Source organism: Scomber japonicus, chromosome 4 (assembly GCF_027409825.1).
Source record: "Scomber japonicus isolate fScoJap1 chromosome 4, fScoJap1.pri, whole genome shotgun sequence".
Classification (NCBI taxonomy): Eukaryota; Metazoa; Chordata; class Actinopteri; order Scombriformes; family Scombridae; genus Scomber; species Scomber japonicus.
The window spans coordinates 7,551,415-7,839,772 of NC_070581.1; the positions used below are offsets into that span (position 1 = coordinate 7,551,415).

Consider the following 288,358-nt stretch of genomic DNA (forward strand, 5'->3'; position numbering starts at 1 on the left):
ACATCTAGACACACAAACACACACAAACAAAGCAGAGGCTGATTCATTCGTCTGCTCTTTCAGGGAAAAAAAATGAATAAAAAGGAAACATCACATGGCTCATTTGCAAGTTCGTGTCATGATAACTGCACTCAACTACGCTTTTTGTTAATTTTCACAGCTACCTGCATCACTTCCCTAAACTAGAGTCACACAGTCATACATTACTTGTGCTCGCCTCGCGTTCGCCCGGCTATAATCAGCATGTCCTTGTGTGTATTTGTGGGGAGATATGTACTTTTAAAACCGTGAAGCCTCTAATTTAGCACACTCCGACAGGCTTATCACATCCTAATCAGAGAGAATTGTCGATTGTGAATGAAGCTGAAACGAGATGTTGTTGTACAGCAGCCCTGGAAGCAGGTCTGTAGAAAACACTGAAGTGAATCTGGAAAACATCCATGAAATTGGCTGCAAGTACTGGAAAAGTTGCTGAGCGTTCATCATCATTACTGTATAAAGCTGGATCTGTTAAGTCAAAATGCATTACATTATATTCTGTACTGTGTAATTATTGTTTCACACGTTATCTATTGCATATGAAGATGAAGAAAGCCATGAATGTATATATACTGTACCACAAGACCTGAGTACCTTACCAATGAAACTATGGACATTAGTTTTGGAACAGTTATTCAGATCCTCTATTTAAGTAAAGTTACCAATACAGCAATGTCACAATACTACATTTCAAGTAAAAGTCCTGCATAAAAAGTATTATGAGTGATGTAGTATGCAGTATTACAGTAAAAGTACAGAAGTATAATGAGTGATGTAGTATGCAGTATTACAGTAAAAGTACAGAAGTATAATGAGTGAGGTCTCAATCTGAAGAGTAACTAAAGCTGTCAAATAAATGTAGTGGAGTAGAAAGTATAATATTTTATTATACTCTGAAATGTAGTAAAGTGGAAGTATAAAGTAACATCACATGGAAATGCACAAGTAAAGTGGTGCTTACCATCACTGACATTAGAACTGAATCATCTGACATATCACATTATTAAAATAATATAATTCTCTCTCTCTCTCTCTGTCTCTCTCTCTCTCTCTCTCTCTCTGTCTCTCTGTCTCTCTCTCTCTCTCTCTCTCTCTGTGTCTCTGTGTCTTTCTCTCTCTCTCTCTGTGTCTCTGTCTGTCTCTCTCTCTCTCTCTCTCTCTCTCTCTCTCTCCTCTCTCTCTCTCTCTCTCTGTGTCTCTCTCTCTCTCTCTCTCTCTCTCTCTCTCTCTCTCTCTCTCTCTCTGTCTCTCTCTCTCTCTCTCTCTCTCTCTCTCTCTCTCTCTCTCTCTCTCTCTCTCTCTCTCTCTCTCTCTCTCTTTCTCTCTCTGTGTCTCTGTGTCTCTGTGTGTGTGTGTCTCTGTCCCTCTCTCTCTCTGTGTCTCTGTCTCTCTCCCACAACCCATCCAGTCCCATGGTGGCCCACCTAGAGTCCAGTTCTACTTGAGGTTTGTCCCCATTAAAGGAGAGTTTTTCCTATAGCTGCTTTTACCAAGGACTGATCATTGGTAAATGTTGGGTCTCTTTAAATGAAATGAAAGAGTACAGTCTATGTGAAAAGTGCTTAATAAAGATTGATTGATTCATATTGAGGGACAAAGTAACAGATTCATTTTAGTAAGGTTATGAATGTTAAAAAGCAATATAATACACAAATACAAAACATTTGCTTGATGTAATCATAATAATGATAATAGAGATAATAAAAGAAGAATACAAAAAGAATATATTTAAATTGTACCACACTTTTCATTCATGTAAAAGTCAAAGTGCTACAGTATCATATAATAACATAGATCATACAACATGAAGAAAATAATAATAAGAGTTACACTTAAAAATGATACAACATCATGATTAATGTGCATGATGCATCAGTCTGTTGTTCTTTTATTTTAATGAATTGTACCAGTGTGTATATGTATATCAGTACCTGTGTGAATATACTCTATATGTGCATGTGTGCACATTACATATATTTATACTGTATAAATATATAAGATAATAACTTTTGGCATTACTTTGATATCTTTTTAACATTATTTTCATTATAAATGTGTGAATTTATGCTTTACGTTGCAGCAGTGCAATCACTTGGAAACTTTATTCCCCCAGTTTTTGTTTTTTTTTGGGTGGAAAACCATATCAGATACACATTATTGTTCCAACAGATTATGTCTATATGTCTTAATACATGTCTGGAGGGGATCTAAGTTTATTCACTATAGCACTAGATAAACTCATTTGATGAAGAAAAGGAAAACTAAAGTTGAACATTATCAGCTGCTTTATGGTGGTTTTCTTCTCTTTTTTAATATTTCTTGTTCTTACTAGATACATTAATATAACCAGAATGTTTTTTTTTATTTTTTGCCCTGACTCACTTTATTCCCTCTTGTGATGCTTCAGAGCACAGTGACCTCAGATGTGGCAGCAGATGTAATAAGCAATAGAAAATAGAGAAGGTAAAAATGCTAAAGAACATCATCAACTGAAGGTGAGGGAGGAAAAGTTTTTTTGTTTTTGCATTATTGCTGGAGGCCTTCATTGTTTGTCTGACACCTGCTTCGTGCTGCACATTGAAATGGAAACTAAACAAGATTTCTCCTCAGTGGATAATTAGCTGCCAAACCACCAACATGCTCACACACACACACACACACACACACACACTCTCCCAGCCGCTGTCCACTTTATCATCGGATCACACGTCCTCTCATAGATCATCCAAAACCGAGAGAGTGGAAAATGGGTAAATAACTCCACTTTCTCTTCTCCACCCTGTTCTCTCCACTTTTTATTTCTCTTCTCTCTCTCTCCTTCTCTCTCTCTCTGTCACACACACACACATTTTTCTTCATCTGCCTCCCTTTCTCTCCTCCATTTCAGTCTCACTCGCCATTTCTCTCAATGCTGTTTTCTCCAGACCATGAAAAATTTAAATTTCTGCCTGATCAGCTGCAAAATTGAGTGAAATCTGCACACATACACACACACACACACACACACACACACACACACAGGAATAACATCTGTTTGTCATTATTGGTGTGTGACAAGGCGATGGGAGAAGGGATACAGTCACACTCACTGCCCATTTCCCCTCAACCAATCCAGAGATGAGTCTATTATAGACACATTAATGATTCACCCTGTCCTGTATGTTCTACAGGAGATCAAGCTGCCCTTCTATCACCTTTAATCTCTGACATCTTTCAAATATCTCCTCCTTGTCTTACCATAAACTGTATTTACACATCCTTCCTTTCTTTCATTTCTTCTCATAAAGACCTCTGTGTCTTTCTTTTCCAAAAATACACCCCAAAAATCTCCTTTTGAAACCCAGCTATTTTTTGCAGAGGCTCATAATGATGCGATTCCTACTCGTCGGAGCGGGTCGCAGTGGGAGTGTGTGTCATGATGCTTTACAGGAGAGCTGATTAATGGAAAATTACTGAGTAGCCCTTCCAGATTTAGAAGCGCAGATGTCTCATTAGAAGATGACAGGTTGTTTCTTTTCTTACTGTAAGATAATTGACCAGGAGTGTGCGAGCGAGCCCAACTGTTTGATTACCTCCTCCAGTGAAGATGTTTATGCGTTATGTATGATGTAACCGTGCTGTCGTGGATTGAATGTTTGAATGTTAAAGAGGGAACGCATATTGGGATGGATGGGGTGGTGTTTTCTGTTCAGGGACTCCACAGGTGATTAGTCTCTGACAGGCTTTTATTGGATTTATTTATACATAAGCATTGGTGTCCCATGACTCATTAGCATAGGCAGATTAAACTGTTCGGGGGGCCTCAGTTTCTTTACATTGTGACTTTACCCTTATTACTAAGTAGAAATCGTGCAACATCCTACACCTACTTTTATTTTTTGACATGTTTGTAACTTGACATCAGATAAGAGAAGATAAAATAAGATATTCCTTTATTAGTTCCATGATGGGAAATTTACATTACTGCAGCAGCAAAGTGGATAGTAAAAATAGCAGAGAATCAAATAAAAAAGAATAAAGAACAATAAATAATAATAAGTAAGTACAAAAGCAATAAAAACACAATAGTAATGAAAATGAAAGCTGCAAGCAGCAATGATCGGGCTCGCTCCCCCGTCCCGAAACTTTGAATATTCACTGCAATGCCACACCCGTCAGGTATAATGGAGGCAAGATCCTTTTGCCTCCAAGAGACTTTTCTGTCCGTCTGGTCATGATACATATGCATACCAAATTCTGCTGTGCCTATTTCTGTGACCCATAAAATATGATATTTTTCACCAGGTCTGACATGTGTGCAAATTTTCATGAAGTTTTCCTTCAGATGGAATAGAGCCTTTGCACTACTTGGTGCTCGTGTCCTAAATATAGTAAAAAACAATAGTCATAGTAACATTACAGGATGTGCAACAGTAATATTGGTGTTGAGTGATAATATACCTGAGTATGATATATATATATATATATATATACATATATACACATATTGCACAGTTGAACTGAAGTAGTAGTATACCTGAAATACTAATATTGCATTATTGTCATGTACATTAAAAAGTGCTGTTTGTCAAATGTGTCAGACATCATTGTAAATGAAGGCATCTCAATGAGTCTTGAAGTTTGAATAAAGATTTGACAGCACATTTAAATGTTTAAATTGTTCATGAATTTGTCATTAGGAGTTTTTCTTAACATTAAAGGCCTGGTCACACCACAACAACAACAGTTTAGATAGATAGATAATCTTTATCATTGCAAGTATACAATGAAGCTCTGTTTGAGCAGTCCAATGTACACACACGCACAAGCCCAAACACATCTCACCCATACCCATGACCACATACACGTTCACACTCATACCCAATATGCAATATGTCCACTTTATCTCAACACCAAGTTCACTTTTCTGATGCAATTCTCTCTTCATTTCTGTCAGTGTCACTCATGAACCAGCTTCATCTAAACGCTGGCTTGGCTTAACTCTGCACAATTTATTATTCACGATGCATTACACATACTCGTCTTAGCTTCAGTGACATTTTGGAATACAGTATAATTAACTGGAATAAGTGACAGTAACAAATGACAAACCAGTTTCTTGTTCCATGGTGCAGAAACTATTCTATATTTAGCTGATGTGATGTTAAAAGAACAAAAGAAATGATGTGCGTATCTATTGGTACAAGATATCAGAAGATGCTCTAAGTTCATTATGTAATTTAGACATAAAAGGACTAATTGCACCTCATAGAGACAGAAGGAGGAGAGGGAATGTATGAGCACAGTGATGGAGTGCTATATACATGCTGATTGGTTAAGTTTAGTTATAAATTCCTATCATTTGCTCATTTTAAGCCTAAAAAGGTGATTGATTGATTGATTGATTGATTGATTAATTAATTAACAGTGGCTTTAAGGAGTAGTGAGTGGATGAGTAACAGAGGGAGAGGGAGAGAGAGAGGGAAAGAGAGAGAAAGGCGCACCGTGTTGTTACCCCCGGTTGGCTGCGCTCTCCTCCTCTTCCTCCTCCTCCTCCTCCTACTCTGCACCTGACAGACACACCGGGAGCGCACGGTGAACGCATGAAGGATGAATGAACTTTAAATCTCGCCCCACAACTTTCCCTCCCTCTCTCTCACTCTCTCTCTCCCTTTCTCTCTTTCTTAATCTCTCTCTCTCTCTCTCCTCCGCTGCTCCAACAAGCGCAAACCTAACTAGAAGAAGGGAAAAGATCTCGACAATGGATTTACTGCGATCACGATCCCACAGTGACTGATCACACCTTCTTTTTTTTCTTTTCTTCTTCTTCCTTTCATCCTTTCTTTCTGTGTATGGATGCCCATTAGCGTCTGGAGTCGAGATGATGGCATCAATAGGGGAATTCGACCCTCTCAACACCAGAGTCCCTGCAACTAAAATAGAAGTTACCGTATCATGCAGGTAAGGTCAAACTCTCCTACATACACAGATGTGGTTCATCTAAAATTCATATTTAATATGCAAGCAGCTTCAAAGTGATACAAGTTAATTAGACGTGTGTGGTGAATTTTAATGTTGTCAAGAGAGTATTTTTTTTATTATTTCTTGTGATGTAACACCCCATACCCTCTACTGAGGTTAACCCCTAATGTGCACCCCTATTTTTGTGAGATTATCTATCTATCTATCTATCTATCTATCTATCTATCTATCTATCCATCTATCTATCTATCTATAAACAGGTGGTTTAGGTTTCAGACCCTCAGTGTGTTTACCAGCTTTATCCTCCATACATGACCTTTTAGTTTGTGATGCCCTTTGCTTGAAGGTAAATGGTTAATCCCATCTGACGCCTCTAATATGCATCAAAGTGATTTAAAAAAAAAAAGAAAAAAGAAGTCTCATGATTTCTTCATGGAGTCTGGCCGATGACCCAGTAGACGTTCAGAGACATGAACAGCTGATTAATGGAGATTGGTTGAAGTCAAGCGTTTGAGTGTAAAACATCAGATTCTGCTGTAGCTGCTTCAATAAATGATGCAGTGTCATAAATGTTTAAGACAAAAATGTAGAAATACTGATGTTAAATATAAGATGAATCCTTTGAAATGCATGATTTGTGTTTTTGTGCTGTTTTTTAGTTTTTTAAAAATGAAATCAATCATTTGAAACAAAGCAGCGTTGTTATATTGTACCTGTATTTTCCCGTTGTGATTTATTCCATGCTGTCTGTGTTTGCTGCTGTTGGCAGGCTGCCTCAGATAAATGGTTGACTGCTCTGCTTACCAACAGACTGACTGACTGGCTGTGCTGTAAAACTCAGTCAAGGTTTTTCACACTGTCAGACTATACCTGCCTGGCTGTGCGCTAACTGTCTTTTTCAAGTCCTGAATAATGCAAGCGCCCCCCCACTACACCCACCCTCCCCGTGAGATCAGCCAGACTTAAGGTGGCCAGACATTCGAGTTCAGACCGCTCAGACCTGGAGCAGAGTGAGCTCAGATGAAGCTGAAGAAAGATGTATAATAATAATAAACAAATGTATAATTTTGCTGTATTTTTTGTCTTGAATTATGAGGTTCTTGTCAGAGAGTTGGTGACATGATGAGATCCACCTTATCCTGCTGTTTAAGGAATAGTTTGATTTTGAGATTACGCCGTGTCTTGCTGAGTGCTAGATGAGAAGATTGATACCACTCACAGCATGACAGTGATAACAATCTAACTTTTGCAAAGAAAGCTCTTTTCTTCCCAAAATATCAAACCAAATTTAATCTAGTTTCTGGATCTCAGAAACCAAGTGTGGGCAATGTATGTTCAAAATTGTACTCATTACACCACCCACATTTTGGTAAGTGGTTTGAATGGACACCCGTCGACCAAGGTGCACCCTTCACTCTGTGGGTTCCACCCTTTTCCATTCAAATAGTATTTTCAAATTAAAACACAAACCTTATTCATAAGGCCTGTTACACACTAAGACTGTAAAATAAGATAATTATCATAATCATCATGTCTATATATGGACTTATTGTATAACATGACCTTGAACTTTTTTTTATTTTACCTCAAATATTGTCACACTTCACATTAACAGCTAAGAGGCTATTCATGTCACATTGGCTATGATCTTCAAATGACAATAATATCGTTTATCACGATTATTTCTAAGACAATATATCGTCTTAAAACGTTTCATGACAGGCCTATTTAGAGTTTCCAGACTTCTGTCGGTATGAAATTTGGCAACCGACATATACTGTATATCAGAATTTTGATTCAGCATTTCGTTTTGATGGAATTAATGTAAAAGTCTTAATAATAATGATGTTGCCTATTTACATAGGAATCATCTGAAATAATCTATTCAATTCTTATAATCAAATTTGGGGAGATGTGCCACCTCTACATTCAAAAGTGACCCCTAACAACTAAATAACCATGAATGTTCATAAGAAATAAACAATAAGTGTACAGTGTTTTATTTGTAAAGTATCAGCAGCATTGATTGTGATGGTAATCATTTAGAGAGCGTGACCCAACTTCAGGGCTTAGCTGAGATTTTATGCTCCAGAGAGTAAATGATAAATGGTAAATGAACTGCATTTGTACAGCACCTCTCCAGTCTTCCCACCACTCAAAGTGCTTTTACACTACAGTGAAGGACAAAACAGGGGGAAAAAAAGAATTTTGGAAATGTTAATGAATGAATACATTATCTTAAAACACTGCGGCAATGGCTGAAAGGATCCATTTTACCTGCGCTTCTGCTCTTTCCACAGGAATCTACTGGATGTGGATACATTCTCCAAGTCAGATCCGGGTATGTATGAAGTCTTTAGTGTTTTAATGTCAGTTTGGATATGGGGATTAATATCAGCTCTGGCAGTGTAGAAAATAGGGAGTTATTTTCTGTTGCATCATATATTTCTGCATGTTTTTTTACATTTGCATCAGTGGTTCCTTCTTAAGGCAAAAAGAGAGAGAGAGAGAGAGAGAGAGAGAGAGAGAGAGAGAGAGAGAGAGAGAGAGAGAGAGAGAGAGAGAGAGAGAGAGAGAAAGAGAGAGAGAGAGAGAGAGAGAGAGAGAGAAGTAAGATGTAATGAATGGTGTCTCTGTCTCTTGCATTGGTAAATAACACAGAAGGTCAGAGCTTTCAATGGGTGACAACAGTGCTGATAAAAACACAGGCATGAAGGGAGGAGAAGGGGAGGGTAAAAACCAAAGGATGGAACTAAGAAAGGAGCTGAAAAGTCAAAGTTAAAGAAAGGTCAAGGTGTGAGTTTTACTAAACTTTGGCATGGATGGTAATAGGGAATTACGTGACGAAGGACAGAAGACAATGAAACATTATTCTGGCATGAGAATGAAACTGTGGAGCTGTTTTAATAAAGAATTGAGTATTCTGTCATGCAAGTCTCCGAAGCTACAGATGTGAACAGTGTAAGATCCCTTAAATACTTAATTTTTAGTCTTGCGTTGTGGTTTCTAGGAAATACAGTTCTTGGTGTTCAGAACCTTTTGCTGCTTGTGTTGCTAAGGAGAAAAAAACGTACATTGTGCAAAACTTAGCCACAACATTTAAAATCCTGACACAGTTTGAAATCAGGAGAAAAAAGAAAATAACACAGATTGGTTAAAAGTCTTTTTGGCTCACAAGGCAAGTGAGAAATGCCTTGAGTGTTTTAGTTGGCAACGTGATGACATGATGAGATTGGGTGCAAAGATGTCAAAGGGTCATATAGAGAAAATGACATGGAGTGTACCTTCACTGCACCTGACAATCAAAACTGCTCTGCTACCACTTTTAGGTGTGTATCCCCCCCCCCCCCCCTTTTCCCTCCTGTCTCTGGCACCGTGGTAGTTTTGAGACACATCTTTCTCAGGCAGATGTTACCCCAAGTCGACCAGACAGTCCGACTTTAAATGAGGTACGCAAATCACAGCTGGAGAGCACAGCTGTCTAACTCCTTACCCAGACGGGTCCTGGAGCTCAGGTGATAATGTCCACGACGGGTCACAGATGTGAGGGCAGCTTGAGGAGCTGCTGGGTTCCAACCAGTAGGCTATAGACGATGAGAAGTGGTGCATGAAGCCCTTCCTTTAAGATAAGCAGATGTGGTGAGATGTGCTCTGTACAGCTGAGAGATGTAATCAGGAGAGACGCTAATACCTGTTGTTGCTTAAGACACAGACAGCACAGCTGAGAAGAGAGGCAGAGATTCAAGATACATAGCTTATGTTTTCACACAGACTGAGTTTGACTGTACACTGAAATTGTTGTTTTCTTTCCTGCTGGTTGAAATCCATGTAGATAAAAACCCAGGAGAACAAAATAAGTATAGAGAAAGAGAAAAACTTACAAAATTATATGAGGGATTTGATCGGCAGCTAAATTTGCAACACTTGACAATAGCCAGGTTTACATGGAGACTATTTTCATTCTGATTGAAGATTTCAGGACAACTGTTTACTTGTGACTTCTGATCTGCTGTTTACATGCATCACCACATTTAACCAGAACAGGTGTTTTGCAGCTGTGTGACATGTGCAGATTGATGTAAACATCACGTGATTGACCAAAGGTCATGGTCTATCCTGGCTTTGTTCAGTTTTTCATGGACTTTTTTGAACAGTTCAGTATTTCTTGTTTATCTTTCATCTAAACGTGCCATAATATTTGAATTTTTTAGAGTTTGAATTAGAAACAAGCTCTCCTCCGGCGACCAGTTGCTCTGCTTGGAAGCGCTACATCTACAAGTGAGGAAACGCCACTGCACATTTAAGCTACGTTAAGAACGCAGTGAGACAACTTTCCATTTCACATTTACATTTCACCTTTGATTGGTTTGGGAAAAGGAATATTCTACACCTCTCTTGGGCCTGTTTATTGCAATTGAGGCCTTACATACTGTTCATATTGTACACTCTCACAGTATGTTCCCAGTCAGTTTTGACCTTAAAATCCCCTCATAAAAAGTGCCTATACCAAATTCTGATCTTTTTAGGTTTTACACCACATTTTTGGAGAAAAAACAGCTACTATCACACAATATAATGTCCTATTTTACCTTCGACATGAAAATATAACAATAGCAATAATGATTTAAATGTATTTATTGAAACTGAAAATGACAAGAACTTTATGGAGCTGTGGGGTTTATTGTATAACTATTAGAGCCATCAGTCTTCACTGCTACATCATAAAAAGAAATCCTCATAACTACTATTTAAACTATTAACTATTCATTTAACTAAAAGCCATGTCAATGCTTAATTGGCATGGCTTAATTGACAAACATTTGTAGCACCTATACAAAAGTCCATTTTGGGCTACTTCAGGAAAATGACATTTCATAGAAAGATATGTTTGAGGTGTTTTTATAGCTGTCAAATGTCAAAATGGGTCAAATGAAATATGCACATAAGAACCTTTACCAGTCGTCTTGTTTCCCTTCAGCAGAAATGTTTAGTTTCATATTAATCATTCTGCTAATAAGTATATAGATCCACTGTACTCATATGCACAGTACTATAATAATAATTAATAATAATATTATTATTATTAATAAACTGTTTTTTGAAATATTTTTACTCTGTGATCTGAATGGTAAAATCATTTTATTGCCAGCTTTTTGTGAATTATTGCTCATTTAGTAAAGGCTGATATGATACTGGATCATTTCATGTGCAGAAAATGAAAAAACTGTGCTGTGAGACTCTCACTTACTCACAAACTAATTGTTCTGTTCAGAGCAACATTAGCGAAAAGTGAAAAAGTGCTTCCCCCTTCTTCCTTCCAGTGAGACCGCTGGGTTGGCACAGAGGGGGAGGGCAACACAGAGGAGTGCTTTAATACAGTGATATACAGTAAAACACTGTCATTTTGCATTTCCTTGTGAAATACTACCATATGACCTTATTGGCCCGAACAGACGCACAATTACTTTTAAACCTAGGATGTTGTGACAACTTTAACACATCCCATCCAATAACAAGTAGACCTTTTAAAAAATATAGCCTCTCCAGCATTAACTACATACTGTATACTAGATAAATATACAGAGTTTTGGCATCTGATAAATCTTTAAATTCATGGACTTATCATCATTCAAACCAGTCTATCTGGATCGTATCTCAATGTCTCACCAGAACTTAAAACCACTCACATTTTTTAAGACAGGGCTGTTCTCAGTCTGAGTACTGCTCCAGCTCACCTAACAGACCTAGAGAAAAACAACCCCCCCCCCCCCCCCCGCCCCCCCGGTTAGTATCTGCCAATCAAGTGTAGCTCAAACACATCAACTGAAATAGAAGTTGAAATGACTGACAGGTTAAAGAGCCTGCTGTGTCACTCTCAGACCATTACACGTAGAAGGAGGAAGATTATATTGTACAACTTAGAGTGTTATTTATTTGTACATCTGAATGCACTTTTTCACAGATGTTTCCATAAGCTGCACCACAAACTCTTAACCCTTGAGTCAGCTGATATTTAGACAGCCCGAGCTGTTTTTATGAGTGTCAGCTGTTGGATAATTTGGTAGGAAAGTTACATGGGAGCAAATGCCACGGCAGTAATGTGACCACAGTTTATGACAGGAAGGAAGTAATTAACGGTATAGCAGGGAGAGGAGATTGACCCACTCAATCAATCAAACGTCGCTTTTCCACCTCTCATGTAAATGAGTTAATCAAATCATACACCCATAATCAGAGCTACATGTAAGGCTGTAAATGACTGTAGGCTGCTGATTGTGTAAATGCAGTAGTACATGTCCACAGCAAAAATACATATTATACAGTCTGGTCAAAACCTATTCTGCCTAATGGTCCACTTCTTTATAGATTGTCTAATTGAGTCCTGATCAATTTTCTATGTGGGAAAAAAAGAAAGCATAAGTAGTTCAAAGTGCTTCACAGATGATTGACAAGCTGATAATACATAACAAGTGACAACATGAAGAAAAAGAATAAAAATGATGAGAGAACAAAAATAAAGAACAATTTCAAAAGAAAAAAGTTGAGAAATAATGAAAAATATGGATGATAAAAATGTTTAGAACATTTAAATAAAGTAAGATACACGAGGGGAAATAAATAAATAAATAAATAAAAACAAGAGTGAATAAGAGAAAAAGTTTATTTAAAAGAAAAGTCAAACACTAGGTTAAAAGATTAAAATGACAAATGAAAAGTAAAATGAAATAAAAGAGATAAAGTTTAAACTACGTTAAAAAGAGATTAAAAGACAGAAGAAGCATGAATAAAATCAAATTACAAGATAAAACTTTGGTAAAGAGGTGACGCTGTCTATCATTTTTAGGCTGTGTGAGTCCCTCATTCACTACTCACTATTTAATATACTTTAATATTTAAGTCAATAGTGAGCTGTAAATTGAGAATTTTGGACACTCACTAATTGTCATCACTGGCAGCTGTATAGTGGTATACAGCTGCCAGTGGTATGTATAGTGGTAATTTTCACCTCTGTAAATTGTGGCTCAATTTTATACTCAGAAGCTAGGACTATATATGTTTTTTTAAACATGTGAGACTTTCCTGATCTATTTTAGTCCAGTCAATTTATAGAAGAGAAGAGGTGGCCCTGTTTATCAAGGCGAAGGAAGAAAAGAGATAATAAAGCCTGCAGCTTTCACCATTAAAGCCCATTAAAGTGCCTAAAACATGTGAAACATTGATGGATTATTTGATAACTATGCACATCAGATGTGTTTTTCTTCTTTGCGGTGAAATGATTTATCGTTCAATCAGTCAGTTAATTGCCGGAAAACCATCTCACAATCATTTAAATCCTGATACAAAGACATTTTGACTCCAGCTTCTCAAATGTGAAGATTTGCTGCTGTTAAAAGCCTACTTTCTTCCCATCTGATAATGCTGTGTGTGTGTGTGTGTGTGTGTGTGTGTGTGTTATTTGTGTGGGTTATTTCAATGCTTTTATTTGTTAAAGTTAGCGTTTGCTTACCTGAGCAGGTGGTAGTTTCCAGTTAAGTTAGGCTGACAAGGTAAAATGGTTGCCTGGTCATAGTGGGAGAGAGTGGGTGGCATTTTGGTGAGGCCTCAGATTATAGCGCAGTCCTGGAATAAGTCCTAAAAAGACACATTTACCGACCGAAATGTCTCACACGGAAGCTACAACACTACCAGGAACACCAACTCACAGATAGCCAACAAAGAGACATGATGGATGCATTTATCAGCCTGCACAGAGGCTAGCAGCTAGTTAGCATGGCTAGTAACGTTAGCATATAAGGTGTAGGTGTTTCTGGTTTAACAGCAGCGTACTGGGCATGTGACAGATGTGTTTAAAGCGTTCGTGTGCTCTTTAAAGATGTCATGGCCCGGATATAAAGTCACAAAGCTGACGGACTGTTAGCCTAGCATGCTAATACTACGTAAACATAGGCTACAGAGAGAAACAGATGAAAGGAACTAGATAATTAGGATAGTTATAGTTAAGATTAAAACATGTTCTCTTTTAAATCAAACACACAAAGATATGACTGTATGACAATTGTTCTTCCAACTGCATTTATACCTTTTTTTTCTTTTTACTTAAACGTAGCTTAACCATATGTGCTACTTCAGGACACCTTAACAACAATTGGAACCACTATAGAAAATTGCATTTGATATCCAGGAATTCACATTATACAAATTGGCCACAATTAACAGTCTAGCCATAGGTTTTTAATTTGTGTAATTTCTTCTTGTTTCACTGTAAGTTGTTTTTAGTTGAGGGTTGAGGGTTTTTTGCTTGTTTTATTAAAGATTCACTGCAGATATGTTTGAATTTGTCATGTGCTCCCTTCTTCTTTGTGTACAGTTTCAGTCACCAGCCCCGATAACATATCCTGTGTTTGTGTGTGCTTTGTGGAAGAATGTGCAAAGATACCAAAGCAAGATTGTAAGGGTCTGCCCCTTATCTAATTTATTGATGACTCACAGTTTGTCCTTGAGGATGTCATATCACTTTGCCCGCTCCTTGTGTAAATTAAATTTGAGTTTGTGGTACTACGCAATCAAATTACCTAATGCTGTGTATCTGCCCACACGTAAAGAGGATACATATTTGGAATAAATGTGCATTTCTGTTTTTAGTGATGAATTAGTGAGCCAGGTTGGAAAGAGTCATTAAAAGATACATAGATGGATTACTAAGAGTAGGTAACATACAGTAATGGTTTTAATCTAATGTGCATGCATGCAACATATTTCCAGTCCTGTGCTTTTTCTCTGCAAACAAGAAGCTTCCTTTTACTTTTATCAATGGTACCTTTTGGAGTTTTTGACCCATACTAATGCTATAGAGCAATATTTGCACAGGTGGGACTCTGTTGTGTTTGTATCTTGAGCACAAGGACACATACACGAAAGGGTGATGTGATTCTGAGGATTTAATGCTTTTCCACAGATTGTAATTTATTGTAATGCACCTGCAAATGTAGCAACGAGGCCACAATGTTAAAGAAAAAGAAAACCCGGCATTGCAAATGTTCTATGAGTTAGGAAATCCATTCATCATGTCTGTGAGGCCTCAAGGATACACACAGAGAAAGAAAAACTTTTTTTACATTATGCAAGGCTGCTTTTTTTTATTTTATTTTATTTTTTATTTTTACAAATTTCAGTCAATTAATGTTTTAATAGTAACAATGACTCAAAGGTATGTCATGTGAAAGGGGTTGCATGATAAACCAACAGAATTATCACACACACTATATTTCTCCTCATCTCTTCAGCACATTTATGATTCAGTCCTAATGCTCTCATTAACACCAGCATTACAAAGTTAGCATCTAGCTGGTGAACATAGTGGAGCTTTTAGCAGTAAAGGATTTTTTCTCAGCTAAAAGCCTAAAGGAGTGGGAATATTGTACTTTTACATTAATTATGAATGCTGATGTTGTGTTGTTGTCTGCCAGATGTACAAACAGCAAACTGGTTGCTAGGACATATACAAATAATAACTTTATAAGCCAGTAGTGTGTCAGAATAATATCAAATGTGTGATGATGATCTTGTTGTAGAGTTCCGTACCCATGTGGCCAAAAATCTGTCATTTACAATAAAGCATGTTCATTTTAAACATGCATTGCAGGATCATGAGAGATTTGTGGAAAGATATCAGTTTGTAGTTGACTCAATTTTAAAACTGTCTCAGACTTAGCTAACTACAACCCTGACATCATTAGTTCATATAATAATCAAATCCATCCATCACTAGATGATTTGTTAATATTTTGTTCACCAGGCATTGAAGTTATGTAAGCCCTTTTGGAAAGTATTCGTGCATGCTGTGTATCAATTAATGCTGTCAGTCAGGGTGTTTTAGAGTATGTGTCACTTTTTTCATTTTGAACCAAAAAAACCTTTGAAATATGATGTTCTGCTTGCTGTTAGTTTCAGTCTCATGTATAGATTTGTTCATCTTTATAAACAGATATCTGGAATCAGCAGGACAAGAATTGTGGTTTCCAGTAGGACTAACACTTGTGATACAGGAGAACAACAATCTCTGACTCCATCAGCTGTTGTTTGCCAATGATTTAGCTTTTTATTTGTTGTTTTTTGTCCATTTCTGTATTCATATGCATATTTCTAGAGAGCTTTTGCCCTCAGCTATCATATAATTATAGTAAACAACAGTAAGTGCTGTTAAATATGGGTAAAATACAGTTAAAATTCATTTTCACCCATTAAACAATTAGACATTCTAAATCTGATTACACAAATGCATTTTCAATTTCCAATTCAAGGAAAAACACTAATTTATTAAAAAAAACTAAATTTCCCTAGAGTTGCACCATGCAGCTTGATACAAATCTGCACCACCATTAAAGTCCCTCCGGTTTGCAAAAAAGGGTCGCAAACAGGGATGTAAAAAGATATATCTACTGCATATATGACATATCTAGTATAGTTGAACAGGTAATTACACTGCATCCAGATGATCTATGTTAAGAAAAAGTAAAGACGTTGGATTGTTTCAGATATTTTAGCAGGAGTTCAACCCGCCAAGTCCGCCCACAACACAATGCCCTAGCATGAGCCACGTCATCCAGCACCTGCAGGCATGTGTGACCTCAATCACATCGACGCTGCCCTTGGAGGGATGTAAACGGGCTTTCATACATTTGCCCAAGTGAGTAAAATTCTTCTCCATTTGAACAGCAGCGGCTACGAAGAATTGAAATCCCTTAAGAGATTGTGAGCTGGAAAAAGAAGAAGAAGGAGGAAAAAAGTTGTGTCATTTGGTCAGAAATAAATGCAGTTGTATGACAGATAGTGAAGTGACCCTTCTGCACTTAAAAAAAGCATCATTTCCATCTGCAATTCAGTCCAGATTTAATGGATTTCAGTTCTAAATGACTCAAATTTAGGTATAATTCTTTAGGTGCTTCATGTTCTCATGAATTCCTGAAGCAACGCACCATGTACAAGAGTCATCTGGCTCTTTTATTTCTATCCACCACCATCTAAACCTCTATCAGTTTCCATATGAAACATCCCACTTATCTTATGTAACATCATTTGCTGGTGGAATGCTAAAAGTTTTTCATCCACATGCATGGGTGTCTCATTCCATTAAAATATTTAGGAGAGACAGCCTCCCCACTCACCAGCAGTCCAGTATTAGATACTTATAGATAGAAGTGTGGATAGATAGTTTAGATAGAATAGTAGAGTATTTAACCCTTACATACTGCTCATATTCTATACCCTCGAAGTATGTTCTGGGTCAAATCTTCTCATAAAAAGTGTCTTTACCAAATTTTGAAGCAATGATTTGTTTAGAAGGCAACAATAGTTGATCTGATTGATCAATAAATGTTTGATTAAACCTTGATGAATGTTTTAGAGAGCAGAGAGAGTGTATCTTTTTTGGTTGTACACCACTCATGTTTGGAGAAAAACCGCTACTATCACACAATATAATGTCCTATTTCACCTATGACATGAAAATATAACATAGCAATAATGATTTAAATGTATTTTATTGAAAGAGAAAATGACAAGAACTTTATGGAGCTGTGGGGTTTATTGTATAACTATTAGAGCCATCAGTCTTCACTGCTACATCATAAAAAGAAATCCTGATAACTACTATTTAAACTATTAACTATTCATTTAACTAAAAGCCATGTCAATAAATACGGGTCAAATTTGACCCAGAACAGCCAATATGGACAAAAGTTTGTAGCACCTATACAAAAGTATAACATTTTAAAATATGTATTTTTAAAAATTCAGGGTAAAAGACATTTGGGGTCCTTTTACAACAGCCAAAAGTCAAAATGGGTCAAATTTGACACAAACCATATATAAGGGTTTATAAGGAATTCCAGCTAAAATCAATTGTTTGTCTAATAAATGACGATTCTACATTGTCTTTCATTGTGAGGATGATGAATCATGTTGATTACATTATGTGATTCTTCCTGTACATTCATTTTGTTGCATCTGCTTGAGGATTTTTGACTCATCAGCAGGTAGGAGTTCATGTTTTTGTTATAGAACAGCAGGTGTGATTTTTAGTTTGGAGAGATTCTTCCTCATCCTGTTTTGGTGCCTGCTGAGGTTATAAATGACTCATCCTGATGATATACTGTATTAACTATATGATTCAGACTTTTTTTTTTTTGGCTTTGTATTACTTTTTTAGCACTAATGCAATTTTTGCTCCTACAAGTATGTATTTGAGTATAAGCTTTTAACAAAAGAAAGATATAGTGCAGAATATCATGGCACATAGTGAAAGACAGAAATGATAGAGGGCAAGGACTTTTACATTGCCTTGAAAACATTTGCTTTATCCAATTGTATACACATCAAGTTGACAGGTTCCACTTCCATGGACAGGTCAATTATAATTCAATAAAGCCTAAGACCATCTAAAAAAAAAAAAGGTCACTGGTCTCTAATTACCCCCGAGGTCTCCTAATGAGATCTGAGGAAAGAGTGAGCAGCCCCTGTTGGTTCAGACATTCCACACCCATGGCATTTACTAGTCACCTTAATTTAAAATATAGATATACTATAATTGTTTTCATGTCTTTTAGATGAAGAATGTGTTGATGTCACATCTAATTATAAAGGAAGGACTGTGTCTGTATGTATGTCCTTCACATATCTTGAGAAGAGTTCATCCAGTCAGCTTCACGCTTGGGGGCATATTGTTTAGGACCCAAGTGCTAGTACAAGTGTAAGTGCAAGTGTTGAATTTGGTGCAACTTGAACACACGACACATTTAATATTGATAATCTCTGAATATACAAACGATCCGTGAGCTGCTCATCTCTGCAGCAGTGGGTCAGGGCTTCGGGGCTCTGCTACTGCATGTTATGAGAATAGCTGGAGATGAGAGATGTATAGTTAGTCAGAGAAAGCATAGCGTCCTTGGACACGTGACATGTCTAATATTGATACACTTTGGATGTATGCTGTCTAGCGATAAGGAAAGAATGAGGTGTTGAAACAGTGACCATTCTCCACTGATGATCAGAGGAGCATTTTTCTGAATCTAGAAATGTGTGAGTGAACACTTTGACTCATGATAACATTGGATGTGTTGGAAATTGCATATAACCTAACTGGAAATGATGTGCCAAATAATAAAATAGCTATTGAAAATATTGTTCATTAAACCCTCAAGTCTTTCCATGAGTTGTTTTCACCAAAAATATTTATGTTTGTAATATTTTTGTATTCCAGAATAATAAAGCCATTTGAATCAGGAGCGTCAAGTGAATGAGAAAAGAATGATGTTTATTATATAAGTACAATGAGATAGACAAAGTCATCCCAGAACAACTCCACCATAAAGTCTATACACCGGTGGTGATGAGGCAGATGAGTCGGATGCAAATGACGGCATATGAAAAGATGGGACTGTTGCTCCTGTGGAGTCTGGGCGGTGATGAGGAGGTGGCGGGGCGCATATACTGTAACAGCTGTATGTCACACTAGAGCACAGAGAGAAAGAGGTATACTTAAAAAGACTGCAACTAGATAATAGGCTGACGATGAAAGTGTGGCATTGTGCTATTGGATACCGTGAGTGACAGGTGACAATTGAAACTCAAACTACCCCGTCCCTCCTCCGGAACATTGACAACCAGGAAATAGTAAAACTAAAGGGCGTTACCACCAACTATGCCTGTTATGAAAAGAGAGTCTTCTGAACTTTTGCTAAGGTTCATGAGCATGAGCACAGCCGGTGATCAGAGGTGTACAGCAAGTCAGAGAAAGGTTTCTTCACATGTCGTGCTTTAAAAAAGAAAAAAGCAGACAGCAAAAACAAAACTTTTGATCAAGAATGGACAGATTCTTAGCTTGCTTCCCACAGGCAGTTCAAAACCAGCACAAATCATATAAGTGCAAAACTGCAAATCCTTTGAGCAAATATACCCACTCAAACAAGCCATATAAACAAACTAAGAGCCCAACATGATTGATTTATTTTAGTATGTTTTCTAAAGCTCTCTGTAATGTATTTTGTTTTTAAGATGCAGCCCTTGTAATACTTGAAATGAGAAAAGATTCAACGGTTACTTTCTTTCATATTGTTGGTGCATATACTCATTCACACCTCAACAGTATTAATTTTGTTATGCGTGGAAACAGCAATATTGGGGGGCCCTTAGGCGTTTTGAATGGGCGCTGTGCTATTCACAATAATATTACAGAGCAGTTTGCTGCTGTTATATGATCTGTTTTCAGCTGTATGAATGTAGGGTTTAAGCCCAAACAAATGATGATAAATGTATTCATGAGTTTAATGTTTGAAATAGAATCAGCTCAGGTTTGATTTGCCACTGAGACATGGAGCCAGGAAGTTATTAGTGTAGCTTAGCATAAGTAGCTACAAGAAATTATTGCTGCACATATATTTCTGTTGTACAGATTAGAAACAAATGAGATACAACATGATAGTTAGTTAATGAGCTTTTAAACCCAAAACACGCAACAGAAAATAGGTTGGAGTAGAAGCTAGTAGTAGCATGTAGCTGCTAACCAGTGGCGGCTGGCCCATAGGGGGCGCTGGGGCCCCGCCCCACCAGCTGTTTAGGGGAAAAAATATCTTTTACATTTAAAAAAAAAAAAATCAATGTCAATTTTACTTAATAGTGTGTGTGCCTACATGCAATTTAAATCATTTAAACAACATTTCCACCAACTGACACTCATTAAACAGTGAATTTCCACTGACAGACAGTGTGTCATTCTCTCATGGGGCGCTCAGCAAAGCGCCCCTGACCTGCAGCCAAACAGCCAATCCGGTATGGTTGCTAGGGAGAAATTATGAATAATTGGCCTATCAACGTCGGCAAAGTTAACGCCGATGGGGCGCTAGAAAATTCGCCCCAACTGCTACGTAAAATGCGTGAAGGTTTAGGATTGCTAAAACTACATGAGGAGCCAGCGATAGTTTTTTTCGTAGTGCGACTCCCAGACTCTGTCCTACGCTACGGCGGGGAAAAAAATACGTGCTACGACGATGGCGGTGACAACCGGAGTTCAAGAGCAGCCTCCACCTAATTCGGTTAAATCATTATTAATCTACCCTTTTGCAAGACGGACGACGGAGGAAAAACTTCTCGTTAAGGAGCTGGAACTGAAACTGAAACATGGATGCTGTCTACATCGCAGGAATCACCCAGGCATTCATTAACCGCATGCAGGCTATCAGGTATGTTAAATGCATTATTATGTAGCCTAGCCTAATTGTTAATTCTCTGCATAAATTATGTGTAGCCTTAAATGCTTATGTCATCTTATTCAAATTATTAATTTATCTGTGAAGTTTAGATGAAATAATTATAACAACCTTGGGTTTGGTTAATATATCCCTAACCAGTTTTCACAACTTACTCATAAAACTTATGTATTGGATCAGGGAGGCTGTTCCTAATCTGACTGAGGATGAGGAGTACAGGGAACCTGTTCAGGAGCCACCCACAAAGAAACGGAGAATATTGGGAGAAGACATGCAGAGGAACAGACACACAGAGGACCAGAGACATTCTTGTGTCTTTTAAGTTGTGTATATATAGCTATATGTTGTCAATATGTAATATTATGTAATTGTAATATAGCTGTGGAGAATGCTGTGACAGGCTGTGACAAATGTATGACACTGATGCTGTTTTTTGTCTTGATTAGAGAGGGTATTAAAATCATCTGTTTTATGTTTAATTTTTGAAAATAACTTGATTCTAAATTCTTTGTATATGTTACACTTTAATAGGAAAAGTTCTCTTTCATTCTCTCTTCTCAACCCACACTCACCTTAGACACCCCCCCCTCCACTCACTCACTCATTCACTCACTCACTATTGATTTGTATAGATTCAGCTGAAATCATACCCTTGTTGTGAATTTATCCCTTGATTGTATTGTATAGTATTTGATAGCATAAAGTCTAATTATAGCTGTAAATTGTTACTTTTTCTATGAAATTAAATTATTATTGTGGAACTGTAGTCATTTTCCGACTGTTCATTTGAATGCTTATGATAGATTAGGCAGGGAAATCTGTTGGCACACCAGCCCCACCAAAAAAAAATTTCACCAGCCGCCACTGCTGCTAACTAGGATGCTACATACTACAACACAGTAACACTATTGATTTTATTACCCGGTATGCTTGTCTTTTCTGACATTTCTTCCCAGTTGGTTGTCCTGGTAGGGTAGGAGGTTAGAGTTACTCAGAGATGTGCAAAATTAACCTTTCCACTATTCTTCCCTTTAGTATAATTATGGCAGCCATGACTTCCACCTTCTGTCCATGACCGAATCCCACAGGAGACTCATTGTGGAGGCCAGTGTCTCTGAGGTCGAAGTGCAGTTTAGTTTGACTTTGGCAGCCAAACCTTGTGGAAAATCAACACAATGATTGTCTGACTCACACTGGAGCAGAGTTAGAGGCTAGCTACTTTCAGTCTTTATGCTAAGCTAGGTTAAATCCACCAGAGCTTGACTCTGACAATTAGGGGGAGTTATGTCGTCTCAGTTTAAGGTCGATGGGATTTTCATTGCTAATGCAGCACCCCTTGTCATTTAGGCTGACAAGAAGACCTGATGTTCACATTAAAAACCCTTCCTGGTGCAGGGTATCTCCTTATATTTGTTTCAGTCTGTGCAGTTTTGTCATAGCTGCTCCACTGAGGTTCAAGAATTGGCCTCAAAAGGATCCGGGATCTCATGCCTTATCCTTCTCTTGGCAGCCGATCAATAGATTTGCAGGGATGTGTGCCCGCTCTGGCTCACCTAAATTGCTTTGTGAGAGGTGTATCGGAGAGGGATTTCTTACAGCCAAGCCCTTAAAACCTACCCCATCTTCTCCGGCTGGAGTCTGCCACCACCTGACTGTGTCAGACTTGGATTTCTACTCCGCTCCCATTTGCCAAGCAATTGTCTATCCATCTCTTTTCTTTCCCTCCAACTCTTTTTCACCACTACTGCCATGCCACCTTTTCTTTGTCCTCTATTTCTTATCCCCCTCAACCTCTATCATCCTTCTTTCGCCTTCCCCTCCCTTTTAATATTCTGTTCTGCACTCCTCCAGTTGTCCCTTTCCAGCCTCACCCTCCATCACTCCCTGCACCCGATCCACCGCTCTGTTCCACCTCACAGCGAGTAGCTCTGATTATATTTTCCTGCAGTGCAAATCCATGAGGCAGGCAGCGAGAAATCCCCAGTCGAGAAAAACCTTCATACAGGTGACTGTCACTGTCAGCTCGCTTGGCATTAGCCTGAAAGTACACCTTGCCATTTTCAGTTACACTCAACACATGGATGGAACAGAAATTTAAATACTAAAGGGGATTGAAATCTCTCCGTGTGCTTGCATGTACCTATATGCTGTTGATATCGTCTTTACATCGTTGCACAATCTGTGTGTGTGCATGGCTGTGAACATATTTCCTGGAGACTTCCATCCTTTTTCTCTGGCACTGCAGATCCAACTTAATATAATTTGCGCCATAGTCCGAATTATTCATGCTAAGAGTCACCTGGGTACCTGTCCTGAAGCCAGACTATTATCAGGAGTTGTAGTTGCAAGTAGGGATCTCAGTGACAACGAATTGCCTTGTGATTACGCCGCTCCGTGGCTGACCAGATGGGCTCTTTCCTTTCTCAGTCACTTTCCATCGAGTAGGCAATCAGTCAGGTTCTTCGGACACTGCCGAAACTGATGTAGCCCCGGTGTGGATTACTCACTATCAGGCTGTGTTACTGTTACTTTGCAACCTTAGTGAAACATCAAGGTTCTCTGACTTTGCAGATAAAGATACTTGTAGTGTTTGTTGTCTCTTACATATTTATAACATCATTATTTCAGTTGATGGTGAGGAGAGGGCATTGGGGTATGACTTACAAGTCTCTCTGATCCCCGCAGTGTGTTTGCCTTCATTGTTTTGTATTTAGTGATTTAATTGAAGGCTATTCAACAAACTGATTAACTTGTGATACTTGAGTTCGCAAAATCCATTTAAACAGCAGTGTAATCTTCCCACACGGTTAACAATCTGACAAAGAAAAGATTGTTTTCTTCTAAAGATGCATTTAAAAGGTTCTTCGCCTGCTGCCCTTTCCCTGTTATCTCCCCTCTGTTAATTGCTCATTAGGAGGGAAAATGTGGTTTTAATCGTCTGCTGGTCCAGACAGTCTGAAGTTCATTAGAGCTAATGTCCTTAACTTCACAGAGTAGCTGATGGTGCCCGTCTAGACACAAACAGCAACACTTGGCCAATTATTAATACATCCCATAAGAGCCTTTAGCGGGTGATGTTCGTTTGCTTATGTGTACACATAGTGTGTTTAATCCAAACATTAGAACATGATACATCTGTGGGTTATAATTGGGCTGTCTCTTCTGCATGCAGCTGTGGTCAAAGCAACATTTCTTCTCAGAACATAAATGTTTGGGGAAGAAACCACAGCAGGACATTGTGAATTGTGAACCAGGAATAATGGCCAGTCAGGGGACCCTTTCAGTAACTTAGGCTTACCCACTAAGGCTACTTTTATTTTAACAATACAAAGAGTCTATAACCATGCTAACAGCTTTTCAAAGGTTAATGCTCATTGTAAAGAACACGAAACGTGATACATTATATTATTTTTTAAAACTTCAAAATAAAGTCCATGTAAATCATATTGTTCTAGTGTTATTTGTCTTTAATTTCAATATTTCAGTTTAGTGTACTAAAATGTAAAATAGCATTAAACACAAAAATAGTTTATGCTGATGGGAATGTATTGGTTATAAATAGGGAAGCACCATTCCAATATAAATATCAGATATCGACCGATCAGGTATTGGATAATGGGGCTGATCCATGGGTCCATTTCTTGACATCGATTAGATGTTTATTTTCAGTTTCAGCTGCTATACAAAGAAAGTTGATTCCTTTTTTATTTAGAATGCTGTTCCAAGTTGCTGCCTCTGCACAATTATTTATTATTTAAAAAAAATAACAATTCAGTATATTTATATCTGTGTTGATTTGTTACATTTTGTTTTACAAAGTTAGTAAAGTAATGTTTAAGTCAAGCGTTATTAGGACTGAAAAAGTCAGATCCATTCATGCCTAGTTTTGCATAAAATGTATATTTTAACTGAATGTTGCCATTCTGATGAATTTCTATAATAACTTCATGGTAATCAATCTGATCTGACAGTTGTAGAGATATTGGGGGCGGTGAAAGTTCCTTTAAAAAAATCTAAATCTAAAGACTGTACAAACTTACATGGCAAACAATTCAATACTTTTTGAGATATCTCACTCTGGACCATATTGGACTACCCAACATTTCCATCCCTCAGGTTACAGTGCCAGTTTGGCTAAAAATGATAACAATAATATATATACCCAGGCCATATTGTTTCATTTTTCCTCCTCAGCCTAATACCTTATGCACAGCATTCTTGCCTTTCAGTAATTATAGATATTGATAGCAGGGAAAAGTCTGGCTGAAGGTGGTGACAGCATAACTTCGAGGCAGAGAGTGCAGAGATTGATCACTGCTGCATTGTTACACAGGTATACTTGGAGGAAAAGTGAGAATTCAAAATATATTGTGTTGTGTGCAGTTTAACAACTCTATTGTTGCTTTATTTGCATTCAATGTAGATTAAATAAACCCACAATATATGAATCAGCCTGAGGTTTCACATTCTAACAACAGTGTTGTAATGGTTTTATAAAAGAATTATTGACTTTACCTCTAGCCATGTCAGAGCTAATGAAAACAGATGGGTCACATTGATTTTCTCACCTGAGTGTCTTAAGTCAGGTGCCGCAGGAGTCAATGTGTAAAAGCCATCAGGCTAATCACAGACATGGAATATCTTCTTTGTTAATCATCTTCTTCTCCTCTTCTTTTGCTTCCAGTGGTCGTGCTGTATTTGCAGGGTGTGGGAACCAAAGAGTGGAGGGAGGTGAGTCCAACATCCTTTTGTTATCCGATATAAATATCCAAAATTTATGCCTATACCTCTCAGCCAGATATGTGGGTATTTGTATGAATTCTGTGAGATGAATATTAACTTCAAGCCTTCTCCTTCATGCCAGTCACTTATTAAGATGAAGTCCAGAGCAACTCACAGCAAACCCCTGAAAACATTGTTGTAGAAAATTGAAAGTGTCAGCTTCTTCACTTGTCCATACAAGTGTAACCACAGTCTGAAATGGACTCTGGTAGAGAATAAAAGCTCCATATACACCAGACCCAAGCTGATGAATAAATATTAGAGGTTAAAGAATGACTAAATAAAAATGATCTTATCATATTAGGTTTGTGATGTTAGACAAGAGAAGTTCACAGTGTGACTCAGGCCTGGAAGAAAAAGAAGGAACCTCTTTAGTCTCATTAAATATGCAAGTCTGTTCCTTTTGGACTTCTTGCTGTCTCGCCCCCTGTCACAGGGTCATATGACCTTCCACTCACAGCTGTTTCTTTGGATACCCTCCCTTTTCATGTCTCTGGCACACAAACACATTTCTTTGTCCTTTCTCAGACCCATTTTACCTCATATGTTTTCCCTATGACACTCTCTCTTTAGTTGGTGTATTTACCAATTTGCAAACTGAAAGTCAACAGCGGTGTGATGTCCGCTGATCCCCTCACTTCAAGACACATCACACCTTTTCATTCCATGTGGCAGGACTTAATCAGATACATGGCATGAATTGCACTGCAATCAGCAGAGTAAACATCTCATCGCCGGCCGTACACATATCAACGCCATGAGCAGATAATTGTGCTTGAATGGAAACCTGAAAAATCCTGTTTGCTTTTGACATCATGTTTTGCATTCTGGCAATACTTTAAATAGCATAACATGTATCATATCACTATATCCTGAAGGTGTGATATGATGTTTCTGTGAGTTTTAAGGGGGAACAATCCAATATTGGTTGTTTTTCGGGATTTTGTTATGCTTTTTTGTGAGAGGGGGTTGTTATTTAGAAAAGTGGATCATAGTTATGCAGTGCTTCTTTTCTGCCTGATTCAGCTGTTTTTGGGTGTACTGTTATTTTTTCTGATCACAAGTGCTTCCATTTTCACCAGGCAATAGATCCTCCACTCACTGGCCCCCGCATGTCACCTGTAGTGGCCCATGGGGGATTACTGTACCACCGATGTATTAAGAGAGGTCAACATGATGCTGCCGCTCAGCCAGTGCTGCCAATTTGTCCCAGTCTCCTCCATCAAAAAGCTTTTTTCCACTCAAACCAATGTTACAGAAAAAGACTTCAGTAAAACTATTGATTGAATACCTAAAATTGCAAACAAGATCAATTACTACTCTGTGTATTATGAATGTTTAATTGTAAAACTTTCCCAGAGACTAGAAAACTATTTTATGGTGCATTATGTCATCCCAATGTAAAATCTATGACAGGTGGGGCCACTTGGAATAATCAATACAGTCTGTGGTCTGTGAGCTCCAGGTTTGATACCTGGTGTGGGGACCTTTATTCATATACAAATACTTTTACTGCCTCAGCAAATAGAGATACAAACACTGGGCTTTCTGCATATCTCTAACAGCAGCACTGTTTGGATCTCTGGGAGTGACATTAAGCGAGGTCCAAACACACACTGACAATTACTGCTTAATGACATATGGTGCCACCAAAGAGAACGAAACAGAGATGTTTGAGATTGTCATTTTAACCTCCTTGGCAGAGTTAAGTGTTCAACAAAAGACGAATGGTTAGCAGCTTTCCATAGTTAATAAAACATAACACCTTAGGATGTTTTTGACTGGACTGACCACAGACCAGCCTTAAAGCATGATTGTCTGTGAGTGAGTGAGTGAGTGAGTGAGTGAGTGAGTTACACCATTGGTCAGCCAGCAGGAGTTTCCTCCATTGGCCATTGTTCTTTTAAAATGAATTGGTGGATGGAAGTGGAGAGTGATAGTTTCCTGCTGGATTTTCTAACTGAACTAGTACCAGGACACATTTTGCTATGTGTCTGACATTTTCACATCACAAAGTAAAATATGTGATTCATGTAGGCTGTTATATAAGCTTAGTGTGGGGCTGCTGCTGATGCTGATAAGCTTAAATTTGCACCTGAGATACTGTCAAAAGTTTCATTTACAGTGGAAAGTATGTTTTTTACTTAAACATAGCTTACCCATGTCATGTGATATGCCACTTCAGTACACCATACCAGCAAATATTACTATGAGATGGACATGTAATATCCAGGAATTCACATTCGAGACACTGCTGACTATCCTTGAAACAAATTCTCCCACTGTCACACTTTGACCATACACGGTCCAGCCATATTCAAGGTTTTGACCCGGTCTCATTCTTCTATTATAATTGATTTTTGCTCATTTAATCACAACTATTGGAAGCCAAGTTCTCATGAGCTTTAGGGTGACATTCAAATAAGCATAGCTACACTATGTGCTGCCTTTTGAATTATTCTAAGCTTGCATACATCTTAGTTTGAGTCTGGAGTCTTTCCAGGTATTGGGTTTGCATAAGCTCTACCAAGGTCATGCAAAGAAGATACAAAGTGGTATTTTCAGGGTCTGTTTGCTTCATTCTGTCCTTCGAGGATAAACACAGCTAATCCATCCACGTTATGTTTGAAATTGGCAAAAAGTATAAGGAAGAAATACAATCCAACTACTACACCACACACAAAAATATGATACTATGGTCCATACCCATAAATAAGCTAGTTGCCAGCTTGAGACCTGCAAGATTTCATAGGCAAATATCTGCACAAGCTGTCCAAGAAAGTGACTAGAATTACTTTCATCTAATACAACTATTGTAAAGTAGGCTAAATGAACTCCATTTCTCAAACACAATGAATGCAAATCTCTTACAAGTCAACACTCAATTGTCCACACACGCAAGCAAATTTAAGCATAAATCCTCCCTTTGTGCGCCACTGTTGTTATTCTTTAACAGTTATTTTTGTCTGAATGAGTTCTTTTGTGCATTTCTTACCCTGAATAAATGTTTCTCCTCAATGGTTTCCTTAAGAACATTACATCAAGAAATCCATGGTGTCGGTAAAGCACCCATTTGATATTCCTACATATATAGACTATGTAGAAACAAATTGTCTTTCCAACAGCTCTTTTCACTCTAAGACAACTAAAAACATCTTCCCTGTAACAAAGCAATTCCCTAACCATCACCCACAACGCCTATGTACCTATTAACTAAGCATGCCTGAGTGAGATTATAAACCAAAGGCCTACAGCCCTGAAAATAGAAACAGTACAAGGAAATATCATGGGATTTTCCCTTTAGGTCAATATGGCAGGTAGGTTCTAAGGTCCAATACACTCCCCTGCGAGGTCTTGGTAATGGATAGGCTGGGGACACAGTTGATAGCACGGATTATGTGCGCTGGGCACTAAAGACATGAGTCGAGGTATTGAGGCTGCGGTGAGGCAGTGCCAAGATCAATAGCTCATTACACGGTGCTGTCGGGCCTGGCCACAGAGGCGAGGCTGGCGGTCCACCGGGGGGATTACTGGTGTGATTGTCAGGGAGATGGAGAGATGGCCTGTCCCAGGAGGGAGGCTGGGACCGGGGCTTCTGTGCTTGCTCAGGGCCAGAGCACTGGTTCTAATGTAGCTCTAATGTAGCATTAAGATTTCTCTGGGGGCACAAGATTTAGCACAATGACGCTCAGTGTGAAGCAGTTCGGTCACATTTTCACCAAAGGAGATTTGTATCTATGAATTCTAATCCTGCATTGAATGTTATGGTAATGTGAGTTGCTGCTGAATCTCACAAATGCTATCCAGTTGTTCCTCTGGTATGTTTGTCTTGATATGAGTTTAATCACATGTATTGACTCTTGAATCAATGTTGCTTTTACCACCGATATTTCTGTCTTTCTATTTGTGTAGTTTGGCAGGACAGAAGTAATCGATAACACTCGGAATCCAGATTTTGTCAGGAAGTTTGTCCTGGATTTCTTCTTTGAAGAGAAACAAAATCTAAGGTTTGATGTGTAAGTATGCTGACAACATTTCATTTTCTCTTTTCTGAATACATCTGAACTTGTTTAATTCTAAATGTAGATACATCCTGCTATGTGAATACTTAGATTCAGAGTAACTAACCTAAAGTAACAATGCCTTTGATTACATTTGAATAATTTGTCTTTCTGCAGGTTGTTAGTCGAGTGAAAGGCTAATCTGATTCATTAGGAAAAATGAACAGGCCAATCACTGTGATAACTGGATTATGGGATGTCCGACCACGGAAGGAGTTTTTTAAATAGTCCACTTACCAAGGCCACTTGCTAGTCTCACTGATTAAATTAACGTCCGTCTACCCACTTGCCTATATTGTTCAATTGACCGAACAGTTATCCTTAATCAATAGCAGGGAAAGATCACTTTCATGTCTCTGAAGTTTGAATCAGAAACGTCCTTTTATTGTTCGGTGAGGTCTGTCGGCAGTTGCTTACACTGTTGGGGGGATTTGTGTGAACATGAAGATGTAACAGGAACTTGACCTCAGAGCTTTCTTAATTGCTTTGCAAGGCCATTTCCGTGTCCAGTGTCAAAACAATAACATTTTGTGTAAAACAACCCTCTGCTTGGATGAACACTAGTATATACTACATTCTGAACAGAGTTGGTGGATGTCTTATGCTGGGTGACAGTCTCACATATTAACAACCTGGAAAGATTTTATAGTAACATGAATATAATATAGAAATTAAAAAAGAAACTTATGTTGAAAGGATCTTTCAAAATTTGCCTAGAAGTTATATTTGCATTAATATTCATGAAGGGTGTATTGTCATATCTTAGAGGAAGCTCAGCTTATGCTACAAATCTTTTTCTGTCATCGTCTTTGGTTTCATATTATTTCACTAATTACATTCAAGTCACAGTAATAAGGTGTTGCCTTGTCAAAACTAAAAGGATGTGAAAGAATTAAGAATAAAGAAAACACCAAGGTTTTGCTGAGAAAAAAGACATTTTCAAGTGCAGCTGTTTCATGTCATTCTCCATTGATCATCTTCTCACAGTACAATTATCTATAAAGATTACAAAAAAGGAGCCAATTGTAACAGTTCCTCAAGAGTCTTTGAGATTTGCTATTGTAATGTAAATACTGATTTTTAAAAATGTAATCCATTACACAACTGAAAAAGTAATTACATTGATTCTGGCTCTGGACCTTTATTTCATTTCATAAACCATCTCTTGCTCCCCATTTCCTGTCATCTCTCTTTACTATCCTACTTAATAAAAAGTTTTTTTTTAAGAAGAAGAAACACCATTTCTGTAACACATTACTCAGTAATAATACTGCCTTACTTATTAATAGCAAAAAAAATGAAGCAGGGAAATCAGTGCTTTTGGAAGTAACAGCTTTATTGTCCATCACCTATGTGTTTCCAACAGGTACAATGTGGACTCCAGAAGCTGTAACATTTCCAAATACGTAAGACTGACAACTTTCCTCAAGCCTTGTTTACCACTGTATTCAGCATTACATTACTCAGGCCACTGAACCCAATGCACAGTGAATCAGCAGCAGCCAATTCTTTACTCAGCATGAATGAAATCTCATTGAGTATACAATAAACTTATAAACTGTAAATCCTTCTTTTGACAATTTGTTTTGTGTCTTCTTAAAAAAATGGAATCATACCGGAGAGCAGAAGGTGAGTAGTTTATGTGTACATCATTGTGCTCAAGAGTTCTCCATTCATTTCATTCTTTATTTCAGGTGTATTGTAATTTTCTCCCATTGTTTCATCTCATTTCATCAAGGACACATACCAACCGCTCCCACCTGGAAAGCTTCCCCTGTTGTATTGTTCCTCATTTTGTCTGTCTGCATTTTATCAGTGGCTCAGGTAAAGCAATTTTCACAACTCGACTTCAAAGTGAAAGCAGCTGCTGTTGTTTGAGACAGTGTACTGCCCCAGATTGTGTGTGTGTGTCAGAACATTTACACTCACACATTCAGGTTTGCAGGACTCACACCTACACCTGCTCACACCCACGCACGACACTCATCTACACATCGTCTCTAACCTTGTTGCTGCGCAGGAGTTTTTTGTGTCGTTGTTTTTTTTATTTTGACATGTGTTTTCTCTGTAGTGTGTGGGCAAGTTGTAAACTTAAAAATCTGTTCAATGAAAATGTTTCTTTTCTACTATAAGGATAGCTACCTGACGCACCTTTTAAGAATAATCAAGTCAACAAGAATCTGAATAAAGCAGTCCACTTGGACTTCCTGGGCTTGACCTACTTAAGTTAATGCATGCTCATATAAAAAGGTGGAATTAAACTCTAAATCTTGTGCTTAATTTAATATGATAATTCAATAAAATTAGATTAAACATTAATGAAAGTTTAATGACTTAATTCTCTCCATTGCTATCCCTGATTGATTTTATAGTTTTTTATAATTGCTATTGAACCTATTATGTAAGTGTTAACCCTGTTTACTAAACCCCGTAAGGTCCATATATGTGAAGTGTGATTTGTTTGGTCACATATTTCAACAGTGTTGTGTTGTTGCTGTTTGTGGTACTTATTAACTCTTAAAAAAAAAGAAGAAGTTTATGAGCTCTTAAAAACAAATGGGAACTTATGAATACCAGGCACACCATGGTGTCTTAGAAATGTGTTAAATTAAGAATCGCACCATTCCTGAGTACCTTCAGGTTGTATTTACGGTACTTTTCTGATACATACAGCCTGTTTTCAAACCTGGATTTTCCTATGGACCTGTCATACAATTCATTTTCTCTCCTCTACCTTTGTTCCCCCTCAGGACTTTCTGGGCCAGACCTTCTGTACCCTTGGAGAAATTATCGGTTCCACTGGAGGACACCTGGAGAGGAGTCTCTCGTAAGTAACCCCATGCTACAGTTTCTCATTCATACAAACATTGTAAAAATGCCGTTTTTCTCTCTGGTGTTGAATCATAATCATTATCCTATCTAAGGAAGGAACCTTTGTATGTATGTCCTTTGCGTATCTCTTTAACCATTTATTCAATCGATTTCTTACTTGGTGGGTACATTTCCAGGGAAACAAGGTAGTGCTGTCTCGAATTTGGTGCAATTTCCACATATGATACGTTTAATATGAATAGGCTAAACTTTGAATACACCAGCGATCAGTGAGCTTGAGGGTTCTGCTGGAGCTTCAGAGCTCTGCTGACTGTATCCTGAATGTGAGGGAAAGATCAGAGACAAGGCGTGACACCAGTTGGAGAAAAGTACTCACAAGAGAGAAAAGTAGACAGGGAGTGAAACCAGCTCTTTCAAACTAGAATGAACACTCTTACCCTGTGTTTAGACAGAAAAGGTTGCGTGAACAGTACATTTAACAAGTCAGCAGCAGTGCGTGAACTGTTAGGATGCGTTCAGGTACACAGTCAAGCGTAGGTCACCAGCCATTTGGAAGCTTTCAGATCTCAATATTTCAGATCTATAATATTTCTTCAGCTGGGCAAAATGAGAGCGAAATGAGTCCCCGCCTGTCCATATTCATTGATAGCTACTGTCAAAAACAACATTACATGAGCCATCTCACTAATGCAATGTGTATAGACTCACCCACTTTAAATAGCCTTGTCCATTATATTGTTAGATTAGAGTGTGAGAGGCCGGATCAGCCTGCTGCATCACTGCACACTGAGCTATTGTCACTGAAGTAGTATTGAGTTTTTATTATGTTAGACAAAAGCGACTCAAGCTTGCAACAGTAGACCGATATGAGGGAAGTCAGTATAACTTATTGACACTTAAATACAGAATCTGCTCATATCTTCTGGAGAGAGATATCTGGAAGGGAGAAATCAATGCTTTTTTCCCCCCAGATAGTAAATGTCTACTCATTGCAAACACAAGCACCTTTTTTATTGCATCACTGCAGCATTAGATAACACAGTGTATTCTGAGGAGTGAAAGCAATGCTTGGAAACAGAGAGAGATGTGATGTCAAAAAGGTACACGCCAGATTCCAACCCAATTTATTGAAAGGATAAGGACTCCCGCTTTGGCCACCCTTACACTGTGAAGGTCATCATACAGGGTGCAGGGAAACAACTCAAGTCCTCACTCTACTCATTGTCAAAAATGAGCAGCATATGAATGAGACTGTATAATTTTAGATGGATAAGCATAACTGCAGCTCAGCGTCTGTCTGCATCTCATCTTTGTTTGGGGGGCGAGGAACGTGTTTGTGAATATTTACATGATCATGACTTTTATGACAAACATCGATTTCCTCATGCATGTACATTGAGTAGTGCATGAGCTGATTTGGAAGATAGTGGAAGTCTCTAAACGCTGAAGCAAAAGTAAACGGGTAATTGACTGGGTAATATTATCATTAATCATGTTTGCCCGAGGGATGCAAATTTGCATCACAATTCATCATATACCCTTTAAGCACCAATAAACCCACTTTGAAATCACTTCTTATAAGTTGATTTTTCTCTGTTCATGATAAAATTGGGTTCCTCTGTTTTTTGGCACTATTTTTCTTTTTACACTACTATGGCTCGGAATGTCCCATCAACATGTTTTTTCCACCCTAGAATCCTGACAACCACTCCTAACCCCTATTTGTGCTGTATTGCAAATATCTGTACATAATGACAGAAATGACAAGTCACATTTGCATTTTTACTTTTTTGGCCAAAACAAGTCTCCTAAAGCCCATATAGTACTACTGCTAGTGCAAAATGATGGCACTACTAAATAGCATAACATGAAAAAACAATATACACCATGCCTGGGTGACACAGTACAATGACTATGCCATAAATAAAGGAAGAAAACACCCTAAGGATCCGAGGGTTAATAAAGTCAAAGACCGACAGAACAGAGAGCAAGAGGCACAGGAGGAAGTAGGTGATATCATGAGGCTTTGTGAGCTGTTTCTTGCAGTCAAGCCAGTGGACAGTACTTTCTATAACAATTCTTGGGCAGATCAGAGACTCAGGACACAAGGTAAGATTAAAAAAATAGGTGACGTTTTTAATGGAACGAAGGCAGTCATTCATAGGTAAATCAGCCCAAATGAAACTAGCAAATCCAGGCAGGGAGTATGCAAATCCAAAACCTAGAGAATAAAAAGCAAGGTCAAAAAACCATGGAGACTTAAAGTAGGACTGAATGTTGGAAAGCGATGAACGCACAAGGATGAACAAAGGACAATCCAGCAAGGGAGCCAGGAAAACAGGGGAGTGTATGTATGGGGTTTGCTGATAACAAAACCAGGGGCAGGTGAGTAATTGGAAGCAGGTGTGGATGATCAAGGGAGAGGAAGACACGTGAGGGCAGGAACTGAAACGACAAGATGTGTGAGTACCACAAAGTAAAACAGGAAACACAACAGGCAGCGATTAACGGGATGTCACACCTGCCTGTTTACCATGACAGTTGAAGCTGTACCTCCACTTTCTTCTAAAGTGTCCCAGGTGGTGGTGACATGACCGCCACCATGTGGTCACCACCACCTGGGACGCCTCTGAACAGAGCTAAAGTTGAAACTTGCAAGGTAGCCAAACACGCAAGTTAATTTGAGCTTGAAATAGCTCACAATGAGGATTTTACATTTTATTAATATTTTTTCCAGAGTTTCTTCTTGCTGTCCAAGTTTGCCAATTTGCACTCCCTTCAGGGATTTTGGCATCAATGCTCATGGAAGTTTATCCCAACCAGCAGAAGCAGCTCTGCCTATTAAAATGTTTGTATAATTAAAACTCCAATCTGTCCATAGCAAGTTCACCAGAGTTTGTAGAGTTTTTTTTCTGGCCTGCTAGTAAAGTATATGAATCACTGTCACTGACTTCAGCAGGACTTAATGATGAGTCCAGCCGGCTCGGGGGCCCCTGCAGCTGCCCCCCTGCCAGTAGCGCTATTGACATGATTTAAAAAGCTTATCATTCTCAGACAGACCAAACAGTCAGTCAGCCATGGCTTACTGTCAGTCCAAATGCCATGGTGCCAGGTGAGCGAGGTAGGAAGAGAGAGAAACACAAAGAGAGCGGAAGGAGAGCAATAAAGTATTATTATACATTTTGGCATTATTGGAACATGAATGTGATGCCAGAGCCTTTAGACACACACAAACACAAAAGTAGCCTTTAACCTCGACATCAAAAATTCTGCCTCCTTTTAAACCAAACTCTACATATCCTTACACAAATGGCAACACAGAAGAGATTTATAGATTTATGTCCCTTACTTTAATTAAATGGACTTTTACAGATAGGTACAATTACACTCTAAAAAAGAATGTACTGAGTTTACTCAAAAAGGTATGTTTACTTTTTGCATAGATCTTTTTGAGTTGTCCTAACTTCAGTGTTAATTTAGTAATCAGTACTAGTCCAGCATCGTAAGGCGAACTTAAATAGCCACACAAATCTAAAGCTGTATTAAGTTGAATCTAATTGATTTTTTGTATATACTACTTGAATTTTCACGTTGATTGTACTTGATATACGTTTTAAGTACAAGATAAAATCAAGTACAATGACCATGATTTTTATATATATCCAAGAGCTAAATCAAGTAGTGCTTACTTAAATAGGTTGTCATCTCATCATTCAAATTTAAGTTGTTCTAACTTTATTTAGTGAATGTTTTCTACTCAGAAATGTCCATGCAAAAAGTAAACATACTTATTATAGTATATGCAACTCATTTTACTCAAGTTGGGGTAAATAATAAACAAGAACCACAATTTACAATTCAAATACTTTATTTTGTGAACATCCTTTAAACTTTTGACATCATTCATCTGTAACAGACCTAACAGTAGTACGTTGCGGCAGTGATGTCAAAACACTGTGACCCTCAGAGGTAAAAGAACAGTTCTACATTTTGGCAAACTCATCAACTATGCATGGTTGAGGATTCGATATAAGTGCAAATATTGCCGACAACATTATCAAAAACTTGCTACCCATAGTTGTCTGAATCAAGAGCTGTTTAACATCAAATTCCATTTGTTGATCTCGATGCTGCCATTTTGGTCAGTAGTGTGTGTGTATGTAGTGTGCTACAGTGTGTGTAGTGTGTTAATGAGTGTGTTTAGTGTTAGTGTGGGTCTGTAGTGTTAGTGTGTATACTAGTGTGTTAAGGGAAACTTAGGTTTATTTCAACCTGTCTCCTATCGTCATGAATGTGCTTTTCACGTCACTAGTCACATGAAGCACACATGACAGGTTAAAATAAACCAAAGTTTCCCTTTAAGTTTGTATGGTGTGTGTGTGTGTGTGTGTGTGTGTGTGTGTGTGTGTGTGTGTGTGTGTGGTGTGCCTAGGTGTTATATGTTGCACCTGTTTAAGTTTTTCTGATGCGTAAATGGGTTTGACTATGCTGTTTCCCACCAGTCACAATTGTGACCAAGGATAAAACGTACATTTTCATTAACTAACTTTTTTTGGCAAACTCATGAACTATGCCTTTATGGTTGTGGATCCAAATGCAAATATCGCTGACAAGCGCCATCAAAAACGGTTAACATTCTGGGTCAGCTGAAAAGAATACAGTCCACAATATTCCAGCTCTCAATCAACGACAATCAACTTCAAAGACTGGAATAACACAAGCAGCAACCATCTCAGATGCAAGCTGGATGACATTTAACCACGTAATCTAGAAAGAACAACTGGAACAGCAAGTCCATCACAGCACAAATGAGGTGTCCATGTTTGATTTTCAGTCATGAGGCTCAAAGGCTTTTCCTAGCAGCTTTTGCTTTAGAGATGTGACTTTTGGGCTGCTTTTCTGACCATCTAATTTCAGGAATACCTTCTGAAATACCTCACAAGTGTACTTCAGCTCTCGTGGGTAGCTCAGATTGAGGGCATAGATGAGGCCCATCAGCAGAGCACAGGCCCTTGGTACATCCAGCCCCTGCAGGACTTCTGTGCCCTCTATCATGATGGTCGCACTGGCTGGATGAGATGCTGTGCCGCCTTTGGTGACTAGGATCTTCATGACCCGACTCTCAAGGTCTCCACTTTGGCCCTCAGAATCCTGAATGCAAGAATATGAGAAATACATGTCAGTATTCATTGTCATTAAGCTGGCAAACTCGACCCCTAGCTACCTATGTTTGCTTTTACTTTTTTTTAACCCTCGTGTTGTCTTCTCACGTCAAATTGACTCCATATATTTTTACTGTTCCTTCTTTCCTCCGTCCCTCCCTCCTTCCTTTTCCTTCCCCTGCCTTCCTCGCTCCATTTCTCTTTTTACCTTCCTTCTTCCACTACTTCCTACCTTCATCCTCCTTTGTTACGTCTTTCCCCTTTCCATTCTCTCTTAACTTTCTTCCCTCCTTCGTTCCCTTTTTCTTTTCTACCTCTTTCTTCCCTCCCTCCTTTTTTCCATCCTCCCTTACTCATTTCCCTCCTTCATCCTCCTTTCCTTCCTTGACCTGAGGACAGCATGAGGGTTAACATAGTGGAAGGCAAATTCTATAACAGTGCTCTGGAGACAAGGAAAACCTGTTTTACCGCATTTCCATTCGGGACATGCGCTTAAGAGAGAGACAGATACAGGAGAGTGATTGACAAAGACAGCATGAAAGGAAAGTTAAATTTTGCTTAAAGTTCATAACTTCAATTTCACTCCAAGATAGAAATGTCTAACGACCAATTTATTAGACAATCAAGCATGTCAATGAGCTGCGTTGTCACAATGGGAAAGGTGTTGCATGGATATTCGGTTTTACCTACCACATATTCGAAAAGATCATCCTCGTTTTCCCCAAGATAGACCACCAAGCAGCGAATGGCAACCTCTCTGCGAATTTCAACTGTGTTGTTCTGATAGAGAATTCAAAAAAGAAAAAAAGGTCAAATAGATGCATTTTTAACAGTGTTTAATTTAGTGTCTCCTATTGTAAATATCAAACCATGCACCTTCAGAAGTTCCATGATTTTCTGGATCTTATATTTGGCAGCCCCTCCTCTTGACATCACCAATGCCATCAAGCTTGGTATGCACTGGTCCAGATTCGCCATGAAAGTTGACTCCAGATTGGCAGTGGTGATTCTTTTATATTCTTCCTTGATCTGTATGACACAAAATAAAACATGGTATACAAGATATCTGAATTAACCTATTACTCAGTTGAAACCACACTCCTGCTTAATTGTGTATTCCAAATACAACAAAATAAAAGAAAAACAGCATTAACCTGTGCTGGGAGAAATAGAGCAGGCCACCGTTCCTTCAAGTCACTGACAGGTGGGGCCAGGGTGACAACTTCTTGTCTCCGAATGGAAAAGGTCTTTTCCATTTTGTCATTGATGATCTGGGAATTATTTCTCTTCTTTACCTCACTTAGAAGCTCCAGTCTTTCTTGTTCAAGGCTTTCTTCTGTTTCCCCTTGAGGAGGAGGAGGCAGGTAGTTTGCCTCACCCTTCCGAGCTTTCTTCACGTTCTTTGCAGGAGTCTTCTCAGTGGCTCTCTTTTTTCGGAGGGAGTTAACATCAACCTCAGGGCACCCAAGACCCCTAAGTTTAGACCTGTAATTGCCCATTTTAAATTTCAGTCTTTGCTGCCATCCATAACATCCATTGTAGGACCCTGGTTCCTTCAGGCATGGATGTTTTCGAATTAATGCTTCTGCTACATCCGCAAACTGTGCGCTTGTAGGATATGCAACATACTCAAAAATGTTTTCAGCTAATCTCTCAAGGATGTCTGGCAGGATGGCATTAGAGCTGAGTGGACATCCATCTTTATTGAAAGCTTCGTTACCTGCTGCTAGCACAAGTTCTGTGTCATTGCGGAAACGTGGTATTGGAAATTCAGAGGGCCAACACTTTGAGCGCAGATTCCCATGATCAGGTGATGACAGGATCACTGTATCACTGGAATCAGATGAAGTAGTACTGGCAGGTCTAGTGGAGCTGCTGGCTGCACTTGTGTCGTAGCTGCTGGCTGCACTTGTGTTGGAACTATCCAGGTCAGTTACAACTTGGATTGAGGAGAGTTCAACAATATGGACAACCTTAATTGTGTCTTTGTCTTTAAGATCTTTTGTTGATGCAAGAGAAAAAAACTCCCCTCCAAAATCAACATCCTTGTAATGTAAGGTAAACTTCCCTGGCTCCAAACTATATATCTGTTGCACAATAGACTGTAGCTCATCCACTGTCTCCGGTATTCCACAAGGCAGTACAAGCTTGTCAATCATATGGTCTTGAAGAATGACACGAAGTGCAGCAGGTTTATTCGGATGCGTTTGAACATCTGTAAAAGAAAAGACATTATGTAGATCTGACATAATATGTGAACATTGTAAACATCTCAGGCCTGAGGTTTTGTTTGGCATACATTTTACATTTTTCTGAGCCATGATATTAGCAGAACCTCATTAAGGATTACAACATACCAGGAACATCAAAATCAGTAACATCCATTTCCTCGTTGTATATTGCATTCAGCATTCTTTCAGCAGGGGAAATATTTCCTGAAAATGTAATGCATAAAGAGAAAAAAAAACAGCAAATACTATTATCTGCATCATATCTTTCTCTTGTAAAAATGTGTCAAATTTGCAGAACATTGGTTAACAACATACTGTATGCTATTGAGCACAATGAGAGTTCGTACCACGTTCTCCTCTGTCTCGAGATTGCTTGTTTCTTGTGACATCTGCCATCTTGTTTTTCTATATCTAGATAACACAACGACAGTGTGAGAAAAATATCCTGACAACAATGTGAATCTGAACCAGAAATACACTTGCATGAAATAAGGTAATAGTGTTTTAATCCACAAAACACTACTTGTAGTTTTTCCAAACAATTGAAGTGCTATGCTGACCAAAGGTAAAAGTGATTGAGTAGTTTATTTCTTTTTGAAATTGGATATTTTTGATTATTGAGCCAGTGGATTGAAGAATTACACTGGACTTATCTGAGCAGGAGAATAATCACTGAGTCTTATTGTAAAGTTAGCCATTACTTTAAAAGGGAAACTTCGGTTTACTTCAACCCGTCTCCTATCGTCATAAATGTGCTTCATGTGACTAGTTACATGAAAATATTAGTCGTCATGTTAGCCATTGTGTAAATACAGCCAGGGCACAGCTAGTAACTTCAGACCCGTTACAATGAAAGTGAACGGGCATACTTTCACAGCCAAATTTCGTCCACTAAACATGTTTTTTTTCCCCCACCAAGGCCACCTCACATTGTTAGTATAAATGTCAGAGAACATATAGAAACCACATGGAAATGTGTTGTGTTAGGTTACCCGTTTTAAGACGTCTTTGTTTACTGTTCATGTTTGAGATAATTACCTCCACTCGTCTGTATGAAAGTTGGATGAAAGCTGTGCCGGGTAACAGGTAGGCTAACACAACACATTTACATGTGGTTTTATACTATACATTTACATTTATACTAACGATGTGAGGCGGTCTTGGTGGAAAAAAAGCTTGTTTAGTGGACTAACTTTGCCTGTAAAAGTATGCCTGTTCACTTACATTGTAACAGGTGTGAAGCTAGTAGCAGCGTCCCGACTGTATCTAGATAACAGCTAAATATTTTCACGTCACTAGTCACACAAAGCACATTTATGACAATAGAAGACAGGTTGAAATAAACCGAAGTTTCCCTTTAAATGTGCCCCAGATGTACTTTGCACAATTTGAGATAGTTATGTAGTTTTGAGACCCATTTTGCAATCTAAAAGCAGCAACAGAAGGAAACACATTTGGGTCATTCTATGGAAATATCAAGAACAGAAAATGGCAGAAGCAACAAACAGAATGTGATAAAAAAGAAGAAGAATTTTATCATCGTGCCAAAGCCTTGACTACAAATCCAGCAAATGTGACACACAAGCTATCACCAAGCCATCTATGGCAAGTAGATGTATCGCTTCAGAGTGACCATACGCTTCCCTGCAATGGTGTATGCTGTTAAAGGGAATATATCAGACAACTGAGCTGGATCAAGAACTTTAATAGTACTTGTATTCTCCAGCTCATAGCTGCCAAGGTGCTCAATATACCAAGCATGGAAACATTTCACAATAAATCCAGGTTTACCATCAACAACTACAACCTGAATTAGCTCTCCAAAATCTGGAAGACCACCAGTTGAACCATTAGCCAAGATCATTCCAGTGGCATATTTAGTGCCACTGTAACACACTGTGTTAGCCAAGTGAATACATGACTTACCAGGGTACTTGGCTTCCACTGCTCCCTTGATGTCCTCTCTCAGCACAGTCAAATCTACCTCTGACAGTTTGGTCACCTGCAATGAAGGTTGGAGAACCTTACTGTCATGAAGATGATACGCAATCATCATTTGATGCTTCACTGAGAGAGACAGAAGAATGTTGCGGAAAGAGTGTACATGTCTGACAACACGTTTAAAGAAGCTATGTTTAGCCTCAAACCGCATCGTCCACAGTGACACAAGTGGTCCAAAAGCCTTTATCAACTGAGGATAATGTTCTATGAAATGGTGCTTTGGAATTAGTGTTTGACCAGGGAAAGCTTCACAGAATCTGTGCCGATGCTCTGATATCTTACTGTCCAAGAAACAAATTGTCTCATCTGTATGGACAGGGGCTACAACAAGTTCAACTATGTCCTTGAGGTTGAGAAGAACCTGCCATGTTGGGTCACCCAGTGGTATCCTTGTGCCAATAATGAAAGGAAGGAGTCGCAGCAAAGCCCAATTTTCATGAGCATTCCCACCAACAGTTTTTTTAACAGCAAAACTAAGGGGTACTGGTTGTGGTGCATCCTTCTTATCTGTCCACCTGTATGGAAACTCTGCAATAAATTTATTCAGTTCTATAAGAGTGAAATATTTGTTCTTAATGAAGGTATCTATACACAATGCTAATTCTTTTGGTACAATGCCTTCAAAAAGATCATGCAACAGATCCGGGGGGTAGCCTGAAATGACGTCAAAATGTTTTAGTTTTTCTGTTAGTGGACACAGCCGCTTTACTCCATAGCTATGGCACCCACTCACCTGTGCAGTTTGAACGTGAACTGTGTGGCCTTCTTTGGTCCTGGGAGGAAATGTTCCTGTTCGAACCTCACATTCTTGAAATTTGGCGCGTTCTCCAAGACACCATCGACATACGTATGAACTTGAAAAACTCTCAACAAATCCACCGATGGAATGAGCACCCAGGTTGTCTGCAATGACAGAAGAGACAGTACCTTTAACTCGTCTACCAAGAGAGGGAATGTAAAGTCCGTCCTCCTCAAGACTACCAAGATCTTTGAGAAGTGGCTCTAACACAGCATCATATCCATATTGTTTTATGTCCTCAGCTTTGCAAAGAATGGCTAAAAATATTGAAGTCAGTGAAGACCGGAGCAATGGTGGGACATTCGCAAGAACCCAATAGACAGCAGTGATTTTGTGCTTTTTTCTCGAAGTTCCAAGTGGATTGCACACTTCAAATTCATCCACATATAAATTGAGAGCTATTGCCGGATTATTTTCAGAGAATAATTTGTTCGCTTTAAAGTGAGTACCATCATAAAATGTTGTGTACTGAGTTTCTGTATTTTCTGTGTTCAGTGCTTTTTTATCACTGTTCATGAGGAAATCCTGCATTTCCTTCTTCTTAAAAATCTCAGATAATGACTTCAGAATAGGTACATACTGGAAGCTTTTATGCTCCTGGGAATTAAGCACATACTCAACTGGCTCCACCACAGAGAAATGTTCCTTATAATATGTATTTCTCTTGTAGGCGGTGGACAGAGGGCCATCACTCCTCAATGCTTGGCTGATGGGGTTGGATCCACAGAGTTCTGTTACCATGTCAGTGATCACAGAATCATCAAGTTCACATTTATGCTTCTCTAAGCATGACTGCAAAATTCCTTTCATGATCGGACCTGATGCTGAACTTGAAATAAAGTTTAGTTCTTCCACCATCTCATCAATACACTGCTTGGGCACATTAGATATGCTTTCCAATTTCAGAAAGAGGTGGGCAAGATTAGCTTCAATTATGTTAGGCAATTCTTTTCTTTCTTCATCATAACTCTCTCCACACTCAACATCTTCCTCATCAGCAGGATCATCCCCTGCATTAACAGGATTCACATACCTGTGTAAGAGCTCAGGCTTGAAGTCATCCAGCGAGTGAGGTGTGTGTTTCCGTGTCCTATGAGAGGCAAATGTACCATATATGTTGGTTTTGAAATGGCAATTTTCAAACACACATGTGACGGTTTCTTGTTTTTTTAAGTGACGGCCAATATGTTCAAAGTACTCCCTATCTGTGGTGATGGTGCTTAGGGTACAACATGGACATTTAAAAGACAGGACATCATTAACTTGTGTTGTTTTATAAGATGTATGACTTCTTGTCATGTGTGATTTAAGGCTGGCCCATGTTTTGAAAGAGCAATAGCATTCCCAATGGAGACACGGCAAAAATTGCCCGCCATGCATGTGCCGTAGCCTGTAGTGTTTTAAAAGCTCAGTCTTTCTGGGAGTTTCATATTTGCAAATTTTACAGCACCAATTCATTGCAAAAATGTATGCTATTACCCAGATTCGGTGAAAGACTTCTAAAAAACTACTTCATAATCAGATTCGAGCAACAAGTCAGAATCAATCAGTCAAACGACAGTAGCTCTTGACGCTAACGAAATGCTAAAATGGCAGCCGAGCTTACCTTTCAAGAAGCAACAGCAGCCCCCGGTGCCGCGTCAAATATGCCCCCACGACGTCCAGCAAGAAGCCTCCGACAGGACCTGACGTCTTTGGCAGCGTAGCAATCCGGGTACACAATAATAAGCAGTTCCAAACTCTTCAGACTGAAGACGTGAAAGTTCAAACTAAGCAAACAGCAGTTCTCTGCGAGCAGACAGCGTGTCTCAGCTTCCCAAATTGGCTGCACCTGGAGCCTCTCGTCTGGTGCATGAGAGACCACGCCCACGCATCTTTTGAATTTCAGGATAAAAGTTTGCATAATGCCAACTTGATATTTGTGTCTTGTTGAGCTGTTGCACCGTTATCCATTCAAAATACTCATGAAAATGAGTATGGATCATTTTTTTATTTTCGACTTGGTTTAACTAGATTAATAAAGTTGGTTACTTAGTTAAACAAATAGATGCTGCAAACTTAAATGTTTGTATTGAAATTGCATATTTATTTAAGTTGAATTTACTGTCACCTTGCTTTAGTTTTTAGAGTGTACTCACAGTCGTCACATACCTGCCATAAGTGCCATGTAATAAATCATCTTTTCACTGTAACCATTAATGGAATTCACCTTGAGGAGAGAAATGAGAAAAGTGACATAAGTGAAAGGTTACATACAATAAGACCCCAGTCTGAATGGTTCTCATAATGACTTATTCTGTGATTAATGGGGGACAATGGAGCTTAAAGACATTGACAAGGGGGGATTCTCCAATGCTGTCCTGATATTAGACCAATCTATCCATCAAAGGTGGTGGTTGTAGAAAAACACTTGCAGCATGTTGGAATTTGAAAAGAAAGGTATGTGAAGCCTGAATTTTAATGTAGAAAAAAATGATTATGCAAGTCAATATTGCAAAATTAGCGAATTTATTATGTTTTTCCTCAGTCTCAGTCTTGTGTGTCTCTAAAAAAAAGTCTGCTGCTACCACATTTGAGACATAGTTTTGGTGTTTGGTGTTGTATGTAACTTTAAAACCTAACAATCTTGTTAAATGCATCTTTTAAACATTTTTTGAACATAATACAAACCTGCATTGCTCATATCTATGTTTAGTTGCTAGCAAACTTCTTCCCTGCCTTTGCTGGTACTTTAATAGCACTTAAAGATCAGTGGAAAAAGTGTGAAATTTGCATCACACATACTTATGTTCATGCAAACAAAATAGGCCCCCACTTATATAAACATGGGTCCACAGCACTAATGGTGGTCAAAATAGCCACATAGTACTGTTAACTATAACTATAATTGAATTAAGATAAATCAGTTGAAGATGGTCCCCTATCCAACATAGTGGGCAAGACATAACTGTAAAAAAGGTGAGCAATCAAGCATTCAACACAACATTAAAGCAACATATATCATCATATATTTTTATGTAGGGGGAACAGAAGACGGTTTAAACAACATTATGGCAAGTTATCACTTTATATCTAAAACAGGGGTGTCAAACATATGGCCCCTGGGCCAGAACTGGGCCACCAAGGGGTCCAATTTGGCCAACTAGATAACTTTGCAAAGTATGGAAGTTGCGACAGAGTACTATAATTTGAGTTTTTCAATAAAGCCCCTGAACTAAAATGAGTTTGACACCCCTGATCCAACGTGTGTATTTACACACCCAGTCGATATGGAGCAACACTAGCACTCTCGTGGAGTTGTGTTTCTACCTTCATGATGAATGTAATTTCAGTAATCACTCTCACTGTCACTGATTTTTGAGTTTCACAAACACCTGGGGGAAAATTGTGGCTCTTTAGCCGATAAATGCTAGTTTCTAACTAGGTGCTGTTTGGTGCTGGGCAGGTCAGAGCTTTTCCACTGTGGATTCAAACCACGCTGAGAGCACTGAGATGGCTCCAAAACAGTAAAATCACAGGCTGAACAAGTGCTCAAAGACACTAATACACTGTGTAGAGCCGCAAAGTGGAGTTATAATGGGAGTTCATCGCTTCAAGTGATACCTTTCACATTATACATGGTCGTTTGATCCATTAGTAACATCAAGTATTGCTCAGTGAAGCTTAAATTTATACCTGCACTCAAACTATCCAAAAGAAAAAAATCTTAATGCAGCGAAGGTGCTCCAGTTTGGAAGTACTTAAATACAATGACAAATTGAATCTGGCATTTTATTTCCCATGATCACCAAAAAAATGTTTTCCTTTATATCTCAATTATTGTCTCCCATGCAAATATCCATCCTAAAATACTTAAGACAAAAATACCTGCTGGCCTTGATTCCCTTTAAAGTGTTTTTTTAACGGTTTAACAAGTGAAACAATACAGCTGAGATACATAACTGTCATATCATTCCCTAAAGATCTTTCACTACACTTTGTGTCTGTGGCTTTGTCACAAAAATACCTACTTCTCCTCACTGCTCTCCCCTCTCCATCACCAGCTGAGCAGTTTGGCTCCTGATGTCTGCAAAGATTTAACAAACAGCAGAATAAAACCAAAGGGAACAACTATAGAATAAGAATTTAGATTTTTTTTTAAAGGCTTAAAATCAAACAAAAACTAAACAATGAGAAAACAACAAAGTACAATCACTATTCCTCCCATATGGTCAGTGTCTCTGATGGCTGCCTGCAGGGAATAGACAGCTGTCTGGAGCCTCTGATAGATCAGACACAACAAAGCCCAGGGGTAGAAACAAGGGAAGATGAAGGGAGAAAGGAAAGTAAAGGGAGAAATGTGAAGGGTGACAGACAACTCACTAGACCAAGGAGAGAGAGGGAGGAGGGAATGCATTGAAAGGAAAAGAGGTGAGGATGGTGAAGTCGGGATAAAGGAGGTGTGGGTGATAGAAAGAGGAAGATAGATTCAGGGAAAGGAGGGACAGAAAAAGACAGATTTGTGTTTACTTTCCAAACTGTAGAGTCCTCTCTATATATATGTGCTGTCATTTAGAAGACTCTGCACTCCTGGAGCAAGCTGTGAGAGACCATACACACATGCACACACATGCACACGTACACACACACACACACACATGCACACGCACACACACAAAAGGCTTGGACAAAGAAAACAAAGACCCTGTATATAGAAAAAACTTCGAAGTGCACATAGATTATCGATTTTTTTTTCTGCATTTGCTGTCATCAAACACACACACATACAAAGAGTCTGAAACATGTATGGCTGTGGTAGCCTCCTCATGTTGGTGGGTGTACGTTTTTAAAGGGTCAACAATTTTAGAAACGGGCTTCATGCTGCGTGGCAAACTAAGCACTCTTTCCCACTTTACCTGTGTGTTGCCATGGCAACCGAGGGGGGCTATTAGCCGAGGCGGTATAAGTATAACAATGATCCAAAATACTGCCCCTTGAAAATAAAAATGGGGAGCTCAATAGGACACCCATACTGTACCACCATATACCAGAACTGATGTTTGTCTGGAGAACACATACACATGTACATATAATATGAATTCCTCTATATGAAGTAGAGCCGTGATGAGCATAAGCTAAAACTTTTTAACTTTAGCAAATCATCTCCGCTGACAGTTGACAAGTGAGCATAAATAAATAAAATCAAACAAATCACTCATTTGTTCATGTAATGTGAAAAAATGAAGCCAATCTATTAACAATCCCACATGCTGCCAGTCAGACAGATGTAGATTGATGAGGTGGACAGCGCGCTAAATAAGCTGCCGGCAGGGATGCTTATGTTGCTCTGTGTGTGTATCTGTGTGTGTGTGTGTGTGTGTGTGTGTGTGTGTGTGTGTGTGTGTGTGTGTGTGTGTGTGTGTGTGTGTGTGTGTGTGTGTGTGAGACTGCATACTGGGCCTCTCATGAAATCATACCTGTGTGGATTTCACACTGGGACATATTGGTCAGTCTGTCAGAGGGCAGGTTGTGTAATTGAGGGCAGTTGGGGTGGGATGTCACCTGCTCTGTGGCTGGAATCACACAGACAAATACCAATGCACACATGCCACAAACTTTTAAAGAAAAAAAATGAATTGCCAGCCACACTAACATAATACTGCCTGCAACCTGCCACAGTTTCCCACCTCTCACAGAGGAGAAAATATGTTGTTTTGTTACAGAGCTGCTGCTGCTGCTGGAGGAGGGGGCATCTGCTGATTTTTCTCTTATATTGTTGCTGCACAGAATAACACAAACTGACAGGCAGAGACTCATTACTAGAAAGTGTTTTTTTCTTTTACCCATATGACATTGAAGAGAGATGTTCACTTCACTGTATTATGAAAGCATCTCAGGGTGGGATATATGGCAATATAGGCTATACCACGCTATTAAATCTGTCAACTGTAATTTTTCCATTCTGTTTATGTCAATCCCTTTTATATCTTTTTAATATCGTTTTGTGTGTGACACCACTGTGGGCAATGTTGCAAATCAATGAGCAAGACTGCTTTACAATTTTTGGACAAAAATAGACATTCAATTTCTTGTTATTTTAGTTTCTTAATTGAAAATCTATTTCACAATATATATCAATATTTGAAAAACATACATAGTTTGTGATAAAGGATACTGCTGTCATGTAGAGCTACCTGTGACAACAATAATTCGCTAATCTGACAATGTGACAGATCAACATTAGCAGAGCAGGCTTAGAGGTTCTAGACCTTCTTCCAGGTCTTCACCACTGAGAATCATTTGAAACTGAGCAAGTAGACTTTAATGAACAGAGAACAAGAACCACAAGTACAACCACAGTCAAGATTTTCCAAGCAACTTTCATATGGCATGCCCAAGCATTCCCTGGCCATTTGGAAGATGCCTCAAAATCTTATTCCAATCAGTTGGCTTGAATATTTCCTTAAGGAAGGTATTCCTACAGGGTGACCAAAGAAACAGGGTGGATATTTCTGACATAACTTCACCTACTTTCAAGGTGCATGGAGAAGGAAAAAAAAGTCTGAAGAAATTCAACACGTTTTGGCTTTCAGCCCTCATCGAGGTCATCCCTGATGAAGGCCGCAAGCTGAAACTTGTTGGTCTATTAATAAAGTGCTCCTGTTCTGTTCTACAAGTGTTGCTGGAGCTTTGACTTTCTACAAGGTGACCAAAAACATCATGGGTTTTCTCAAAAAAGGCAAGGAATTAATGAGCCACCCTGCTGAGAAACCTCATCTTTAGCTGCTTTTATCTGCAATGTCATTCTTTCAACTGCTAGCCAAAGATTTTAATGAAGGAAAGAATAAAGAAAGAATAAAGTGTGACCAGTAAATTGAGAACTTTGCATTGTTTTCATCATTGTCAGTCTGATACAAAGCATTGATGCAGTGAATGCCCACAACAGGCTGTCAGTCTCACAATTCTTTTAGCATGAGTGAATAAGACAACAACTGAAGTCCTTACTTGGGGCAGATTCTCCCCTCTCGAGTTTTTTTCCCCATAGAAGAGTTGTTGTTTCAGAATTGGAGATGATGATTCCATCATGCCTTCAAAGGGCTCTTGTTAAAAAACGTTCCATGAAAGGACGTCCATCAGTTTGTGTACAGTATGTCCTAATGATTGCAATGCCACAAATGAGTTTGTGAAACGGGGTTGAGGTTTCTGGCATAACTACTTCCAAGGTGCATGGAGAAGGGAAAAAAGTCTGAAGGAAGTCAAAGTTCCAGCAACACTTGCAATATAGAAGAACTTTATGGATAGACTAACGTGTTTTGGCTTGACCCTTCATCAGGGTCATCATAAAACACATTACAAGCAGTATTTAAATGGAGTATTTAAAAAGCAGAACACATTTAAAAAAGGTCCAAAATATGGTGACACTCATGTCATTTATTGGATACTCCCCTTCTCTCCCCCGTCATTGTCCCTTTCTGGGACAATGACTGGCCTGACGTCACATGACCATATACTCAACCCACCTTGGTAGATTACCCATTGGGTGATACATATCTCGGTGCACATTATTGGTTATTGTTTGTATATTTTTAAATAAAGTTCTTCTATGCTACAAATGAGCTTGAGGAAAGGTTATCCATCCGCTATTATCCCCAATTGAACAATTATCATGTTTTGAATTCTATTTTTCAAGCATATTGTGGACTTAAGTCAATACAAATAAAGATTGATTGATTGATTGATTAAGTCAGAATCCACAGAGGTCTTATGAATCCAAAAACAGAAAACATCTTATACAATGAGCAGAAACCACAGACCTTGGCCTCACCTTGGTATACTGGTTGTACCAATGAATATCAAGAGAGGAGTCAAGGGACTCTTCTGTCAGTCCTACAGCACACTGAATGTGATTAAATGAATGCAGAGAATATAAGAACAGTCTGAAAGTTGAGGGGGTGGATTGATTTCAACAACTGCTGTAGCACTTCCTACAGAAAAAGACCTCAGGGAACATGGTGGCAGCCACTTTCCTGATCTAAAGAACACAAAAAATACCAGAGTAGCAAATTACCCAGACTCATTGATTATCTGTGAGAGAGTACAAAGCTGGCCCAATGGAGAGAACTAATATTGTGAAGTCTGGTCAAATGAAGTTAGTTAGCGACCTGAATTTCAAGCTGAAACTGAGTCACTTGTCTATAGCTACTGTAAAAACTAATTAGCAAACCTGCTTATCTTTAAAGGTCACGAATGCCACAGTCACAAGTTAACCTTTACTGCATGTTTCATTCAGATGATTTAGTTGTTGTCAGTCACCATTACTTTTGCTTAATTAGGGCTTTGACTCCACGCAATGAGATATGACATACCAATGATATTATTTTTGACATTACATTCAATTTCGCTCTTAACAATAGAACTCATGTACAATCTCTCTCTCTCTCTGTCTATGGATCTCTCCTTCTCTTTATACACACACCAGCGTCCTCATTGTGTGTCCCCTGTGGTCTGTGTCCTACAGAACAGTCACCTGCCATCTGGTGTTGTGGTTTAGGTCTCATCTGTCCAGCTCTACTTTGACAGGCACGAAGACGAAACACTTCCACTACTGCTGTTCTTCTGTTAAAGCCTTATCAGCCCCAAAATCAAATATGTGACATTTAATCTTGCTCCTGCTACAAATGTGATTTCAAAAAAGTATATTCATGTACATGTCAATTTCTCAACTTCCGTGGCACCCGCGTCACAGCTCAACAAATTCTCAGCTCATTTGAGATTTTGGAAAACTAGTCTTTGTTTATCAATCTCAATTTTCCAATGAAAAAAGAAAACAGCTTCCACTATGCAGCAGATGAATCAGCACAGAGATCTACAACCCCAGCTGGCAAGAATTAGTTGTTACTTTATCTTGTAAACCAAAGATGTGTTTGCAGTTGGTTCTGTTTGAGCAAGTGGAAATGATCTTATGGCTAGTTTCATGCTTGGCAGCTTGGATTGTCTCCTGGCAGATAATGTGAAAATGTTGATCTCTAACAGTCGTGGACACAGACAACACTTGTATTCTGTTAGCCACAACAAAGGGTTTATTTAAGATAAGATCATCACGACTGAATGATGAGAAGAGAGCTGCAAAACAACATGCTGATTATCTCATGGATGTTAGAATAATTTATTTTTTTATATATACATATAGAATATTTTAATGTTTCACCATGCATTGTTTTATCCGTTATTTATGAATGATATTTTTTGTCCAGGTATATGTAGTAGTAGATAGATTACAGTATTCTCTCGTTATTGTCCTATTTTTGTTTTCTTCACTTTAATCATCAAATCAAACTCAAAGTCAAATCAAAGTCATCCGTACATTTCAAAATAATGGTGGTGGCAGTAAGTCATGACTGTGATTGTGGCCTAAAAGAACTGCTCTTCTGCTTTTATACAGTTGGAACACCATTTATCATAGTTATATCTGTCTTCTGGGTCACTGTTGCTCTGTATCATCATTACTGCAACTTCACCTACAGTCTGATTAAAAACAACAGGAACAAATGAAAGTCTTACTAAACTTATACTGTAGAGCATCAATAACTTGTATACGGCATTTTTGGGGTATGAATCCCAGCAATATTAATGCCTCCAAAAAGAAACTAGTTGTCAGCTTTGAAGCCTTTTTCTGTAAAATGTCCTTTTAGGGTCCTAATCATCTGTGATAGGCAACTCCTGCTTGATCGATGACTCCATCCTTACCTAGTTAACATTTTGAGAAATGCTTTTGATTTGTTTTCATGTCTTAATTTATTCACTACAAAACATAAAACACAAGCCACCAGGTTACATTTGACAAAAATACTTTTAGTGCTGATTAACAGACATGCTGTGAAATTACTTTAAAAAACTCCCTTAGCAACATTTGTCAGGTTGCCATCCAATCATAGTGCAAATTTTAACCAAAAGTTCAGAAAATTGATAAAAGCAAATGTAAATTAATGTGTGTTTCCATCCAGTACTGTTCTGCCAGTATTAATGGTTGAATGCATCACATTAAACAGTAGGTGGTGCTGTTTCGCCTAGTGCAGGAAACCACAAAAAGAAGAAGATGGTGCAACACGATGATGTAATTAATTGAACAGTCAAAGTTGAAGCGATGTAAAATGTGATACACATCATGCTGAATTTTGAACAGTTAACATCACGGCTTCTTTCATTTGGAAGCATTTTGATAACAGTACTGTGTCAGTTATACAAACAAGTATTGAATGCACATGCTTCCTGAATGATGACACATGTGAATGATGACACATGTGTGTCATCATTCTAAATGATGCTAAATCAGTTTTCATTAAACTTTGTTGCATTTTCCTAGATTGATACATCAACTTTTCTTTTTCAACTGTAAAAAACATTTACAGTACACGCGAACATATTCGCGATAATTAGACTTTTTCCAAATTTCCGATGTTTCCGCTCATGTTTTTTAATACACATACTGAAAAACCACATTGAAAAAGGTGGATGGAAACCAATTTATTGAGGTTACAAATAAATGACAACAGTTTTATCTGTAGGAGCCATATTACACCACTAATGCTGTTCTGAATACAAAAATGTCTTGTCATCAGATAGGATACAAGAACTGCATTCTTCAGGAAAACAAATAATGTTATATTTGGGCCAATACAGTAATAACAACATGCAATGCCTGGCATTCATTTGGTGCATACTGCATGTTAAGTATGTTTTTTTCTCATTCTTTTCTCTTCTGATTTGACCAGTCAGCAGTGTGCCACCACACTCTTGGCCTGCATATGGGGTTTTGTGTATTTGGAGTGTTGTATGTATGTGTGCCAGCTGTACAAACAGAAAAGAAGAATGAGGGCCAGGGACACCACAGTTAATCACATATCTTGAATCATGTGTCCTCGATTCATACAGATTTTACAATCCTGTCCCTCAGGAAAAACAGTCCTATGTACACAACTACATTTGCATATGTAAAATTCTCTCTCAGGATGTTTTGTGTATGGAGTCATGATATTCATCTGGTGTGACAGGCTGAAGTTAACACTCTGTAAAGGTGATGTCAGATTCAGGTTAAGTTGATGTTTATCTCTTCAGCTGCTCTGTCACAGCTCATTTCAGCTCATATGGTTGGTCATTCACAGGACTTTAATACAACACAGCTTATTAGCAAGTCAAGTCAATTGTATTGATATGGCACCAAATCACAGCAATGACGTTTTTATGTAAAGCAGGTTAAGACCATAATCTTTAATTTATATAGAGATTCAACATTCCTCATAAGCAAGGATTTGGAGACAGCAACAAGGAAAAAAATCTCCTTTAATGGGAAGAAGCCTTGAACAGAACCTGGCTGTAGGTGGGTGGTTATCTGCCCTGACAGAGATGCACAACAACAATAACAATAACAGCAATGTTAACTATGATAAGAATACTAGAAATAAAATATGACTAATAATAAGAATAGTAGCTGTAGATGTCAAGCAGGAGTATGACAGCAGGCAAAAACATCCCATGGAAGGCTATGATCCATAACCAGCCACGCCAAGACCATGTTCCGCAGAAACCTGTGCGATGAGGAAGCACAAGAACTCTGGGAGAGAAGCCAAGTTAGAAACATGCATTAATGTGACATGTAGGTGTACAGATGGAGAGGGGGAGGAAGAAAAGAGGAGCTCAGTACATCATGGGAAGTCCCCTGGCAGTCTATGTCTATAACAGCATAAGGAGGACTGGCCCTAAGTTGTTCAAAAGGAAAGTTTTAAGCCTACTCTTAAAAATAGAGAGGGTGTCTGCCTCCTGGAGATGGTTCCACAGCTTTTTAAGATACGATAGTGCCATATCATGAAGTGTTTTGTAGATCACAAGCAGGATTTTAAACTCTGGATATTACAGGGAACCAGTATAGATGCTAAATGGGAAAAATATGATCTATTTTTCTAGTTTTTATCCAGCAGCATCATCTGGAGAGTCTTTGGAGACTTCGTTGCACAGCCTGATAATAAGGGAGATACAATATTTCTGCTTAGAAGTTACAAGATTTTCTGCATGTTTTTGAGACAGGATAAACCTGATTTTTGGTAGTTGCTCTCCTGATTAAAGATAACTCCAAGATTCCTTACAGTGGTGCTGGAGTCCAGAGTAATACCATCCAGAATAGCTATATCATTAGATAAAGCACAGTAATTTCAGTTTGTAGTAGAAAATTACAGGTCAGCCAGATCTTTAACTCAAGTGATCAGTTTCATCTGGTTTCATTAATAACTACAGAACTCCATGTCTAACTTTAGAGGATTTATCATTAACATATACAAACTGAATCAGTCTGGTGAATAGAATTTAGACCAGCTTAATGCAGTTCCTTTAAAACCAATTAAGTGTTCTGTCTCTGTAATAGGATGTGATGGTCAATGGTGTCAGATGCAGCACTAAGATCTAACAAGACAAGTGCAAAGAGAAGTCCTCTGTCTGATGCAATTAGGAGGTCATTTGTAACTTTCACCAGTGCTGTCTCTGTGCTATGATGAGCTCTAAATCCAGATTGAAAATCCTCACAAATTATTGTTATGTAGAAAGTCACACAACTGATAAGTGACTGCTTTCTCAAGGATCTTGGAGAGAAAGGGAAGTTTAGATATTGGTTTGACTCAAGAGTAGGGATTTTAAGAAGATGTTTAATTACAGCTACATTAAAAGGACTGTGATACATATCCTGTTACTAAAACAGATTGATCATATCTAGTAAAGAAGTGCTAACTAAGGGTATGACTTCCTTAAGCAGCTTAGTTTTGATGGGGTCTAAGAGACAGGTTGGTGATTTACATGAAGAAATTGTTGAAGTTAGTTCAGGAAGATTGATTGGAGAAAATATCAGGTCTATATCAGGTTTTACAGCTTCTAAGATTCCTGTGTTGTGTGTGTTTTTAGAGGGGCGATGGAGTCTGGGGTGAGTGAGCCTGCAGCATTATAAACAAGATGATACATTTTAGAGGGAGTTAGCATAAGAGTCATATTGAGTCATGACATTTAATTAAATACTGATAGAATTGATTCCCTAAATTAAGCTGCAGCACTATTCAAGCAGAGTGTGTAAGGACTGGTGTGACGTTCACTTAGACTCAGTTTGCCTATGGATGCATTTGCATGCCACAGTTGATATTTACATGTGGTGGACATATACTAGTTGGCCTTTAAGCCACAGAAGTCAGGATCTTATATTTCTTATATATCAATTTTAACTTATCATACAAACTTACTCTTCATTTAGAAGGAGAAAATCATTGTTTTATATAATTTCAGATGTATCTAATTACAACAATTTAAAATAACTTTGGTGGTTTGTAATTGTATAGTAGCAGTGATGGTTCTAGGTGACCAAGTAAGAAAATATTGAGGTGTTTTTTATATTATTATTATTATTATTATATACAGAATTGGAAGTGAACCTTGGTAAGATGTTACATTTAATATTTAAGTGATGTTGAAGATACTCCAGTTGAAGTATTGAATGCTCAATGATGAGCACGTAGTGTTTATATTATATATACACAATACGTGACAGAGAGGTCATAACTGGTTGTAGAGTGGCCTTGGAAAACGATGAAAACAAACAGATTGGATAACTGATCGGGTGGGTACTGCAGAGAAAGAGGGAATTGCACTGATTGAATGAAATGCTTAGGAAATGAGTTTAGTGTTTAGGGGATAAACAGGAGGAAGAACAAATTATCTGAGTTAAAAGAGGAATAAGAGCTCCAAGGTGAGCTGACCCTCAAGGTTTATCTTGCAGCAGCAGTGTCAATAATGTGAACACTAACAGCAGTAGTTGTGGTTTTGGTGAATTAATTATTAACTCTATTAGCTGTAGGTCCTGGTTAATGGCTGGTCGGTCGCTATGTCAGTGTCGGCTATATTTTCCTATAATATTGAAATGTCTACACAGCTCTCCAAACATCGACCCAGCCGTTTAACATAGTACAAACATTTCTACATTAATCTCTACTATAATAGGATATAAAAACTAGCCCACATTAACATCCAGATTCCTATCATTACACTTGGAAACACAAGGAGGCGAGGGAAACGACTGACTCTAGTGTGTGTGTTGCTGGCTAAGTAACTGCAGATTGGAGATCATACCCAAGCACACCTGTGTACCATCAGGCCATCAGCATGCAAGTCACCCCACACCACATGTGAAAACCACACCCATGAGGCACACATTAAACACTCGTACAATACTAGTGATCACTGCACTCAAAATTAGGCTGATACAGGTCTTAATGGTCAAAATGTATACTGTAATATATTATAAATCATAGGGGAGGGGTGGTTTATTAGTTGGAACTGTTTCCAAATTTATATGGACGAGGAATTCGTTACATAACATGATGATTCATCAATTTCATAAATTGTTTCCCCTGTAATACTACATTTGCACACAAATGTACTAATACTAAAAATAGCAGCAAAAATAATAAAAGCATAAACAGTACATATCAAAAGTCAGCATTGTAGTGTTGTAGAGAGATGGGCTACAGATAGACCATCCAGTGTCTTTCCATACAATCACTGCATAGAGGAAGAAACTGTTATTTCATCTGGTCAGTACACTCTTAAAACTGTGATACTGGCATTCTCAAACAAGCTGAGGAAATAGTTTTTGTCCACGCTGAACTAATCAGTGAAATCTCATTCTGCATTGTTTGGATAGATTGAAAATTTGCACACAGAGCCTTCCATTGTTGATATTCCCTGAGTCATAGAGCCTGGCCTGAGCCAGAGAAATGATTGGGAAGATTCCCAGAAAAAACAAACTAACATACAAAAAACCTTTTCAAATGACAGCTGTGATCCCAGTGTTAATTGGTGTTCTGTCATGAGGATATATTTCACGTCACTTCATTAATAACAGATGGCAGCTTACCTTTTTTTTGCTTTCCATGAGCTACAGCTTGTAATGGAATAGCTCACAGCTGTCTAGCTTTGGCGGTATTTTGCGTAGGTATAGTGGAAGATTTTGCTAAAATTTCCAATCAATACACGTAAACTGCTTGTTGTTTCTTTGCTATAATATTATTCAGGCTTACAGCAATACAAATACAACATCTCTCAAATCTAAAAATCTCATGAAAAAAGGACAAGCCAAATACTTATGTGGAGCATTGGAACAAGCATGTCATTATTATTCTGTAGTCAGTGAGCAGTCAAGGTTCGGATGGATACTCCAGAGTCCAGGCAGCTCTTGTATCCGTTGGGTTAGCTGGCGGGTGTACAGTTGGACACACTGTGTAGATATATTCATAAATAATTCTATCACAGTAGCTGCCTGAGAGAGAAAAGTTGCATTGTTACAGCTGGTGGGCAGCATGAGTGAGAGAATCCATTGACTTTAAAACTACGTCATGGAGGGCTGTGAATTTGCAAAGCGAGGCGAGAGCGGCTTACGAAACTCTCGTTGGACTTGACTTCATTTTTTGTCATTCTTTCCTCCCTCTCTGACCATTTTCCATACATGGTCACTGCTTTTTCCCTTTGCCTCTCATCTTATGTCAGTCGCTCGCTCCTTCTTCTCATTCTTTATTATCAAAGCTGAATTAGTGTGCATTAGTGGTCCTTCGAAAGAGCTGTAATTCTGCATTCTGCTTTATCGTGACACTGAGCTGGGACACAGATGAAATATTCAGGATCCATGGACAGCAGCTTTGCCTCTTAGCTTATAGCCTCAGGCCCCAATGTTTTCTGGCAGTTGGACCCCACTGAGAGTCATGGCAACAGATTAAAATGTAACACAATAACAGAAAAGAAAGGGGCTGTGATAACGTAAAGAGTAATTACTTACAGTGTCAATTACGAAAGCTATTATTTATTCCTACTTTCATATCCCAAATTCAAATATTCAAATCAGGCAGAACTGAATTACAAATCATCATTAGGAAGGCATCTTCTGAACCACTTTTATTATGTTCTAATATCTGCTGTAGACGCTCACATTTCACATTTCACACACAAGTGGGAATGTGTATCATACAGTACGTGTAAGTGTGTGAGTGCCTGAGAAAGAAAGACATTGAAAAGAGAGGTTGGATATCAAAGCCCAAACACATTGCCTCAGTGCCATACAATTTGACTAAGCTGTCACTGGAGCCGTCAACTGTGGAAACAATGAATGTCATTCAGTTGTGTCAGTTTTTAGCTGTTCTTTGAGCTTAAAACTACAGACGAATCAAACCAACACTCAAGTACTACTGGTATTTTAATGAAAGAAATACAATATCATTTGTGCAAAGTCATGTTGTTCAAATGCATAAACAGCACATGAATGTGACAAAGTAATTTCATCTCAGAGTTGGGATTATACAGAGCTTTCAATTGTTGCATCTCATGGCTTTCATTCAGCTCAGTTATTGTCACATGATACATAAAGTCTGTGTAAAGTATATATGGGATAGATAACCTCTGGTTTGGTTTGTCAAATGTGAATGTAATCTGTAATCTTTTATCTTGGTCTGTCTGTCCACTGACTCTGGGCCACCTCTTCCATGCTGTTACACATCAGTGATAACAATCATACCCTGACAAAGTATTTTTGTCTTATGAATCTTTTTTGTTATGGAAAGCTATGACAGATAATGCCATGACAATAGAGGCGCCACATTAGAAACCGCTGATATGGATCAATTTGACAATTGACTTTTTATTTGGATGACTTGCTGTTGACTCACTGTTGCCAAGTGCTTGCTCATGTGGGAATGTTGGGTCTCTTTAAAGTTAAAAGAGTTCGGTTTAGAACCTGCTCTATGTGTAAAGTGCCTTGAGATAACTTTGTTGTGATTTGGCACTATACAAATAAAGATTGATTGATTGATTGATTGATTGATTGATTGATTGACTTATGCCGTTTCCCCAAAATCTCGCCGCCCATAGTCATAACTACTCAGTCACATTTGACTTCCAACATGTGTTCAGTATAGCTTTTTACAGTACAGAATGAACAGAAGGTTTCTCCAATATTAACAGAATTTGTGAGACACATATTCAGGTGAATTTTAGCAGAAAAAGCATTAGGAGGCGTTCAAGGACATCAGCGCACAAACAAAGTAAGCTTGTTTGCCACAGGCTTGCAGATAAGGGATTATATACTAAATAGAATAATAAAAAAAAGATAATAATAATAGTCATATAATCAGGTTCAACCATACAGTGCCTTTTAATCAACACTTTATATAAGGTCAGTAAAATGACACACTTGAATAAATTGCAGTCAATGTTAATATTATTGGTAACCAGTGTGCTTTTACTACAAATCATATATTTTTTATTAATGTTAAAATAATATTGAGATAGCTGATGGTGATGGTTATGAATCTGTCCATGTGATTGTAATTATCAGGATCACTTGACACTCAGATGCTTCCCACCAAAACTTAAAAGCAATTTGAAATATACTTAATACCATGAAAACTTAAAGAGCATTTGGTAGTTGGCAGTCTATTTCACTGTTGAATAACCACTTCTGCAATCTCCCTTTTTAATGACAATAATATGGGTAAAGACATATCTGTTTATGTCTTTTTATTCCAGTCCATCTAATTAAAGCCCATCCAATACATGCATATTATTTGACAAAACTTAATTTAATGTGTGTTTGACTTCGGGATACATGCCAATATATCCCATCTCTCAGGCTGTCTTTCCTCCCCTTCCCTGTTCTCATCTTTATTTCATTCCTCTTTTTCATCCCCATGTGTCATGTCGCCTCCTCCTCCTCCTTCTTATCTTCCTCCTCCTCCTCCTTCTCCTCTGTCTCTTTTAACCTCATCTTGTGATTCACGAAAGTATAATGAAGCAGCAGTCAGGCTTGGCCCTTTTGTGCCCCGACTGTCACGAAGTTACCCCTCATTTTTCTTCTCTCACTCCCAATCTGTTCCTCTGCTCCCTTTCTCTGAGTCCATTCCATAGACATCTACTCTTTTTTTTTGTTCAATTTCTTCCTATTTTGTGACGGTTCAGTAAACTGTTCTTGCACTGCAGTCAATTCAGTCTCGAGCCCTCAAATATAATGGAGGTTTAAATGGGATCGAAACAAAAGAAAGAAGAAACAACCGTTACAAGCTTTAACTGTGAATGCATGATGGACGGAATGCAGCCATGTACACACAGGAGCACATTTCTGTGTTTGTGTGTGAGTCATTCCTCCAAATTGAAACTGTTTATGCTAAATTGATATTCAAAATGGGGTGCCAAATTAATATAATCCAATTATGATATCAAAGCAGTTTATGAAGACTTTAAAATTGGGACAAACTGATACTTTTGAAGCTGATCCAAACATATTCCTTTACTAAGTCACTAATTGTATTACCTAAGAGTATATTTCTTATTATCACATGTATTGCCTTGTGCCTAAGTGTGGTCATTCAATATTTAATAGCAATTAAACTCCACTGGAACCATTTAATAAATATTGTATTGCTTTAATTATTGTCTTTGCCTCATATTACTTGTTATGTGGTCGACAGTTTCACTTAATGGGTCCCCACTTTCTTTATACCTCAAATGTGTTTTGCTTTTCCACTGGGTGATTGTTGGCCGTAGTATGGTGCTAAGAAATGTAGCAATGCGCCAGTAGATGGAGGGAAGAAGACTACAAGCTACCAAATATGACATAAACAATACAGGATTTCAAATATTGGTTTGGTACAAGTGGAATTAAATGCATTTAACAGCTTGGACTTTTAGGATACACCCCCTGCATTTTGTTGAAAAATGAATGATGAATGAACTTTACAAAAAAGACCCTCCACAGTTTACTCTTGAAGCAAAACTTGAAAAAATTAAAACTTTTGTAAGAAGTAATACTATCTTCCTCATACTGATTAAACACTGATTTCATAAGCAATAAAAATGCACCTTTTTACAGGAGACTCTTTGGAGATTTTGAAGCTACAGCCTTACTTAGCTTATGGTGGCTAATGTTAGCAAACTTTAGAAAGCTATTACTTTATAACTAACTTTTGCTGACTCAGTTCACTGACTTTATAAATATTGACTACTTGTGCTACTGTTACAGTGTTGCAGACGCTGTTAAAACATAAAATAAAATAAAAAATAAAGATAAAACTTTTAACTTTATGTACTGAAAGTCCTTCAGATTACATTCAGTATGCTTTAGGACACAGCTTTTGGTTTATTATATGGTTTAATATGCCTGGCTCCAGGACTCGCACTGATGCGGACTATTGTTGCATTATTTCAGCAAGTTTAACATTATCTGATTATGATACCTGCCCTCATAGCACAATTTAGCTTAAGTAGCAAACATTACCCCAAGTCTTTGTGTTCCCAATAAGTTACAGTTGGCTTTGGTTTGAGGTAGTGGGGCATGTTTCCTGAGTGTAAATGGACAACACTCCACACATATATAGAAGGTTCTGGCTGCAAATGGAAAAGATGGCATCAATTATAAGCTGCATCTCTTGGCTTCAACCAGCTCCAATGCATCTTTTCATACAGTCTATGATTTGGTACATGTTAGGAACAGTGTGTCCATGATGACTTTGATGTTTGAACCAAACAGATTTTCTTTTCTTTCTCCAAATCAAATGGGTTAGTAAGTGCAGGACTCTGTGAGCCCCTTTTCTTGTAAATATGACAGTCTGCATCCTGGGTTGTCGCCTATGACAATAACAACTTATTGTTATGAATGACATTTGCTTGGCAATTGTATTATTTATATCATTCTACAATTACCGTCTCTCTCATTCTTTCTCTCGCTCTCTCTCCTTTTGCTCTCAGTGGGATTCCAGGGAAGAAGTGCGGTGTCATTAACTTCACTGCAGAAGAGCTCAGTAACTGCAGGGTCAGTACGCACATATTATTACTTTTGCTTGAATATTTTCTATTGTCTGCAATTTTTATTTGCCCTGATGCTGTTGTTGTAATAGCTTGCAATCCTCACCCCGCACAGACACACAAACACTACTGTAAATACACCCACACACAGAAAAATATGCAGAAAATATCTAATGATGGGCCAGTCTTTCGAATACAGATCATGAAATAGGAAAAAATGATACAAGTGCCTTATAATCTAAATTGCTTCATCTGGACCCCCGCAGGCAATTTTATTTGTTCAGCATGGATAAATGTTTGATTTTGTGTTACCCAGACCTCTCCACAGTCCCCGAAATATGTTGAGGATTAATTGTCAAGATGGGTTTCTTGCAATGAACTAAGTGATTTTCTCTTCCAATTTCGCCATTCCTCTGTCACAGTAACATATGAATATCAAGAAAACAGAATTCCCTCAGTGTATGTGTATGTGTGTGTGTGTTTAAGTGGGTATGACCTAAGTCATGTTCAAGGACACACACCAGACTTGCAACATTTAAAATCCATGTCCCCAATCGTAAAGATGCTAATTTTTGGGTTAGTGGTTAAGGGTATGTTAAGGGTTAGGTTTAGGCAAGTGGTAATGGGTAGGGTAAGTCTTCAGGACATGAATGTAAATCTATTTAAATTATGTGAATAGGTTTATCTTGGTTGTGTTTACCATCTTAACTCTGGGAGGTTTTGCTCCTAACAAGACCCAAATGCTCCGCAGAAGTTTTGATAAGTAAGCACATGCAGGCTGACAAACTCCTATCTGTCAATGACAAGCTTAGGTTTCCGATAATGCCCTACTACTGGAGGCAATGACTAAAAAGCCTCATTAAGGACAATTTATTCATCCATCCATCCATCTATCCATCCATCCTCTCTTGTCCTAGGCATCTCAAAACAGAGGCAGGAATAACACAGCTCCTCATTAATGCTGTAACCACTCTATACATATGTATGAAGCCATTCACTCTGCGATTCCGACTTTATTACAGACAGCCCATAATAAAATCAGTTTCTCCCACTAATAAAGTGTGTTATTTAAATGAAACTCTGGATTGCAATCAGTGTAATCTATGTATGCATTGGTTATTAAGCAGATCTAACTGCCAGTGTTGGGGATCCAGATGCACATTTACATCACCATTATGCATGAGTTTTTCACTCTGCCAATTACTTTGTATTCAGAGGGAGTCTTGGTTTCGAAATTGTTGTGCCCTCGTACGACAAAAACCCGCACTCTCATCACCAGAAATGAGAATACAAGTTGCTGACTCAGAAATGAAATTGCATCTGTATGATTATATTGATGTTTGACTAAAACTGCCTTTCCACTCTGTCAGGATATTGCTACCATGCAGTTGTGTGCCAACAAGCTGGACAAGAAAGACTTTTTTGGCAAGTCAGACCCCTTCCTGGTTTTCTACCGGAGTAACGAAGATGGAACGTGAGTCTGACAGTTCAGAGAGGACTCAAATTTTCACCCATGTCTCTAGCCATTTACCACCAACTGTAACCCCTATGAGACAGTAGAAATATGTAAAAAATAAGGACTGCTAGAAGGGATGTAATCAAATACAGATACATTATTCAGATTTGGACAGATAATGTGCTTTGAATGAGTGCATCATAATTTATGGTCCACAGGCGCTCTCTTTATCAAATTCTTTGATATTGAAGCCTAGGACCTTGTTAACATGAAAGCAGACAGAAGCAATGGGGTGCAGTTTTCACACAATTTTGCCCTGGTTTTTTCATTTACACTTAAAGGGTTCACAGTCTTGAAGCAACAACCAGGTGTCCATATGAACACTGAAAGAGATATTTCTCATTGCAGTCATTCCTCCTGTTCATACAGTCTATTAAAAGAGCCCCTTCAAATGTGCTTTCAATATTGGTGATGGAGCCAAAATCCTTCATTGGTAGCTGTACATCAGAGTGTTTCCCAACACCATGTGGAGTGGTGCAAGGGGCAAGGGTTGATTATCGAACCTCTATTAATCTCTACATGCTCCCATTAGCTGAAATTATTCAAAAGATGTCTTATCGCACATACGCCGACGACACGCGTATATATAGCTGTGTCACCAGACAACTATAGTTCATTATACTCCTTGGGACATTGTACTAAACAAGTTTTCTCTAGTTAAATGAGGACAAAACTAAAGTCAATGTTTTGGGGGTCTTGTGCTGGATTCAGACTAAAATGTCACTAGCCATATCAAGTCAATAACAAAATCAGCCTTTTACCACATAAAAAACTACTTTTTAAAAAAATCTCTAGCAGGCTTGACTGGTGCAATGGACTTTTCAGAAGTCTGTCTAAGATAGCAATCAGGCAGATTCAGCTGATCCAGAATTCTGCAGCCAGGCATCTAAAAAGGACCAGCATATAACTCCAGTTCTCAGATCACGACACTTACCAGTTTCTAAGACAATCAACTTCAAAATACTACTCCTTACTACCTAGCAGATCTCCTGACCCTGTACAAACTGGGACCTCTCAGGTCAACTGGTTCTGGATTACTGGTTGTTCCCAGAGTCAAAACTCAATATGATGAAGTTGCCTGAAGCTTCTCTGCTGTTCAAATGCAGAACAAATTGCCAGAAAAACTGGGACTTGAGACAATTTGGATTACTTTCAAATCCAAGTTAAGGACCTACCTGTTTACCATTGCCTGTAATTAATTTTCTTTATTTGTTTGTTTGTACTCTATGTACTTTGCCTGCTTATTTTTAATGTTTTTATCATTTGTTTTTTTCTGGGCTTTTGCTTGTGTACTCTGTGAAGCACTTTAGTTTGCCTTTGGGTATGAAATGTGCTATATTAATAAATTTGCCTTTCCATTCCTTCAGCAGTCTGAGTTAGTCATATCAAGTGGATATCTATTTACCACAGTCTTTTTAGCATCAAATTCCCTCTTTGTGTTTCCTCGGACAGTGTTTCCCTGTTGAGCTGTGGTCGAAGAAAAAGAGGGACTTTGGTACAAGGTGTTGAAACATATCTACTTGATTTGATTCATTTGGATAACTTAAGCTTTATATTAGCTTTAGATCAACTTAAAAAAAAACCTTGGATTTTGATTCCCATCACTTACATTGTAAGTGTATTATGAAGGGATCTTCTAATGGTCTAATCCGGTATGAAATTCAGTGATAATTACAGCAACAAAAACATATTTTAATGTTCATATGGACACCTGGTTGTTGTTTTAAGACAGACTTGAAAAAATAGGAACATTTCCTTTCATTATTAACACAACCTCCAGTGTTCTTAGAAAATAATGCACTTAGGATTTTCCTACTAATAAAACTTCCTGTACAATTTCCACTATTTATAAACAGCCACGCAGCGTTCATTTAGACACCCTTATTCTTTAAAATTAAATGTGGGTACACGGTTAGAATATCAGATGATACATGGTATTTCATGGGCAGCTAAACTCATGCATGCATAAATACAAATGATAATAAATGTGTGTAATAAACAGATACACCTCCTAACTGCTAGTACTATGAAAAGTTAATACGACTATGGTCCCTATATGGATAGATTGCATTGTTGTATTTATAGGTTTTGTAGCCATGTACAAAACAATCCAGGTGCAATGCACAGCACAGTATACAGCTGAATGAAAACCTTGGAAATATGGTGCCTTCCTACCCTCATAGCAATCTGGCAGCCCAACAATGCAACACATCCTTAAACACCTTATGTTCCAATGCCTAAAGAAAAAATTGTGCATCCTGTTGTAAAATGTAACAGGGGATAGCTGTTGCCGCAAGCTTTTTCTGTTTTCTGGAATTATCCAGAAATACCACAATCAAGGTACAGCTAATCCCTGAACCCTCAGAAGATCCATTGGTGCTTCTTAGTGAGAAGCAGACTCTGTGATTGTAAGGTGGGATGTTTCTGAAAATCAGCCTGCAGAAACTATGACAAAGAAAGTTTTAAAGGAGCATTTTACGATCCTTTTGAGGATGAAGACTACATCAGTGGAAAAACTGTCAAATTTCACAACAGCTTTTCATCATCCTATATCAAAATTAACTAAGTGCATGACTTTTTTTCTGAATCAAATGACACCAGCTATTAAAGCTTATCTCAAACGTTAAGATTATTACTTCTTTCAACTGCTCTGCTAGGAGACATGTTTGCCATAATAAAACTCCATCTGTAATTCTCTCATGTCCCCAAGATATACTTAAGCAGATATAAAAAGACAACAAGCTGCAAAGCATGTTGTAAGATTGCAGGAAGCTGAAGATAGGTGATGTGGGATTATCTTCACAGGTACAACGTGAGCAATATGAACGTGCTCTCCCTTTAGTGGCCTTATGTCTGTTATTTTGCTGGCAGGTTCACCATCTGCCACAAGACAGAGGTGATCAAGAACACACTGAACCCAGTTTGGCAGCCCTTCACCATCCCTGTTAGAGCTCTTTGCAACGGCGACTATGACAGGTCATAAAACTCTATTATGTATTCAACTGTGTGAGGTACTAAGGTGTTTTATTATTGAATAAACATGATGATGAAACAGCATTGGAAAAACCATGGGCTATTGATAGGACTGATTTTCACTGCTGTTTACATATGCTACATAATGTTTATCCCTGTGCACTTGTAAAGCCTGCATGAGTTCCTCTGATTAAAACAAAGCGGGAGAACTCTTGAGTACCAATAGAGGACAGGCAGACTCTGTAAGTGGATGACATCACTTGTTGCTGGGGCGGTCAGAATAATGCCAGCAGTCGGTCACGGTGTCCCAGGGACCAGCACTGGTGTTATTGAGACTGACTCAGTTTTCACACAGCACTCTGTTTATTTATTCAAAGTCAAGTTGGACTGTACTGAGCAGATGTAATAGCTATTTGCTGCCACGTGCACTGTGCAAATAGTGAAGCATGCAGGGGCCATTCTTGCAGTTCTTGCCTTGCAGTACTTGTCCTTGTAAGAGTGAAAAAATGTTGTATTATACCCTAGAGTGTTGCTAATATTTAAGGATTAGTATGACATTATTCTAGATTTCTCTGATTGTCAACAAATCCAAAATCATTCCTACCAAAAAGTAAATCTTTCTAAATGGATTCATAAATTCAAACATTACACACAAAAGGGGATTGTAAAAATTGCATGTAAAAATTTGGCCTTAATTCACCATCAGGGTTTTAAAACAGTATGCAGCTCACACATGGCGGGAGCAGGAGCTTAGGTGTGTGATTTAAGGATATAGTCTAACTACGCCACCCTGGGACTTCCAGCCAGGGAAAATACTCACTATATCACAGTATTAGACATATGCTAACTCAATAAAGGACACACAGGTTCGTTCACTGATGAAAGTCAAAGATTTATTGTTTCCAATGTCAAAACTATAACGTTTTATTGAATGCTCACAAGTTAAAAAGGTAATAACAAAGGTTTATAGGAAGAGTAGAATCAGAATGGTGGCAAGAATTAGAAAGAAACAAAACAACACAAAGATCTATCCTACTCCAGACACACAGCCAATACATTAACACACACTCACTTCAGATCTGGATTAACACTGTGGTGCCTTAGGGTGACCACACATGAGGTGCCTCCCTCCCTCCCATTTTACATGGAAGAAAGTGAAATTTACGGTATGTCTAAAAAATCATTACACGCATATATACCAAATAAAGCAAGTCCAATAATGACTGTTGCAAGCATCCATTTAACAGCTGAATGATTATAGAGCTTCAGGTGAGGTGATGTGATGTGAAAGGCAGCACATTGAGACAATGAATTACAATGAGTAAGCTATTGGAAATTATTCTGTTCTGTTATTTTCAGAAACAGAAATAAAAGGAATAAAAATGGAATATTTGATTTGATCTTCATTTGAAAATCCACAGATGAAAAAGCATTTTTCCAGAAACAGCAGATCCGACATTTATAAAGAACTTTTTCTTCGCCTTTGTAAAACAGAAAATAAGATGTACTTGTTCCCCACAGGAAGGCGGATTAGTAAAACAGTCTTTGAACATATTTTCTATCAGCAATAAAGTGTAGTTACTACTGTTATCACAGCTCTCTCTCAGTCTCCTCACCACTCATGTCTTTGTGGTGCACAAAAACTGTGTACTTGAACTTGAGTAGTTGTTGAACACAGTGATCAGCATGCACAGCAATCAGACAGTAATTTAAGATGCAGCTACACGGAAACACCAAGTTGAAACAACCGGTTTTCCGATGCAAGAAAGACATTAACTGGAACACGTTCACCTGTTTATTTCCGTTACTGTGGCAGTGTTTGTGAGAACTGCCTGAGTGCGTGCTGAGAAGTGTAGAAGTGTGTTGACAACCCTCTTATTAAAAAACAAGTGGGCGCAAATACACACAAATTGGCCTGGGATGAGGCAAAAACACATTGAGTGAGTTCAAATTGTTTTAACTTGTATTCTGGGGTTTAATGAATCTACTTCTTAAATGTACACACGCCACAGTAAAAGAGAGAGTGAAGGATGATTACAGGAATAACTATGATTTCGAGGTATTCATATCAGTCAGAGTCTGAGCTGAACATACACAGCCTGCACATGCGTTGCTAGCTAGCTTAGTGCTAATATAAAATATATAATAATAATATAAAAGCAAGACGAAGATTCACTTTGCTTTCAGTCTGCAGTAAAAGAAGACCTAATGGATGCAAACAAATCTTGGAGCATTTGCCACGTCTAACTGTGAGTGTGTCAGTGCTTATTAGCAAGCTAAGAAACTAACTCGTTAGCAAACATTGTAATAAACAACCTACAACATTCTCCAACAACTATAACTTTGTGCTAGCTGTATTTCATTTTTTGCTGTTTTTCTTCCTCAGGCATTTATCCACAGCAGGTACAACTGAATCACTTTTTCATTGTCAGTTATTCATCCAACCACTACTCGTTCAGGCTAATTTTGTAATTTCAAAAGCTCTCCTTATTCATGTTTGTGGTCAGCTCCACTTTGTGATTCTAAGTTTTCATATTTAATAGAAAATAAACAATTAAAAACAAAAAAGTGTGGCATGTAATACAGCCCAACAACATACACTATTGCTGTGTCTCAAATATCATACTTCTGTACATTTAATGTTTTGAGTGCGTAAGTATGGATGAATGCAGTGCACTTTGAGTACCTGGATGGTGCACTCAAAGCAGTCAGAAAGTTGAGCGTGTAAGTGTAACTATGGACACTTCTCACCCTCAATGGCTATCGCAATCGCTATCTTGGCTACGTAGCAGAAGGGGACGGACCACTTTTCAAACTGGAAATGGCAGCTGAGGACATTGTAACTACGGTGAACATCGCCACGTTATACAAATGCATTATGTTTTTTGCACTAAGCACCACTATACTGTTGTCACATATAAGCCATCGGGAGGTTTAACAGTCTGTCATGATTTGGTACCACAAACAATAACAGGAATGCTAAGGCTAGCCTGCTAACTAGCTAATTGTCATTTCTGGTAAGTGCACAATGGCCATGTTTGATTTTAAACAACATTACCCTGTCGTAATGTGTATAGCACAGAAGTGTACTAACAGAAATATGTGATTTGAGACACGGCATATATCTGGTCTTTTGCATATGGCTGGAAGGGTTCAGGTTAATATCCAAAAACTTTGATGAAATGGTTTTATTCATTTTTCTCTTCTAGATGAAAATAATAATGTTTCAATTCCTTGAATCAAGTCTGAGCATATGGGCTTTGTGATTCAGTAGTCACATAACGACCTGTTCCTACTGCGCCAATAATCCTGTTCAGCATGAAACTATTGAATTAGTGAATTGCTCTGTTGCCAGTGCAATGGAGCGAAAAAGAGCATATTTTTTAATTAAATTTAACTTCAGGTTCTCATTTTTATTGACTGGGGACAATCTGGTAAATAGCAGATCTTCAGAAACATTCTCTGTCTATTTCAGGACTGTGAAGGTAGACGTCTATGACTGGGATCGAGATGGAAGGTAAAAGCATCTATGGATAACAACTCACTATAACCTCATAACTCACATTACTGCCTCTCAAATGTCAGAAGGAAATTAAAATGCCTTATGTATATTACGTGGGTGAAGATCTGAAGAACGTGTTAGAATACGTCTTATGCAGCAAAGGGAGACATTAGGCCAAGATTGCCATAAACAAAGGTTGAGAAATAGATGTGGACAGAGGCAAACATGACAATTTATCACAGATTATAAAATTGGTGTGCGTGCTTGTCTGTGTGGGTGTTGTTTGTCTGCAGCCATGACTTCATTGGCGAGTTCACCACCAGCTACAGAGAGCTGTCTCGGGGGCAGAACCAGTTCAATGTCTACGAGGTGAGGCACAACACGCAGGTGGTTTGTTATTTCTCATCACCTTTTTACTTTATACTAAGACACAGCAGATACAATTTAGGTGTTTTAGATATTTTAACTTGAGCTGGCTTGCCCTCTAAAAGCTGAGGAAATTCTACAAGCGTTGCATATAAAACACAAGCTTTATCTATCTATATGCTAATAACGTTGCTCTCAAAATCAAGCAGTTTGTAGATGTATGTTTTTTCCCAGTTACACAAAAGGTTATGCAACGTTCAGATGAACACAAAAAGGTACACAGGTATAAAATCACAGAAATGATGACTGTTCAGTTTGCATGATTTTGTTGCTATTGTGTTACTTCTGGATACAGGATAAATTGAAATGTTAAATAAGACTGTATGACATGGAAGAAACCATGTCCTTGTCAAATGATAGAAACTGGCCTGTTTGAATGGAAGTCAGTTAAAATTTTAATTCTCCTCACTTTTCGGGTCAAGAAATATAAACTCTAATAATACTCCAGCTATTGTTTTTACTTTTCACTTTTCAACCATTTTTGGATATACTGGTGGAAACAGCTTTTTAGCGTCGACCCTTTGGAGGGGTCATTCCCCATGGCAGTGGGAAGAAATACACTAAAAATATGCACATAATAATAAATAAGAATAAAAAACAGTTTAATATAAGAATAGTTTAATCTCCTCACCTCTCAAAGTCCATTTTTATCTTCTCTGCTCTCTATATACACACAGTTAAATGTAATATCGGTTTCAATTCATGGATGGCCATTCTTATCAAGAATCCGCTGAATTATTCATACTCATTATTAAACATAATTCCAGGGTTTGAAGTGGTTTTACAAGTACCCTCTCAATCACTAACTTTCCCCCCCATCGCCGGCAGGTTTTAAATCCCAAGAAGAAAGGGAAAAAGAAGAAATACATCAATTCTGGGACTGTGAGTTCAGCCACCTTTTCCATATCTGCCTGTCTTTTCTGCTGTATCAGTATTTTGTGTTATCTCATATATTTATATATTTATAGACACTTCTCTCACATCTGCTTCTCTCTCGCTGGCTCTTTTTACTGTCTGGCCACCTGTTTGTCTTTTTACCTTCCCGTCTACCTGACTCTGATCCCTTTTCCAACTCCCTTCTCTGTTTATCACTTTGTATGTGTGTTGGTACATGTTTGTGTGTGTGTGTGTGTGTGTGTGTGTGTGTGTGTGTGTGTGTGTGTGTGTGTGTGTGTGTGTGTGTGTGTGTGTGTGCGCGCACCAGGTAACTCTGCTGTCCTTCAAAGTGGAGTCCGAGTACACCTTTGTGGATTTCATCCGAGGAGGGTGAGTGGAATAATAATTAGCCTGCTCTTACAGTGAGTGTCAACAGCACACCATTTTCTTTGTGTGTGTGTGTATATGTGTGTGTGTGTGTGTGTGTGTGTGTGCGTGTGTGCGTGTGTGAAGTTATCTGAAGATACTAGACTACATTTTCTTGAAAGCTCCTTTGTGAGTGTCACACTATATTACATATACTTTCCTGATTGGGTGTAGTTTTTGGGAAGTTTCCGTTGGTATAGCCAACACCCAATAATTGAATGTCTAATTTATTCAGTTCATTCACTTTTAATTACTGGTTGCATTTGTTTTACCAAATTAGACCTTCAAAATGGTGGAAGGAATACCGTCCCTCCATACTGATTAGCAAGTGAACCAGTAAACTGATTAAATTGCAGTTCATTGTGTTAGTGTGTGTGTGTGTGTGTGTGTGTGTGTGTGTGTGTGTGTGTAATACAGAGTATATGATGCATACTAAAGTGTGTGATGCTCATCGTTGTTTCCTTCTTTTCCTCTTTGTTTTGCATTTCTTATGCAGAACACAGCTGAACTTCACAGTGGCTATAGACTTCACAGCATCCAATGGTAAGTCGCTTACTGACATATTTTAAAATACATGATATTCTCTTGCATGTGTTTTTCATACATTCATCATACCCCTCTTCACTACATACGCTGCCATTGTATCCAAACATCTTGATATCAACACCTTCAAACCTAAAATAAGGCCCTTGCAGAGTGCCCATATGAACTGATTGGGGTGAATTAGTTGTCTCCAGTAGTTAATGATAAAGCAACACTTCTAAGTACCAAGTAATAAGATCTCATTAATAATTCAAAGTCAGTGCACATACTTTGACTTCCTGTGAAACCACAAATTGTTGATTTTACATTTCTGTTTGTGTTTTCATTAAACAAGTGAGGTACTATGTAATAATTAGTGAACTTTAGAGGTGCTGCTTGGCATATATTTGAGCTTTGGGCAGAACTAGCTTTCAATTTTTTTAATCTAATCTAAGACCTGCTGGCTTTGTAGCTTTAGAAGGGAGTACAGGAATATCAATATCTCATCTGATGAAATAAATGTGATTCCCAAAATGTCTTAACTATTTCTTTAAAACTGAACAGTAGCAGGGACATATATATGAAGTTGATGTGAGGTTAATTGTTTTTTTTTGTACATGATCAACAACAATAACCACATTAGGAGAGTAGTTCTATTAGTTATTATTATATTATTATAGTAGTTCAATTTGTCCAATAGAATAAAAAATATTTTTAACCACTCTCATGTTTGTATTCTAAATATCATTGATGTCGGGTGCAAACCTTGTATGTCCAAAACTGTTAGTATTCATTGACCAAATCCAATGGGTCCAATGGTGTAACAACATTAAGTTACAAGCTCCTTTTAATGTTTTTCATTGGTTAGATATTTGTAAGACCCACAGACAGACAAAATATGGAGATAAGAGGTTTCTGCCCAACTGTGACAATATGAAACTAAAGCTAGGAGTTAACATGGCTTTAAAACTCGAGGCAGAAGGAAACAGTTAGCCTGGATCTCTTCAAAGCATAAAAGTAATAGCACCTGCAAAGCTCACTTATTAACATGTTATATCCAGTGCTTGATCTGTAAAGCAGGAGGCCCCAGAACATGGAGAGGGTCAGTGGAGAGAAAAGGTCACTGAATGCATCATAAAATCCACTGTGCCTGGAGCTCATTGGACCACACCTAGAAACAAAACAATCTGTAACACAGCTTGCCTCCATTATCACAATAATTGTATCTGACGTGACAATTGAGCCCAGACTAGGCTTCACGTGTACATATCATATGTGTTAAGTTTTCATTAGCCATAAGTTACTCATCTCACCGTTTCACAGCCCAAACACCCACTTGCTTAGCTGTGAACCTTACACTAATCATATGCCAAAATATTGAGACACAAAAAAGCATTGAAGCTTGCCAGCATACAATGCAGTATATATGCGACATGTGGGGATCACATTGCCTCATTCATTTGCCGCCTGATGCATTAATCATCATCATCATCATAATACTCATCATTCATCACCCTCGTAATCAATCATCAACACAACACATACAGAAAACATGTGCTCCCCTTTCTGTTTATTTGTCTAAAATAACACCATAAAGCCCTTGGCGTCCTTTTTCTACCTGTATAGTGCTTTTATCGCCATCCTGTTGATCCACCAAAACAACTTTGGAATGCTTAAGTAGGTCTACTGCTTTAAAGAATTCAACAGTCTTTTTGATATTTTACTAGGTAGTTTCCACCTTATAGTTGAGAGTATCCTAATTATCATTATTATTTTTTGCCCATTATTTAGTGCAGGATAAGTGATTAACACAAAAAGCCAAGAGAACCAGACAGTAATGCAAAGAAAACAATAACATGAACAATATTTTTTTAAATAAATACAATTTTGGCTTAATGTTAGTTGCAAGTGGTGTATGCGTCTCTATGTGTGTGTGTGTGTGTGTGTGTGTGTGTGTGTGTGTGTGTGTGTGTGTGTTAGCGTGGGAAGGCGTATTTGTGTGTAAGCATATAGAGGAAAGAGAGCAGAGGGGAGAACAGAGAAGAGAGAAAAGAGAGAGAAAAAAAGGAAGGCTGCAGTGTTGTTGTGGGGGATCTCTGGTTAGGCGCCAGGGTGAAACCAGGATGAGTCAGGACAGAGTTTTATTTTTTTTCTCTCCCCCTCTCTTCTCTGCTCCTTTCCAACCACTTCTTTTTATAGTTGGTTTGCTTATCTGTCTGTACACCCCTTTCTCTCCTCTTCCCCCTTCCTTGCTTTCATTGCTTTAGGCCAATCCCAGATACCCCGACCCCTCGAATAGAAAGATGCTCCTCAGACCCAAATGAACATACCCCCATGTGTACTATTCCCTGTTGAACCCCCCTTTCAAACGGTCAGGACCCCCAAGCTCCCTCAGCAACCTGGGCCCATTATTAAATGAATCCATCATACAGAGCCATTTTTTAGTTGGGGGAAATGAAACTTAACAGAAGATAGATAGATAAGTATGCAAACCAATAAAACAAGTAAGTAAATAAATAAATATGTGAATATATAGTTGAGTAAATGGGTTGTTAAGTCAGCAACTGTAGTGTATAGCCTGATAGTGAAGACAATGTGTGAGGTGTGTGTTGTCTGGCAGTGAGTGAAAATCATTTTTAACCAAGTCCTATCAACAATGATGGCAAGAATAATAATAGTAATCAGCACATTTTGATCATAGTAATTATCATTTTTAAAAACAGAAAGGGTACCATCATCATTATTAGCTCCATCATTTCTTTTAACTTAAGAAAGGTGGTTTTTGGACTGCCACATGCCAGTTATTAGGGCCGAGTGACTGGTTTAGACCAGTTAACAGTATAATTTAAGATTTTAAAATAAGTGTTTTTGAGGCAAATGGTTTCAGGTAATGAAGAAGAAGGATTTTGTAAGTAGAGTAGATTGTCATCTGCATAAAGGGTCATCCTAATTCAAATCACAGTAACTGGCATTGAGTGATTGATGGCTCTCTCTCTCTTTTTCCAGAATTAAAATGCATCCAAAATAGGAAAACAAGCAATTTACAAGTCACTGGGAAATAAAAGCAAGACAGAACAGACTTTATTTACAGGTACCAGATCCAATCAAATGGGTGCCAATCCCAATCAGTACCAATTTGGGAAAACCTGGATTCTCTTCCAGTTGGATCAGGTCACACATTAAGCCCTGGTTATGTTTTATTTGTTTAATCCATACAAAACCAGTGGAGTAAAAATAACAAGTTCTACACAGGGGGTTTATATGGTTGATTATTTTATGACTGGACAGAGTGACCTCAACATCCTGTCCTCATTGTGAGGTTGCCAGGCAACCAGCAGAGACAATCAAGACAGAACATTAAATATTTAGCTTTAGAGGCGCAGGTTGGTTGTGTTTTTGTCAAATCTTCTCATGTAACTCTGGATACGGAAGTAAATAAGAGAATATGTCCCAAAATGTCAAACTATTCCTTTCCGTTGCACTTTCAATGACACTGAAGGGAGCAATTATTTTAAGTATTTTCATGATGTCGTAGTAATACATCAAGAAACATAACCAGTTATTGTTGCTCAAGAGATGGGGATGTCCAACATGGAAGCCAGAGAGTGATTCCCAAACTGTTTGTTGCTATCTGACCTCTTTTAAGGCCACCCTGCACTTTCACTCCACTTTGCTAGTGAGCAATGATGCGCTTATATCTCTGAAATTGTTAAAATGCCACAACCTTACTTTCATGTTTTCAATCAGCACAGACAGGAAGCAGTTTACCTCTCAAATATCACACTTCAGTGTCAAGCCATGTGTCCCTTTTCATCTCTGTAATATAACATGACTTTGATTTTTCATGGCAGATAACTCTCATGCTTGTGATGGTGGGCACGCTGCTGTCTTGAATAGATTGTTACATTTAGGCTCTTATTTTCACATGGTGGAAGGTTCAGCCAACCGTGCAAGGTGTACCGGGAGCGTTGTGAATGTGTTTGGTATTTTCATGGCCAGAGGAGCGCGGGTGCACCTGGGGCGCAGTTGGAAGCTAGATGGGATTAGGACGAATACATTAGCAGTAGGTGTGTTAGGAGCAGGCATCTGTCCTGACTAATCAAATCATCCCCCTCCTTTCATCCCATTTTAAAAGCATAGCACTCCTTTCATAATGGAGGAGAGTGTCCAGACCTGCCCAACACAGGTGAAGGAGTCAAGTTGAAATTCGTGTTCACATAGGGTGCAATAATTCCACCACTCAAAATACTTTTGGCAATCGGGTAATGCTTTTACATGATTGCATAAATGGATAATCCTGTTTCTTTGATTTTCCAGGGATAAAAAAAAGTATCATGTTTGTTGATTCTTTGCTTAGTTCTTCAAACCCAAAGCCTGTCTCTATTGACATTAAAATGCAAATGTTAAAAGCTATTTTTGGGACACCTGAGGTATTTTCTTGGCATCAATCAGCTGTTTTTTAGGGGCGCACACGTCCAGCTTCTTGTATTTCACAGGTGAAAAACTGGCAAAGAGATAGAAGGAGACATATAATCCTTCACTTGATTGTGTTGGGTGTGTGTTTGTGTGTTTTCCTCCAAGGTAACCCATCTCAGCCCACCTCCCTCCACTATATGAGTCCCTACCAGATGAATGCATATGCCATGGCCCTGAAAGCAGTGGGTGAGATTATCCAGGACTACGACAGTGACAAGCTCTTTCCTGCTTACGGCTTCGGAGCTAAGCTGCCCCCTGATGGCAAAATCTCCCACGCGTTCCCACTGGTAAGACACACACGCACGCACGCGCACATGCGCTCACAGTTCACTCGTAGCAGGGTGTTTGGACCAGGAGTTGTCGCAGCGGCAACAGCTGGTCGCACAAGTTGAGAAGTCGGCTCATCTGCCAACCAGCAGGAATCTCCCAGCAACCCTCTCTACTTCCTCCCTGCATCCTCCTGAGGGATGAGGGCAAACAGTCAGAAACCACTGGATGCACAACTGTAATCAAGCCAGCTCTCTCCTTATGTTTTTAAATTGGTATTAACTTTTCTTTTTATATTTTTTATAACAGCTGTACACCATTCACAAGGGTATAGTACAAATCATGAAGTATCTCCTCTAAACACACTCGGATAGTTTGCCTTTCTTCACAGGGATTAAAAAAACACCAGTGATTTCACCAGTAATGATAATATGATACTGAAATGAGCTAAGATAAAATATCTAAGTATAACTACTATATAGGACAAGCTTAACCCTCACATACTGTTCATATTCTGGCACATAATTAGTCTCTACACCATTTCATATTCATAATTTCCCCCATCAGTCATTAATAAATGTTTGATTAATCCTTAATGAGGCTGTCAGAGAGTGAACAGAGTGTATTCTATTTATTTATGGAAAAACATTGTACATTTGCATATATGAACATTTATCAACTGCATTTTATTTCCATTTTTTTGTATTCTGGGTCACATATGGAAATATATGGCTAAAAACATAGCATAGGGTGTCTTTACAACTCTCAATCGTAAAAATGGGTCAAATTTGACCCTAAACAGTATGTAAAGGTTAATGATCATAATCATATACTGTCATCATCATGGTTTGCCAATGTTATTGTATCATCACCTACTATAGGCTATAATGTTCTCTCTTCTAATATGCATGTTACAGCCCTCTCACATGTTGACCACACATGTTGACCATGTTGTTTGCAGCTGTACTAATATTTCCTAATAGTTTAATTTGTGTCAGCTCCTTTAATAGAACAACTGACAGATAAATGTGTTTGCTGATTTCCAGATGTTTGTTAATGAAACTTGCCCACAATATTTTTCAGCCAAATTCTATAACAAAATGATTTTTCGCATGAGAGCATTGTTTTCTCACATGGAAGTCAGGGTAGGGTTAGAAAGGCGATGCATGTCAGCACTTCATCTTCTCTCTTTGTTGAAGCCTCTGCTACACATCAAAAGTTGATCAGGGAACAGATACCCCTAAGGGATTGTCTGCCCAGTAAACATTTGCAAACCCAAACCTGCAATTTATTATCTTCATTTTCTACTTCAATTACCATCACCCTTTGTAGAAACATGTGATGAGAAAACACATGATGGAAATCAATGCAGGGACCAGATCATCAAAACAATGTGTTACAGCCTTAGTATTCAAAACCTTCACAGGGTTCCTGTAGACATTTTAATATTATAGATTTTTTTTAAAAAGAGAGAAAAAGAGAAGCTGGTGAATCAATTATAAAAACAGAGGAGCTTATACATTTTAGTTAGCAGACAGCCCCTCTTTTTCTAAGTGAGCAGCACATGATTGCACTTTATTTTAGTATAGCACTGCTCTTTTTTAACTGCTGATGCTTAATTGTCTGTTTAATAGTTCTTATTTGTTTTTTAGGTATGTTTAGTTATTTCATCTATTTCCTTTACATTCTGGTCCTGAGAAACACAATTTTCATTACACCGTATGTATTAAATAGATGTGACTGGAATGGCAAATAAATACATTTGAACTTGAACTTGAGCCATTAAGACCCAAATTCAAACAAGTGGAGTTAGAAGATTTTGCTCCAACTTTAAGTCAACATTAAGTTTCCTGGATGTGGTCTTTTTTTTTAAATATAATATTATAACCATGTAAATATAATATTATCACCATGTTTAAAGCAACCACATTCGAGATCCTTCAGTGTGTGTAGCAAGAAGTTGGCTATCTACCAGTCTGTTGTGGCCAGTGCAGCATTGAAGCAGCCTTAATAAACTGATTAAGAAGAGCGGCTCAGTAATTGGCTGCAAACCAGACACCTTTGAAGTTGTGGTGGAGAGGAGGACACTGAACAAACTGTTATCCATTATAAATAATCCTGACCACCACCCTGTCCACTGCCTACTGGACACACAGCGGAGCACTTCACATCACAAGGACCGATACAGGAAATCTTCCAATAACTCTCTGTAGCATCTCAACTCTGTCTAACAGTTTCATTCTCAACTAAACTCCACTCTGTTTTATTTCTAAGTAATAACTTTACTCATAGTGAATTTGCACATTTTTATATATCTACTTTACCTCATTGTACTTTGCACACTTGTCTAATGTATATGATATGCTATCTTATTTACATTTTATTGTATTTATAATGTATGCTAGGGTTAGGGTTAGGTTTTTCTTATATTCTTGTAAGGAGCTATTTTATTGTAGTTATTTGTTGTGTTATATATATCTCTATCTTATAGTGTTGCTATTTGTTTTTACTGTGTATTTATTGTATTGTGTGACACTGTCTATCTATCTATCTATCTATCTATCTATCTATCTATAGACAGACAGTTATGTGACCTGGATGGGTTGATTTTGCTTAATAATTGCAGTGCCTTGTCAATCATACTGTTTATTCACTGGAGCATGTTGTGTGCTGTCTGTTGCAGGCCGGTGACAAAGAAAATCCAAACTGTGTGGGTATAGAGGGGGTTCTGGAGGCCTACTTCCAGAGCCTGAGGACAGTGCAGCTGTACGGACCCACCAACTTCGCACCTGTTATCAACAAAGTGGCAAAGTGAGTTTGACAGCGTGTGTGTGTGTTAGAGATGTAAGGTTCAGTTATATCTTTTAGATCATGGAATACGTGTTTTCTTTCACACGAACACACAGGATTTGCCTTCAGTGTATTTATAGGTCTCGATCAAAGCTTATTAATGACATGACTCACATGTAGCATCTTCACTAGATTAGAGATTCAGTTGTATTTATGAGACAGTGGGGGGCAAGTCAACACGTACAGGATTAAGGAGGTTACAGCCTCGCATCAGCTAAGAATCTGTTATTTTCTTCCTCAAAGTGTGGCATCAGAAATCAGAAATTGAAAACATTGAATATATGAATTTATTTTTCAAAAAGCCCCAGCAACATCAATTATTACATCAATCAATCAATCTGACTTTATTTATATAGCACTTTTCACTCACGCACACACACACACACACACACACACACACACACACACACACACACACACACACACTTCCTCTCACACATAACACACACACACACACACACTGGAGAGAAGACAACTGAAGACTGAAGAAGCGCTATCTGACTCTCAGCAATTTACAATGAGGAAACACCAAAGACTGGATAAAAGCAAATAAATAAAAGGAGCTAAAAATAAATGATTATATAAAAAAATAAAAACCATGTGTTTTAGTTCTAATTTTAGGAAGATTTTAAGACCTCTATCTGAAGAGTTGAGAGTTCTGGATGGCTCATAAGTTAAAAGCAAATCTGATAAATAACTAGGACTAAGACTATTTAGAGCTTTAAAAACCAATAAAAGAATCTCAACATCGATCCTGAAGCACACAGGTAACCAGTGCAGAGATTTTAAATGTGATCTGGGTTCATCAAGGTCATCATAAAACACAATACAGTGCAAACAGTATATAAAAATAGATTAGTTCAAAAAGCAGAAAAAATTCAGAAAGGGAAAAAAAAAAATAATAATAATAATAAACAACAGACAATGTGCTTAAGATGCTCAGAATATCTGTTGCTTTGAGAATCTTAAAACACTTCTGAAGATGGGTTATCAAGGGAATTTTCTGATTTCCTTTAATATAACTTCTCAGTTTTTGAGGTAAGGTGAATAGCCTCTAGTTCTTCTTTTCATCTTCTTCCCATGTTGACATTCAGCATAGGACACAATGGCCAGAATACATTGATCTTGTCTGTCTTTTCACTTGACAGCTATCTGAAGTACTTCCATGTTTTTTTTCTCCAATGTTTTTGTTGGCAAAAACATGGATTGACCTTATTGTTGAAGCAGAATAGTGTTGGACATCTTAGCCTATGTGTCATTGCACTGAATTATCTTCTTTTTTTTTCATCTCACCCTGCGTTTGACACCAATGTGTCGAGCTGTAAGAGGCTTAGAGGTGGCACAGAGATCACCCATAGAAAAAATACACACATATAGACAGAGGTGCTAACACACACACACACACACACACACACACACACACACACACACACACACACACACACAGAAAACTGGTCTCATCCTAGTGTGTGGGGCTGAAAACACATGTATGTGCACTCACACATGTAGCTACATCCACACAGACACACACATACAGTATAGATCAATGTCTTGTTCGGCCAGGTGGAACAGCTGAGTCACGGGTATTAGATTCTATCTGTGCAATAAATACACACACAGCAGGTGAAGGGCACACTCTAACACACATGCAGACACATATACATGCACGCTTATGTGTCGAAACACTCATCTGGCATCATATCAAGCCAGCGCTGATATGTTGGAAAGGGAATGAAGAGCAGTGGAAAAACGAGATGCAGGGTCACATTGTTTGCTTCCTGCAGTGTTTTTTGTTGTTGTCTTGTTTTGTTTCGGGTTTTGTTTTTTTTTGTGCTTTTTAATATTTATTTTTCAAGGGTCTCTCTGCTGCTCAAGGTTATACTTTTAGGTGGTAAACTCAGTGGTCTGTATGGGGACAGTATCCTAAAATAAACTCAAATGTGGAGGGTCATCTTTTCAGATCCATTTCAATACATTTTTTTAGTTTCAGTTCTATTAAGCCAACATATATTTAATCTCATATACAGTTATATATTTGTTGAATGGGATAAATATATAACTGATAGATAGCAAGGCTGTATCTTTTGCATTAAATGTACAGGCTTATGGTGGTAAATGTTAAAATGGAGTGAAACAGAAGCACAAATGGAACAGATAGAATAGCTAACGTTACCTAATGTAACCTACTGGTCACACCCATAGACTGTATAAAAGAAACCCATTGGTTTGTGGACTGCTGCATGGAAGCCAATAGTTTCGAATCTAGGTAGCGCCATCTTGAAAATTTCAGGTGCATGCTGGGAAAAATAAAAACACGGATTCTACTTATATGGGCATGAGGCGGAGCCATGGGCGGAGCAGGGAGGTTGCTATGGTTGCGAGGGCTGGATCTCAAGGACATTGGGCAATCAACATGTCAATCAGGACGTAGCCACGCCCCAATGCATACCCTGCTTTATCGTCACATATAAAATCAGGGAGGCCAAAATTTCACAAATGAACATCATACTGCATTGAAGAAGGCTTTAAACTAGCGATTGAGACCATAAACACATTTTGAAAACGTTTACTGAGGTTAGAAATCAAGTGAGAAGTTGGTGAATTCTCCATTGACTTGTATTGAGACGGAAGTCCTTTTGACCCCCCCCTGGTGGCCTTTTGATAGAATGCAGTTCTAAGTTACATCTGTGTTGGCTTCATTTCAGAGGACCAGAACTCCCCGTCTGGTCACATCGGACCAAGAGAGGCTTTACTGACATTAACCCTGAGTGTGTTGAAATGAATGAGAGTGTTTTGTACTTATGAATTCTTATTGAAGCTTTTCATTTGTAATTTAAAAAAACTGTGATTTCATCTTTTAAAAGTTACATCATTTCACTGTAACCTTTATTTTCCCAGATGAGGCTAAGCATTTGATGTGGTTTGGGTGACATCTGTGTTCATTAGCTGACAACATCAACATTTGGCATATGGCATATCAATATGGCAGTATGTCATATCAAAGGCTTTAAATTTAGTTTTAGCTGAAGAATCTCAAGAAGCATTTATTTATGTCAATATATGCTACTTTGTTTCACACCGTTACAACAGCTTGTCTGAAAACCCACAAGAGCTCAAATGTGTGTTTTGAACCATTATTATTACAATAATGGTATACCTCATTCCTCATTTTATTGTGATTCCTATTCAAATCTGTTGGAAAAAATGTCCACCATGTATGACAGTATGAAGATAAACCATTGATCACACAGACCATAACCACATCAAAATATCTTATCAAATGGAAAATGAAAATGGAAAAACAGCATGTGCACTGGCTCACATGTGAGGTAGTACAGTAGTTAACCCAACTGTTATGGGACAGTATTATGAGACAGATGTCAGTAAAAATACCATCTTACAGTAAAGTATTATAAGGAAACATTTGTTGGGTTGTAAACTTCCCCAAATCCAATAAAGAGTAAGGCAGAGCGGCCACAGCAGCGTTCCATGTGCTCACTCTGTGTAGTGGTCAAGGCAGATGGTCGCCCACCTAGAGCCCCGTTCTGCTTGAGGTTTCTTCCCATTAAATTGAGTTTCCTTGCTGCTGTCGCCAAGTGCTGCTCATGGGGGAATGTTGGGTCTCTTTTAATTAAATTAAAGAGTACGGTCTAGATTGATTGATTGATTTGGGGCTATATAAATGAAGTTTGGTTGAATGATTGACTTCAGCAATGGACACAGAGAGCAACTGGTCCTCTGGAGTCATCAGGGTTTTGGTAGCTGGCTTCAAGTTACCCTTGTTGACCTGAGCATAAAAATAGTTGAGCTAATTGGGGAGGATGGGTTTGAGGTTGGTTTGAATAACTTGCCACATGTGTCAGGGGTCAGCATTATTGGGGAAGTGGTCCTCAATCGTTGTCATGTGGCTGTTTTGATGTCCTTGTTGAGGTACCATAGGCCTTGCTGTCACTGCATTTAAAAGCTGCAAACCTCATTGGTTATCCAGGGTGTTTGGTTGAGGAAGCAGGTGCAGATTTAGGATATACGTTAGCACAGACGATGCCTTGTATGAGTCCTTAATATTTGGTGGTCCAGGGTGTTTTGTCCTCTAGTGGGATATTTTGGTGGAATTTAGGTAACACCAGGGTTGGGAAGGTTACTTTGTAAATTACAGATTACAGATTACTAGTTAATCGATTTAAAATGTAATAAGTAATGTAACTATTCAATTACTTCATCAAAGTAAGGTAACTTATTACATTTGATTACTTTTCTAATTTTCTAACTAATGTTTTCAGCACAACATCTAAATTCAAGTGTTTTTCATGGATACAGACATGATTTATAAGGGAGATCATTTCTCATTTAGCTAGATTTATCTCTCATTTCAAAATGTATTTATTAGTTCATGTAGATTTTGGAATATAAAATCTTACACGTGAGACTTCAGATGGAACCTCCTTTGCAATCATCAACATTTTCATAAGTAACTGTAATTTAATGACATTTTTTCTCAATAACTGTAACAGATTACAGTTACATTTATTTTGTAATTAAATTACATAACGCTGTTATATGTCACTAGTTACTCCCCAACACTGGGTAACACAGTCCTGACATTTGTATGGTTAAATAATGCTTCCTTAGAGTTAGTGTGAGGGGAACTGTACACTAAACCATGAGTAGCTCAATGTCTGCAGAGCAATATCTCGCAGTAATAGCTGAGTTATTACACCAGCAGCTGTTGACATAATACACAAGCCTCCTCCACAAGCCTTGTCCTGCCGATACACAGGAGGCTGTGCAGCCCACTAGCTCCATATCCGAGTTGGCTGCAGAGTAAACATTAATAAACAGCAGTCCTAAACCACAGCAGACAATGAAATTATGGTATGTTTGAGACCAATAGGCAGGTGTGTTGTGTGTTTCCCTGACTAGTCTGCAATTCAGGTGCACAGGCAGAATTTTAGCTCTAACCTGGGTATTTGTGTCTCTGTGTGTGTGCGTGTGTGTGCACGTTCCCCCAGCTGTGCAGCAGAGATTACAGATGGCTCTCAGTACTTTGTCCTGTTGATGATCACAGATGGAGTGATATCCGACATGGTCCAGACCAAAGAGGCTGTGGTCAATGTGAGTAAACAGACACATGCAGGCGCAAACAAACACAGAGACTGATATGGATGGTGTTGCTTTTCCCCTTCAGTTACTCCCACTACTGATTTCTGCTCAAGACTCATGTGAAGGAGAGGAAAAGATGTTGTTTTTTTTTTTTTTATCGTTGCGACTGATCTCAATTCTTTGGAGGGGTCGATATTTTCTTCAATAAACTGCCAAATTAATGTTTGAGAAATATCTGATCCAATTAAGTTGGCTCTAAGTGATTTCTCTCAGGACAGGCAGTGTAGAATATTAAAAGCAAATTGGTTCTTTTCCCTCCTAATTAACTCTACATGTGGAATGTATAAATGAAACTGCAGGGAATACTCACATATTTGCTTTAAATATTCTAAATGAGTCTTGTCATCTGTGTTGTCAAGGTGTGTTAAGGTTTGGAAAATAAATGTGAAGTTAATGTCTTGACCTCCCATTAACCCTGGACTGTAATTGAAGGGTACTGGAAAATGATTAATAGCCTAAAATGAATATCCGTTTGTTGGTCATTAAAAGCTTGTAGATATCCTATTGAAGCCTTCTGAATGTGTCAATTGAACTGAACGTTCATTCATGTCTTTCAATCTGTCTCCTCTACAGGCAGCATCACTCCCACTGTCCATAATCATTGTAGGTGTTGGACCTGCTGAGTTTGATGGTGAGTATTCAATTTTAGTAATAGACCAATTTCTTTCATTTCAACATGAGTAACCGTTTGTTTACTCATGTTGAAATGAAAGAAATTGGTCATATATAACTTAAAAAATGTCATTTGTAGTAGCCATGGAGCTACATTAGCATTCATCATGAGTCATGTTTGTGTCCACCTGAAGAATGTACATTTAACATGAATCCAAACAGTTAAGTTGTAGTCTGTTAAATCAAAACAATCTGCTAAAAGGCTCCATAGAGGTACAGGAAACTGCTGCCCCCTACTGACTGTTGCTACACCAAGCATGTATGCTGTTTACAATGGTATCAATTGTAGATTTACTAGTAAATTCCTAGTAGTTCTTGAAAAGACAATGACCGCTGGCAGGTTTTATCAGCTGTTGCTAAATAATTAAACTAATGTTGGCTCCATGAGTTGGTTGAAAATGCATTGAAGAAAGAAAGCCATAGTGAAATTAAAACTCTCTCTTTTTTAAGTGTCCTGGCCAAATAGGGTACCAATTACAATGAGTTATACACTAATAACATAAGAGGATTAACTGTGTGTCACCTTGGCTACAATTTGTGGTCTTTGATAACATGGATAACGTTTTTTTTGGACAGTGTATTATTATTACAGCTCCTTAACTATGATTGGACAATCTCTGTGGATCCATTACTACAAGAAACTCATTCACGTTAAACATAGTAATTTGATCTATTGTTATAAAAGATATTGCTTAATCAGAATAAATATTTCCACATGTATTGTCCTGATCAAAAAGGAGACAATGATTCCATTGTAAGGTTCTCTTACTAACATGGTCAATGTTTTCTACCCCATAAAACCAGAAACCTGGATTATTTATCAGTCTGTGTTTTCTTTTTAATCTTTCTTTGGCACAATTCTACCTTTTCCAACACACCCAGCGTCCTCAACCTGGTAGAGGACAGGAAACAAACAATATGAGGACACAGTCATCAAAATGTTGCTCTATGTTGTATGTGGTGGTCAAATATTTCACAGTACACCTTTCAATAACACATATAGCCGAGCAGAATTTGACAGCCAGCCATAGGAGAGCTGGTGTTATTGGGAGCATCGTGCAGTGAATACGTTTAAAATGTAAATAGTTTTAATCATATTCAACCACCTTGACATTGGGAAGACATAAATATGCAGCGTTTTATGTGAAAGGCAGCATTCGACTTTGACCCTGACTTTCTCCTGGCTTGATGGGATTCAGCGACACCCAGTAAGCAAACAGGAAAGCACTATAGCAGCTGTGTCTTGATTGGTTCCCACTGGTGTGCTGTCCTCAGAGTTTCTGTAGAAAGTCAGTGGAGTCAAGTGTGCAGGCAGTGTTACAGCCCACAGATCAATGACTTCTCAGTGGAGACTGTTTGTGTATGTTTGTGTGTGTGTGTGTGTGTGTGTGTGTGTGTGTGTGTGTGTGTGTGCGCCCTATTGCTGCTCAGCAGAGTGTGACGACTTAACACCTCATCATTGTGTTGGATGGTCCATCATTTTCTACTTGTTTAAGCAATTGAACGGTGGGATTGGTAGTGAAGGCACCCAGGCATGTTAGATGTCACAAGGTCAAACTGCCTTAATAGCGTGTGTGTATCTGTGTATGCGTGCATGTGTGTGTGTGTGTGTGTGTGTGTGTGTGTGTGTGTGTGTGTGTGTGTGTGTGTGTGTGTGTGTGTGTGTGTGTCTACATTGTATTTCCAGGCCTAATTGCCTCTGTTTGTTATTTGCACTGTCTTGTGTTTGTGATCCTTTGTCCTGAACATGTTTTTGAGTGTTTTCACACTCCTGGTATATCACTTTGAGTATTACACTGTCATTTCTGGTGTTTGGCCTTTAGTATTTTCTGTGTCTGTTTGTTGATTTGACCTCGAGTTGTGTTCAACCACCTTTCCATTACAACACCACACATCCCAGCTGTTTCGCGTCTTTGCCAGAGCGACAACAGATGCAGGACACACACTGCTGTGCTGTGCAGGTGCTGCCATTGAAGACCTCTCTGAATGACATCTCCATTTGAGCACAATTTTCAAGCGAGCACATCTACCTATATTTGGCCGTATTTGAAACGGCTTTCTAAAAGCATTCCAGTAGCAGAGTGCCTGGAATTATTTTCATTTTCCGACACGTAATGCTGTTTTGCACCATTTTTGTTTTAGAAATGACATTTTGGGTGCGTTAAGTAGTATAACCAGTCTCCTGCTCTTTCTCCACGTGCTGTGTTCCATTTCAGCAGCTACGCTAAGAAAAGTAAAAGAACATCCTGTACCGGCTCCCCCAGTGGTTCCAGTATCGAGTCATGCTCTGCCTGGGTCCACACCTTTGAATCCACCCACCGAGTTGACTGATTCTGGTCATGAACCAGCGGTTTCTCGGTTGAAAAAGCAATCGATCCAGTGAGCATCACAGGGGGACTAACAATTAGCCAATCAGCGCCACGGGCAGGACTAACGCTGTTGTCAAGCTGTTGTCAAGCATAGTCAAGTCGTGCACTAGAATTATTTTAAATAGATGCCATCTGACATTGTAGTTTGTTTTTACTTCGCTCCATTCTCAAAACTCCGGCAAAACCAGTATGTTGGCATGGTTACGCATCAGTGTCGACTTCAAAAAGCATTAGATTCAAGTGGATACATTGGTCTCTAGTGATTGGTTAGTTAAAATCCCCCTCCACCACGGAAATTGGTTAAAGTGGAGGCAATGTCAGACTGAAGATGGAAATGGACTCTGTAATGAGATGACAATTCTGTCTGATATCAGGCAAAGTCACAGTCTCTGTGTCTCCCTTCATTTAGCTATGGAGGAGCTGGATGGAGACGAGGTGAGAGTATCCTCCAGAGGACGTCTTGCTGAGAGAGACATTGTACAGGTACTCATCATAATTCTATTTAACTTTTTTTGGGTTAGACTTGAGCACGTTTTTGTCAACAGCAGCAGCATGGGGGTACAGTCCCCAGAGGATGATGGCTTACATTCATTCCACACATTCAAACACACGCTGGGAACTGTCTCATACAATATACAATACTCATCTATTAACAGGCCCTGTGTGTTGCTCATGTGTATAATACCGTAACTCTGTTTATATTTGTCGACACAGCTCATAAATTTACAAATCTAGTGTAAAATCATCAAGCTCAAAAGGTCCATCTACTTTTTTGTCAGATACATACTGACACAAATTATACTCCTTTACCTTACAAACTATACAAGTTAATGCAATTCAAAGTGCTTAACAGATGACAGACAAACACTAATAAGACATTACAAATGTAAACAGTACAAACAATTTGAGAATAATGCATACAAGTAAAAGTAAAAAAATTAATTGTTATATTAAAATTAGAAAAGAGTACTTGTGTATACATACAGTATGTGTGTGTATATGAAATATTGCTGGTAGTATTGTAAACAGGTATAATGTAAAATCCAAACACAAGTATAGTGCACACAGTATCATGCACCATTATGGCATTGTGTTTTGTGAATAGTATTTTTTACACTCAGTAATGTTGGTGTGCATTTTGCAAAGGTTTGGGTAACACTGACATTTCAACAAGCCCTCCAACCTAAACAGCAAAACCAGCATGTGTGTTGTTTCCTTCCACAGCAACACATGTGATTGTTTTGGGTTTTTTTTTTTGGGGGGGGGGGGGGGGGGGGGGCGTTTTTAGAACCCCCGTCTGCAGGGTGACATAGTTTTCTCAGTGCCTTTCAAAACCATTACCATAAAAATGATTCATACTGCTAAGACTGTGTTCTGCCTCTTCTCTGGGTACGGTTTGGTAAGTTTAGGCACAAAAACTATTTGGGCATGATTAGAGAGAGGGATCATGGTCATCGTTCAAAGAAACCAACAGTGGCTGTTGCTAGGAGATGGGGAAAACTGCAGCACCTTGCTGACCTCCCCCTGAAGAGAATTTACTGTGTCACTACTGTAAACATGTGTCATTTCCAACATTTCAACAGCTAATACAGTTGTTTCTGCAGTGAGAGCAGTCTCTGACTTTTTTAATTCAAGGATAGCAACACCATGCCATTTCTAGTAACCCACAATGACACGATGACATTCAAAAGATAAGAGCCAGGGAGGAAATACTCTGAAACGGTCCTTATCTTATCTTTGTGGCCCCCTTACGTTGTAGGTCATTCTTCTTGTAAAGTTGCAAGTAGCTTCTGACTGCTCATAGAGGATGTCTAAGTTCACTTTCTCAGAGTCTCTCCATTTATTTATAGCCTATAAAATAGAAAACATTTATTGGTCAATATAAACAAACTGGCTAAACTAGAAAATGTCCTTAGTCTACCTGCAAGAAACTTTATCCATTATCATTTTTAAACTTAAACAGTGATAGCAGCTCTTTTTTAAATTGTTTTATAGTGAGTTGCATCAACAAACAAACAAACAACCCACCGAGGACTGATAAAAAAAATCCTGGAAACTGTAATTTTAGAGAGTCTTTCAGAGATATGAGAGCACAAATAGGAAGCAAATACCACTCCTAGTGATAAGAATGTACTGTTGAATATTTATAAAGGAGTGGAGGAGACTGACCTGTCAGCTGGCAGACCATAAGGTTCATAATGATTAATGCATGTGAGTATATAAGATAGTAAAAATGTAATTGTAGCATCAAAGTGCATTAATATCATATGGCCCAAAGTAAATGTATTCTCATTTCCTTCAAAAGTTTGACTTATTTGCCCCTATATGACTGTAATAAATGGTAAGAATAGTAAGGTATAGTATTACAGTGATAATTGATGCTTTTATTTTGAAACTGTATTGACATTACCATCATGTTTTCACACTCATGTCACACTCAGTTTGTTTCACCAACAGCTGTGATCACATTTGCATTCACACAGTAATTCTCTGATTGCCTTTAACCTTCTAATGACAATAATTCAATCAGGATGTTTACACTCATAGCAGAAAAGAAAAAGTTCAATCAGTTTACATATCATGCGCTCCTATTGTCATTGATTCAATATGACGACTGCTTTAACCGTAGCAGCGCTGATTATGTTTTGTATATCATAAATTAGTCATATTTCTCCCATTCCCAATTATTATAATTATAGTATAATTATAATTATCAGCTGATCTAGTGATGTTTTAAGTCATAATTTCAGCATAAATGCCAAAAATATGCTAATTCCAGCTCCTTCTCCTGGTTTTCTCAGTCTTCTATGATGGTTAATTGAGTGTGTTATTTGAATATCTGATTATCAGACAAAATAAGAAGCTTGAATATGCCAGCTTGGGTCCGAGGAAGCTGTGCTCTGCATTTTAAAGGGCACCTCAACAGGTTATAACCAAATGATTAATGGATTAATCAAGAAAATAAAGTGTTTGTTGCTGCGTTTATTACTTGACCATCTCTTCTTGTGCGCAAACGAGAAAAAAATGTTTAATCAACCTTAAAGTAGTGTAAATTACCCAATATCAAGTTGTTGGAGATTTTTCAGATCAGTCTGGAAAACTTTTTCCACTCACAGTACAAGGAGGAAAAGTTTAAAACCCAACTTTTGAGACCATAATCCATAAAATCAGACCTGCACACCCTCTCTATTTTCAACTTGAATATGCCATCAGCATGGATTAAACTGCTAATGTAAAGGATTTGTGAGTGTTGGAAGAAGGACAAAATGTACAAGAATAAATTAAACAAAAAAACCCATAAGAAAAATAATCAATAAATCAATATATCAAATAAAACCTACACTTTAAAAAATCACCCTGAGGAGCTTCTATGCATGCTCAGGTGTGATACAGGGTGATACAGGGTGCCCCTCCTCTCCAGACAAACCAAAGTTACCATCAATTAAGTCAACTGAATAACCTTTCAATTAAAAACCCAGGATAGATGATGTCTATGTTATATAAGTGTCCTAAATGTACTTTAAAAGACCAATCCCCCAAAACAACGAATGATCCACCTGTGTACTCCCAACCCATCTGGTAAATTCTGGGTTCCCCCTACTATTAAACCCTTTGGAGCCTCCCGCTTCCTGTTTGGCAGTTTGGATATGAAGTGGAGCACATGGAGCACAACAAAAAGCCTGTGTGCTGAAACACAAACGAATGAGGTGAGAAATACGCAATGCAGTAACAGAATCGTGATCCACATTTGATCAGCACTGCCTACTTGAGTTCCATTAGCTGCTGCTTTCTTTTTCTTTTCCAGCTTTATTAAGTTAAAGACACACTCATTTATTTTGGTGTGAGATTCTGGTTTTCTAGTGTGACATCTAAGATAGCTGAAAGTTGTATACTGCACTCATCTCATCATTACATGTTTGTGCTCTATCCTAATTACTAAAGTAGGGATCCACTGGTGAGAAGTAGAGTTGAAGGCTTAAGAGAAAGCATTTTTCTTCCTCAATATCAAAATAATAATCTAGATCTATTCATTTATTCATAATGACAAAAAAAAGAGCTGATAAAGACTATATTATCTATATAAAGTGTATAATCAACGATATTCTCTCCCTCTTGCTTCAGTTTGTTCCATTTAGAGACTATGTGGATAGATCTGGCAACCAGGTCCTCAGCATGGCCCGGCTGGCTAAAGATGTCCTCGCCGAGATCCCCGACCAGCTGCTGTCTTTCATGAAGAGCCGAGGAATTGAACCGCGGCCGGCCCTGTCCAACTCTCCACTACCGCAGCTGCACCAACATATCTGACCCTGACACGGCCGCCACTCATCTCCGCCTCTATCTCCACCTTTCCGCTTAACCACGTTCACCTCCCCGCACGGTTATTTTTCACTCATAAAAAGGAGCAGCCTTTCAACCTGCGCCTTGCCCTCTCCTCTCTTATCGCCGGCAAAAGCTAAACAGGCACATCACAGCGGAGCAGCAGGCGCTCATCCCTGACTTTCCTCTCTAACTCACCCCGTTATGTACCATTACTTTTCATTTACTGTATGAACGAACAATGAGACTGAACCATGACCGACCCCTCTCTTCCCCGCTGACTGCAAACATACACTTCAAAGCTTGACTTTCAGAATTTGTCTTTCTATTTCCCCCCTCAACAGAAACTTGTTTGCACACTCACACACACACACACACACACACACAAAAGTTTTTCATGTGTCCTTGCCCTTGACACCTCTTACATTTGGCAGGATTCCCAGGAAAGTGCAAGACATTAAATTTAATTGAAACGAGTCCCAAAATGAAAGCAGAGTGCTTGATGAGCTATATATGCCAGCTTGTGTCAGATGCTTTGGGGCTTTTTTACTTTGACTTTAATTTATTGGCGTAATTGGACACCATGAGGACAGGTGTTTCGATTTATACTGTCCCATCCTCGTTATCGAGCTACATTTTAAAGTGTGTAGAAAGCGGCGCCAAATTTCTTGAAATTGAAAGAGAGAGAGAATGACTTCTACCCAAATATATTCAGTTTCTGATGTGGATGTCGCACACGGAGGGTAGCAGACAAGTGTTGGCAAGTCTAGTGTGGGGTTCTGGTCACATGTTCATTATTGCCATACACACACACACAGACAGACACACACACACACACACACACACACATATACACACACTCCTCTGTCTGCCATACCACACCCACCCTCTTTGCCCAGCGTGGGTGCAGATTCCCCTCCTGCTGTTAGAGAAATGCCAGTCTCTCCAGCTGCCCTGCTGAGAGGAAGAGTAGGACGGAAGGAAGAGGCAGGGAGAGGAAAGGAAAACAGGTGAGGGAGTTAAGTAAGGAGAGATAAAGGTGCAAGAAAGCAATAAAAGAAAAGTGTGAAGGAAAGAAGCAGAGATGAACAATGAAAGGATCTAGAGATTAGATTTGTTTGATGCTGGAGAAGAAAGAAAATTAGGCTGATAATGGAGAAACAGACAGGCAGATGAGAGTGTGAGATAGTTGGTGAGGGATTCACTCTATCTGATAAGTCTTTGTATGCATATTTTAGGGGAAAGAGATCTAAACGATGGATAAATGCACATTTTCCGAAAAGCAATATACCTGACTCCCAGTGTAATGTTCGCCCTATGCATGTCCTTCCCTCTCCCTATCCTCCTGCCATGACTTGACATTTTACCCCCAGGCACAGAGCCTTGTACAAAATGGGCAAAGTGTGCCACCTAGTGCTCATTCTTTGTATAGCAGGGTTGTCTTTATTATGCATGACTACTGTACATTCATATACTAACTCACACACACACACATACACAGCAAATACGCATGACCTGATGCAACAGACCTTACTCACCGAGCTCAGGAGTAAAGTCAGGCATCCCAACAGTTCAAAATAACGTTCGGACACTTCTATGTTCTTATGTAAAACGTGAGAGTCACTTTTGAAGACGTTTCGTTTATATCATTGTGATGATGATGGTGGCTTAGAGGGGTGTTTTAAGCTGTTTTATGTGTCACTGTTGTGTAAGTATTCTTTTTTTGTATAGCCTTGTACAATAATTAGTTAAATTGTCAAAGTTTCTTGCATGTTTGCGGAATAAATGGGTGTTTTGTTCAAGTGGGTGTTGTCAAAAAAAGAAAAAAAAACGAGATGGAAATATATCTCGAAGTAATATGCATTTCACTGGTGTCATTGTACATTTTCAACCATCGTTTTCAGAGCTAACTTGTGTGTGTCTTGCAGAAACCTCAATGAAACTTGTGTATTTCCCCATCGAGAGATGTGTATTTTTGATATTTTGCAATGACGTGGCCTGTTCTCAAGGTCATAAAAAAACTGATGTGTAAGGTCTCTGTAAGACACCAGCGGTATCAGAAAGTATTGTGTGGTTTTTGTACAACAGGAGCATTTCTGTTTGTCTTTTATCTTTGTCTTATACTATGAGCATATTCAACCCACTGATCAGTGTTTAAAAAATAAAGATGGATATGGTGTCATTGTATTCAGAACATTACATGATAAAATACAGTATGTTTGCTTCTACAGTAGAGCTACAACAACCTTTTACTTCTATGTCTACAATAATAAATCTATATTGTATGTTTTTATGAATGTCCAAATAAGACGAATGTAGACGTTTGAACTAGAAACCTTAACTGTTTGGACAAAATATCTTGTTGTGTTTTGATATGAGGTTTGACTACGTTTGTGTTTACCCATATCTCCCAAAGGTGACCAACTGCATTACCAAATATAAAGTTGCACAATCTGATTGTTGCTTCTTGTTGTTTGTCCACAGAAAGATTATTTGAGGTGGCGCGTCAATGTTATTGCAGTTTTCCTGGTACTGAATCAAATTCTACAACACCTCCTACCATCAAAATGAGCTTTGGCTGTCTCATTAAACAGACTGAAGCACTAAAGTTCTAGTACACAGAACTGTAGATAATGTATACAGCACTCACAGATTCATCACTATTCCCTGTAGCTATTTGCATCTTGTGTTGAAAATAAACTTAGTACCTGACAGAGAGATGTAACATCAAGTCTGAAATAGTAGGGGTGAAATGTTTTCGTGAGGAATTACTGATGATAGAAGCATCTTCTACCTTGTTTATTTACTATGAATTTGCAGCTGATAAATATTTATGTCAGGGATAAAAGTAGATATTCAATAAATAAAAAGATTGTGTTTCTCATAAATATTAATTCAGGTCAAAAGCTGCACATTTACTGATATCATTGCACTGGTTGAATGAGTGAGGGCAGTCGGGCAAAGAAAGTGGGAAGGATAAGTAAATTAAATGCTGAATGATACATTATAGCCACAAATATATGATAAATCCAAACTTAACATTTTATATGATTGTTCAACTTTCCATTTCAGAAACCATGGGTGTCAATATACTTCTATAAAGCCTGTACTCCTCTGGGAAAACTGATTTTGGAAGACAGATCTTGGGACCTGGCTGCAGGGGGTAAGTCTGTGGGGCAAGAGTCTCAGTCGCCCAGGTCACGGTATATCCAGAAGGGTTGTGTAAAACAGCTTTATTTTGGCTGAGAGGTGAAACATCTTTTTTTTTTTAATCTATTAGTAGTGCAGTTGCTCTTGAATCAATCCCTATGGTGTGGCTAAACTCCCATTCCGCCACAAAGTTGGCCAACTCATGCTTGATGTCGAGATCTGGTTCACAGTCAAGGTTTCGGTTCATCCCCAAAGTGATGGAGGGGGTTGAGCCCTGACAGCTTTGTGCAGGCCAGTCAAGTCCTTCCTCATATAACTCAGAAGTGTCTTTATTATCTCGCTTTGTGCTTGGAGTATTGTCATGTTGAAATGGGAAAGAGCCTTCCCCAAACTCTTGCCACAAAGTTCGAGACATACTAATGTCTAAAATATGATTAGCACTATAACTTGGACAAAGGTGTACACACACTATTCTTAATCTTAAGACAAGGATCATCAAAGTGAGATGTACTAACTTTCTTTACAGCTAAAATCTACTTCTCTTACTTTAACCTGTATTTACTAACTTTTTTGGCCACATGGGAGCATGCCGCATCTCTTAAGTACGCTATAGCAAACAGCTGCTTATTAAGACATCTAGCAGATACAGTGCAGAGAGTGTTCTTGGACACCTGACGAATATAAGTCTATTGACTCTCCTTCTGGGTCTGTTTTGGTCTCCACCAGCTCCCAGGGGACATATCTGGCTCTTTAGACACTAAATGCTCCACTGTGTTCACCAGCTAGTTGTTAATAGTACTGGGCAGGGAGCGTACAGTTGATTAAGCAAAGCTTCCTCTGTGTGTTCATCATTGTGTCCAACTCCTTTCACATTTTACATAGTCATTTGACAGCAATAGTGTTTCTATCTATGTAGGTAGTTTTGGTTTAATTGGTAGATTTTTTGAGATACCAATCTCCAAAACATCTGCCTCCACCTAAATACAATGGAGGTGGATAAAATTGTTTTTGTGGTATGAAAGGGATTGAAACATGACATTTGAAAAACTCAAAGGCACTGAAGCAGACATAATGTCCTTGTTAGTTTGAATAGTCTGCAAACTTCATTGGGAACCGTTTTCATTGGGAAAACATTGCCAAAACTCTTCACAGTGAGGTCTGTCTGTCCTTGAATGCACCACAGTTTTCAAAAAGGTCCCTGCTCACATTACTGTGATAATGACATAATATAAATAATGACTTATTCATAAGTATTCAATGACACATATAACATTTCTGTACGTTTCCAAGCCACTATAAATGATATATGGCTGCCTCTAAGGTAGGAAGCAATTCTAAAAACGTCTGGTTACTTTGGAAAATGCTTAGTCATGAGTATATGTGTGTGTAGATAAAAACATGTACAAGACCCTGCATGTGGAATCATTGGCTGTTTTTTATTGCTGTCATGTAAACACTAGGAAAAGCGAGAAAGAGTGACTAAACAGTTCTCTGTAATGGCATAGAGGAATAGTCGGTGCCGGATGTGCTGCGACGGCCTATTAAGCATAATGACTCTTAGAGGCAGAGGAGAGGCTCTGCTGGATGTAAACATGCTATTAAAGGAGGTGTTATGAAGCAGACAGGAGGAGACTTCAGTCAGAGAGGAGAGAGACTGAGGCAGCCCAGGAAGTGAAGGACCCCTTGGTAGAAACTTTAGACTTATAGCCTTTCATGTCGGTGTACTTACCAAAGGTGATTTCATTTTCATTTAACCACGACCGCGTCACTCTCCAGCAGCTCTGGACAACAACAAGCCGATCCTGATGTCATTACAACGTTCTGTTTTTTTTTCTAAACATAATTTTTTATGAGTATGTGGAAAGAAACAAGGAACAACATCTGGCAAAAACGTGTGTTTTTTAAAGGGACTTGAACAAACCGGGTTTTGTGGGACTTTGGGTAATAGGTCAGAGAGGCTTAGCTCAGGGAAACTTTGGGCAAATATAAATGAAGCCTTCAAGCTTGAAAAAAAAGTGGAAGAAAAAGGAGGCGCACTTGAAGTTTGCAGCTAGAGTTGGATTGACTACTGTAAGATTGTGTGGAAGAAAATTACTTTAAATACTGGTCTCAAGCAAAGTTCATGAGGTTTTTGTATATGTTCCAATGTGGGGTCCCGAACTATTAACTGAAACCAAGTTTAAGTGTTTCCCACCAAAGCTATAGGATCAGTTATGAGAGTATAGAATGACTGTGCGTAATTTAAAGTGACAGATTCCGCCGTACACACTGCAAATAAATACTGAATAAATAATCAGGACGAATTTTAGAAGAAAAAATAAAGTACCCGTCATATTACCAATAACAACAATGTAGCCTTTCTGTTTTTCCACTTACCTCACCACCAAGCTGCTTTATAAAACAGCTTTTTGTTTGTTGTTATGCTCTGTCCACAGCTGAGAGGTGGTGTGGATGGAGTTATATGTGGCCAAAAACGGCACAATTATACACTGTGTAAACTCTTGTAACGCCTCTTCTGAGGAGCCGAGTTGAATCCCTTTGATGAGGAAGTTTGACATTTATGGAAATGTATTCTTCTCACCGAGAGTTGGATGTGAAGATTGATACCATTATGATACTTGTATGATAAATATGGAGTGCAGCTAGTTAGCTTGTGTAAAGTCTGGCTAGCTCTGTCCAAACTACAAGGATTTGACTATCAACCCCTATAGATTTTTCTAAAATTGTTGTTCTTACACTTTATTTTTTTAACCTAACAAGACATAACATGTTAACCAATGAGTTTTAGAGGTGATGGAGGGTGTACTTTGTTACCTTCAGACAGCAGACTAGCTGTTTCCACCTCCAGTCTTTATGCTCAGCTAAGCTAATCAGCTGCTGGACGTAGCTTTATTTAGCTTCATATTTATCATAGAGACATAAGAGTGGTAACCACATAACTATGCTAACCTTGCCACTTTTAGTCCCTACGACATAAGAGTGGCAAGAGCGGCACACCAAAAATGATAAACATTCAAATTGTAGCATTGGTTATACCTTGTAGAATGACACTGGACACAGATTCAGCTCTCACTGGACCTAAAAATACATTCACTTATTGTAATGTGAACTGGTATTTTGGATAAAATCACCCACTGGCTGGTTTGCTCTCCTATCACATAACAATAACAATGCTAACAGCATACTTGGACAGCAATACAGCTTACACACTAACCCTAACCCTTTTCTTTATATAAGTGAAAATCCACTCAAAACTGATGATCAGTGTGAGCGTACAATCCCCCTTTTGACAATACATCTCATCCTCATCACATAATCTCTCTGTCTATTCCCATCTCTAGAATCTGTGAATTGTCAGAGACGTAACTTGGAGCTATTAAATCATGACTTGGCCACTGTGGCGTACATACTGAAGTAAACCATTTTTAGATCAGAACAGTCAGAGGAGGAAGGGGATACATAATACCCCTGTTTTGGAGTTTGAATAAAGGCAAAGCTTTGTTCTTTGTGTCTGTATACGGTTTGGATTAAGACTTCGGATCCAGGATTTGGAGGCATAATATTCTCTGTGGAGCATGGCAGTAGTCATGACAGCAACGCTAAACACTGAAGCCTCTGTCCTGGAAAATCAGCAGTATCTAGGACCTGAGGAGTTTTGAAAAACAATGGTAGTGATGACTGCATTAATGATTACCTACCCATTACTACCCAGCAGCACAGGGTCATGCCCTTAAAGGTTGGATATACCTAAAACGCAATAGACATTCAATGTATTAATATTCTGTATAATGACTTTTTGACAGCAGCTCAACCAGGAAAGACAACTAAGCAGAAAGGCTTAAGTAGTTATTAAGAAATGTACTTATTCGACATAGTGTGTTGAATGGGGTGGAGGTAGGAAGCATCAATTGGACACTGAAGCAAAAGCAGACTGACTGGCTAAACTGAAAGTGTAAAAGCCTTGTGTCAGCAGGTTGTGCTGGAAGCAGGAAAGTGAAAAAAATTAAATAAATAGTAAGCATGAAAATGTATTCATCATTTTCCTTTGTAACCGGTGGAGTCTAGTTTTTCTGCACGTCATTAAAATCATTAACCCCCTCCACACACACACACACACACACACACACACACACATACACACATATGGGATTCAAAATACTGGGAGTTAAGACAGACAACATAACAAAAAAAAAATAACACAACGAATGGCTCACAGCTTGTTTGTACAAGCTGCAAACAGATGCACCAGTTGCTCTTCCTCTGTTGTACTTCTGTGGGTTTGTTTGCTGTCCCCAGTGTTCAACACACATCCTTTTGAACAGAACTCTGGGGCCTGTACCATTAAAATGCACTCTCCATTAGCAACACTAGGTATTAGATGTCGCAAAAATCAACTAGGACTGAAAGCTTTGAGATGCTTTGAGTCCAACTTGAATGGAAGAATTCTGTGTGAAAAACTTTAATATTGATGTCTTCCAGTAAATTCTTTGTCTTTTGGCCACTTGTGGCAGCAGCAACAAGCTATAAACACACCACTAACATATGAGCTGCTTTTAAGTAAATTAACTTCTAAGCAAATGGTTGCTTATTTACACTTCAAATAGCTTCAGGATTTAGGAGAATTCATTTGAGGTCTTGTTTCTGGCCACATGATGAATGTCCATCCAATATTCACTCCTCATTAACTCTGTCTGTCTGCCATGTTGTGCTGGGCTGGTAGAGTACAGTGGCTTTGCAAAGCAACAGTTGCCTGGTGGTGATGATGCTGATGAGAGCTGTGAGACTCAACCAGAATAGTATTATTAGGCAAAACCAAAACAATGAGTTAACAGTTATTTAGAAGCCTGACAGGGTGAGGGGAACTACAGGCTTGGTTGATAATTCAGTATAGGTTTGCCATATCTGTTGACCTCTTTAAAATACGAGTAGCCATTTAATCTATTGATAGTAAAATATTGATCATCGCTTTTTTTACATTGTACTTTTTTAATTGAATGTGTTATTTTTGTTGTTTAATCAAAATGAACAAGTTTCAAAACTAATGCTGCGTTCCATTTACCTCGGAAGTTGGAAGTCGGAGCTGGGAGTGACCTCACACCCGAGTTTGATTTGATTCAGTTTAGAAGTCAGTAAACCGGTTCTAGCCAGTTACCAGTTGATAAAAACACATTTTGCTGTGGTTTTCTCATACAAACAGTGTAGCAACTGCCCATACATAGAAGTTGGACAGTGCTGTGTGTGCAACTAATTTCATGAGACACAAATAAGACAAAACTGCTAATAAACAGCATATAACTACAACTTTAATGCTGTTGATGATCATCTTGGATTTTGAGGTCAGGTCTATAAACCTTGGACTGAGAAATGCAGTTAGATAAAAGGAAAACAAGACCATCGTTTATGCACCTGTTTCACTTGGCCACCAGCCAGTAGCATGCATTAGCTGAGGCAACAAAGCAGGAACATTAATCTCACAGTGGGCATTATGGGGATTTTGCATATTTTGGTACTATCCGCGGTGTTAGGGTGTGAGTAGACTGCCTTACTTCCACATTAGCATCAGGTATTTATCAAACACCTACTCACAGAGACATGAAATTGCTCCATTTGTTACTTTAAAATTAGAATGCAGCTATCAGGTTGAATAGTGAGTAATCGAAAGTATTTACACAGGACACCACTGGCCTCATGTTGTCAAATATTGACTCAAAAAATCCACAAAGGGATTATAGTAGGAGATGAATTATGATTGGATAGAAAAAAAGATGAAATATCAGAATATATATCTCACAATCAAGTATGTATGGCAGGTTTTCGCACACAAACTGCAACCACTGAGGTGTGTTGACAACAGAACTGGATCACCACCTTGAAAGGCAGGTGATGAACTTTGGCCTTGTGGGATTTTTTAGGTTAAACAAACAGAGGGAAACGGTGTAAACAAGTGCATGATGTATGGACTAAGGGTGATTTGGTTCAATCTCCCCTCTGTCTTCAGTTTCTCTGTCCTTTTTTTGTCTCCTTTAAACATAGATTAACAGAGCTCAAGCAGCTACGATGAACAAAAACAAAAGACATCATCGAAATAAATGTGGTGCTGAAAAATGAACTCATACCATGAAGTCATCGGCCATTAACCTGTCTCTCTCACTCTTTTACCTTGAAACATACCTGGACCTGAGTCATTTTTCATTCTGTTCAGTGTTGACCAAAGCCACATGTGTTGCTTCCATCTACATCCACTTATCTTGCACCAAGAACCTCCCATTACTGTAACACTCATAATGACACTGAGGTGAAGCAATCTGGAACAATTACAAGACAGTGCTGGCAAAGAGTAGAGATCAACTGATGTTAGATTTTTGAGGTTGATACCGATATCAAACTCTGGTAAAGATGAATTAGCCAAGAGATCTGGGCAATATATGTAATTTTACAGTTAAAAATACATTGGAGCTCTAGTAACAGCATCCAAAGAGTTTGAAAGGTTGTTTAATTTCACCTTTCCAAAACTGAAACCGCAAAAGCAAAGTCTTAAGGAATAAATCAAACACTGTCAGATCCAAACATGCCCAGCAAACTAGCATACTGCCCACACTACTAACCTAGTGTTTCTTCCGATGCCAAGTGACATGTCATTTGCTAACTATATTATTTTGCAATGTAGAATTAAAGGTTATGTTAGAGAGGTCCTCCTTCAGGACTGACACATCCACTGCGGAGACAGTCCCTGATGCCTCTGTGTCAGAGTTCAGTGTAACATTAGTGGCTCAGTAGTGCTCTTTATTGGATTTGGAAAGTTTAGCAACACCAGCATTACTCTGTACCTGAGGTTTGCCAGACTGGTCGGTAAGTCCTCACCCTTAAAGCCTTTGCTCTTGTAGAAGTTTAAAAATATGACATTAAAGCATAGAGTACCAGTCAAAAGTTTGGACGCATCTTCCTGTTGACTGGTACCTTTGACTTTTGTCTGGGGCTGTATACCTAACTTCTGTGTTGCTTGTCCAAGTATTGGTAGTTTTTCTACAGAGAGCAACCAAACAGGGTTCTGAATGAAAGAGCAGCATGATCTTACATTTTCCCCTTTATAACTGTACTTAAACTAAGGGAGAGTAGCTAATTCTAGCAAAATGCTGCACCTTCAACATGGATCATGGTGGGAATGCTGACTTTTCCCATCCAACTTTAGCTTTCGGTCTTTGTATCATATCATATGAAGCCATCAAGTGCACATGCAAGACCTGTCGAAATCAAAAACCAAACATAATGAGAAGTTGGTAATCAGCAGTTATTATCATTGTAAATTGCATGTGTGTCATGCCAGAATACAAATCTCGACAGGGTCAGTTGCCTCCTGCATGCCTCCCTGTGCAGGTATAGGCACATCTGACTGGGAGGAAACCCCAGGGCTGCACCAGAACACACTTTAATTGATTTATATCCCATCTGGCCTGGGAACACCTCAAGACCCCCCAGGGGTAGCAGGAGGACACAACTGTATCAGCAACCTGGTTTAGCCTGCAGCCACTGCAACCCGGACTTGAATAAGCTGCAGAAAATGACTTGATGGCTTTGGCATTTCTGCACTGCAATTTCTTGACACTTATCAGCCAACATATACTGTGTGCCAATATTTGAATATCTGCGATAAGATAATCAGCCTGGTATTAAGCCACTGGTTAGAAGTGAGCAGATTTATGCTTTAAACGGTTTAAATATACTCAAAAATTATTATATTATTATTTATACTCAGTTCAAAGTCAGTGTGCAAGTGTCCCTAACCCTAATCCTGTTTAAAAAGGTTATTTGCTACTCTATAGCTCTGTATGACTGAATCTATTCCCCTGAATGTCAGTCTGGATGTAGGCAAAAGGCAAGGACACTTAATCCTTCAAATAGGATGAGACTTGCTAGTGTAACTGAAATCCAACTAAGCTGTCTAAGAAGTGCATTAGAAGAAAGAGGGACGTTTGTCCGAGTGTTTGTGTGTTGATGGTAGTGATTGGTTGGGGGTCGAGGTTCTTTGCAGCTTTATTCAAATCTCATTGCGTAATTCTCGGAGGGAATCTTTGTTCCCAACAACAAGCTGTTTTTTAAATATAATTTACAAATATTTCACGTTGTTGTTGGTACTGTGAGTCTCCCAGGAGAGGCTAAAAATAGATTTGTGTGTATCTTTGTTGGGTACTTGTGAAGTAACTTTAGGCAAAGGGTAAAGTGCACTGTAATTCATTTAATCCCCCAGAAAAACACTTTTCTTGGAAAACCTTTTTTAGCATCTCCGAGGCAAAAAAAAAGAAACACAATCTTATGTTCTACTGCTGTGGCCAACTTCTGACCATTTCACAACTACCAAGACATGAAAACCTAATTAACTGCTGTTTATATGTCAATATCAGGTGAGTATTATGTCAGGTGAGAGGAAATAACCAGCTCTGACACTACAGTATTAATTCAGCCATAGACCTACTGCAATCACCCAGTGAACGATGGTTCCCAGCTTCCTGTATACATGGAAGGGTTTAAAGATGCAAGGGTGTGTATCAGCTGGTGGGGCCAAAGCTGGTTACAGCCCAATGACGATACCAAACAGTTTTGAAAAGATAAACAAAATGTGTAATCCAAAATGTGCGGCCAGGGATGGGCCACAGTACCATCACCTCACCAAAATCTAAAAATGTACATATATGTACGTGGTTGTGATTTAACATTCTCTCGAAATGGTTTTAAATACATACAGTATCACTTTCCCGGTGTTTCTAAGAGAGAAGGCCAGCCTGGTTGATGGTATCGTCTGTGATCATCACAGCCTTGAAAAATGCACCCAAGAAGCACACATTTTCCCCATTTCACTTTTGGCATGTTATATGCAATACAAGAGGAAATATATCAGTTTGATTCATTAAGTCCATCTGGAGCTTACATAATATGCATATGAGTAGGTGTTTGTGAGTTTGAATAGAGCAGCCGAAACCAATTAGTTTTGTGGGGCAAGGAAAAAAGCCTCTGAAGAATTCTCATGACTATGTTACTGAGTAAACATTTTAAGAGCTGCATTTCCTCAAATATATCATCAAATTGGACTTGAAAATATGTCTTCGGAGCTCAAATTGGTCAGCTTGATACCGGGACTTCCCAATATATATTTTAACAAGCCGACTGTTGATATGAACAAAGATAGAATCTGTCTGGGAAAACAAAGAGGTGTTTACTGGATCCAGCTAACAGCAGCGGCCCTGCTTCTCTTTAAGCACTTTCTAACCTAATAGGGCCTCTGTCCAATTTCAGAGTGAGGTATCAAATGAGAAGGGTTGCGACTGCAGTAAATGAGCCATGGTCCATTTCATTTGGGGAATAATTTAAACTCAAAATGTTCTCATTGACACAATCGTGTTAGACATTTATGTAGTAGCTGCAGTGGGAATGATTTTATAAACCTTTCTCACAGCAGACACTTCATATCATAGCAGAAGCACAGGTGTTCCCAATAACATTAATGATGTCTCTCTTCAAGTAAGTCTTGTTTTAAATAAGTATGTGCACCTGTGCTGTGCCTAATGTAACACATCAAAATGTCTTCTGGAGAAAAAAGCCTACTTGTGGTATAGGAAGTGATTATACCTTTTTAGCAGTAGCAGAAGTGTGGTTAGTAGGGGAGACTGGGTACAGTTGCAACACATTTTAAATTACTCAGTTACTCAGAGACCATTTGGACTAGGCCCACCAAACATTTACATATTAAACTTACACATGTCTTCTAATTACCCATACCATTTAAAGATGGTAACATATAACATATCAATCACAATATTGATTTGAATAGAAAAATTCAGATGTTGCAACTGTCTCCATTCTCCCCTAATAGCAATATGTTACTTATAACACGTGATAGACGTAGCAATTTTGGGAACAGTAGCTGTATTGGCAGCAGTAGTAGTGGGTAAACCAATATTAGTAGCAGTGGTATACCAGGCCTGGTAATGGTAGCATAAGAAGTAATAGCAGTAAAGCAATAAGAGCAGTAGAAGTAGCTTCAGTATCATTAGTAACAGTATAGCACCAGTGTCAGTAGTTGTAGCAGTATCGGCTAATATTCAATGGGTCTTACATATGCAAAACAAACCTCCTCAGTGTGATCTATGTGTATCCTTTTACACACCATAATAGCCACTGACTCAGTACCGTATACACATACACATTGAAGTACTCCTAGTGTTTACAAGCAGGCTGAAAGTGGATCATTTATCCAAACACACTGAAGGTAATCTTAACCTACGCAAGCAAAATCAAATTAGCTTGGAGCCAGTAAAGTTACTTCAGCCCAGCGGAGGTGTTTATATGAGGTCTGCTCAGTTGGAGTGAAAGCAAAAGTTCTATTACTGATGTTATTAGGCAACATGTAAACACACTCACTTACTCACTCACTCAATAGCCCCCTCAGTCACTCAGTCACTCAGTCACTCAGCCTCTTATTCAGTCATGGTCATCTGCAACAAGCTAAAGCTCAGTGTGCTTTCTAGGCAGCAGAGAGGAAGCCTGTGAACTAAAAGGTGGATATGTGTGCCTTTATTGGTTCCTCCAGATCCTAGCAGATAAAATTTCATTATGTGTGATGAATATAAGTTAAGATACTAATTGTAAGTGTCAAATACAGCAACACATGGTAATAATATGGTGAATTTTCAGAAAGAGGGCAAACTTTTAACTTATTTCCCTCAGATAATAAACTATCATCCCACAGAGCTATTACATGACTCAGTGACACTACAACAGGAACAACTGAAGCCTTACAGACAATATTATTATATGATGTCACAATGCATTACAATACTGTGTGACACATAAAACAGGTGTATCACAGTGAAAAAGACCTCTTGGAAATAGTGTAACAATGTAAATAAAGCATGACAACACATTATATAAGTCCCTTGTTGTCATTATAGCTATATAATGTATACACATTTTATGATCAGGGCCCACACACACACACACACACACACACACACACACACACACACACACACAATCCCTCTCTCCATTGACGCTAGACCCTGAAGCCGGCCTCCTTACGACGACAGCCAATGCAAGCGCACCAAGCAGGCGAGCCTTCATAAGCCGACCCCCTATTTTAACTGGTATAACATACCCAGCTCTGATCATGTGACGGTTAAGCGAACTACCAGCCCTCTGGAGAGAGAGAGAGAGAGAGAGAGAGAGAGAGAGAGAGAGAGAGATTGTGTGTGTGTGCATGTGTGCATGCGTGTATGTGTATGAGAGAGAGAGAGAGAGAGAGCGTGGTGGAGTAAAGCTATGCAAAGACCGTGTCGTGGAGTTATATTGCCATTACGCACGATTACGCACTGACAGCTACTTTCAGGTGGAGAGCGCTCAGCGGTAAGAAGCGCAATCTTGGATTCCTCACATATACAGGTGAGTGCAGAAGGCAACACGCTTGCTGTGATTTGAACAATGGACTGAAAAGCGCTTGTTTATATATTTACATTTATGTGTGTGTGTGTTTTCTGTCAGTCGCTGTCATGTACAGTGAGAAGCATGGCTCCACTGGAGGCATCTGCTCGCTACACTGTATGTGAAGCTTGCAAGCTTATGGCGATGCAGTGATATTATCCTGTATGTGCAGCTGCTGCTTTCACACTAATAACTCATATAAATCCAAGCTGCAGCGCATGACACATGTGATTGAATATTGATTTGTTTTAATTAATCTTTTATTTGTATTTTTCTCACTTGATATCGGGGGTTTATTTTCTCCCTGTGGCGTGACGGTCGCTGTCACGGTCCGCAGTGTTAAATAGGCCATAAATAAATTCTGAGTTCCGAACCTAACCTTAACTTAACCTCGTACAGCGTGGCGAGCAGGAGCGCATCATGCTGTCGAAGTCTTCAGATGTTTCGGTGCGGCAGGGTTACTGTGATCAAATGACTTAAGACTTGGCCAAGCTGAGGTGTTTCCAAAACTTTTTTTCCATGATCTATGGCGTATGTACAGCAGCAAAACACCTCAGCCCCTCGATGTCATATGACTTTATCACATAAATCATACCTGAGTCGAATACTGGCTCTACAGTAGATCTCTAAATTACACAGAAGGTGAGAAACAAAAGCTTCTAAAGCATCATAGGAAGGATTATCTTTAACCTCGTGTGATTGCGATCACATAACTCAAAGTTTGTAAAAGTATGATGACATTAAACTATTTACTGAGGCACCTGGAATCTGTTTGAGGACCCCTGGAGGTCCCCAGACTCACTTTGGAAAAAACGGACTGCTTTTTCGCTCTACAGAAGAGGGCGCACATTCATTTTGTTGAGTGCATTCAATACACATGTACACTGTAGCCTTTTAAAGCTTTAAAAAGGGGATTTTAACGTCATGTTTAATCATCATAAGCTACTCATTGCATTTAAAGCCATTTGATAATGTTTTGCATTTTAATCCATGTAAATGTAGACATGGTGCATTGTTTGAACTATTTGGATAAAAATAGACATTAAATCCTTCACTCATCATTTCAGTGAAATCTGCTGATCTTACACTCATGAAATATCACCACGGGCCTGTCAACTGCTTGGACAGCATTGTTGTGCTGTAACTGGTTGAACTTTGTGGTTTTATTGTCATGTTAGTATTGCAATTGTTTTTCCTTTAAGTGATAAATACTTACTTTGTAGCCCTTAGCAAGCAATGATAAGGACCACAAGGGAGAAATGAATAGAAGCACACCATTAAATGACAGCAGAACTGTGCGGTTTTATCTTAGAAGTGGTGAGAAATGGGAACCCCTGATTCCACATGGTCAGCTTGTAGCACCAGCAGCTGCAACACACACACACACACACACACACACACACACACACACACACACACACACACACACATACACAGAGAGTCTTCAAATTCCACTTCTTTCACACGTGGTTGACTTTCCTTTTGGAGCGCCATCAACTGCAGACCTCTTGAACAAGCAACAGGTAGTGCATAGAAACCAAATGGTAAAATTCCATGTGTATGCTGGTTTACACATTTTTGTATAAACCTGCAGAACTATCTTGTAAAACATTAACCTCACAGTTTAAAGTCAGACTGGACACTTGGTGCGGTCATTCTGTCTAAACTGAGCAGGCTGAGTACTTACTGTGTTGTCGTGCTAGTTTGTGGAATTGGATGGGTCACATTAGTGCACAGAACTGTTGACTGTAAAGTTAAATTTACCTTTGATTCAGATTTACTTGAAAGTAGTTTTAGGCTCATGTACAATATCAAATACATTTTTTCATTGTTATAACTGATGAACAATCATTTGTCTTCTGCAGGAGGAAGAACACAGTTTTTTATCAACATTCAGCCAATCTTCAGCAGAAGAGCTTGATCTTCACAGCAGAGTCCAGCTGCCATTCATCCGCACAGGAATGGTGGATCACTTGCCGCTTGGTGAGGAGACCTTCCTGTATTACACCGGCTCCCCGGGGTCTGACTATAAATGCCCATGCTGCCACGCCAATGGTAGCGTATCACCGGGTATCATGGTAACTGATGCGTGTATCTACCACCACCACCACCACCACCACCACCACCACCATCACCCCTACCAAGGGGTGACACTCTCCTCTTCGCCTCGCCTGTCTGAAGATGACCTCAGCGACTCCTCCAGCCCTCGTTCCTCCCTCTGCTCCAGCCCCGAGTCCTCGTCACAGACATCGCAGCACCTTCTCAGCTCAAGCTACGAGAGCAGGAGCAGCAGGAGCAGTGGGAGCAGCTCTTCAGGAGGGGAGAGTCAAGACAGCCTGCTGGACCTCCTTCTCTCACAGGCCTCCCTCACCACCTCGTTAAACTATAATGCCAACAGCAGCTCTCTGTCCTCTCCTGCATCTTCATCTCTGTCCCTATCCCCACCTTCCTCTTCCTCCTCGTCTCCCACTGCCCCCCTTTTACCCATGGGCCTGGCCTGGGAGTCCAAGAGGGAGCAACGGCAGGGTCTCCTCCAGCAGCAGGCCAAAGAGGACTCTTACGAGTTCCCCGTCTTCTTAGACGAGCTGCAGGATCCTGCAGCGCTCCTCTTTCAGCCCACCCTGGAGGAGATTGAGGAGTTCCTGGAGGAGAACATGGTGGTGGCGATGGAGAAAGAAGAGGAGGGGAGTGATGAAGAGATGTCACCGATGCCAGAGGACGTTGAGGCGGAAAGTAAAAGGACAATAGCGAGAGAAGTCATATCCGCGTCGCAGAACTCAGATCAGACTGTGCCTGTGGCTCATTCTCCACTGTCCTCCTACACAGAGACCAAACATACACCATGTGCCTCTGACATGGACAGCTCACCATCAACAGTGGATGCTTGTTGTATAGCTGGCACTAGTTCTTCTTTTAGTGGAGTTGATGGGATCAAACAGGAGGACTGTGGTTCACCATCAGCCTCAACAGATGGTCCCAATGCTGCCTCCAGTGTGCCTGTCATCTTACAAATCCAGCCCATACAGATCAAACAAGAGCCCAGCCCCAGTGCCATATCAGATTCTGTCACCCAGCAAGCCCAACCCCAGAAAACCCAATCCCAGGCAACACAGGCCCAATCGGATATCAAAATCGCCCAGCTCCTGGTTAACATCCAGGGACAAACCTTTGCCTTGGTGCCTCAGCTGCTTTCCCCAGCAAACATTGCCAACGCAAGCAAAAATGGAGGCGCTGGTTCGTCCAAATTTGTCCGTATTGCGCCGGTACCCATTGCCGCCAAACCCATAGGGCTCGGGGAAGGCGGGTTGGGCGGAGGTTCGGCCGCGGGTGTGCTCGCCGGTGGCCAGAGGTACCAGAAGAGTGCTGTAGCAGACCTTATTAAAATGCACAAGTGCTCTTTTCCCGGCTGCAACAAGATGTACACCAAGAGCAGCCACCTTAAAGCTCACCTGAGGAGGCACACGGGGGAGAAGCCCTTCGCCTGCACATGGCCCGGCTGTGGATGGAGGTGAGCAGGACCTAATATCATAGAAAGCATATATGCACATTTTCAGCTTGAAGTGATCAAAGATTGGATGGGTGAATGGATATGACTGATTGATAAATGGATGGATAAATTGTACAGTGCATTGCACAACAAATTATGTGTAACGCACCTACAGTGTGGACTGATCTATATGTTTACCTACACTACACAGATTACAGTAACCAGGGTTATCAACTTCCGCTGTTGGTAATTGACATTTCACAATCTGTGTTGACTTTGAAGAGACCTAGAGAGTGTTGCACATTAGAGACAAGAGCAGTTATGAATATACTCTTTACTCTGGGGTTGTAAGAAGAGAATGTGACACTCTTTAAGAAAGTACAGATCTTAATCCATCAAGTGTAGTAGCAGGAAGCTGGTTTATTATCTTGTTTTAGTGCTTTCTGGGGGATGAAACGTGATGGAAGGTTTTCATCCTTTTTACAGAAACATGCAATGGTTCAAAGTCCCCATTTTGTTTAAAAAAACAAGATATTGTTTTACACTAGAGATAATGGTTTTATGGGGGAATAAATATGGGTTTTATTATATTATAAGGATTCAGGAGGAGGAGGAAGGAAAGTAGAAGGGGAAACGGCCTGTCTTCGGCATTGATGCTTTCAAATGTATTCAAGAAAGTTATAATTTGTTAGATTCTACATGCTGGCTGTGTGTTCTCGTTATCTGTGTGTTTTTGTACCATGGTAAAGTTGTAGATTAGATAACAGTGCCTTTTGAAGTTGTCTGCATGCAGACTTTGCCCCCTGATAATTATTCCACTTGTTTGCTTACTGTCTGCAACCACTTCACACACGCATATTCATGCATCAGAGATGTACTGAATTATTGCAGAATTCAAAGTTTTTCATTCAGACAGACTTTCATGGTGCAAGCAATTAATTTTCAATCCATTGGGAATTCTTTAAAAGACTCCAAGACAGCAAACTGCCCCAGGTCTCATTTCTGTCCTTTAATCATTGCCTTCATCTAAGTAAGAATAAAAATTAAACTCTTCTATCCAAAGTTCAAATGTCAACTTTTGACCGGTTGGTCAATAATGGATGCCTCCTCTATACATTTTATAGTTATTGCCCAAAGGTGCATAGAGTGCATAAACAATAATATAGTTTATGGGGAGGACTTAAGTGAAAGGTTAAAGTTAGAATTAGGTAAGGACAAGGAATGTAATGTAACCAAGGGTGTGTGTGTGTGTGTGTGTGTGTGTGTGTGTGTGTGTGTGTGTGTGTGTGTGTGTGTGTGTGTGTGTGTATATATATTAGAAAGAGTGAATCAGATAAGTTTGGAGCAACTCAGCAGACAGTTCTGGTCCGGGTGTTTATCAGTGACCAGGCTTCACCCTGCAACAGCACTATCTGTGCAGAGTTTGTACTGCACTTGCAGCCATTTCAAATCCTCCAGATCTGACACTTTGTTTACACAATATCCATCATGTCTGGGTTATTCAAGTATTTAAAAAAGAAGGATATTATGTAATATCAAGATATCCTGGACAAAATAGAAAATGTTCTTGCATCTTGAAAAGATTTGTCAACTTGGAAACTCACAGTCCAGAATTGCAGCAAGATGTTCCGCTTAAGAGATATTTATACAATAATTTAGAAACTTTGATACACGTGACATCAGTACAAGTCAGGAACAGTATTTGGCAAACATGGTGAACCATGTCTTGTACTCTGGACAATGAGGATTTTCTATTTTCTAATGTAACACCGCTTATTTTTTGGCTGACACATGGACACACATAATCTCTGTTTCCAGCTTGAAATTTGCTTTACAGATGGAAGCACAAAAAACATGGAATGATGAAATATAATACATAGCATTAGCTGCACTGCGGTGGTCTAATTTTAGTTTTGAGTCCAGGATATGACAATAGTAATAGAAACTGTTTAACTAATGGCTTATCTCTCTAAGGCAGCAGTTATATTTTCACCACATAATCGTACGAAGCAATCATATAGTCAGAGTTATGAGCTTCTGTGCATAGGTATCACTGGAAATATATCCCTAAAGCTGTACTATATCCTAAACATACTGCTCAAATGATAATGTAACTTTAGGTCAAGTTTAACATAAATTTGCAGATGTTTTGCAGCTGTCAGGTAGGAAACAGCACATAAGACATTTGTTTTAACCTTAAGGAATGTGTATTTTTCAGTTTTTTAAATTGTTTCATTGGTTCTTTAATGCACTGTAGGCACTCAGACTAAGGACGATGCATATCTTTATCTGACCTTAAAACATAATACCCCCACCGCTCCCAAAACTACATTTCCAAACTATTTTACATGACAGCAGCAATATACTGTATTATACAGTTGCCCTTTCCCTGCTCCTCTCCCACTGGGCCAGGAAATGGAAGCGAATTGGAGAGTCAGGCACCTTTTCCCCTTTGTAACCTTCGAATAGATCCATGTGTTGTATTCTCTGAAGTAGGGAGAAGTGGTATTTCATCAGGCGGACAACTACATATACTAAGTCGTATTTTATCTTTGCAGAGTTTTGGAACTTTTTTCCCTCTCTTTCTCTCTGGCTGTTAGGTTTATGTTATGTTCATGTACAGATCTGGATGTATAGGGAGAGTCACATGTAAACACTTAAAAGAACACATGCAGGCAATGCATACAGGAGCGTGCAGTATGCTCAACTCAGACCTGCATGGATACTCTAATGTGAGGTTTGTGTTGGATGGCTGGGCTCAAAACCAAACAGTTTGCTGTAATAACACCGTGACGTATGTGTGTGTGTGTGTGTGTGCGCGCGCGCGTGTGTGCTTGACATCTGTCATCGGGGCAGCGGCTTGTTGTCCTTGTCAGCTGATGCATACATCCTTACAACGAAACAATGCTGTCAGGCAGTGACACACTTTGATTTATTTTTATTTATTTTTTGCACAATGAAGAGGCATTAAGAGAGGAAAGAGAGGCATATCTTACTATCTATCAGGAAGATGGTGATTTCTATCTATCTATATATATGATAGCTATCCTCTGTAGGGAAGTTGGTGAAGTTGAAAGACTTTGCAGCTTTGAATCTGGCTTTTCAGGTTAAAAGAAAAAATCCGCCCAGGAAAAGCAGTCAAAAGAGTTTTCATGGTTGGCTGTATATAGGATTGCATGTAGGAGGCGGACTTCTGTCATTGATTAGTGCAGTCATGCATTAATGTGATATCCCTTTGAGTTTACATTGACTTTAAACTGACTTTCACAATGACAAGACACACAAAGAACTATAAGCTGACAGGATAAAATAAACAAAAGGGACAGAAGAAACACGAAGATGACAGATAAAAAGTTTGTATTGTCTGCATGCCAGTATCTTTGTTACTGTAATTTTCCAACTAACCTGACTGCCCCACCTGTTTTCACTACGCTCTGTTGACTGCAAAGCTGAGTGTAGGGACAAGCTAGAACAAAGCCTGCGAACGTGTTTCCCACAGCGCCCACGCTAATATGTATACTATCTTTTGCTGGGACCGCGCCAAGCCACCCAGAGGACTTAAGGTGCAAAAACCACACACCTCCACCCTTGAAGTTAAGAGTTCAATGACCTCGCTCCCATCCCAGGATCATGTTGAGCTGAAAAACCTTGCACAATGTAGCTTAGGAAAGAAAGAGTGGAAGATATATCAAGAGAGGGTTTGAGAGAGAGACAGATGGTATTGCTGCGACAGAGAGAGAGAGAGAGAGAGAGAGAGAGAGAGAGAGAGAGAGAGAGAGAGAGAGAGAGAGAGAGAGAGAGAGAGAGAGAGAGAGAGAGAGACTGGCACATAATCAGTCGTCCCAAAAAAACATGGATTTAAAGAACAATCAGGCTGTCTATTTGCATAAGTCTTAAATGCATGTTCTGTTGAAAGATCCTCCCCGGTACAGTATGTTATAGTTGGGCTCAGGCCCAGTTTGAGTCAGGAAATACATGGTTTCTATCATGCCCCAGCTTGAAGTTGATATAGTACAGCTTTATAGAGTGTAATGTGTGTGCCTGTCACATTGCTTTAAGCAACAAATGTGCAGCAACATTTAAGCACAGAGACTGATGTAATTTCAGATTTTTATCTTAATAATGCTATGCCTCTTGGTGCTCTGGATTAAGAGGCCCAGTTAATCTCTTTAACATCTGTAAAAGCTGTCAAATGGCAGATGAGTCATCACAGTCATTTTAGCCTCGAGGTCTTTGTCACCTGCAGTAGTTAGCACTTCTTTATCAAAAATAAATCAAACATCTCTATTGTATAAGGGTTTGCTCATAGTGATGAAACTAAGGAGAATTATCGCCTGGCTGCACATCAATAGGCATTGGAGCGTCTCTCACACTCTGATAAAGCCACTGTATGCTACCTGCGCAGCAAAGGTAGCAGCTGGTTGGTGAACATAGTGGAGGAGAGTCAGTAGTGGAGTTACATTTGCCAGGCTCCAAACATGGCTCCAAATGAATGCTAATGGTAACAGGACTGTATTTGTATGGGGGTTTTCTAGTGTTTTGACCACTCAAAGCGCTTTTACACTACAAGCCACATTCACCTATTCACACACATGTTCATACACTGATGGCAGGCTGCCAGGCAATGTGCCTGCTCATCAGGAGGAGCTAATCTTTCCCACACACCAATAGCATAGCATTCAGGAGCAATTTGGGGTTCAGTATCTTGTCCAAAGAAACATGACATGTGGACTGAAGGAACCTGGAATCAAACTGCTGATCTTCAGATTAGTGTCACATTAAAGCCACAGATGCTAATGTTACCATGAGTCTGCTGGATGTGATAATAGGCAACTGTGTGCTAACACATCCACCATAACAAATTAATAAGGTGATAATATGGCAATGGTTTGGGTGGGTAAGGGTTTTTTTCAGTAGCTGTGCTGCTCCCCCCAGTGCCCAAAAATTATTAAATAATGTATATTTAACTTAAAACGATCGTAAAGTTTGTTGTTAATTATTAATTCACTATACATTGCAGAGCGCATCATCTCCCTACACTGTTTTTGTGCTTTTGCGCATCTACATGATTGAGTTTCATCTCAATGACTTGAAGTTTTTCAAAACCTTTTTAGGAATCTCAAAACCACGTGGCATCCTTGAAGCCAATACAATACATTTAACCATCACTTCTATTCCCAGCTAGATAGGCCAAGCTAACATTCACTGCAGACTTGCAGGTGAAACAGATCTTAATACCACATCAGTCCACAGGTTTGATGATTTGTCTCGCAGTTATTGGCTTTTGAAACATCCACAGCTTAACTTTATAAGCTCTGTCAGTTATCTTCTTTTTACTGCTGGGCCATTAAAATGATGAATAGACTGGTTGTGTAATCCATGTCTAGGGTGGAAATGGTTTGTAATAACTGTGAGTGATGTCTTTACATCTCTGAGTTATCGCCTCCATGGCTTCAGCCTGCTGCTGCTACTGGAAGCACGCCGGGAAATCAATCCGTGTTACAGATTAATCTGATCTTAACAGCTTTACTAATACATACAGTTACACACAAAGACATATACAAGAGGCACTACGCTATCATCCACTTAAACCTTCACTGTCACGGTATCCAAGCTGTCTGGGGCCCATAGAGACCACAGCGGAGCAAGCCAGGAATAGACCGGGCTCATGTGTTGAGCTAAATATGGGACACCTCTTAAACTTCACAGAGAAGATGCAGGGCAACGCACATGTGTAGCGTCACACTTCTCAGATTACCCTCATATAAAACAGCTTGACATAGCTTTTATGTTATTTGGCAGCTTGAAGCTTGACTGGGTCCGTTATTTCTACATAGATGATGCTGTATACAAACAGATTGGTTCATTTATTCTAAAAAGTTGGACAATTTCAAAAGAACAGATGTACTTTCCTTAGACATGTCAGTTTTTTATACTACTGACTCTTCATTTGCAATTGTGATTACATAATAACACACAAAACTGGAGATTTTTAGTGGAGGATTTTGGTTTAAAAGATATTCGGAAAAATGCGACATATTTCATAAATCACATCCTGGGTTTCCTTCCGGCAGGTTCTCCCGATCGGATGAGCTGTCCCGACACCGGCGCTCCCACTCCGGAGTGAAACCATACCAGTGCATCGTCTGCGAGAAGAAGTTTGCCCGCAGTGATCACCTGTCGAAACACCTCAAAGTCCACCGCTTTCCACGAAGCAGCAGGACAGGACGCTCTGCAAACTGACCCCCCTAACCCCGCTCTGACAGACTGACGTTAAGCAGAGGAGGGTGGAGGGGGGGGGGCTACGGGGGGATGGAGAGAGAGAGTTGTGTGTGTGTGTGTGTGGGGGGGGGGTTCCTGTATGTGTGCGTGTTTTGTGACGAAAGACAGAGAGGGAGGGGGGTGAAAGTCCAAACACCCTTTAAAGGAGTCCGTGCAGGACTCTTTTGCTCGTGTGTGTTTATGTTCAAATATGTACACGTGACGTACATTCATGGTACTGTGATAATTTATTGGGTGGCGAGGAAAAGACTGTAAAAAACTAAACTAAAAACAGAAAACTGTTACTTGACACAACAGCCTCACAGGTGGAATAAGCTTCTTGTATATTACAACTTTTTGTCTCACTCAAACCTTTTAGGTATTCTAATTTGAAGAAAGAGTATTTTTTCACTTTGAGGTGTGTGGTATTGTTCATGTTGGAGTCAAAAGCCTTATATTAGTAAAAGGGGTCTGCTACTATTTAAAACCCCCAGTGATTTTTTTTACCTTCCTGGAGCCAAATGTTGTTGAAAGATAATGCTGTTAGCAAAAACTAATTTCTTAATGTCTTGAAATGTATTTGTTGCCCAGCAACAAGCACTTACTGGACATTGTATTAAGAAGTATTGGGAACTATGGGGGGCCTTGGTTTAATTCTTTCTTCAGAGACGATGTGTCAACATTCCTTTAGCTTTGAATGAATCTCTTTGTTTCCTTTGAGTTTAATTACAGGGAATAAACTCACTGTAGTACCCTCAAACTGAAGAACAAAGCTCAAGTTCATGTTGAATTACTGCTCACCACCAAGATCATATCACGACACAAATTTCTGGTCATCTGCCCATACTGTGTTGAATTTTACAACATTGTGAATTATTGTTCTTCAAAAAATACCTTGTTTGTATCGACTAGTCAAAAGACTTCATCCAATAATGAAGCACAACTATCTTCAACTCATGATATGGTGCTACTTTGCATCATGAAAGTATAGATAGAGACAAACATTTGTCTCTTGGTTTTGTCATGTTCTCTTAAGATGTTAACCATATAATTTGTTACTTCATACCACTGCTGTCAAAGTAGTACTAAAGTAATAGATCATGGTAAACTACAAAGAGAAACAAGAAAAGGCTTCAAATCACTCTTTTTCCCACATAGTCATTTCAATACAGACTGACATTTTATACATCATGGGAAATGAATGAAAAGATGAACATCTGGAATTTTTGTGCTTGTTGCCCTTTAGTTGAAACTGGAATTGTGTGCCGCAACATCATCAATAACAAATTTACCCAAACCATAAAATAAATGTCTTGTGCGAGGTTATGTAACTTCATAATCTTAAAATTAAGATTTTGCAATGGTGTCCACTGTTTCCACAAGTGGCAATTATAGGATAATGATAACTAATAAAATTGACTCAGTGATGTCAGCTACGCAGCAATAACTATGTAAAGTTTGCTAACATTAGCCAATGTTAGCCACAATAAGCTACTTGTCATACCAGAGGTTGCAGTTGAGTGTATTGGATTAAGAAAGGGAGTGTCTGAATTAAACTTTTCATTTGTAAGATAATGAATGTGCTATGTCTTCTTTCAAAAGTTACATACAGTAGACTCGCTTTAATGTTTGGAATGTTTTGGGTGTCAGCTGAGAAAAAAATAGTTTTCAGTTTGCTCCCATTAGAGCCTTTTCTCTTACCAAATCAAGTTTTTGCTTTTTCTGCTTCTCCCAACACATTAATTTCAATAGAGATTAAATTATTTACATATCAGATGAAATGAAAAGATTTACATATCAAATTTAACAGTTTTTTTCTCTTTTTTTGTACTTGATACTCTAGGAAAGAAATGTATGTGGCTACAGCATCAAATAACGCATTCATAGGAAATCTTTAGCAATCTCTTTCATTTACTCTGGTCTACTTGTTACAGCATATTCATCAAAGGTTAATAGAGCAGTGAAAAGCACCCAGAAAACACCATTATCTGTCATTTTGAACATATGAAATCTCTTGCCTTTGTCTTTGTACTGTAAGGGAACAGTGACTCTTTTGCTTTTCATTACATTACATATACATGTATAGATTTCTTTATTCTGTGTTTTGCATCTCAGTTGAATTAAACCAAATGAATCATGGGGGGGAAGGGGGGGAACACAAAATGCCTACTGTACAGAGTCCAGAGATGGATTTTTGTGCCATGAGGTCGAAGCTAAGGATCAGTTGACAACATTAAGTATTGAAATGGTTGATGATAGGAATGTATCAGTTTAAACCAGCTGTTTTTGGATATGTTTGATTCGCTGAAACCTACAATGTTTGACAAACCCTTTGGGTGTTTAGTGCACAGCACGTGAATAAGACGCTGTATGGGGAAAGTGTATTATCTCTGCCAGGCATTCCTTCCATAGCTACAATCAGAAAAGACACTTTTCTGAGTGGGTGTTTTATGTGAACCCATGAATGTATGTAAATACTGAATGTGCATTTGGAAGGAGAACTGAAATATTCTTCTAGTGATTTCTGTGATTGTGAACATTTTTTAAAAATATGTAAAGAAAGTGTACATAACATGATAATTCAAATATATATAGTGTAAAAAATATGGCAACTTTTTTGTCAGGTGTTTACGTGACACATTATTAAAACAGCTCATAAAATGTTTCATGATTCATCCATGGATCCACATTTGAATGCATTTATGTAACAGTTTTGCGACTTGCACATGTTTTGACAGGTGCAAAATGCAGTACAATCTAATGTATTGTGACGGTCTGTTTTAAATGTGCTTGATTAACACTTAAACACAAAAAGAGTTGCTACAAATGTTATATTTTTGCTTTTGTTCTTCTATGTAAAACACATTTACAATAAAAATCCCAAAACCAAAGACCAGTCTCAGTTTTTATCTTGGTCTCCTTCTTTACATCGCTGTCCTGATGTTTCCTTCAGTAGAATTCAGTGACGTGGTTTGCCCAGTAAATAAGTCAAATTTAGGCTTAAGTTTGGGCAATTTATCTAAAGCGCTAGAAATTACAACTAGTAACATATAATTAGCTTTTACTGAGTGTGAATATGATGTTACCATAAAAAGGTGACTGCTGCCACAAGTAGGATAATGGTAACTGCTAAAAGTGACTCAGTAATCTTAGTTACACTGTTAAAGTTTGCTAACGTCAACTAACATTGGCCACCATAAGCTACCAGTCCAAGTAAGGCGTTGATAGTAGCATTAGCTTACTTAGTCTTGAATATCGCACGGATGTGTTTTATTGCTTATAAAGGACATGTATCACTTGTAAGATAATGAATGTGTCTTGTTTCAAAAGTTACTTGATTTAATATGATATTTGGTATTTTTATTAAAAGGGACATGCCGTGAAATATGACTTTCAATTAGCTCTCATTGGAACTGAATGACACCGACCGATCTCTGGCACCACAAATAATAATGGGAACATTTCACAATAGGGAAGGACAATTAGATAATTAGAAGAGAGATTTAGCCACAATGATTCATGACCATGAAGCCTTACCAGGCAAGCACAAACCAACTAAGCCACAGTGGCAAAATGTAGTGTAGATCGCATTTTGATTTATGTGTCAATGCTAATTATATGGTGAACACTAACTGCAAAGAGAGTCTCCTTTTGAAATTGGGAACAAAATGTTTTAATTATAATGTTTGGAATACTGAGCTGGAGAGACAAAATGAGCTATAATATGTTAATGCAGCAGTTGAATGCTGGTATATGGATGTTGTTATCTTTGGACAAAGTTAGGTTAGCTAAGCAAACTAGCTGCTGGCTGTAACTTCATATGTTGCGATCAGATATGAACATTTATCATCTAACTCTAGAAAGAAAGTGAATATGTTTTCCTCTCAAACTATTAAACTATTCCTTAAAGCTAAGTGTTTTGGTTTTATGGCCCATATCTGTTAGACTGCTATAAAACCCACTGTATGCTACCTGCTAGCCACAGACAAAAAACCTAGCACTTAGCTGGTGAACACAGTGGAGCTTTCAACAGCTAAAGTCACACATTTTCTTTAAGAGTTGGAGTGAATATTTAACATTTATCAGGTTGCCAGAAATAAACTCCAAATGAATGCTAATGTTTGTCTGTATCTACTGGATGTAGCAACAATTTTGTAACAACTTAGCAATATCCACTTCATAAGGTGATAATACATCAGTGTTACCAGCTTATTGCACTGCCTCCAAGTCAAACAAATTATTGCAGATTTCATCCTCCATGGCAGATATTACTTTTTGGCTTACAACACATTACCATCTTTCATTTACACAAGTCAGGAAACTGTATTCATTCTCATAAATGTAGAGATGTTTATTCGTAAAATCTCATAACATCCTGTGCTGCCATTTCAACTGCTATAAAGTGCCACCCCAAGTCATATTTCTTCTGCTTTTTACCCACATGTAGCTCAGGGATAAAGACAAAAAAAAAGTGTTTCCCGTAAAGTTGCATAAGGAACATAAAGCTGGGAAACGTGAGGAATGTCAATGTAAGATTTGTACCACATGGCCAATTTGCATGGAAATTATACCCCCATTCTCTGCTCTTCATCCAGACTCTCCCCACCACTTATCGTAACCCTCTTCCCCTCCGCCTCCTTCCAACATTTTAAATAACGCCTGGCTGTTTTCTGGCGCTGATCGTGTTTGCTGAGTCATTGTGTATAAAGCACAGAGGTTGCAAGCTAAGAAAGTGGTAGCAGCTAACAGCGAAAGCAAGCTGTGTCTGTCTGTGTGATGTCTGTTCTGGATATAGATCATGTTGATTTATGAGCCAGTGCAGTCTGAGAGGCATTCTGGGAGGCAATAGGAGGATTTAATTCAACACATCTGGATCTGAACTATACTCTACTGGCTTCTCGTCTCAGGTTTAGCATTGAGGCTCCCTTTTCTGTTGATATCCGTGAGTCTAAGTTTTTCTGAAAGGGAAAAAAGTCACCGGTTACTTATGTTACTGGACACCAAATACCTAAGCATACTCAAACACTGATTGCTTGGAAATGCAAAAGTGAGCATGTATGAACACGCAACAGGAGAATTGAATCAGTCTAATACCATTCTATTAACTTACATGCATGTTAACACAATATCCTATATCTTATACTTTTTAAATTCCCTTGGCCCTGAAACAATTTGACTTAATTGAACTTGAGACATAGATGAGCTTGTGACAGACATATTCATCCCCACTTTTATTGGCATGTCAATTTATTTCAGTTAGTGCTCAATGAGAAGTGGAGGTACATGGTAATAGTTCAAAGAAAAGTATAGGGTTGACCTGAAAGGATATACATTAGGTGATACAGTCATGTAACACAAATGACTTGACGTGTTTTGACTTGAAATAAGTTGAATGACTGCTGAGAGTTCACTCAACTCATCAGTGATCTCAAAGACCTTTCCAAAAAAAAAAAGGTCACTGAGATCAACATTGTACAGCACATTATTTCTGTACTGACTCTACAGCAGCAACTAAAGTTCTAAGTCACTATCTAAATCCAGCAAAGACAAGGGGGTTATATTAAGTCAAGATAACATTTGGTTGTGTTAGAACTGTTTGTATTTGTTGACTTTACTTAAAATTTGAAGGCAGCCCTTTCACTCACATTAGTAAGGGTTAGACTGCCTGAGGATCTGAGAACAGCTGGAAGTATTGAAATATTTATAAGTAAAGTCAAAACCTACCTGTTCAGCCTGGCTTTTGATTAAGAATTGTTTATAGTCTTTTTATTCTATTTATATTTGATTTGTATTTTTTTGCAAGTTTGTCCTACTTCATTTTATGTTGTTTTATTATTAGTTTTATTTTCTTCTTTCTTCTTCTTTTTTTCTTTCGTCTTTTTAATCTCTTTTTTAACCTAGTTTTAGTCTAACTTTTCTTAAACTTTCTATTTCATTTAACAAATTCTATTTTAACCTAGTTTATTTGCTCTAATTTTACTTTTCTCTCTTTCTTTATTTAACCATTTTTATTTTCTCTCATGTGCATTAGTCTCATTTCTTTATTATGTTATCATTATTTCCATCATTGTTTTTTGTTCCCTTTCTTAATGTTGTCCTTTGTCTACACTTGTTCTGTCTTACCAGCTTGTCAATTGCCTGTGAAGCACTTTGAACTACATCAACTTGTATGAACGCTGCTATATAAATCAAGTTTCATTGATTGATTTATGAGTTGAAACAAGTTTGATAGTGGCTTTTCCTAGTTTCCTGCAATGTTTGTTTACAGAGCCAGAGAGTGAAACTTTGGTTGCATCTCAGCCAATTCCATCATGCCCTATAGGTATTTACAGAAAAGAAACTCAAATTAACCCTTTAAGATCCTCTCGCTTGGTTTTCACTCCCTTCAATTACAGGCTTATGTCTGATGCAGACATGTCATATATGTCATTATATTTTCACGATGAGTTAGGCTTCTCCAACTGACATCTTGCATGTCAGTGGTACTGCATGTGCACCAAGACAGTTTGTTGTTTTGTTTTGTGTTTTTTTGCATCATGTTGATGAGAAATTCTGAGCCATGTTGCTGTAGTAATGTAATGATTATGTAATCAAATAGAACATATGCATTACAAATTAATTTGAAAAAATGAACAACACAGGAGTGGTGAAAGGTATAGCTGAATTTTGGCACTTCAGTTCCGATCATGCAAACAGAAAGCACTGTATAATGTTGCCATGGACGCCACAAGTCTGTGTTTATAGCTTTAAGTTAGTTATATTTAGCTGATCTACACTAATCTACTGTTTGCTCTGTAACCAGTATGCAGACAACACTCAACTGTATACTAAAGTATAAATTTGATTAAAAGGTAAGATCTAAACGTATAAAGAGCATATATTATATCTCAATAGTTTTATAGATAGTCATCCTTATTGGGCACTAGAGGAAGAACTAGTGCTGTAAATAGTTTTCGGTGATTCCAGCAATATGGGTAGCACCGAAAATGTGACAAAGCAAACAAGTGGCTGCTGAAAATGGGGCATCTAGCAGCTGAATAATCAGGCATTTTTCTCAGGGGTTATTGGAGACTAAAGAGGTAAAGGTGTGAATGTTCATCTGATGGGATGATTATGTCTCACTTTGTGTCTGTTGAAGTAGAAAGTGAATAACTGTATAATTTATTTGTTTATTTATTGCAGATAAAGAAAAAAAACACATAATACAAGTGAAAAGTAAAACGTACAGTTTTTTGAGATGTGAAAAGAACAATAACTAACAAAAGATAAATGTGCAGAAGGAGACAAAAAACTCCATAATGGGTTGTTGGGTAGACCTCCTATGATGAGACATACACCATAAAAACTTAAAAATAAAGATATACAGACAGATACAAACAAAAGCCAAACAAAAACTAATAACTCAATAAACTGTGAAATATCATATTTTTGTATCTATCTGCTGGATTTGGTGATATTCTGCCCCCTAGTGGCCAAAACTTTACTTAAGCAGCTTTAATGTTTTATATAATATAATAATGTTTTAATGTTTTTATTTTTATTTTTATTTTTTTTCGGTTGGGGGGGGGGCTTCAATGTGAACAGGCATATTTTTATATATACATAGAATGTTTTACTTAGCATTTTAGAAAACTAACTTTTAAAATCTATAGCGTGGGGATGTGGTAAATAAAAAAAAACAAAGAAAAAGGGTTTTCCAGTTCCTGAAAAGTTGCAGACAGCTGTGTGTACTCTTCACAGCGTGTCAGTGTTTGAAGGAGCAGGAGAAACAGATACTGTACACAAATCTGAAGGTCAGAGGCAAGTTACCCTGCAGCAAACTACAACAGCCCATGTGCTGATTTGACATGTGGGATCAGATGATAACTGTTATGCAATTGCCTACAACCCTCAGCCAAGTTCAGAACTCTGTATGTGTGTGTGTGTGTGTGTGTGTGTGTGTGTCTGTGTGTATATATGGGTGTGAGCGCTTGAGTGTGTGTTTTAGACAGAGAAAGAATTGAGAAATATGCTAATGAAAGAACTCAAGCAAACACATATGTAACACATATGTTGCAACATCAGAAAAATCAGTGTGTGTGTGTGTGTGTGTGTGTGTGTGTGTGTGTATGTGCATGTGTTGGAGTGTGTTACCTTTACAGTAATGTACTTTCACAAGTTGTAACAGGTTTCCCTTTCAAGATAATTATGACTTATTGCATGCACTACTACACTTTTTTTGTAGCAGTGCAGTACTGAGACTGAGTTGTGCATGTGTGTTTTAAATTAGTTTATTTAACATCACATTTAGTGATGTCACCTAATGGATCCTGTCATTACGTAATGTGCACAAATGGTAGAGAGTCAGGCTAGTCGTCAGTCTCAGTTTCCTTCAGCTCAGTTTCATTATCGTTTTTCTTATAATTTTTTTACGGTGAACTATGTACTACAGTACATACCACATACAGATGTTACATTACGTATCATCTGTCTGAACGCTGAAAATGGGAACCATCTTTATTATTGTTGTACTTGTTTCAGCTTCTCCAATGAGATGTGGGTGATATACAAATATGGATTTAATTCAATATATAATGTAGATCTGTCTCGTTTTTTAAAATCCACTTTCGGCACCATTTCCCACATTACTTAACTAGGGAGGCCATAGCTCAACATTTGGGGCACATTTAAAAATATTTTCTTTTTTAGACTAATTAGTGAGAATTAGTGAGTATATATATAGTCACCTTTATTTATTTATATATAAGTATATTTAAGTCACCTGGTTGTAGCCTCATATTTAAAGGAAAGAAGACTGGTGTGGATTTTCTCATCTAACTCAAAAAATTGAAGCATATTTTTTTGTAGCATAAAATGTCAATGCCCTTTAATATTTGTTTTAAGCATATGTGTCCCCTTTCCATCTAAATCATGTCTGATGTGTTCCTTTTGTTGTTTTAAACTGAAGCAGAAAGGCAAAAAGCACACAATGTTCTTCTCCTCTGCTTGGCTAGGCAGCTCATTAAAAAGGTCCAAACTGAACTGATACAACCATACAGTGTGCTGAGATGGGTCTCTAGAGTCCAGCGAAATGCCAGCACAGTTCTTTTCATCTGACTAATACAATATGGATTGGTAAACAGTACATCAGTTAGACACAGTGAGTAAGAGCAGGAGAAACCACGTTGACACACACAACACATCTATATGTGAAAAAACACTGATTGCATATCAGGCGTACAAAATACACATGTCGGCACTCACATGTAGGAGAGAGGAATTTCTCCTGTATGCCAACAACTGCAGGCTACGCAGCCAACTGAGGGCCAAGTTTATGACAACAGGAGTCCTCTCTCCGGCAATTGTATTTCAGAGAGCCCACATGTCTTACATAACTCCCACAGGACACTATGCAATTGGGTGCACGCAAAGTAGCTTCCAGAGGATGGAGTCACTGTACAGTAGCCTCAAACGAGCCACTCTGTTTATCCTCCTCACTAAAGGAAAACTTTCCTGCACATGGGTTTGGCTCTGTTGGTAAAGCACAGGTTTGCCCTAGTGAATCAATTTAGCATTAAACTAGTCACAGTTTATCACACGTGTTTGTTTATGTACAAAATGATCTCAATCAGAAACATGCCTGTGTATTACACCATTACAATACATGCAGTTAAGACATGGAAAATTGCCTGAGGGGAGAGTGTTTGAGCCATTTTCAGGAGCCACATAACCATCAGCCTTCAGTAAAAGTTTTGGCTCGCTTCCTTGAGGAAAAAAAAAAAGAATAAAGTTTCCATTGGGACTATTGGCAACTTCAATAGAAATACTTCAATAGAAAGTAGTCTCAAATGAAAACTGTTGACAGAATTCACATCCTTTAAAAAAAAGAAGCAAGACCACAATGTGAAAATACTTTATTAAAAATGAAAGCCCCACTTTCTAACTGTTACTAAAGTAGAAGTATGGTAGTGTTGCATCACAAGTAAGAGTATATGTCATCATGTCGTGTGTGTGAGGAGGCTTAGCCAAGAAAGGTGATGGAAGGCAGACTCAGACTGGTTCAGTGACTTAAGAAACAGGATTTACACCAAGGGTGTCAAACATATGGAGCGTGGGCCAGAACTGGCCTGGCAACTAATTCCTTACTTAATTACTTTCTATTCTTGCTTATTTTTGCTCGCCATTCACATTTAGGAACTCTGGTCTTCCAACTTGAGATAACTGACTTGCAATGTGATTCAGATTTGAAGGACTTTGACACATATTTGTATGTTTTTGAATCGTTTATTATAGTAAATGTATTATTTATAGGTTATAATGCCATGGTTTTAGTGGTCTGGCCCACATAAGATCATATTGGGCTGTAGTCTGTGTGGCCCCTTGAACCAAAAATGAGTTTGACACCCCTGATTTATGATAAGTAACACAACAAGCTAATAACTCACAAAAGATCAGACTTAATAACAAAACAGTAAGTGGACAGTAAGTACAGTATTTGAGTAAATTGATTTAGTTAAGTACTTCCACTGCTGTTTAAAATATCATTATTCAGTCCTGAGAGCAATACAAATTCAATTCCATCCCTCAACTGTATTGATGGGGCAGCAAAAGTTTCATGGTAGACATAAAAAAAGATTAAATCAGTAAATCAACAGAAACAGCATCTCTTGATACCACTTGAGACATTAAAGATGCGTCACTGAAAGATATTTCAGTTATAACTCTGAAAATGATTTTATTTCCAGGCCCTTTGCCTCCTTTTCAATACAAGAGCTTACTGTCTAACAATAAAAGCATGGCTGAATCTGTGTTGATTTTGGACTACATACAGTTTATCTACAGTCGTCCCCTTCAGTCTAGGCAGCAGTGTTTTTGCGTACAACCCAAAAGTATTGGAACTATCAGTCACTTGTGTATTTTCCTAAGCGAAAGAGAAAGAAGGACATTCCTACTCCCTTTCATCCCCTTCTTATTCACTTTCCATCTCATAATTCTTTGAGGGCTGCAGTGACAAGCTAAAAAACCCCTGCAAATTCATGTTTTTTGCCTGACTTATCCAACATAAACTCTTGGTGAATAGTGACGATCTGTCTGAGATGACTGACGCCAACCGGCTGGCAGAGAAGTGAAGTGAGTGAAACCTGCGGTTCAACGTCAAAGGAGTAGAAAACAGTGTGGTATGCAAAAGAGGGGGCCTCTGACTTTATCATCGCCCTCAGGTCACATGCCGCACCCTCAACTCACCTTGTAGATATGCTGTCTTCCATCCCTTAAACCATCATGTTATACAAACTAAGAAAACCCATGTAGACTAAGGTTACTAAAACTATACAAACACCTACTAATGTACAGTATCATGGCCTTAACCTAATATTCTATCATTATAATAACATCTGTCACTATTATCACTCTCTCCTTTATATTTCCCTGTCCTTCCTTCTCCTCTCTGTCCACATCAACATATGTTTTACATTTTAGGCATTTACCAGTGACTTACAATGAAGGCAGAGTACAGAGGAGAAATCAATCATTTTTCTTCCTTCCCTTCTTTTCCCATTTCTCTCTCTTACAGACTAGAGGTGATTTTAATGAAGCAGAACAAACTGGCAAAGAGTTGGTGGGCAGAGGGCCAGAGAGGCCAGGCGCTCATGGGGTTGGGATTGGAGCGTGACCGCCAGACCCAAGCTAAAGACTTTCAAAGCATTTTTAACTGGTGTGACATACTCGAGTGGTATCACTTGGGAGCATAAATCGTAGATATGCTTTAAACTGGTGAAAGGTAGCCCAAAGCTGGTAACCTGCTTAGCAGCTGTTAGTGTGAAATGATGAAAAATGCTGAAAGTGAAAGCTGAAAAAAATGATTTTTTTGGGCCACTTAGGGGCAGAGGAAACAATCTGCAAACACAACACTGACATAGCAAACTTGTTACTGTAGCAAACAGCTAAGGGCCGTCATATAAATATTCACACCAAGCCAATTTGCTACAATTACCTGCTTTATTAGCGTCCGTGTTTATAGTCAAACAACACCTACCAGTAACTATTTTGAACTATGAATGAATGACATCCAACACTATATTACATTTAATAGAAATGTTGTGCAAGAAAATATTAGTGAAAAAGCTTTAAATTCAGGCTAACATTGGCTAGCTAGTTAGCAAGACAGCTAACTAGCACTGTTTATTAGCATCTGTGTTAATGATTAAACCAAACTCTTACCAGTATCTATCTTGAACTATAAATGAATGACCCCCAACACTATGTTGCATTTAAAAGCAATATTGAGCAAGACAATCCGTGAAAAAGCTTTAAACTCAGGCTAACATTAAGCTGGCTAGCTAGCAGCCAGCACTGTTGATTAGTAATTAAAATGAAGTAAAGAAAACTCACAAATATGTAGCTACTGTTTTTCTGACACCTGATGTCCATACTTGTTTTATAGTACGTGTTTCAATGCTGAAAAAGTATTTTAACAAAAACAAAAATTTAGCTATTAATTATAGCTAAGAACAATAAGATAACACTAGTGTTTGTGTATTATAGTTAAAACCACAGATGCAAACATCACTTTAAAGAGGGAAAATATGACGCTCAAAGTAATTTACAAATTCATTATGTCATGTTTTAAGCACTAGCTCAGATGGGTTATTCATTCCTCTGCAACATTACTAGCATTGCTACTACTATGTAGTGCTTTCCAGGAGAAGAGTAGCATTTGTTTATAAATTATATTAGTAATTAAAAACACTTACTGTCAAAATAGAATTGAGTTATTTCAATGATTTGAGGGGACATGTGCCTCTGCTTCTATACATCCAGCAATATGGGGCAACATTAGCATTCATCTGTGACGTTTCTGTTGACCTAGCATGTGCAATATTCTTTTAGCTCTGTTTTTGGTCACCAATAACTTCTGAGGGAAATATCTGAATCCTTAGTTCTTAAAAGCTCCACTATGTGCAAACTAATCATAAACTGTGCCTGTCTATTGTTTGTGTCTGAGCAGGTAGTGTGCAGTGGGCTTCACTGAAAAACCCACTGCTTAGAAATCCCTCTGTATAAAAACAGCTGCCTGCTGCGGCTGTGATCAATGATATGAGAGTGGTAAGAGTGATTGTAATTAAAGACAGAGAGGCAAAGAACCTTGGGGAAGGATTCAATCACTGATGAGAGCAACATGTTGGAACACATACATATCTACAGTTACAGTAGCAAGTTGCTGTGCAGGTTAGTGGTTTGACAGGAGCGGTGTAAACCGGTTTCATGATCCTTCCTCACCAGCTATTATCCTTGACTTTTACGCTAAGCCTACTGTTGTTATGAGACTCTGAAAGAATGTGTTATTTAAAAAATGACACAGCTTTTCCTGTAATGTTGATGAACAACGGAAATGCAGAAATGTCAAAAACATGTTCAGGAGATCACAAAAATATATGAAATAGGTAAATGTTATTCTCTTTACAGCAAAAAATAAAAAAGAATCAGATGTTCTTTGTTTGCCACGTCTGACTTTCTCTAGGTGACAATCATAAGCATGGATCAGAGCCAGTTCAGTGTCAAGTGTAAGTGTTTGAAGGACTGTCAGAGTTTGGTCCATATCAGTCTTCAGAGCACACAGCTGTCTAGTGTAACAGGCTGTGATGTAAAGTGTTAATGTGAGCGTTGGCTTCATCATGTGTTTATCTAGTGACTCATGTTCCCTGGGGAGAGGCGATGAAGACCATAATCTACCCTCAACAGCAACTGCAAAAGATACACATTATGCCTGGGAGAGATGTGTGTCTGTGTGCACTTGTGTGTGTATGTCGTCATCTTTCTTTGAGATCTTTTGAGTGTCCTTAAATGTAAATGTGAATTTAAAGGCCTATAAAGTATCATCAGCTCTTGTGTAAATCACACACACACACACACACACACACGCACACACACACACACACACACACACACACACACACATAAAGCATCACTGTCACCAGCGGAGCAGAAATCCTCACCTCCAATCTGAACCTCTTTTAAAATATTACGTATGTGTCTGCAGTAATTAAGCCTCAATTGGCACTTTAACACTGGCACTTTTTAATGAGTTTCTGATCCAGTGTGTTATTAACAGTCTCGCTCTTTTTGCTTTTCCACTTATTCATACACCGAATGCTTGAAATGAATAATTAAATCTTGCGAAGCAGTTTCATATAAAAGTACCCCTGAGGATTTCTAATTCAGGAGTTCCAAATGTTTTGACGTGCAGATTTCATGGTCATCGGGGCATACAGAAATGGTGATGATGGTGAGGAAAAGAAGAAGTGAGAATACCCACCCTGTCCCTCCTTCTCAAGCAGGAGTTACATTCTTATTGGATGATTCTGCAGCTCACAATTTTGTTTAACCTTAAATCACCCCCACCATACTGTAGTTACTATGTGTGACTATTGTAGAGTTTTTTCGTTGTTTGTTTTTTTAAATACATTGGCTTTGAATGTAATCTGGGTTTTCTCAAAAAGTTATTTCTGTCTTGCAATATAGTTGGCCAACCCAGTATCCATAGGAACTATTGAATCTTCTCTAGTTCCAATGCTCAATGCCAACACAGGAGGTAGTGTGGAAAGTTTAGTTGCCACAACTATGCTCTCTGTCCAATCCTCACCACAATAAAGACACCATGTGCAAGTATTGCATGGACGTATAGTAATATATCTCCTTGATATAACCAATAAATTAATACAGTATAGGAAAAAGTAATTAGCTGAGTGATTGCTCATAAGAAGACAATAAATCACTATTGGTTCTTATGAATAGAACAGTTAGAAAATGACGTTTCTGGAAAACAAACTCTCCACTCAACAAATGAAAGGCTGTTAGCTGACAGCACATCAGGGGAACCAGGTGACAGCACAGACACAGCAGAGACAGGTGTAAAGTTCAAAAAGGAGTTTAATTCAGAGCCAGTTCAGTGTCGCTTTTAATTAGCTTCATTTTAACTTACTAAATGTTTAATTTTTACAAAATGTCTAATTTTATTTATTTATTTATTTTCTATTTGTTTATTTGCTGTTGTTTTATTGTATTGTATTTTTATGTTTCTCTGTAAAGCACTTTGAGCTACATCCCCTGTATGAAAGGTGCTCTATAAATAAAGTTTCTTCTAAAGTATTCTTATTCTTATTCTTAGCAAGCAGCAGACCAGAGGAAGCTTGGGAAAGAGCCAGGAAGGTCCAGAGGAGGGGTCTGTGAGGAGGTGCGTGTAGAATCAGAATCCTGGACAGAGGGGTGTCCGTGCAGGTCAAACAGGGCAGAGCTGAGCAAATGAGTACAGGCTAAGTCCAGGGAGACAGGGGTAAGGGAGCAGAGCAGAACAAGGTTAACAAAAGCACAAGGTTACAAATAGCAAAACTCTGGTAGCTGGAAGCATAAACTAGTAGTGGATGAAGAGTGGCTACAGTGTGGTAGTGCTGACGTTCAGTAGGCAGGGTTGATTGCAGGAGAGGATGCAGCTGGTGGAACGCCGTTCTGCTCTGTCTCCAGCACACCTGTCTCAAATCAGATAATCACACACAGGGAGAGGGAGAGTGATAACCGTTATGCTGTGGTAGTGGAAGGTGTGTCAGAAATAGGGGCTGATGTAACAGAATGATCCTTTCTCCTGATTTAAGGTGAAATATTACTTTTAAAGTTGGTATTAATTCAGAAGCATGGAGCCTTCCTGGGGTCACAGGGTAGGAAAAAAAACACTCGATGTGCAGATGTGGTCACACAGATTTCAAAAACTATGCTGTCACTGTCACAGTCCATGCACACATACACCAGAGTAAGAAAACTGACATTTATTTCTGACTTTTAGACTTTGACTTGCTTTAGCTTTGTGTTAAAGGGAGTTTTACAGCTTAATGAGTAATTTAGAATTTAAAACCAACACTGAAATGAGCAGTCGAGGAGCAATCTGCTGTTAAACCTACATAACATTGAATGTACTGGGCTGATGTGGTCACTGCAAGGCAGGTCCACAGTTTACAAATATGTTTACACAGATTTATACATGGGTTTTTTTTTCCTTAACAAGAAAAAGTGCCATGCTGGTTGAGTTTGGAAAAAGTTGACACCATGTTCAGCTGTGTAATATGCTTTAAAATATATATCTAATGTGATACACAATTTAAATTTGTCATAAACAGACCAAATGATCACTCATGAACCCTTCGAGGGAATAAACAGAATTATTTAGAGAGCTGAGTTTGGCCATTGATTGAGGAGTGGAATTAAACCAGTGATGTGTGGAAAAGAATCTGACGCTAAATGTGAGTTGAAGCCTGGACCTGATGCCTTCAAATTTAGACTATCACAAAAAAAGAACGCAGTGGGGAGAGAGAGAGAGAGGAATAGATTTTTTGTATTTTAGTCACAGTCACTTAAACAAAACAAAAACAACCTAACCTTAGCATGTTTTCTCTGATGTCTGAACAGATGGATTTATGTATTTTCAAAGAATGGCCGCTTTTAACCGATCGGCCAGGTGTGCAGAGGTGAGAAAGTCTTTGTCTAGCTCTCATTTTTTATTCTCTGCACAACTATTTCTGTCACTTTGTGTGTGTACAGCCAAGTGCAACACCATGAATTCCTTCAAGGAGAAACTGTCTCAAATGTCTCACTCCTTTTTTAACAGCAGGCTTTATGCCCACTTTCAGGTATGTCCATTTGGAACCTGTAGGTTACACTCAGGCCAAAGGGACACTACATTGTCAAATTCTTTTTTTTTTTAGTTTATTCCATCAAGTCGGCACTATAGTTTGCTCTAACTGTGTAATCAGGCTATTTATCATATGTTTCCTTATCTTAAATACATTGTACTCAAGTCTCTATGCTACATTAATTTATGTTTTACATTTTTTGTTGTGCTCTATTTCATATCCAAACTACCAAAGAGGAAGTAGGAGGCTCCAAAGGGTTTTATAGTCAAGGGAATCCAGAATGTCCCACGTTGGTTGGACTACACAGGGGGGTAATTCATTATTTTGTGTGAATTTGTCCTTTAAAATACAGTTAGGAAACTTCATTTGGACATTTTGAATAGATATTGTTCATCTGTTTTCTTTAAATTAGAAATGTTATTCAGATTACTTTTTTAATAATTGGTTTGAACTTTGTTTGAAAGGAGTGGTTAACATTATAAAAGGCAGGCATAGAAGCTCCTCAGGATGTTTTCCCAATTCAGGTGTAGACCTGCTGCAAACAGCATGTGGTAACCACGCTTAACCATGAACCCAGCTTAGGTTTTCTTTTGGTTTACTGATGAGTTTCCTCCACTTTCTGAGTCTTGAGCTTCTGTTGATCCAGTGTCTTCAAAAAAATAAAATGCATAAATAAATACACATACACTGGGTAAAGACTGCTGCCTCTATTTATTTATCCTTCCTCCATCACTTGGCCAGGCCTTACAGAACCACTAGGAACAACAGTTTGGATGATACTTTGTACAAAAAGAGTTCGAACATACTAAACCTGTTACTTCAGTTCAGTTGTTGCTGCCTTAGCTGGGAAGTGAAATGACTTCAACCCAGTGGCAATTTTCACTTTGAAGATTCAGTGACGGACTTAAGTAGTATTTTTATTTGTTTGTTTTGTGTGTGCATGTGTGTGTGTGTTTGTGTGTGTTTGTGTGTGTGTGTGTGTGCGTGCATGTTGCAGATCCTTGGCAGTCCGAAGAGAATACGCATCAGTGTAACATTACAAACTGAGCTCATGACGACAGTGTTGTGAACCAAACAAACAAGGAAACAGAGGTTCAAATTTCAAAGTTGGGTTTTCATTTAAAGAGGGCAACAAAACATAACTACTGAAAAACGAGGCTAACATAACAAGACGTTAAACTAACAGATCTAACAGAATGAGACATGAAGTAAACACACCAATAAACACACACAGAGGAGGACAACATAGACAAACCCTGATAACCCCCCCCCCCCTTTGCTGCTGTCTCATCTGTTCTTGAGGAATAACAACTGATTCTGCTCTGATATGGAGCAATTTTTTTTTAACTTTTGGGATTAAGTGGATTGATCTCCAAACTTGCTTGATGGAGCTAAGTTAAAGCTAAGTCACACCACCTCAGCTGCTCTCATAATAATGAACAACTTAAAGGCGCTACATGTAAGAATCAGAAATTCCCTCATTAGTGACACCGGTGGCCATTAAGTGATCTGCGGTCAGCATCTTGGTGCTTATGCATGTGCTTGCACTCATCAACACGTTTCAACAGCAGTCCGAGACTACTGCAGGCAATGTCTTTTACCCCAATTACACTTATGTAATAACATAAGATCTCTGTTTTTGCACTGTCAGGGATTTTTTGTTTGCGTGCGTGTTTTTAATGTAGTTATTTTAGCATCCATTTGATCCATTCATTGCATTTGAAATCACAGCAAAATCAAAGTTTATTTTGGGTTCCTTCAGGGTGAACTTTAGTAACATCATTACCGCCGCTGGTTAGAGACTAGTCGGTGCCTGCCGTTGCTGGCTGGCTCTTTGGGGCAAATAAACACAAATTATCCCACGGTCAAAGTCAGGCAAGTAACGTGAAGTGTTTGGCCCAGCTATCTTTTCTCTGGCAGCCATGTTTCTCCAGGGTTCTAAGCTTGCCATGGTAGCGGCACACCTCGCAGGAACAGGGACTCAAACCGGCCGTTCTGAACAGGACTATTGAGACAGGATGAGAAGGGCAGCTGTGGTGCTTGATCCTTATGGTATTTTTGACCAAAGCATGTCAGATATATTTTACTAAGACCCCAGGGAACTGTGTTAACTTGTGGAAAAGGCCTCTCAAGTGACAAACGAAAGTACCTGAACATGTGGTAATGGTGTGAGTGAAACTTTAGAACTCTTTAATTGTGTGGTTGCGGCTACAGCCTTCACACACGCAGGAGCATAAAATTGAAAGTCCACACACATGTTCCATCACCTGAGGATAAGAAATGCACTGCAGAGTCAGTTACTTCTCAATAAAAGAAATGCACACACTGGCATACAGATGCACATGTGTGTCAGTGTCAATAATAGATAATCTCTTCAATAGAATGATCATTTAGGAAAGAGTGGAGTAGAGACGCCAGGAGTCTGAGGGAGAAAGAGAGCGAAACAAACAAGTTGTGTGTTAGAAAAACTCGGAAACTTGTTTGGGGGGAGGGAGAGGGGGTCATTTTGTCAGCATGTCCCTGCACTGACTCAAGTAGCTAAAATCTGCAGTGAGAGCAAGCACCCTGAATCTAAACACTCACTCCGTCTTATGTAATCTTGTAAGTGTGTGTGTAGTGCAAGTGTGTGCTTGTGTGTGGCTCTTGGCTTACATATACATGTGCATATTCCTACACATGGGAGCCATATAAAAAGCAATACATTCACCGCTCTCCCACCCTCGCCACCTTTTACCACACATGATTTACAACTGAGGAGGAGCTCTGTGGCTACATTATGCTTATTTACACTCGCTCTAACAGCACTTTAAGAAAAGAAGCCATGAATTAGAGGCAGGCACACTTTTGAAAGGTGCAGGAGAGTGCTGTAAAAAGAAAAGAAAAGAAAAAAAGGAGTGCAGGGGATACATAACACACTTGGGCTGTGCGCTCTCATTCTGAGTTGCCCTCAGGTCTTGTGAATGTAAGGAATTCACAGCGAGGGGTGGAGGAAAGAGGCTGTTTGCCAAGCGCTGCGTCGTCTGTTGTGCAGAATAACGTGTGACACACATTCAGTCACACACACACACACACACACACACATACATACATACATGCACCCAGCAGGAGGATTTTTAACCAACTTCACACACAGGAACAAACATATTTATGATACGCACACGTACACACAGACAAAACTGTGCACATACACCTCCACATGAGACCTTTTCTTCTTTTTTTTAAATAAACATAATAGCTTTCATTGTCTGTTTGTGTCCAACATGTTCTAACACTAACGTTTGTCAGGCCAAGTGTACACTCTCTTCCTCGGGACAAAATCAGTCTGATAATGGCTTAAAGATGTAACAAGACTTGGACTTTGGAAAAAAAAACCCAAACATTTATTTAATTATCATATTAAAAAAACAAAAAAGACCCAGTCTCTTAAATTTGGGATATCAAATGATCCCTTTTAAAAGCCGGTATGTTTGCAGTGTTGACCCATAACCACATTTTATGCCTTTTTTAATGAGTTTGTACTTTCGGGTCACGAGTTGCAACATCCTTCACCTCACCTGAGTTGCAAAAGCATGTTTTGTTTTTTATTTAAATCTCATTTTAACCACATTAAAGAGGTAATGTATCCTGAAGGGGAATAGCAGATTTATTTCCTATTAAGCCATTTTATCTGAGATTCTGACCTGTTTTCAAATTGGAATGACATGAAAAACCTCAAACAAGCCTGAAATTAGTCAACTTCCCATCCACTGGCAATGGTGCAGCATCAAAAGCTTTAACTACTCCATATCTGCCTTCATGAGACTTGTGAATGAGAGTGAGCGGTCACAGAGTCTGAGTCGATGCGCAAGACACTTCCCCCAACAAACGTCTGCGGCTGACCTCCGATTTCTGTTTGGAGGGGGACAAGAGAGAAGATCATTTTCCTCCGAGGATCAATAAAAGTATTGCGAAATCAGGTTTTTTTGGTGGGAGTTGGATTTTCAATTTCAAGTTTTGTGGCGTACATGTTTCCATGAGTGCTGGCTTCTGTTCACTGAGCAAGAGAGTGGTGGAAAATAAAGTCAAAACACAAGCCTCTTTCATAGAACACCTTGGGAAGTTTACTTTTCTCGTTTGTGTGTGTGTGTGTGTGTGTGTTTGTGTGTGTATATGTGTGTGCGGGACAAAGAGAGAGAGCTGTGTCTTCATGCATATGTGGTGGTGATGGTGTGGGGGGGGGGTTCTCAGTAGGCAGTACACACACGTGGGGGGGTAATAGGAAGGGAACATTTTACCTAATAAATCTCATCTGGTCGACTTTGTTACACTGTTTAAATTACCTCATTAACTGTAACTTAGTGTTACATTTGAAGCACAGGTTTCCTCTACAGCATTTCCAATGATCAGAATCAAAGGAGAGCTAACCAGCTACATACACTGTACTTGAGACCACTCAGCTAGTTCTTGTGTGTAAAGGATACAAGAGCTAAATATGCTTTTGCCTAAATCTGCAATATATGACTTCATTTATTCTGGTGGAGCTGCTGCTGTTTACAGTGTATCCCACTGATGCCCCACGCCAAATTCAGAAAAGCACTAAGAGATGAAAGAAATGGAAACTCTGCAAAATGGTCCACCGCTATGTAATGTAATGTTCTGTAATGTTCTGGCTCCAAATGATGCCTGTGGGAACAGCATGAAGCTAATTGAAGCGCTTAAATGAGGACTGTCTTATATCACCGAAGCTCTCTTCTTCCTTCTCTGTGAAAGCATTGTAAAAAAACTCTAAAGGAAGAATTACATGCATCACTGCGGATTGAGGGAGGGGGGCGGAATACAGTGTGGATGCTTTCATAGTTCCCGACTAAGTTGACATTTAAGATTTGGTTCTACCCAGCAGCCACAATATTATAATAACTAGCATGGCAGAAGAGACAGAAAAAGCTACCAAAGCAAAATACCATGCTGACTTGTGCATTATTATACACGCTAACAGATGCTTGGCAATTAATAAAGTCTGCTCGCTGTTTGTAAAGACACGTGTGAAACAGCCTGTGGCGACAACAACATATGAGTGAGTCATGCTGATGAGCAGAAGCAAAGCTGCCTCTGACCAAACACATTCTAACATCTCATTCCTATCAATCCAACATTATCACCACCTCAACATCAAAGACATATAATCTTTTGAAAGCCTCTTTCATACTTTTAATTACTTGTGAGTTTATCAGCTCATTTCAATCTTGCTGTCCCCTCTGGATGGGACTCAATTTCTTGACTTTAGAAAAAAAAAGTGTTCTTTATACTGTTACTGAATTCCCATTGCTGTGGTTTTGGCACTGCATATTGTAGATATTACTGCTCCAAAATGATTCAAGTTTGAATTTCTGTAGCTGCTTGCTGCTAACCACATCCATGTATTCACAAACTGCTGCAGAAACAAATCATCTCTTGCACAGTATAGCTTGGTATAGGTTGAACTGCTACATGAATTGGGAAAAGAAATACCTGCAGTAACTGGAGGGGGGGGGGTCATCATTTGAGGACAGTGGAAACAAGCTATAATACAGTATTTTGTAAACAGTTACCTATCTATGCTTCTAGAGCACCGTTAGCATTCATTTAGAGTCCTTTTCTTGTCACATGGGGAATGTAAGCCTATATCTGTTTTTTTAGCTGCTAAATGTCTAAATGTGTCACTATGTTCACTAACTAGTTGTTGGCCTGGTCTGTATACTGTTTGGTGCTGGTCAGGAAGTACAGCTTTTTCTTTTTAGAGCGTTTGTTAAACAGCTGTCTGCATTGGATTTAAAAGAAAATAAAACCTGATGAGGTGCAGTAAAAGATTTCAGACCTAATAACCAAAACGGTTGAAAATGAAAAGACTAAAAAGCTTAACAAAACTCAAGGTAACTGCAGTCATGTAACACTTCTCTTGAGGTTTATTACTACAAGCTACTGCTAGTGTGATCCAGTGGTAAAATAGAAATATTTATTGTAGAATCTTTAAATGATTCATTATTGAACATCCCTGGTACAGAGAAGGTTCCACAAACACCTCACTAAAAATTCAACACTTGTTTTTCTAAAATACATTTCCCCTGGCATTCCCTCCTCCTACAGAAAAGTAAGGATGAGATCAAATGTTCCTATCTGTGATAATCCTACAATATCTGTCTACATTCCAAATAGTTGACTGTTACATGACACAACTTCAACTTTCTGAGATTTCAACCAATTGACAGTGAAAGAAGTAAAGACTTCAGTCTGTCTGAACCACCTTGTAAAGTGCCCGACCACACCCGAAGAAGCAACGACAGAATTGTATCGAGACTCTGGCAGTTTGCTGTGCCCCATGAGTGGAAAGGCCATAATTGAGGTGTTTATTGGTAGTCATTTGGCCCAAAATGGAGGAGAATTATTTCAAATTACAATAATGGTGGTCATTATTTGAATCTCCAGTTCGGTCAGTTTTCATAACCTTGAGCTGGCTGAAAGCACACATACAGTAGTAATATAAATATACAGACTAGGTACAGTATATATGTTCAAATCCATGCAGCAAAACACAGTGTGACTGTGGCAGGCACATTAATGCTAGCACATGCCTCTAATACAGTATTTGATGTGAATCAATGAGGAAGTCATTCATTTCTGACTAAGTCAATACACCCCACCCTCACCACAGGAATCAGTGTAATTACTCAGCAACTAATTTCTTTGACCAGTAAGCTACTGTAAGATCTATATATTCCTGTTCCGGACATCATGAATCCACCCATCCATCTATTTTAGGGGCCTTTGGGGGTTGCAGTGAAAGCATGTCCCAGACACATCCTTGTCCAAGGCCATGCCCTCCAGGTCTTCCTTGGGGATCCAAAGGCATTCCTTGATGGCATGGGATATGAAATCCTGGTATACTTGGAATACCTCTAGGAGGGCTGCAGGAGGAGGAACAATGGGTTTTACCCCAAGCTCTTTGGTAAATGGTAAATGAACTGTGCTTATATAGCACTTTTCTAGTCTTACGACCACTCAAAGTGCTTTTAAACTACATGTGACATTCACACATTCTCGCACACATTCATAAACTGATGGCAGGGGCTGTCACGCAGGGTTCCAACCTGCTCATCAGGGGGTAGCTGACACACATTCATACACCATGGGAGCAATTTGGGGTTAAGTATCTTGCCCAAGGACACATTGACATGTGGACTGCCAAATAGTGGATGACACACTCTACCTCCTGAGCCACAGCCACCCCATCTTTCAGGATGTTTGAGACCCTCACCCTATCTGAAGGTGAATCCAGACATTGTTTTGAAGGAATCTCATTCTAGTTGCTAGTATAGTTGAGATAAGAGTCAACGGCTCAAAGTCTGAGGCTGACTTGCCAGAAAAATCGGTGTTCACAATCCAGAGTGACAACCTGTTTTCTGAGTTTTCCCCAAGTAAAGGAACTCAAGTTCTTCAACTTCTTGATCACGAGTGGGAGTAAAATGGAGCATGAGTTTATCAGGGGGATTGATGCGGCATCTGCAATTATGTGGGCATTTTCTCAAACTGTCATGGGCCTGAGCATGCAATCCCTGATCTACTGGTCTATCATTTGACATTCTAACCCTCACCTATCATCATGACCTTCGGGTAGTGCCAAAAGACCAAGACTGTGCATCTGAAATGAGTTTCCTTTGTGAGACATGAGGGAAGGAGCTCAGACATCCGTGGGGAGCTTGGAATAGAACTGCTGCTCCTTTCCATCAAAGGGGTCAGTTGAGATGGTTCAGGCATCTGATAAAGATGCTTCATGGATGCCTCCCTTAAGAGTTTTTCCGGGCAAGTAAAACAGGAGGAGATCAAGAACGTGCTGGATGGATTACGTATCCCTTTGGCCTGCAAACATCTTCCCTCAGGAGTAGCTGCAGAAGGTGACTTCGGATATCCTGCTATGCCCGCCTGACCTAAATGAGGATGCTTATACCTATATTGCTTATTGATTTGTCTGCTATTCAAGGCCTCGTTTCCTGATAAGGATCGATCTTAGAAGTTAAGTATAAAAGTGTGTTTCTACAAATGTGCTTAAACTTTAAAAAAGACTCCCAAAGCGGTACTTACGAGCAAGTGTATGCACATGCCATTAAGTACTTCTTAGTGTTGGCTGTGGTGCTGAAGTTGATGACAAATTTGAGAGTAACTTTGCATATTTAACTGTCAGTAAACTGTTTGTAGGAGGTTTACAAAAGTACATTTCAATTTATTAATTAATGATGTTACTCTAAAGATCAGATTCAAACTAAAATGAAACAGTGGCTCTTCCAAGTTTCATGAATATGCATCATTCTGTCATCTTTCTCATTTTGTAAAATGGATTTCGCAATCTTAGTGTTAAGATGCTTTTGGGAAATGAGGTCAGATCTCTGTAACATAGATTGACCAGTAAACTAAGAGCTTCATTCTCAGGTTCATCTCAGTCTTCACCACAACATTCTGGTAAAAACATGGCTGCTGCACTAATCTACCTGTCAATCTGACACTCCAGCTTAGTGTCACTCATGAGATGTTTTAACTCTTTCTCTCAGGACAGCAACTCGTTCTTATCCTGAAGAGGAAAATCCAAAATGTTCTCTGGCAGAGTACCAGGGCCTCAGACCTGACAGGTCAAATCATAAATCGAAATAAACTAATTACTGTTCATCTTATTTTTCACATACATCTAGTGTACATGTAGACAGTATTTTAGCAGAAACTGATTTCTGTATCAGTAAGAGTATATTGAGTGTATTCATTCTTCTTTTTTTCCCCTTCAGATTTCAGCCCATAACACTAAAGTTTATTTGAACTCTTCCATTAAAATATGCATGCTTTGTAGTAAACGGGTTATAACAAGAAGAAACACATATGATCCTTTAATTAATCTGTGTGAATTCATTAGTAGTAATAAAAAAAACAAAAAAAAACAAAAAATAAATAAATTAAAAAAATTCCCAAAATGATAAACATGGAATGGTTTACATAATAATTCATAATTTATAAGCTCAAAATACTTAGCCTTAGGTAAAAGGGTCTTTTTAAAATGTTTGATTTAACATTACAGTTGGCATCAAACAGGAGGGTCTATTCCAGTGTGGAGTGTCCATCATCTGTGTTGGATCGGTGAGTATGACCTGACAGAGCACTGGCCAAGATACTGACAGTCATCTGATTAAACGTGATCTGTGTGCGTGTGTGTGCATGTGAGAGAGAGTGAGAGAGTGTGTGTGTGTGTGTGTGTGTGTTTGTGCAAACTGGGCATACAGTTGTGTCTTAGTATCTGTGTGCTGTGTGTGCATGGTCTGTCATAGGCTACTTTTGGGGACGGCTTATCCAATTGTGACCTCAATTTGTAAAAAGCTGACTTTTAGGTCAGTGGTTAGGGCTAAGCAAGTAGAGTGGTTAGGGTAAGTCTCCAGGAAATGAATGTACGTCTATGTAATGTCCCCAAAAGTGACCATGATCTGATCTGTGTGTGTGTGGTCTGGCTGGCAGGTTCAGCGGTGTTTTCCACCAGGTCAGTGACTTTGTCATCCAGCCAGGAACAGAGCAGGACTCGGGCCAGGGGAGATACAGCCAATGACTGATGAAACAAAGACAACACATTCACATTTCCACATAAAAAGCGTTTCAATACTCACAACGAACATATTAATCCCATTTAAATATGTTTCAGGAAGTTCCATGCCACATAAAAGTGAATGTTTTTTTTTCTCATCACTTTTCAGATCTGCATCTTACCTCATCTAAATTCAAAAAACTATCCCAGTAAATCTCACTTTGCTTACGTCATAACATTTTCTTCATCTCAAAAATGAATGAATCTAAATCAACTGCATTTAAATCATCACATTGTTTTTGTATTACTGATAAAACATCTCATCTCAGCAAATCATTTCATAAATATGCTCATTCTCTTTCTCCCCACTTTGACTTTATTTCATCCACATTTTCTTCCCACTTTTGGCATTCATGAGAATTTATATTCAACACCATAATTTGATTTAACAGTGCAATTTTAAGTGTTTAGGCTGATAACTGAGCCTCAAAATAAATGAATATTTTCTCTTCTGTATTTCAATCACACTGCGTACATCCAAACAGGAAACCCAGTACAGCAGGAGCCTGGTGTTCAGTGATACAGTAGTTGAGTTTAGGAAGAAAACTGTCACGACACGGGGAACAATGAAATCTTTGAGTAACAAACAACAAATGTTTTAGGCTAATTAGCCTTTGGGGGGGGGGGGGGGGGGGGTTGTTGTTGTTGTTCTTTTTTGAGAGAACTCTGCTGTCATTGTTGGCCTCTTGTGTAGGATCTCTGAGCTCTGGTTAATGTGTGCCTCTGTACTTCTTTAGTGTGTGCATGTGGAGTTATACATTCTACCCGTATATGCACTGTGTACTTTCTTCAAACAGGGGCCTGACTAACAAACTAGCCTCACTGTATTTACAGCTCTAGTTTAACGGCATTATCTGACTTCTACAGTGAGTAATGCATGTGTACTAAAGTGCAAGATTCCTATAAAAACAAGTTCTTGAGGAGAATATGGCCAACACAAGGTTAAGATGAATGAGACAGTAAATAGACAGCAGCACTGGATAACATTTTACATGGAGGCTTTGTAGCTTTGGGTCCATTATCATAGGTTTTATTACAGCTGGGGGAGACTCAAGGGTCTACTGGAAAACTCAAAGGTATACTCATTTATAATTAGTGTCAAGACTTTCTTTTGCAAGCGGTTTGAACCGACAAGCATTGTGGCGTGACCTTCAGAGATCTTAATTGTCTGTTTTAAACAAAATAATGTTCTGTTTACATACGTTAAGTACCTTGCAACTGAGATGGATCATCTTGGTCTACAGTTCGGAAATTACTCTATGCATAAATACGCCTGGAGAGATGGTGTAGAAAACAGTGGAAGCAATCGAGGTAGTTAGTTGTCGGCGCCACAGTGTACTCCACTGCGTTGTGGTTTTTTGGCTGTATCTGTAAACACACAAAGCTACACACTGTATACAACATTACCTCCAACCATGTTATTGCACCCAAACCATTACAACACACACAGCCTGTGGTATGTGGCACATTAAGTCGTAGTACTTTTTGGATTTCTGCAAGCTTGTAACATTGTGTGTGTGCTCAGGGTTATGGCCCGAATCATTTACCCCCTTGCAAGGGTCCAGCTCCCACAGTGTGTGTCGCCAATGTCCCGCCGTGTCCCATAAATCCCTAAACAGGATTTGGACTCTTTTCTCTACTTCAAGTTAATAGTTGACTTTTTTCGGTTTACAGCAGAGGGCCTCCTAGGTCCTTGAGGGCCCGTCTGATTTTAATAGATTGAATTTGATGTTTTAGGCCAACAGCTCCACCCTGTAGTTTGAGGTGTTAAAGCTTGCCATACCACACATGACGGCCTGAGGAAAGATGTGCAGTTTTGTGGTTGGATGGTGCCTTTCCAAATAAAGTTAATTACACTTTACTTAGTCCATTATATGTGTTCTGTCATCACGGATGCAATTTTCTCCACTCCACCTCCAACCACACTCATTATTAGAGATTTAATCATTAAGAGCATCACGAAAAAGTTGCACCAACATCTTGTTTTCCAGGTGCTAAGGTGACTGATATTCGATATAAGATATAAAAGATTCCCAGCATCCTGGAAAGGCCACCCTCTTACCCAGAAGGTTGTCGGTTGCAATGACACTTCCAGTCAGACCTTTAATATCTTAACTTCAGCAACAAGACTCCCTCACGACTCCCCATGAATCCCTCGTGGTCCACGGGAGACAGATCTTTATCTCTGGTCTCACCCCTCCACTCAACCATGGTGTGGGTCGTTTTAGATGTTTTAGCCTCCACAACGGCTGCAGTCAACCTGTGCAGTCAACAACATATCTTTTATTGACAATTTTAAGCTGTTCTGGAAACACTTAGCCTTCCATCATAACAGCATCTACCTCAATGGCCCAGGCTCACATTTTAACTGACAATTTATTCTACACATTTGCAACTCTCACTAAATCAGACTATCTCTTGTTCTCATCTTCATCCACTCCCGGTCACCACAAGGAAACTTCTCCCTTCCCTTAAAAAAAACACACTAGCTTCATTCTACTACCACCTCCATGGACTCTTCACAACCTCACCAGTTCTTATACACAATCATTTGCCAAGAATGTTGCCAGAAACTTGCTATTCTGACCTTTTTGCCTATGTACTCATCAACTCCAAGGAATCCCTGTAGAATCAGTCGGCAATATCCATTTTTAATATGTGCTTTATTAACAACAAGGGCACGTTTGACGTTATCTTAGACAGGAGTCAACAGTCCTACCCCAAGAAGCGCTCCTCCTTTAGCTCCTCGACCAACTCCTTCGCTTCAACTGTCATCGGCTGTCACCCAGTGTAGCCAAGCCAGTTGCCACCTCAGCTGCTCTCAGTTCACCTCCAACTGAAAGGACCGCTGCCCTCTGTCAAGTGCCACACCGACAGGTGTAACTCTGTGCCTGAAATCTTGGGTTTGGGCAACTCCATCGTAAGATTTGTTAAACTCCTGTACCATCAAATATTTTCTTGGCTTTGGAAAGGTTGAAGATGTCATTGAACTTGCTCCAATGCTAATCGACCTTCATCCCTCAGTCCACATTGTAATAGTACAAGCTGGAACTAATTACATCATGTCTAGATGATCAGCCAAGCTGCACCAGGACACAGGGCATGATTGAGAGTCTGGGAATAAGCTGTGTAATGTCGGGTGCCATCCTTACTCTATCAAAGAGAGTTGAATGTTTTAGTCTTGTTTTCAGTCTCCACCAGAGCTGTTTGGCAGCAGGATATCATTTTAAAAGCAGTTTTGATTATGTGATCATTTCTGAACTAAGCAAGGCTTTCTACAAAATGGGCGGCCTATGGCTAAATAACAAAGCCACTAGTTTCTAATTTTATCCTTTTTAGTTCTCTCTAACACACTTCTCAGCATGACCCTTTCCGCACTTTAACTTCCTCAGAAAAGGGTCCTGCTGGCCCTTTCTGTGAAATTCAAAAGAATTGTTCCCGTTGTGACAAGACAACAGAAAAAACAGGTGCTCAGCAAGCTATTTCTCTCCCTGCGTATGGTCCCACCATCTAATTTCATTCGCATTCCCTGCCGTCCCCTCCACTGCCAAATGCTTATGTTTTTGTGTCCTTGTCTGTTGGTGCTTTGGGTCAAGAAAAGTGATTTCCAAATAAAATGCATCATTATTATTATTATTATTATACAGTTTAAAGCACTGAAAGGTAGAATAATAAAAATCATCTGGAGAGTTCCGAATCAGTTCTGTAATCTGATGAATGTTATGTGTGGACTGTAATTTAAATGTGACTATCACTATCACCTTTAGGGCTGCATTAATCAATCAATATTTTTGAATTAACAAATTAATCAAATTGCTCGTGGTGTCATATCCACAGAGAATTATCACCACACTGCAGTTCCTCTCAGCTCTATAAGGCTTCTTTCGCATTTTTCCTACAACATTATTGTTTTGGCTGATTCTCGTCTCTCTTATCAGCTTTGTTTCCAGGTGCAGGCAGCTGTTTTCAGAGAAAACACTCTGATAAACACACAACATACAAGGGCAGCAGCTAGCTGGCAAACATAGTGGAACATTTAGCAACTCGAAATCCAGATTTCCCTCAAGAGAGTGAATATTGGCCATAATTTTGTGAAGCAGACACAAGCAAGACTCTAAATGAATGCTGATGTTGCTTTGTCTGTTAAATGAGTATTTAAGCAATTGTATGCTAACAAATTCATCACAACTTTATAAGGAGATACTATGACAATGATGTGTTTCAGGCATATGGCACTGCCTCCAAGCCCCCCTCAAAAAAAGAAAATCAATTCATGCTTTACTGTATTGACATTACTATTCAATTACATTATATGCACTCTTTGTCTCTCTTCTCATAAGTGTACATTTAACATGTGGAATGATGCATTTCAGAACCAGCTTTTAAACTTGGCATCGCAAGCAGTCTTTGACCCAATAGCAGCTGGAAATAAGAGTGCCGATGTCAGTAGTATGTTCCAGATGTCAGTTCATCCATCCGTCTAACACTTCCAGACCTTTCAGAACTTACAGATGATGATGATTGTTGCCGTCAGACACTTGATTGCCGGATCTCCGTGTAGGTTGCTGTTGACCTCAAATGTTTCTTTTTTCACCCTTGACATTTCTCTTAGTGCTGCCATGAATCAAATAAATCCCTCTTGTGTGCAAGAAATATCACAATCTAATGGGCAGACTGCCATGAAACTCACTGAGCGTATTCCTGCTTCTCTTAGAATGAACTCTCTCAATGTCTCTCTTGTGCCATCTTCAAGCCAAAATTTCAATTTTACACACAATACATCTCATAATCTAGTAGGCCGATTGCCAAAAAATGGCTGTAACCCTTTTTTAATTTCAGTAATCCCATGATTATTCCTCTTGAACCTCTCGCGGAACCAACTTTTCACTTTTAGCCTATTACCCGCAAGGCAGCGAAATGTCAAGCTGCAAGATGTTCTTACCACTAAACGCTTTCATGTTGTTGGATGTGGTGAACACTGCATTGATTCAGCACATAATGTCTTGGTTCCTGCCTCAGTCCTGTGTCTCCATACCTGTTGCCACTTCCTCAGTGGCTCTCTCCTTTTCTTTCTTTGCATGTTGGATTGTAGGATTAGAGACAAGTGTGCTGGAGTCACAGCGGAACCCCACCAGCTGCAACCCGTTCCATAATCAAGACCTCTACTTATACCCAACACAGCCAAATCTTAGTCTTTGCTCTGTCAGTTAATGCTTCAAGCCATTTCTTCTGCATTTATCCAGTTATTTTGTTGTGGCCTGTTTTTGTGGTCTGTCTCCTGATGTGCCATCTTCTCTGTCTCTAGAGTCTGTCTCCTGTTGCTCATCTCACCAACCCTGGACCCTTGATCTACTTTGCTTCCCCCACCATGGATTCAGCTGTGGACCTGCTTCCTTCAGCCCCAGGTTCTCATTTACCAGCCCAAGCCTCAGCCTCATGGTTTCCAGCTCTAGTTTCCCAGGCCTGCATCCCATTCCCTACCCTCCTTGAAATGAATATTTGTGTCCCTGTATCCTCACCTCTTAGTGTGTGCACTTCGGTTCACCTGTTCCACCTCTATGAAACACATAAATATCCAGGCAGCAAACTCATATCCAGCTGAAATTAAAGTGCTGACTGGGACTGATTAGAATGTCATCACCTCCTTGTTCTAGGCACAGTTTGAGCTCAAAGGCGACCGCACACAAGCCCAGTTATTCCAGTCATTTAAAAGAAAGCAACAGTAAATCACATCCTGAATGGCTGCAACAAACATTGCACTCTGTCTGTCTTTTTTTTATATACAGAGCCATTATTATACCATATACATTCAGCATCTGGTTTCCATTCGTTTTGTATGGAGAAAATGGTGATTGTGGTTCTTGTCAGCCAAGTTTTTTTTCTCCCCCTCCTTTTGTTTCTGTATTTCTATTCAATCCACGACACAGCAGGATGAAGTGCGTGAGTATGTGTGTGTGAGAGTATGTGTGTGTGTGTCTTGAACGGAAGAAAAATGACAACACTGTAATGCCTCTATGCCTCTATCCTCCCTCTGTTATATCCACCACAGAGAAGAAGAAGAAGAAGAAAAAGCTGAGGAAACTGTGGCTAATTAATTCAGCAGAGAACAAAAGCTACTTTTCATTATTAGATTTCACTGCTTTTCTGTCTCCATCTGCCGATCCGTGCCGCTCTGCTTTTGCCATATGAACCCTAACAGACACTCAGCTGTGAGAGCATATTTCAAGGCTGTAACACAAACATAAGACAGAAAGAGAGAGAGAAACAAATAATAAAGCAAAACATGAATCGTGAAGGGAAAAAGGGGGGAATAAAAGACAGGTTTGCTCAGAGATTCATACAATAATCATGTGTCTTATGTAACTGTCCCACCTTTAATTACCTGTCTAAGGTCATTTTACCCCAAATTGTTTTGCAGAGGAAGCAGAGAAAGAAGATAACAGTCCAATAGTTCTGGCCAACCTTGGATTATGAGGGCAGTCTGGTTGATTTCAACAGTCGCCCGTATCTGTTACAGTTTAACAGACCACGTGTGCAGTGAAGCATACAATCATATAGGTCTGCATGAGTAACTATACAAGGGTTAGGGTTACTGTTTCAGAGCTGCATTAGACTGATATTAAAATGACGGTTCTTTCAACCAGAACATGTACTTTTAAATACATTCTGAACATGCTGTGCTCACAGTTGAGGTTTTAATATCTGTTTTTTTAAACGTGAAATGTTTCTCTGGGCAAGTGATCCATCCCAGTCAATGGATAATATTGTCCACCAGCGTTTGTCACATGTTCAAACAGCTGAAAATGACCCTTCTTTCCATTCAACCTTGTCCTTTTTTTAGAAGTGAATTTTTATATGCTTCAAATTTTCAGCAAATATGTTTTGTTTGAAACACAATGTGGCCCAGATTAAGTTTTCTGGGGTGTTTTCATGCTTTTATTACACACTGTAGCTGTTATGTGAGGAGAAAATCAAGGGAGAGAGAAAAAGAGAGAGAGAGAGAGAGCGCGAGAGATGGGGAATGTCATGCAACAAACGGATGTTATAGTTCATATTTAACTCCGGAGCCACCTTAACACTTATCTCAACATAATGAGTTAAGTGTTATTAATTAACATGTCTGCTGCAAAAGGGTTGATATCTGCTCTGTTCATTGACACTGTATATTATTAGTTCTCCCTTGTCTTGCACTTACAGCATGAGTTCACATTTTATAGTTAGGTACTCAAAACACTCGGTTAAGGTTTTGGAAAGATGATGGCATCTGTTAAAAATTGATTTTTGAGATAGGTCAATGAGACAAGTTTCCTTTCATTTACATGTAATCAAAATTACAATATTCCTATAATCTTTACCAAATTGCTCATGATGCTTTAATCAAATCACATGCAACACTCAGGATGGAAACACAGCCCTCTGATGTTAAAGTTCAACCCATCCATCCTGACCACCTCCCCATACCTTGTGTGAGGTACAAAAATGCACATTTTAAAATAACCATTGTAACCAAATGTAATCAAAATGTAGTTAGTTTATTATTTTGCTAAAGTAATGTATTTCATCAACAGTGGAGATGCTGTTAAATTATATGGAGAAGCATCTAGCAGTAGCATTGTTGTGAAGTGATTCTAACCGTGCTTTCACCTTATATAGAACTATATAGAGCTTGGTGGCATACTCACAAGCTGCTAAGTAAGCCATAGCTAGACACACTCAAGTTTCAAGTTTCAAGTTTCAAGTTTCAAGAGGCAGCATATCATCCATTAATCACAGGATCATTGGTTCAATCCCAAGCTTCTGCTGTCCATATATCAGAGTGTCCTTGGGCAAGATAATGAACTTCTGGTGGACAGTCTGACTCCAGTGATGATATCAGACAGTAAAATAACCCACACTGTGTCAGCTGTCACTCCAGGGATAAAATCAACTTTGCACAATTAAGATGCAGCTAAAATCATCATGATATGTTTGTCATAAATGATCTTTCTGTTTTTTTAGAAGCTCTGAGTGTGGAAAACGAAAGCCTCAAACAATCAAATGTTTCTACCTACCTATAAACGTATATGTTACTTCTTTTTACTTGTCATTTTATATTAAAGTGGGGATGTTTGTCCATGTTGAGACCCTGTGGGAATGATGACTTGTTTTATCCAGTGATCTAATCGGTCAGTTGTCGGAGTGTTGACTGGTTGCTCCGGAGCAGGTTCAGCATCAGTTACCATGGTGATGTACCCTAGTAAAAAGTGAACCACAAGGACTAAAAACCTGAAGTTACCTCACTAACCCTAAATGCATCTTGATTTCAATCCACCTGCAGACCTTTTTGTTACATGTCATTCCACTTCTGTCTCTTTCCCCTAATTTCCTACTTCTCAATATGCATCCTATCTAATAAAGGGCAAAACTCCCCTAAAAATACTCCCAAAAAAATAGAGATTGGTCGATTGGGGGATTAGATTAGAAAATATTATGATTGTGTGCATTCTGATGTAGTTTCCTAGTTAGTGGCTTTATGGGATAGTTGTGTATATAATGCATCTCATTCTAAACTTATTCTCATTCTTCTCGAAGATCAGGATGGACAAGTGGGTGAACAAAGTATCTGAGAGAGTAGTTTGTCTTTGTCACACTTCGCTTCCTGCTTCTTTGTACTGTATCTTATCTAATAAAAGTGAAAAAATGGCTCCCAAAAATATTCCCATCAGTCAGCAAAACACTCATCTGGGCTGACTGTAAAATGCATGAAAAATAACTACCGCTCATCTATTGAACTTGTATATTTTGAGAGGGATTCCTTTGCTATTTTAATCAGCTGATTTACTGAAAACCTGTTTCTGCTTCCAATTTTCCCCAACAAACAATATAACTTCTTGCTCCTATTTATATAACTAAAGCTCAAATCCGTAAGCAGTATGTCATGTTGACAATGTTTGTCTAGACATGGCCTATCCAGAATGCTCAGTGGCATTAATTGCTCTGAGCCATGTTTCGAAATGCAGTCCGTTGGTTACTTTCTTTTGGTTTGCTTTTGTTTGTTCATGCTGGGCCTTCGAGAATGAGATTTTATGCTTCACTTGTCGGGGTTTCATCAATCATTCATCAGCTCTGTATTTTGTAACAGACACCATAAACGCAATATCATGGCTGAGAGAAAATCAGAGTCAGAGAATCATTTGTCCGCCGTCCACCGATGACAGAAGAACGGCGGTAATGACATGTTAGCAAATAGTATCCCATCCAATTTCTATTTGTCACATACACCCACACACTTAAGTTTCAATTTAGTTGTAGTTTTTCCTTTTCTTATCTTACCAAGCACTAGATCATGTGTGCTGGAATCTGAAAATTGGACCTCTGAACATGTCTGACTCCTCTGAAGAGTAAACAGGCTTTTATTGTGGCGGTGGAGGAATGGCCGGAGGAGGAGGAGGAGGCTAAACAAACAAAAGAAACAGCAAAGGGGGAAAAAAAACAACCCATCGTCTTCAGAGCGAGTGCTCATAAAGAAGAGCTTATATAGAACTGCTGAGGAAACACTTTCATAAGGCTGGCTACTGTTCTTTTGTATTCTCTGTGTGTGTGATGTGCATTTCTTTTTATGCATCTACCTTTTTCTTATTATTATTTTGGTGGAAATGCTTTGGGCAGTGATGGCATCTGCAGAATGTCCTGCAGGAAGTGAGAGTGACTTCGGACAAGGGAAGGTCAATAACTATCACAGAGACTCACAGGAATGAAATAAGAAATGAGAGAGTGTATTTCTACAGGTGCATTCACAATTATTATATTAGGTTTCTGTTCATTGCACGTCTTTCTGTACTTAATATTATGATTATACCTCCTACGCATCCAGTTCTTCAGCCCATTACTCCTGTCGTTTTTATGTGTAAAAACATTCATTTCATTCATTTTCAATTAAAACTTATTACAACCAGGGGTTTATTTTTCTCATTTTACTAAGTTTTCATTTTATCTTCCAAAGAAACCTTTTCTAGTTTCCCCATTGGACCTATTTTAGGCAATGTTGCCATGTTCTGCAATCACTTGCAATTACTCAATTACTTTACTTTGGACAGTATTATACTCCAATAAACAATGCTTTTCCTTTACTTTCAGATGTTATTTCATACTCACATTTTTTAAAAAAATCAGGAAATTTAACATAAGATGTTGAGAATATTTCAACTTTATTAGAAGATAAATGTGGCAATATTCTACATTTTTCTTATTGACAACATAAAACACCAAAAATATACAGACAAATATTGTGTGTGTGTGTATTCAAAATCTGATGTTATTCCTTTGAGCCATACAGCAGTGGCGGTTCTAGCTTATATGGCACCCTGAGTGAACCCCTCTTCACCCCCCTTCAAATGTACACAAACAACCAAAGATAAAACGTAAATTGCGAAAATCCTATATTCCACAAATACATAAATAGAACAGCACACTTAAAAATCAATAGTACCCATCCTCCAGCAGTGTCACCCAAGAGTTGTATATTAATGATTTCACACACAACCCCAAAAAAACAAGAATGCTTATATGAAATTATATTCACATTATGAATTGTGGTTTATTTGGTAGCATTTCATAGTGTGACTGATTTTACTTTTTGCATTAGTAGGCTTTCATATAAAATCAGGTGCACTAGATTCCACCACTCCTTCTACCTCAGACTTTCAATGGAGAGACCTGAAGTCAACCTACCAACCCCCACTGTCCCCATCTCCCACTTCTGACTGTGAGATCTTAGGTTGCCCACTCCAACAAGGTTAATGGACCCACATGGTGACGTTATATCATTGATGTGAAGTCCAAAGGCAAGAGAAAACCCTAACCCTAACCTTAACCCTAACCCTAACCCTAACCCTAACCCTAACCCTCCTGCATTATAGTGACCTTAAAAATGCACAACACTCAGTCCAGTCTGAGAAAACTTAAACTTGATATATACTCAAAAAACTTGAAACACTTCAAAGTCGGTACTCAAGTTTAATGAGACAAATCAAACACTGGAACCTCCCAGCACTATAAAAAACACACTGATGAACCACACTGCACAAGGTAATGTATTCCTTTTAAATGTCATGATTTAGTAAAGCATTATTGGTTTCAAGTCTTTTCATGTGAACAATGTGGACACTAACAAAAAGGTCCCTGTTGTTCTTGGTCAATAAAGATAAAGTGTAGATAACATTATCATAAGTGAATAAACATAAAATCACAAGCATGAGGTATACGTAACCAAATCTAATCTAATAGAAACCTTTGCGTCATCATCGTCTCATTTGTCAGGAACATCTCTGGAAAGTCTTGTTTCTTCTTCTTTTGTTGTTATTTCAGCATGTTCCATAAAATAGCAGCCTTCAAACATACTGTACAATCAAATATAATGTTTCTGATTGTTTCCACCATTTGGACATATATAAATTGCTTTATTATATCACTGAGATATATTTTCTCTCCGAGTAACAAGTTCTACGATGCCATGCTGTGCTTTTCGGATTGTCTTTCCACAGAACCTCCACTCAGGATATTTTCAAACATATCTTATTATACATTTGTGATTGCCTCTGCTCTCTTGCTGTTAGAGGCACCCTGTAGGGTATGTCTGAGGGTGTCTGGGACCAAGTGGTTGACCACAGCAGAGTTCTGCCAAGCCATTGTAATGTTAAAACAACCACTGCATTCCTTGCACTGCAGTATAAGCACTGAGCCAGGCTTGGAAAGTTACCGACTTGGGGCCCAAAAGCTTCTTGGAACTCAGATAATAGCTCTTCTGTTGTAAGACTAATAGATAAAGATTATCTTTGAGTGAAAAGGACTTTGTGAACCCAGAGTTTTGTTTTGGTGCAGAAATAGTATATCATAACACTGGCATGCACCAGATATAGATGCAAAATCCAGCTTTGACACTTGGATGTGACTCCGCACTGACTGATTTTTAGACATTGTTTGCCAAAATCTCCATGCATTCTAGGAATGAGCCTGCACGTCCAAATACCTAGTGTTCAATCATCTACTGTGCCAGTGTGCCAAGGCTGGGAAATCAAAAACCAACAAGTCAGAGTTAGAGAAAAACCATCACCTCAAAGCCATTTTCTCATTTTTCTTTAACCCAAGACTCTAGAAAAATGAAATGAATGCAGTCACATGGGGCAAAACTGGACATGAAATGTGTGAAAAGCAGCCTGTACTTCATCATTCTCACAATTACTTTCAAGTATAAGCAAAGTCTGTATTTGACATCATTGCAATGTTACGCTGGAACGTTCCCATCCCCACCATCCTGACTCCGGGTGTGTGTTTCAACAAAAATCCAGTTTTTGTCAGCGAGACAGCGCTCTCTTCCCACGATAAGTGATTTTGATGGGTTTCATTTTTACTTTGGTCGGCCAACTCACAAGGAACAGATTATTATTTGAGTGTGGAATATGTTCAATCTTATTGTTTAACATCTAGGCACTGACCTCGTCACTCCCCACATGTAATCCTCAAGCTCAACGCAGCAGGGAGTGGGGAGCGACGATAAGTCTACAGGTGCTTTGATGGACTTGGAGCTTATAATGCTCAAGCTACTTTATCATACATTTATCATATGTCAACGTATCTGTAAAGAAAAATAATGGGGACTGTTACATCCATTGACTTTTCTCCTGGTCTCTTTTTGGAAGAGAGCTGTCTGTGTTTAGGGTCTGCTGGGATCACCACACCTCAATCTCATCTCGTCAGTGGACCTATTTATCAACCAGTGCTCCCAGCCATTTGGCCACTGAGCTGCCAGTTGAGTTGCTGTTGACACTTTGTCTTATGATAGTAATGGGTACAGCTCAGATTAGTTTATTGAAAACCTTTAAGGAAGCCTTGTAGGGGTTCTCTGCCATTTTATTTCTTCCCCTTTTTCTCCTTTCTCCTGTTTTGTGGTCAGTCAGGAAGCCCAGTATTCTCTTTTTCTCTTTAGTATTGGTGATCCATTTTGTTCTAGTAAGTGTGGGGTTTCTCTTTATTTTGGCCTGCTGTCATCAGTCCACAGTATGTGTATGACAGTGTATTACTGCCACCATGACTCAAATATTTTCTCACAGACTTGTTTACTCAAACTTTTCAAATGATATAGATTATTTTGGTTTTTAATAAGAAAGTTGAAGACATCTTGGAAAAACTGAATGATCTTGTATTCATTTTTATGTTATAATGAAAAATATGCTGTAATAACATGACAAAGATTTTGTTAGAATTATGCTGCTGTTTATATATGGGGCCACAAATGCTGTTTAGAGAACAAAAGGAAAACTGCAAAATGGTTATTCCATCACAAAAATGCTCTGAAAATGACTTAAACTGGTTGGGAACCTTTTTTAAAGGAAGCTAAAGTTGATAAAATATGCCATTGAGCTAGATGGCTTCTGTACATTTGCCAGTGTGTCATTTTTAAATCAAAGGGATGAAAAAACAGAAACACTGGCACAGGAAAACCTTCTTGCTGGCTGTGTAACTGTGTGTGCGTGTGTGTTCTCCATCATACAAGTACCTCATTAACCTGAGATCTGAACCTGTGACCTCTTCAGTCACATTTCCAACCCGCTCTGCCAACTTTCTCAGGTCAGTGCCCAGTTGACTAACAAACTCAAAGCCAATTCATTATTCCTGCTGTTGGCAGAGGCTCTGTACCACGCAGGACCTGGAAACTAAATATCTCAACCTGAAGCTGTTTTACGTATATAGCAGCATTTATAAGCCACTGGTGGAGCTTTTACTGTAGCTTTTCTATTCTGTTTTGAATCACATTTTCTGTAGTGGGCGATGTATTTTCCTGTAGTAAAAAAAAAGGTCTTTGTCAGGCCAGTGTGAATGTGCTCTGGTGTGATACTTTTTTATGTACATTTTATCTCCATATAGTCATATGCAAACACTCATAATCACACACATTTGATTTGCATATAGCATGATCTGTAAACACATGATTTGAATGACTTCCTTTGGATTTTTAGATTGCACCAATCTTAGACTGTAATTGGACTTAATTTCCTGCACGTCGTCCAAATCAGATACTGCAAGTTTGACATTACACACACAGTCAGAAATCTTGGCAAACACACAGTGGTACTTTGTGGCGGCTGTAAGCCTGGTACAAATCCCACTTCAGATATCAGTTTGGGGGCTCCTGCTGTGTCAAACAGTACATCTTTCAGGTGCAAAGAAAAAAAAGAAAAAGAGGATAAACCTATCTGATCTCCTGACACATAAACAGAACACGCAGTCATCCCTCTCTTATTTTATCTCATTTCCCTTCTTCTTTTTTTTTTTGCAGTCATTATCTTCCCATCTATCTGGCGTGTTTAGCCGAGCCCTTCAGACCGGCCACACACTTGCACACTCGGCCCATTCACCGGATCAAATTGAATCTTTTTCATGTAATTGCTGCAGCGTTGTGTACTGCCAAGTGTTTGTTTGAATTGGAGGGGCTTTTGGTGTGTTCACTGTAACAGATAGGAAATCTCATCATGTATCCCCTTCTCCCACGAGCCTCCCTTCACCTCCTCCGAAAAAGCTCCAATCCCCAACCCACTCTGATCTACAATGTAATATAAATAACAAAAATTACTTAGGTTGTGCCATTAAAAACAAACTGAAAAGTGAGCTTACCGATGGAAAAAATCCTAAATTGTATCATCAACTGCGCAAACAGTCATTTATATCCATAAATACATCAAGGGGATTGGTGAAGATAAAAATACTGGGTGCTGAGTGTTAATAGAGGCTTTAGGGTTCTTTCCTCAGGGTGAAGTGACTGGTTGTTCTCTTGTAGGGTTTGGCTTTTGGGAAAATCAGCCTGATTAAAGGGAGCAGGAAAGAGTAGCCATACTGCTTCTCCTCCCTGCCTGCCTGCCTTCAAGCAGGGCTTTGAGAGCTTTGTCTGGACCATCAATCTGGGTCCATTAGCCGCTCCATCCTGCAGACAGACTGTTATTTAACTTTACTGGATGTCCATTTAAGAAAAAGAAAGACAGAGTGTAGAGTTCTAAAACCTTTCCACAGCCTGGAGCCCGGATGAAAAATAGTCTATTTTCTTACCCTTGGACTCAAATATTTCAGTTCTCTTTTCATTGTTGGGTTTTGACCAGAAACAGGCCTGCAACCCATCTTGTATTCTGGGCAACAACAGCAAGGATTTCAGCTGGTTTGAGAGAGTATCACTCAGCCAGAAAAGCTGGAGTCAAGCTGCAGTGTCAGGAAACATTCACTCCGTTGACATTAGCATAACACTTCAAACTAATGCAAAAGAAATTGCAGGGACTAGTAAATTTGCACTGATTTTTGGAATCAAATTTAATTTCGGTGAACTTTAATTTGTGATTTTGCGCCATTGACCAATAGTAAACAGTCCTGCCAGTGCTGACGTTTGACAGGATGGAGAGCCAACGAGTCCAAAATAGAAGAAGCTTTATTTCTTTTTTTCTCAACTTTAATTCTCAGTAGTGACGCTGCATTTCCCAAAACAACTCATTCTGTACGTGCAGCAAAACACTAACCCTGCAAAAGGCTGACTCATCCAAAACCTTTTATTCATGATTCAAAATTAAATTATTGTCTCAATGAATAAGTCATGGCCACCTTTGACATTATGTAAAACCACACATTGACATTAGGTAAGACCTAAGCCTCTCCTGCCACAGGTAAGCAATAACATGATGAACACTTGCCAACCTCCAATTAGCATCATTCTTATATATTCTCCATATAACATATTTGCACCCAAACATAAACAAATCACAAACAACACTTCCCAACCACCCCTCCACGTGGCTCTGTCTATAAATACAGGAAACCATAGAAAATGCTGAACTTAACCAGTAAACTATAACTAGACTTATTTTAACCAAAAGGTTTGTTGGGATGTAACTTATAACCAAATATAATGCAAAACATAAACAAACCCAGGATAGTAAGGGTCTGCAAAGTTTGATTATTTATGCCCAAAACATCAATTAACAAGTACAGTTAAATTAATAAGTTATACTACAAATGTGTTAATGGGGACAAATAGTATGCTCTCGCCCACTTTGTCACACATCTCATCGCAAAATCAGCAAAACTTACAAAACTGGATGCGATATGCTGGTAAAGACTCCTAAGAGAGGTTCAGACATGGTATGAGTGACTTAGCACCATTCTTGGTGTATTTTTTTTTGGGGGGGGGGGGCAGTTATCTTTTGTATAGTGTTCATTTTGTAGCTAAATTACTCTTGTGGGTTTTTTATTACATCTTTACATTGAGCAGGTATAGAGAAGATGGTAACTGAGGTTAAAATGATGGCCCCGTTGCTGCTTTCTTGGGTGCTAATTTGAAGTCATTATTCGCCATTGGTAGACTTGAGCCTATACCAGTATTACTTCAATATCATTGCTGAAGATTCACTATTGAGTTCTGACAAATGACTAAATGTTTGTCAGTCCATTTCAAAATCGCCTCCAGAAAGAGCAAAAAATGTGGAAAGAGTGTAAAAGAGTTCACCTTTAAAAAAAACAAAAACAGATTGTAATTGAAAAAATGGATGGTGCTAATGGCTTTTTAGACCATACTGTATAAAACGCCCTGTTCAAAGGGTTTGAAACTCTAGTACCGGAGGGGACAGATTTGATACACAGAAGCAGGAGAGGAAGGTTTCAACACTTCTGCTCCTGTGAATCACAGAATGTGTTAGTTTGCATAAGTATTTGCCTGCCATGCAGAAGGCTCTTGCATCTGGGTTTATGTGGCTTTTTTTTACTGTGAGCGGGTGCTTTAATATTGAGGCCTGGGATAGTGTTTGTTATAAAACAGTACCTCTCCTGGGATATCTGCTTTCTCTGTTACACAGGAATGTACAGAAATTGAGACCTTGTGAAGACTTGTGGGGTAGGGCATCCAAGAGAGAAGAGAGAGGTAGAAACAAAAAGAGAAAAAAAGAGAGAAAGAGAGGGAGCGAGCTGTGTGAGTGTGCCTGAGCTTTGTCTTGAAGACAGAGCTTTAAACACTACCATATGCTACGAATCCCGCAGCGAGAGAGAGACGCACTGTGTGTTTGTGTACCATGCACACCATGCACACACGGTTGCATCTGTGCATGGCAGAAGGTGTGTTTGTGTGTTTTATGCTCACTTATCTGCGTGTATATTTGTGTGTGTATTAGAGAGTGAGAGAGAGAAAGAAAGAGTTGACTGTAGTTTTATTATCCACTGTTGACAGCTCAGACCAATTATAAGACTGATTAGGTTGTACTTGGCAGAAGACCATGTGCTTGCAAAAGCTTAAAGTCAATAAGAAATGTAGCCAAAGAGTTAAAGTGTTGTTTGACTCAGTCACTCGCACACTCAATATGATGCCTACTACAATGCACAATAGTTCTGCTGGAGAATTATGTAAGAGGATGCATGGCCAGTCAGAAAATGTGTTTTCCAGAAACTGTCATCATCGTCCCAACATTTCCTGGTTAGTGTTACAGTTTCTTCTGTGGTCAGACTATTTTTTGCCCGTGTGTGTGTGTGTGTGTGTGTGTGTGTGGGAGCATGTATTATCCGCTTTCATTTTACCCACTTTTTATATGAATGTCAGGCCAGCCCTGGACATTTCCAAGAGAAACCATTCAATCAGGGAAAAGATCTCACATCACGCTCCAGAACCACAATGAGATGAGACGATCGCATCAAGCACATCTCACAGGCAGACTTTGTCCAGTACGGTCAATAGAGATCCCTTTATGTAAATGGGGTAAGAGTCTGTGTGTGTGTTTTATGTGTGTGTTTCTGTGTATGTGAAGGGTCCCTCAAGTGTTGTATTTTACACTTACAGAACCTCCTATTAAAACCAGCTGAAGACCTGATGATTTGTGGGGCAAGTTTACACACACACCAACATACTTAAATCCTTTCTTGTAAACTGTATCATAAGGCCATTGTACATTAGTTTTAAAGCAACATTATATTTTTTATTATTATATCTTATTCCAGTGAAAATAATTCTTTCAAATCTCAAAATGGTCCAGAATTATTTGTCTCTACAGCCAAACTTGGCTTTATGCCTCTTGACCATATGTTTCAGTCACGCAGCATGGAAGTAAATTTCAATTAAGAATATATGGCTTTTCTTTTTCTTCGTGCCTGGTCTATTTCGGCCGTAAGTGTAATGTGGAAGGGGTCGCTTGTGGTGTCAAAAACCACAGAGAGAATTATCACCCCGACTCTGAAGTTCACCTCGGCTCTACGGAGCGTTTTAGTGCTGCGACTTTACTGCTTTTGGTTCATTCTCACCGCTGTGATAGCGTTGTTTCCAGATGTAGCAGGCAGCTGTTTTCAGCAGAAAAAAAGCTTAGTTAAACCCACTCTACACTACCTGCCCACCACCAAACAGCAGACTGACAAAGTTAGCATTAGCTCGTGAGCACAGTGGAACATTTAGCAGATTAGAAGTCAGATAATCAGGGTTTGATGGTACACAGCTGTCAAAGTTGACCAATTTATACAGTAGCTTATTTTTCCGTTGCCCCACAGTGACCAAAAGATGGCCACTAGTTAGATATTGACAAATATTATAGTTGAATATTTATAAGTTCAAAAGCCAGATAATCAGGAGTTGATGGTGGAGACCAGAAACAGAGCTAAAATGAGAGGGAATAAGGTTTCCAGAAACACAACTGTCAAACTCAACCAATTTATAGCTTTTTTCAGGTGACACCAAGTGCCCAAAAGATAAATATAGGTAGATACTGACAAATATTATAGTTGGATTAGCTTTGCAGTTAAGTGTACTCAGTTTGAAGGGTCCATTTTTGGTGGTAAATCTTAATCGGTAAACTTTAATCTGCTCTTACTGACTTGGTTTTAGTGGATATCAACCCAACCAACAATTCATGGTTAGCATTATTTTCATTATTTTATGACGTGAGCTTGAAACTAGATGAAAGAAGGCTCTTAGGGAGTTTTATGCATGCTGGGAAGTTTTACAATAAAAAAAAAAGATAATTTGATTTCACGAAATCCCAGTAAAATGTTTTACAGTGCAGTAAACATTTAAGTAGTCGCTTTGCATACATTAGAAGAAAAAAACAAACAAAACATTTCCCACATCTGGACAGTTTTAATTTCATGCTATGTTAATAGACCAATATTATAGTACTGAAAAACCATTGTATCGTACCATTGCTAGTCTGGACTACAGTATATGTCATTGGTCGATGCAAGATGACAATGAGAAATGACATTTTTGTGAGTTAAGTTTTTAATCTACTGCACAAATCTGGTTTACTATCTGAATAAGAGAGAGCATCTATGCAGCTTTTCTTTGTCAGTGATTATATCAAGCAAGCAGCCTTAAGGTCCTGCTGGCACTCTGAATGCTACTTGGCGAAGGAAAGAGGAAGTTTCTCTCTTTATACTCACAATAAATGGCTCTCTTTCTTTTCTCCACATCGGACACGTTCACTTTGATGGCTTCCCAACGTGTGAGTCACCGCAGACAGAAAAATAAAAAGTGGTTCAGTGACAGTTCTTTTGCGTCATCTTGTGTACTTACGCTTGGACTCAAACAAGCAGATTTCCAAACAGAAACACCAGACGTGGTCAGCAAACCTCATTCAAGGTTGCACACACAGGATACATTCACAAACAGCACTTATTCCTCACAGTTGGTAGTTTTTGGGCTCTTTAGAGAGCTGAGATATGCTGAATCCAGGCACCCTCGGCACCCTACTTCCTGGTGGTCTGAGAGTCAGTGAGCTTCTTTGGCAAACATGGTTTTGTCTATGTTTTGAATACACAAATGCTTCATGTAGTTGGTCAGACTTTATGGTGAGCTAATGTGGAAGTGAGTTCAAGATTATGGCGTTAGAAAGACCTCCAATAATATCACTAAGTATGGGTAGTTAAATATTGTAATACTCACATTCCAACAACATAAAAAAAATACAAATACTAATTGATGTGCAGCTGTTGCTCTGGATTGTTTTGTTAGGCCTCAGTTGACAGCACAGAGTCACAGAAGGCTGGTTGTAAATGTTTTTTCCTCTGGTCTGTTTTACAACCTTCCCTGCTCTCTGGCCTGCGTCCCTTTGCTCACAGCAGGCCGTTGGGTCTGTGGGAGGAATCAAAGACTCTGCTCACTTCATTATATAAGAGCACCGCTGCTTGTTATCGTCATCTCTGAACTGTCTTTCGGTCTCATTAGACTCCACGAACTGTCAAGTGCCAGCTAAAGTCAACAGCATACAGATTGACCTTTTTTATTATAAGTATTATTAGTAGTGGTAGTAGTACAGTAGTAGTTGTGATATTGTTAGCAGTGTTGGAAGTAGAAGTAGTAACATTAGCTTTACTATTAGAAGCAAGGTTGTTGTATTAACACCAGTGTTAATTTTGAGACTATAAATGTTCACTTGTAACCTTTTTTTTAATGTTGAAAATGAGACTAAAATAATTTTAACACTTAACGTAAACACTGAAGAATGCACGAATGAACTAACCGCTGTCTTATTTACCTCATGCATTTGTGAAATCATGACCTGACTCCTGTCTGTTAAATCAGTATCCTCTGCCGCCTAAATCGCTTTCCAGAAATTGATTTAGCTGCTTGACCGGTTACGCTATTAAGCAGCATCTTGCATATCAGAAACTTTACATCTCTGCCAGCAATGTTCGCATAGTTCACAGTTCTTGGAGGAGAAAGTAATAGATTTATGGGCTAAACTTATGATCCCACTGATAGCAAACAAACAAAAAAGAAAGAAAAAACAGGCAGTCCAGCACCCTAAAAAATGAAAAGGTGAGCTAATATTAACCCTTATACACTGTTCGTATTCGGGCGTTTCACAGCATCCCCTCATAATTAGTCTATATACATATTTTGGGAGCACAAATTATCATCAGTCGTGAATAAATGTGCACTAACATTTATAGAAAGTTGAAATATTTCCATTTTTTGCATTTTCTGTGTCACTTTAGGATAAGTCATCAAATTTCTTGCTAAAATAAAAAGTTTTTGAAGTGATTTTTTTCTTCTCAAATGTAAAAATGGGTTAAATTAGACCCTGAAAATGATGTAAGGGTTAATGCAAGTTATCAAGGGTTGGTATCAGAAGGAAGTAGTGCAGGATTAACGTAGGCTGGCAACCATCTAATGTTTGCTCATCACTGTGTAAATATCTATTTTAGCTGCCCATCTCAAGCTTAAACCCAGGCAGATTAATGGCAGCAGTAGTAATAATGGCACTAAAGAGTGAAATCTAAAAAATTCATATGAGCAACATGAGCTAGTGTCCCTGCAGCTGTGTGCTTATGGTAGAGTCAACATCTGGATGAGCTACTGATATTTACAGTGACAGTAGTGTAGAAACAAATGACAGACATTACTGCATAGTATGATCTCACTGTCTTTTTCAAACAAGAGGCTTAAACACGATCTCCAATGACATGTGATGACACAATACAATCAATACTGTCTTTTTTAAAGTGTGTTTTGGCCGTCGTCAAAACAAATGACAAACAGGAACCAGCAATTGGGGTGTTTTTAAGGCAAACCTTTTTCGTTCCAGGAATATTCTGAGTAATACTCATTAGACCTTTCAGAAAGAACAGAAAAGGAACAAGTAAGATCCTTTACTGTTATGTTCATTGAGAGTAAAAGAGAAAAGGTGGTTATATATCTTGTGAAGAGGGCACTGGAGAAATGAAGTAAAAATAGTGGAAGACCTAATGAGTCAGTTTTTGGAAAGGGATAGAGAGGAAGCAAATGAGTAGCAAAAGAGGAGTGAGTCAGCCACTGAGTCCAACCTGTGTGTGTGTGTGTGTGTGTGTGTTTATGGGTGGGCAGAGTTACACTGATAAACTACCCTACACCGGCTGCTTCCCAACCAAGCAGGACAAGTCAGTTGACCCTTCTCACACAACCCGACTGACCCCGACACTTTGAGCCTCTCCACAGATGTGGGTGCACAGAGCACCTCAAGACCCTTTTTACTCTTTGACGAGTTCCCAAAATGCCAAGCACAAGACTCTTTGACCCTGACGCTTGAACCCAACAACTTTTAGAGTACAGAGTTACGTCACTTGAACCCCCTTTGCAAGAGAATAGTTTCGGGAAGGGGGGTAGAGTTATGTCTCGTGTTGCCATTAGCTCATTCAAACTCAATTGGCCCTCCACTGTAAACTTTGAATCGTACAAAAATGTTAAAAATTAAATGTCTTTCTTTTGGTTGACTGGGATCTCTACGTGATTATTGAACTCTTACATATTTTTTGCTCCAAACTATTCAGGAAAAACTGAAACTAAGCAGGAAGTGATGCATCCAAGTTTATTTGCAATAAAGACAAGAAAAGCATGGTTATTGAAGTGTGTCGAATCAGTAATAATTGTCTGAAATGATAAATAAGTCATTTAATACTTATTAATAAGGAGTGCTTTGGTAGCCAAGTGGTTAAGCCGCATGCAGCTTAATGGCAGTGTCCCTGGTTCAATTCTGGCAAGGGACATTTGCTGCAGGTCATTTTCCTCTGTCCTCCCTGCCACTTACTGTCAAACAAAGGCAAAAATGCCTAAATTAAAATTAAAACAATTACACACTGGCTACATGCCCTACTGGAGGTGATCTATCTGGAGTGGTCGTCAGCTCGCATTAATAATTCCAAGCTACAAACGTTGGATATGTGGAAAAAAGCTGCAGAGGATGTTAAAACATTTTTACTGTGACCTTTGATATTCTCTTGTCCGAACTGATGCGGTTTGTAATCCTGTATTCGGTGTCATCCTAGTCGATTTTCCTGACTCTGATTTTGTATTATATATACAACTGTGTGTCCAGTAAAAAGGGGGGGGGGGTATTTGTTTTGTGGGGAAGGGGTTGTAGAGGGGAAGGATGGGTGGGGGTGTTCTGTGCGTTGTGTGTGTATTTGACTCTTGTATGTGTCAATATTTCATGTTAAATTCAATAAAAAAGTTGATTGCAAAAAAAATAAATTAAAATTAAAAAGTATTAATAAACCCCATCAAGTGAAAGATGAAAGATTAATTTGATGTTCTGAGAGATATTTTCTTTTATTTAACATGCCATTGACTTTATTCTCAAATAACTATTTATAATTTACTTTATTTTTGCTCCAATCCGTGACATTCTAAGTTTGAGCTTTCTATGGGGCTTCCTTCATTCTGAAGGGCCAAAACTTCCAAAGCACTCCACCACATTTTGAGCTCCTCAGAAAATTGGAGGACTATGTGATGAAAGAATATTCTTGAGCAAAAGGTGTTGGCATATATGGCAACTGTGTAAGGCGCTCCAGTCATCCATCATACTGTAAACTTCAGACGCATTATGCAACATGTGCCTCCTAACAGCGTAGACGAACAGATGGTTCATCTCAGCTCATTGAGTGAAAGCTGACACACACATGCCCACTACACATGCAAGTACATACTGATGCACCCTCAGGCAGCCGCATTGAGACAAGGACTACTATGTCATGTCACTGATAGCCATGTGACAGCTGTTTCTAGGAGAGAGTCTGACAAAGTATAAATGAGTCTTAGAGTATTGGAAGAATGCTGAGGCAGTTACCAGGAATCAGCTTGTTTTGCTGATAATACATTAGGTAACCTAGCCTTATTGGCATCAATGTGACTGACAATGCCCCATTGGCCAAAATGGGGCATTTTGGGGGGGAAAAGTTTGCTCTTGATCCCCCCTATTGCCCCCCACTTCTACCTACCGCCCTGTATGCAGAGTGCATGAACCCTGTCACCCCCAAGTTCCTTTGGAAATAAGAAGTCAGAATCAGAAACAAGTTTATTACCAAGCAGGTTTGAACTTACAAAGAATTGGCCTTGTAAAATATAATCATGTAAAATATATTGAAAGTGAAACGAGCACACAACACATGCTGTTATACATGACAGCTTTATTATAGACCCATAGACCAGCAGTACTCCTCTGCTGAAATAACACCATACCTTGCCCTAAGGTTTCAGTCTGTCAAAGTGTTTGCAGTAACCTGATTAAACACTTTTATTCAGGAATGTGCGCCATGTGAGAACAACTTCTACTACAGTAATAAAGGGGTTTAATCTAAATTTTGACTCAGGGCTGCTCTACAAGACTGGGCCACAAGATTAGCAAATGTTGCAGATCTTTGCATATTATATGGGGGTATTGCTGTACCAATATTATATGCAAATGTGCATGGAGAGTTGTAAAACTGTGTCTCAGTCCATGTGTGAATAATCAGATTTGTCAGTGTGTAAAAATTGGTACATTTGTGCTGAATTCTGTGAATGTGTATTCATATTTGGAAGTGTATTGAGACTTGTGAATGTGTATGCATTGTACCCATTCAACTTCTATAATATTAGAGATTGGATGGCTTTAGACGTTTGTGTGACATAAGATGAAGTGTCCATATTGACATGAATGCGTTCTATCAGCCTGTGTCCGGGCGTTTCTGCCCATGGAACCAGCTGTCATCCATTGTCACGTCAATGGATGTTCAAAATGCTTGATTCACATCGACTTCAGTATAACACACACACACACACACACACAGTCAGTATGTTTTTTAAAGAGGATTAGTGTTACCTGCTTTGCTGACATATTTTTGACGTTACCTTTGTTGAAGAGTGTGTTCTTGTTTATTGTTCTGAATTAGTTCTTTAACTTGTATGGCCTTTGTAATCTTACTGATCTATGCAATCTTTATAACATTCAGATGGGACAGAAGGAGACCATCAGGTGACTATCAATGATTGTCGCCTTTCAGCACAATAGGTCCACGGACTAATGTCATGTGTTGTCTTGGGGAATCCATTGCAAATAAGTAGAATTGAATGAATTTTCCTTTAGCAATTCTTATGCACCTCTGTACTTACTAATATGTACACTGATACACATTGTGTAATATTATTTACTTTTTGGGTGCAAAAGACTTCAGGCAGAAAGTTTTCTTTGGCTTGCATATGCAGGAATCTGTTATTAAAACACATTAGCACAAATGTTCAGAAAGGATACATTAAAGCACATTTATACATTTAATCATGTATTTTATATATTCAGAAAGAAAAAGGTGGTTGGCTCAAGTCAACAGACAAACATATTCAGGCACTGTATTTGCACTTTTTCACAAACACACACCATTTGGGAGCTTAATGTTTGGTTTATTAAAAATAATAAACCAGGGAAGGGCTTGCAAAACCCAGGGAGTTGAGACTGCAGGTGCAGGGTGAGGGTGCTGTCTCATCGCAGGGTGTCTTTAGGATCCCCCTGTGGTTCTTGTGCTGAAACAGAGAAAAAGAGAGATGGTGGGAGAAAAAGAAATGGGGGGGAAGGGTTAGACACACCTATAGGCTTGGACGGGAAATTGCCCAGGGAGATAAGGTGTGGTCTTTGTTCAATAGTTTAATGTATGTTGTCATCATTAACAGGTTTTACTGACAGTATGTACAGTCTGACAAGTGGCATCAAGAAGATTACTTATAATCTTATAATAATAATAATCTAATATAATACATCAGTATAATACCTAACCTTACCTGAATTTACCTTGTGTTTTTTGTCTTAGAGGTACTCCAACTTCCCTATTCAATCCAAAATCAGCCATTAATCCAATATCAACTGCAACATAATGCTGACAGATAATGTCAACAGATTCACATAGCCTGAAAAAACTCTATACATGAGTAATGATTTTTTTTACTGTTTATAATCCTCGTTTCACCACCTCCACCCACCACTTTACAATCACACACCTCAATGTTATTTTTAAATAATATTTAACTCACCCCACCTAGCAAAAGATCACATTTGGAAGCATTTTCTGTAATTCCACAACAGTGGATGAAATTGCATTAAGAAAAAGGAAATTTTGTTGCTAACGTTACGTGTTGCTAACAGTATTCACTATCCTATCCTTATCTGTGATCTGTTAACGTTACCTAAATCTTTAGCAGGGATAATCCTCTAATATGCTTTCATGTAGCCTACACATTGATTCAGATGTGCTGATAATATGCAGTCTAATTCTTTAATGTCTTTTTTTAAAAGTGAATCATAAACTATTATATTCTAGTCTATTCTGCTTTCATTAACTCTACAGTGCTGCTAGAATTTTCTGCTAACTTCTGGGAGCTATTAAGATGCTCCACAATCTGCCTTTGCTATTGAAAACAAACAAAAAAAGAGGTAAATTGGAGAGAATGGATTTTATTCTCGCTCTGCTTTAGCCATGCCTGAGATTTGTAAATGTGTGTGGCAATTTGTCTGTATCTCCAGGGTTTCTTTGCCCAGTGCCAAGATTCAGAATCTCACGCTAAAGAAAAGAAGTTCCCCTGACACAGGCAAGCGACCAAAACAACAAGGCAGGATACAATTGAGCTGCGGAAGTCACTGTACTTTACAAGAAGCAGATACAGAAACATTTCCACAAGGTTTAAAACTAACAGTGCAACTTGACGAGCTGTAATGTGTTTTAGCCTAGCTAGAAACGGCTAACACAGGCTAATGTTAGCTAACAGACTGAGCAGAATTGTCACAGTGTTTACCTTTAACTTCAACCGCAAGTACTGTAACTCTAATGTCATATATGAAATATGAATTTAATCTAATGTCTGCATTTTATTTCTAGGTGTTTGCTACCATTAGTGCCTGGCATGTTTCTATAAATAAATGGATGTCAACAGACTGTACAGATGATGATGATAGCTGCCTACATGTTTATCAATATTTTTAGTGAGCAACCTGTTTCAGACTAAAGATACACAGGATATGTCAGTAGTGTGTGTGCATTGTGGAACCTCTTGTTTTTCATTTGGGCGCCATTGTTAACACCTTTTTAAAGTTTCAATGTCTATATCTGTAGAATATGTGGGCCAGCCTGCATGGTGCAGCCGGGTCAGGGAGCCTCTCTGACGGGGAACTCCAGCGTACAGAGTGGGTGACACATGGAGCTCCTTTTATCGACTCCTGCTTGCCTTTCTGTGATATTAGTTCAAATCAGGACTCCTGCCTGTTGTTTTACGTGCTTCCAGATGGTGATTTGGTGTTATTTTCTTTATTTGTTGAGTTTCCCTCCTAGTTTGGAGGTTTATTGTGTCTTTGGCTTGTTTGAGGAACTTGCTTTTGTCTGGAGGGATTTTCTTCACTTGGAGCGTTGACAGCGGGAGTTTAACTAGCGGATATAATCAATATAATCAAAAACACCTGTCCTGTGTGAGGTGTGTATGTGGCTGGCACAGAAGTAGCAACTGACCACACCCTGCTTAGCCTTATTCTGTCTCAACTAAATATAAGTTAACTAATATTAACTACTAATTTAGTAGTTAATAATGTTAATATTCAGTCAATGCTGAATAAGCCCAAAAGCCATACCTCATGTATACTTATATGCTTATAAAAGTGGAAAAAGTATAAGCAAAACAGACACACACAATTAAATACTGCTTGTCAAGGTACTACAGATAAACATCACTCAAATATGTAATTAGGTACTGATCAAAGGGATGCAATGACAAATGCGAAATAGATGCAGTAAAGGGAAACATGAAAGATACACATGACTTGTGTGACATTTGTGATTCTATCTATCTATCTATCTACAAAAGAATAAGTACACTGAACCGATAGTCATATCTATGCTTAAGAAGCCACAAAAAAATTGTATGACAGAAATATTGCTCTTTATTTCAAATCATTTTTATGCTTCCTGTCTAGTGTGTATTGTGGTCCGTCAAGGCCTTTTGCAAAGTTTTTCGAGTTCCTGTTCTCTTACAACAATCATTTTGGCCATGAGGGGTTCTGTGTCTATGTGCTCATACAGCTTCTCAGCTCTTGTTTCCTTTTCTCTCTCGATGCGCGTGTCATGGAGATCTTTTTGGGAGGCCAACTGTTTTGTTGCTTCATTCAGCTGTTGGCCAAGTTGGATCTTCCCAGCTCTCTCAGTTAAATAGTTGGCCCTCTATCTATTCAATGGGTCATAGAGCATCAGAACTACTTGATGAAGCTCATCATGGTCCGTCATAGCATGCATAGTCCTGTCTGGCACATGGGCTCCTAGTGCATTGATAGATAAATAGTTCAAGTTCTTTTTTTCCTGCATGTTTAGAGTCAAGATTTCAATATGTGATTGAATTGAAATAGAACAGCTTGTACGAGAATGTGATTCATGACCCTATGTGCTGCTAGTTGGACAGGTACAGCTCACATGTTCTTACTTTGACGAAGGACAACAATGTCTTTGTTTTTAGGCTGCCATTCCACACCACTCATTACCTGCAGCCAGCAGACATGGCTGAAACACCACTGGAGGCTAGAGGGGAGGATCATCAGCAGGTTAAACGGAGGCAGAAGATTGGATAGGGCATCGTTTATGCCACTGTTCTCCAAGGCCTGGGCAAAATCAGCAACAGCATCAAATGCCTGGGCTGGATCTGGCATTGTTCCTTTCAATCCAGCACAAGTCATGCTGAACTTGTTTGCTCCTAGTAAGACAACAGAGCGACCCTTCCAGCTGACCAAAGAGAAGACAGAGAAGAGAGGCGCAGCTTCTCCAGCTATTATGGTAAGGAACTTGGAAGCTCACAGACCTCTGTGCATAGCCAATCTTCTCACGTGACGCTAATCAGCAAATCAAATCCATGTATTCAGACATATTGATTTGCTATTTCACATGGGGTGCATGAAGAATGCACTTTATTTTAAAATGTCATCTTTATTTGATATAAGACAAGAAAGTTTATTCGTCTTCTTTTTTTATTCTTATGTATTGTATTATTTCTTTGAATCCCACGTTCAGTGTAAATACTAATAAATGTTGTTATAGAATTCTACTGCATTTATTTGACAGTCTATGATACCCACCAGACACAGATGCTGATGGAATTACAATGCTACTTCAAGGTACTGAAAATTATGATGTTCCAGACCTTAACTTGAGGAAATTTTCACAAATTGGACCTCAGTAAATTTTAATTGAATATCCCTGTTTTGTGTCTGTCTCATTTTTTCTCAGTGTCACTGTTCTTCAGTTGAAAAGTGCTGTCGCAGTTACAGGATTGGATGTGATACTTTAAAAACTGTGAAATCTTTCGGAATAAAGCAGCCGTTCTCAGGATGAGCACTGAGCTCCATCAGATCTGTCAACACATTTTTATTTTACTGTTGGTAAAAGTCCAAACTCTGTGTCACACTTTGCCCATTTGTTCCACTTAACTGTGAAATGAAACATGTTGAGACTATTAGTTTGAAACATTACTAAAGTGATCACTCCTGTATTTTCTTTAGTCTGTGGGTGGTCCCAACACACACAAACTTTCATATATTCTACCCTATTTGCATGCATAATTTTCTGCATGACGCCAAATCATTTCATGCATGAAACCAGAACTTACAGGTGGCAGGGTGTGAGAGTACAAACTACAGCTGTTTCCCTCTCTTCTTCACAGAAGTGAGCAGTGATTTTAATTATGCACAGAAAGTGATTATAGTGTCAAATCATATTTCCTGGTGCTCCCTTGCTCAGCTATCCTGGGGGAAACAGTTCCTTCTGAGTTTCCAACACTGTGTATTTATATATTCAAATTTGATGAATAGCTCTGTGCAATTTGGAAGTGTATGCGATGATGTGATTGGAGAGTGCCTTCTACCGGTATGTGATGAAAGTCAACGCAATTGGAACTGAACACATTTACAGAAAGCAAACATTTGAGAGGGTCATCTCTGCTGACTGGAACCAGCTCCAAGTAGTTGGGTTACCGCTAAATGGGCTAGACTACAAGTTCTAAATGGGCAGGGTTTGAAATGAGTAAGCAAAATTACGGTGTCTCAATCTTGTGAACTTGTGAAACATCATGAGTGACGGCCCAAGTATCAAAGTCCACAACTGGCTAAGTACAGATGACTGGTACTGTAGTCGCTCTGCCTGTTTTATTGAGGATACATCAGACATGGGATAGCCAAGCATCCCAGAATAGATTTTGTACCAGGGGGCAGTAGTAGTTAGGCTAAAAGCTGTTGTAGTTTTTGTCCAAGGACGGAAAGGGTGTCACTTTATTATGTTTAGATTTTTTTTCATCATTATAGATTGGATAACACTATTGACTGATTCTAATAGGTGCCTGCGACAGGTGACTGTGTCAACAGGTTATCTTTTTCTTCCGAAAAAGTGGTGTAATGAATTGGTTGTTTAGATATTTTATTAAAGCATAATCAAGAACTACATGTAAAACACAGGGTTGGGATATCAGTAGTATCGAGGGTGTATGGTGTGCATGAGTGTTTTAAGGTGCAATGCAAAGCCATGGGAATAACTTAAAACAGCATATAAAAACAAATAAAAAGTGCTTGAAGGGGAAAGGGAAAGAGAGAACTATAGCAGAGTAGCAGGCAGAGAGAGAGAGATGAACAGCAGCCAGGCTTAAATACCCTGGAAACACCCAAGGGCTCCCAGGGTATTATTTAATTTATATTTATATACTAGAATTGTTTCTATTCTTCATACTTAATTTATTTATGGTTGTTTTTCTATCTATCTATCTATCTGGTGGTGGTAGGCAAAACGTTTTACAGTGCTTGCATATTGTATGATAATTCATACTTAGAAAGTAGAACTGAAGTGACATTCATTTTAGCATAAACATTCCAAAATGCACCTGCATTGTTTTGCACTTTGTGACTTTCAATCAAATAAAAGACTATTTTTCCAGTCACATATTTCATCATTTAAGTTCTCTTAAAAATAGTGTTAAAATCTTGTCTCATTCTTGTGAACCCAGTATTGTGTATCGTATCGTTTCGTCTTGTGAGCTGAGTGTATCACACCCCTACACATTACACATTTAGACATTTGATATAATTTTTGCTAAATAAAAACAAGGTAAGTCTAAGTCACTGTCAAATGGGACTCAATGCATATAAGTATAAATGTTGTTTTTATGGATAGAAACCCAGTCATTATTTTCCAAGTGGCTGGGCCCTTTTCATGTTTGCTGCTTTTGCTTTTTATTCATTAATATACTGTCTATTTTTAGACAGCTAGTTGATAATTGTCATAACTGTGGAACTCATCTTCACAATGCACATACACAAATATGCACAGTGAGGATAATACAAGGAGACAGCCCAAATATTAGCTGTAATAACACAAGGAGGTGTTGCAAGAGTGTGTGTGTGTGGGGGGGGGGGTGTTGTGGTTTAGGGGGGTGACTTAGTCTACTTTTAGGGATACACATTAGACCTAAGACCAGTTGATTGGAGATGGCTTGTCCAATTGGAGACAAGCGTATCCTCAATTGGGAAAAAGCTGTTTTTTGTGTGAGTGGTTAAAGTTAGGTTAAGGTTAGGGTAAGTCTTCAGGAAATTAATGTAAGTCTGTGTAATGTCCCCAAAAGTGACCTAAGACACCTGTGTGTGTGTGTGTGTGTGTGTGTGTGTGTGTGTGTGTGTGTGTGTGTGATAGAGAGGGACAGGGAGATAAAGTGGGTGAAGTGAGAGTATCACAAGGCCAACAGCTGCTGGTGTGACCAGCAACAGGTGCTCCAAGGTAAACGAGAGGTATCCAAGACATATCTCTTTGGTCATAGACCTACACTGTATCTGCCTACTTCAGATATAGTGTGGGTCCCTACAAAACAACTGCAAATAAGTTCATCTTGGGTGGCACTCTATAAAACTATTTGAAAGATATCGGGCATTCGCGTAAAAAACAACAAAACAATTTCAGCCTGGTGGACAGCAGCCAGACAAATGGATAGCCAGACTTGTAAATAGCAGGACAAGACAGGTGTTTTTACAATGCAAACAGATGTAAAAGAAGACAGACAAGTAAGCAGTCAGATGAAAAGACAGAAACACAGACATACCCCTGCCTGACTATAGGGCTGCCACGATAGCATGGCTGGCAACAGGGGACAGGGACATGTATTTATAGCAACATTACAAGTTTCCACCACGCGGGCCAGAGACTCTGGAAACACATGGCTATCTATCAACCACTGTGCTTATCATCACACAAGTACCAAAGCTACTCTGTCGGCAGCAGCTTACGAAACGCTGCGTGGACCGAGATACCCACCGCCCTTAATGACTTGCCAATAATGAATTTTTACTGTATTTCGTTACACCACATCACTGATTCCATCAACTGGTGGTGTATGTAGAAGCATATATTGCAGATTAGTGAAGTCAAGGTTTTGGGAAATCATCCAGTTAGTAAAAATTTCTGGTTGAATTACTGAAAATAAACATCAGATTCTTCCATATGTCACCTGTAGATCAACATTTGCTTCTCCCAATTGCTTGATGCAGTATACTAAACAGAGATTACTCTCACTCCCATGGCACACCATAGTGTTGACATCAGGCCTATAGTATCACACAGTATAATATGTGGTGGCAAGTGCCACTGGAGCCAGCAATCTACCAGGGGCATATACTGTAGGTAAATGTTTGGCAAAAATGGTTATATTTGCACCCTAATGTAGCCTTTTGTATAATGTGGCATTGATTAAATGTATACAACATTTGACACATCATAAGTATGGTTATCTTTGTGTTTTTTCTTTTTAATTTAATATAATAACTTTATATCTACTAAAAGTGTATTAATGAATGAGGAAAAAGCAGAACTTGTTAGATCTAGGATTGAAAGTTTATCTTCTATATACAATAAACCTGTGATCATGGTCATCCTAACAATTCGAATAGAGGTGATATTACAGAATCACTATAAAACACAGCATGACGGAAGCTGGTGTTGATAAAGTATGTTTGAAAGGAATATGTCTTTTTAAATGGTTAAACTCACACGTGAAGTTCTGGCAAGTCTCTATTTTTTACCCACAGCACTTCATCACAGTGCAGAGCAGCTCTACAGTGCAAATAATGCCTTCTGTTGTGTGCGTGTGTGTGTGTGTGTGTGTGTGTGTTAAATATGTATATGTCTGTGCATGCGTGTGCACCATGTCTGCATGAAGGCGTTAATGAGGTGCTGAAAATGCCAGGGCTCATACAGCTATGGGGATCCGACGCCAAAGAACACCACATAACACATACAGTACACATAAAAAAGAACATACAAAATAGAGAAATGTATAGGGAAACATATGGGAAGGCAATCTCAGCCTTTCCTGGTTTTGATTATAGTTAATGTGAGTTGAAAATAAACAGTGAGGGCCTGTAAAGCAGATTTCCATAACCTCCAGGGGCTTTCCACCTCTGAATAGAAGGATAAAGGAATCCTTAACTATAACAGGGATCGTGTTACTATAAACTTAAATAAGACCAGGACTTAAAGCTTGTTACAGAAAAATCATCCTAACAGACCACCATGTTGCTGATACCACCAAGACTCAAGTGCACCTGAAAGTTTCTTTTTTTCTTTACTTTAAGATCTTGGAAAATTGCTCTTCATAGTTATCGACTCAAATATCTTGAACATTTTTACAAGCCTCCTTGTTTTGATTGCAGCAGTTTGGAGCAAGTCTAAACTGTTCATGTGTGCTTAGAAAAACAAGTCTCTCCACTGGGGTCTTTTTTCTTTAGCTTCAGTATTATGTTGCAAGTGGGTGAGAATTTTGCCAGGAATTTGCCTATTTTAAAAAGTCCTATAAGTAAAAAAAAGACATGAGCTGAACCTTTTGAGAGGGTTTCTTCTCTTTAGTCCATGCTACCACCTAGTGGCGAAAGTGTGAAATGTCATTTGAGTTTAATGAAATTGAAGTAACACAAGGTACTGTCAAATGTTGGAAGTGAGATAACTGTTAGAAGATTCACATCCTTGCTTAAGGATGCTACTGTAGATTAACTAGAAAAGACATGAAACCAGTTGTTATATAGGAGTGTCAGTGCAACATCAACAGAAACAATGGAATGTGTAGTTTTGAGGAAACTGCAACAATGTGGTCCAAATCATTACCATATGGTTTTCCCCCACAAAACTATCTCTACTGGAAGTTGATTTATCTACAGCCAATGCTATATTTTGCACCATGCCAGTAATTCCAAGATATTTTGTTAATTGATTCAATGCATTTTGGAGAGCTGAACTTTCCATATGGTCCACTAACCGCGGTAAATTCACTTTACATCCAAGGGCATATTATGGCTTGGCAAGTTTCACCCTCAGTGTTAAGTATGCAGCAATGAGTATGGTGACATCTAAACATCTTATTTTTGTACTGAGTTTGGTTTAGTAGTGTTTGCTGGATTTAACTTCTCCACCTGATCACCAGCACTAGATAACAAGAGTGACATTTTTTTTCTGCAGCTCTTCTTAGTTCTAAGTGTTTTATCATCTTTTAGCTCATTGTTTTGGTTTTACAGACTGCATCTTTACTGCTTTGATTCACATTCACCATAGCATCCAGACACATTAACTGTTTTCAGCAAGAAGCTTTGATAAGCTACTGTATCACTACCAAACATCGGAAGAAGTTATGGATCTTAGTGGACAATTTGACAGCTGAAGAGCCAGATAGTTCCTTCAGGTGTTGACAGAGACCAAAATACTTCAAAAAGGAGAGTGAATATAGGACTTACATTCACCAGAGGGCCAGAAACATGACTCCAAATGAATGATGATGTTACTCCAGGTCTGCTGGATGTCACTGCTTACCATAGTCACCATATCAACTTTATAAGGTGATAATACTGTATGTCAAAGTTATCATTATGGCTTACTGCACTGCCCCCAAGTGGCCAGAATAATGAAATAATGCAGGTTTAATCAGAACTTCATAACTTGGGGTGAATAAGACACAATACTGATCATATTTAGGATAGTAGAGTGCATGTTAACACGCTAAATGATAAATAATAAAGCACACACACACACACACACACACACACACACATACATATATATAATTTTACATTATTATTATTATTATCATCATGATACACAATGGGTAGGAATGCTTAAAAAAGGTAAAAAGGTATTAACTTGGATGTAGTGTACTGACAAGCAGATTGCATACCCATTATAATACACCCTGATATGTTTTCATATGAAACAGTAATGGACAGGACACACTGGATGTTGTATTATTACTCATTATAAGCACATAACAAGAGGCTGAATACAACTATAGCATTTCACTGCAATAGCTGACACACTAACGACACTACAGTAGATTACTGTGACAGCAATGAGTTACAACCAGCGGTCAGAGCTGTAAAAAGAGAAATTATCACCACATGAATGAAATACACAAGTGATGATTGTATTTTGCTGCAGACCACTAATGTATTAACAAAGTCACCACGACATGTCTGTTAAATGTCACAGCATGCCCACAGTGTGGTGCCATATTACAAACAAGAGAGCTCCTGTAAAAATACCATCATGCCGTTCTATGTTTCACAGGCTGGTTAGCTGACGACAACAAATCAGAAATGGGTAACAGTGTAGAAATCCCAAATAAACTTTTATTACATTCTTGAGTCAATTCTACTTTTGGTATTTGAATTGACTTGTGAAACTAGTAAATGTCAGTTTGATAGAAAATAGTAACTGCTTAAACTTAAAATTAAAAACTGCTTAAAATTTCAGTTATATTTTTTGTTATATTTTGTATTATAAATCAAGACAAAGCAATGAGTCATTTCTGTGGCCTGATTTGGAAAAACTCAAATTTAGGCTGCATGAAGCTCATCTGCAATGAATGTAGCAGGCCTAACAAACTGGCTGAAGTTTGTGTCTAAGCTTAAGAAACCCTGAGTGTCTAATCAATAACTTTGAATTTGGCAGGAATTCTATAAATGCCAACAAGCCTCCTGTCAATGAAAATGTAAAAGTGTTGTAGCTGCCTGCTGCTGTCACCAACCTTACAGAGATGGAAAAGGACAGGAGGAGGATATCCTTATCTGCCAATGCCATGAAATTCAAGACGGTGCCCTGTGATGCATGCGCACTAGCTCTTACATTGCAGACACACTCACACTCACAGTGATCTAAACGCATAGATATAAAAATGCATGCGCAAACACAAAGTGAAACATACACATAGTCTTAATATAGAAAGACATTTACACTCGAGTGCATACATACATACGTACACTGTTATTCTTGGGAGCTTCCGACTCAGCTGTGCATATACTCAACCTCACAAGCTCTGGAGACAAAGGTAAGGGCAATAAATCAAATCTCAGCCTCAGCTACAGTAACTTATCTCCACTGTGTTTATTATAGGCTTGATTCTGTTTGTGTGCAGTCAGAGGAGGACAGCAGATTATGTGCTTTTTAAGTGCATGTTGACTGAGTGTGTGTCATCTTTATCTATTTCCTGCTAGAGTTACAGAGTAGCAAACACGATTGTGTAAAGCTACTTCATACACCATACACAATACTTTAGGGAGCTTAAAGTCACAGATTTCACTCATGTTTGCTCCTAAATAGGAGCCTTACATTTGTTAACAAAAACTTTGCTCCAGGGACTCGCAGGTGGTCCCATTAAAAATGATAAAAAGCTGTTTTGTATATGTTTTTTCTGCTATGACCTTGTTTCTTTTGATATGCACTTGTGTGACTGCAGTACAGTCATGTTGATCTCAGTATGTTAAGTTTTGGGGTCTTTGACCTGAAAGGATTTTGACCCCATGTTCTGTGAATTCCCATTATTCAAGATGAAAGTGATAAAATGCATCTATCTGATACTAAATTGTAATAAAATAATAGTTGGTTTTACAGTGTAAAACAAGGAATCACGAGTAAATGAAACCTGACACAGTTCCCCAAATTTAAGCAGCTGCTCACTTTCTCCTCAGAGGGGGGCGGGGCACAAATTCGCTCCAGTTTTTATCCAATCAGAAAGCGCCGAGTTGTGTCACCACGGTTACCAGATCAGTACTATTATGGGCTGTACACATGGCAGCCTCCATAGAAGGAAGGCATGTCAACATTAGGATTTGACACTTCTACATTGCATGTTTCTGATACGCAACTAATGGACCTTCAGATGAAATCGGACATATTCGGAGATTTTCGGGAGTTTGTCGTCGATATTGTGTGTATTCACATTTTTATTGGAAGTTTTAGGCATGAGCAGTGATGTCAGTGTATGTGGTTTGAATCGTAATGTGATTGATGGTTCATTAAGGCTCCCCTGTGATGTAAACAGATGCGTGAGTGCTGGCTGTGCTGCTTTAAACAGCTACAGAGAGAGTTTTACAGTCATTTACAAGAAGATTACGTTGACTCAGCAGAGCTCCATTGTGCAAAGTGCTGCACTTATGATGTCAGCTCTGAATCTTCTTTAATATACAGAAACACAGCTACTGTCAACTAAGGCAAGGTATCATCCATCAGAGCTTCAAGACCACACTATATATGGGTGGTTGACGAATAACACAATTGTGACAGTCCGTGTGTCACATACTGATAAAAAATTATATTTTTTAAGAATATATATTTAAATGTTGTTCCTCTGACAAGATTTAGTACAATAATACCAAAGGTGTTGTGGGTGTATTAAGATTTATACTTAGAGTTTTGATCCAAACATCAAAAATGTCATATGGTGTGACTGTCCGGCATATCTGTGCCCTCAGAAATAAGAGCATATTTCCAAATAAATTATGAATATTTGATAGTTCTACAGTGCATATAAAATAATAATGTGTTATCAATAGCCACATAAAGTGTTGATGTCTATGCATAATGTCAAAACAAGTTCTGACCAAATACATTTTGTCCGCAAAATGGTCGTCATATAGTGTGACACTATAATGCATATTTTCAACGGGCAATAATTTGGACATCTTAATGATGAAGAGGACCACACCCAACCAGGAAGTTACAGTAACATCTCTGGAGTGACTTGCAAATTCATGAGGTGAGTGGTGCTTTTTTTATTTTTAGTTAAAAAGCTATGAATCTGACATCACCAGTAGTGGTTGATGTTTTGTGTCTTATGGTGTGACATTATTTGCATTAAAAAAAATATATCTCACAGATTTTACTTATTAATTCTTAAAAATCATTGCTGCCATGTGGCTAATTACATGGTAACTATCAGCTAGCTGATTTTAGTTTGCTAATAAATTAGCTTAACTGATCAGAATGTCATATGGTGTGACACTGTGTCATATGGTGTGACTGGTTTTCCAAGTCACACCATATGACACATCTGTCACACCATATGACATTCACTTTATTTTACATGAATATTTATATATGTAAAAGGTTTGACAGAAAAAAATATTATCTATATGATAAATAATCCACTTTTCAATTGTATATTTCATGCGACCATATTGTACAGTTTGCCATACTGTGCATATTAAAAGATCTTTGTCCTGCATTTCTTGTCAGAGTGAGGCAGATATGTCCAGCAAGGAGAGGACACGCAAGTACAGGGAAAGACTGAATGCAGACCCCGTAAGGAGAGAGAAAGTCCCCAGGGAAAGGAGAAGAAAGTAAATAGATCATGCCAGTTCACATAGGACAGACACAGCTATAGCAGAGGTTGAACGTCTAGGCCACAACCAGCATAGTAATATTATGACTACTATTACTACCATAGTGAACCTGAAATTAAATGTTTAAAAATCTTAATCATTCTATATTTTCCTTTAACAGGTATGAAGAGAAGAAACAAAAAGGAAAAATTAAGCCCTTCAGTGTCCATTCATATGGTCTGAAGACTTTTAGCTTTTCACAGTTTCTAGTTCTAAACACGTGAACTACAAAACAAATATCAAATGTCATGATTCATTGGAATATTAATGTATGAATTGTACATTGTAATCTTAACTGTTATGTTAAAATACTGATTCTATGAATGTCTGTGAATCTCCTTAATGCAGTTTAGAACATTAATCTGTTAGCTACAAAGGTGCTACTGTTATAACTCATTCACACACTAATTTTTACAATGTTCATTCATGATAACATTCATGCTGACACACTTTTCAGTTTCTTCACATTTTTAATGTTTTTTGTAAGTGTGTTGATAATTTTTTGTCATGCTTTAAAAATATTAACATAAACATAATACTCACTTTCAATTCATCAGATTGTCAATGTCATTTCAATACTATTACTGAATTCACAATGTTAAGTGGAGTTTATACTGAACCATTAAGGTTATGTGAATGTTGTTATTATTCTATATTTGAAATTCATGTGTAACCTGATTCCTCAATTGTTTTGTTTGTGTTAAATACATATAAAATTCTTTTTGCATTGACATATTGTGGTGTGGTGCAGTTTATCATATGGCGTGACACTCATGTCATTTGGTGTGACGTTCACAATTGTGACCAAAAACAGCTTTGTTAGTGGTAATTCATGAAAATATCAATAGAACACAAGGAAATTAGTATCAGCAAGAGTCTCAAGCAATTTCTTACAGTTGTTACAAGGTTTAAGAGAATTAATCTAAAATATCTTGAGAGATTGAGGAGCGATGTACTCCTTTGCATGATTACTTAGAATAATAAACAGAAATATTGCACATTTTCACAAGGAAATGTTAAATATCAAAGCAGTCATAATTAAAATGTTTGATGAAGTGAGTTATAAAAAAAATAAATACCCCATTTTCACTTAATATGAAATAGTTTTCACGTCACACCATATGACAATTTAAGGCACTGATGCAGCAAATTGATGAAAAAAATGCATATTTCGACACAAAATCTAAAAGAACACATATATATTTGGAAAGTTATGAGTCATAACAACACAAAAAAATAATTTTCAGGGAAAATAATGAAGTTTTAAAAAAAAATACTTTTTCCGGCCTATATGTCAACCACCCACATCTACAATAGTATTAGTAATAGTAATAGTAATCGTCACTGTGTGTAATGCTGCTACTGCTGCTGCACTGTAATTTCCCAGCTTGGGATCAATATCTATCTATCTATCTATCTATCTATCTAGTATGGATACTGCAGGTATAATGTAAAACCATAGTATGATTTTCAATTGTGATGTCCAGGAAAAATTAAACTTGTTGTTAGTCATTGGATGATTATTTTTTACAAATACTGCAATGCTGTGATATACATTGGCAAAGTGACAAGCAATTAAGCAAATAAGCACACATGTTTGCATGGATATTGTACACTTTGTGTTAGGGCTGGGTACTGTATCAATAATACAGTACCAGTCAAAAGTTTGGACGCACATTCTCATTGATGTGAATAGGAAGGTGTGTCCACACTTTTACTGTATATTGTATCAATATCATGAGACTAGATATCGTCTTAGACCTCTTGATATTGTAATATCGTGATATGGCAGTGTTTACCTGCCCGGTCATTATATCCACATTACTGATGATTACTTATCAAAAATCTCACTGTGTAAATATTTTGTAAACGCCACAGTACATATGAAATACTGTAGGAGGTTAAATTTTCCCAGAGAGAAAAATGTAACATGCAACATACTGTAGGCTATGTTATACATCAAACACATAGGACAGGAGGATCATAAATGGTGATTTAGGTTAGGGAGTAAAAGGTAATTATACAAGTCAATCTCATGTAAGTGAATACAGTAGGTAAGTTAATTAAAATGGAGTTTAAAAGGTAATGAAAATTCATGAAAAAATGTATCCTACGTTTCTAGTCATCTTTCAGTAGCTCATTCTTTTAGTTAGTTTTCTTTTATTCACACAACATTTATTCATGTGTACTCCCCTTTCACACACAGCATTGTATATGTGTAGGTTAAACTAAGTTGAACAACCAAGCTAACAAAAACACTGTTAGCTAAACTTTCTGCTAGCTACCTTGCTGCAGCTAAATCATAAAATTATGTAATTATCAATGATTTTAATCTCCCATTTACTGCACAAGCATCACTTGATAAACTACTGGTCACAGTAGCTAAAGCATTTTAAACCGCAAGCTAACGCTAACATCCTCAGCCCCAGCTAGGTAGCTAGTCATTGTAAATAGAAGAAAAGAAAAGGAGTGAACTAATTTATTTAATCAGCTTATTGGAAGTGAAGGAAATAAAATATTTCTAAATTTTTACCAGCTGTTTGGAGGTGGAGGAAAAGTGTATGCTTTATTTTTGACTCTGTTACTGCTTTTTGTCAGTTTTCCATACTTATATACAATTAATGAAACAAAAAAATGACCATCCACTTGTCCCTTGTCCCTTTTCACTCTCCATGTTTCCCCAGATTAAGCCACAACCGCCCCACTCATCACAACCAACACTTTCATCATGCCTAGTGAGGAAAAAGCACCACAACAGGCCCGCCAGAGGAAAAAGAGCAAAAAGTCCCGCTCCAAGCGGAAGATTACTGGTGGGAGTCCCAGTGCCTGCTTAGGAGACTCCTTCGAAGGACAGGATGACCTCATCCTACCCCCTGTCCTGCAGCCACCTCCTAAAAAGCCAGTGGTGGAGAGGCCAAAATTGTCGGCAGCTAAAGTGGAGGAGGAGTCATCCATATCTATCTGTCTACAGGTGCTATTCCCCTACCTGCTGGCTGGGATGGGCATGGTGATGGCCGGCATGGTGCTGGATAATGTACAGGTGAGTGAATATACCATCATGGGCTGGTTTTGAAACAGTGGCATTGCAGATTTAAAGGTTCATTCCTGAACTAAGTGTCAGCTTGTTAGTAGATATGTGAATATTTGTTTTCACATCTTCAAAAACTTGTAATGCAAAGTCATCATAGTTCATTTTCACCCTGTAGTAATGCTAAGTTTGAGTGTTTGTGTATGTCTATTCTTTTCCATTTCATTCCTGCTTTTGTCTCTTGTGCCCACAGTGGTAAACATAAGTCAAATTCTCTGTCCTGATTGTTTCACATAGCCTAACACACATCCACATTCACGAGAAGGCTGTATTGCCTTAGTTGAAATGTCAGTTGTATAATAAAATTAGTGTGAGCGTAGTGTTCAGTGATTATTTTGATGTGTTGTAGTGCACACATATGGCCTGATGCCACCACATTCACCACAGACATTGGTTCAAAAAGATGGCACAAAATTATCAATATTGGTATCTTAAAATACAGTAGAGCACTGATGCTTAACAATACAATAATGAATGTTATTAAGCTATTTAATATTGCAAAAGAAGAATTGCAAAATTAGAAGATTTTCACTTTGTTGGTCTGGAAATAGATATAGAGAAATATGTCAATATTCTAACCACTCACCATGATTATACATTATATTTACATGACTAGCTGATCCTGGGGCTGTGTGTAATCAGCCCCAGTATGACCACCAATAGTGGCCAATCTTTATGACCACAGAGGAAAGTCTCTCAATTTGGAATATTTGCTATAATGCCTGCTTAAGATAATCACAAGCAGCAGATGTCAACCTACACAATGCGACACATTCCCTTTTCCAGTGTAGACAGACAAAATCTCACAGTGAAGCACTTTCTTGTTGGTGGGATATGATATACTGTAGGTGAATAGGGTTTTGTGATTCCAGTGTTATTTGAAATATTGGCACTCACTAGAGTGTTTGTCAGCCAATAACAATCCCTGGTAGGGACATTTGCAGCCGGGAATATATTTGAATAATGTTTGTCAAGTTAGAAAACCAGCTGATCTCAGCTATTGTTAAAGCAATCAAAGGTCTTTTGTTCTGTGCCACTGTAGAGCCCTCTCTCTTGTGCAAGTGTGTTTTTGTGTGTCTAGTCGGCATTCTGCTCCCTCTCCTTTAATTGATCTGAAGTGGGTACCTGTGTGTGTGTGTGTGTGTGTGTATGGTCCTGTTTTGTCTTTGTACTCTGCCAGTTCTCCCTCGTATTTGGTTTGCAGCCAGCTGCAGCTAGGGGAAATCAGACACACTGCTGTCTGCTTTATGATGAGCTGGTACCGCTCTCCTTCTTCGTCCCTGCCCTCCACTGATTAACACACGTCTATCCTCATGTGGCTTACTCCCTTCACTCTTATCTGTTGCTAATCAGTATTACCCCCAACCTCTCCTCCACAGTATCTCTTCACCCTCTGTCTTTAATGGAGGACTTATAGGTTTGGCTGGGCATTGTCTCAAAGCACAGGGGATCATAGAAAGAACATGGAGAGTGGCCATGTAGGAGAGTAGTAGCTGAGTGGACGGGAGATGAAAAACAGGAACATTACACCATCTACCATTAGCCTCGTTACTGTCGCCTGTGGTGGTTTTGGATCTTGTCTTAGCACTTCTTGTTGCCATTCTTATGTCTTTAATTCTATGTGTTATGTCCTGCACCCAATTTCTGCCTTCAGGCTTTTTTCAATTTTGGACCTAAGTGGTTCGTCACTGCTTTCCAAGCTGTGGCTCACTCAGCTTTACTGAGCATGGGCTACATCACTCAAATATTTAAATATATTTCTGACGCCTCCATAATGATATTTGTTGGCTCGAAATGGACACATGAGCCTTAAATCACTTCTGACTTTCAGACTGAACCACTAAATTATTGGTCATTGTCAATACCAATAGACAAATGCACCAACAATATGTTCTGAAAATGTGGGTTATGGTGGTAAAATTCAATCTAAAGGCGTTCATAGTCAGCCTACCAGTAGTGTTACGACCTTTACTTGGTTTAGTGACAAATGTGTGAGGGAACCAAAGTCTATATTCATGTCTATTTTATGTATGCATTCAAATGACACATGACAAGGTTGTGTAGGCAAGAAAAGGAAAGAAAAATTAATAATTTTGCATTCGTGGGCTTGTAAAGTCCAAAGCTATTTGCTGCTTTGGTTCAACTTTTTACAACCTTCCCGCTGTGGCTCATCGTATGACCACGGCAACCTGAGAAGCTTAAAACATAAGAAACAGAACACAGGAGCTGATTTTACTGGTCTCTGAGTTGAATTATAGCCTACATCATTTCACCAGCAAACACACCATTAAGGAGAAACAGTCTTGGAGCAAGGCTGGGCAGCAGCTTGTTTCCTGCTGATTTATAATACAGAATGTTACATTACTATGTGGCAGCTGCAGTGGTAACTGCTCGCTGTCTAAAAGCACAACTACAGTACTTTGAGTCTTGAGTGGAAGTAGTGTTTTGTCAAACTACTATTTCTAAGGTCAAGAAGGACCTTTTTAATGCTTTTAGAGGTCCTAAAATTGCTATGGATTTAATCATAGCAGCTACCAAGCTCACACGCCAACAGAACGCCATCACTATGACATGACAAAAGTGAAAGCATTAAAGATGCAAAAGGGCACATGTGCTTTATCTCTCTGCTGTTAATCTTTGTGTCCGTCTATGTGATTTATTTAGTACATCTTTTATCTTTTTATCTTTGTATGATCTGTTCTTTCGATGGCTGTTACATGTTGTGTGGTCTTTGTCATGACTGATAGAAGCAGTGTGCTTTCATGGTCCAAGATACATTTCCTTTGGGGACAATAAAGGCTATTTTACGCTAAAAGAAATGTACTAGTGAATTGGAAATGAATGAAGTCTCAGCAGTATGTGTTTGTTTGGTCTTACATGTGGAGTTACAGAGTAAGGAGATATAGTACAAGGACCTGCGTCAGGATCACAGCGCAGAAACAGCAGGTGGAACCGAGGTAGATATGGGGGAACGGATTGAGAAAAAAGAATGAGTCACGATACACAGGAAGATTTTAAAAAGAGGGATGAGAGGGGGAAGAATGCAGACCTGCGACGTAGGAAGAGGGATGTCACATGGCAAGAAGGAGGGTAGGATGAGAGGCAGACACGCAGCAAGAAAAAAAGCAAGAGGGAAAGCGGTAGTGTGAGCCGGTAAGCCGGTCGTTTCCCTCATGAGTTTGCATGTCAGGCAGTGCAGACAGCCCTGCCTCTTTCTATGCTACGTCACAGCAGAGCAGAGCGGAGGGAGCAGGACTACCCTGATGCTGACAGGAGGAAAGGAGCACTCCAGTCTGCCAGAAAGCCGGCTGCTGCATCTTGTCAGCAGACCTTTTTTAGATCTCTTATTGACATTACTGAGCTCTTTTTGATTTCATCTTTAACCTTGCGGCGAGCCAAAAAGAGAGGAGCTGCAGTGACAAAGAGCACATTATCACAGCTAAAAGGATCCTGCTGCTTCTAACTCTCGAGACCTTTTGGACTATTCTACGTATTCTTGGTCATCCGGTTGTCACGACGAGTACCACTTTCATTTGGAAGATACAGCTATGCCCTTACGCAGGAGGTCAGATGGGATCAAATAGATTATTCCAACAAACACTAAACTTGATTGAAAGGACTGTGAACTACATATAATGGATCCAGGAGTAAATCAAAGCAATTGGACTTGAAATCTGAACACTTCATTGTCAGGTTCACTGTCTTACTAACCTTTGCTTACAAAAGCAGGTCAGTTAGAGATACTCTGGCACTTGAGCTAATGACTTTAGTACCTGTTCACCTGCTGACAAGAAGAGAGTTTGATTGCAGACGTGGAGCATCTGTGCATATACAGAACATCGTGACCTATGAATCAGAAATGGTGTTAATGATTGTGTTCTCCAGTGGTGCTGACAAATGGATACCTCATCACTGCTGACTCACCACTGAGCCAAAGATGCCAAGCTCCATTGCCCTCCAGTTTAAAGCCTTTAAATTTGATTTTCTCTGAGAAAGAAAAAAATGATTAATTGGAGCAGACACAACATTAAGTGATAGTCCTTAGCTTGTTTTACTTGATCTCACTTTTATTGAAGACATGACAGTAGCTGATTACTTTCTTTCTCGGTTTTCCTCAGATGTCAAAAGGGTAAACGTAAGCGGATCGATTTACATCCGCGTCGTCAAGAATAATTCAAGAAAAGCAAGCCTTTGGGACTAGAACAATGACGCATTCATCAACTCTGTCTCTCAGTTCTTCAAGAAAGGCCTTACTGACTGCTTGAGAACATTTGCCCTTGGCTTCTTTTTTAAAACCAAAAATATTGATTTGTTTCTTCAGCATTCACCTGGCTCACTTCTCAGTCTTAAAGACAGGTGAAATTCCAGCCAAGCTTTTTTGGACATATTCCTTCAACTAAACCCACATCTGTTACGTTTGCAATGCAGTTACAATTACCATGGGATAACTATACATCAAACTTAGTACTCAATTAACCCTTCATTCAACATGGTGGTGACTCGACTGGAAGTAGAGCTACGCTACCAGGGCAAGAAGTTACGTGGCGTGACATGGAAGTTGACACGCTCAGAACATGGTTTCCTACCAGAGAGCTCCTGGCTCATTGCTGCCCAGGTCATCGTGCCATACCTGGTGTCAGGTCTGGGAATGGTCTCCGCTGGTATCGTTATGGACCTCATACAAGTATGAAAACCTAAGAAATACTATTGGTAAACCTTTTGTGAGATTGATAGATGGATGAATAGGGTTAGGTGAAAAAGCTAGATAGCTTATAGTATTGTAGTACAGTACTTTAATTTAAATGTTATTTTAATACACATTTTTTAACATCAACCTTTTTGAATGCTTAATATATTATGTTTCAGTTTAAGAAGAGAAAAGGTTTTGAGGATGAATCACTTCCTTGTTCACTCATTCACTCTATCTAATCTATAGACCTCTTTTTTGTTTGATTGGGGAATTTTTCAGGGCACTACGTAGTGGATACATGTACACATACAAATAAAAAGGTGGAATGTAAATTTATAGTGCACCATTTAGCAAATAGGGGGTTATTTTGGACATGGTCAAATTGATGTATTTGGCAAATACAAAGCTGTCTGAGTTGATTGGATATGCTGGACTATAAACCTCATTTAATCCCATTTAAAAGCAGCGCAGAGCTGCTATCGTTGCTCTCAACTCTGATCTAGAAACATATTAGCTCCCACGCCATTAATGGTCCAGTCCTGAACAGGGATTTGTAACATGTAACTCTGAAAAATAATAGTTAATGGTAAGCTTCTTGGCTTGGGAAGGAACACTAGGCCATTAATATAGCAGTAAGACAGCCTGGCATGCTAATGTTTGCAACTTACATTAGAGCAGATAAACATGCTGTTTAAGTCAAACCTAATGTATTTCAGGTTTAGGAAAGGTGAAAGAAACACCTTGAGACCATTTCTAGAGCCCATTTCACACTACTTCAAAATGTTGGGAAATACAACCTTTGACAGGTCCATCATGCCTAGTTTTGTTTTTCTAAGCTATGATTGGATGATCACTGTTTGAGGGGGAAGTTTAGTGAATGGTAATTTTACAGACAGAGGACCATGATTCTGAGCAAGCATATGCCAACTTTCCATACTTTACAGTGCTATGGACACATTTTGCTCTGTACTAAAAATACACTGAGGTTCCATACCCAGCCTTATGGATGAGTGAATGGATGGATTGACCTTAACAAAAGAGTTTGGTATGAGTTTGGCTTGTAAATGAATGCAAGATTATGTCGGATATATAGAGGTGAGTGAGACACATATTAACTTTACCTGCTGCTGGGGTGAGAGAGGCCACAGTTAGCTTCGTTCCATAACCACAAGAACAAATTAGGGTCAGACAGACATGGCCTTTTATTAAATATAATACATTAGCCAGTCCATCTAACCCATCTTTATTAAAACTCTGGCTGCTCTCTGACCACATATGCATGAGTCTTCCTAATATATGTAGCTGTGACTCAACCGGTAGAGTGAGCCATTGCCATTGGTGTGCCAGTATAAATGGATGGATAAAAACGCAATACAAATGCAGCCAATTTACTATTTAGATTCTATTTGCGGAAGGAGTGATGAGTAAATGGTTGATGCATGATTCAATGGAAGTCAATAAATGCACAAATGGATGGAAGATGGAACACAACAGACAAATAACTGGATGAATAAATGGATGTATGAGTGGATGGATAGATATTGATTTCTCTACTGTATGGTACTATATAGTAGTTTTACCATCCCTTTTTTCTTGTTGCTTTTCCTACCTCTTTGAGGCCATGACAACATAACACATGGATTTGTTTTCTCATTAAGCCTAAATGTGATGTTTTACAGACCTCTACAGACCTCATTGAGATCTAATTTGTTCAAAACCTTTTGAAAAACATGTTAGAGACTCATTCTGTTTGTGTACAACAGGGGTGCTCACACTTTTTCAGCGTGCAAGCTACTTATAAAATGACCAAGTCAAAATGATCTACCTACCACAAAAATGCAAAACATATATTTATTTATACATATATTGAGAATTCTTTATATGTACAATATATGTTGATGTACCTTGCATAACCGCATGAGCCCATATTGCACAACACAACACAATTAACTATGTACATTTTTTGTCATTACCTAAGTTTACTCTGATGACTTGCACTGAATGGAATCAGCCAGGGATGCATAGTCCGGACAGTAGCTGCTGACAGCCTGCCAAAAAAAAGTCCTCCTCCCATTCCGTATGAAAGTGATAAGTTTTTGTCTTCTTACTTGGTCCAGCTCCCCCACTCATTTTTATACCCTTTCTTAATTTTAAGAGAAAAAACCGAGGGCTAAAAATTGGAGGTAACTCGCTAGCTAGCTTGTTAGTTTTGCTGCACTTAGCGCCGTTGTTTGCGCATGCGCAGTGACCTAAGTGTCAGAAAAAGTCAGATGTCATCTGAGTGGCTGCCCTGTATGTCAATCAAGTGACGGGATGGATGATAGGCTGACGTCTATTTTTCTGATGCCATGCGATCTACCCACACTACCTTTGCGATCGACTGGTAAATCACGATCGATGTATTGAGCACCCATGGTGTACAAGATAAAAAAACGAAACTCATCTTCAAAAATGTCTCCAGCAGGATCACTTATGTCAGCAGTGATTTGTGTTATTCTTGATTTATACACTTATACACTGGCAGAACCTGTATCTAGCAACCATAACACAATCTGATGGTCTTTTTGTGCATTACATACCTCATACAAGTGGTAAAGATTGCCTAAAAAGTTTGGGTTAAATAGATTTTGTTTTTGACCAGATATCAAATTGACCTCTACCAAACGGTTGAGCAGACCTACAAAGGGTTAACATCCACCTCTCTGAGCTTCTCTGAGCTTTCTAAATCAGATTTAGACGTGGCAGAGAGAGGAGGACCTTGGAATAAAAGCAAGCAGTTGATTTAAAAGTATTTGGATGAGAGATATACTGTAGAAAGAGGTGAGAGGCGAGAGAGAGGAGAGGTTTAAGAATCTAATTATTAAATGAATAATGTCTCAATATCATGTAATGTAGTTGCAAGTGCACAAAGATCAGTGAAAGATGGTCCACATTGCTTTTCCAGTATTTCTTACATTAGTGGGAGTCTAAAATGTTCCATAAACTGCTCTAGAAATAACTGACTACACATGCTGATGATAGAATAATAATGTCTTTAACGATGAGGAGCACTTAACAATATTGACAATAAAAGCAAACACTTCATAAACATTGTTTTTTTTTCCCCTCTCCTGAGAGATAGAGTAGTACTGTGTTTAGTTATCTTGGCTGCTAGCCCTTCAGACTCAGACAGCCGAAGCAGTATTACAGCAGAAGTGGGCCATGTCCCATGATAACCTTCCAATATGACAGCTGTTAGCTAGACCTACCAGTCCCCAGCCGGAGAGTGATGTGTATAAATAGTCCCACACAACTTCGACAGCTCACAGCCCCCCCCCCCTTCCCCCTCCCCAGCACCAGCACTTGACATATTAAAGCTGGTGTTATAAAAATGGTTATCTCATTGGTGTAGATGGCTGTACCCTTGATTTGTCTCATTGTGTTCCACTCTATTACGGGTGTTTAAGCCTCATGCAATATCTCATTAAGGACTTCTTCAATGTCTCTCTGAAAAGGTAAAACATGTTAATTGGATTTATTATCCATATTGTAAACTCAATGAGTATCTACAAGAGTGGTTAGGGTTAGGGTTAGGGTTAGGGTCACCTGCATGATCTTAACAAACCTAAGCAAACTATTGATATTACTAAGGAACCATTTTAATTTAATCAGAATGGGAACAAGCATACATCATCATGAAATGGTGAGTATGTTTTTTTCAGCTTGTTAGCTGTAATGTCCACTGGTCCCCAGTGAACTTCACTATTTAAGCTGGTGCCATTTAACCCACGATATTTTCTGGGTTTATGGCCACCAAAAACTACCCGCGTTGACAAATGGATTGAACTGCATTGGGTTTATGTTGCAGGACTGGATTACACTCATCATCGACAAACGGACTCACATTATCGACTCTTAATAGAAGCGATGACTGGTGAAGGACGAGCATGTATTCTCATTCAGGCTAGCTAAGGAGCTTATATAGTTCGTTGCATACCTCGTCCTTTTTTAATAGTGCTTTTCTCCAAATGCTGGCGTATTTACTGCGGAAATTAATCTTGTCAAGTTCACACAAGGACACATTTGCAGACACAACAAAGCACTCTATGGGATTTAGGTTTTAAAGTGGGTCAAATGGGTACTTTTCAGCACACTAGCTCTTAAAGTAATGCATTATGAGTAGTCGTCATAAGTTGCCTTGTAGCAAAGCTTGTCCTGGTCTGTGATGGATAAATTTCTATAATACTACATATTCAAGGGTGTTTCTATGTGGGGGCTCACAGATCAATAGTCATGTTATTTATTTTAGGCACGAATGAACACATCTGAGCTAGAAGCCATCAGCACAGTAATCAAAATGGCAGTTTATATAAAAAGCAGGTGATGTTCAAATACCAAACAGCAAATAGAATACATAATTGCATCATAGGATCCATCTGTGAATGAACTGCTCTCCTACTGAAGGACTTGTGACCACAGTGATCAGAAAAACAATGACTTGAGTCATATATACATAACATATAGCAAGAGACCATTTATTAAGACAAAAAAAACCCCACAAAACCTTATAAATAAATAACCTTCACTATTTAAATACATTATTGAGGAAAAATTTGTTTTTACTTAAAACTGTCCAAACTGCAATAATGAATAATCTATATGATTAAAGGCGTCAAACGACTCAGTTCATAGAAACATCTCTGAAACAAGAGTTGTCTATAATGGGGAAACATAGCATGTAAAAGGAAATAAATAAAATAATACGGTGCTATATGTTCCTGTTTGTCCAGATTGTTTGAATGTATCAAGAGAACATAGAAAAAAAAGGCCACAGAAAAAATACATCAAAATACACATAAAAAAGTCCAAATATAGCAAAACAAATAGCATGTAAAACTTAATTAAGAGCAATATGACCATTAAGTAATCTCTACCATTTGAAGAGTATATAGAAACACATAAAAGTCTGTTTTCTATAGTATTAGCATTGTAAAAGAACTATTGAGATGTTCTTTTACAATGACACAGATTTTCTTCTGTACTCTAATGATAGTCTTATAGTTGACATGCTAGAATTTAGGTGTATTCTGACATCCTCTAATTCAATGAGACACATTCGATTTTGCCCACAATGAATAAGAAGACTATTGATCTGTGAGTGCCAGTGTTCTGTTTGTTTTGATCCAATCCAAAACTGTGCATCCGTCATCGACTTCTTCCCTCTCCTTCCCTTGTTCCGGTCTTCTCTGCCACTCCCTCCTCTCATCTATTCCCTTCCTTCTTCCCTTCCCTTCCCTGCCTCTGCTCCACATCACTCCGCTCTTGGCAGCCGCATTGTCCTTTATACATGTGAATCTATTTAAAGATCTAAAGCGTCTTGGACCTGCCAACTGGGAGTTGTAGTCATAAAAATATGAGGCAGACTCTGTGAACTGTACGTCTTGTAAACCCAGTGAACCTGTGCGTTATGGCGTGGAGTTAAAGGCGATGCTCAGAGATGTGGAAAGAGGGAAAGTAGGCTACTGGGTTAGACTAGAATATGTGATGTGCTTATTTCCTGGTCCTAGCACCTAGGTGAGCTTCACCCCCTCCCCTCACCTCAGCTCACCTCCTTGAAAAATGTAATAAATGAATAATGTGCAGCAGCAGTTCTAAAGACACAAACTTGCCTTTTATTTATTACAGTATCAACTAAAACAAATCTAATTACATTTACAATATATGACTTAAAAATGTAAAATTGATTAAAATCAACAGAAAGACATGTAAAACTAACACTAGGGAATCATACATAGACAATATAGAACTTTTAATATATAAATAGAACATGAATGTTGCTGATTGTTTGGAAACATACAAAGTGAATAATATCCATATACATAAGTACTAATATGTGTACATGCTTTTGAAACAAATACACGAGTAATAACTAAAACCTTTCACATAATATCATTTTTAAATATATATGTTACCTTTTTATTTATTTAACTTGTCAGTGAGGGCTGGCACACATTTACAATGATGTCAAGTATAAAAATGATACAAAAGAAAAGAAAATCAATAAAAACTCAAAAAAAATCTATTATAACAAGTACAGAGATCAATGAACAGTGGTTTAAAACAAGTGTATAAGTACAGTTAGAAATACAAGATATAAAACAAATTAAAACATGTGCAAACAGAAGTCTAGTGGTTAGTGATTATAGACTTTAAATGTCAAAGGGTTATTAAATGATCAGCTTCAGGCAGTTGGAGCATACAACATAAAAGCAGATCTTCAGTACAAACTTAGGACTTAGTCAGAGTCAGTTATTAGACTGAGTATGATGTAATGCAGAGGACCAGTGGAGCACAGATGTGATATTAGATGGTAGCTTTACCAGTAAGGTTGCAGCAATTTTGATGAAATGTTAATGAATTGTTAATTCATGTTAATTAATTCATGTTAATTAATTGACTAGATGTCCAACACTGGTCTAATTATTTGCTCTAATGAAGATGATAGTAGAGGAACCTTTTACTGTGTTTAATGCTTAAGATTTTGTTTGGCCAGTGGTGGACCAGAGTTGGAGCTATGTCATTCATTCTGTTATTTCATTTATCATTCAACTTGTTGTTTATTTAATCTGTTTATTGAAGTATTTACTGTACTAATGTAGCCTACTCTGATTTTGTGTCAAACAGGTCATATCAGTTGTTAATAATAATAAGGGAGAAACATCCAGTGTATTTCATGTATTGTTAATGATGAACTGATCAATTGTTTTACACATCTGAATATCAATTAAATATGTGAAAAAATACCCTCTGTAACAGTTCTCACCATAATGCCCCCTCTAATTCTCTCTCACCCCACCTGAACTCTACAGTACCTTACCTCTACATTACTCCCACTTTGGACCAATCAGACGTCCTTAATCTCCTGGATTAACCCTCACATGGCCTACTTTTCAGGGTCAAATGTGACCCTTTTTTATATTTGAGAGCCGTTAAAACACCCTAAATACTTTTGTACTTTTTAGCCTGACATTTGATGACTTCTCTTAATGTGACCCAGAATAGAAAAACATCCGAAATTCCAAGAAATACTGTTACATTCGACTTAATTGCTTAAAATTTGCATGGCTAGCTCAGAGGGTATATCTGTGTTGGTGGAGATGACACTGATGTTTTTTCAAATTAAAATGCATGTCATGATTAACAAGGAGGACCTGGAAGATTGGTGATGATGATGTCCGTCTGTGTTTTTTGAGCAATGGTCTTTAGCTGTCTAAACAGTGTTTCATTTTGTGTGTTGCAGCACTGGGAGGTGTTTAAGGTGATCACAGAGGTGTTCATCCTGGTGCCTGCGCTGGTCGGACTGAAAGGAAACCTGGAGATGACCCTGGCTGCTAGACTCTCCACTGCTGTAAGAAGAGCTAGGTGTTAAATCATACTGTAGTTTCTTAAAACAACATTCAGATATTAAGTTTACCAACTCTGTACAAAGATAGCTGTTTCTCTGTGATCCATTATGGATACACATCAGTAAATCAGTGAGGCCTGAATGAAAGCTGCTGCTGATATAAAACACGTTACAGCAAAAAGTGATTAGATCAATGAAAATGATGTCCAACCAACATTGTTCTTATATCAGTGGAACTTTCACAATATTCTCTATTCATTTATATTTGGATATATGTACTTTTTTTGGGACATCAAGATAAGAAAAAAATAGTTTAGTTCTCTTCTCGAGCATGCATACTACTCGCATGGCATTACTTATTACATTTTAAATAGAGTAACTAAGCCATCAGTCTATAAATGAAAGAATTGAAGAAGAAGCTGAAATGCCACATTATCTTTGTGTTACTGTCCCTCCACTGCAGCTCAGCACTAACTTGGGAAGATATCCACTGAATGTGTCTAAGTCAAAATGCATCTATATGTGAGATTCAGCTGGGTTTTAAGATTTTCTCCCTCCATCACTTACTCTGGACTAATGTTAGGACAGCAACCCAAAAAACATCTGTGTACATATTAGCATGTGAATGTTGAATGAAGACACACTTGAGGAAATGTGAAACTACCCTCATGCAATATCATACCTGTTACACAACACTACAACTTTCAAAGCCTTCTTCTTTTTTCCTACTTTCTACATACTCATATTAACTCACATAAGAGGAATGTATTATTTAAACCTGTTAATATCATCTAATACCATGGACAACTAATGTTTGTTTTTGAGCTGTATGTCGGTCTGATTGCAACAGCGTGAAACTACTTGAACAATGAAATGGTTTCTAGAGGTGAGATCAAGCATGATCACCAGATGTTAAATCATGTAGAATGACACTGAGGTCCTGTTTTGGTACATGGTAACATTTGACTCATCAACCTCATAGCTCAGATCTGAGAGCATGGTGACATTGGTACTGTAGAGTCCAGCAGGGAAAGAAATACAAGCGGTCAAACAATCACAGACTCAGTGTTTCCTCCAAGATTTTTTTTCCAGCAGTGAAATAAGTTTAAAGTAGTTTGGATCTGTTCCAGAGTTTTATTCATGTTTTACAGGAGCTTTTGACACCAGAAAGACTCCGGAGGCACTTTGTGGACCTCTAGAAGGACTCTGGTTTGCATTCAGGTGTACGTGGTTCGCATGTATAATGTGAAAATCTCAGCAGTGGCGTTCATCATTTAGCATTGCTTTTGACAGCATATAAGGGGAAACATATGTTTTTATTCAGCTTCATGTTTGGAAATGAGGAATGTATTGTCCAGATCAACATGTTTGTCATTCCTTTAAACTTAAATTAACTGGTGGTATCTGTGTGTCTTTAGGCCAACACGGGCCAAATGGACGACCCTGACAAACAGTGGACCATGGTGTGCAGCAATCTGGCTCTTATACAGGTAACATACTGGAGACTGGAAACTCAGTTACTCTATGTGTTCACCTTTTTGAGGAAAATGAGGAATCAAATGAACCACTAGGTATCTGATGTCGAATTGATTGTGTAGTAGTTTGTGGTGTTATACGTAGTGTCTCAGCTATACTCAATTGTATACAGTTTTAATTTACAAGAAATGTATATATTACTGTAGGGCTGCAATTAACAATTATTTTCAATTACCCTGTTGATCATTTACTCAATGAATTTGAATTTGTTTGGTCTATAAAATAATAATGATAATGATAAAAATAACTTTATTTATATAGCACTTTTCAAAAATAATGTTACCAAGTGCTTTTTATAAAATCAAATAAAACAGAAAGAGCAATATTGATAGTTCTGATAAATGTACAGGCAGTTAAGATGATAAAACATCAAATCATAAAACAGTAAAACCAACAATAGTCAAAACCATGAAATAGAGATAAAATGTAGAATTAAAACATAAAAAGAACAAAGAATACAGTCAGCTCTAAGAACTATAAGTCAACTATAAGAAGGCCTTTTCATAAATGTGAGTTTTAAGAAGAGATTTAACTGACACTGATACTCAGGCAGCAAGTTCTATAACTGAGTGGCTCAGACAGAGAAGGCTTGGTCCCTTTTTGGTGAAAAATGTCCATCACTGTTTCCCAAATCTCAAGATGATGTCATCAAATGTTTAGTTTTGTCCTAACCAACGGTCCACACTCCAAAGATATTCAATTTATTGTCATAAAAGACTGAAGAAACCTGAAAATATTCACATGTAGAATGTTTGAATCAGAGAATTTGGACATTTTTGTCTTTAAAAAATTACTTTAAATGATTTATCAATTACCAAAATAGTTGGTGATGAATTTAATATTATATTAAACAAAATATAATAATATGAATGATTGTACTATTAATAAAAGTTACAGACAGGGATTAAGTGTTCACATTGGAGCTCTAGTGGTAATTAGAAATACAGTACAGGTTGGAAAGAGATTGAAGGAAAATAATGGTGATGTTTGAATGTTCAGTAATGATGGATAGAAAATTAATCAGCAACTATTTAAATCGATGAATCTTTTCAGTCATTTTTCAAGCACAGTAATAAATCGTGACAGTGGAGAAACTGGAACTACAGTATCCAACATCTCCAGTGTGACGATTTACTGCTTTTCTCTGTTTTACATCATCATAAATTTGTACTGTTGCCTGGATAACATAAGATGTCACTTTTGCCTATTTTGTTTCAGGCATTTTTCATAGTTTTCTGATGTTTGTGAGACCAAATGATGAAGTGATTTAATCAATGTCACATTAATTTTCTTATTGTGCAATAGCTGAATCTCATGATAATGTCCTTTTTTCACATTGTGCAGGTTCAAGCCACAGTTGTGGGCTTCCTGGCAGCAGTGGCAGCAGTGTGTTTAGGGGCTATTTCCAGAGGGGGGGTTGAACTGGACCAGGCAGCTGTTCTGTGTGCCAGCAGCATCACCACGGCCTTTGTAGCTGCTCTCTCTTTAGGTCAGTTATCTGAGACTCTTTCACTGTTTTGCATCAGATTCTGAATGAAACTGAACATATAGTACAGTATTTTATTTTCTAAACTGTCTTCACTATTTCCCAGTTTTCCAAGTTTTAGTCAGAAAAACTCTTAACACAAAATTCTGCAGGACAGCACACAAAGTGGAAACATCTTTATCAAATCACACAGAAGGTTCATCAGAGAAGCAGAAATGTAATAGGTTACAGATTACTAGTTACCTTATTTAAAATGTAATAAGTAATGTTACTATTTCAATTACTTCATCAATGTAATGTAACTTATTACATTTGATTACTTTGATGACTTTTCTAATGTTCTAACTAATGTTTTCAGCTATAAGGGTAAGTGTTCCCATTAAGCACCAAAATCTAAGTCCAGCTGTTTCCTCCCTCTCTCTTTCATGGATACTGACATGATTTATAAGGGAGATCATTTCTTATAAAGCAACATTTATCTCTCATTTGAAAATGTATTTATTAGTTCATGTAGATTTTGGAATATAAAATAAAGATATTTGATGAAAAAAGTCAAAAGTCTGGCATGAGCTTAACTAGTACTGTGACACCATTTAAACTCATGTGTGCTCCAAATAAGCCCACGTCATGATTTATTGACTAAATATTAAAAAAATTTGATTTCAAAGAATTAAAAACAACAATATATGTATTCAGTAACATGTTAAATATTAAAAAAAAGAGGAAAAAAACCTCCCGAGCAAAATCTTAAAGGTCAGACTTCAGATGTAACCTCCTTTGTAATCATCAACATTTTCATCAGTAACTGTAATTTAATGACATATTTATTCTCAATAACTGTAAGGGTAGCACAGTGCTCAGGAAGTAAGAAAAGATAGTTACTGTCCTCTTTCTTCTATTCAGTTTATAATATTTCTCTTTTCCTACATATCTTTATTTTATTTGCTTAATTCTATCCAGCTTGTTTGAGTTTCTGTTCTCCAGCAAGCTGTCACCCTGTGAGTCTGGATAACATCTGAACATTAATAGTCTTTATTGACATAGAAATCGAAGGCTTTTGTTTTTCTTCTCATACATGTTAGTTGGATGTAACTGGACAGTTAGTTTTTACTCCATCATGTCTCTTAACTCATTGCTGTCTTGTTTCTTTCCGTCTTCAATCTGTCGCCCCCCTCCGCTCCCCATCCCGTTCCCAATGTAGGTCTGGTGATGATTGGAGTGATTATCGGGTCCAGGAAGGTGGGGATCAACCCCGACAACGTGGCCACCCCTATCGCTGCCAGCCTGGGTGATTTGATCACCCTGTCCCTGCTGGCCGGGGTCAGCAGCACACTCTATGAATACATAGGTGAGGTAATGCAGGAATGCTTGAAGTGGAGTCATGAGGAGGAGGGAGATGAAGTTAGAAGTTGGCCTAAGCATTGTTGCATTAAAAGCAATGTAATGGTGTGATATTATTATGGAGTAGTGTCAAATAACAAGTACAGAGAGATTTTATTAGTTCTTGAATCAGACCACTAGATGGCAGCAAATCTCAGCTTTATTATTTTCTCAGGCAGCTCCATCATGACGTTTGTGTGTGTGTGTGTGCGCGCATGTGTGTTTGTGTGCGCGTGCGTGTGTGTGTGTGTGTGTGTGTGTGTGTGTGTGGCTCTCGGCTATAATTTCACTGTTTGTGAAAGCATTTCTGCATTTGTGAGTGAGCGCATCATAAATGTTTATCTTGAGAGTAAACTCTCCTTTCGTGGGATACAACTTCACCTAAATCCAGAGTTTATCCCCAATTTTAAGACGGTGTGAGGTTTTTATGTCTTGAAATTCATATAAACTGATGAAATACTCACAATGGAGAAAATAACTGTTATATGATTTGTTTGGCAGTGAATCAGAGAAGTGTTGATTTAATTTTATAGTGCTGTTAACTATAACTATACAACAGTATCTTACAGTTTAATATAATTATAGTATGCTGTGACAGATATTTTTAGTGAATCTGTTACACTTTATTGCTTTATCATCTGTTTCTGCTACTGCTCCATGGTTTCTTCTTCAGCTGTTTTTTACAACTTTAGTCATCATTGATGTAAATAACATATAAGAGGAAGTCAGTTGATGTCTTTACCACCTGTCATACCTTGTCTCTGTCCTCCCCAGATGTATGGTACCTGTCCCCTGCGGTGTGTCTGGTCTTCCTGGCTCTTATCCCGCTGTGGGTGGTGGTGGCCCGACAGAGCCCTCAGATCAAGGAGGTTCTCCGCTCAGGCTGGCAACCTGTTATAGTAGCCATGTCCATTAGCAGGTATATACATACACACACAGACACACAACACAGATGTACAGATATAATAATGTTATTGTTGATTAATGATCATCACATGCACTTATTTAGGGGATTTGTGTTATAGATAAGAGGACTTCTAATCAAGTTGAGTGAAAAAATGAGAAAACTGAGACTTGAGGATTACTGCTGCATATTTGAAACAAGTTATATGAAGCCTTTTGAGACTTCACAGGCTGCAAACATCTGATAAATGTATCTAAAACAAAACCTACACTATAAATAGATATCACCCGTCGACCACAAATTCTTAATAACTCAGCAGTCACACTGGGAAACACTGGCAGCCATCGCATGTTGTTCTGATTCCTTCTTTCTTTATGCTTTTCCAGTTTTGGAGGTCTTATACTGGACAAGACAGTGAGTGATCCCAACTTTGAGGGCATGGCTGTCTTTACACCCGTCATTAACGGTAAGCTGATTGGACTGTCTGGTCTACAGGGCGCCATGTAAAAACAAATAACATAATAATGGCAGATAACGTAATGATTTTGCCCTGTGTCCTTGTGTACCTAATCAATTCATCCCAGCTTTGTAGTGATTAATTGTGCCAAGTTTGATGAAGATCCATCAATGTGTTCTTACCAGGTAATGCTAATGGGTCAATTAGAACTGAACATTGTATTAAGTACATAAATGTGTGTGTGTTTGGGGGAGGGGGGTTACCAACTGCTCCAGTTATTACATTTGTAAAGGATTCTTTTTTACCTAGCCAATAACTTATTATATTATTGGCAAAAAGTTATTATGTTATTGGGTCTGACATTTTATTACATCATTGGCAAGTTATTACATTATCAGCTTTATTAAATTTAGAACGGGCAAAGTTATTACATTATCTGCAGTCATTACACTATCAACTATTATTACGTTATCAGCTGCTACATGCCACTAGTCGTAAATTCTGTTAAATTAGTATTTTAGCCTCTTAGTAGATATTGTTGTCCAGAGTGTGTATTAGCTTGCTAATTGTATGAATCCAAGCTAAATCTTAAAGATTCTGCAGTGAGCACAGTAACAGCAGGTGAATCCAATAAACACATATTTTTTTTATATATTGACATTATATAGATGTAAAACAGGAGTGAACGAGGTTGGCAGCAGTGGGTAGGAGTGATGCATGGAAAACTTCTCAGTTTGAATCTTAAATCAAAGCAAATAAAATTCACTGATTGGATAATGTTTTGGTCAGCTGATGTACAAACAACATTCATTGCAGTTAGATACACCTGGCTGTAGAGACAATCTTGTTCAAGAAGATTTTGCTCTCTCTGGTTCTTCCTGTATGAACCTGAGCAGCATAAATACTGGGCTCAGATTTGCGGCATTTAACACCAACAAGACTTCAAGAAATGACTTTTGTGATGAATTTCCTCTCCTGTAGGCAGCCACTGACAGCTGATACTACACATTACACTTATTCCACAATGTTAAGAAAACCAGCCTTGTTTGAAAATCAATCCCAGAAGACGAACAATAATCCATGTTTATATTCCTTAGTTTGAGGCATAAAAACATGGATTTCTAAACAAAGAAAAGCAGTGCAAGAACAGGCCAAAATAAATACAGTTTAAAACTGGCCAAATTAAACTTAAATCAGAAACTACAAGAGTAAGCAAACATGAAACATGATCCGACATTTGGTGCCAAGTCTCAGAAATTGATCCTTCTGCACAGACCCATTTCATTCAGTGCCAGAAAAGTATTATGATATTATATCCAGTCCTGGAAAACAAGAAGAGTGATTAGAAGAATCATTTTTCAGAACTGAATGAAAAAGCATGATTTCTTATCTCAAGAATTCAGAATTGTGCAAGTTGATTTTCTTTCCATTGGAAATGAAGTGAAACCAGTGGCAGTGTGGAAGGTAGGAAACCAGTCTAATAACACATGGGAAGCTTTGGAAAATGTTAGTATGTAATGGAAAGTATACATGATTTGAAGTTAATGTGCCAAAACGTCCTGCGAAAGAAGCCTTAAAAACCTCTGGAACATTCGAAGCAGCTATTTCAAATGCACCGAGGCCATAATGTGGAGCATCAAACCACATTGATGCATCGCTCTCAAGTTCACTTTCTACAGTCTCAACAGGAGAATTTCAGAGCAGTAATACATTTAAAACTGTAACAGTTGTGTTAACGCTGCGTGCAAATGCACCCACTGCACTTTGTCAGCTGAGCCAGTTTAATTTACAAGTTTAAGGACTTAATTGACTGATGCTCCCCTGAAGCATTGGATCAATGTCAGCTTATCAAATCAATCTGTGGGGGGACACAATAAGGCTTTGTTGGCATTTTTTAAACATGCATAATACATCTTGATGTTTGTTTTTGGTACAATTAAAGCTGAGTAACTAGCTCTACATTGAAATACCAGAACAATCCTGTTTCTTTATTCCTTTGTCTTCTATATTGCCATCAGCTTGTGAGGAAACTGACTGTTTACATGAGCCGTGCAGCTTTAGCCTGATATTACTTATGTAGCCATCAAATGTATATTTAATACTATTTTAAATAGTTCAAATCATGGGTAAGCTCGCCAATAACAGCTGATAAAAATCCACCTGACGGTTCACAAAACGATAATCTCCAGCGAGAACTGAAAAACTTTTGACTACTTTTGTATAAAATCAAGAACCCAAAATTACAATGAATTTAGAGACGTAGACTGTCCGTAATGACTTGTTGAAAAAATGTACTGACTGATTTCATGAGGAGTAGACACTTATGGAATGGGAGAACCCAAAAATGGCAACGATTTCAATTTCAAGTTGTAAATCTCAAGTTCTAAACCGCATATGTGCCATGTAACAATTGGCATAGCAATGGTAACTAAGGCTTAGCCAATGATTTAATTAATTTCATCACATTTATCACTTATCTCAGTGATGCAAATACAACTCCAATACTGTGGTGGTGTTGCGCAGTACTCTGTTTACACTGTATAAGTTTTAAGATGATCCGTGTCAAAGGTCACATCAAATCCATTGAAGTACAGGTCCTGGATGGAGAGATGGATAAAGTAGAAGAACTAATCAGTAACAGGGAAAGAGAGAGGAGAGGGAACAATGTTTCACATTGTGTACTTAATTTGTAAGCTGACCCACCTAATTCGCATGCTTCTCTTTTCTCCATGACAAAGTCCCAATCAACTGTGAATATCAGAGAGTGAATCTGTGTCGGTAGATTTAATTACTTTACAGACATCGAAAACTGATTTTCACTCCGTAATGCTGTTAAAGAATGATGAAAAACGCATTGAGACACAGAGAAGTGGAGGCAAAAAAAGAAGCAGCCTGCAGAATAAGTGGTTTGGCTGTGAGGTGATGCATGCAGGGATCCACTGAGGATAGGAGAAAAGTCGATACAAACCACTAATGGTGCACACCCAGAGCCCTGGCACACCGACAAGGCCTTTTATAATCATCGAGTCTCGCTGTCACTGTTTTTCATTTACTCTCTGCCCATCTTCCTGCTGTTTCTCAATCTCACTCCCTTTCTCTCTCTTCTTAAACCCCTCTCTGCTAAATTCTAAATTCGCCAATCTGGTTTGAATTTCCCCATTTTCCCCCACTGGCTTGCATATAAACCAGTATTATGTTATACTAAAACTTCCCTCAAGTCTTTTCCATCTCACAAAAGAACATCTGTGCCGGTTTTTTCGGGGTAAATACTTGGATAGGTGTTTGATTTAACTGAATTAGGCACAGATAGCCTTGTCAACACCAAAATTAAAATGGACTTTGAAAACCGGTTGAATCTGGAAAAGTTGTTTTGGGTTTAGCAGAACTGAAGAAGCAAATTAAAAAAAAAAGTTCAACTCACACCAGACTGAAAGGATGAAATCTTATCTTATAGCTCTGACATTTAACCCCGTTGAGCTTTTATTTGTTATGTGTAACATCTGGGACAAGTTTAAAAAGAGTTATCGCACTGATCAGACATTTTGACACAAAGAAAGTCAGAAAAAAGGTGTCTACTAGAATTTTTTTTTTTTTAAAGCACGTAATGGTTTCTGCACAACCAGAGTCAGATTTCACTGTTGAAATCATATGGCTGCACGCTGTTCATTTTCTTTCCATACGTACGTGTTGCAGCTCTCGTCTCTCGAAGTATTGGGTGGAGCTTTTGTTTATTTTCATCTCTTCAATTTTGTCAAATGCTGTGTCCTTTCTAACCAGGTTTTAACTGTTCTTTGGCCAAACTTATCTCATTACCATATCCTGTTTATCGCAGTGTGATATCACCCACTGATTTGCATTCAAGCCGGTTTGAAGCCCAGAGTTGCTAATTATCGTCGGCACCATCTTTTATATTTGGAGCCAGGATTTTCCAAATAAGGAGTGTGGGCTGTTTATTTCACGCTCTGCTACCTCAGATTGCTAACTTACTACAAATACAGAGCGGTGCAGACTTATACTAAAATTAGCTAAGTAACACGGCAGGTATCGGTATCAAGTAACATACATTTTACTGAAATATTGCAATAACAGTCCAACTCAGTGCAACACCTGCAGCTAGGGAGTAAACGGACAGCAATTGACTTGTTGAAAACATTTATTGTCTTAGTATTTCATGAGAGGAGTGGACACTTTCTGAATGGGAGTTTATTGGAGCCAGGGCCTTTTCAAAGCCAGCACCAGCAGCTGTCAGTGGTATTGCACTTTAAGGGACTTTTGCATTGGCTTCAATTTCAAACCGTGGTTGTCGCTGCTTGACTTAATTTGTTGTCAAGCACGGTGAAAGATGAAGCGCTAGTGGTTGTAAAGATTAGCACACTGTCCCTTGTGGGAAAGAACTTTCTGTTTCAGTTGATGATGATGATGATACAAAATCAGTATCAGCTTTTCAAATCACTCTGTTGGGGGAAACAATAAGGTTTTGTTGAGCACACATATAATACATCTTGATGTTTGCTTTGGGTCAAATTAAAGCTGCAACTACTGGATACAAGTGGTTGCCTGGCTAATAAAGTAAAGCTCTACACAGCATCATCTGAATCCTCCATTCATAGTTACTCAATCTGTCCTCTGTGCTTCCTTCCCCTGTGTAGGAGTGGGTGGGAACTTGGTGGCCATCCAGGCCAGCAGGATCTCAACCTACCTGCATTTCTGGAGCATCCCAGGGGTGCTGCCCTATAAGATGAGGCAGCACTGGCCTAATCCCTGCATCACCTTCTTTTCCTCAGGTAACACTGCCATGCTAGTTTGATAGTATAACATCCATATCCATATGTACTTAAAACCTTAGACATTTAACCCCAGGTTGATTTACAAGGTTGGGTAAGTGGTTGAAATGAAACTTTGTACTGCAGGTTCAGTCTGAGCTGACTCTTGAAAGCTGCTCTAATCAGTATTTTTTGGCATATTTCAGTATATTGTTTTGGTTTTACTGCCCATAATCTTACTGTTTTGATTCACTCTCATTGCTCTCATGACTTTTTCAGCAGCAACACCAATAAACAGACAAAACTAGCAACAGCTAAAGAGACAGATTTCTTTCTCAGGTGCTTCACCAAATAAAGAGCTAGAAAGAGTGAAAGATGACTCTTGAACAAACAAAAGTTTTCTAACACATTTGAAAACTACAATGAGATTGGTATGACAGTGAGTTGTGCTGCAGTTGTGGAGTTTCAGTCAGCACCATCAGCCCTGTAGCAAACACCACCACAAATGCTAGCCACAGTAGCTAGGAACCTCATCCCATTGGCTATGGACAAGTCAAGATCTTAACAACAAATGTGAATTCATTCTTTTATAGCTGGTTCGTCAGTCCATCAGTTTGCTGTCACTTATCTGGGTTTGGGATAATTGATTAACTATAGTAGCTCTTAGTTGCATCTTCAGCAGGAAACTACTGCCAAAACTGTCATGTAAATGTCAATAAATTCATGCACTTATTGTCCCTAATTGGTTTACTGTTGTTCAATGAGCAGTATGATTGTAAAGTTGTTAAATTACATCTCATGTGGTGTTAAAAAGGTCTTAAATGTCTTAAAAAGAGCAGAGAGGCCAAAGCGGACAGCATGAAGCCCTGCATTCACACAAAATCTGGCACTGCAACACCTTCCCGCAGGGTTATGTGGAGGTGTGCCGAGGTGTGGGGAGAAAATAAAGTTTTATTTATCTGATTCACGGTTTTGTTCTCGCCAGCGCCGCTCACTCTCTTCATTCACTCTCTAGCTCGCTCGACCACTGCTTCTCTCTCTCGCTAGTTAAGCCAGGGAGGAAGGGCCAACTTTGAATGCTGTGTGTTTACAAACACTAACTGACAAATCCTGCGTAGTCTACCTTTAAGAAATGGATGGATTTGATCTAGAGTAGAACATCCTGAGGGTCTTATTAAACACAAGCTGTGCTGGCTCTCAGCAACATAAAACAACTGAAGATTAAACTATTTTTTTAGCACCATCGCAGATCAGACAGGACTGAGTTAACAGTAAGAGAAATCCATAAATGCTTAAATTGATCATGCTACCAAAATAGTAGTAAGTAGCCTTCCTGTTTAGGCAACTGAATGAATACCTCTCTTCTCTGTATCTCTCAGGGGTGAACTCAAAGTCAGCACGAGTGCTGCTGATGCTGGTCATCCCCGGTCATCTGGTCTTCCTCTATGCCATCTCTCTGCTGCAGGGAGAGGAGGCACCTATCACTGTAGCCTTCACCATCTGCTACCTGTGTGCTGCTGTGATACAGGTAAACCAATACAGTTTCACACACACTTTGCGAGGTGTTTTCTCCAATAAAGTGTGGTCGTTTAACACTGAACGCTTTCTCATAAACCCACTGGCCCCCGGAGCAGAGAATTTTCACATGACGCTCTGATTCAAACTGTGGAAAGCAGTCATCTGAAGGTACATTGTAAGGCTTTGTGCAGTGTGATAAAAAATGACTGCTGCCACCTTATACCTAACTGTGAAATGACCCATGCCAGGTGTTGGTGTTTCAGCGGCATGGTGAGATCAAGATTTCATCCAGATAGAACCAAAAGTATTCTGCAGTCCCTGCCAACGGTCACCTTTCTGCCCTCCTCGACATAAATATCGTCCCAGCAGAAAATCTGAGACTCATTAAACATGCAGGGTTTGACGGCCTAGCTCATTTGATAAAATAACACACAAAAATACATATGCACAGTGTATTCATTATCAGCAGTTGAGTGTAGTAATCCAATGTTTCTTCAGCTTTTTTTCTCTTGAAATATCACAACAGACTCCCATCATGTTCTTTTTTCAATTAACTTTAAATTGGATGTTATTTATCATTAGTTTGTCACACAACTGAATTGCCAATGCTCTAATTGGTATGCTTAGGTTTTCCTTTTACAGCCACTTGGAATGACAGAAGCTGCATTTTTCAGCCATTTATACATTACTTTTACTACTCTAACCATTAAATCTTTAGATTTAACCATCCATTCCCACAATATATCCACTACTTTTAGCTATCTCCAACCATTTATCCGTTTCATTTATCTCTTACTTTTCGCTGTCTATTCCAAACATGTAATCATTACGTTCAGATAAGTATTCCAACCATTTATCTTACTTTTGGTAACTATTCCAATCATTTATACATTACTTTTAGCAATGTATTCCAACCATTTAATCATTACTTTTAGCCATTCATTCCGCACAATTTATCCATTACTTTTAGCTGACTATTCCAAAAAATGTTCTATTCCTTTATCTATTATCAAACCATTTCCAACTGCCCAACTTTTAGCCATCTATTCCAGCCATTTTCCCATAGTTCACTGTTATGACCATTTCTCCCTTACTTTTAGCTGTCTTTTCCAACCATTGTTCCATTAGTCTGCTATTTAGCTTACTATTTCAACTATTTAATAATTATTTTCTGTCATGGAAAATGAAGCAGGTAAACCCAAATGGCAGGGCTGTAGAAAAAGGTTTTTTATTCTAAACAGATGAAGACAAAGACTGACCAAACTAGACAAGAACTGATGAAAACTAGACAAGAACTGACAAAAACTAGACAAGAACTGACGAAAACTAGACAAGAACAGACAAAAACTAGACAATAAATGAGAACACTGACCATACTAGACCGGAACATGCAAAAACTAGTCAAAGGAACCAACAAAGACCCAACAGAAAACCAAGACTTTCATACTAACAGAACTAATGATGGAATGGGGAACAGGTGAGCAGACACAGACAAGTGCAGGCTGGGAGTAATTGGCTGGTAAAGACACTGAGGACAGGGCAGGACTAATGAACATGATGCTGGGCAGTTGTTAGGAGGAGCACATGAACACATGAGGAAGGAACAAACAAAGAAAACTCAACAACCCAAGCCAACCAAGAATTCCAGACAGCCAAAGAAAAGTCACATAACAAATGAGCTAAACCAAATGACCCAAAGGACCAAGCAACAAGTGTTCCATAATAAAACAACAAAGAGTCCCATAACTATGAGTCCATGACAACTTTCAGCCAACTATTCCAATCATTACCATCTAATCCAGCCATTTTCCACTAATTTTAGCTAACTGTTCCAGTCATTTATCCAATATTGTAGCTTATCAAAAGAAATGGATAAAAATCTTTTTCAGCTGTTTAATCATTACTTTTAGCCAACAACTGTAACTGTTTATCCATTAGTTATATTATCTTTTTCAGCTGTCTAATATTTACTTTTATGAGCTGTCTATTTCAACCATTGATCCATGTTTTTAAAGCTAATGCTTCAAGTATTTCTCAACTATTTTAATATCTATTTCAACTACTTAATCATTATTGTCACCTATCTATTTCAGCCATTTATCAATTACTTTTAATATAATATTTCAACTGTTTAATCATTACTTTTACCTTAATATGTCAACCACTTACTTATTTAAGCTAATTATTTATTGCCATGGACTCATGTAGTGCACTTTTGGTTACTTGGTCCTTAGAGTCATTTGGTTTGCACTGTGTTTTCCTTGTTTCTTCCTTCCTCCGTTGTTTATTTGTTTATTCACTTGTGTCTTGTCAGCTGTTCCCCATTCCCTTGTTAGTTCTATTAGTATTCAAGTCTTGGTTTTGTCTTATTGCTGCCTTTTCTTCTCCCTTCAGGTGGCTATCCTCCTTTACGTGGCCGACCTAATCGTCCGTTCCATGTGGCGACGGAGTCTGGACCCTGACAACTTCTCCATTCCCTACCTGACAGCTCTTGGGGACCTGCTGGGCACTGGCTTCCTGGCTCTCTGCTTCCGTTGCGTTGCACTGATTGGAAGCCTGGGTCTCTGAGTTTTCTCCACTCCCTCTTTTGCCTCTGAACTCTTAGCCAGCCACTCTCTTGTTGCACCCATTTTGATACATTTACACAGAGATGCTTTTGATTGGACAATAAGGCATTTTCTGATCTTTTATCACTGGGCCAGTTCATACAGCACACGTGATACATTTACACCTATCTGTCTGTGAGGAAAAAAAGACCTCACCGTATTCAGATGTTTTAAGATTTCTGTTCCTCAGTGCATCTATTTTGAACTTAAGTTTGATATCATTCCTCTTCATCTCTGTCTTTCTTTTGGTTTTTTTCCTGCACTAACTAAATTTGAAGTTGGAGGCAGTGTGTTCACTCTGTCTCTCAAATCATTTCTTTGGCTTCATCAGAGGAATATGTAGCAAATTAACATCATAGCAGCAAGACAACATAACAGCATATCAACTGTGTAGTCCAGTAGAAATTTTTGTTCAATGGCCTTGACTGTGAAAAATTGGTCTGTTTGTGGACATTTGTTTGAACAGACTGTACTATGCATTAATGCTAGAGGTGTTGGAGGTTGGTATGTGTCGTACTCTAACTGGAATCATTACTTATTTAGAATAAATTATACAAATCAGGTTCAGTACTTGTAACACAGAGGAATGTTTTAACATCACATGAAAAAACTGTATTACTGTTATTATCCATATAATGTAATGTATTGAGTCTGGTAATCCAAAGCGCCCCTCTTTCTTAAGGTTTTCTGCAAATTCAGTCAGTCAGACAGAACAGGGTCATTGATACATTTTACGGACACAGGCAAATGGTACGGCTGCACAGTGGAAACAGTTTGATTAGGAGGATAACACTACCAGTAATGATCAGTATCAGTGAGGTTGGGGTTTGTGTAAATGACGAACAATGGAAATCCCTTCTGTTCTGACTGTTTTCATGATACAGACATCAGTGCGACACATCTGTTGGTATATTTCACATAAGTAAAAAACATGACAGGAGATAACATATTTAGCAGCTCCGTTGGTTGGAGATCCATTAACCAGTGTTTCAGTGAAATCAATTGAGCAGCCAAACGTAATGGACCATAATGAGTGTAGGAGGGAGGGGCAGTCATCAGCAAGTTCTTGACTTGACGTCTGTAAATGATGAGTTTGGGTCCAGAATCTCTACTCATCACACACTGTGGCACAGACTGGAATAAAATCTAAACTGTGAGGTTTAAAGTATGATCTGGCCTAGACTGTTCATAAAACAGCCACAGTGCATAAATCCCTGCAACCCCTGACTGCTATTTCTCCTGCTCTTTTCCTTCCACTACAGAGAAGTCAAATTAACTGCAAGTCAACAAAAAACCCAAAAAGGACAGGTGGGAGAACCTGTGCCCAGCGAAAATGCCACAAAATGAGCCCAGTGTCTCCATATTGTTGAGTTTGCAGATGATGTCATGCTGTTTGTTTTACATACAGTAGATATATACATGGCTATTAAACTGACACTAAGCAATATTTTTTTCTAAATCCTGCACCTTACAGGAATTTGTTCAAAAAGCCCAAGTCATGTTCCAGTGACCTTTGATGTTCTGCAAAATATGTGTACACCTTCCCCAAAGTCAGTATAGCAATCTCAGTAAAAGAAAATGTTAGAAAACTGATGCAGATGATCTCTATAAATAGGGGTATTTGTTTTCGTCTGTCAGTCCTGGTTTACGTGTTTATATCTACTGTGTAGCAGTGGAGGATCTCACCTTACCACGGTCTACTAGCAGTCCCTTTAACAGAGGTTTCACAGAGCCTTACTGTTCGTTATGATGGTATTCTGTTTGAACCATAAAACCTCATTGTTACAGCAGTGAGTGCATATATACATGCACGTTCAATACTTGTCAGTCAACATTCAAAGTCACATGTAAGTGACCTCATATCGCAGTCATGCACATTTCCATTTACGTGACCACTTGTACTATAAAAACTTGCAAAACCATGCAGTATATGGGACTCGGAGGTTACAGTGCGATGTACACTGGCTATCTCTTGATCCTTGCTATTACACTTACAGTTCTTCATACATATATGAGCTCCACATCAAAAGATACAATACATACAATATCTCAGTACAATACATGTGTGTATAAATGCACTCATGAAGTCACATGGAACAGTTTTGCTGTTTGCTGTATGCCTATTTTTAGAGACAAACCTCAAAAACACTGAATACATTTCTCAGAAACAACCTGTGGTGTCAATAACTCATCTTCTATGTGAGGTCTTTCAGTGTTTAATAGTGCTATGCTGTAAGCTTTTATCGTGACACCGTTTCACACAGTACTTTCTACACTAGAAAGTAATGAACTGTAGACATGTACCATTTTGAGTCACGGTTTATCTCACTCAAGCTTACTGTATGAGATCTAAATGTTAACTGTGATACTGTGAGACTTAGACCACAGCTCAGCTTGTGTTGTACCAGCACATAAGCCTGTCTTAATCAGTAGGGCTGGACGATACCACCTAGAATCTGTGTTATGATACATTGTCACATTCACAGAGAGTACAATGAATGTAATGATGCAGATGATGTATTGCTTTTTGTTGCACATACAGTATTTGGTACATACAAACACCAGTGGGTGCTGTAACTATGTATTTTAAGAGTTTCATTCATTATTTATGTTTCATCCATTGTTAGCGTTATTAAAAGGAATAGTTTGATTTTGGGGATTGCGCTCACTTGTTTTGTTGAGCTGTATGGAAAGTTTAATATGAAGCTGGAGCCAGCAGGCTATTAGCTTAGGTTAGTATAAAAACTGGAAGCAGGGGAAAACAGCTAGCCTGACTCTGTCTGAAGTTTAAAAAAAGCCAGAAAGCTGACCAAATAACGACAACTTGTGGTTTTATCGGGAGTTTGCTTCTGCAACTAGCCTATTTCTTGGACAGGCCAATGACTTTTCAAGTCTTCACTGTTTTCCTAGAAACCTCAGAGTTTCAACAAGATTCCAGTACAACCACAACTTGTTTTTAGTTTTCGTTTTGTGTACAGATTAAACCAAAAAGAGCTAATGTATTAAAAAAGTAAAAGCCAGAAATGCTTGGACAGAGCTAGCTGTTTCACCCCACTCTGAATCTTACACTATGCTAATCGATCATCTGCTGGCTCCGGCTTCAAATTTAGCTTACAGACATGAGTGGTGTAAGTATATTTTATAAAATGTCACATTTTTGGTTTATCATCCAGCCCTATTAATCAATGTGTAAAAGAGTGCAATGACAAAATACCCAAATGCAAACTTGCACTTTTGTTTCGAAAGTAGTTTAAAGTGATAGTCCAGATTTTTTTAAGTGGGGTTGTGTGAGGCCCTAATACATTACACAGTTTATAACCTGCAGTAGATTGGGCCCACCTAAAAGAATCAATATCTAATATATAATATATAAGTGTGCTATATTTAAAATGTTTTAACAGCTTTACCTTGCCATAAAAGAGCCCTTTCCTTTGACACTACATTTTCTCAACCATAAAACTTCTGTATTCCTACACCTGTCGCGTACCATATTACATCGCAGCAGCACTTTCTGAACGAAACCGCTAATCTGTGGAGTAAGATTTTTTTTTTTTTTTTTTTTTTAGTTGAGCCATTTTCAGGTAGCTAAAATACAATTTGATGCTGCCCCCATTCACAGCAGTACATTGCTTTGCCCCCGTGCTGCTACTTCAGCCAAATCTACTGCAGGTAATACACTATGGCTCTCATAGAACCCCACTTCAAAAAATGCTAACTATTCCTTTAAAGTTGCCTTGAAAACAAAATAAATGTCAACTGTGTCTTATCTAAAAAAAACTTCCCATGTACAACCATCTCAGTGTTAAAAAAAAAAAATAGTAGCTTTATTTCAATGTTGCAACAGTCCTTTTCTCTTTTGCTGTCTTTTGCTGTAGGCAAAACTTTGTACTGTACTTCAATGTTGACACTGCCACATTACGACTTTAGGAGCTGTTAAAAAAAAGAAGCCTTTTTTTCCTAATCTTGCTGTTTTCACTTTCACCTGAGCTTCCACACCTGTGTTAACGTCTTATGTGTGCGCAAAGATGAAGTGTGAGTCAAAAAAACGTGACAAATTGGTGAGTGTTTGTTTTTTTGTGGCTATGAACGGTTATATTTTAATAAAAACCAAACTGTGTAATGATGTCTGTGTCACATTGGCGCCGTGACTACTGCCAAAATAACCAAAAAAAGGGATTTATCGGAAATCGGAATCATTTAAAAGATGCAGTGATGTTTGTTTTTGTAACTAGCATGTCTAGAAATCTCAATCTTTGTTAGTTGTTTAGTATTTTCCAGCATCATTACTCCTGAAATACCATTTAGAAATGTTTATTTGTTTACCAAGGCTGGCTTGTCCATCCATCACTGCAGCCACCCACAAGTAATGTGCTGAGAGGGTGAAAACATCTTTGAAAAGTTCCCTTACTAAAATACAAAAAAAACTGTCTTCCACAGAGGATCTATGAGTTTAACTGTTTGTGATGAGAAACAAACAAACAAAAAGACCACACACACACATTCAAGCGTTGCTGTTAAAGGATTGTATTTGTCAAGAACTTCAAGGTAACCATCCAACTCAACTATCACATCAGCAAGTGCACTTCAGTTAATCACATTCACAGTTTTGTGGCACTAGTAAACTGGTGCATTGAGACAGAGAGAGAGATTCTTTCAGATTGTGCTTTGTCCACCTTTTTTTTTTTTTTTTTCTTTCAGCAACTCCGTCTGACAAGATGGCTGGAGGCGTCTGACTAGCCGTGTTCATACACAGCAGCGTCCAAGCAATTTTGAGATGAATATACAGCATGTTTGATCTGTGTGAAAGAACCAGATACTTGTAAAACTGGGGGGGGGGGGAATAAGATTTTAAAAAAAGGATAAAGTATGTGATTAGATTTTTTGGCAAGTCACAGCTTCTTGCAATATTATGGCTTCAAACACACGCGCACACACACACACACACACTGCTTCACAGGAGAGCATTAAAAAATTAAAAACCCTGTAATCCACGGCTGCAAATCATAGCCGAGAGGACAAATAAAATAAAAAAAGAAGGTAAGCATGATGAAACATGTTCAAGGCTTATAAAGACTCAGCTTCTATCACATTACAGACACACACACACACACACATAGATATTGCACTTTTAAAAGCATGTCTACATGAATTAAAGATAAGAAGAAATAAAGGTTTCAGAGACATGAAATATTTGACAGAAGAAAATCTGGTAGATAAAGAGATTAAATTAAAGACAGTTTCCTTTTTTTTTAGTTTCACTGCCAGCCTGTCTTGACACGCGCTGGCAAAAGTGTGCACTTCAGCAGGACTGGAACTAATATCCTGAGACTGCAGGAGACAGACAGCTGTTTTAAAAAAGACTTTTTTGTTGTTTTTTGTGGTGAATTCTTGTTATTGTCAGAGACAACCGGCTAAAATGAAAACATGTCGGGTCCAGATGAGATGACTCCTGGCGCTTCGTGTTTCCAATCTCGGCATCGGTTGTAATGGACGTCTTGATAAACTGTTAGGTAATAAAACTGAGAGGCTGCGAGATGAGTCTGAGTAAGAGATCTGGGCTTGGTTGCTATGGGAAACGTAGGGAATCACAAAAAAAGTGAACACTGCGCTTCCTCTCTCACACACACACACACACACACACCACAGAGCTATGATAATAACCGAGTATCCAAAGGTCTGACTTAGTTATTTTCTCATTATTTCATGCAAGATTAAATGGAAAAAACGATGTTAGTTCTGTATCTGTTATTTTTTAGAGTTGAATGAGGTGTGTGTGTGTGTGTGTGTGTGTGTGTGTGTGTGTGTGTGTGTGAAGAACTACTACATTTGAAACCTGAGTAAATATTTATTCATCTTTTATTTATAATGGGAAACGTTATTCTTCATGCTGTGTGTGTTGACTGTATCTGTTGACTTAATGGCTGAAGTCTAGTGAACACAGTCTCTGTCTCTCCTGTAACTGGTGTCAGATTCCAAATGGCTTTACTGGAAATTATCTTTACCAGTAAATTATCAGGAATTAAAGAAGGTGGGAAAAAAATAAAGTTGTTGCATTATTACTTTAATAAATCATTTCCTGTAAGTCTCTTATTTTGAAAAAAATATTCTGCCATTCAGGGTGTTCAGTGTTCTCAAACTACATAAAATTAGGTGCAAAAGATTACTAGTTTAAAAAAAGATGCTGGTTTTGGCATCTGTTTCAACATGATGTCAGCTGAGTCAAAGATGCTGAGTCTAGTTTCAGACACAGACTTGATTTAATCCTGAATGAGGCATCTGTATCTATAAAACTGATATATATGTGCAGTGTAAGTCACTCTTAAATGATCCTACCTACCTTCTACTGTAAATTCACTCACATTTGCTGAGCAATGATGACTCCAGCTGGATTAACCCCTTCATGTGCCTGTATGTTGGCCTTCATGTTAAAACAAGGGACGCTCTGACCAGACCCAGACCAGAGGGTGGGTGCTGGGCTGGACTTGGGCCCCGACCACAGCTATGTGTCTGTTTGTTCAGCGTACCTGCCCGCAGCTAAATACAGACAGCGATAGAGGAGAGAGGAGGGGATGCTTGCAAACTTTTTACTGGAATTACAGAGTGACTGTGAGTTTCCCTGGAAGTGACTCTGGGATAGTGTGATAGTGTGTGTGTGTGTGAGCACTGTGATGAGTTAGATGAGATAATAGAGAGAGAGAGAGAGAGAGAGAGAGAGAGAGAGAGAGAGAGAGAGAGAGAAGAAAAAAAAGGATGATATGATTGATAGATTACTATTTGGCATCAGTTAATGTGCAAAAGCTGAGACAGCAAGTAACTTGAAACTCCTCATTCTTCCATATAAAATCAATTTTCAGCCCTAAAATCCTTAACATACATGTTTCTATAACAATAAATACTTTATGCACTGACATACATAAATAAAACGCCTCCCAGAGATACTGTACTGTAGGTGCTGTGTTCAGTTTCACAGTCAGCACATTCACCTGTACGCCTGTGTGAGAGAAGAACCCGCTCCTCTAAAGTGTGACTTTCATTTGTGGCTCGTTAGTTCTCAATAAAACATTTTTAAAAAGCCAGGAGAGAACTTTTACTATAGTGGGCACCACAGGAATGTTGATGAGGCGGATTTCACTCACACACAAAACGACAGAAATAAAGGAGTACAAAAAAAAGTGAGGGAGTGAAAGATTTGCTCTGACAAAGTTCTCAGAGAGGAAGTGAAACCAGGTGAGTAAAAATAATAAATACTGAATTGTTAATGAAGCGAGTGAATGTGAAAGTGTCTAGACTTTTCATGGGAGAGTGACACTCTTTCACTGCCATCTTTCTCAGGAAGAGATTTGGTTCCATTTCAGTAACTTCTGTTCACACCAGTTGTTTTTGTTTTTAGTTGTAGTCGTGGCGATATGTCTGAGCTTGCACACAGGAACGAAAAATCCATGGCGACGGAAAAAGTGCAAACGTACTGCTGCGCGTTCTCCCAATCAAACGTGGACGACCGTGAAGAGCTTTCCTATAGCTTGTGTGATTGGCCCGGTCGATCCGCGGGTGATGATGTCAACCCTCTGTTTCTCCAGCCGCTCGTCAAGTCCTGAGATACTCTGGTGTGGAGTAGTTAAAGAGCAGGAAGTCCATCCGGTACAGGTTGAAGAGTTTCTTCTGGTAGAAAGGACTGATGTGTTTAAAGAAGCGTGCTGCCATGTTGCCGTCAGTTCTGGTGCTTTTACCGGACGTGGGAAACTGAAGCGTCCCGTCCACTCCGGCTAATTGGAGCACAGCCTGCGCGTCCGGCTCCAGAGTCTCGTACTTCCCCACCACGTCGTAGTGGATCAGGCATGGGTGGCAGAGAGTGTGCACCCGCTCCCAGTGCTCATTGAAAGGTTCCTCCCGTTGGGTCCGAGGGTCCACAAGATACTGGACGAACTCCTGGAAGGAGACGTCGCTGCCTTGCTCCAGAGCCTCGCGCGCCGGGTCGGCCCGGTACCGGCGGATGATCTTGGTGCCGTAGCGCTTGTGGAAGGCGGTGTTGTAGCTGCGTGTGAACTTGTTCCGATAGGCCGACACCAGTCGCTCGAAGGGCTCCCGCACGAAGATGAACTTGAGGTAGCTGCGGAGGCGTTGGTTGATCTCTTGGACTGAGAATTCGGACAGTGTGCGCAGGTTGCCCGCCACGTGGGCCTCGTTGGCAGGGATGGAGAGGGGGTCGGTGTAGCGGCCATTGCTGGTCAGGACCATGAGGACACGCTTCCAGTTGGTGCAGGCGACCTGGACATGATGAAGACACATTTAAACCCTTTTAGACATATAAAAAAGTGAGAGCAGCTGTTTGACACACAAAAACAAACTATCATCACTATATAAATAAACCATCTGAATAAGATTATAATGTTTTGTGGTCTAGAACTCCAGCAGCACTAATTGCTCTGGTGGTGACCAACCTTGGGTACGTAGCAGTAAATAAGGCTGTGTTTATCATCCACAATGAGGTGTTTGAGATCCTCTGGTGAAAGCACCCGCCGCTTCCTGGTGTGGCTCAGACACTCCTGCTCCAACAGCTCCCTGCGGCCTGACAGGGACCTTTGAGCTGCCAGCAGCTCCAACTGCTTGTAGAGAGGACGATGAGGACAATGAAAGAAAGAGGGAGCAAGAGCAGGAGATAGAGGGTTAAAGAGAAACAGATACAGTTTATATATAAATCTATACATGGCTCAGTGACAAATAAGGGTTGAGCAATTCAAAAATATCTTAAAAGTTGAATTATTTGGTACAAAGTTTTTATGGTTACACCACTTAGACATTTTTGCCATAATCCTGTAATATATTCTCTCAAAATGGATTTAAAGCAGACATTTGATGCTGGCTCCACAAAAAATGAATGTGTGCAAGTTATTCAACCATTTATTTTCACATTTTAACCCCTTTATATTTTGACTAAACCACATGGACACAAAAAATGTCACTGACACACAAACATACTAATACTTTATAAACATCTAAAATATTGTACAAAATTTAAAAAAAACTTTTTAAAAAATGGACTTATCCACAAAAAGTTATGTTTATTGCAGTAGTGGAAAACTGTGGGCCTTCAAATCATTTCTACTTATTGAATGAGACAAAGTGGGTTTCAGTGATTGTGGCGAGTTTACCAGCTAAACTCTTTAATCCTGTCGTGTGGTTGTCGGATGTCTGGAGACTGTGCTGACTCCATGTTTGCTTCTCGTGCTGGGAAGCCGGTTACTGAGTGTGTCTGGAAACTGCGTGATGGCTACGTGCCTCTCTGTGATGTGAACTAAATGACGGCCTTGAATCAGTTCTAGAAATCGTTTCCAATCAGCCTAACGCTGTGTGTGTGGCAACAAACAGAGGACGGTCAGCCCAACATCCACTGTGATGCCAAAAACTGTCATCAAATAATCTGTGCTAAGCCAAGAAGCAGTGCAGAACGGTAACTAGTGTAAAACCACAAATTGTGGGTTTGTACAGATTAAAATACAAATGTGTTGATCTTGTAGTCTGTGTGCTAAGCTGAGCCAGCTGCTGCCTGTAGCTTCATGTTGAGGAGTGTGGTTATTGTGTGTTCTCACCTGGTCTCCATTGTAGAGGCTCTGCAGTGGATTCCTCCTGCTTTTCCCTGGTCTGCTGTCGCTCTTCTCACCAGGCTCTGCAGTAAAAGAGAGGGAGAGAGAGAGAGGGGGACGAATCAGAAAGCAGCGTGATTACTACAACTCATCATTTCTACTTCTGTGTTATCTGAATGAGCTCATGTTCCAGCTCATTTCCTGCCCTGCGTGAGACTGTGACATGGATAACAGTATGGTGAACCTACACTGTGTCCAGTGGATTTTCTAAAGTGTTATTTTTATATTAGCCTATGTGACACTTTTCCTGTAATAGCTTTAAATTACAGTGTAAAGACATCCGTACAGAGCTGTAGGGAAGCTCGGTCAGGAGCCAACTTTCCAACCCTCCTCTGCTCTCTCTGTCATGACGTGATCCTTTCTTTAAAGAAAAGAAAAAAAACCTGCCTCGTTTGCTCAGTTTCATTCATAGATTCAATAGGAACAGCGTGTTCTTTTCTAAACTCTTTTTTTTTCTTCATTTGACTTTTTTTTACACTTAAGAAAAAGAGGTCATTTACCCTCAGATGACTAACCGGAGGATGCAGATTTACTAACATTACACAACCAAACATTGCATTGATGATGAAGGACCTGCAGGCTCTGCTGGCTTTTTTTTTTTTTTTAGAGAGATAGATATCTGGATGGAGACCTTGTTATCCATCTCCTCCCTCCTTCCTCAAAGTCTCTATAAACACATCTGTCTTCTCCTTTCCCATCCCCCCTACTCCACTCTCTCCTCTCCTCCACCACCCCTCTCCCTCCCCTCCAGCTCTCATCCAGGCCCGGTGTCGGGGTCTGCGGCTAATGGTGCCGAGCGAGAAGAAGTGATTTGCTTTGCACATGTGGCTAAACAAAGCCTCAGGTTGTTTTTACGCCGAGTTGGAGGAATGAGAAGGAGAGAAGGAAGGTTGGTGAGGAGAGAGATGTGGAGGGAAATATGTGTGTGTGTGTGTGTGTGTATAAGCGTGAGAGGAAGGGGGGGAGGGGGCTGTTTGACTGATGAGAAAACTCCACACCATCATATGGAAAGCATATCACAGAGCTGGCACGTGAAAGAGGTTCATGCTATGCGAGTATGTGGAAGGAGAAAAGTCTGCCTCTCGTGCCGTTTCTCTCCTCTTTCTTGATGACTTCACATCGAGCGTTTAAAGAAGTTCCACTGTTTTGAAAAAAATATAATAAATCTCAGTGTCGGCTTGGAGGCCTCGAGACTCATGAGAAAACATATAAATCACTATTATGTGTTTGCAGACTCATGTTGGAGATTAAAATCAGGCTCTTTGAGGAAGCAGAAAACACCCTGAATGGAGAACAAGCAGAGTTTGTGTGGTGACTCGGCAAATCTGAGTGAAGACGATGCGACATGCCGAGTGAAGCTTTCTCTGCTGTCCCTCCTCTCTGCGTGAGCTCACATGAATCATCATAAATCCTCCGCTTCCTCTGAGTGAATCCTCTGTCACATCATCTGGACTTGGATTTTTGGACTTTTAGAAGCTTGCTGAGTGTGTGTTAAGTGTGTGTTTGAGGTATATTATGAGTTAAAGGAGGTCTCTGCTAGGATGAGGTTTAGTCCTGAGGTTTTGAGACTTATAAAGCACTTTTGGAGCTTCCAGGTAGAAGTGAGTGTAGATGCTCTCAGCAGCTCTAAGTCCTCGGCGCCCGTCGCTCTCGTCTTAAGCCGCTGAGCCATGCGCAAACTCGGGACGCTTCCTCAGGAAGCAGGAAAGTAGGTCAGCAGACACTTGTGGCGGCTGCTGAGCTCACATTAATGGCTTATTGTGTCTTTTCGGAGGGTAAACACACGGCACGGTGGAAAGGAAATATTTCGTTAGGCCTTTTCGTTCGCGATGACATCACCGGTGGGGGAGAAAGGACGGGAAAATGGGAAAGTGAATGTCGAATGCAGAGCTTGTTTAAAATGGTCAGGAGGACACTCTTAAAACTCCACTGCACTGTACAGCTGCAACTCTTCAATTAATGAACTAATCTCCAACTATTCTGTCAAATCCATTAATTATAAATTCTCTGATTCCTGCCTCTCACATGTGAATATTTTCTCTTTAGTCCTCTGTGTTAATAAACTCTCATGTTTGGCTTGTGGACTAAACCAGAAGGGGTCAAACTCAGTTTAGGTCAAAGGCCACATCCAATCTGATCTCAAGTGGGCTGGACCAGTAAAACCGCATCATAATAACCTCTATAATAACTTTACTGTAATAAAGCATCTATTTACAACACAGAACAGCCTCATGATGAAAAATGAGTGCTATGTCAGTCTTTAACAGATACCAGAGATGCTGGTCATGGTGGAAAACCCCTCTGAAGCAGTGTTTTACATGAAGTAGGTTCCTCACAGTTGATCTTACACCTCTTGGTCTTCACTAGTGCATTAATATTAGGTGTTAAACCCTGTAACTGTTTTAGAATGTCATTCAAGTGTTTTTTGTGTGTGAGGAGGGAACGCAGTTTTGTTTTATTGAGGCTTATCACAAGTCGTCCCAAACATGCACAATATGTTTGCAGTCAGGTTTGTCAATTTGGGGTTACCATGGTGAGAGATAATGATAAAATGTGTCCAAGCCCACCGAGGAAAACTTGTCCTTCAAATCTGAATCACACTGCAAGTCAGTTATCTCTAGTTGGATGTTCACGTGCAGATCAGAGGCCTTGATTGTGAATACTTTTCTCACTTTTCATACTTTGCAAAGTTATCCAGTGGCCAGATTGGACTCCTTGGTAGGCCAGTTCTGGGCCGTGTGCCATATGTTCGACACCCGTGGACTAAACAGACGTTTGAGGATGTCACATGGAATTGCTTGGTCCATCAAAATCTAACTCTTAACATGTTGAACGAGTCATCTAAACAGAGTGCTGATCAGTTTCAAGCTACTTTCATGATGAATTAGACAAAAACAAGCCTGTATATTTCCTTAAAATAGAAAGAAGTCACATCATTTGTACTTCCCCAGCAGCTACAGTAGAATTTTGTATAACATAGTTCCCATCAACTCATGACCTAATCTGAGTATGACTGCACACTTGGAAATGTTCAAAAAGTCCTAAAATGTGTTACATAGAGACGATCACTAACATGTGAACACGACCTCTACATGTGTAAGAGTGCATGGGTGTGAATGTATGAGGACACTAAACCCCAATGAACTGCTTTCATATTGTATCTGACAGCTTGCACGTCTCTATAACACATCAGCCAGCCTCATGTCTAATGACGCTTTGTAGCAGCCGTTATCTTCTGTTGTATCAACAAACTGTATCTTGGGAACGCTTTTCCTCACTCACTATTTTTCTTATACAGAAGCTTTCTCAGGCGTTATTCACCATCACTGTTTGTCTTTATCGCATGCTCAATCACACACACACACACACACACACACACACACACACTAGAAAACCGCTGCTTCCTCTTAGATTCAGGAAGTGACACAATACAGAGACGGTTGAGGAAGAGCAGAAGAGAGGCCCTCCGGCTCTTACTCCACACTCCTCCACCTGACAGTCTGTCTGTTATATTAGCAGACAAACAAGCTTCCATTAGGCATGTCTACCAGCCTGCAGCTTTCTAAACACAACCCGCCTGCTTATGACTAATCAGCTGACAGAGAAAAGGCAGACAAATTGAGTTAATGACTACATTAAAGATACTTTCGCTGTGTGTGGGCTCGACACATAACGGCCTCTTTTTGTTGTCGTTTGTCTAATCAAGACAAATCTCTGCCCTCGCTTTCCTTTTATTTTGAAAAACCTCTTTTCCTTCTCTCTGATTGTGATCAAAAACAGAGAGGATTCTGGAGCATTGATACAGTAAATATTTACTTAAAGAGGGAAAATTGCACTTAATTGCACTTGAAATGAAGGCCTGTCTTTACGAGGGTTGCATAATGGGAGATTCCACCAGCTGAGGGTGGAGGGGGGAAAAAAGCGCCATGTAGGCTCGTTTGCTTTGATTGAGGTGTATTAAAAAGGAGAAAAAAAAGTGTGTTTCAGCATGATACTGAAAGGGAAAATAGGATGTGACAAAGAGAAAACAAAGTGAAGGCAGGAAGAGACAGCAGCGGGGGTTTATCAGGAGTATTCAGGCTCTGTGTGTGTGTGTGTTTGGAGCGTGGTTTGATGGTGTTACACACAGAGAGCCGCAGATGTTGGTGATTAAAGCGACGAGATGAGGTGACTTTACGATCACTGTTACACTTTGTAGTGCAGAGCAGGAGCTTCCTTTTAAAGTGTTTGACCCTCTTTATGTTCACCTTCATTCAAACGGGTCAAAAACAGGACTAAAGTACAATCAGAGCATTTGAAACTCAAAAATAATGATGTCAGAGTTCAGGTTGATTTGAAATACTGTATATCATGGAATACCGCTTATCCTCCTGTTGTCCTCGGGTGACCCGTTTTTTAAAAAATGTTTTCAGAACTAGGGTTAGGAAGTAGCGCGGTTGTCCACTAATCAGAAGATTGGTGGTTCAATTCCCAGTTCCTTCAGTCCATGTGTCCTTGGGCAAGATACTGAACCCCATATTACTCCTAATGGCTGTGCCAATGGTGTATGAATGTGTGTGAATGTTAGTCTCCATCTGATGAGCTGATGAGTGTGAATGAGTGAATGTGACATGTAGTGTAAAAGCACTTTGAGTGGTCAAAAAGACTAGAAAGGTGCCATATAAGTCAGTCCATTTACCATATATGGATTTATTTCATCTAATTGCCTGAATAATCCCATGGATGGTTCTATACTGCATTCTTTGCAAGTATAGTTCAGTCAAACAGTCCAAACAAGTCAAACAATGTTGATCCTGAAGGATAACAGGTGTGATTATGTGCTTAAATACCTGCAATGGTTTCAAAACTGAATCCTGACTAAACTTTTACACACACACACACACACACACACACACACACACACACATATATATATACATATAAAAAACCTCTAATCTTAAATTTACTAAAAACAATTTCAAATTTCAGCGTTTTTTTAAATTCCAAAATTAGGTCTAATCTCATTCAATTGCGTTCCTATATTAACCATAATTTCCAAAACTTAGTGTAAAGTTGGAACTGTAAAAAATGTGTTAGCATGAAGTTACCAAAGTGTATAAAGCTGGCTGACAGCATATTTTTCATAGTGGTTGATAGATAGAAATCACCAAAAATCATCAAATAACAGTAAATAAAGTATATGAACGTTGCCAGTGTGAATCCTCATAAATCCCTCAGTGTGAAACGCTCACAGCTGGAGAACTCACACATTTTCCACTGAGTGTAGCGGCGTTAAAAAGCAACAGCAGTGTTTAATAATGGTGGAAAAGCACTTATGGTTTGTTGTGAGGGTGTTTTTGGGGATGGGTCTAATTGCTGGTGAGAGCATACATGTAAATGCTTTGGCGCTGTTTATAGGAAGGTAATGCTTTAAGTAATAAACTTCATTTAACTCCAGTCTGTTTTACGTTAAGACTTACAGAAGCTCGGCGCCATTCGGTGGACAAACAGGGTTTTAAGTAGTGTCACCATACTACCAAGGTCTTCTGATCTTATTTATCCACAACTGCTCTTCATGTCATGGACTCATCTGCTGTGTCTCAAATCTTCTGTATTTGCACTTAATATTTTGACTGCATAGGTGTGTTCACACTGAGAAGTATGGGACTGAATGGTGCACTCAAAATGGTCAAAAAGTTGAGTGTGTAACTATGGAAAGTTCTCGCCCTCAACAGTCACCATCATGGCTACGTAGCAGAAGGGGAGGGACCACTTTTCAAACAGGAAATGGTAGCTGAGGACGCTGTAACTATGATGAACATGATACATTAACCAAATGTGTTTTTTGCACTAAGCACCACTATACTGTTGTCATATATAAGCCATCAGGAGGTTTCTTGGGTTAATTTAGCATCTGTAATGATTTGGTACCGCAAACGACAGCATGAATGGTCATTTACAGGAAGTGCGCAGACCATCTTTGATTTCAGACAATACTAACCTGTTGAAATTTGCACGCGATACAAATAAGTACACAGTGTACTAAACAGAAATGTACTAACAGAAGTGCGTAATTTAAAACACAGTGATGATTTTTGGACTCTTTGTGTTTGTTCTCTTGGTTTCCTGTGTTGTACTTCTGTTCAGTCCTTTTAGTCATTTACTTCTGCTTGTATTTTGGTTGTGGAAGTGTTTTTTCTGGGTTTTGATTTTCAGTTCCCTCCACACCTGCCCTGCATGTGCTTCGTCAGCCCTGCCCACTCCAGTGTCCTCGCAGCCAATCAAACTCCCAGCCCAGGCCTACACTTGTGTCTTGTCACCTGTTGTCCATTCCCTGGTTAGTCCAGTTTATACTTAAGTATTGGTTTTCTGTTCAGTTGTTGTTGGGTGTTTTGTCTAGTTTCACCAGGTTTTTTTGGGCAAGTCTGACTTTTGGTTTTTGGATACACGTCCAAGCAAATAAAGACTTTGAACTACATAAACCTGTAGGAACGCTGCTATATAAAATAAAGTTTGATATTGAAGTTCTGTCTTCTTGTCAATGAAACTTGCTATCATGATCAGTTTCTATCATTTAGCCCTATTTGACATCAACACTTAATACAAGATGCATTATGGTCACTGAACTTCTAATATATTAATAATAAATCAAGTAGCAACAGGAGTTGTAGTTCATTCATCCCAAACCTAAACTAATACACCTCTTCACACCTGAAACAACGGAGAAGCTAAAGAGCACAGACAACGTCACTAATGACTCACCTGCAACGGAAAACATGACAATCGGTGCTGAATCCTGATGCAGCTGCTTTACAAAAGAGAAAGTAAGCTCCCAGGCAGACAGAGAGGCTGAATCTCACCTTTAAAGCACTGAAACCACATCTATGTCAAGTATGTTCAACACGGAGCCTCCAGCTCTTGTTTCTACACACAAATCCATTTGTGTCTTTTTTTAATGCGTTCTCTTTTCAAAGCACTCCTTAATGATAGCAGTTTGAGGGGAAAAAAGGGGGGAGAATGCTAGAAGGCAACAAGCTTAACGATTTTACAAGATGGAGCATGTTTGCAGTAATAACAAATAGACTTTTGATACAGCAGGCAGAGCGAGGCGGAACAAAGCGTCCGCAAGTGTAGCATGTGGTGGTGCTGAGCTGTAGTCTGTGTACAGCTGCTGGCAGTGTGGGGGACCTTTAAACGCATCAAACAATGCTTGTTTCACAACACGCCTGCTCATATCGATGTCAGATGATAAAGTGGCACATAAAGCAGCGCTGATGTGTTCAATTATAGTACTGCACGATGTGTGTGTGTGTGTGAATGGGCGTGAACAAATGTGTTTGTGGGTAAATGTGTGTTCTGTGACAAAGATTCTAGTGTATGTTTGTGTCTTTGGTAGATATACTGATAATGACTGCGTGTGTGTGTGTGTGTGTGTGTGTGTGTGTGTGTGTGTGTGTGGGCGAGACGCATCAGAGCAGACCTTCATGTTTAGAAGAATCCATCACTGTCACAAGAACCAGCCGACTGGATTCTGCTTTTTATGAGCTGGAGTGGTGAGAACCAGCGAGCGAGTTTCCAAATTAGTCAAAAATCAGTTTGAGTTTTTATTAATTGGGCTCAGAATTGATTGGTGTGCGTGACGACAGCTCGGGCGACGCTATTGTCCCGCGTCGCTGGGAAAGACGGAGGAGAGTTTTCCCACCCTCAACTGTGTGAAGTCATGTACGAGCTGCCAGGCAAATGAAGTGGAAACGCTGTGGAGGGTGAATGAAGAGAGAAAAGCAACAGTGAATATGTTCAGGATCAGAAACACATCTATTAAAAACAACCTTTGGACACATTTAAGTTGTGGTTTTACTCCAGGGCAACGTTACTCTGATTAGTGTGACTTCTATCATGTGACCATACCGTGATGTGATATCACCTGCTTGATGAAGGGCAGCTGTTGTACTCTAGGGTTGATTAACTCATAATTGAATCAACTTTTCATGGGACGACAGAAAAATCAAGCGGCAGAGCTACTGACTCAAAGCTGACGAGTGCTCACACACTTTTTAAACTACCCTTCTACACTGAGCTACAATATAATCAAACTACACGCACACACGATACTGCTGAGTCAATGCCACCACATAAGAGACACTGGGTGTTCGTCTCTATTTTAGTTCAAATTATGATGTTTCTAATAAGAGAGGCTGACTGGAAAAAGTTTCTCAGTACGTCAAAAAGCTTTTTACCCAGTAGGAAGGTTCAGCTCATTAAGTTTGCATTTTCATATTTGGAAGACAAAATGGGAAGTACAGTATCTGAACAGGAAGCGAGGTCGACTAAAAGGTCAGTGTCAACTGCATGGTCAAAACATTTTCCCACCAGCAATCAACTGTGTTTGATGGCAGTGATTACCAAGATTTGATTTGTTCTTATCAGTCAGCTATGAATTCAATGATTTTAAATCTATGCATGGACAGATCATGCTTAGATAGGCCTGTCATAATAATTACTGACTTGAATTGATTTCAATTTGAAAGTTTACATTATGGGGAAAAAGTTGCGCAAGTTTTAAAATTAGTTACTTTTTTAATTTTCTTTTTTTCCCCCCACGTTAACAGTCTTTGTTTGCCTATTCATTGTAGCCATAAGTGATGTTCTAAGCAGTGATAATTCATACTGTTTGTCACAATAATTATCCACTTATCGTACAATAACGTTATCAACATCATCATGTCTATATATGGACTTATCGTATGATACATGGACATGACCTTGATCATTTTTCTAACCCCCCCTTGCATCATTATGCTGTCAGTGGTATAAAATGATCTTCAAATGACAATATCATTTATCGCAATTATTTCTGAGACAATATATGGTCCAAATAGTTACAGTGACAGCTTTATGTTTAGATGCTGATAAATCTCTTGGTGGGTGATGTGGTGTTAATTTTGATACGGACACAACCTGAGTCTCCACGCTTCAGTCCAGTCCTGCTGCAGCCATTGTTGGCTTGTGAAGTAGTTTTAATGCACAGCAGCAGCCAGCAGCAAAATCCAAGCACCCCTGAGCACATTTTTAAATAAATAACATAATAACAAAACATAAAGTGACATGAGGAATGCTGGGACTCAAAGCTGATTCACTGTATTGGTGTTTTAATCAGTTTGAACACATGATTTCTGCTATTATACTAGACAAAATGTTCAAACAACTTGCAAATCTCTATTGGTGAGAACACCATATCGACATGTACAGCATCTTCAAACACAGCTGATCTAATCTTTAACATTTGCACATTAATGAGGAAGTGTCTTTTTTTTGTTTTTTTTAATGACACCGTCCCACCCACAAAGCTAAACTATGACTCAATCCCACCAACTCACTGATAAATCAAATACATGACATGACTGATGAGTTTTTAATAGCACCCTGAACTGAGTGCCAAACAGAGGGTGTTGGCACAGGAAGTCACACAATGGACGCATGACAATAATATGCACTGCACTCCCTGTCCGGTATTACAGAGTATGCTTAATTTGGAGATGTGCCTATGAAGGGCAAGTGTGTACGTGGGTGGGGGTATTTGTGTGTGAACTTTCATACACAGCACGTCTATTTTAAAACTAATCGCAGATGTCCATCAACACAGTACATGACATTCTTCATAGTGCATGTTTTATAGTCACTGTCAGTTTTTAGAAGGTTTTTTTTTTTCGAGAAGGCTAGTTCAGCTTTGTATTAAATGAGAGAAATGAATTGAGCAGTGTGTGTCAACCTTACACTGAATTACAACCTAGATAGAGACCAAAGTGCTTCTCCTGCAGAAAAATGTGTGTGAGTGCTGACAGCGGAAATAAATCGAAAAGCAGTGCTGATAATGATACAGACTTGTTGGGAATCCCCATGTGTATATACTGAATTTGGTTACCATGGATACAAGATACAGCAGTTAATAAGAAATACGGTGGTGTTTTATTATAGACTACCATGTGGGACTATATTGGTGCCAGGGTTCAGTGTGCTGTGCACCTTTCCCAACAGATCTACATAGACAGCAGAAATACAGAAATATCATGTTATAATGTTGTTACTTTAGCGCCCCCTCTGGATGTAACTGTATGAAATGTTACACACTTGTGCAGCGTGACTATATGTACAACATTCCCAAATTTGGTTGCAATGCAATTACGTGTTCAAGAGCTGTAGCTCGTTAAGTGCTTCAGGCCAGATGTTTAAAAGTTTAATAACTAATTATCGACAAATTTCAAGTGATACCCAAAAACTAACTCTTAACTTTTATTCAGGGTCTTCTAAATAGGGCGTGTATATCAGTCTAATGAGCATCATCCAACGAACACACTGTACATATATTGTTTTGATAGGCCTCACTGTTCATGAGTTATTCATCAATATGTGAACACACATAACTGACCACATGGTGGCGCTATTGGTGCCATGTTTTAATATGTTAAGAATTTCTGCCTCATTTCTACCATTTCTACCGGTAGGAGACCCCGGGGAAGACCCAGGACACGCTGGAGAGATTATGTCTCTCGGCTGGCCTGGGAACGCCTCGGGGTCCCCCTGGAAGAGCTGGACGAAGTGGCTGGGGAGAGGGAAGTCTGGGCTTCCCTGCTTAGGCTGCTGCCCCCGCGACCCGACCCCGGATAAGCGGCAAGAAGATGGATGGATGGATGGATGGAAGAATTTCTACCTAGGTTTAGTTTTTGACACCAAATTTCAAACATTGCTCTCACAGACTTTCCATTATAAATCTTAATTTTTTTAAACAAATGATATAATGATCACTTTTCCAGCAGTCAGGGAAGCAGCAGCATTTATCAGCTGCCACACTGTAGTCTGTACTGTACAATTAATGCCAGACTAACAATTTACTGCTAATCTGCTCTGCTCACATTCACCATCACTTCTCTACCACTCACTACCACACTGCCCTATTTCCTAAAGGAGCAATGCTACCAAAAAATTAACATTTGGCATTATACAAATACAGTTTTTTGGCCTGGTGTATGTATGTACAGAAGAAACACAGTGGTAGAAAGAAGAAAAGTCATAGCATAAATGGCCTTAAATTGCTGAACATTTCTGTGGTGTGTACTGTACAATGAATGCCAGACTGACAACTTGCTACTTATCTACTCTGCTCACATTCACCGTCACTTGCTACACACACATATTACACACTTCCTTATTCCTTTTAAGAGCAACACTATTAAAAGTTTTTCCGGACAATGACACACTGGTTGACAGGTTTTGACTTTTGGCAGTATTTTTGAAATACTGTTTTTTGGCCTAGCCCTTCCTGCCAGCCCTTTATATTTACAGAGGGAAAAAAATGTGGTAGAAAGAAGAAAAGTCCCAGCATAAATATTGTTAAGTTGCTGAACATTCTGATATTTGAATGGTTTCTGTGACTCAAAGTGTGCAGAAGCAGCTGTCTATCGACAAACATACAGAAGAATAATAATGTTAATAAAGACTTTGAAGAAGAAAGGTGTGAACGTGTCGGCAATCACACTACTTATTTGTAAATCAAGAGGCTGGGACGGTTTCCATGGTAACGCAGTAACACTAAACATTATCAAACTTGTTACCATCAGCACTGTTTCTTCTTTCCTCCCCCAACCAGACGCCCTCCTCTTAATCAACAATCAGGCTTCATTATTACCTAAAGCAAACATACTTTTCTCATCTACTGATGCTGGGTAGGTTACAGGCTTTAATCACAGTTCCTTAACTTCGGCAGAGATAGAGAAACATTACTATTTTTTGCTTCTTTAATCAATAAAGCCTGATATAAATACTGTTCCACCCAAGTCACAACACAATGAATCCATAAAGTGTTGTAACAGTTACATGAGTGTGTCATGTTCTAGCTCTAACACTTTGCTTTAATGCTGTGGTGGATCATTTGTGATGAGAAAAAGATCTGATTTCTACACAGTCAGAGAAAGTAAGAGGGGAGAAAAAAAGTCCCTCTGTTTCCATCACACTTGTGTATTGAGGTCATTTAGAGACAAGAATCTGTAGAAGTGTACAGTCTGTCTTGCTATCACCCTGTGTCACTCTGTTTATGAAGATGTGGCTTTTAAAAAAAAAATGTGATTTGACTGACAACATGCACGTTGACTCAGTAACTTTTAGGGGGGGCTCTAATCTGCAACTATTTTGATGCTAAACTGATTATCTTTTAGATTTCAGACTGTCGGTTGGACATTTTTCACTATTCTCGAACATTTTATTGACCAAACTAGCAGATTAAAAAGTAATCAAAATAATCAGTAGTATTTTGCCCCCTTAAAAAATCTCACTTTCAATAGGCCTGCATAGTATTACCAGCAGGCCTACATTAAGTGTGACAGTGCAACATCAATTTCTTCTTTAAAAAGTCATGCTGGGATTTGAAAGTTTTATTACTGCTTTTTGAAGCGTGTGCAAATGAGGAATAAGCTGTTAAACAGATTCACTTCACTGATCCTCATACTGGATAAACAGTCACTTAACAAAAGGAGGCTTTAACACAAACTGATTTGGATTAGAAGTTTCATGTTAAAAAAAAAAAAGTATATAGGCATATATTTTCTATTAATTAAAGTCAAAAAACATACATACTACAATACACTTGAACAGATTGACTTCAATGTGCTCTGGTAAGATCAAAACAGAGAAAACGGAAGCGAGAAACTGAAAGTGGTGGAGAAAGACAAGAGAATAAAACTAAACAAGAAATGTGGCGTCTGTTTTTAAACTGTCACAGACTAAGATACACACACACACACACACACACACACACACACACACACACACACACACACACACATGCACACACTCAGTCATTAAGGAAAACCTGTGCGTTGTTGACATCCTGTGAATTAGTCCTCTCTAATGTGGCTCCACCACGCTTTTCATGTGGCCTGCACGGTAACTGGTGGAGCTGTAAAGCAGACAAGCCTGGGCAGGATAGACAGTATGAGTATCCACCTACAACCGTGAGGTGGAGGGAGGAGGGAGAAGGGAAAGGGGGGGGGGGTTGCTTGTAGGTTTTTGTGCAACAGGTGGTTTCGTGTGTCTGCTACTGACAGCTCGGTGTATATTTATTGTGTTGTGGTCTATAAAAGTTGATTTATTTCTGTGGCTGTGAACCGTTTACTTGTGTAGAGGGCACTGGAGACAATTCAGCTGTGGGGTATCATTTGTTAAATGCACCCAGGTTAATTTTAGGCAAAGATTTGAATTCGGTGTGACTATGCTTTTTAATCTTTTAACCTTTCACCATCATTATCTTTTATATTATGACGTGCAGATTGACAGACGAGGATGATTCAGTACATGTCTTGACAAGTATTGCAAATTTGCAGACTTCACTCAGAACACACTGTGCAGACTTTATGACATACTTATTTCAGAGAAAACCCCACAGTGATTCATAAAGCTCCTCTTAACCTACAACATCACCAAAAACCGAGCACTGGCTTCTCCTCTCTACCCCAATTATCCTCATTCTCTCTCTTCTTTACTATCCACGTGGAAAAACAGCTCTTTTCGTATCAAATTACTCTTTCTACTTCTCTTCTCTTCCCCCCCCTGTGCCATTTTTGGCTTCAGCATGTGTGGCAAGCGCAAATCAATCATGGCTACTTCTCCTTTTCTCTTTATCTGAGATCTGACTCCTCTCTCCCTGGACGTCTGTAGTCCCCTGGGGGCCAAAATCTGTCTTCCAATATCCAGGCTCAGCCAAAGAAACAAAAGGAGAAGCGAGAGAAGAGAGGAGGGTTGAAGTGGAGGAATGCAGGGGGTCTCTAGGAAGGGGGGGGGGGGGGTTTCAAAACATTCCACTGTTCACAGTGAGCTTATTCATACTTCATGTCACTCACATTTCATTATGCATCGGCACACTGCCTCTGCTTCACATATGCACACAGGTGTGTTCAATATGTTAAACGTTATGTCAAAGATGCACAACCTTTGTATCTAAGCTACACCTAAGCTAAGGTTGATGTAACTGCATTACGTGTATACTATATATAGGCTAACGTATATGGTGAAATGTGAGACTGTTATTACTATAAGGTCAGAGAGTTTTCTTTTACAGCCACTGCATTAAATTTAGAGCCGCACTGCTCTTTAATTTAAAGATAAGTGTTATTTAATAAATGCAGTAGGGTTAGTGTGGTTATTTTTTGCCGAACAGTACAGTGTGTGCTCGGTCTTACCTGGCTTGGTGATGCTCTGGAAGTAAAGCACGAGTACGAAGAGCGAGCAGAGGCACGTCGCCAGGAACAGGCGTCCTCCTCTGGGCATCTTCATCCTGAAACCCGGCTCTTCTGGCGGAGCCCCCGACCCCTCGTCGCTGCCTCGACACGGTTCATACGAAACCGCCCGGCGGAGGATAAAAAGACTCACGTAAGAATGAGACTATTTATTAATTGAGGGAAACGGAGAAAAAAAGAGAAGCTGCCGCGCATCCAAGGGTAACGTTAGCTTGGCTACTGAACGACACCGTAATTAGCCGTTAATTCGGATGTGAGAGGGACGTGAGTCCCCAACTGCCCGCTATGTTTCTGCCGGTATTTGAGAGAAAGGTTACCTTAATAACGATGACAAAATGAAGCAAGGCCAACTTAGACAAGACAATAAATAATGTTATGTTGATATTACAACACCTAGAGGAAAATTAAAAGTTGAATAAACAGTTTTGCTCCCTCCAGGGTCTAACTGTTACCAAAAAGCAAATGTGTCTGAACTTAGTCGAAGCTACAAAAACTTCTCCGCCAAACATGGACGGGGCACCATGCCATGACGTCACGCCCACCCCTCTCTCACCCGCTCTCCTCCTCCTCCATAGGCTGAATGCTGCCTTTACGTAGTGCCGGAAATACCAAAACTACACTGAGAAAGTCGAACTTTCCATATTGTTAATGCTCAGCTGTCAGGTGAGATGTATAGTATCTGTAGAAAGATGTGTTATCGCTTTGTGATCAAATAAAATAAAATAAAAAAATACAGTCAGCATTTTTGGCCTATGATCAAAAGTCACCTTGCGTCCACCACATTTCCATTACGAGCAGTCTGTACAACACCGGTATGTCTGACTATAAATGTCAGAAAAGGGAATACGTGAAGGCAGCAGAATTGTCGCGCACATAGATTTCAACATGGACAGAGTGTCCTGTCTCATACATAGACTGTATAAAAGAAAGTCTCATACAGCGACTTAAATTCATTGCAAGTGGCGCTGGCTGCAAAACGTTTTATTAAATAAATTACATAAAAGTCAGAGACACATGAAGCTTGTTGCAGAAAATAAACACACTGTATAGGAAGCTATTTGAATACATTGGCTGCAGTGAAATATGATTAAAATATCTGTAGTACGAGTTGGCAGACCCATTTCAAATTGATTGAAACCCAGAAGCTTCCATATTTATATCAAGTCAATGAAGGCCACATGCTTGTGTGTTATTTCTTGCTTTGTGTATACATAATATTTTCCGTTTGAACTGCTGTGAATGAAGATTTTTAATTCCAACAAATATTACATTATAAAATAACTAAACAACTGTATTTTCCTTTATTCTTGGGCTGTTTAATGCAAGTCCCTTACTGCAATGTGTGTTCAAATTCCACTCATCTAGACTTTCTAAGCTTGTAATTAATGTCATAAATTGCATTTTTTTCCAGTCTTTTTCATACCAGAGTCAATACCCCTCTTTGAATGGGAGCACATTCCTATGCACGGCCTCACAGAGCAGTTAATAGAGGAGAAACTTTTTAACTAACCGAGACCAATGGCAAATATAAAGTTAGAGGATGTTTGAAAAACGCAGTTATGGCCTAAAACAATTCAATATGTAGATCAAGTCTGTCAGAGCAAGACCTGCTGTGTGTGCAATGGCCCACAATAGAGTATCACACAGCATTCTGTATCAGTCAGTTTTATTTACTGTATAAACTATATTTCAATCACTTTAAAAATGCAGTAACGCATTAGAACTGCTCTTACACATGCTAATCAGAGTCCAAAGACGTGGCAGAAAGTGAGCAGCTAAGGAAGTGCCAGGTCAGCGTGTGAGCAACATATCCATCCATGCTGCCATAACTAAGAATGGTGTAATTACTGCATGCCCATCATTAGACCTACAACACGCAATGCCTCCCGGGTTTCTTGGAGACACTTTACAGATTTCAGACATGAGAATGAGAGAGGCATGGTTAAGGTTGACTTGGCAAATGTTAGCTTTTACCACACAACTCTCACCAAGATATGGTTGTTTGACCACCCACATGGATCAACACAGATGAATTGGACTATCCCGACCAGCCCACTGACTAGCACTGTGGGCATTGGCTGCTGCTTGTGGAAAAGGGATGTGAGTGATTAATTCTTATACATTCATTTACATGACAAATACATTAATTCACTACACTGCATGTTTTTGGACTGTAAGAAGAAAAGAATGTGTGAATCTGTGTAATTTAGCTTTTGATTTATAATCTCTGACTGTAAAATAGTAGTCAGGCTGTGGATATGTGTCTTCTTTAAGTTACTATATCAATCCTGCCATGAAATGACAAATGATGATCAGACACACTGATGCAAACAGCTAAGTTGACATTAGGTCTATGTTTGTTTAGGCTTCAGCGGAGATCAGGGGAACTTCATTTTTGATTAGATTTGTAATCATTCCTCATGTTCATACTGGCTATTAGTTCCCCTTCTAAAATGCTTTCAGTGTTAAGTGATGGGGGCCAAAATCCACAGTGTGTCTACAAAGTCATTTAGTGCATTTACAAGTTGATGTGGAGCTAATATTAGTCTTCAGCTGTCTGAGTTAGTCATATCAAGTGGATATCTGCTCAGTCTTTAGCAGTGAATTCCCTCTTTGTGTTTCCTCCAGACAGTTTCCCCGTTGAGCTGCAGGAAGTAGGCCCAGTAACACAGTAAAAACAAGGACTTTGGCACTAAAAAGACTGTAACGTTGAAAGATGTCTACTTAATTTGACTCATCTGGACAGCTAAAGTTTCAGATAAACTTTTAAATGCATTTTTGCACAGGAGGAGGACTGTAGATTTTGTCCTCCATCACTTACAGTGCATTATGAAGGATATTCTAATGGCCAGTGTTAACAGGAAGAAGGATTATGGTAAGAAAAAAATATTTTAACATTAATTTGAGCTCTTGACTGTTGTTTTAAGACAGACTTGAAAAAATAGTGAACCCATCTATTAAGTTTTCAGCTATAGTCAGGAGTCTATTAGCCTAGCTTAGTGTAAAGGCTGGCGGCAGTGGAAAACAGCTAACCTGGCAATATCAAAAGATATAAAAATAAAAAATTTAATGTTTATAAGTGAGCTTTAGTCATGTTGCATGATCATTTTTAGCACTGGATTTATTCATCATCTGTTTCACCAGACTCCAGTCTTTATGCTAAGCTAAGCTTATTAGATCCCGGCTTTAGCTAATGTGCAAACATGAGTGTGATGCCTTACTCTTGGCATACAACCAAATGAGTTTGAGAATTGTTGCCAAAATGTTGAACTATTCCTTAAAGAAATTGTCATGGCTTGATGGGTTTTTGTTATTCAGTCATTTGCTTTTGCTTGCTTCTGGGTTTTGATTTTCAGTTTGCTCTGTATTTCCCCTCCATGTTCCTGCACTCCTCCCCAGCTCATTTTTCTCTTCACACCTGCCCTGCATCAAGTTAGTCCTGCCTTGCCCTTTTCCTCCAGCTTTCACACCTGTCCTGTATCCGTCTTGTCAGCCCTGCCCTGTCTCCATTGTCCTACCAGCCTGCAATTGTCTAGTCGCCTGTTCCATATCAACGTATTAGTTCTGTCTGTATTTAAGTCTGGGTTTGCAGTTTGGTTCTGTTGAATCCTTTGTTTAGTTTGTTCAGCTGTGCTCTTTGCGTTGCACATCACAGAAATAAAGACCATTTCCTGCGTCCCTGCTTTTCTCCTTCAGTCTTTTGCATTTTGGCCCACCTGCTCCACTCTTCCATGACAGAAAAGCTAAAATATGTATATATTCAACAGACTGAGGAAAAAAATGGAGTACTTAAGTGTAAAAAAAAAAAGTTGAGTAGTTCATTAATATCTGCTGTCCTGCAGGACATTTATCTGGCACTGAACAAATGGGGAAAAATGTTACATTGAATTGAGCTTTTTCACAGCAGACATTTCATCCTGTCAAACCCAGGTGTGACCAATAACATTATTAACTGCTGCTTTCCACTGCACTAATTGCTGAAATGAAGCCATCATTGATGTCTTAAGAGCAGTGGTCAACAAACCCTGCTCCTGGATAGCTACTGCTCTGCATGTTTTAGGTAGCTCCCCACTCTAACACACCTGATTCTAATTATTAACTCGTTATCAAGACCTTGACAAGCTACGAGCCAATAATTAGAACCAGGTGTGTTAGAGTGGGGAGCTACCTAAAACATGCAGATCTCCAGGAACAGGGTTAGTGACCACTGCTTTAGACAAATTCCCACTGTGAAAAAGATCCATGAATGTAATACAATTGGGAATAATAAAGCGACAACAGTCCTCCTGACTCTGGCAGGGTAGCAAGATTTATTTTTTGCCTCCAAAGGAAGGCATGCCAGGCTTGCAATTATCTTGTCAGCATGCAACTAAACACACATTATACTAACTCTAATGATTATTCATTTTGATTGAATTCCGTGTTTTTCAATTTGTTTTATTTGAAAGGGGAAAATGTACATTAATCATCATTCATCAAATGTAAATGCCTGAAAGCTAGTTCTCATCAGCCGTCTGCAGATTGCAGTGTTGATGTGTTTTTATAAGCGCTCTGGGGAGATTTTGTCAACACAATCCATTTTTATTCTCTTTTGATTTTGAATTTTCCATAATCCCGTCCACATGTGAATTATAATGTGAATAAATCTCTTAAATGACCAGTAACTTCCACCAAACCAACTATGACACAGGTTGTTTTGGCACACATGTCTAATCAATACAACTCATTTAAAAAAGAAGAAATCAAAGGATTTGTGGCTGATGGAACTGTAGGAAAGTAAATGTTTGCAGTTTTCCATCTAGCATGTGCAGGTCTTGCACTGCAGTTAGCGGTTAGCTTCATTACAACCCTTTGATCTCATATGGTTTTCTGTTTGTGGTCCTGGGATGGGCCGGGATGGCTGGCCTAGTGTGGAGACATCCCCTGTAAAACTACAAGACAATAATAGGGCCTTTAAAACATGCTGTACGACATGAAGGGCTATTTTCCTGGACATGAACTAAAAGTCCGTTTTTAAGTCTTAGAAAAGATTTAATCATAAGCCTGTGATTCGAGCCTATAATACACCGACTGTATAATATCAGCTTGTTTCAGACAACCATGCACAAATGAGCTGGGACCAGGTCGCAGGAAATTTGTAGATTTGTCATCATACTGTACACTGTCTGCTGACCATGACTCTACATCTACATGCATGCTTTAATTTGATACATGCTCACAAATGAGACCAAATCAGGTTTTTCTAATCACACTTCCATCCACAAAGGTCTTAAAATCATTAAAATAATACCTAAAAATGACCTTCCATCTACTAATCCTTCGACCCTTTCACTGAAAGTGTGAACAAGGAAAAAAAAACTCCCACAATGACCTCATGACATGAACAACTTTGCTTTTACTTTAATGTTCCCTGTATAATGACTATGTGCCTTTTTAAAATGCATGCAACCCACTAATCTAGACAACATCAATACAACCAAATGATCCTGCCTGTGTAAATATGTAACATGTAGGAGCGCTCTGCTGCACATGTGATCATAATGACCTGGGTTTAAACCCAACCATGATCTTGTTGTACATCATGTGCCCCACTCTTTTCCAATGGAGTTTGTTTATACTGTCTAATAAGGGTTACATTCCTACAAAGATTTCTAAAAACATATCATACATTACAGTATATATGTCAAGCATATGTGATATAGTCTACTGAGATGACACTTACTGTATGTTTTTTTAGCCCCATTTGTGACTTAGCACTCTGTATATTACTCTGTAATTTGGTTGCATATTTAGTTTTGCCCCATTCAAACATTTTACCACTATGGGCAGAAAGCAGACATCTGTGAAATAGCAAATACCTCTGAGGACTCAACCTGTGACTGGATAACAGGTTTGCATACGGATAGCTTTGTGATGAAAATCATGGAGTAACATAGGGAGTGCTGAGTTCACAACTGGAGGTAATGTTTAGGGTGCTTTGTCATAAGAACTCACATGTCCAGAACAGCTCAACTTTTTGCTTGTGATTCAATAATACAAAAAAATCCAGCGAATTGTACATTCAAACTTATAGCACACATTTAAATCAGTATTTATGCCTAGTAACTGTAGATAACTGAACTGACAAATGTGACATAAGCTTGCTAATATCTCACCTGTTTAGATAAAAGTAAAAAAGGTCATATTGAATCAGCACTTCTGACCTAACACTTAATCAAAATGCTGTTTAATAATGATGACAATTTTGAATTACATTGTATAAATATAGCACAGCCTACTTCAAATACTATACAAATTATTAAGTCAATAACATCAGACTGAATGACTCAATGAGGTTGGTTTTTTTAGTGTAATCAGATACTTTCCATTCATTTTAAACTCTGAAACACGCGCCTTGCCGTCATGTATAGCAGGCATGGAGCACAGTAATAGTTATATTTACACATCAGTCAAAACATTCTTTAAGTTTTAATATCATAACCCAATTAAAGAAATTGCTAGTGGGAAATTGTTGCAAAGAGCACATAAAGGACTTCACACATAAACGTTTTATGAATACTTGGAACTCAATTCTGAACAGGTAAAACAATACATCATTTTGCAAGAAAGAAAAAAAGTGCTGTAGTTCACAGTACTGTGACAGATCTCTCCCCCTCTCTCTGCTCTATATGACGAGGCTGTTTAGTCACCCTATAGGAGATATTTGAGCTGAAAAAAAAAACTTTTATTGAACCATTACCAGCACCATGGAAAGCATGAATCACTGTGTGTGTGTACTCATTTCCTCTTAGCTGTCAGCTCTCAGCGGGTGTAATAGTACATGTTAAGTGCTGAAGCAGAAGAAATTTAAGCAAACAGATCCCTGGGCACTGTTGCTAACAATGCTAAGGGACTCGCTCTCGAAGGTCTTGTAAACTTGCGTGTTTATGGCTTTCAGAAATCTTCCAAAATAAAACCAGCATTACATGTCTTTTAATAGGGTGTTGTATAATCAAAAGATGCCAAAACACCTTCACTTTCCTTAACTGTCTGAAGCACCATCCCTCCATCCACAAGGAATGACATCATCTGATGATTGGTTGATGAACCTGGAAAATACCATATTTCACATGGAGTACTAAACTCTCTGAAGAGTTCAGCTGGGCCATATGGGTTGGCTTTTTTGGTTTTGTTTTCATGGTGTTCAAACCATTTGGTGACCATTTGTGGTTCCTGCAGATTAGGGGGAGTAGTTGGCAACCATTAAGGCTCACATCTCTTCTGGAGGTGTTTGGTGAGAGCACAGACTGGTCCTTTGTATTCTTGCCCTTTGAAGTAAAGACAACATGCACTGTGGGTTGTGCTGGGGGTTGTGCAGCAGAAGTTTTGGTCAAGTAGAACCTGATTGCATGTTTATTGTTTACATGTTTAATACCAGATACAATACAAAAAAGTTTTAGAGGCAAATTATCACATGAAAGAAGTGATTTTAGAAGGTTTATTGAGGGAATAAAGCAAGACAGTGTGGATGAATACATTTGACTCCCCCTTGTAATATCTGGCTCTGTAGCTGCAAAATGCTATACTACAAAGACCAAGTTACAATACACTACCTGCTCAGGATCAACATGTGACAAGCTGGTGAACATAATGAAGCATTTAGCAGCTAAAGAGCCAATTATTTCCCTCAGGAGTTGATAGAGAGCAAAAACAGAGCTAAAGCAGAGTGAGTATTGGACTTACATTCAAGGTGTTCAGAAATACAATTTTGATTGAATGCTGCTTCATAACTAGTTAGTTTGCCATATCAACTTGAAAATTCATCATATAACCACTTTGTATTTGCAACTTGTTTCTGGTGCCCCACTGAGCCCTCTTGGAGTCACAGGGTAGAACAAAAATGCATGCATGTAAATCTGTGTGCCCGGATTTCCAAATTGTGCCCTCAGATCCAGAATCTGTATGCGAATGGACCTGCCTTAGATGGACTGTGGTGACCACTTCCACCAAGTAAACTGAATTTCATCTAGATATAACCACAGATTGTTGCTTGACTGCTCAATCTCAGTGTTGGTTTTAGCTGAAAGCACAATGAATGCGAAATTACTCATAAAAACTGTGAAACTCCAAAAACACAAAGCTAAAACAATTAAACTGATTTCGCTATCGTTAAATCTGCTGTTAAATCTACATAAAATGGAATTTATTAGGCGCATGTGGTCACCATGTCCAGTTTACACATTGAGGTTTGTTTTTTTTGCCATGTGCCCCCCTGGGGGTGCTGCCCCCAGGTGGCCAAAATAATAAATAAAAAAATGAATGCAAGTTTAAAACAGCTGCAGGTCTGAGATGGAACCAAAACAGTTGAGGGATACATGGGTGATAATTCTTTGTGGATCCATCACTGAGTGTCACTGTCAACATTACACAGCTGCTTTAAGTCAAGAGAGAGTCAAGAGTCAAGAAAGTGTTTAAACATTACTGAGTCACTCAGTCGGGATACAGAGAGGTTGGCAAGAGGACACAATTACACTTAATTTAAACATCAATCCAATATGTCAATGAAAATCATTTTTTATGTGTCTGACAATGCTTTGATATATGAACACATGACAGAAGGATTGTCTCCCAAGCTGATTAGCCAAAAGCATAGTCTACTGTATACTGTACACACTCTGGTGTCTTACTCCTGTTCTAACATGATCCTCTCCAAAGCCACATGCTGCCACTGAATTTGATTTTGCCAAAAGAATTGGAGTGTATAACCCCATCAGCAGACAGGAATGTCAATACTGGACACTTTCGCAAAACTCCAGATTATGTTCAGTGACATCATTTATTAAAGTCTAACCACCACAGTTGTCATCTGCAGATATTGTGGAGAGTAAAAGTCAGGGAAACATTATTGTTACTGTTAATAAAAAGGCAAACATTACAGGTTTGTGATGGGAAGCAAACCCCAGACAGCAAACACACTCACTTTCAGTTTCACTACTTTGAATGTTGCCACTAGATGGAAATCATGAGGGGCAAAATCATCCAATATGAACATAATCACTTGGGATACTGGGCAACCATTGATGTAGGCAGGCAAGTTAACATAATTTGTATATTGTTGTTCCCTTTTACATGATCAGCATCTGCTACCACCAAACTGAAATCACATTTCACATTGAGATAACTTTGTTGTGATTTGGCGCTATACAAATAAAGATTGATTGATTGACATTTAGTCATCTCTTTTTGCTGTCAGAACTGATCAAAATGTGCATCTTTATTGATTACAGTCAATATTATTTTATTAGAAGTAAGAGAAAAAATGTCTGTGGGGAAAAATCAGAAAGCTCCTTTTCTTCTTGGCCATGTCCTGTCTATGTTTGATAGCTGCTTGCATGCTAAGCCCGAATGGGAACGAGAGACAAATTTAGCAATTTTGCACTGCAGCTTACTAGTCAGTGTGTTGTAGCAGTGGTATTTAGGCATAAGGACCACACCCGCATCTTAACAAACTAAAGTGACATTTGCAGGTACTTGTGCATGCTGTTTTATGTGCTGCAGCTGAGCAGCCTGCAAACTGACATTAGCAGTGTGCTATTCAAATGTGTTCATGTTTGTTTGTTTGTTAGATAAGAACAAAATTTAGCAGTGAAGTTCATGTGGCTTGATGCTAGAAATCTGTAGCTCTTGCAGGCTGCTGTCTGGCTGTTGAATGTCAGTTGATGATTAAATGCTGACATTACTGTCAAATGCTAATATTCTTTCCAATGAGGCGATTTGTGGAAACAGGCTCTTCATCCAACTAGATGGAGATTTAACAGTATTCTGACAGATTAATGCAAAAAGGGGCCCCATCATGAAACCAAAAAATAGAAGACATACAAGGGGGTCTAAAAGTCTGAGACCACTTTCCCATGAGATACCACCATATGTTTTTCCCTTCTGGCCTTGAGAGTTGGTCTGGAATTAACCTTGCATTAAAAAGTCAACATATTGTATCTTCACCAACACAGATGAAGTCAATCACAAACTTTCCCACTGTGGTCTTTTCTACACTGTTTTTCCAAGATTGTGTGCTGTCCTTTGTCCTCTTCAAGGCTTGTCACTCACAGTTCAAGAGTATGGCATAATGCCATTGGCATTTCTATTGGCGTTTAGGAGAGTGGTTGATCCAGTTATCAAGTATAACTTAAAAGTTTACTTTTCCTTCGAGGCCAAAAAGAGACTTCTTAATGCCACCTTTATGTCTGTACTGGACTGTGGTGATTTTATATGTATGCACTTCACAATGCATGGATACTGTTTACCATGGAGCTCTACTAAGGCCTTACCTACCATTGTTCTTTGTATGCTCAGGTTGGATGGCCTTGCCCACCCATAGACTTAACCAATGGCACATTTACACTCCCAGAGCTTGAGCTATTCCTTCTATCTATCTATCTATCTATCTATCTATCTATCCTTAAAGCCCATACTGAACTAGGAAAAGGGTGTTTAAGTATGCTGTTCCCTCTGGTTGGAATAAGTTGCTTAATTTCCTGAATCTTCAGGAGCTGGTCTCAATGGATGCATGTTAAATAATCCTGAATGACTTGGTTACACATCTGACTCTGGAGGTTCTGGCTGATTCATATTGCCCCTGATGTTGACAACTTGATGACAAATGTTGAGGAATATATACTATTTCATGATTCTGTGATTTATTCTTTATTTGTATTATAAATTATATTTTCATGTCTGCAACCCTGTTAATTGTATTGATGTCTGTCTTGGCCAGGACACTCTTGTAAAAGGGACTTTTCCTGGTTAAATAAAAAAAGTGCAGACACAAAGTAAGCTGCTTTGAAAAAGTGAAAAGGACAGAAGAAGTTCTAAAGATAAACTAAGGGGGAAAAAACCCAATGAAGGAAGCAATCCAGCAATAGACTGAGGATACACTCTCTCACACAAATTACATGTCTGTTTTTTATTGGCCTGTTAAAATCGGGATGCCAGAAAAGTGTTCTTGGTCGTGGAGGCTGAATATTAGACTGAATTAGTTTTCCAAAATGATTACTTCATATACCACTTGGCACTGGTTCTCTCGTGAAGATGGCAAGATGATTTGGTGACTGCACAAAACTAAAAGCCAACAGAAACACACAATTACTGTTTATATTGCACAAATAGACAAATATCCTATTTTACCTTTACCACAGGTTCCAAGAGCATGATGGTTTCTGTATTTACGCTGGATTATGCTGCATCTCTATGAAATTCTACTTAATAGATGTGGTTTTAAAGGACATCATCATATTTGCCTGTTAAATGAGAAGCTACAGTCAGGAGCCACTTAGCTTAGCTTTGCATAAATCCTTCGGGGAGGCAAGGGGAAACAATCTAACTTTGTCCAGTGGTAATAAAAGTCAGCTGATACCACTACCCATAAAGCTCATTAATTAACACATTACAATATATCTAGTTTTTTAAATCTTTATATAGACGGAGGTGTGAAAACAAGTCATTTTTATATTGGCTTTATACTCAACTAACCTAAGCTAACCGTCTCCTGGCTGCAGCTTCATACCTATAAGACAAATGTGAAAGTGGTATTATTCCTCTTACCTAACTCTGGGCAAGAAAGTGAACATATTTCCTAAAATGTCAAATTGTTCCTTAAACAGTTCTGGACTGTTTCTTATATGTAAGGCCATTTAATGTATCGGCCAGACAAGTAATCATATCTTTGGATCAGAGCTTGCTTTCTCATCAGGACTTTACTTGGCTTATTATAGTGGAGGTTTGGCTTGAGGAAAACGTCTTGATAGACAACTTCTTCCCTAATTTGTCCTTTTAATGGTAGTGGAAAGACTGTATGGTCACAATCTGTTTCTAGTGCTCCTAATGTCTTTTTCAATGTAGCCTTTCTGATATTGTCTCTTGATATATGTAAAAATTTCAAAGCAACGCACATTGAAACAGACCAGGTTGAATTTGCAGTAGAGGCTTTGTGCACCACAACCATCTAAGTGCATATTATCATGATATCATGATGATCTGCCCAGTGAAGGTGGAAAATTTGACCTATCACAAAATGTTGACAGTGCCTAATAAAAAAAGTTAAACATTTTCCATTTGCACAATTTCTTTAAAAAGTTACGTAGCAGTTGCTTGTGAAATCTTTATTTTCTGTGGCAGACTATTTTATGTGCTGCACATAGAAATCATTTTAAATATAGTAAATATTAGAATTCATGGTTTGTAAGATACTTTATGGAAATGAAATCATGCATTTTATGATTTAATTTTAAGATTGTATTACACTTTGTCAGGGAAAACGTGCTATATTCAACAGATCATCTTCTTTTGCAGTACCTCACATCCAACAAACATTACCACAGAAAAATAAATACAATTCCACAGACTGGCTGAACATTTGGCATTTAACAGCATTCGTAAACCAAGCAATAGCTCATCTGCCAAACATGACCTCAACATTTTACAGGCCTGTGTTCATACACTAAGACCGCCATGATGCTAGATTAAACTATTAACACTTCTTCACCAAAGATGAAGCTGACATCAGTAAAATAAATGCAGACACAGTGGGAACACCGTGTAATACTGGATGGTAACTAAGACAAACAAACAACAGTACACGAAAGTAGTTGACTTTATTACACATCATGGACAATCTGTCCTTTAATTTTCAAAGTTGTCAAGGTAAGCGCCAACAAGTTAAATTTAAGAGATTTTTAATAGCCAGTTAATAAAAATAACACCAATATTCAGTATTACAAGAGAAAGTGCAAGGTGAGAAAATCTTTCAAAAGCAAAGGTCTTATTGTCCATGCTGGATTTAAAACTTGACGGATAAGGCTGGAGATTCAATTAAAATCCCACTCACTCCCATCAATGCATTTGTCAGCTTCTGAATACTTTCTGGCTTCCCTATCCAGTCTGTGATGCTCAGCCCCTGTTCACTGGACATACAGTACATCTTTAAAAACATGTCTTAAATATTTAGTTTTTCACATTTAGAAGAAAAAAGGAAGAAATACATCCTTAGAGCAGCTGGGAACTGTTGTTTTTTCATAAATGTTACTCAACCTCGATGGAAGATTTGATACTCGGAGAATGGGGGTGTATGGGATTGACTTTAAATATACTATAGTGGACATATTTGGTCACTCAATGCATTTGTTTGGATCATTCATCGTGTATTTAATTGTATTGGACAGCAATGGAGGTCTATGGCAAAGTGGAATAAGATATATCACACTTAGTGGGGTAGTTAGTGGAATCAATCCATCAATGGTTTTGGCCTTTTCATGGATATCACCAGGCTTATCCTCTTAAGGGCTTTCCTTGATTGTCATAAATAATTTTTAATACATTGACATAAGAAAGTGGTATATCTATGAAAAGATAAGCGTCACTATCTTATGTGTGACCTTATGAAACTATAGTTCAAATGCATACACACACCAAAGGGCACATATGTCCCATGGAGTAAATCATTGCTACCCCATATGCATGTAGCTTTGATTATCTCTTCTGTAGCAACTGCTGCAGCAATGGTTAGGTGGTCTTCAGAGGGGAGTAGCCTTAACACAGCTTGAGTATTTCCACATGCTGCATCTAAGCTAATGGTTTGGCACACTGACTTTAATGAGAACCCAAGTCTTGGCAAACATGTCCTGGGTACTTTCTATGATGCCACATCAATAGCAAAGACACAGGGCTTGTCATTAAATTGATTTAATCAAGTTTGGAGAGATTACAGTACAATATGCAGTAGACCTGTGATTTCCTTGCACACAGTAAGAGTGAATGAGACGCTTATCCATGCTGAGTGTGCAAATTACTGCAGAGCTCATACCTTTCCAAATGTTTGGAGGAGCTCATGGCAGTGGAATGCCTCTGCATTTCATCTATGAAGCCTCAGTTTCTTCTCCTTCTCTCCAGCTGGAAGGTAAAACTGCACCGAATGCATTGCAAATGGGTTGTCTAACCACAGTGAAACCACTTGAATGGTTCCCAAAGTATACAACTTCACTCATGTGGCACTCAGGCCCCAGCAGTCCCTCAGCACTCCAACATAAGCTTAAACTGAGGCATTTCAAACAGTATGGGGTAACTTGAGTAGATTAGAAGAAATATTGATTTCTTTTTATATCCGTCAGGAAGGAAGCGACCACAAAGCATGGATTGATTACAAACCGACATTAATCTGCTGGGATGCCTGTCAAACATTCATGATAAGTGGAAAAAACTGCAGGAGAAGAGTGTGTGAAATAAATGGAAGTGGTATCGCAAAAGTAGAAAATAGCTGAGAAATAGATATAATATTTTACAACAGAATAACCATTAAAAGCATGCTCCACCCATGCAAGAGGAAGGCAAGTCACCCAAAGGAAGGAATTGAGATATCATTGTAAAACACTGACATCTGGTTAGAGGAATTAACTCCACTAATGGAGGGGGTTGTGTTAGACCTCAGGGTTGAAGAGGAACTACAAAGCAAAGCGCTCTATCGTTGATGATTCTGAGCTGAAGTTATGGTCACACGCTTTGGGTGGTGACTGAAAAAAATTTAAATTAAGTATCTGTGACGAAGACCAGAGTAACAGGATATGGTGAACTCCCCCGTTTCCCCTCCCCCCCTCTAAAAACAAGAGATAACTGTTTTTCTTCATGAGTTGGCTGAAGTGGTTCAAGCAACTGGTAAGAATATAAAGGCTAACATGGTGTCAACCTGTGGAGGTGCTCTGATCAAGAAAGAAAAAGCAGAACCAGAACATACTGGAGGGATTACAAATCCCCAGCTGGCCTCAGAGTATTTTGGGATACCCCAGGAGAAGTTGGAAGTTTCGAGGGGGGAGGGGGGCACTGCCTGGCTGCCTGGCTGCTCTGCTCTGCCTGTTGCCTCTCAGTCTTCATCTGGTTGAGAGGCTGCAAAATTAATAGAACAGCAGTTTCCTCATTATGATCAAATATGAGAGTATCTTGCATTGTGATTTTAACTTAAAATATATACAATTTAAAAATATGACTTGCAAATCTAAAATTGCACTAGTCTTAAAGCTGTAACAGTGATGTATACATTTTCTGAGGCCAAAGAGAGACATAGTAGAGATAGTTCTACAAAAATGTAACATAAATGGAAAAATATCTATCTAACAATGAATCATGAAATCATGTTCCTTTTTCTTAAAATATGATGAATACATTTTTGTAGTGTCATACTGAATGTGCATGAGTCACAATCAAGAGGTAAAGTCAGACAGAAGTCCAACAGTACCACCAGGAGGCACTATTGTTCCCAATACAGACACATCACTCAGAGGGCAGGAGTGAGGTGAAGTGAAAGAGGGGGAAAAGGAGACAGACAGAGGGACAGACATATAAAAATGATGAAAAAAAACTGACTTACAGTTTTCCAAAGTGAATCTGCAGACACTACTGTCCTATTATATGCCAGCTAGGCATCAAAGGTACCAGCCCATTACGTGCCAGCTTAGCATTTTCCTACTCCACCCACTGTGTCAAACAGACACACATTATCACCCATCCAACCTTAATTCTCATGAGTCCCAAATACATTTTCATACAGTACGGCTAATGTTTTAACACTCTATACTGAGTACTATACCTGTATTGTATGTTACTAGACAGTAACTAAACAAACAAGATGGCTTCATTCCAGAACAAAAGGCTGCTGAGTAGCCATAGTTAGACAGTACAGAACATGGACTCCATGTGGCTTCCACCTGGTTATGCCTCAAGGGTCTGGCAGATCAGTAATCTGCCCTACCCTTAAACTGTGGAAAAGCTCACATTTCCACTTTCTCTGTTTCAGTGCCCAAGAACAGCAGATAATCCAAAAAATCATCAGTGAAAGTACAACTGGTGTATGTCTTCTAGCAGGATAACAGACAATGGTGTCATTGGACATGGAACTTTAAGATGACTCCATGGCTGGATGGCACACAGTTAAACAATCGCATCTGATTTGTTACACTGCAGTGACAACTTTCTCTTTCTGACATTTTGTTTTTCTCATACAAGTCTAAAATGAACCTGCTGGCAGCTTCTATGTAGTTTGCATCTTATAAACCCTTCATTGTTCTCAAGCTGCAGATGGTCTGCCACATGGAAAAACAACTTGACAACCAGGGGCATCAACTCAGGATATGACAGTGTCTCTGCTGTAAAGCCATTTGCAAGCTGCGATTCCAAATCTGCTTATTTGAGGGAGCAAATGCAACAGAAACAAGCTGTAACTGATCTGTTACTGCGTGTATAATATCAACACTGGCAGATGTTAACAATAAAAATCAATAGTTTTGCTCTCATTGGTTGAAAGAGAGTTTTAAGATTTGTCATAATGGTAAGGATACAGAGAAAGAGACGCAATATTACAGTAAACTAGATTTACTGTATGTGGCCCCTTCAACATGTTTCTCCCAATTCTTATGAACTCAAATCTACATAAGTGCATTGACAGTCTTCAAATGTACACATGCACTTCCGCTTAGCTGCAACTCTGCAGAAAGCAATTTAACAATAGTGGTAACAATAAAGGAAGCAGGTGACTATTTAAGGGGTCCCTGTGGATTTACAGCACACAGTGTTTCAGACTGTGGAAGAAAATATTAATGAAAAACAGTCTTCTGTCCTGTAAGAGAGAGCAGCAAAATGAAATCTGACAAGAAATGGTCTGATTTTTTAAAAATCTGGTCAAATATGATTGCAAGAAAAATTAAATATGACAGAGAAATGTTTTACTGGCACAGACAATGAATGTGGGATGCAGATGACATGTTTATTGCAGAACTGAGAGAAATAGAACATGAATAGGCGTGACCACTTCAGAACCTACAATGAGAACCAGAGTCTGTTTACATAAAATATCCTTCAATTTGCAGAGCTGGTCTGAGGCCAGTTGATTTCATCAAGTGAACTAAAGCAGGGTAAACTCTGACATCTGCTGATCACAAGGAAAACAACCACCAATGTAACAAAAAAATAAATAATTCCATTTTTTAATATCAGTATTCTTTAAAAACAAAACTTTTGGTTTTACCCTCCACATACCTGATCACTTGACACTAGATCAGGCTTTTTGTGGCGAGTTGCTTCACCATACAAAACTGCTTTGAAAGAGAGTTTCTATTATTTTGAAGGTTATGTATGACCAGTTATCTGAAATATGTGCCAATTGATTGTTTTGTTTGATCACATTCAATGCTGAAAGACAACATAAAGATCACACAATGAGTTAGAATATAACATACAGGTGTTTTGATAGTGAAGGTTTCATTGTAAAGATGGATGGATGAAAAGATGTCACTTCCTGGCTTGGCCAGAAGAGGGCAGCATTCATTGCTCCTGATCAGCTCTGTTGGTTGGTTTGTCTGAGATGTATACATTTGACAAGAACCTTACTTACACAGATCATTTTATACATTTCTCTCAGATTAGTTCAGATTCTACAGAAATCATTTCCCCAGTGGTTTCCTATTACCAACATCACATCTGAATCCAGCATTTGAAACATGCCAAACACACTGTCACAGCAAATACATGCATACATGTTTTCCTTTTTTTAATATATCAAAGAATAACTCACTTATTGTTACTGGTGGATGGCGATCACAAATCACTTCAATCATTATGTTGAGTTCAGTTGATTTAAACCTAATCATAACCCTAACCCTTTTTCCCCAAGCTAAGCAATCACATCGTTGTTCAATGTACTTCAGTATGTACATCAGTCAGTTACCACTTGTTCAATGGCAGGTTCACTCTGTTACTGGTTTAAACCATTATGTACAAAACAACAATGCTTACACCTGTTTGTAAGCTCAGCAGGCACTTATTCATGACAGAGTTATTACCACATCATGATGCTGCAGCCTTTTAATAAGATTTTAACCTGGATGTAAAGAACAGTATATCACAGCTGACAATTTTGCTTTCAATCAGAGCATAAGTACTGGCTAGAGATGCATTCAGTGCAACAACATCACAACCGGACTGCTGTAAACACCAATCCATGATAATAGTATTATTGATGAGCACTGTTCGGTAATGAGTGTCTGTACAAAGTATAGCTCACATAGGAGGTATTGGTTAACCAACATCAAACAATAAGAAAACATCTCTATATTGTTAAAACACAACTTTTAACAGTCAGAATGACTAATGCAACCAAATAAACATATAAAAAACAAGCAGCTAAACACATTTTAACATAGTCACCAGTTTGTCATGTAGTGAGAAGAGCAAGAAACAAAATACAGTCTCTACAAAACTACTTCAGTGCTACATCCATAAGTAACAACATCTCCAAAAATGAACTAACAGCATCCACAAATAAACAACCCCTGAATCTTGAGATTGATCCAGATTGCTGAAAAATGGATAAACTTGTCCTTGAAGTACTCTACTATAGAAATACCATCAAAAACTTGGCATCTGTATGTAGTTAGGTTACACAGGGTTATTTCTGTTAGTATGCATTGTATTTATATTGTATTGTTTGACTGTCTGTTGCCCTGTCAGACCTATTTTTACTGAAGTTGCTCCATTCCTGCATCTCAGCAACTAGTTTGGTGAGTATATTGTTGTTGTGATTGAAGGAACTGTTGGCCTGTGCTATGAATATGAAACAAGTTTTAATAACCTGTAGTTTTCTTTTTAAGTAGTAAAAATATTGTTTCAAGGGCCATCTGATATTACACCAGCTGTACTTTTACACACCTGCTCAACCTAAGGTGTCATGAACATGTAATGTATATTAGTTTGTGCAAAAATACTGGAGCAAAAGGTTGCAAGGCAGGTGGACCTTGATGTTTTGTTCGCCACAGTTATCACTAACCACACCAACCGTGAGGGAAGTGCACTCTTCTCAGTATTTTTATTTTCTGAAGCGGTGTGAAAAATGAAAGGGGTTCTGAGTAGGGGAGCGCAAAGAGAAAAGAGGTCTAGGGGATTCAATTCCCTGGCCAGCAGGGGTACAAATGGTTTGACGGGTGGGGGGTCTTAACCACTGCATCATCACCGGGCAAGACTCATCCACCCGGAGAAAATATTGCTTTGAAACTTATTCAAACACAACATGCACAGATCACAAAGACTCCTCTGAGACATTTCCTCCTTTCCATTACGCCTCTTTCTCACCTTCTAAATCCAACAATGGGATTCTGTGTTTTTTTATGTGAACTGTTTCATATTGCAGGTGTAAGTTTCCCAGACTCTACTACTTGACAAGCCAGGTCTGTCGTATCTGTAATGGCAGTTTGTCCCTTTGCAAACACAAACAGAAACTGGAGACACTTGTCACCACTGAAACCAGGCTCGGCACTCTATTAGCAACTTGCCATAAACAATCTGTCACTTTCCTTGCTGCAGTCACAACAACAGCTATAAGGAAAATTATTCTCTGCTACCTGCCTGTCACAAACAACAAAACGCTGAAAATGAAATTTTAATATTTCGCCGCTTAGCATAATAGAATGTCACAGCTCTCCAGTTATGAGACGTCTCTAAATCGTTTTTGGAAATAGACTGTATTGACTTTTGCTATGTCGCATTTTACAAGAACTAGATTACATCATTTGTAAAGATGGGTGTGTTTGTGCTGCAGCAGTTATGTACCGCATATCTTTGTGGATCCAGATTTTCTAAGTGTTTCATGACCCCTGCACCTCTGACAGCCTGTAAAGGAGTGAGAGATGCCTGTTTTCATACATACCAGTTTAATCATGAGTGATTTCTTTTGATTGTATTTTTGAAGTAAGAGGTGACTCCTCAGAATTCCACACTGCACAGAGATAATCTGAGGAGAAGCAATTGTAAAAAGGGAAAGGTATTGCACATGGATTCAGTGCCTGGTGAGAGATAAACAGCACATCAGGATCAGAGACTTGACTTTCTCTGTGATATCTGACTGTATTCTGCATCACAGAGCCAGCAGACGAAAGGTATGTGGGGCTAGAGACGTACAATTTGGTATTTCCTACCTGGCAAACTACTTCTTTGCAATGCCTGAAGAAGCTTAAAGATGCAATAGAATATATTAAGCCTTGCTGGATATCAGCAAACAACTATTTTCTATGTGAAGTAATGGTGACCAGAACAGAGAACTAAGCCCCACTCCCTTTTTGGGTGTTGTGATTTGAACTTCTCTGTTCTTTGTTTTGGTAGCTGAACCTGGCCATGCATGCATGTTAGTGTATGCAAGTCCCTCCATGTCCTCGAAGATTCAAAAGCTTTCTGAAATTACAGCCTGACAGTACACTAGGACATGCTTCTAAAGGCATTGAGGTGAGAAACAGGCAACTGATTAAATGACACCCACAATAGTTTTGGTCTTAGATATTGGCGCTATAGTGCGACATCCAGTGGCTGAATGTCAGGTATTGCAACTCAACAAAGGTTGACCAGGTAGTTACCCAGGTGGAGAAATAATCCACGGCTGACTATCTATTTGTTTGTCCATCTGTCTGTCTGTTCCTCCCTCTATCCATCCATCAATTAACTAACCAACCAACATCAGATCATTAGATAATTTTGGATGAAAGACACTTGTGAGAGCAACTCACCACGGAGGCTGAATATGTGAATAGGCCTTGTGTCTCTACTCTGTTGAGTCTCCTTATCGGCTGACAAACAGTCTAAGTGCATTAGTAGGCTAGTTTTCATTAGCCTTTTTAGTTTGTCTAGTTGTACTCCAACACAGTGTGAAGAAGCACAAAACACAACTGGCACTAGGAAATAAATGAAACAATGTAATGTATGTACAAGAGAAACAAACTAAACACTGTAGAAACCAATCTCCCTCAAAAATATTACATTGTATATATTTATGCAAAACTACATTTATAGATCCTTAACTATTTGCTTGAGTATCACAGCCCTACATATACATTTTTAATGTGTGGATCTATCATCCAGCAGAAGACTTCCAGCAACTCTGACCTCAATGTCTGTTCAGAGAAATATCAGATATCAAAGAGGACGCAGTTCAATGCCAGCTAAGTAAAAAACACAACAATAAATTCCTGCTAAAATTTGCCTGTAATATTTTTAATTAAAATCCCATGAAGTACTTCCTGACTGTAGTACAACAAGTTAGTAGATTAGCTTACTAACAAAAGGTACTACTCTACCAACTCTTGTCAGTCGGGGTCATCCCAGTGGTACAAAGGCCAATTATTCCAAAACCCCAATAGTTTGAAAAATGCCCCATTAGACCAAATGTCAAGAAACGCTGTTGCTCAAGGTGCCATTGGTAAGGTATGGGTCTGGTTAGGTTTAGGCACAATAATCGGATTAGGGAATAATCATGGTTTGAGTTAAAATGATCACACGAAACTTGGTCTGGGTTAAAGTTTGCATGTCAAAATACTAGATAAATATTACTGGATAAATAGTAAGGGCCAAAAACTCCAGGGAGAGAGTGTATTTTCGAAACAACAGGTCTTTGGAGAGGTGGGTTTTTGTTTTCTGTTGGATTAATCAGTTTTCGGTACAATGGGACGTTTTTCGAACTAGAGAAATGGCATGGCACCTGTCTGCCGTGTGATCCACTCCTTCCCGGTTGTAGTTGTCTGTCAAGTTTTGGTTTTGCATTTGTCATGGTAGATTTTCTTTTTTTAAATATTCCCTGTAGGAAATTGCGTTATCCAGGCACTATGGAAATAATACAGATATGACAAATGCAGAGTAGCAAAGACAACAAAACAAATAATCACAGTAATCACAAAAATGAGAAATGGAAAGAAAAGATTTTCTGACAAATGACTCTGACAAAGTGGAAATCATTTTTTTCTCACTATTATGCTTTTCACACTCTACTAGGAAAAGAATGAATGGTAAGATTTTGTAAGCAGGCTTGCAGGTGTAGGACTGAAAATTACACATTGTACATGTACTTCACAGTATGGTGCTTCAAAATTACTAGAAGCTTAAATGCCACTAACACATTTGTTGTCTTTTTAGTCGGGGGTTCTTTGTTAAAGATGAAAGGATTTAAGGCTGATTTCGGAGCTTTTCAGGACTTATGACTGCATCTTCAATCTGAATTTTCAAAAACTGATACTCCAGGCTCAATTTTATCTGTGGTTTTCTGATGATGAAAGAAGGTATAAGAACAAAGTTTTGTTTAAAAATCAGCACCAAACTTCATTATAAAATGTAGAGTTTCCGTTCCATGGTTAACACATTTGCAGCCTATCTGTGATCATTAAAAACATGCTTGCTATGATATTTGCACATCAATAATAAACAACCTCATCTTTTGATTTCTCTCTGTCTCCAGCGTGGCAAAGGAATCAAACCAAAGTGATGCAACCTTGACTGAAAATCTAGTTAGTGGTCCTGCACAACAAAATAATAGTCAAAGTGGTTGCTTAGCAACAGATATATCACTCTGGCCTTCCTCCAGCAGCAGATGCTGTTGAAGGATGTTTTTTGAGACATCACAGAAAATCACAAGTTGAGATGACTCAGGTTAGCTCTCCTCTGTCAATAAAAAATGTGACATTTCCTGTGAGACATTATTTTGGAAGTCAGAGGTCAACAGTTGAATATTACCTGTGGAACAGTTGAGGGAGGATGTGTTTCGTTCAGACTTTTAAACAGAGGCAGGGATCTCACTGTCAGAGCAGGACAGTTGGCTCCTAAATCTTTAACTCTAACGAACTGTCAAAAACCCATTTCTAAAACAACCATGCATGAATTCCACCAGTCTTATTTTTCTCCATCTCCTGTGGTTTCATCTTTTATTCAGATAATCAGCCACTATGAGTTCCATCAGTACCTCTGCTGTCCATATGATGGCGCCATTGCTTCATGTTAGAGACCTCCTTGTGTCCTGAACCTCTCAAAGGTGAAGCTCTTTGCAGCCTTCACCAAAAAAAAACAAAAAACAAAAAAAACTCCCGTTACACCAGTATGGTAATGATGGGAGTTTCCAAATAGAGGCTTCAATATGTACCCTCACACTGTGGCACAAGCACTTAGGATAGTTGATCCTTTGATGTACCAGAAATAGGCCTGGAAGCAGGTATCATTAGGGGGTTTAGAGAGGCAGTGAGAGAGCACCTTCACCATCAAAGCGTGCGTGCCTCCCTTTGTAATGGAAACACCGGATGAACAGTGCGCTGAAGGAGTCTAGCCATGACTTTTCATGTTTGAAAGGCAAATACAAAGCATGCAACAGAGTCAACACAATGTTTCACCTGTCAGCTGTTTAATCTATGAAGCAGAGTTCAAATCCATAGGAATACAATATCATGACACGTTGCACTTGTGTACTACAAATCTGCTGTCGGAAATAAGAAACACATGTTCTTCCCATCAAAGAAACTTTAAGTGCCCCTTTCATTATTTATAAGTTTTGTTTATAAGCAGTTATAAGCATATATTTCTTATAAATGCTTAAGAGGGGTACTTAAAGTAAAGTGTTACTGGCTTCATGAATTATCTATATAATGTAGCGGTTGACAACTAATGTATAATCCCTTATTTAATATATGAATCTATTTCAGTCAGATACAGTGAGGCAGGTGTTGCTAGGAGAAGAAAGAAGTAGTTTTTAAGCCTTTAAAGACTATATCTGTGTTTTAGCTCTCAATTCACGCTGTACACTTTTTCTGTACTTTTGCATTACAATACCTCCGACTTTTAGTTTCCATTGTAAACTCCTCAAATAGTGATTTGTTTGGAAATTGGAGCTGAAACAATTAGTGAATTAATAGATTAGTCAGTCGCCAGAAAATGAAAAAGGGGTATTCAATTGATTTTAGTATTGCACTTGCATAAAGCTGGGGGACTACAAGTGACAGATTAAAAAGGAATTGTCAAAACTGAGGCAACAAAGACAAATATATACTGATTTTAAGTGTTTAGTATGCATTTAATAATTCGTCCAAGTTGAGATAACTTTGATGACAATTATGACATAATCAGACAAGCCGAGTCCTCCAGAGCAACAGATGACATATTGAAAGAGTGTTCACAGCCATAGACATACACTTGAATGGAAGACAATGGCTACCTGAAACAATGGGAAATTGCATCCAACAACAGCATGATTTGCAGGATGATTTTCTATGATGTCACCATGCTAAAGTATATAATAAATGGGCAACAACATGCAAAATCCCTGATATGTTCCTTAATAAGATGATCACACCATTTATTTTGCAGAGTGAAGTGTTAATGATGATTCTCTTTCCATATCTGTTCTTTTAATAGACCAGTTCTCTGAATTTCAGTGAATAGGATAACTTAATTAAGAGATGAACAACAGGACTGATCCTTAAGCCTGTGTTTATTATACATGTTAAGAAAATATAATGGAATAATTAAAGAAAAGTAATTTGCTAGCCACTCTGAATAATTGGAAAATTATAAGGCATTGTATACAATTAGACAATTAGATGACTGGAATCTGACATTACAACATTTATAAATGACTGGTTGTTTTCCTGAGCTGGAAATTGCAACAATGTTTTTACCTTGCACGACATACACTGTATTTATATGAATGTTGAACCCAATCAACAGCTGTATTTGTTGTCCTAGCAGACATTTTCACGATTCAGCAGCCTTCAGATAACATTAGATAAGAAACTATGACAAGTTAAGGTCTGCAGAGTTGTCTGTAGCTTGTGTGGGCTGGCCTAATTAGGCTTATAAATCTGGCCAAAAACTATTCAGTAGCTGCTAGTTCCACTCAGACTGTGACTTGACATATTCCAGTTTTTACCCCAAATCACCAGGGGCATCTCTTGGAGAACATAATCCTTAATGCTCCAATTCATCAAGACCTAGCACTGTAACAATGACACAATGAAGAAAAGAAAAAAAAAATACAGCAGAAAGAGTGCAAACTTTCAGGTTGTTAAAACTCTGAGCTTACCCATTTTGGCATCAAGGCCCTTTTGCTCTGCACTCACATTAGTCCAATCCCTTATCGCTCTCACGGTCCAGACACACTCAGATCTGGGCAGCAGAGGGAACATTGAGTTTTATATAAATCAATACTATGTCCCCAACACTTTGCTGCTCCCGGCACCCCAGGGAAGATTATAAAACGCTTGGCCTGATCATCTCTCCCCCATCATTTCTTTCTGAGGTGGGAACTAAGAGACGAATTGAAGAATGATTTTCTTTTTTTGGTTGGGGGGGTACAAAGACAAACAACGTGGTGCTCTTGCGTGGTAATCTGGGGTCAGCTCCATTTTCATTACGGTCAATTTTCAACTGCTGGACACACTGTTAAGAATGAATCTTGTTATTGAGGTTGTGAAATGGGTGCTCCTTGACTTGTTTGTTGCCTTAAAAACTGAACTGATAGCAGCCTTTCTTTCACCCCAGCTGTCCTGCACTTAGACAAGTTGATGCTCCAGTTTTAATGTCAATGAATAAGCTGACACGCTGTTATTGAAATCTTAGTTTTAAAATGTTATTCAAAGACTCAAGGCTAACAAGTTGTGAGCTTAGGAAGCCTTTCAATTCGACAGGTATTCAGACTTTGGGGAGATGGGAACAGGTTGGATTAGATGGGATAGTCTGTTGCCTAAGCAACTGCTACACTCCACTGTGTTCGAAGAGGTTGCTTTATCTGTGAGGATTACACTGAGTGCAGGGAGAGGGGAAAAAAAGAGAGGGGAAACTGTTTTCCTGGAGTCAAACGGTTCAGCTCCGAGGCCAAAAGCTGTGTCAGTGCAGGGCTAAATCCTCACTTGGTTTAAACAACAAACAAAAGAATAGAATCTGTCAACAAGGCGCAAAAACCAAGTCAACTGAATCAAAGAAAAGGGCGACAAGGAAGAAGGAGGAAAGATAAGAAGCGTAAAATGAGGCTGATGTATGCTAAGTCCACTCTAGACAAAATTATCCTGAAACAGCGGCACTGCGTACCTAAGCTCTTAGGTGAAAAGCAGCTGGATTAGATTTTTTTTTTTTTTTTTTTTTTTTTTTTAGCTGACAAGTGGAAACAGTGAAGCCACATGAGATGTGTCACAATCCCCGAGAGAGCTCCTCCAGCTTTTCCAGCAGAGGTGACACTTGTTATTATTATTTATTTAGATCTTCGTTTCATCGTGCAACGCACCCACATCGCTGTGGCCTGTGTTGTGCTGCTGTGGTTTGTGATTATGAATTTCCATAAGGAGATTATGGAAGTTGTGTGATGACAGAGGGATAGAAAGACGGCACAACAACCGTCTACCAGAGAGAAGAAGAAAAAAAAACAGCCCTGCTTTCATCTCTGCAGTTCACAGGTGCCTTTGACAGGACTTGTCCTAATACTAACGACACCCACCCCCACTTATTCACACACACACACACATAACATAGGCGCATGGCTTCTGCTAATGTCATCATAGAGATTTAAAGACTCTGTGTATGCGGTTATGTAAACAGGCAAACTGATTATACAGCCATATTAACAGCTGGGTTATATTAGGACACATTAAAGTTCACCTGACAGTTTTGATGAACTAAAATCACCTAAAGACAATACATAACAACAGAAAGAAAAAGAAAATGAAAGAATAATGAAAACTAATCGGTTTTAAGATGCTTTTTAACCCTTACATACTGTTCATGGTCAAATTTGTCCCATTTTTACACATGAAAGCAGTAAAAATACTTTTTTCCATTAGCCTGAAATTTGATGGCTTCCCTTAATGAGGCCCAGAACATACAAAAAAAGGGAAATATTTCAGCTTTCTAAAAACATTTTTGTAGCATGTTTGATGCATATTTATCAGAAAATCATTCAAAAATGACCACGATATAGTGTTTTTTGTATAGTTCTTTCTCGTCTCTGAAAGCTCCATTAAGGATTAATCATGTTTATCTGTGATTGATAAGGTCTTTATAAACAATTTGGGGTTTAGTAGTTTGTTATAGAGACTAATTATGAAGAAATACTGTGACAGGTCAAAATATGAACAGTGTGTGAGGGTTAAAAGATGAGCACTGACTTGGCTGTAGACTTCATCATGTTTAGTTTTCAGCCCTGAACTTGAACACCCAGACGTCTTTAATCTGAAGGCCCAACACCATTCCCAGTGGTTGAAGGGCACAACAACTCATTTAAAATTGGAGCTGTCTGATCATGCAATGCCTTATATGAAAGGTAAACTTTTACAATCAATCTTATTACCTCAATGCAGAGTTCAACAAGATTAGAAGGTGTTGAGATAGGTTGCTGAGCCAGCATATGAACAAATCACTAGTTAAAGGTGTAATAAAAGCATTTATTTATTTTTCAAATCTTCAGGCTGAAGCAAGGGTCTGAGTTTTGCAATTTTCCTTAATTGGAAAAAGCAGGGCTGAACCAGAAATTTCACATGGAGCTCAGGATTTAAAGATACCCTCCAGTCAGGGTTTAAGACATATAACATTACTCTGCTTTGAATACTAATTTGTGTCTAGACAGAATAAAAAGTACAATTACCAAATTGGCATTTACTCCTTCTCCTTAAAATTTTAAATTGGATTTTCAATGAGCACACAGAAACGTTCACTAAACTCTGCACATGCATCATTCTGCACAGTTGATCTCAAACATCCATCTAAAGGAACAAGAGTGAAACGTATTTTTATGTTGAGGGGGCCTTTTGGGCAAGTGGGTCAATAGAATCTGTGTAATTGTGTAGTATGAGCCAATAAAAAGAATATTGTTTTGTGACAGTTAAGTTGTAAAGATAGTTGATTGTGATTTAAGGTGAGATACAACAGTGTGTCATCTGCAAAATAATGACAAGAAATATCAAAGTAACAAATTATGTGGTCTTGGGGCAGCATATATACTGAGAACACAATGGGACCTACAATTGAGCCTTTTGGCGTACCGTATATTCAAGAGGCTGATGATCATTTAAGGTGGAAGTGAACATTTCGTTGGTCAGAAAAGATTTAAAACACTCATATGTGGTTCCAAATATCCCCAATATCAGCTTTTGAGCCTATCCAGTAAGATAATGTCATCAGAACAGATGCCTGAATGATAATGTTACCATATCAACTTAAAAATATGTCATATTGATGAACTGATGAAGTGTCAAGAAAAACAAAAAAAGTCAAAATATAGGTTACACCAACTGTTATTCATATGCATGTAGTATTTGATAGCAAAGCTTGGTAAATACTTCGTAGAAGTGCTATCAAAGCCTTTTATATTATATTCAATAGCAAAGACCACACCCACAACATGATGCGCTTAAACGATTTATTAAGAAAAACGATTGATGAGCATAGTTCTTCCGTTGATGAGGCTCGTAGGAGCAGAATATGAAAGCGGAAGGGGAGGAGAAATCTAGGTGGTATTTATAGGAATGGCTGGAGGTGGGCCAGTTGTGGTGTGGTCCTGCTGCTGAAACTATGCTTTATAAGCTTCTCATGTGATTTAACTTAGACAAAAACACCAACTATAGTTTTAAATATTGTGTGGGTTTATGCAATATAAACTGTTACTGTTTATTTTAGTCTACCTATTGTTTTTAATGCCTATTTTATCTCTTAGCTTAACACTTTTGAGAGCAGATGCCACTCAAAAACTCTTTGTGTGTTTTAAGCTGTATGTGAGATTAAGAACAGCCTGGATCTGCGGAGCGAGATAAACGCTTCTCAACATATATTAAACCTTCTGCTTTAGAAAAAAACAACCTTTCTCTGACATTATTTTACTCAACAAGCTTTAATTACAAGTCTTAGTTGACTAATCTCAGGATGGAAATGGGCACATGCTCTTACGCACATGCACAACTGCAAACATTTAAAAGCAGCTGGAAAAGAAATGCTACAGCCGAGCTAAAAGGATTAGCTTCCACAGAGGTGATCTCAACACAGAAACTGATTTCTACTTGTGTGTGTGGCGTTATGTGTATGTGTGTGTGTGTGTGTGTGTGTGTGTGTGTGTGCCAAAGCTGTACTGCAGGGAGCACAGACACTGAGAGGAGCTGCTTGACTCCTGCCATGTCTTCACAGCGGAGGCTTGGATACTGTAGTAATGAGTGGTGTGTTGTGTACACAACTCTGCTGCGATTGGACTCACCGGAGAACAAACAAACCCGTTACGCTAGACTTCCACACACATGGAGGTGCTCACATGCATACACATCCACACACATCCTCAGAGACATAATTATTTAAAAGTAAAGAAATTAAATGGTCCCTAATGTAAATATGAATACAGTAAACGCTCCATTAGTGCTGTGATTGGGTCTCCATTGAATTGAGGCCTGCTTTGTTGTGCTTGTTTAGTTTGTTGGGTTGTGATCTGGCCGTAACAGTGGGATCTCCATTTACCCAGGGTTCCCGGCGGGTCAGTGCATTAACAGCAAACGCTGAACACTGCTGGATAGGAGGCCAGTGGGGACTGTGAGGAGTTACTTCATGTTGCGCTCCACAGTGAATGTGGGAGGACTTCTTTGAGTAAACACACACACATTCACAATACCCAAAGCTACAACCAGACAGAAGTGCAGTTGTTACATGCAAACAGTGACTCAAGAGAAACACTAATGATGTGTATTTTAAAGCTGCTGCAAAGTACTGGCTGGTATGGGCTCTTCATGTCATGTGTTTCAAACAAAACCAAAAAAAAAGAAAAGAAAAGAAAAGGGATAAGAGAGTGTCAGCAAGTCCGGCAATCTGGAAGTAGCACTCATTTGCTGCTGTATGAGATACTTTTTGGGTTCCTCTCTCAAGTTTTGATCCATCACCTCCTGTAGAGAAAGAAACGGGGGCATAGTTAGAAATTCTGGCTGACTGGAAACAGCTCAAAACAGCTGTGACACCATTAAATCTTTATATCCACAGTTTAAAGTTGCAGTGAAGAGTGATGCCCTGTTGTTAGTTGGGATACAATATAATACACTCTACAAGGTTAACAGGTTTTCACTGAAAACAAACTTGCAGAGGAAAATCCTTTATTTATTCTAATTTTGTCAGGCGTTAAATACTATTGACACTTCAGCAAAGGGGAATTCAAAACAGCAACATGTCCATGAAGGTGTGTTAATCATAAGCACTGGCATGCCTTACCAAACTTTAACTTTAAAGATCCCCTCCAGTCATGTGTAACGATGCTTTCAATAATAAGTCACATCTGATATGGTTTTCCCACAATACATTTCAATTATTTAGTTAGTTCAATTAGTGATTTAAAGGACAGCTACGTTATCTTTTGAGTTTGTGACGTTTTTATATCATTGTGTAGCTTCCCAGTAGTGTTCCATTGGTATTCAAATATGAAGTACGTATGCTTTAGCATCACAATGCTATTTTCCCGAACCCCTCTCAAAACCTTCTCCCATTTTACCTGGTGTAGGTTCCTGCATTGACAAAGATTTTGGTCACTGGATGTCTAGATTTTAAGCTATCAGAGAAACAAGCTGTGCAAATGTTAACAGCAGCTCCTGGACATCCTGTTTCCACCAAACAGCTACGAAGAAATACTTATTTTTTATGTGAAACTGCTTTATTCACTATTTATATCCCTGAGTACGTTTTTTTTTTGGAGAGGAGGAGGCTACTTTGCGATGTCATCAAACTCTGTCTTTTGTGATTGTTTTGATTTGGAGACATCTAGTGGCAGAAATGACATATTGTACATTTAGAAAATGCTTATGAGCATAAAGACAGCTCCAGTGAAAATTAGTATGGTTACATACTACAATACAATTACTGTTAAATTTTCCAGTTAAATCTCAGGTGTTATTTCTTCTGCTTGATTTGTCACTCAGCAATGATGCTTTAAATACAGGCAAACAGTGAAAACCTTAACATACATATTGCATGTGCCCCAGCACATTGATTTTCCCATTTCTTTCTAGCCTGGAATTCAATCCTAAAATGATTAAAGACAATCAGAATTTGACTGTTTTAGTGCCTTAAAACGGCAAATCCTTCAGCCTGTTTCACTCAGCTACCTTCAGGAACACGTTGGGGGTTCATGCAACATGTATGGACGTCAACCGCCCTGCATGAACTGAGAGGAGCTCCCTTATCTTATTTCTGAATCTGTCCATTGTTATTCAGCAGGTTTAGTAGCATAACAAAGAAGGGAAGTCCACCCAGTAACAGCTAGATGAATAATTTATGTAAGATAATTCAACTTAAGCAAACTACGAGGTGTAAAGTCAAAACATACACCAAAGCTAAACTAAAGAGAGGGTCATTTTTGAATCACCCAGTTTGTAAAGGCTCCAAGTAGGTGACACCAATCCCTTAATGTGGTGGGAGGGGCCAGACCATCCAGGGAACGAGGGACACAGAAGCAGGCCAGCACAGATACTGCCATAAGGCTTCAGGCTGTCACACCAGTAATAACTTGTATTGCTTGTTAGTTCTCAAATTGACTGTAAAAGCAGACACACAACTATAAAACAGTTGTGGGTTAAAATACTTCATCAGCAGAATCTTGAGATGGGTTCACTTGCTCTATGTGAAACTGTCTTTCATCAGATGGATGTAACCTTTTACATGTGTCTACTGTGTAAAGCTTGTATCACTGTAGCAGCTGACCTATGTAGATGTGTAGTAGAACATTAATTACCATCAGATCCTGACTGATGTGGTATTAATGAAGGTGTTGCTGCTGCTGTGCCCTGTGCGTAAATGCTCAGATCACTTTTAATTTAAAAACGCACTTATTGTTATAAACACAGGAGACAGCTGCAAAAAATAACTTTACTGATCTTATAATACATCCACAGACTGTATGCTGTGGATGATTTCTCACCTCCCTCCGATGCTCCACGTGAAGTTCTGCAGCATTACATTAAAAAAACAGTTTTTTATGCAGTAGAAATATGCTCAAAACAGTCTGGGCTGAAGCAGAGGCAGCCCATAGGACCTGCAGGATGAACCCATGCTATGGAACCACGCTCACAGTTGCTTTTCACTATTACTGAACATGCACAACCATGAGATGCAACCGGTATTCAGTGAATGATAGATCCAGTGCATTTTTGGACAGTTTAACTGTGAATATTAGGGAGAACAAATCAGCTTTCTTTTAGCTTCTGGGGTAATCTGATGTCCAGTCAATTACAAATATTGGGGAGCTTAATTTCCATGTTTTATATTGAAGCCGATGGATGGTTGGTTTAAATATCACAACACAAGTTTACATTTTGAAACCAAGACTGTGTAACATGTAAGTAGACCCTGCAGAAATTATAACAGAGTGCCTCATTCCCATGGTTTCTCACAGTGTTTCTCTGTTCTTGTGGCTGCTTACCGAGCATGGTCGCCATTTTGTATTGACTACCCCACAGAAAAATAGATACTGCATGTAGACTGCTCACATGTCCCACCTGGTGGTTGTTAGAGCACACTGCAGCTACTCCTGGATACGTTATTGCATCCCGCTTCATTTCGGCCATGGCATTACTGTGGTATTACTGTTACAATATTGCGGTAATCACATCTATTGAAATGAGTGACATCTGTAGATCTTGAGGGCGATATAGATTTCACACATGACACCATGTAGGAAATGTTCCTGAACATCTCAGGGATAAACTGCATGTGTGAAAGGGGCTTTAGTAAATATCTCCCATAATCTACCTGCCAGTCTAGTCATTTCATACAAAGAAAGAAAGCATTTAACACAGTGTGAGGTTTAAACACTGCAGTTACTGAGAATTCAGAATTTGGCTTTGGAGAGTTGAAAATTGCACAGCTGAATGAACCCTTTGTGTGTCCCCCCTCAAATTTGGCAGAAAAGACAGCAGACAAAGGTGTGTTGCTGCCATTAGAAACACAAGCAACCCAAGAAAACACTTCAGAAAACACTTTTTGTAAAACTGTTTTTACTCCTTATCCTCCATCATTCATTCAAGTCTCACAAACCTTGGTACACATCCATCATTGGTACAAGATTATTGCAGCATGCATCACTAAAACTGTGAAAAATTATTATTTGAGCTTGGATAAGACCCCAGTCAAGCAGGAAAACACAGTGCTGATACAATGTGGATGCCAGTGTCATATCCTTCACATCTGCATTATCAATGAAATAACAGCCTTATGTTTTGATGTCAAAGAATTTCCATCGTCTGCCTTCTTTGAAATGTTTATCAAGAGGTGCTGTGGCATGTTGTGGCAAGGTGGTTGTCACTTATGCCAGCTGTTGAGCGCATCCTGCACAGCTGGCCTGCTCCTCGCTCCAACTTCTTCTCTGCAGGAGAAGGAGAAGAAGTAAGGTGTTATTGCATACCTGCTCCCAAGAGGAAGCAGAGTTGCTGCCTTCGTGTTGTGCGCATTTTCAACACGACAGTCCTGAAGTTGGAAAGAAGTTCTGAAAGAGTTTCAGAGTTGCACTCAGTTGTTGGTTTACTCCAAACTCCAAAATGGAAAGATCCATAGAAGATGATACAGATGATACAACTATGATCATGGATGAAAACAAATGGAAAGACATTATTTTGATATGAACAGATGCTGTCATCTGCTCTGACTAGATACCATTAGCGTTTTGGTGGTCATATATATAATAACTAAGTGTAATCTTAACACACAGACATCATAATTGAACTTTTAGAGATTGTACTCTTCCCTCATGATTATTAGTGAATGTAGACTTTTTATTCTGTATTAAAAGTAAAGTGTAAAGTGTGAAAAATGTGAACAAATAGACTTCATGCTAAAAAGCCAGGGGTGTACATAGTTGTACATGTGATACTTATTCAGTAGACTTCATCCTATATAACTTTTCATGTGTTTTCAGTTGTAGGGCAGTGCAGGATAAGTCAAGCCGACTGTTATTTTTTATCTTATGATCTGTTTTACATCCACTGACTTTCTCCTGGCCTCTTTTTTTCTGTGTTTCAGGTGTTTCAGGTCTTTTGCTGAATGCTGGGATCATCTACACCTGAACTTAATCTTGTCAGTGGAGCTTTTTATCAAGCCAGAGAACCCTTGCTCATTGCCATTTGGCCGCTGAGCTGTTTGTTGAGCTGGTGCTGCTGTTGATACTCAGTGTTTTTGACAGCACATTGATACAGCTCAGGATAGCTCTAGGGTAACTTGTAGATACATTTTAAGGAAGTCTTCCAGGGGTTCTCCACCATTTATTTCACTCTCTTTTTCTCCTGTTTTGTGGTTGGTCGGGAAGCTTAGTATTGTTTTTCTGTTTTACACTGTAGCACAACTGAGCCTGTATCTTCTAGTTGGTGTGGGGTTGTCTTCATTATTTTGACCTTGGAGACCCCGATGTCTTACTTGCTTCCATTTCTGCAATTTCATTATGGCTTTTCCTATCTTATCATCATTTTTCATATGCAGAAGAGTTTGGTTAAACTTATGTTACTCCCTGTGTTCTCCTCGACATTAGAGGTCATAACAATCTGATATCGTAGACTGCACTTAAGTGATGAACTGTAATTGTAGACAGAAACTGATGAGCTCAAGTTGGCAACCGTTTCAAAAGTGTATGCAAAATAGCGAAGAGGGTACAGATATTTATCAGAAGCTTTGCCAGTGATCTAAACGTCAATAAACAGGCAAATTCCGTTGTCAAGTCCAGCTTCTTCCAACTCAGAACAATCTCCAAAATCTAGCATTTCCTCTTACCCTCACCCTCTGACATAGAAAGGGTAATTCATGCACTAATATAATCAAGACTGGAATACTGTAAGCTCTACCCAGGCATCTCTTAAGCTACCATTTCCCTCCACAACGCTGCTGTGTATAAACAAGATCCAAGGAACAAGACCGCATGACCCCTATCCTTGCATCTTTACACTGGATAACATTCAAAATAATTCTAACTGTCTACAAATCGCTCCATGGACTCAGCCCTACAAATATCTCAGAACTTCTCACCCCTTACAGCACCACCAGACCCCTCAGATCATCCCACCTTAGCATATTGGCAGTGCCCTGTTTGTGGTGGCCCCTTGGCTCTGGAACAACCTGCCAGAGGCTGTTAGGCTGAATCTGTTGATACTTTTAAGATGCATCTAAAGACTCACTTTTATTCTCTGGCTTTTAACTGTGTTTAATCCGTTTTATTTGTTATCTAATTTCTTTGGGTTTAAAATCTTTGCTCAAACGTTGTACTATTTTAATTAAGCTCCTTTTCTACTTTTGTGTGCATTCATATGTCTGCCTTTGTGAAGCACATTGGTGCAGAATCTGCTTTTTAAAGTGCTATATAAATACACTTGAAACATGAAACTGTCCTTTTTGTTATTTTCTTTTAAATCCAAGACACTTTAAATCATTATTTCCATCTGGGCCATCTCTTTCGATTATAAACACAGCTTCCATTTATGAAAAAAAATCTGTCTTTTTATCAGTTACGGTATCATTCATCTTTTACTTTTAATTTTTTTTTCATGCTTCAAACATTCAACATTATTTTGTATATTATGTGAGCAGCTATTTGTTTGCTTAAATGTCTATGTATAGCAATAGAAAACAATATGACATGGAAAATGAGGCCAACTACAGTTAAGCATAATTCAGTCTGGTGTTTGCTCCACTTGCTTCTGATGTAAAAACAGACTGAAATACACATATAATATTTTTATGAAACATGATCGTTAGTTGAACCTGAGAACATATTCTGTCACTTCACATTCAAACAGAGTTTATTGTTCATTCTCCACAAAGACATAACCATGAACAATTTGTATCATTAGTATGTGGTGTTGCACAACTTTAGAAGAAGATACCATTGATCAAAGATGGTTTGTCACCCTCCACTCAAATAGGTGTTTTGCTTATTGTGACATCAGTTTGATGTCTGAGCCTCAATGTATGGAATAATGTATGTGCAGAGTTTGGTACTGGAAAGCTGTTGTCACATTCATCTGCTGAACGGAGAAGGTTTCTCTGTGCTCATTGGTGGACCTACGGGCAGGATTTGTGACATCACAACTAGTTTGGAAGCCAATCCTGTTCCAGTACCCAATTTACATAAGTTTGATATGGAAACTTAAAGCCTCCTGTGCACAAACACTGAAAGTGGACTTTTGAGTAAAGTAGAAGATATCTTGTGCCCAGCAGTTAAACTTTTGAAATTAACAATATTTACATATTCATAGATTCTGGTATATCAATAAGGAAGAAGGAGGCGATGTCATTTTAAGGATTTTAACGAGGTAATTTGACTTTTTTGGAAGGAAAACAGTATTAGTCACCTATTATTATTCCAAACAGTATTTTATTTATTTATATAACTTACAAAATGTCTGGAGGAAATCTTTAATATTCTGAAACTACGTGATGGTAGAAAATAATCTCTTTCTCACATAATGTCTTTTGCCTTCTGTAAGACAGCTTTCAGTCTCATGGCACAGTTTGGGATGAAGGAATGCACCCTGCATTCAGAGCGCCAAGCAATATTTTAGTTACAGTGTAAATGCAGGTCTTTATTAGACAGCATTAATTAAGGAAAATCATACATCTGCTTGAATTGAAAAAGCTTCAGCTTGAGTGGAAATTAGTGTTTATTCTCAGTTGAACTATATGCCATAAAAATAGAGGGACAAAAAGGTTAAACTGGATTTCTTGGGAAGTTTGGTCTGTCTGAGCTGTCACACACTGAGGCTGTTTCTTATCACAAGAAAACAATTGCCAATAATTCAAATTTTATTCATTTATTCATCATATACTATAATACTATATTTACCTCAATAGTTGTCAGTCATCTTCTTGCACCTCTGAATTCTTCCACAAAAGTAGGAACTGAAGTACCTCCATACATCAGCATGATGACACATTTCTTTCTAATGACAACATGAAATTCTCCACCCTCTCAATTTGTCAAAGTAAAAACCAATTCCCTGAGAAACTCAAATCCGGGTATTACCTTTTTATTCCTCTTTGCACTGAAACTGGGATGCATCTGCCTATAATCAAGCATTATTATGTGACTTTGTTCCAACATTCACAGCAAACTACAGAATAATACACTGGATCGATAGGCTTCTTGATTACAAATTTCTCCTGGGAACTGTGCTCAATATATATTGTTAAATTGATTGTTAACGTCACGCCTGTGTTGCTTATATGCCAGAGGTAGAAAGAAAAATGAAACTCTGGAGAGATGAAGTGAGGGAGAGAGAGACAGAGAGAGAGCGACAGAGGAGCTTAAAGGAAATAAAAGAAAAAGCATAAGAAAGGGAGAGAGAGAGAGCTATTCAGACCTGTGAAGTGGCTTTGTGTAATGGCAATCTATTTGCTACCGCAGCGTTGACAGGAGGGGGCGGGCGTTCGATATCATAACAGTGCAGAGGTTGAGCGGCAAATCTACCTTTTTAGACTGTCCCTGCTGTTCGTCTACCCGTATGTCCATCTTTCTGTCTGGATAGGAGGAGGGGAGGGACAGGAGCGAGTGAAGGGATGGGGGAGGAGGGCAAAGTGATGTCGGTCAGTCAGTGGGGAAGAGGAGGGAAAGCATGTGAGGTGTAAAGAAGAGCTATGGTGATGAGTGGAGGAACCGGTGGGGCAAAATTGAGGTGATTGTAAATGGAGTGTATGTGTGTGCTCTTGTGCAAACAGGTGCTAACATGTAATCTGTATCTGGATACATTATCTGGTTAATTGCATCTGATTACAGGTCTTATTTACACCTGATATTAACGAGTGCATTCTATCTTAAGGATGGCTAAGGCGGTAGTCAGGGTCAAGGGAAGTGATTGTAAGATGCTAACTAGTATAGTCCTGCTAATCTTTGCTAATATTACTAAAGTCCTGGTCACACCAATATTTGAACGGGCAAAATGTTGTGGTGAAATCAAATCAACTTTAGTGAGCTTTGACATACAAACTCATTCCTCTTTACAGTGCTGACGTTTGATGAAATGGAGAGCTGTAGAGTCCAAAATGGTGGAGGATATCATAGCTTATTAGCTGTGTGGCACTGTCCACTTTTACTTGACCCCCCTCTGTTGAGGAATAAAATAAGTCAGGGTTTTTAGACAGTATGAGACAGGAGTCAATACATACATATCTTGTGAATCAACTGTATGAACTTTTTGTTCCATTAGCGGCCAAGCTAACATGCTTGATAACTGACTGTGCTAGATAGTTTGGAGAGCTATTATCAGAATTAACTTTATTAGCTAGGTTTGTTTGCTAACACAAGCAGTTTGACTTTGGTTTCTAGTGGCTCTCAATGTAATTAATCACAGTTCCAAGAAAATGTATAAGTCTGTTGTTACTACTACAGATGACTGTGTCATTTGCGAATTACAGGAGTTTAACCGACGGGTCTCCTGAGGTGCATTCATTGATGTATAGGGAGGAAATCAGCAGGGAGCACAGACAGCACCATGTGGTAACAGTGCTGACTGTTCGGGTGCCTGATCCACCTTTTCCCCAGCTTCACCTGCTGCTTCCTGTCTGTCAAGAAGTCAATGATGCACTTACAGGTGGATGCGGACACAGTGAGCTTTGTGAAAGTTGAGGACTGCTGGAATTAAGATTTTGAGTGCTGGGCTGAAGTCCACAAACAGGATCCTTGCATTTGTCCACATGAATCTGGTGTAGTATGATGCTGCTGTAACCATAACTAGAATGTACGAAACTGGTTTGCCAGCTACAGTCGATTATCGAGTAGCTCTGTGAATAGTCTCTATATCACCAAGCTTCTAAAACCCTATACTTTTGTGTTTTGCTGTACAATTTGCATTAATCTGTGTGTTTCCATGGTGTCCAGGATACATAGAAGAGGGAAAGCTGTCAGAGAGGCTTTTCCTGGTTGTCATTTTAACAAGAAGCTTGAAATAATATGCAAGGCACACCAGCTTTGGTTTGTTTGTTGCAGATTGGGTTAGGTCCACCTTCTTCTACCATATCAGTGAAGGGTTTGTGGTGGTGTTAACTGTGCCTCAGGATAAATGACAGCTCATCAAAATGATTGACAAGCAGAGGTTAGTGGCTCAATCCGACAACGAGGGCACCTCCCACCTTGTCTCTCACACTCAGACCCACATGCACAGGCATTCATATACTGTGCAACTACCAAACACTTCATAAGGAACAACTGTGGAATAATTTAAGTTAGCCTATGCAATTTAAAGTTTAGTTGACATTGTTATAAAGATGATAAGTGTACTTTATGTTCATTATTGAGGTCGTAGTGGGTGGTGGTGTCCTGGGGTGCATTATATTGAAAAGTGTACTATTAACATTATCTCCACCCCATTAACATGCATGAGAGGCCCCCCCCTTAAATATGGCCCCATATTTAACAACCGCACCATCTTGGGACGTCCACCAAAAGAATAGGCTGAGTACACTGAATGCAATGTACAAAAACAAGAGAAAAGACACAAGAGATCAAAACAAGAGGGTTTGCATCAGCGCAGTCCAAAAATAGACAGACATGAGTAACAAAACAGATTAGACAGTCAGTTGCACAGATTTAAAATGTTTAGACACAAATAAGGGGCATGATTCACGAGAACGTCAGTCTGAAATAGTATTTGAGTCAGTGCAATGAATGATTTAAATGAATAAACCAAGCAGCAGCGTGGTAATACCTGTTCTAAGTCCAATAAAAGGAGAAAACAGGAAAGCTGTGGTATGTCTAAAGGTACAGAGGTCCAAACTAGTCCAAGGACATGTTTAGCGGCATAATGGTGGTTCTCAACTGAAAGGTAAACTGGAGCGCAAACAGGGTGAAAGAGGGCAGAAGAAAAACAATGAAGGGAGGAGAAGACAGCAGCATACTGTTTGAGTTTACTTCTAGCAGGAATGAAAGGAAGCTGTTCACACATCAACAAGCACATACACACAGTATACCTGTCTGATGAGAAGTGTTTGTATGTTGGGTCAGACTGACTGAAAGCTGCAGGTGTTATTTACCCATGTCTGTATGGGCTGGCGCTACGCCATGAAAAAACACTGATGGACTGGTTTCAAAGAACCTCACCTTCTTTTTCAGCATCAAAAAGTGCACTTAGGAGCCTCTGTGATTTTTACATCCCTTTCCTCAGCTCAGGTTGGGTTATATTATGATGAGCAATAGTCTCCCTCTCTCTGTCTCTCTCTCATCCTCTCTCCAGTCACCAGCCTTTCATCCTCACCCCTCGCTCCCCATTCCCCTCATAAGTCTATCTTCATCCTGGCTGTTTCACAAAGCTTTGTCGCATTAATAACAAACCTTGACTTATCAAAAAATAAAAAATAAAAAATACAATTTCACTTTAAACTCAGTGTGCTCCTGCAGGTGATTTGGCTGTAATCAGAATGTTATGCAAAAATGCATAAGTTTAATGTGTAAATGTAGCGCAGACATATTGAAGATGTAATCATTCAAAGCTCCTCTGTAGGTGGTCAGAGTTGCTTTAGGGCACATTAAAAACAAGGTGAAAACACAGTGTGGTGCCAATCAACATACTGCCATGATAACATACACTAGATAATCATGTGTGTGTAGATCCAATCAAGATCACAAGTGACAGGCAGCTTCAAATAGCAACATAAAATTGGATTGTCAGGATAGTAATATATTGAAATCTGGCCAGATTAGTTTTATGCAGTCAAATGTAAATGTAAAGAACAGAAATGTGCACCACTTTCTATCAAGATACCTCTGTAAAGTTGCTGCTAATGGTATTATTAATGGTTAATAGACAACTTATTCTTTATGTATCAGTTGTAAGCTACCATAGCTTGGGTATTATAAATACTGAAGTCAAGGGAGTCCAAGCCCCCCCCAGTGTAACCCTATCTCTCAGAACATTCAACCAGACAGGAAAAAGTCAGTAAAATTGAATATTGTAAGAGTTAAGTTTTATTTCATGTCAATTTGAGTTTCCCTTTTCAGTTGAAGGCCAGTTTTTCGCTTCACAAAAAGAAATTAATTAGTTATCGAGAGTCGAAAATCGAAAAGGGCGCCAAGGATTATGCCTACTACACGTTTTACAATTCTTTGTCTGGGCTTGTTCTGTTTTTCTCTCTGCCTTGCCACCCACTTAATATCGTGCATTTCAGGCATTGCCTTTTTCACTGTTGCTGAAACCTTGCATTCATTCATTCTATTTGTATGTATGTGTATACTCTCATTTACTTCCTATTCACAGCTATACCTTGGCAGTTCAATAAACATCATGATTTATTGCAGAGTCATTGTACTTGTGTATTCCTCTACAGCAGAAATGGAGATCTCTATATTGAGTTCCTGACTTTCAAATATGAAATTGCTTAATTTGGTATTTATTTTACTTCTAATGAAGGTGGTGCCCTAATTTCCAATGAGTGCAAATAATAACTTTCCTAGTGTAGTCATAATATTGCTACACTTTTTTTTATCTGGGGCTCAACCAATATACCATTTGACAGTTGCCTTCCAGAAAAGAACTGCATGCCATGTGAATCAAACATTAACATTTAACATTTAGAACTGCAGACATGATGGATTGTTGTAAAAGCCCTTTATTAACGACTTAATAATATATTATAGTCCTGGTAACTTAATGACATGTTTAATGGGAAAAGGGATCGGTTTTAATGATGGAAGAAACAGAGAATAATCACTAGACTGTGCAGTTGCCTCAACTCTATGGAGCACTTTAGCCTCTCCCAGCTCATTGTTTTGGTTTTATGGCCTGCAACTTTACTGTATAGGTTCAGTCTTATCGCCCCCATCAACCTCGTTTTCAGTAGCAGCAGGCAGCTGTTTTCAGCAACAAAGCTCTGATGAACCTATTGTACACTACCTGCTACAGATAAAGTAAGCAATTATCTGGTGAACATAGTGGAGCAATTAGCTACTAAAGTGCCAGATATTTCCCCTCAGGAGAAGGGGAAGACCACAAGAAAGCCAGAAGGAGAATGAATATTAGAATTACATTTGTACAAAAGCAGAAACGAGACAGTCCTCTTCCGAATGTTGCCTCATTCGGAAGTTGTGGGTTGAAAGTCCAAAAATGGACTTTGCCACAGGAGACCGCTGTACATTTCCTGGTTCTAACCATGAGTGTCACATTTCAAACCATAAATTTGGACAATTAAAAAAAAAAAGTATGACTAACTATGAACTACCTTAATGCTGTAGTTCAGAGGTGTCCAAACGTTTCCATAAAGGGTTCATGTGGTTGCAGGCTTTCAATCCCAACTAAGCAGGACAACACCTGACTTACTCATTTAATCAACTGATCTCAGTCTTCAGTTGATTGATCGAATCATGTGCTCTTGATCAGTTGGAACAAAAACCTGCAGAACAACCCTTTATGGAATAGTTTGGACATTCCTGCTGTATGGTTACCATGATGACGAAGGTTGCCTAACTCTACAGAAGTATTAATACCAGGTTTCTCTAACCTTAACAAAGTTTTAGCCCAAATCACAATCTTTCTACAAACATAACCAAGAGGTTTTTTTGTGCCGAGACCTAACCAGACCTTAACCGAAGTGTTGTCACATTAAAAACCTCATTACTCATTAACAGTCTTGGAAAGCACAGATAAATTATGTCTTGCCGATTACTGCCGATAGGGATGATGGATTAGAAAATGGCCCTTTGTGTCGTTCTGAAGCAGAGGTGCTCACAAGTCATTTTTTGCAAGTCCAAGTCAAGTCTCAAGTCTTTGAGCGAGAGTCCGAGTCAAGTCTCAAGTCTTTGAGGCTCAAGTCCAAGTCAAGTCTCAAGTCTCTGGTTAAGAGTCCAAGTCAAGTTTCAAGTCTCTCACAAACACTAAATCAAATTCAAATTCTATAAGCTCTGTAAAATCCTCTATATAAGACAGTATTGAGGATTGTTTCAATTTCATAACTGTATTTTTCTTTAACAAGAGTTTTTTTTAACAATGCTGTAAAATACAATAAAAGAAATATATCGCACCAACAATGTATTTTGATAACAGGCACGCAGCACACAATATTTTGCATTTTAACAATAAATGAAAAAACACACCCACAATGGTGCAAGTAAATTATGAGTTGTACTCATTTGACTTACTAACTTAAAAATGAAAAACTGGTTCTTTAAAACCTCTTTCACATTCCGGAAAAAAAACAACCAAATATTTTCCTTAACAAGAAATAACTGTGTCTTAGTAATGTTGTAAATGATAACAAAATGAAAAAACACACCAACCATGGTGCTAGTAAATCAAAAGTTGTACTTAAAAATGAAAATGAAGAACTGGCTGTATAAAACTCATTTCACCTCCTTTTCTAATACAGTATACAGTAGTAGACGGGCTCTGCTCGAAATGCGCGTGTACACGCACGGCGCATGCGTGATGTTGGTGTTTACTGTCATCCTCAGTCACAACCAGGGATTGTTTCCCAAATGCAAACAGAGAGGACGAATGACAGATAATAAATAATGAGAATATAAATGATAACATGAAAATAATGGTAATTTGCGAGTCTCCAGCCTCGAGTCCGAGTCAAGTCTGAAGTCTTTTGAGGTTGAGTCCGAGTCGAGTCTGAAGTCAATGTGTAGTGCGACTTAAGTGCGACTTGAGTACGAGTCGCAAGTCCGAGTCACCAGCTCTGTTCTGAAGTGCACATGCTCAAACAATGCATTTGTCCGTTTCATTTGGTAGACTTGTAGCAAGAAACACAAGACCAAATGAATGCTAATGTTGCTATGTTTCAACTGTTTCAACATGACCACCACAACAACTTTCAATCAAAATATGTATGAACATTCCATTAATGACTTACTAATGCTCATAATTGCAGAGGGTTGAAGATCTAAGCTAAGAGAGACCATGCTGATCTTGTTGGAGAAGGATAAACACCAGCCAAAAGAACTTCTCATAACCTGGCAATGTAATAGTGGTTTTCCTAACCAATACTTACTGATAGTAAGTGGTTCAACTACTTCACAAAGGATGCCTTGTTAGAAAGTAATGCCCAAAAACATTATCAGAGAAAGTGGTGTGTGGTAAATTGTGTTTTTCAAGAAGTCCATTTTCACTGTATGAGTCACATTAGTTTGAGTTAGATTTCCATCTGGTATTTTTTGTTTTTTTAAAGAACATACTTTTCTTTGTTTATTTCATCTCTGTCTTGGTTGAGGAGGCATGGAAATGTCAATATTTAAAGGCAGTAAACAACAACAGTAAATTTCAGACACATTAATTGCTTAATTGCTGAGAGTATTTTATCCGCCATATTAACATAAGCAATTCCTTGGAAGGATAGTGCTAGCATAGCAGAAAATTGGCCTGGGGGGCTTTGGGGAATTAGAAAGGCAGATTGCATGACGTGGTGGAGGGAAAAGTCTAAGCTAGCGGAACCGACATTTGAAGCCCACCCCCCCCCCCCCCCCCCCCCCCCCCCCCTAATTATGATCCTTCTGTGCACTTTTTAGTCCACTCTCTTTCCTTTGAAGCTCATTTCATTCACTTGGAAGTGATTTGTCATGTGGAAAATAACTTCGATGTTTTATGTTTTATTATTGGTATTATTTTTTGTGTACTGATGAAGTGACAACTTTTTTTAAATGACATGGCATTAAGTTTCTCTCTGAATTTAATTCTAAATGCAAATGAAAAAACATCTTTACAGGATCCTTATTTTTATTCTTTTATCTTTGTTTATCAAGTTTACACATACATGACACTGACATCTGTTCCTCAATGCTTCATTTTCATTACAGGAAGCATGTATAGGGAAAATTTGCCTCAGTGTGATGGTTTATGCAGTTATTCTTGCGCTTTCCAGACTTTCTTCTATTTTTGCTGTTGACTTTTTGTATTTATTTCTCACAGTTGCTCTTCTTCCTTCATTTCCCCGCAAACATTGCCCACCCATCCGGCGTGAAACAAAGAATAAAACCTCCTAAACAAGATCACCCACCATGTAATCTCGCCAAACAAACGACGTGCTGCTTTAGTGAAACGCCGGCCGCAAGCGGCTCCCGCTGTCCGTGATGGCAGTTTATGTGCACGACTAAATGCACCACGCTGATGGCAACCGGAGCATGGCGAGACGCTCCTCTTTCATTTCCATTTACCCTGCGCTGTTTGCTGACTCCGGAGATGCTTGTATTAATGGGAAATAGAAAATAATGAAACACTGAAGGAAGAAATAAAACTCGTCTCACCTCCCCTCCCCTCCCCTCCCCTCCCTTCCTTCTTGCTCGCTCCTCTATCTTTCCACACCTGCTGCGAACATGCACATTACCACACCGCCCTGCAAAGCTCGCCCCTTGTCCATTCTGGCTCATTACAATGATAAAGGTCCCGTGAAAAAGCCCTGATCTTTCATTCTCCAGGCTCAGTCACCGTCAGCACTTTCCTCGAGATATTGTTGGGGGGGGGGGGGGTCTGCCGACATTTTCTTCACATTTTCTCTTTCGTATATAAGTTGACCTTTTTTGCTTCATCTTGGTGGTAGTCAAAGGCCACAAAAAGACCAGTTGTATTACAAGTGATTCTGACTCCAGACTTAAATTTACCTCCTGAAGCTGTGGCTGCTTCCTCACTGTCTCCTTGATCTCTCTGTCTGCTGAGAATACTCCAACTCTTTTCCTGTTCCCCCTTTCTCACTACTCCATCTTCTATCTTTTCCTCATCACTTTGCAAGTTAACAGCAGCACTCTAGGGTAATGTCAGTCTGTTGGTCGGTCCACCACAAAGATTGCTCTCACAAGCTGACTCAGAGTCAGTGATAGAAAAAAGGGAATCACACATGAATGAAGTTTTTATGAAGATTAGATTTATAGATAACTAATATAAGTAAGTACTTAATTAAAGTCTGTGTAAAGTAAGAATAAATAAGTGTTCTGAGTTTGACATACCACAGAAAAGTGTGTTGTTAACCACCCTGCCAAATTTGAATAATTACAAAAATCGCCAAATATATGAAGTTAGGCTAAAAACCCACCCCCTACCAAGTGTCACCTGTCAATCAAAATCACCACTACCTGAAACATGGATGCTAGCTTTCTGCTGCTAACTCCAAGCATGGGTCTCCAAACTATTCCACAAAGGGCCATGTGGCTGCAGGTTTTAGTTCCAACCAATCAAGAGCACACCATTTGACCAATCAGCTGTCTGAAGACTGAGATCAGCTGATTAAATGAATCAAGTCTGGTGTGCTCCTGCTTGGTTGGAATGAAAACCTGCAGCCACATGGCCCTTTGTGGAATAGTTTGGAGACCCATGCTGTAGACTGTAGACTGTAGTAGTAGTAGTGTTAGATGTAGTAACAATATCTGGCCACTAGGCAGGTTAACCACTGAGGAGAGCGACTTGTAGTAGTAGTAGTAGTAGTAGTAGTGTTAGATGTAGTAACAATAACTGGCCACTAGGCAGGTTAACCACTGAGGAGAGCGGCCTGTAGTAGTATATAGTAGGAGAGGGACCATGGTCATGTGGGCATACCACTACATCACAGTGTAGCGGTTTTTTGCAGGCTCAGAAAATCAGGAAAAATGAGAGGGTGAGAAACAGTTTAAGGCTCTATCACCACAATTCAGTACTGCATAGTTATCAGCCTTTTCACATGTTTTCTGTAACCATTTCCCAACATATATAATGTGTTTAGAAGTAAATCAATGAATTGACTTTACACTGACTTTAATACGTAAACTAAGGTAATTAGGTAGGTAGGTGTGGTGCACAGTGAACATCACACTGAACACTACCATGACTAAGGAGCTGGTCATAGACTACAGGGGAAATAAAACAGTCACTCCGCCCCTGTTCATCAGCAGGGACTGTATTGAGAGGGTCACAGACTTCCGGTTTCTGGGCATTCACATAGAGGATGACCAGACCTGGAGCATCAACAATTGCTATCATTAAGAAGGCACAGCAGAGATTGCACTTCCTGAGAGTACTCAGGAATAACCAACTCTCACAAAAACTGCTTGTGTCCTTTTACAGTTGCTCCATACAGAGCATTTTGACATACTGCATCTGTGTGTGGTTGTCCAGCTGCACAGCTGCAGACAGGATAGCGCTCCAGAGGGTCGTCATCACAGCCCAGAAGATTATCGGCTGCCCCCTCCCCTCCCTGGAAGAGTCCCGCTGTTTTAGGGAAGCTCTCCATATCCTCAGAGGGCCATCTCACCCAGGACACTCACTCTTTGAGCTGCTGCCCTCAGGCAACGATACAGGACATTGAGAGTACTCACTAATAGATTACAAAACAGCTTTTACACTACAGCCATTAATGCACTAAACTGCATTAAATAATGGCTTTTTTAAAAAGATGTAATTATTTATTCATTTTTGTGTCTGCACTTTAAGAACGGCATCTCAATTTCGTTGTGCTTTGTACAATGACAATAAAGACTTTTTATTCTATTCTATTCTAGCTCATTAATTAATGCATGTATGTATGAGTGTAGCAAACAAAACAAAAAAACTTTAAAGGACAAATTCACAATTTTTCAAGTCTGTCCTAAAACAGGACGCCCAATGAACCTTGAAACAGGCTTGTCTTGACATCATCATTCCCATGTTCATACAGACTGAGGGTGGGGTGGGGCATGTGCCTTTATTATAGGGACTGTGGAGAAATTACAAGAATTGAAGGGGGAGAATGATTAGGGCTGACATGCAACAAGTATCCGCAGCAAGATTTGTAATGCAAATGTTGTGTTTATATGGCCTGCATCCTGACCAGTAGGCTATTGGAGGGCCACCCTCACAATGTAAAATCCACAGTCCTCCTCCTGTGCAAAAGTGTTAAACATTTATCTGAAGCTAATATGAAGCTTCAGCCGTCCAAATGAGTCAAACCAAGTAGATACCTTTCAACGTTACAATGTTTTTAGTGCCAAAGTCCCTCCTTTTTGTCACTATACTTTCATCACAGCTCAACAGGGAAACACAATGAGGGAATATGATGCTATAAAAGACTGTAAATCACTTATAATGAAATCACTTTTTAAGGGGATGAATGAGGAATAATTACACAAAAGAAAACCTCTCTTGGTGTTCATGTAGGCACCTCTTCTTGCCTGGGAGGAAGAGAGGAGAGACTGAAGCTACCTAAATAGGCTCTGGCCCAATTCACTCAGCGGTAGGCATTTCCTCTCACACTCCGCCTACTGGCTGCTGAGCCAGGAACCCAAACCAACCACACAAGCAGCAGGCACAGAGGGAGAGATGTCACATTTCCATTCAATTTTCACAGACCTCCATGGTTCCTGGAGCATAAATCCTACTGACTTTGGTGACCCCCTAACTTTTCTTCAAGCGCAATGAGGTTGATATTTTTAGCCTTAGGTTTATCAGTGTTTTTTTTTTTTTTTTTTTAAAGTATATTTTTTGGGCTTTTTTGCCTTTAATGTTCAGGACAGTGTAGAGAGACAGGAAACAGGTGGCAGAGAGAGGGGGAATGACACGCAGGATAAGACCGCTCGGATCGGGATTCGAACCGGGGTCGCCTGCAATGAGGACTATAGCCTCAACACATGGGGCGGGTGCTCTACCCGCTGAGCTATGCTCAACCCCAGGTTTATCAGTGTTTTATTATGCATGTCGTGATGGATGTTTGGATGTATGCACACTGTGGAAACAAATGTGCATTCCAACAGACAAATCAATCAATACAGTTATGCAGTTGCAATCAAAAGTTTGGACACACTGTCTCATTCACTTGAATGTCCAAACTTTTGACTGGTACTATAGATAGAAATTAGGATTCATCCTAAAGACTTTGTTGACCTCCTGACTTTCCATGTGGTGCCATCAGCAGGTCAAACTTTTCAAATATCTTGTGAAATATTTCAACATCTACAGGATGGACTGGCACAATTTTTTTTTTTACACGTATCCAGTGTTGCCTAGGGGATGAATATTAGTGACTTTGGTGATTTTTTACTCCAGCACCACCACAATGAGATTGACATTTAAAGTGAATGACTCAATAACTACTGGATGGATTTCAATCACATTGAGACACATTCATATTCCCCTCAGGATGAATTATAATAGCTTTGGTGATTCTTTGACTTTCCATCTAGCACCATCTTCTTGTCAACATCTTAATTAACCCTCTTTTTGTCCTAGGGTCAATTTTGACCTGAGAGGACAACAAAAAAATAGGTATAGTTTCATTTAAATGAGGCCTATTGACCATAATTTCCAAAACAAATGTGTAAAACCTGTGGTAATAAAAATTGGGTGGCAATTTTGACCGGAGGAGACAAAAGTTGGAGGTTTGACAGGAAGACAACATGAGGGTTAGTCCAGTGCTGTGATTTATGATCAAAAACCTGCAAAACAAATGACATTCCCATTAGCCTCAGCTATACGTTGTGTTTAGTGCTACTGTAATTACAAAATGTAAGCATTCTAACACACTTCACTAAGAAGATGATGATGGTAAAGATTACACCTGCATGGTGGCTACATGTCTGAAGAAGCAGAGGTTTATCTGTGATTACTGTCATGCCCATAATAGATTATACAGCATGTGTGGGCTATTACTGTATGGATGCTGGTGTATTTTTAGGTTGAATTCTGCAACATTTTGCTCCATTGTATTGTTAAGTATTTTATTAAAGAACAGCAGAAGTGTAAAACCCTCTCCAGACTACATTAGTAAAACCAGAGGATGGCTGATAATTGGTTATCATTACACACACAGGAGCCTGGGAATTTCATCCTTTCCTGAAAAGAGCATGTTGGTAATTTTCTCCCACAAAAAATTCCCAGCTGAAAGGACCTCCTCTATTTTTGATGTCCTGGGCTAATTTTTGCATCTGCTGTATTAAACACTTATCAACTCACACACCTGGCATCTCTATTACAAGAGCCATATAACCAGTGGTGGAGAGCAGCATCACTCTCTACAAGGACATGAAGCCACTCAAAGAGAGATTCACCTATTTTGATGTACTCTGGCTGACATTGTGTTGTATCCTCAAATTGCCAAAGTCTACCATTAAATTATTTTACTGTCCAGGTGACAGACTGAAATGACTAGTGCGGACAGCAAAATCAAACCAGCCTCCCCTGCTAATACCACTACTGTTTGAACATAGCAAAAAATCTTTCTGTCCTCTTTTTCTCTCAGTCTGCTTCTGCAAACTGGCAACAACTGTAACTACCAACAGCAGTTCAGAGAGGGAACAGCGGTATCGACCCGAGCTGAGACTCATCACTCACAGCTATCTCTTATAAAAATCTAATGTTATGACATTAAATGTTTGATGCCAGAAGGAAAAAAAAAAAAAACAGTTGCACAGAGACGGCTAAGTGACTGGAGCTGATAGGAAGCACACGGAAACTGTTGATTGACACAGAACCTTGGCCTTGGTGTGGAAGACTTAAGCTGTTAATACGCCTGATAAATCTCCCGCTCCATTAAAGCTATAGGCAGCGAAGGCCTTGTTAATTGCTGTGTTGACACATGACTGCTCTAATTTAAGTCCAAGTTATTTTCTTTTTTCCCTCATCATGCGTAATTTTCGTGCCCTGCTTAGAATATTAACCATTTTCCGAGATCAGCCCTGAAGTATTACATACTATATAAGATTATGTACAATGAGGAAAGCTGAGGGGTTAACTATTTTTCTGCAAAGCAACTAATGAAAAACCTTTTATTCAGTATTTAATAATGATTATAATAAATTCGATTTTAAATGCCTTTCACACAACCCAAAGGCACTTTACATACAGAAAAAAGCAACAAAAATACATTAATGAAAAGCTTGGCTGGAAAGATGGCTATTCAGTCTAGAGCCACAAACAGAAAGAGATTCATTTACTTTCAAAATAAATATTGTACACTTTAGTCAATATATTGAAGGAATACAATCAAAGAATACGGCGATTGTGAACACGTCTAGTCTTTTGCAATGCATCTATTTTAATAGTGTTGGCCAAGCTGACACCTGTATACAAGAATCAATGCCTTGTTATTTGAATATGTTTGAATTAATTTCAGATGCAGTCTACTTATAAAATCCACTGATATCTAATGCTCCTTGCATTGTTTAATAATATAACAACACATTCACATTGCACAAAACACCTGTTAATGATAAAATAACACTGGTAGACTCTGTAGAAGGACACTCTGCTGGAGGATGATGCTCACTGTCTGATCATTAATGAACTAATTAACCACTACCTGTGGTTCATATTCTCGCACTGTTGTGTAAGAATAGTACCAGGTTACTCATGTTGCATACAAACATCAGTGTAATATCAGTGTTTTGTCAAAGACTGTTTCCTTGTCCATACTTATCTAATCTTATCCCCAACCAGTTATTTCTATTATGCCTAACCATACTCTCACCTAAGCGAACACCGTACATGGAAGGGGTGCTAGAGGAAATATCATTTTAATAGAAAGGAAACCATTAACTGTATAAGATGGAAGTAGCAAATTGTGATATCACCCAATGGTATACATTGGGGGCATGTTTTGGGTTCTTTTTGGTGAACAAATGTTTATTTGCAGTGAAAAGTGGCAGATGAAGGTAACTAAAGAGTTTTGACTACACATGAATCCATGCCCCCCTAACAACAACCCACCCCTGGGTCTCCCATAGACTGCCGAAACCTTAGCTAATGTTCTTCTGTTTATGACCCAAGGAGCTTATTCTCTATTTGCTATACTTCATGTGACCATATCTCCAAAGTGGCTGATTTAACTCTATTAATTCAGGCAGCATTGGAGCCATTTTGAAGCCCAAAGTTGCTACTCATGGTTGGTGCCATCTTTTCTGTTTGGAGCCAGGAGACACACCATTCCACCTTGAACTGAAGCAAAACACTAGAAACACTAGTTTACTGGGAACACAGAATTCTTGAGTGCTCTTGAGGTAACATTCGCTACTTAAGCTAAATTGTACAAACAGGGCAGGTATTGTAATCAAATTAAATTAAACTTTCCAAAAAAATCCTGGAGCCGGGGAGAACAGCAGGCAAGCGAACTGCCAATCATCAGCTGCCAATCAACACCCACACAGCAGACATCAAAGCTACTATAAGTCTTCAAATCTTATTAACCGAGCAATCATTTCCAAAATGACCACCAGCACACTTATTAGAGGATTTAGTAATTGAAACCATAATGATTTGTTGAATGAGCACTTATCTCAGCCTCTTTGATATAGACAGATACAGAAACTCCACTACATAGCTTAATTCTCTAAAAGAGTAGAGCAAAGTACTGTTCTAACATTACCAAGATTAGGGGTTCAGTTTGCACTTGAGCCGACCATGCTGAAAATATATGTACTTGTGATGCCACATAGCTCTTTGGGTAAAAGCAGCTGTCAAATGGCACGTTATTAGTCTCACCTATT

General features: G+C 38.8%; 4 protein-coding genes across 5 annotated transcripts; 3 read left to right on the forward strand and 1 right to left on the reverse strand.

The window, feature by feature from the left end:
* Positions 1-5,899: 5,899 nt before the first annotated feature.
* On the forward strand, positions 5,900-93,613 carry cpne9 (copine family member IX). Its single transcript, XM_053316946.1, has 21 exons — positions 5,900-5,979; positions 8,301-8,341; positions 25,948-25,994; positions 29,958-30,061; positions 31,473-31,512; positions 31,733-31,735; positions 32,857-32,933; positions 62,926-62,989; positions 64,353-64,456; positions 67,370-67,474; positions 70,947-70,988; positions 71,267-71,342; positions 72,228-72,281; positions 72,604-72,665; positions 73,198-73,244; positions 77,805-77,986; positions 80,650-80,777; positions 85,826-85,928; positions 86,550-86,607; positions 89,427-89,500; positions 93,140-93,613. The coding sequence occupies exons 1-21, from the start codon at positions 5,900-5,902 to the stop codon at positions 93,320-93,322; spliced, it is 1,674 nt and encodes a 557-aa protein (XP_053172921.1). The 3' UTR covers positions 93,323-93,613.
* A 14,144-nt stretch (positions 93,614-107,757) lies between these two features.
* Positions 107,758-117,725, forward strand: LOC128357508 (Krueppel-like factor 15). The gene is made up of 3 exons (XM_053317870.1): positions 107,758-107,914; positions 109,819-111,461; positions 117,515-117,725. Exons 2-3 carry the CDS (start codon positions 109,915-109,917, stop codon positions 117,681-117,683), a joined length of 1,716 nt encoding a protein of 571 aa, XP_053173845.1. The 5' UTR covers positions 107,758-107,914; positions 109,819-109,914; the 3' UTR covers positions 117,684-117,725.
* A 16,408-nt stretch (positions 117,726-134,133) lies between these two features.
* Positions 134,134-212,831, forward strand: LOC128357205 (solute carrier family 41 member 1-like). Of its 2 annotated transcripts, none has more exons than XM_053317472.1 (11): positions 134,134-134,194; positions 185,137-185,492; positions 197,510-197,617; positions 199,033-199,104; positions 200,495-200,639; positions 201,838-201,984; positions 202,791-202,935; positions 203,307-203,386; positions 208,027-208,161; positions 209,520-209,668; positions 212,053-212,831. In XM_053317472.1, exons 2-11 carry the CDS (start codon positions 185,181-185,183, stop codon positions 212,224-212,226), a joined length of 1,467 nt encoding a protein of 488 aa, XP_053173447.1. In that variant the 5' UTR covers positions 134,134-134,194; positions 185,137-185,180; the 3' UTR covers positions 212,227-212,831. The 2 variants fall into 2 exon arrangements, with proteins under 2 accessions (XP_053173447.1, XP_053173446.1); XM_053317471.1 differs by lacking the exon at positions 134,134-134,194 and adding an exon at positions 180,871-180,999.
* A 6,596-nt stretch (positions 212,832-219,427) lies between these two features.
* LOC128357482 (carbohydrate sulfotransferase 11-like) lies at positions 219,428-236,475 on the reverse strand. The gene is made up of 4 exons (XM_053317838.1): positions 236,113-236,475; positions 221,852-221,928; positions 220,703-220,867; positions 219,428-220,529 (listed from the first exon to the last, which is right to left on the reverse strand). The coding sequence occupies exons 1-4, from the start codon at positions 236,204-236,206 to the stop codon at positions 219,849-219,851; spliced, it is 1,017 nt and encodes a 338-aa protein (XP_053173813.1). The 5' UTR covers positions 236,207-236,475; the 3' UTR covers positions 219,428-219,848.
* Positions 236,476-288,358: the final 51,883 nt, after the last annotated feature.

Coding starts and splice junctions, on each gene's coding strand:
- cpne9 (XM_053316946.1), top strand. CDS start 5,900: ATGATGGCATCAATAGGGGAATTCGACCCTCTCAACACCAGAGTCCCT. Junction 62,990..64,352: donor AAGAGCTCAGTAACTGCAGG/GTCAGTACGCAC, acceptor CCACTCTGTCAG/GATATTGCTACCATGCAGTT. Junction 67,475..70,946: donor TGCAACGGCGACTATGACAG/GTCATAAAACTC, acceptor TGTCTATTTCAG/GACTGTGAAGGTAGACGTCT.
- LOC128357508 (XM_053317870.1), top strand. CDS start 109,915: ATGGTGGATCACTTGCCGCTTGGTGAGGAGACCTTCCTGTATTACACC. Junction 111,462..117,514: donor TGGCCCGGCTGTGGATGGAG/GTGAGCAGGACC, acceptor TCCTTCCGGCAG/GTTCTCCCGATCGGATGAGC.
- LOC128357205 (XM_053317472.1), top strand. CDS start 185,181: ATGCCTAGTGAGGAAAAAGCACCACAACAGGCCCGCCAGAGGAAAAAG. Junction 201,985..202,790: donor CACACTCTATGAATACATAG/GTGAGGTAATGC, acceptor TGTCCTCCCCAG/ATGTATGGTACCTGTCCCCT. Junction 209,669..212,052: donor TGTGTGCTGCTGTGATACAG/GTAAACCAATAC, acceptor TTCTCCCTTCAG/GTGGCTATCCTCCTTTACGT.
- LOC128357482 (XM_053317838.1), bottom strand. CDS start 236,206: ATGAAGATGCCCAGAGGAGGACGCCTGTTCCTGGCGACGTGCCTCTGC. Junction 221,929..236,112: donor CCAGAGCATCACCAAGCCAG/GTAAGACCGAGC, acceptor CTTTTACTGCAG/AGCCTGGTGAGAAGAGCGAC. Junction 220,868..221,851: donor GCCTCTACAATGGAGACCAG/GTGAGAACACAC, acceptor CCTCTCTACAAG/CAGTTGGAGCTGCTGGCAGC.